Source organism: Rhinolophus ferrumequinum, chromosome 2 (assembly GCF_004115265.2).
Source record: "Rhinolophus ferrumequinum isolate MPI-CBG mRhiFer1 chromosome 2, mRhiFer1_v1.p, whole genome shotgun sequence".
NCBI lineage: Eukaryota > Metazoa > Chordata > Mammalia > Chiroptera > Rhinolophidae > Rhinolophus > Rhinolophus ferrumequinum.
This window is the reverse complement of record NC_046285.1, coordinates 4,369,342-4,657,699: the sequence shown is the minus strand read 5'-3', so window position 1 is coordinate 4,657,699 and position 288,358 is coordinate 4,369,342. Positions and strand designations below refer to the sequence as shown.

At 36.2% G+C, this 288,358-nt stretch overlaps 1 protein-coding gene and 1 pseudogene across 1 annotated transcript; one reads left to right on the top strand and one right to left on the bottom strand.

Moving 5' to 3' along the window:
- The first annotated feature begins 140,325 nt into the window (after positions 1 to 140,325).
- Positions 140,326 to 260,570, top strand: LOC117037755 (calreticulin-like; annotated as a pseudogene).
- On the bottom strand, positions 260,465 to 263,736 carry LOC117037749 (peptidyl-prolyl cis-trans isomerase A-like). Its single transcript, XM_033134140.1, has 2 exons — positions 263,664 to 263,736; positions 260,465 to 261,141 (listed from the first exon to the last, which is right to left on the bottom strand). The coding sequence occupies exons 1-2, from the start codon at positions 263,734 to 263,736 to the stop codon at positions 260,615 to 260,617; spliced, it is 600 nt and encodes a 199-aa protein (XP_032990031.1). The 3' UTR covers positions 260,465 to 260,614.
- Between the last annotated feature and the right edge of the window lie 24,622 nt (positions 263,737 to 288,358).

The window sequence follows — 288,358 nt, the reverse complement described above, 5'->3', positions numbered from 1 at the left end:
TTCAGTAAATCTTATCAGTAGAATACTTTAAAATATTTTCTTAAAACTTTTTTTTTTTTTTTTCAGAAAGATAGAACAAACTAATCTTAAATAGTCAGGTACAGGTCCATAAACAATATTACAAAAATGCTGTTAATTTTTAATAGGGAGAAGATGCCATACTGAGGAGATTTTATACTTGTTTTTGTTTAAATGTTTCTGGTGGTATTGAGACCTGTATATCCAAAGAGCTGGTTTATATCTTACTGAATTACTGAATTTCCACTGAAGAAAATTTCAAACTTTATAAAACAGTAGAAGAACACTTGTTTCATCCACCCATTCACTAAACAATAGTTATTGGCTCCTCTCATCTGCCAAATAACTTTTGTTGACTCCTTGTTACTCACTTTGAGTGCTTTCCACCCATTTTTTAGATATCTCTAGCTCCTTTTATACATTCCACTTTTCTCTGATTTGTTTTATCCATTAATTTGCATATGCCAGCATGAAGTCATTCTTAACATGTCCTATGTCATAGACACTACCAGTGCTGTTTCTGACTACTTTAAACTAGCCTCCATTTAGGTCATTGGCTTTTTGTCACCGAACCTGCCCAGGCAAACTCACTAAATTTACTTCCATCCCTTTAGAGATTTTTTTGTGACAAAATTCCTTTTGAGATATAGGAAGCCAAATCCTACAAAATAGGGTGGAGATCAGGACATTTATGTGGATTACTAATAATGTTCAGTATTAATGAATCTTTATGTATCAATTCGTGTTACCTTGGATTTGTCAGAATTCCTGATCTGTTCTGTTCTATATTTTTATCAGTGCCATTAATGCAAGTTCAAAATGCATGCTTAACAAATTTGAAGGATACATTATACTTGGAGTGGTGACATTTATTGCTAATAGAATCTCTGATAGTATCATGATACAAAACTTCTTTAAGAATATGAAATTGCAATTAAACCCAAATGCATATTTTATTTGGATATGTACTTCAGAACCGAATATAAAATTTCTAAGAAGAGTGGGTGGGTTAGGTAAGGCTCAAAAGGAGAATTTGAGAGAGAGAGAGAGAGAGAGAGAGAGAGAGAGAGAGAGAGAGAGAGAGAGAGAGAGAGAGAGAGAGAGAGAGAGAGAGAGTTTTGGATATTAGAAGACAATGAGCACAATTAAAGTTAGCAATTTAAGATGCCTTATTTTTTTAAATGGTTACCAAAACAATTTATGCAAATTAGGCTGCATTATTGAAATTATGATTCAGGAATTCACGAAGAAATAGGGCTTCTTTGCAGTATTCTAGTTAGCATACATTTGAAAATGGGTAGAGAAAAAAATGGAATGAATTCAGCAGAGTTGCAATAAAAGGCATTTAAAACTATTTGGTTCTCTTTTAAAGGGTTTTGTATAGCAAGTAGGGATGCACTTTTTCTGCATTACCAGAAGAAATGAAACCAGGAAAAGTAAGTAAAAGCTTCTAGAAAGGAGATGTTGATTTATTTAAAAAAAAATATTTTTATACCTGTCTGCATTGAAGAGGTGGCCTCAGTAAAACTAAGTTTCCTGATCTGTGAGTAAATTAATGTTAGTCTGGATAATAACTGGTCATGTTTAAAGATGAGGGGAAGCAGAGTCTGCCACCTCAATATATACTTCTTTGGGACACTGACTAATTTAAACTGTTATTTTTAAGAAGCAAAAGACTGAAAAACAGCAACAACAACAACAACAATAACAACACTTGACCTTCCCCCTAACTGCCTAAGAGGAATTTAAATAGAGCACTTGCTCCAGGAAGGGAGCTATCATCACAGATAACTGTAGTTTACTACGAACTATTGTGTGATGGACAAAGAGGAAGCTAGCAAGGCCTATTAGGTCAAAGTCCTCTCGGTGTCCCCTTGTGAAAGATGGCCCAGCAGACATTTATTTACCAATCACTTGCTTTTCCGTCTCCATGTGAATTGCCTTCTTGTTGTTTTAAGTCACAAACCTCAACTCTTGAACCCCCTTTCTCCTTAGCTCCAGAATCGCATATAAACCTCAACTGCTTAATGTATCCTTGGGCCTCAGATTCTGATGGCACCCCCTCATATACATCTGGAATAAATTTTGGACATTTTCTCCTGTTAATCTGTCTCATGTCAATTTGATTATTAGCCCAGCCAGAAGAACTTATAAAGATGAAGGAAAATTATTTTTTGACCCCTGCAAAGGCCATTAAGGCATTAAATGCATAAAATGGCTAAAATAAATTTTATAATTTCTACTGAGTTTGTAAAAGTCTGAGATCTCAGTCTTTCTGCTAGTTAAAAACTCATAAATTTAATAAGTTTTTCCCAGTGTGATTTTGAGCTACTTTAACTGGAAATTTCTTGCAATAATATCCAAAATATGACCCTAGTAATTTTTTATTAGTTTCCGTATCCTAGGTTGGCTGAAATTACAAATGACCTCAAAATTTTAGTAGTTCATACCCAAAAAATAATAAAAAAATAAAATAAGATGAATGATTTATATCTCATTTATTCTCTATATCCATCATTGATTGGACATGTTCTCTGCTACACTTGTCTTCACTGTAAGACCCAGGCCGAGACAGCAGATGTCATCTTTAATATTGCTGGTTGCAACAGAGGAAAAGAGGACCCTAAATACTCTTCATACCAGCAATTGATGCACTTGTCTCAAGGCCCAACTCAACCACAGTTAATTAAACATAGTGATGCAATGTGCCCTGAGAACAAAGAACAGATATTTGATGAAATTCAATAATGACTACCACAAATGGTTGTAAATATCACAATGGGTTTGTTGGAGAATTATGAACACTGACTTTTTTCCTGTAAGCCCTGCTCTTAATGATTTTAGACCTGGCAGAAATGGGCTTCACTGCAGATAGTCAATTTATGTGAATCTAAGGAGAGTTATATAAAATTGATCACATTTGAGGTTGGGAGATGTGAATTAAATGGATATAGTTTTAAGTAAAGAAAAATAAAGAACATTTTATATTTCTGTCAATTGCTTATTTCAGTTCATTAGATATTATGAATACAATTGAAGATGGTATACTTCACATTCTGAAATAGTCACTGTCTCTTTTCATATAATTAGTATTTTTGAAAATAAAGAGAAATGAGATAAGAATGTAAATTATACTGTATAGTCAAAATACTTAAAACAGAAGAATTATTATATTATTTTTTAAGGAGTAAAGATGCTAATCACTTATGATAAATAATATTGATATTTTATGTTATTACTATTTTGAATTCTTCTGAGATTTCAGTCATAAACATTCTTACTGTATTAAACGCCTCATCACATCATGCCATTTAAAAATTCCTGATAAACAGTTATTCATCAAATTAGACTATGCATTGAATTTAACACACTGTTCAGAATGATTTTCAACATGTTTTTCCTTCATAAACCCATTACAAACTTGTTTTTCACTACGATTATATAATCACCAATGCAGCTCTACTTAATTTTTCTATTATAAGAGTTATTTAATAATGCTGATTTTGAAAACTGTGCTGATATCCCCTAGCATTATGAAAACTTAAGAAATATATAGATGGGAACAAACTGCTATTTAAATTACACCAGTTCTTCAGGGCAGACTTTTTTCTTTCTGGTTGAGTTAATTCTGAACTAAGACTGAGTTAGCAAGAATGATGAACACAAATGTAAAATATGTATGGAAACAATAGTCTATGCTTGACACTTAAGCTCAGCGTGAATAAGGAAAGGATAAATTAAAATAATAATGAAAATACAGCTATTCTCTATTTTTTTCTCTTTGTTATTTCTTTCCCAATTGTTTTTAATGCAATTCCTCTCTGTTCTTTAATGGAGGTAACTCTTTTGAGTAACTGGCTCTTTTTCCTCTAGAAGGGAAGTATAATAGGTGTAATCAAGTCTATAAAGGGGGGAAATAGTAATAAAATGAAGGGGGGAAGACAATAAAAGGGGGATAAAGAGATGAGATTTTTAAAGTAAATAAAATTTTTCAAATGAAGTTATTTCCTTTTAAATGGTAAAGAGAAAAGAAATAAAACCAGTGGTTTAGAATTGACTGAAGACTTAAATATACCAGAACACTGCGACCACTGTATTAGCATAAGTCTAAATACACACACTTCACACAGCTGTGAGTCCCTGCTGAGAGAAGCTATGCTTAGAAGTGTAACGGAGGAAAGGAGAAAGAAGATGAACCATTTTGAAAATTACTAAAAATTACTGAAAATTACTAAAGACAAAGGAATTACTTTATAAGCAAACTAAAAGAAGTCATATTATTTCTATAAATTTTCTCCACAATATAAAACATTCATTAAGTTTTCAAAATCAGTACATTTTAATGGAAACAATTGACCAAAAATTTCACAGAATTTTGAGACCTATGAAAACAAAGTTTAATGAGAAAAAAAATAAATAAAATATTCCATCAATATATACCTTATTATGCAATTAAAGAGTGGGAACAAGAGCAACCAAAATTCATTCAGTTTTGTTCACTGTCTTCGTCTTTAACAGTGACTCAAGTTAAGTCTACAAAAACTTGGTCAATATAGATACATTTTGACATCTCAGATTAACTTAGTTTAGTTTGATTTAATTTATATTTTAAACTGACACTGAATACTTCAGGAGTCCAAAAATTTTGTCTGTAAGAGTTTTAATCTTATATGATAAACTGAATCTTTTTTGATGACAAAAATATTTGTGAAAATTCAATATATATATATATATATATATATATATATATATATATATATATATATATATATATATATATATTGAGAAACAGGTAAGAGAAGAGTGACTACCAAAAAGCTCATTTAAAAATTTTAATGCATAGTTTAGCTTTCTCCTTGGAAATATTTGCTGTGGATATCATATTTGCTTTCAGGCTTGATTTTATTTTTCAGGTTTATGACATTAAGTTGTTTCAACCACTTAAATTTACAGATTGGCATAAAGATGAATTTAATTACATTTTATATAAAATTTTTTTGCTGAATTTTACAGAAACTATCGTTCAATAATCTTTAGCTAAAATACTGATTTCTTAAACTAGCACTTTATTTAGTAATTTTAACATACAAATGGCTTGCAGTAGCTATTGAGTCATACACAATGAGACACAAATATCAAATTATTCTGTGATTTACTTCTGTATTATTGTTGGACAAATTTTCATTATAAAAATAAAGCCTGGGGATAGATTATTTTCACACAAAATAAAATTATTGAGCATTATTAGTAATTAGGGAGAAAAATGATTTCATAATTACATTAATATTAACTATATTTCTTAAGAAGTGTTTAGCAGATGAAATTTTAATTTTTATATTTCTGTTTAATATTACATTTTCTGAAATTTGAAAAAAGGGAAAATACACAAAGTTAGAAATTTTAAAAATATATAATTTTCCCTTTTATCTCCAAGCTCTATGTCTTGCAATTTATTTATTTTATAAAGTGTCATTGAGATATAATTTACACTTTATTTTTCATAAGATGCATCCATTCAAAGTATACAATTCAATGCTTTTTTAGTACATTCACTGGGCTGTTCAACCATCACCATAATCTGATGTTACAACATTTACACCCTCTCCCAAAATGTACACTGTACACATTAGCAATCATTCACCATTCCTCCCTCCCTGAAGCCCTAAGCACTCACTTTCTGTTACTATAAATGTGCCTATTCTGTACATTCCATATTTAACAGAATTATATAATATTTTTGTGTGTTCGACTACTTTCAATGAACATAAAGTTTTCAAAGTTAATCCATGTTGTAGCATGTATTTCATTTCTTTTTAATATTGAGTAATATTCCATTGAAGGTATACACCACATTGGACTTATCCTTTCAATGACTGATGGATATTTAGTTGTTTCCCCTGTTTGGCTATTGTGAAGAATGCTGTTATAAACATTCATGTACAAGTTTTTGTGTGGATGCACGTTTTCATTTCCCTTGGAGATATATATATATATATATATATATATATATATATATATATATATATATATATCCTACCGGAAAGAAACTGAGTAATATGGCAACAATTATTTTGTGGAACTGCCAAAGAGTTTTCCAAAGTGGCTGTCCCGTTATACATTACCACCAGCAATGGATGAGGACTCTGATTTTCTAACATTTTACCAAAACTTTCTTGTCTCTTTTATTATAGTTATTGTACTGGGTGTAAAGTCATGTCTTATTGTGGTTTTGATTTGTACTTCCCTGATAACTAATAAAGTTGAGCATCTTTTCTGTGTGAATATTAGCCATTTATATGATAATTATTTAATGTAAAGAGAGAGCTTGATGAAAGACCCTAGAGAGAGCAGTTAGGGCACAGATTCCGACTCCATAATATCCTATAAACTGACTTTTTGTAAAACAATTAACTGTCAATATCTGAGTATCATGACTTTAAAGTTGAGTTAAAATTAGCATCTGTATTATTGGATTGTTGCATGAATTAAGTGAAGTTACATAAGAGCATTTTTGATATTACCTGAAATCTGGTGTATTTTCCAATAAACATCAATTTTTATAACCATCATCACTCTTATTATCAATATCAATTTATCAACATCATTCTCCTAAAAATATTCAAATGAAATCATTAAAAATCTGATTTAGACAAGATTTTTTTCCTAAGGAAATTTCAGGGAATCAGAATATTCCTAAAACAGAAGATAAAATGATTTTATAATTTAAAAATATCACATATCATTTAAATTACAAGTACATATGCATTTTCATCAGTATGCATTACAAAATAATACTACACAACACACATGCATTGCAGCATAGTGATTAATTTTAAAAAATAATACAAATTATGGCAGTTTGAATTGAAATCAAACATATCTTGATATTTCTTTTTATTTTCTAAGCTTATGCTATTTGAGATTAAGAGTATAGAAAAAATTAAATTTTGACTATAATTTTCAGTTAATTGCTTCTTTTGTACTATAAGGCAAGATCTACAGGACCCAAAGAAGGCATTTTTGACATCACTTTATATGTGTGATATAAATCAATGATGTTATGTGTGATGTGTTAGTGACATGCCAAATGATTCTATTGTAATTTGACCTCACATTTAAAAAAGAAGCATTGTGTTTTCTCATTTTCAATACATTAAAAGTGGGTTTCTTTTTCTAACAAAGCAAATAAAAATTTGAGTAAAATGTTTCTCAGCTATGAATAAATGAACTGTATCCTTGAGAAATGAAGGAATCAGGTTGGATTAATGTTAGCATGACACATGCACATAATTAACTCCCCACACAGCACTTCAGCACTGGAGTGGGCTTTCTTATGGGTTAGAAGAAGATGGACATTTAACAATTGAGGCTCCAGAGACTGCATTTTATTGGTCTCAGGCTCTGTAGATAAAGTATGAGTCTTTCTGAATGGTTTTGCTTAAATATGTAGAAAGTTATGTGTTATATGAATCCTTGGTTTTGTAGTCTTCTCACTGTAACCCAGTTCAAAGACTACACAAATAATGTGAACCAAAATTTGAAGCAACTCTCAAATATATAAACAATCAGAAATATATGGTAAGATGATTTGCCAAAAACAAAACTGACTAGAGAATCCTTAAAATATATAAATGGCCTAGATTATATGGGGGAGATCATTTGCCAAAAATTAACTACTAATTAAAAAAAAAAAAAAGCAATGATCTATGGGAATGTAAACCACAGGCTTTGCACATATCATGTCAGAGAAATTATGGCTCTGGTAAAACTCCTCAAGCACTGTGGCTAAGTATAGTTATTAAATTTCATGTTATTGAATCATGTAATGAAGGTGATTTTGCAAATTTGCACTTGCAAAGGGAAAAATATTAATGTTTTTTCCCACAGGTAACAATGTACAATACTTTCATATCTTTATGTTTAGAGTCAAGTCTACAACATCTTAAAGAAAATTAATTACTGCTTGGCCAGAGGCATCACTGGCTGCAAAGGCGAACTTACTTTGCAATGTTTGCAACAAAGGAACAAACTTTACAGATAAAATTTACACTGTTGGGACTTTTGTATAAAGCCCAATGAATATTTTAAAACTAAACCCAAACATTTTTTTATTTTTGTGAAACTAATAACCATCTGTTCCTCATCTGTCAAAAAAATGACAAGGAAAATTAGATAACTGCTATCAATAAAGCTCATGATTCAAAGGGGAGTTATTTACTATCATGAACATAAATTCAAAACTGCATCCTCTTGCTGTACTGGCATTCTCCAACATTCCTTATAAAAGGGAATTGGAGAAAATTACATCAGACGTCTTTGTATAAGCAATAGAACAAACCACTGAATTCAGAAAATCAGTATACTACGAAATAGAAACACTGGATGCCCCAAATTAGTCCTCCATTAAAAATTTTGAGCAAGTTACTTTATTCTTCAGAAAAAGAGTGGGTTAACTAATTAGTTTATGGATGGAACATGTGATACCTGAAAACCTATAGCTATCACAGTAAAATGTAAATTAATCACTAGAAGTCATCATTAGGAAAACCTGTTCCAGATTTCCTGTTATGTAAAGCAGGTCAATTGGTGAGAGGAAAAAAAAAAAAAAGGAGCAGGCCACCCAAGTAAAGAACTCCCTGAAATGTTCATATACACGTGAAAAGGCAAGCCCAAATAAGAAGCTGATTGCCTTAAAATCACTCCTCCCCACTGAATATAGATCAGTGATTCCATTCAATAAGGTGGTAACACTTATTTAAGATTTAGGCTTCCTGGATGCGAAGGATACAAACCCAAGTTCAAAGTTTCTACAGTAACCACTTCCATAATGGAAACTTTATTTTCTAGATTAATTTATACAGAGTAATGTTTTTCATAATTAAAAAAAAGTGTGTGTGTGTGTGTGTGTGTGTGTGTGTAATAGTGACTGTATAGGCAGAAATGGGTCAACGGTCTTGTTACTTGACAGAAAAACCAATTTTTCTTGCCTGTCTTTTTAGAATGCAAGGTTCATGCTAAGGGCAGAGGTTAGAATTAGATTACTGTACGAACCAAGAGGTTAGAATGAGATTTGCAACTTTTTTGCTGGGGAGATTTAGACACATAAAAGTCATGGTGTAAAAAATATTAAATTGGAGAGGAGGAGATCCAAGATGGCAGAGTAGGTAAACACTACGGCTGCTTCCTTCTGTGAACACATTAAAATTACAACTAAATTATAGAAAAATCAACCAGGAGAACCATCTGAAGTCTGGTTGAACAGAAGTTTTATAACCAAAGATATAAAGAAGAAATCACACTGACTCTGGTAAAAGGGGCAGAGATGTGGAATGGGCCCCCACACTTGTGTGTGGTGGATGAGAATCAGGAGGGAAATCTTGGCCACAGAGGTTCCCCCTCAGAGTAGCTAGGGACCCCAGCCCCACACCGACCTCCCAGCTCAGAATACTGGTGTTGAGAAAAGGAGTCCCCACAACATTAAGCTGTGGAAACAGTGGAGATTCTGACAGTCCTGGTGGGATGGAAGGCTGCAGGAAACACAGGCATCCTCTTAAATGGCCCACACACAGACTCATTTGCTTGCAGGCACTCACCTTTCACTCCAGTGAAGGGATGGTGACTTGGGGTGGAGGGCATCAGAGGCATTCAAGGGACAGATGGAGCAGGGCTGGTGGACAGTCTCCATTTTCCCAGGGTGAAGTCCTGTTCCTGAGCAGCCAACAGGCAGGAGCCATCTTTCCTATATTAAGCCCACCCCCACCAAAAGCCAAATCTGAATCTGATTGGCTTGGTGAGGTCCACTGCTCCACTGGCTGACTCACTGAGATCCTGCCCCACCCAACTCTTTCAACACAGAAGGCACTTTCTCAGGAGCAGCCAGCTCCACCTGCATTGCACTATTCCTTGGAAAACTATCAGAGTCCCTGGGCCATGGGCAGGTGGCAATTGGCCTCAGTGTGCTCTGAGACTTTTGATGAGTAGCTCCAGGCTCAGCACTGGCACCAAATCAGAATTTATATTACCCTGGTGACAACTCGTCCCATTCTAGTGACTCCCTGAGACCCAGACTCACCCAGTTTTCATACTAACAAGACTTTATCAGTGGCTGAACCTTAAGGGAGATAGCAGGTGGCAGCAGGCCTCAGGGTGTTCTGTTTTTTTTTTTTTGCAGAGCTACCCGAGGCCCACTATTGCTGGCAGATGTCCTCGGTTTGCAGTGTGGCCTCTTCCACACACCTCCAGATTTCCCACAGGCAGCAAACAACTGCTAAGCATTTTGTAGTTCCTACCAGGTGCACCCTGGCCAGTCACAATCAGTGAGTGGCCTGGCCTGCAACAGAGTCCCACCGAAAAGACCCCAGAACCGACAAAGTTGGAAGTTGGCTTCAGACCACAGCAGAGCACCACACAGTTAGCCCCACAAGTGGCACACACAAACAGTTGTCTCAACAGGCAGCAGAGCCCACTGGAGCAAATCCCACTCAGTGGGGTAAGCCCCCAGCACAGCACCATGTTAGCTGTGGACGTGCTTAAACCCCACAGCCAATCAGCCTGATGGTCAATTCCACCCACTGATATGCCAATAGCAAGTGCAAAAGGAGGGTACACACAACCCGCACAAAGGACATTCCAGGAGCACCTGGAGCAGGTGGCCAGGGAGATTGCACCAGGGCCCCACAGGTCACCTACTACATGATACTTGGCCAAGACTAGAAGACATAGAAAATCTACCTAATACATAGAAACAAACATAGAGAGGCAGCCAAAATGAAGAAACAAATAAATACATCCCAATGAAAAAAGATAAGGAGAAACTCCAGAAAAAGAAATAAACGAAAAAGAGACAAGCAACGTACTAGATAGAGTTCCAAACACTGATTACAAGGATGCTCAAGGAACTCAGCAAGAACTTCAACAGAGAGATAGCAAGCATAAAAAAGGACTTAGCAACTATAAAATAGAACCAGTCAGTGAAAAATACAATAAGTGAAATGAAGAATGAACTACAAGGAATCACCAATAGACTAGATGAAGCAGAGGATTAAATCAGTGATTTGGAAGATAAAGTAACAGACAGCAGTCAATTGAAAGAGCAAAAAGGAAACAGAACTCCCCCAAAAATGGGGATAGTTTAACAGACTTCTGGGACAGCATCAAGCACAACATGCACATAATAGGAGTACCAGTGGGAGAAGAGAGAAAGCAAGGGATTGAGAACCTATTTGAAGAAAAAATGACTGAAAACTTTCCTAATTTGGAGAAGGAAATTCATACAAACCCAAGAAGCACAGAAAGTCTCAAACAAGATAAATCCAAATAGGCTCACACCAACACACATTATACTTAAAATGGCAAAGGTTAAAAACAAGGAAAGAATCCTAAAAGCAGCAAGAGAAAAGCAGTTAGTTACCTACAAGGGAGCCCCCATAAGACTGTCAGCTGATTTCCCAACAGAAACTTTGCAGGCCAGAAGGGATATGCATGAAATATTCAATGTGATGAAAAGAAAGGATCTACAACCAAGATTAATCTGTCCAGCAAGGCTATCATAAAATCAAAGGATAGATAAAAAGCTTCCTAGACAAGAAAAAGCTAAAAGAGTCCACCACAACCAAACCAGTATTACAAGGAATGTTAGAGAGACTTTTTTAAGACAGAAAAAAAAAGATCAGAATTATGAATAATAAAATGGCAATAGCTATTTATCTATCAACAATTACTTTCAAGGTAAATGGATTTTTCATATTCTTTCTTTGAAATAAGAGTCACCAAAAAGAATACAGTGAACACATTCATTTTTCATTTCAAATTTGGAAATGATAAATTTCACAGTTATGAATAAAACGAACTGAATAATTTGTCATGAAAGAATTCACAAGAATATACAGGCAGGACTCGATACAGGCTTCTTTTGAAAAGAATAATACATTTTCTAGTGTGTGGAAAGGGGCGTTGATGAGAAGAGGAAATCTAGCAAAGCAGTAGTTAGGGCAGGGGTGTCCAAACTTTTTTCAACGTTTTTCACCAAGGGCCATATGCGGTAAAATACACAAACAGCCGGGTCACTCACTCGAGGTGAAGTACGTATTGCCTCACCTGGTTTATTTAAGTAAACTAAATATATTTGTGGAATTTGCTGCGGGCCAATTCACAATGGATCATGGGCTGCAGTTGGCCCGCGGGCCGCAGTTTGGACACCCCTGAATTATAGTAACATAAATGTTAATGAAAAAAGATTCACGAATATATTAAGCAAGAAAAATAACGGAACGACATTGATTCTACAAATAAAGAAGCCCAGTTACTATTATATTCTCCATGTAAGTTAGATTCGATAGTTTTCATAATGAGAATTGGATTTTTTGTTCTTTTTAAAGGAAACCCCAGAACTTCGCCTATGTGTGACTACAGTTATAATAACAAATTAACATTCATTTAAAATATTTATCTTAAAATTACAGCCTGTTATTTTATGTAAATAAATTAGTGCTTTTACTAGTACATATATTAACGTTACGAGAGTATAGAAACTGGGCATTTTAATCATCAATTCTGAAGAGAACTATATAAGAATAAGTTATGATGTTGACATCTAATATTTTTAGCTGCTGAGGAGATTAGAATTACTTTATAGAATAGATTTCACATGTCTGGAAAGATATACAGAAAGAAGACATATCAATATTGCTAGGGTTTGGGAAGAGGGGAACACTGAAGAGTATTACAAAAATGAAATATTGTGGAATAGATAGCTCTTAAGTTAATACAATTAGTGAAAGCCTTTAGGTACCAAAATCAGTATTAAGAAAATGTGAAATATATATGATATAATGGTACAACTTACCTGAGTACACAGAATAAATATATCACTTTTAATATTTATCATCTATGTTGGTTTATAACCCTTTACTACTTCAAAGTAACATGGTGAGAAAATGTCTAATTAATGACACGTTGAAATCATAGTACAAGTTAGATTCATTATTGGGGAAAATTATGCTTATCAAGCTTGGAGATTTTTTAAGTTCTCAGAATATACTATAGGCTCGCCTATAGTATACGTATGAAAGCCTTTTATATATACGTATGAAAGACTTTTTGTGTCACAATTGTCTTCTAAAGAAATAAAATGAAATTTACACTGCAACACCTGGAAAGCTTTTGAAACTCTACAAGAATTCACCATAGGTTAATAAGAACTGAAAGACAAAAGCTCTGCCTGAAGGGCATTGAGGTAACCAATCAAAACTGTTTCCATCAGCAGCTTTATGGACGTCAGCCTAAAGACTTCCTCTAGAGGTGGAACAGCAGTTAATATAAAGCTGTATGGCCTTGGAAAGCTTAGAAGCTGCTAGAACTTCATCTAAGGAAGTGGTTAAGAAGACTGCAATAGCTACTGGCAATATTATAGTGTCTATTGACTTGCTTGGCAAGTGCTTTTCTGCACAGTACAGAGACCTAAGAAAACACTTCTGGGGAAGAGGGAGCAGAGTACAGGATAGGAAGCTTGGCAAATATTTACAATCCAGCTACAGGTCTTACAAAATGATACTCAACTTCCAAAAGTCTCCGTTTCCTCTTCTGTAGGTGGGGTTAGTCATACCCTTTTGGATTTTTGCGGGACTTGATGAGATGTAGAAAATCGAGCATTTCAGCATATAAGTATTATGCATATTAGAGATGTTCATTCGTTATTTTAGGTCTTTTTTCAAAAACTGCCATCTCAGTGAAGCTTTCAGTGGCCATATCATCTGAAATTTCACACACACCCCGGACACTTCACACCATCAATCCTGCTGTTATTCTCCTTAGAACTTACCATAATGTACATTTAATTACTATTCTTGTTTATTTCCTCTTTCCAGCTCTGTAAGATATAAAAACACAAACAGGGCCCCTTTTCATGTTTTGCGCACTGCTGAATCCTCAAACCTGAAACAGAGACTTCCATATAGAATATAGTCACATTTATTTGTTAAATAAATAAATGGACAAACAAATAAATGAATAGATTGATGAACTAAGTGACTGGTCTGTGACACTAAAGTAATACCTCATTGTGACTGAGCATTAGTATTTTCCAGTCTTCATGCTTTCCAAATTTGTCACTCTCTTCTCCAACAAGGAGAAACTAGTTCCTACCAAGTTCAGTATATTTATGCAAAACTCTTCTTTGAATGAGTGTTAGATAAAATTAAGCCTTCATTGCTGACAAAACCGCCTCGAAGGAAAACAATATGAGAGAAACAAGCCCAATTCTGATGAATGATAGGTGACCTGTGAAAGGGAGAGGCTGCAGACTCCATGGAAGGACTGACTTTTTGTTCTGGACAGAGCATTTCAACCGGTATACACTTCCTCCTTGAATGAAGCCTGACTCATGGTAAGCATCAGGTAGGTATTTTTTGAGTTGATGAATAATAATAACCTGTGACACACAACTCTATTCCTTCCACTGAAGAAGTCTTGCTGTTGTGGCCAAAGGAATGTCTTACGTTTGCATTCTCAACCCTTGTACCCAATCTGAGTAGGTTCATACCACCATCACAAAATATTGTTTTGTACCGGGTTTAAGGACAGGCGCACAGGAAGTTCAAGTAGTGGGCACCTTCCTTCCTTGTTTACTCAGCCAGTGCTCAGGTCTCACATTGGCTTAAATGTTTAGTATAAATTGTCCATTTCAGTCCATGCATGCGGATGAGTTAGTGAGATTAAAATAGGCTCTAATTGAATTAATCTAGCTGCTTCAGAAACCATTTTGCAACTATCTCTGTACTGCATTTGTGGAAAGAGCTGTTCATGTAAAATAATGAATTAATGAAGCTTCCAAAGCAATTTTAGTAATAGTTGTTGCCAAAGACCATGAATATTATTATATTATAGTATTATATTATATTATTATATTAGCATATTGAAGTTATATATTTCTTTTAAAAACTTTATGATATAATAAGGAAGAGAAAAATAGCCTAATTGAGTTTAAATTGGTTTACCAGTATTTAAGACTCAAAGACAAATTCTATTTTCCTGGATAAGAAGAGTCCATAGTGACAACTTTCATTTATCTATCAGTATGCATTTTAGGACTTTCTACTATGTTCCAGACATTTCTAAAATTGAGTTCTTTTAATTCATCTTTATAGTGTTTTACTGTCTGATCTCTATAGAAAGCTGTGTCATTCCTCACTCTGAACCTCATATATGGCAAGGAGGCCAACTCCATGGGGCAGATATTTCATTTCCCACAGGCTGTCTGGGAGCAAGTGCTTCCATCTGGATCAGAGTGAGGATACTTCTTTTGGAATCCCAAATGAAAGATCCTATAATACAATTTAAAGGGCTGAGAAAGGCTCCTCTCCTCATCCCACCCTACCTTTTCTGTTTGTTTGTTTGTTTGTTTGTTTTCTTTTTAAATTGTTTATGTCTCTGCTTTACTCTTCTGCTGAAACATGTAATTTCTGGTGTTTGAATTATCAGAGATGAATTGACTGGACCATTCCAGAGCTTTCTTGGAATTCATAAATATGCAAGCTTTGATTCAGTGTTTTCTAAAAAAAAAAAAAAAAAGTTGTTTTAAATAGCCACAAATAAATTGTCAGCAAATATATTAATTATAGACCTACCCACATACATATTCTGAGTTCAGCCTGTTGTTTTTACAGATTAATATTAAAGCAAATGGACTTGTTTCCATCAAGTGTAAGGTATTAAATGTTTTTATGAATATCCCAGACATTTCCACTCAATCTCTCCTGTCAGCATGAAAAGCAGCACTGTTTCTGAGCTCTACATACTGCTTCGACTCCAATGAGAAGCATGATGCTATCTAAATGTATTCTGTAGAAAAAGAGACAGCAAGTAATTTTTATAACATACAGGGTGCATTTATAAAGCCGTATGTTTTTACAAATCCCGTTATTAAGCAAGACCTAAATTAAATGTTTGACAACTATTTAAGTAACCTGACTTGCTAATGTGATGGGTATTAATTCTAATAATATGACAATGGAAATTATATCACTAGGAAGGAAATTTATATCTGATTCATTTCATTCAAGAACAGCAGTAATACTAGGAAAAGATATTCCCTAGGATTTATAACTAGCTAGAAATGGAAAATCTGTTCAATACTGTCCTATTTTTATTTAAATCACAGTCTCTAATATAGCATGTGTGTCTGAAAAATATCCTAATGAAAACAGGAATACAGGAAATATAATTTTATGGCCAACTAAACGTTATTGGAACATTTTAGACTTATATTCAGGCCTAATAAAGAAAAAAAACATATTTCAGTGTCACATAAAAATTCTTTAAAACCTTCATTTTCACACAAACTAATTAAATATATGCACTGGGGGGAAGTCCTTTAAAGTAAGAATTTTATGCTGAATTAGGAATTATATTCCTATCTCCCGTGTTAACTAGACTTCGTGCTGATTAATGAGTTTGGCATTATCTTCCTCTTTTTTCCTATACTTCTCTCTTTGCATTATTTTAGTATTCATTTAAATAAATATAAGGGATAAGAAAACCCCTCGATCATCTTTTTATTAATATTTATTTTTTGAATATAAAATTTAAATGATTAATTATGTAAAGTACATAAAAAGTTTGAAGATTAAAAAGTTATCTATAGTTCTAATACCAGGAGATAACCATTGTTAAACTTTCATTTTATTTCAGAACTGCATTGAATATTTTCATGTACAAATATTTAACATCACCTATGGGGATTTCAAAAACGACTCTTGAAGTGAGACTACTGTATTAAGAAAAATGTTCACTTATAAGACTCTATTATCTTCCCAAATGACTTTCCAGAGAGATTGTACCAATTTGCCTAACCTACTAAAAAGAATACGAAAATGCTCACTTCTGTCAATCTTGCAAACCTAAGTTTGAACACTATAGCTCTAAAGTTGACGTAGTAAATAAAATATGCTATAGCATTGTTTCAAATGTCTATTTCATTCACTGCTATTGAAGTTGACTCTTTTTTTTTCTGGCAATATGTTTTTCTTTTGTGTATGGCCTCTTCATTTTTGTTTTGGGTATGGTAGAATTTATATTTGTAATTATTCTTTATAAGTTAAGAATACTAATCTTTTATCATTTTTATTAGTCTTCATAATTAAATAAGTAGTTCCTTTTTTCTAATCAGCACTTATTTAATCACTCATCAAACATTTATTTAAGGTGAGCTATGTTTTTATAGCTAATGATTAGAATTCAAGGGTTAAAAGAGAGGTATCGATCTCAAAATGCTTTTTCCTTTTGACTATAGCAAAATTCTCAAAAAAATGTTATGATAGCAGCAAAATAAAGATTAACTTTAATTGTGTATGTGTGTTGGGGATGCACCTGCAGTTATGCCACTTGAAATAATTCAATGGGCAGTAAGTAGAGTTTTGAACAGTAGAGATTATGGTGGAAAGGAATTGTAAGCTGAATGAAGAGCATAAACAAAATCATAAGGGTTAAAAATAGATGATATATTTAGGAAACATATTGTTCAAATATGAATGAAACAGTATTCATATAGAACAATAAAACAAACTATGCATAGAAAGCTAGACTGGGAAAATACTTGGAACAATTTAAATGCAAGTTAAATGGTGTCTGTGCCTTTACTAAGTAGAGACTATTTTGTATCACCAGTGCTTTGAAGCAAATATAAAAGAATTAGGGATGACCAGGGCTTTAAAAATGATAAGGATGGATTGGAAGATGAAAGTGACTGAGGACATCAGTAGTTTAGGATTCTACTGTAATACTTCAAATGAAAAAAAATACAGTATTAAATATTACAGAGGTAGAAATAACAGGATGTATAGAAATAACAGTTTCTGACTCAGGAAAATCATTACCATAACATCCAAGTTTCTGAACCCAGTAGGCTATCAAAATGGAGATTTCATTATTTGGAAGAGAATGCAATAAAGTGGAGAGGTGGAGATGTTCTGCTTTGGGTAGTAACTTGTGGGAAATCCCCCGCTGCTAGTCAATTTCACTGGTATCTATTCAAAAGTCACTAGAGTAGAAATGGCAATTTCCAAAAGAACATTCTCTTTAGAATTTGGAAAAAAAAAAAAAAAAAGAAATAAAAGTCAATTACAAATTTGTTAAGTAACATTTTTTGTTATTTTTCATTCTTAAGGTCATATAAAGGATATTTTTACAAGCAATGTAATCAATTAAAAATCATAATGACCAAATACATGCTTTAAATAATATCTCTCATAGAACTCTTTAAACAGATTTGATCAGATGCTTCTACTCATCACTGAAGCAGAAAAATGTGATCACTTTTTTCCTGGATGTATGAATAAAGATTAAGTTGTTTTGTTTCCCATCTAAATGTCATTTCTGCTCTCCATCCTTCACCTAAACCACAGTTAATTTTGTAGGGTCTAGGAATATTGCCGGACAGTTACATAGGAAGTATTGTTTTTCAATGATGGAAAGTCATTAGTACTTTATTTTAAAAGAAAATCTCACATTTTTGTCAGGTCTGCTTCTCCAAATCCAATATAGAGTATTCACACATGAACTCTATTTACATAGAGAATGTACAAGCATGAATTTTGTGCATATATGATTTTAAAACCTTCTAAAACTTATCTATTGCTCCATTTATTCACTCTTGCAGAGTGAATGTGCTTTAGTAAACCAGAAATGTAGCATAATGCTAGAGACACCAGATGTTTACATCTACATAGGCAAAAATCTGTTTACAAACTGTTTTGTAGCATAGATAATCCATTTGTGCTGCAACTGATTCTTACAAGGCATGTCAAAAAAATTGGCGAGAAAGCTTTTGAGAGGATACTGCATAGCACAATCAGTCTTCTTCTATTGCATTTTATTTAATTCCTCTGAGAATAAAATAAAATATTGATAAAATCCATTAAGAATAGGTTAATTTATTTTCCCTTCCTCTATATTGTGCAAGGTGAGTTTTGATTATCTTCCCATAAGTTTCATTATCCTTTAGGTTTATTTAAATCATCCATTTTAATGTAAGCTTGGAAAACATTTTTTATGTGTAATATATTTTTACACTTGAACATTAGCTACACTTTCCTGTTCTTGTAGCATTAAGTATGAAGAATACACACAAATTTGGGCTTGTTTAACTGTTTTCTCCTTTGTTGGTTCCAAGTCCATTAAAAGTGCTCAAAGCTTCCAAGGGACCCATGTAGCAATAATCCAGTTCTTACTGAAACCCAATTTCAATGACTTTTCCTGCAGTTGACAGTAATATAGCCCTCATGATGACCAATTAGGTATTCCACATAAAATTGCAGCTGCTCAGCAAAGAAAATGATTACTGTAACATCTGGTAATATAGTGATAAGGTTATCAAACAGGAAACTAAATCTTGAAAATCACCTGTTCTTTATTCCCGCTCCTTTCAACTCCCATAGAACTATTAATTCTAGGGCATACTCGTATAAGGGATGAGTCAGCTTAAAGCAAAGAAAAAAAATCAAGCTGCACAATAGTAGTTTATTTTAAATGTGTCTACAAGTCAGGCAAAATATAATTCAAGCATGAATTAAACATTTCCCATTTCCCATAGAACATTGCATTAGTCAGAAATTTATAGGATAATGATATTGAACTCTTTCTCTGAATGCACTGTACAACATTATATATGAGTTAGTATTTAATGTATGTTTGAAGAACGATAATAAAGAAACCCAAGACAATAAGATAATTAGGGATACACATATATAAACATATATAAATATATGTAATATAGTTGTATTTAACTCTATGGGGGAAATTTTATATTCCATAAACAAGTTAAGAGCAATGAAAAAGAATGTAGTTAGATATTCTACATTATACTATACAAGATAAAAATAGATATATTAATGTGTTAAGTATGAAAATGTAAAAAATTCTACAAGATAATAGACTACCAAAAAATATACAATAATATGTTCATGTTCCTGGATAATGGAAAGTATTGCTAAACAATGACAAAAAAGCATGTAACAAAATAATTGGAAATCTTGATTGTGCTAAATTAAAATGTTTAAACCTCCGTGAGATGACACAAAGTGAATGAATACTTAAAAGATCAAGAGACTATACAATATATTAATATTACAGACTAAGGATTAGGATCTTGATTTAAAATCAAATTGCTAAAAATCATTCAAAATAACAATCCATACTGAAAAGATATGTATAGGCAAATCAGAAAAGATAAAATATGAATAATAATGATAATATGAAGAGAAGCTGATCTGAGAAATCATCAACAAGATTCTAGCTACATAGATAGATAGACAGATTTCTCATTAAACTGACAACATTTTTAAAATAAAATTAAACTCAAGAGTTCATGAGATTGTGGTAAAATGGGTAATCTCAATTTAATCCAAGTTGGTGATGTTTTAAATTTTATAGTCTTTTAGAATAAATTTGACAGTGTTCAACAATTTTAAAACATGAATATTCAATAACCCAACAATTTTATTGCTTAGTCTCTTGTACAGAGAATACCTACACCTGTGTTGAAGGAGGATTGTACAGTATTATTCATAACTGAAACTGAAATGTCTCCTTAAAAGATAATGGCTAAATAGGTCATACATAGTCATGTCATTCATATATATATATATATATATATATATATATATATATATATATCACACACACACACACACACACACACACACACACACACACACTGGAGGGTGCCAAAAAATGTATGTAAGTGGACACTTTGGTCAACGTTGCTCAAGCAGTAGTTCACCGTAATCAGAAGTGTCTGGATGCTGATGGTAACCACTTTGAGCACCTCTTGTAATTGCAGAAGTCAAACGTGAGTTTTATTCATCTTTTGTTATTGGTATATATTATTACAAATTTAATACAGTTTCCCTTTCTTAAAATAGTAAAATGTGTATACATTTTTGGCACTATATATGTGTGTGTGTGTGTGTGTGTGTGTGTGTGTACACACATACATCCATATATGTATATATATATGTATGTGTGTATAAATTTATATTTATATAGATTTTATGGCAAGATTATCCAGATATACTGCTGAATTTTTAAAAATTATATGTATAGTGTTTTATGTTTATGTTTGAAAATGCACACAAAAATACTATTTTCTTTTGGAGCATAAATAAATATGGAAAGGCAATAAAAATATGGAATAATGATGACTGGTCTGATGACTACTAGGCAATCAGAGAAGTGAGTAAGAAGGAGGGAAAGCTGAAGACTGGATATTGGTCAATAAGGTTGTCAGCTTCAGCTGTAATGATTTAGTTTACGTAAGGAGACTGCATCTGTATGTGACATATTTTTACGTAACATTTTAAAATATAATACTGAGAAATTTGAACAAAATATGAAACCACTAATACCTTTGAAATTATAGATTAAAGTGGAACAATACCAGCTAGAAAGAAAGAGAGAGAGAGAAAAGGAGGGAGGGAGGGAGAGAGAGAAAAAGGGAGAAAGGAAATATAAAAGCAAAGAAGGAAGGAAAGAAATGAGAGGGAAGGAATAGGAAGGAAGGAAAAAGAAAAGAAGTACATATTGCCTGGCAGGAGAGATTTTCTAATTCTAATATCTACAACATAAATTTGAACTTCCTTGTATCTATGGCAAATATGAAAAGAAAATAAATAAGTATATGAACTTATTTGACTGATACAGAAGGGAACACAAATTAGTTAAATTATTTTTCAAAATGTTTCCCACTCCCAAACAAAACTTATGTCATTGCTTATTATGTTATTTATTATCAAAGGAACTTAGCAAATATGGAGAGTGTCTTCAAATGCAGTTTTAGAAGAAAGAAAAATCAGTGTTTCTTATATCTATCCTCTATAAATTTATTATACTGTAAAAGTGTAGGCTTTTCTAAAATGCACTTGCCCTGTGACACTCTAGTTACCTAGGAAATCATATATGGAGAATCTAAACATGGTTAAATGACTTATCCAACATTTATGCAGATTGTTTTCGGAGATGTCACACTTTCTAGTTGAGTTTGGCCAAACACTGTCGTATGGATGCAACGTATGTTTGAGTTACTAATTAAAAGGCTTACATTATAGATTTTATTGGTTAAAATGAAAGTCTTTTGTTTCAGACACTATTGTGTTTCCCCAAAAATAAGACCTAACCAGAAATTAGGCCCTAGCATGATTTTTCAGGATGACATCCCTTGATCATAAACCCTAATGCATCTTTTGGAGCAAACTGTAATATAAGACACAGTCTTATTTTCGGGGAAACACGGTATATACAGGAGAAGAGATTTGCCTTGCTGTCAATAGAACTTGAGAATCTGATATTAGTTCTACTCACAATACAACATCACTACACTTCCACAAAGATTAGAGAAGAGAAGCAATTTTAGGTTAAATTCACAGTCATACACTTAATTTCCTCAAACATTTGCCGAATTAATTGAGACCATATTTTCTGTATTAAATAACATAAATGAAACAAGAATTATTTAAACTAGTTCTAACAGTTAAACACCTTATACTAAAAAACTCTCGCACAAAACTTATATCCATAAATATTGAGTGTAAGTATATCTGTCCAGGTTTAATTAGTATTGCATTCACATGGAGTTACGAGCTAGAGTCAAAGGAAAAATGTAATCCCATATAGCTAAGTAAGTTAATGTACTATTCCTTTACCCTGGATGATCATTAACACTGAGTGACAAGCTTAAAAATAAAAATAAAATCTATTGCCAGGGTTCCATCCACAAATAGTTAATCAGAATCTCTGCGGTTGAGTCATGGACGCAGTGCTTTTAATATGCCCCCTAGTGACTCTCACACACAGCCAAGTTGAGAACCACTGCAAGTTAATGTGTTGAATCTGATACTAATGTTTGAATGTCAGTTGGTGTCCACTTAAATGATAAAAGATCTCTTCCAAATAAAACACTCTAGTTTCAGAGAAAATAAGGCTAACTATCCAGTTCTTCAGCCAATAACTAAATAATAGACACAGGTTGCAACAATCCTGTATAATGAAATAACCCTGTGAGGGATGGATTATACCCATGAAATTAAGATTTAGAGATGTGAAATTATATGTCCAAGAACACATACTCAAAACAAAAAAACCTAAACAATCCTGCCTGTCACTGAAATCTATACCACTATTTCTACAATATGCCATATTTCTTATTAATAAGGCTTTATACTTAATAATGTACTACACTCAAACTTTCAAAACAAATCATTATTTTTTTAAATCAAAATTGATTTTCAGATTGCCAAGGCTTTCCACATTTTTTCTACCTTAGGGGAAAATGTTTCCTTCCTTTCCTATTTTAGAAAGTTCTGTTAATTTTTCAAAATCAGTGAATGATTCCTTCACCACCTCCATGTCAGGAAAAAATTCTGACTCCATGTCACGCAGGGTTGCATGTGGGGTCTCAGCTCCCGCTCCCCACATAAGAATGAAGGACATGGTGAGGCCAAAACGGAACACCCACGGAGCCATAGATAGGGGACTCATACTACTATAATCTCTCTGGCGGCTGGGTTGGATACACAGGAAGCAGGAGCAACAGGATCTGCAATCTGCCTTCTGCTTCTCTGCAATCTGCAATCAACACTCCGCCCTTGCCAGCCACCATCCTCTTGCTAGCCCCCATTTGCTGCCAGCGTAGCCACCGGCAGTTATATTAGTGGCCAATGGCTCACTGGTTACAGCTGATGGCCATCCAATCACAGTTGATGGCCATCCAATCACAGTTGATGGCCGTTTACTACCTGAGCCAGCACCTTTCCAGTGAGGCCGAGAGCCTGGAAACTGCACTCCTGGCTCTGTCCCCACACTCCTATCAACTGAAAGTCATCACTACCAATTCAATGCCAGAAGGATCCCCCAATTCAAGATGCATTGAATGGGGGATGTTTTTCAGTGCAAAGATCTCAACTAGGATACAGCTCAGCTGTAGAACAGCACAGCCGTGAGACAGCTCAATAGTGTTATAGCTCAATTCAGATCAGCAGGCACAGCTTTGAGGCAGCTCTGGGGAGAGGTGGCTTTGGGCCAAAGAGGCCACCAGTGCTGCAGCTCCACTCTGCTCCATTTCATACTGGCAAGACAGCTTGGCTCCCCTGTGCTCCCGTGTTGCATCTCAGCCCGTTTCTGGCAAGACAGCTCCACTCCTGTTGGAGAGATACTCCAACCAGGGAAACATAACATTTGGGTAGAAACTGAAGATAAACTATCCAACCCTGGGGAGAGCTGACTTACATAGAGAGAAGCCTTTGCCCCTGGTCCCTGATGGGTATGTCTTCATACAAATCAAGACTCCAAGTCCTCACAGTTTGTTTGGTCAAAAAAGCACTGTCCTGATTGGTCAGACTGCAGCCACTCTGATTGGTCAGTGAAGATGCTAATCAGGATATAGCTGCACAGCTCCAATTTGATAGGGAAAGTTTCCTTCCTATTGGCTGAAATGGGGAACTCCGTTTTAAAGGTTGGCTCAGAGAGCAGGAACGCAGTATAGGCAGCAGTTCAGTGCAGGCAGCAGGCAGTGTAAGCAGGCTTCTCCCTAATGTGGGGTTTGCATGACAGACCACGGTTTAGCAAAGACTTTCAGGCTCTGTTTGCAAATTGTGCCCAATTAGCCAGGAGGAGCCCTTCTCAGAAGGTGCATTGATTCTCAGCGTCAACACTCCCTTCACATGTACTCCCATAATAATTTTCATACATGTGTTTTACAACAATAACCACATTATCTGATTACCTAAACTCCTATGTAGAAAAGTATTTACAAAATCCCAAGCATGCATGTATAAATGTTTCTGCTGCATCGTCGCAAGCCTAACAGCATTTCATGACCTAATTTCAATTCCTGGAGTCTCTCTTATTAAATGAAGAGTCTCTCCTTTGCTTTAAGTAAGCAACTAACACATCTGTTTTTCAAATTAAGCTTTTCGAGATTACTGTAGGCTCATGTGCAGTTGTGAGAAGTAATATAGAGAGGTCTCATGTTCCTTTCGCTCAGTTTGCCCAATGGTAAATTAGGTTGCCAAACTATAGTACAATATCATAACTAGCATATTGAAATTGATACAAATAAATACTGATCAATTCCATCATCACAAGGATCCTTCCTGTAACCTCATTATAGACATGCCCACTGCCTTCCAGCACTCCTCATCCCCTTTGCCCTGACCACCACTGAACTGTTCTCCATTTTCATATTTTTGACATTTTAGAATGTTCCATGGGTGTTTGGAAAAAAAATGTATTCCTGTTGTTTGGTGGAGTGTGTATATGTGTCAATTAGAAATTGCTGGCTGCTTGTGTTCCTCAGAACTTCTACTGTTTCCCCAAAAATAAGACTAATATAATATATTATATTATATATTTTTATTAATTTACATATTAATTTTTGCTCCAAAAGATGCATTAGAGCTTATATTCAGGGGATGTCATCCTGAAAAATCATGCTAGGGTTCATTTTCTGGTTAGGCCTTATTTTCGGGGAAACAGGGTATATCCTTGATGATTTTCTGTCAAGTAGTTTTATCAGTTGCCAAAAATGAGCTGGTAAAGTCCCCAAATATAAAATTGAACAGGTATGTTTCCAGTTCAGCAGTGTTTGCTTCATGTATTTTGAGGCACTGTTTAGTGTGTACACATTTAAGATTATTATGTCTTCCAGGTGGATTGATCTTTTTTTATTATGTAGTATCACTCTTGTGTCAAATAATTTTCTCTCATCTGAAGACTACTTTATCTGACAATAATATAGCCACTCCTGTTTTGTATTTTATTGACATTTGCATGGTCGATCTTCTTCACGCTTTTATATTCAATTTACCTATGTGATTTGTAATTGGAGTGAGTTACTTGTGAACAACAAATAGTTGGGTCATCAGGTTTGTTTGTTTTTAGTTTGTTTTGTTTTTTAAATATGTCAATCTCTGCCTTTAAAATGGTCTGTTTAGACCATGTGCATTTAAGGTAAGTAAGTGATATGTTAGGGCTTGAATCTGCCATTTTGTTTGTTTGTTTTATATTTTCTCATTCTTCTGTGTCCCTTGTCTTTTCTTCCTGTGATTTTGTTCAGAAGTTGTCTTTAAGCTTCCTGTGCCAGTAAGGCTGCTGCTTTCTCTCGATTAGTCTGCACTGGGATAGCTCTCAAGCCAGTCCCATGCCCTGCTCTGATGCTCTTACATGGGGACCGCTTTGAGTGTGCATACAGCCCTTCACACCCTGCAGTTGACTGTGATCCAGGAGGGCTCTCTTAACTGCCTGTCACTGTCCCTGTTCCCCCCATTAAACTTCTGACTGTTCTCAGATTTTGCCTATATCCTAGAGCCACCAGTTTCCTCTTGATTACTCCCCACTGAGATCTCACAATGTCCTCAGACATAATGAACACTGGTGTCTGGAAGTGTCAGCCTCCATCTTCTTGGTTTCCTCTGCTGGAATAGAAACTTTCACTATATTTGTGAGCTGAAGTAGGGAAATTGGGACCCTAGTTTACTCCACTGTGTCTGGAGTACAGGTTTCAACCTGTGAATGGAGCTAGGTGCCAAAAGAGAAACCCAGTCTTCTGAGCCCTGCCTGAGAGCTTCTTCAACATGGGACTGGCAAATGAGAAACACCAGCAGCCTGTCCCTTCCAGGGTAAACTGTAGCCTAACTGGGCACTGGTGGGAGAGGAATTCTTTGTCTTCTTGACTACACCTGCCAGGAATAAAATATCTGGGGAAGGGGAGCAGGAAAAGGAGCAGGTAATGGCTCAAATAACAGCTGTTCATACCAAAATGTAATACTTTTGAAAGACTATTTCTCCATTAATTCTACACCTTTAGAACAATTTCCAGAGAATGTAAATATGTTTTAAAATAATTTTCAGCAGGTAAATCATTGTTATGGTAATCTTATTATTTGGCCATTCCAGAATAGCAACCTCTAGCTATTATATTTTTAACAGTAATTAATTCACTCAACTTTACCAGCATGCCAGTATAAATCAACACACACACACAATAATATATATGTATCTCTCTATCCATATGTAATAGATAGATATAGATATTCATATTTATAATTTTCAGATTCATCAACAAAAATACTTTCATCCTTTCGGGGAAACAATTGTAACAGCATAAGAACTTCATGTCTTTAGCAGGCATTCTGCTTTAATCCAAGCTGGCATTTTTAGCTGGATAGAATTATGATTCACTTGCATTCTTTCCCCCAGACCCTCCTACCTGTACGTGTACTGTATGTCCACTCCTTTTAATCATTAAGCCTTTAGAGCATGAGGTTCTTGTCAGCGTTAAACTTTTTAAGAATAAAGCTTCAGGTCTATCAACCATGACCAAGATACAATTACCAAGCCTTAAACAAGAATAATATTTTAATAAAGATAACACCTTGGCCTCAGTTATGTTTCAGCTCCGGACTCATGAAAGTGGACGGCCCCATGGCCACTTCCTCTGGGAACTAGACTGAACAAGGCCATGACTGACACCAGGACCTGAAGCCATGATCACATGCTCCCTACCTTAGCTCCAACCAATCAGCAGAGCCTCTAATCCATCACCCATAGTAGCCATGATTAATGATTTTTCCTTATATAACTGAGCCACTGGAGGCCATCAGGGAGCAAGGGTTCTGAGATCACTAACTCACCTGTGTCTCTGGGCTTGGCACCAACTCTGCAAATAAACCTTTACTTTCTTTGCTGCAAAATCCTACTTTTATCTTATTTGGTTTGAGTGTATGCAGGCAAGCAGATTCTTTGAGTCTACGGTAACACAATTTATATAATTCTCACTTTCAGTTTTTCAAGAATAATGTACTATTTTTTCAACAGTTTGGTATTATATAAAATTATACACTCTTCCATCATAGGCTAGATATTTAATATTTCAATTAATAATAATACCAAATAATTATTTAATTTAAGGATAAAATAAAAGCACTTAAACTCACTATAAAAATCCATGGCAAAAAATACAAAACAAAAAACTGAGTGTAAGTAGAGAAGAAATTTTTTTTAAAAAAAGTGATATAAAAACAAAACATAAAACATAAAAAAATTAAAATATATATGAAATAGAAATCATTTCACACTGAAAGACTTGGGAAATAACTGTAATGTGTATTTTACTTAATTTTAGAAGTGTACCCCTCAATATTTTAATACATCTTTCCCCCTAAGTACAAAAGTAGTAAATGTCCAATGAAGAAAGGTTGACAAGCTTAGAAAACCATATATGTATATACATATATATGAAAAATTAATTTTAATTAGTCTGTTTTCTCCTATTTCCCCCATTTCTTCCTTTTCAAACATTATTTTAATCTATGCTCTGTAGAAGCTAAAAAAAATTAATACATTTCCTCCCACCTTCTAAGTTCTAGCTGGACTAATAATAATTAAATTAACAGATTAACAACAGAAAATAAAAAAAAAATTAATGCATGTGCATGGCGAGTTTACATAAGCATGAAAATTCCAAAGACAATGAGGCAACATTTGGTATATAAGAAATTTTGGACAAAGATAAAAGGGGTGGGTGAGGTATTAGATTTCAGAAGTGAGGATGGACAATTTACAGGTAGTTGAGGAAGAGCAGAACATACATCGGCAGGATAATTCTTGCTGGGCAACTCAGAAACAGTGGGACAAAATGGGTACCGAGCTAACAGGCTTGGGGTCTTCCTAATTAATGCTAGGGTGAAGATTCTTACGGTGATTAAAATCAGCTAAGTATCCCTTCCTAAAACAGCTTTTTCTGTCCACATTTCTTGGGCAGGGAAGGGGAAGAAAGTTCTTTCTGAGTTCTTTTGTTTCTTAAAGAATAGTTTAAAGTCAACATCCCAAAAGGTAACTTCAGGGTGGCAAAATTTTTGTTCCTTTAAGCTCTTTCCTTGCATTTTGTTCTTTTTGTTGTTGTTGTTTAAGGGAGAATTAAGGGGCCACTTGGGGATACCAGACACATTTTCTGAGGTCCAATTTAAAGAAGTTTCACTGATTGCTGTTTGCATCTGTATGGCCTCCACACTGGGATTGTAGGGAACCAAAGATTTGCCACTCTGATGCTGCCTTTTTGGGATATTGATTTTAAGCTCTTTATTAAGAAATAAAAGACTCAGAAAGAACATTTGACCTCTCCGCCCTTTTCTGCCCAAGAGATTCGGACAAAAAAACCTGCTTCAGGAAGATCTTAGGATGTTTACCTCAGCCTAATTTGAATTAAGTATGGTAAATAAAAAGGGTTTAATGAGGAGTCTGTTAGCTAGACACTCCTTGTGTCTCATTGTTTCTTTTTTGCCTAGCAAGAATTTGCCTGACATGTGTGTACTATGCTTCTTCAACTACCTGTTAATTAAATTGCCCATTCTCACTTCTGAAATCTAATATCCCATCCCCCACCCTTTTCTCCTTTGTCAAAAAATGTCATATATTCCTAATGTTGTCTCACTGTTTTTAGAATTATCATGCTATGTGAATTCCCCACATGCATGTATTCAAATGGGATTTTCTTCTGTTAGTCTGTCTCTGTTAATTTGATTATTGGATCTTCTAGAAGAACCTAGAAGGAGAGAGGAATATTATTAATATTTTTTGTAGCCCTCACAGGAGTTATGCTTTTGAACTGAAAAAGAGAGAGAGAGAAACATAAGGGCTCTTGAGAAAAAAAAAAGACAAAAAGCCAATAACTTTCTCCATTCAGAGATCTATGATGATGGAGGAGTATCAGTGCACAACAATCATGACAGACAGAGGACAGTTGTTGAGTCTTTTTTCCCACAAATTAGATATTCTCTTTCCATGTTGCAACAATTCTTGGACTGTAAATGAAATGAGTAGCCACATAATTGCTTATGAATTGTACAATAGCTAAAATTTGGGGAAAAATTCAGATTTGGTGTACCATATACAACATTGACTTCTGTAAAAATGTTGGCCAAGGCATTTTCCAGTCATCTAACTTCCACAAAATAACATTAATGGTGACCAATGACTATCAAACGTCAACTGCAAGCCCAAACGATAACATGGTGTTCAACTGGTATCTCATTAAATGTACCTAATCTTCAATACCATCATATGGGAAAGCTATTATTTCATTTGTTACCCAGTAGAGGAGAAAGCTGAAACCCAGAACGGAAAATTAATTTTCCATAGTCCTATTCAGAGTCAGCATTTAAGCCTGTCCTAATTCCAGAGCAAGCATTATTACCAATGTCGGACACTGCTTTTTCAAAAATAAGTAGCAGTAATGAACATTTACTAAATTTTCACCTTGTATATAATACGTGGCTCTGTGAGTTTCAATTCTACATACCAATCTACTGAAAGTGGAACAAGGCACGTGTTCTCAGAGGGAGAATAAAAAATAATATTCCATTTATTTTCCCATGAGGCAATTGTCCTAATTCTATCCCTTCCAAAAAAGTACCCATTAAATCTTCCAACCTCTAGTTTGAGAATCAGATGACCAGACAGATATGTCCACACGTTTAATAACTATGTAGATTGATTACTTTTACTACACTGTGTTGAAAAGTTCACTTAAGTGAGGTAGTGTTTCCAATAAAAAATGACAAATTCTGAGAATGTAAACATATGGTACTATACTTAATTACAGCTATAAAGTCTCATGTTATATAAACTTTACTGACCATCATGTGGATTATTCAAGCAGTACATACATCTGAGATTGAGTCAAGCTCACTGGTGTTTAGTAGTCAATTTTTTAAAAAGTCTGTAATGGACATAGGTTTTGACTAATGTCTAAAATTATTAGTCAATTATTTCTGTGAAAGATTAAAATGTGGGGAATAAAACACTATAATTTTCAGTTGTGTAACACCTTTCACTTAACAAAGAAGTTTCACTAGCTCAGAGCAGAATAATGAAAAATAAATGGCTTTTGCAGTCAGGCAGATCGGAACTGGAGTTTTGGGCCTATTACTTATCAGCTCTATAACTTGTGATAAATTATTTACACTTGTGAATTTTAATTTTCCTCCTTTGGAAAAAAAGGAAATTATATCACCTACCTGCAGTATTACTGTGATGATTCTAGAGAAAATATACAATAAAGCACCAAGTACAGAATAGTTTAACTTAAAAGTTCCCAAACTCCATATTTTATTGGGTATAAATGAATGTAAACGAATCCACACTACCATTTAGATCCAATTCTGGTTGGATGCCTCTGACTTCTATGTAGACCCTCTGCTAACTTTCCATAGTGCCCCACGTTTTATTTGTGAGCCATTTGCAGACAATTTGCCCATGCTCAAGGTAGGTTGGCAATGCTGATACCATCTCCTGTATGTTGGGTACAAGCTCTTTCATACCTGGTAAGCTCTGCCATGGGCCACAGGACATCGTGGTACTTTGGGGTGCTGAGTTGCTTCCTGGCTAAGCAGGGAACACTGTGATGTCCAGGGTATAGACTCTGGGAACTCTTACATACTACAGTCTTAGGGTGACAGTATGGCAATGCATTCCTTCCAGTTCATTGGTATGTAGCTAAATTATAGAAAAAAAGTGAGGAAAATCAACTCCCTGTGTCTAGTATGGTGAACAAAATCACAGGCTGTTCTCTCCAGTATATTACCTTTTCAATCTCTGACCACAATCATATGGCACATTTAAACTTTTTTCTCCGTGATCTCTTTTCACACAAATCACTGGTATCCCCACCCATACACACCCAGGGACATAGCAATACAATCTCCTTTTAGGAAGAAAGAAAGTGAGATTTCACGATGACTCCTTTGAGGTCACACATTAAAAAAGAATTGTTCCATTTGGAATTCAGGTTATTATTACTACACCAGAGCTGTAAGACCCTCTAAATCTGGAATTCTGTCTTTTCTTAGAAAGGAAAGGGTTGTTTTCACCATTAATATTAGAACCTCTTATCACTGAGAATTTACTAGGAGACTGGCTAAGTGTGCCTCTGCTAAGTACTGTATGTGCTTGTTAATCTGACAAGAAACCCACAGACTAGGTGTGATGGTTCTACGTGTTCTATAGATAAGAAAGTGAAGGTTTTGAGTGGTCCAGTGAGGATCAGGAGCCATTCTTCAAGCAGGCAGTCCTTCTCCATGCCAGGACTCTGCTCTGCTAAGCTCAGTCTCTGTGCCGAACAGATTCTTAGTATGACAGGTGACTCTGGGTGACTCTCACTAGCACTGGTAGATTGTGATGAAGTGGTCCACTGGGAACTTTACAAAGAAGTTTCAAGTGTTTCCATTTTGCCTTTCTTTCCATTCAATCCCAAATGCCCTCTTAAAAGAATCTCACAATCAGAGCATATTCAGAAGTAATTTCCGTGTGCACAGTGCTTCCGTTTACTGAAAATAACATTGTGCTTATTAAACAATACTCCTCTAAATTATTATAAGCCATAAAAGACAACATAAGAAACAGATAATGAAGTAGAGGGTGAAACTCAAGTTTTCATAAAATACGAAATACCTTCCATGGAATTTTAAAAAAGAATGAATCACTTTTCCCATATAACTTATACTTCTTCTATGTTCCCTAAGTATAATCAAATATTTACCTTAATGAACTTGTACCTACAATGTTCCATACAAAAATGACAATGACCAACTATTTATAAATAATACCAGTTTTCCCAGATTAGCATGATTGCAAACACATGCTGAAAAAATCTTGTTTTTATGCTCAGAGAGAAAAATAATCATAGTAGTATATTTTAATTACTCAAAACAAGTCAGTCATCATGTTTTCATGCTTATTACAAAATGGGACTGTATCTTTGTTTCATGAATTTTGTACTCTGAAATGGAAGTGTGACATTTAAACAGTGCACAGATTCTATGCTTTCTTTTTAAAGCTTATTCCCCATAGGTGCATTGGCAGAAATTCTGCATTGCATGTAGTAAATAATGAATGAGATCGAGGGTCTGAGATTATAATATCAAAGGTAAAAGAACAAACATATTAAATAAAATATCAATAATGCAAAGAACCTTTAAAACTGATGATAGGAAATCTGATATAACATGTTAACTTAACATGTACACCACTGGGTTTTCTTTAAAAATCAAGTCCAACCTGTTATCAAGTTTCCTTTAGTTGGATGGAATTTGCAACTCTAGATTACTTGTCAGCATTTTAAAGTATACCTTCTGTATCATTTGGCCATAAAATTACTCATCCTTAAAATTATTTTCATTTTATTTTATTTTCATTACACTTTATTTTTCTGATTCTTCTCTTAATCTAGCCACTTTTTTTTTATTATTTTTCTTCTTCAGTGACAGCTTTCCTCCAGTAGGTGACAAGAATACCCTAAATGTAGGTGCTTCTAAAAGTTGAAAGCACAATACTTTTATCCTTTCACTGTTCTGTAATCCTTCCTATGATAATTTTGTCCATTCCCGTCACAGGAGCTAAATATTGTTTGAGTGACATCAAAGTCTGATCTCTTTAGAGTTCAATTTTATCCCTAACAATTTTTTCATCTTTTTCCTAAAACTTGCTTCTTCTTTTTTGATATTCTCTCCAGTTAGTGATATCAACATACTTTCAATAAAGCAGAGATGAAACTATGATAACAATTTTCAATTTCCCCATGTCTCCAAACTTCATGGCACATCTTTAACCAAAACACATAAATACTACCTCTGAAAGGCTGTTCTGATTATTTTGCTTCCCTTTTCACCACTACAGACCCTCATTTCTACTTACTTAGATTATTAAAAATGTTATTCTCTTCCCTCAGTTTATCTCAAAATCTTTCTTCATGTGGGCACTGAAAACTTGCTGAAGCACAGATATGATAATATTATTATCTGGGTAAAAAAAATGGTTTGATTACCTGTTGCAAAACCTCATAGCATAATATTCAGTACCCTCAAAATTTCAGTACCATCTTGTAGCCTAAGTCTTGATTTTCAAGAAGTTCCTACCCTATCATACTTGTTCCCATCACACTAGTGACATGGACCTTTAATTTTCCACTTTGTCCCCCTCTTCTCTTTCTTGATAATGACCCCATTCCTGAAGTGGCATTACGGTCCCACTACTGAAACTGTATGCATTCTTAAAGTTCCGGGATACATGTCTGCTCCACTGTGAAGGATTGTTTTACTCTAGTTTGAATTACTGTTCTCCTTATCCATGCTCCTAAAAATGCTTCTCTTTAAGCACTCAATACGGACTAGGTCTGGAGTCTGTACATTAAATTAAACCACCGTTTATATTACATTTTAATAAATCATCAATAGCTTTATCTTAGTTTTATTTTAAATATACATTGTGTAAACAGAACAGTTTTCCCTACAGTTCAGTAAAAGACATTTTTTCTTTTTTTTAACATAATGGATACTATTTTGGACACAAGTCATTTGTCCTGAATGTTTAACTTAGGAAATTTCTTAACTTTATTCTCTATAACCAGCAATAAAGTTTACATAAAATTAAAATATATTCTATAACTGTAGATTATTTTATAATATTAAGGAAGAAGATAAATTATATATGGTATATATTTTTCTCTTTTGACACTTTTTTTTGTGAGTAATAACTATATACCATATACTTCTAGGTATAACCAAAAATATGAGTCTGAAATGTCACTTTCTGTTCCTATGGTTTAAGAAGGTACATCTCTTCTATTTTCAGTTACAGAAAAACATACCAATAAACAAAATCAGAAGCATGTATTTTATAAATGTATGACAATAAATGTTTATTGTAACTCAAATGTATATAAATAATAAAGTGGCTTTATATAATTATAACACGATGCAATAGTTAAATGAATGGATTTTGCAGTAGGCACTCATACTTTCCCCTTATCTTGTCTACTGGCAAGCAACATGATTTTGTGCCCCTACTTTGAGAACAACCTCACGGGATTGCTGAATGTAAGGACTAAAGGGAATTATGTATACAAAGCCAGCCATATGTATGTTCATCGACAGATATTCTCCTTAACTTCACTGGCTGATGCTATATGCAAGTATAGAAATGACTATGTAACATAAGGTGAGAAAGACAAAATGGTGGAGGAATCCTAGTAATGAACAGAGACATAAGATAAAAATAACATAAAAATAATTATTATTAACATTAATTGTGTACTTACTCTATACTGAGTACCACAAAAGCTTTCTGCATGTTAAATTCTTTAATTCAAATTAAATTAAATTTAATTCAAATCCACTATGATGATGCCTAATTTTACAGAAACAGAGTGAAAGACAGATACTATATACAGATAGATAAATGGCAAGTCATCAATTTGAACTCAGGCGCACTATTTCCAGAGATCACAGTATTAATCACCGAAGCCTGTGGGATTATCCCAACATCAGAGTCATTTCATACTTTCTGAAAGTTCAAGTGTTTGTATATTTTGTGCTTTTTATAGAGTCTAGATATACTTAAGACTGTTTTAAAGCAGTTTTATGATTATAATAAAATTGAGAGGAAGGTACAGAGAACTTCCGTATACCCCTGCTCCCATACGTGCACATCCTCTCCCATTATCAACATAACTCACCAGAATGGTACATTCTTTTACCAAAAATGAACTTACGTTGATACGTCCTAGTCATCCAAAGTCCACAGATTAGCTAAATGTTCACTCTTGGTGTTGTACATTCAATGAGCTTGGACAAATTTATAATGACATGTATCTATCTCTATAATGTCATACAGTGTATTTTCACTGCCCTAAAACTCCTCTGTGTTCTCTGTCTATTCATTTCCCCTACCCTTACCGCCTCACCACATCCCTGATAACAATTTGTATTTTTTTATTGTCTGCATAGTCTTGCCTTTTACAAATTGTCATAAAATTGGAATCATGTAGTATGTAGACTTCTAGATTGGTTTCTTTCACTTAGTAATATACATTTATTGTGTCTTTTCACAGCTTGACAGCTCATTTATTTTTAGCATTGGATAATATTCTCAAATCTGGATGTGTCAGTTTACTTAGCAATTTACTGAAGGACATCTTAGTTTCTTCCAAGTTTGGGCAATTATGAATAAAGGTACTATAAACAACCGTGTGCAGGTTTTTATGTGGACATAAGTTTTCAACTACTTAGGGTAAATACCAAGGAGTGTGATTACTAAATTATACGTTATGAGTATGTTTAGTTTTGATTTTAAATCTTTCTTTCTTTCTAATACATACATTCAATGCTACAAATTTTCTTCTAAGAACTGTTTTCACTGCATCCCACAAATTGTAACAAATTGGGTTTTCATTTTCATTTTCATTTACTTCAAGATATTTAAAAATTTCTCTTGAGATTTCTTCTTTGACCTATTTTATTTAGAAATGTGTTGTTAAATCTCCATGTGTTTTGCGATTTCCCCAGATTTTTCTGATATTTATTTGTAGATTAATTCCACTGTGGTCTCAGAGCGGACATTGTATGATTTCTATTCTTTTACATTTGTTAAGTGTGTTTTATGGTCCAGAATGTTGTTTATCTTGGTCAATGTTCCACGTGAGCTTGTGAAAAATGTGAATTATGCTGCTGATGAATGAAGTAGTCTATAGATGTCAAATATATTCAGTTGATTGATGGTGTTATTGAGTTCAGCTATGTCCTTACTGATTTCCTGTCTGCTAGATCTGTCCATTTCTGAGAGGTGTTGAAGTCTCCAGCTATGAAAAGTGAAAATACCTATTTCTCCTTGTAGTTCTATCAGTTTCGTCGCACATAGTTTGGTGCTCTGTTGTTAGGTGCATACATGTAAAGAATTATTATGTCTTCCTGGAGAACTGACTCCTTTCTCATTTTGTAATACCCTCTTAATCCCTGAAAAGCCTCCTTTGTTTTAAGTTTGCTCTGTCTGACGTTAATGTAACTACTCCTGCTTTCTTTTGGTTAGTGTTAGCATGATATGTTTTTCTCTGACCATTCGCTTTCGACCATTTACATTCAAGATGATTATTGAGTATCTACCATATTTGTTACTGTTTTCTATTTACTGCTTGTGTTTTTTGCTCCTATTTTTGCCTTCCATTCTTTTCCAACATATACTTTGCATAGTGTTAAATGAATATTTTATGATTGTATTTTTTTCATTCTTAGAATACAGTTATACTTCTATCTTTTTAATTTTTTAGTGGTTTCCCTAGATTTTGCAATGTGTATTTATAACTAATCCAAGTCCACTTTCAAATAACACTATACCACTTATGGGTAGATTTGAGTGCCTTACAATAACAAAATAATCCTTATTCCTACCTCCTGTCATTTGTATTATTGCTGTCATTCATTTTACCTATACATAAACATACATAAACTCATATGTATACATACATAAAATATATATACAATATATTCATAAGCATACATAATTGAATACATTATTATTATTATTATTATTATTATTATTTTGAACAAAGCATTATCTGTTAAATCAATTAAGAATAAGAAAAACATAAGTTTTTATTCTTACCTTCACTTATTCCGTCTTTGATGCTCTTCCCTACTTAAGGTAGATCTGTGTTTCCGACCTATATTACATTTATTTCTCTCCAAAGAACTTCTTTTAACAGTTCTTGCAAGGAAAGTCTATTGGAAAGAAATTCCCCCAAATATCGTCCATCTGATAGAGTATTTCTCCTTTACTTCTGAAGGATAATTTCACAAGGTACAGAATTAAATGTACCTGTTTGTTTTCTTAAGTTTAAATATTGCACTCCCCTCTAATCCTGTTCTCATGATTTCTGAGAAGTCGGTTGTAAGTCTTATATTTGTTTTTTTATTGGTAAGTTGTTTTTTTCCTCTTGCCCTTTTCAGGACTTTTTTCTTTATCTTTGATTTTCTGTAATTATAAATGATATGCTCACGTGTAGTTTCTTTGGCAACTAAACTGCTTGGTGTTCTCTGATCTTCCTGCATCTGTGATTCGGTGACTGACATTCATTTGTGGAAATTCTCAGTTATTAGTCTTTTAAATATTCCTTTTTCTCCTTCTGGTATTCCCATTATGCTGTTACACCTTTTACAGTTGCCCATAGTCTTGGATATTCTGTTTATTTTTTTAAGTCTTTACTTTGCCTTTTTTGGATTTTATTAATATATCCTCTAGCTCAGCTACACATTCATCAGCTGTGTCCAGTCTACTAATAAGCCCATGAAAAGCATTCTTTATTTCTGCTACAGTCTTTAACTCTAATGTTTTCTCTTTGGTTCTTTCTTAAGATTTCCATCTCTTGGCTGACATTGTCCACCTGTTCTTGCATGCTGCCTACTTTATCCATTACAGCCCTTGGCATATTAATTAGTGTTTGTTTAAAGTCATGATCTGATAATTCCAACACCCACAGGCTATGGTGAGGCCAAAAAGGAACACCCACGGAGCCACAGGTAGGAGAGTCATACCACTATAGTCTCACTGGAGGCTGGATTCACACAACGTGCGACCTGCTGTCTGCTTTTCTGGCAACTGACCGACTCCCTGACTTTCCCCGACTCTCCTCGACTCCCCTCCCCAATGCAGCCGCAGCAGTTATATTAGTGGCCAATGGCTCAATGGTTACAGCTGATGGCCAACTAGCCACAGCTGACGGCCATCTACTACCTGACCCAGCACCCCTCCACATGAAGCCAAGAGCCTGGAAATTGCTCTCTGGGGCTCTGTCCCCATACTCCACCCCTACAGGGTCTCGCCTCACAATCTACGCAACAAGCGGTTTCCGCGAGGGTCCCTGTGCCATATTAGCCTATCGGCACCTACGGACAGAAAGAAACAGTAGTCTTGGGAACCAACAATGGCAAATCCCTTCCATCTGGGAGGATACACGCTAGCTTTTCGTCCTGGGAAAGGAGGGTCGCTGTCACTGGCACCTTTCCCGGTTTGTGGTACCAGACCTTTATGGCAGTGTTTGGGGTCCCTTGCATAGTTTCAGTATGTAACAGAACACGGGACCCCATAATAGGACATAGTGAGAGCACATAGGTTTCCCACAAAATCATCCCAGTGTCGGGACCTCTGTATACTACAGTCATTTGCGGTGGCCACTCAGCCACCACCCCTGGCGTCACTTGCAAATCATGAGTCAAACCAGCCCCCCATGGGGCTATCAGGCCCAACCATCGACAGTGGGGGCTTTTGACCTGCCAGGGCCAAGTCCATTGCTGCTGTTCCCCTGCTTTCAAGCATGTGGGGGCTGGCAGCAAAATGTTTCCATTCCTGCCGTAGCCTGGCTTTAACAGAGTCTCACTGGTGGTAACTTGTAATTGAATGGGAGCAGCCGTTCGATGTAGCAGAGCTTCCACTGGTGCGAGCCCTCCCTTCCGTGGTCTCTCATTCAGGACTCTCAGGACATCCCATAAACGCGAGGCCCAGTCACGCATCGTGGGAGGGTGTTTTGACGCCCGGAGACCAGACCTTGCTTCAAAAGGTCGTTATAGCGTTCAATCATGCCAGCTGCTTGTGGGTTATACGGAGCATGAAACAACCATTGCACGTCCATCCTGGCAGCCCAGCGCTGCACTTCTTGCCCCGTAAAATGGGTACCCCTGTCACTTTCAATGACTTGGGGACGCCCATAGAGGGCAAACAGCCGTGTAAGAGCGACCACTGTATGCTGCTGATCTGCAACCAGACACGGCCAAGCAAATATCAACCCCGCAGCAGTGTCCACTGCTGTAAATGCATTCATCGCATTGCGGGCCTTAGGCAGGGGTCCAATGTAATCCACTTGCTAGCGAGTGAGGGGCACCCTCCCTCACGGAATCTGCTGTGTCTCCCAGGGGAGCCTCTGCCTTTGGGGGCTGTCCTGAGCACAGATGGCACAGTCATAGCAGGCATCTGCTATCTCCTGCCATTTCAAAGGCAGACCCCAGCGTCTGCTCACCTGCCACATGGTTCAGCTTCCGGCGTGCTGCAGTTTCCTATGCAGCCAATGGGCCACATCAGTGGCAGGGGCCCCTTCTAACCATCGGACCCGTGCTAGGGCATCTGCTTCATCATTACCTGGGGACACTAAGGGGGAGTGACCTGTGACATGCATTAGGGTCACCTCCTTTCTCTGCCCTAGGTCCCAGAGGTCCTGCCACATGGCTTGACCCCACAATGGACGGTGTCCTACTAACCAGTTTTGGTGTTTCCATGTGGGGAGCCACAACGTTAGGTCCCGGAACACCGCCCAGCTGTCAGTACAAATAACTAGGGGCCCAGGCTTGTGGCTGATTACCGTCCACACAGCCCGTAGCTCAGCCCACTGGCTACTCTGGCCCGTCCCAGTATCAAACCAAATGGTGTCTGTTTTGGGCTGCACACCAATAGCCGTCCAAACAGCTGCAGCCCCTCAGCTAGAACCATCAGTAAACCAGGCATCCTCAGCTACTGGGGGCTGTCCTTCTCTGTAGGGCAAGGGTTCCAAGTCCTCCCCTCTAGTCAGAGCACTTGGCTCAGCCTGAGCTACAAGCTCCACAGGCCCCAGGATCTGTTGTAGCTCTGTGCTCAAAGGGCTTGAACTAAGGTTGCTACGTTGCTCCAAGTAGGCACCCCATTTGGCGAGGGTGGTGGTCTGTGCCACCCCTGTTTTGGATCCCTGGATAGTTGTTCGAACCAACAACCATGACGTTCCTGTAATGGCTTCTGTGGCCACTAGGGCTGCGTACATAGCAGCCCGCTGTTTCTCTATTAGAGAGTAGTGGACCTCCACTCCTTTCCATAATTGGGACCAAAATCCCACTGGCAACTGGAGACGCTCCTGCCGTTGCCAGAGGCCCCATCCGTACCCCTCTTGGGTTACATGAACATCAAGTTCAAATGGACGGCTGGGGTCCACTACTTGCAGAGCCTGTGCCTGTTGCACTGTCCGTTTCGTGGCAATGAAGACTTGCTCTATAGCCTCTCTCCAATCCCATGAGACCCCCTTTTTTATCATATTGTACAAGCGCCTTTCCATTTGTGCTAAATGGGGTACAAACATCCGCCAATATCCTAGCAGACCCAAATACGTCTGCAGTTGGGAGACCTTGGTCAGCCAGGGAAAGGCTTGTATCTTATCAATAATTGCCTCAGGTGTGACCTTTGTCTTACCCGACCACACAACACCCAAAAACTTGACGGATAAGCCAGGGCCTTGGACTTTTTCCTCATTCACCGCCCAGCGCGTGACTTCAGGTAGCGGAGAAGAGAGGGAGCTGCTTGCTCTAAATCAGAAAGAGAATCTGATGTTAACAGAATATCATCAACAGAATGAAACAAGGCCACAGAGGACGGGCGATCCCACTGTGCCAAATCCTGGGCCACGAGCCCATGGCAGACAGTGGGGCTGTGCAAGTATCCTTGCGGAAGGACTTGAAAAGTCCACTGCCGCCCGTCCCAAGTGAAAGCAAACTGCTCTTGACACTCAGGTGCAATGTCAGTGGAGAAAAAAGCATTGGCCACGTCCACTACATAGTGATATGTCCCCAGGCGGACAGTCAGACGATCCATTAAATCATGTATTGAAGGCACTGCAGCCTGCAAAGGTGGCGTCACCTTATTTAACTCCCTATAGTCCACAGTCATTCGCCAGGTCCCATCTGTCTTCTTGACAGGCCATACTGGGGAGTTAAAGCGACTGTGCGTTGGCCTCACAATATGTGCCTTCTCCAATTCCAATATTGTACGACCAATCTCCTCCTGCCCTCCTGGAAGGCGGTACTGTCGCACTGTAACCACGCGCCAGGGCTGTGGCAACACTTGAGGAGGGTGGTGAGCATGTCCGCGTGTCACCGCTTTCACCACCGGAATCCAGAGACAGAACTCTCCTACCGACGTCTGTAAGCTGAGGCCATGTAGCACATCCTCCCCTAGAATATACTCCGGAACGGGGGAGACATAAACCTTGTAGGTTCGGGGGGGAAGCCTTCCTATACCCAGTGGTAAGGAAACAGCTTTCACAGTCACAGTCTTTCCCCCGTAGCCATCAACGCATATTGCTGGTCCGGGGAACAGTTCTGGGTTCCCATAAACAAGACTGCAGTCTGTGCCAGTGTCCACTAGGGCCAAAACCCTCTGCACATTAGAAGGGGACCAATGTATGGACAGTTCCACTTGGGGCCTCCGGTCCCTGCTTGTCCCCTCTGACTGGGTACCTTGGCCCCACCCCTAATCAAACAGGAAGGAATCGGCCTCAAGGGGCCCCATGAAGTCCTGGAGGGACACGGGTCGCGATTTCTCAGACTTCTCTTTTAGGCTTCTCCGGAATTGCTGTTCTGGACACAACTATTTCGAAAGTTCCAGCAGGATTCCATTGGGTTGTCGGTCTGTTTTCTTCCAATCGACCCCTGCTGCCACGAGATCACGCCACATCTGTGCGCGTGTTATTCTCTGAGGCCTTTTACCTCACCCCTTTACCTTTGGTTTGGGCTTCCAGGTCTCAACTGTGGGGATCTCCTGTCTTAACTTCCTTTGCCTCTAGCTTTCAACATCTCCTAGGGTGGCCATGGCAGTTGTAACTTCAGAGATCCATCACCTTACATAGGGTGTAAGAATAGCAACCAAGGATCCAGAAGCACTCGCAGGTGCAGTATCCAAAACCAGATCTCTCATGCTAGCTGTAAAATGCTCGTCATCCGGCTCCTGCATGTTAAGGTTAAAAATAGCATGTCTCATACACATTTCACAGATGATTTGCGTAAGTTCCGTGTATGTCTGCCATTGACTCACAGTGTCTGGCAGCTCGCCAGCCTGTCCCCATACTGTGCGTACCTCAGCAGTGAGCCACTCCATTAGAGAATGGTTGCCCTGGTCGTGGGCCAACCTATGGCAGTTGGGCAGTAACCTTTGTCGCAGGGATGGATGCACTGTCATGAAGGCTAGCTTTTCCATCTCTCCTGGGGAGCAGAGAATGTTGTCTGCTCCCTCATCCCATAAACGTAGTAGCCAAGCCGAGACTGGCTCTCCAGGGCTCTGTCTGTACTCCCCAGCTCCTGCAACTCACTGGGAGTGTAAGGGGTGTAGGTTGTGAACTCAGTCACAGCTGGGTTGCCTGCAGCAACGCGCCCAGGGCCCAAAGGTTGCTCAGGTTTTACCCTTTGCTTCAAGATTGGCTGGGCTTGGGGGTTGGGAGCTACATTGTTTCCACTCGCTTCCTCCGCTTCTGCCTCAGAGTCTCCACTGTTGGGCTCCTCTTCTAACAGGTGGACCCGAGCTTCCAGTGCTTCCACCGGGACACCTGATCTGGCACCTGGGCTATTTCATTAAGCGCATTTTCCGTGTTGAGACTCAAGGCCGTGAGGAACATCCAGCCCACGCAGCCAGCTGTAGCCTTCTCCTCCGCCGCCAACTGCTCAGCCAGAGCCTACAGGGCCCTCTCCACGCTGGCCGGAGAGCCGTCCATGGCTTCCCACCCCTCCTTGGGGGTCCAACTCCTGAGACGAGTGGCCACCGGGCACCACACACAGTGTGGGGGCCACACGTCTTCCTGCCCAGAGTCAGACTCCATTCCTACCTAGTCGGAATCTTGCTCACCGTGACAGGTGTCTCAGTGGGTGGTGGCCTCAGTGTATAATGTCCACAATCCTCAGAGCCTACAGCAGAAGCAGATCAACAAAAGGAGGACAACGCCATCCATGGCCAAGAGGGAGGTGTGCCATCTGGAGACTCGAGTCTCCCAGGCAGACCATGCCTCCCACTCTGGCGTCACTCCTCCCAGGCCTCCCGAAGCTGAACTTTTGTGCGCATAAACTGCTCCACCATCCTTCGGTGAATTTCGGCCGGCACCATACCCTGCTCACTGTGCCATTTGTCACATGTGGCGGCCTGCGTGGTCTCTGCTCCCGCTCCCCACACAAGAACACAGGATATGGTGAGGCCAAAAAGGAACACCCACGGAGCCACAGGTAGGAGAGTCATACCACTATAGTCTCACTGGAGGCTGGATTCACACGACGTGCGACCTGCTGTCCGCTTTTCTGCCCACCGACCGACTCCCTGACTTCCCCCAACTCTCCTCAACTCCCCAACGTAGCCGCGGCAGTTATATTAGTGGCCAATGGCTCAGTGGTTACAGCTGATGGCCAACTAGCCACAGCTGACGGCCATCTACTACCTGACCCAGCACCCCTCCACATGAAGCCAAGAGCCTGGAAATTGCTCTCTGGGGCTCTGTCCCCACACTTGCTCTGTCTTCAAATTTTGCCTTTTGGTATGCCTTACATTTTTCTCTTGATAGCTGGACATATGCACTAGGTAAAAGGAACTGCTGTAAATAGGATGCAGGAATGTGGTGCCGAGGTGTGGAGAGAAGGAATGCATTCTCTAATCCTGTGATCAGGCCTCAACCTGCTAGTGAGCTTCTGCCTGTGGACCGTCAAATTTGCAAGTGTTTTTCAGCTCTTTCCTCCACTTTAGGTGGCACAGATGGCTAGAGGGAGCTAGAATGGGTATTTCTCTAAAATGGGTTCAGTTTGACTCAAATCATACCTAGCAGGTTAGGTTCTGGTTAGCTGGATTCTCCTGAGGGTGGATCTTGTTAAGAAGAACAGAATACTCTGGTGTACTTCAAAATGGCTCCTTTTCCTCTCCACCTGTTAAAAGTCTGAGGGCATTTTCCTCTGATATTTACTATTGGAACCTGGTCAAGCACTTGGAAGTAAATCTTGAAAGATTGTGGGCCTCCACATGGCTGGGTCCCTGGAGCTTTAACTCTCAGTGTTGTCCACACTGAGTCTCCAGCAATCCCTCCATTGAAGTTGAAGTTTTCCACTCCAGTGCTGGTTCCTGTGGTGGTTTCTGCTCTCCAGTCCTTTGCTTTATGTCCTCCCTCTCTTCTAGGTCCAAAAAAAGTTGTTGATTTTTAAGTCTATTCAGCATTTTACCTACTGTTAAGATAGAATGGTGACTTTCAAGATCCTTACATGCAGAAACAGACTACTATATCCTCATTTTAAATCAAGGATGTCAATGCCACAAGCTTTGCTTTTATTTTGGGTCAGAAGATGTGTCCTGATTTTAATGCAAAGAATATCGTCCTCAAAGGTCTAAATATTACTTGGAAATAAAGTTAGTCATAAGTAATGGTTTATTATTGTTGGATTTTACTCTACATCAAATACTTAATCTCATGTTGTACCTAACTGAACCATTATTATAGTTGCAATTTTTACTCAAATAGGACTTTTTTTTTTGAGAGAAGTGACAACATTTTAGTTACTTATTAAGTAGATATTTGTTAATCACCTACTAGAAAGATCTTCTATTTGGATCCCTTAACTCATCTAATTTCTTAAGTGGAATTTTTACTATGGAATAGGTATTCTAATCATTGTTGTCAGGATAAAAGGAATAAAAAAAATATATTGGTCCTGCTTACTGAATATTGTATTATAGTGCTGCTTATTTTACAGAAACCAAATAATAATAGTAATAATAATAATAATAATAATAATAATAATAATAATAGGCACCAAGGGGAACATGGGCTGCTCTGGGAAACTGAACAGCTTAGCGCTCTGAGATGTTTTTACAGAGGGGAGAAATTTGTTCCAGGAAGAGGGAACAACATGATATGAAGGCTAAGCAGTCAGAGATATGAGTGAGAATCTGGTGTTTTTGAGGAAAATAAAATTCCATTCAAGGCAAAAGGAGGCAGGGCTGGGAACAACAGCTAGAGAAAACGGTTAAATAAGTGAATGCCAGATTTTGGAGGAACTCTGTACACAAGATAAGTATCTTAGTCTTATATTAACTTCAGAGGAAAGATGGAAGAATTATAAGCAGCCTAGCCATACACTGAGATGTTTGTTAAAGTCACATAGCCTGTAGTGTGATGAAGAGATTAGGCAGTAGAGAAGGGCAGTTTTGGCATAAAGACTGAGTTGGAAGACTGTTAAGATTAAGCCAGGTGAGAGATGATGGTGGCTTTCAAGAGGGATGGTGACAATGGAGATGGAGAGATATGTCAAAATTTAAGAGACAGAGATAGTTTTGACAAGTTTATAATTATATATTATATATATATTACATATAATATATGTATATATTTACATGTTTACATATATACACATATATGTGTGTATATATCTATATCTATCTATCTATCTATCTATCTATCTATCTATCTATCTATCTATGAAAAGAATTAGGGGAAGAGTAAAGTGTACCCGGAGGTGGTTCAGGATTTTAGATTGAGTAACTGGATGACTAGAAATAATAGTTAATATTTATGGTAGACATACTATTTGCCAGGCAGTATTCTAAGGGATTCACATGTACTAATTGATTTAAAAATTCACAGCAATCATTTCAGAGAGGTGTTATTATTATCCTCATTTTTCACATGGAAGTAAATGAAATTGTCAAAGTAAAAGCAGGAAATGGAAGTTGTGTATCATTCTCTTAATGCGTTTTAAAGGGGATATGAAGATGTAAAACAGAATCCCCTCAGACACTTCTATCTCATGGGAGAAACACATGACTAAACACAGTTACAATATGGAGTGCTAAGTACTAAATCAGAAGGCAGAAACCCTGAGGATAATTCATCTCCTGTAAGAGAAGGCCATGGTCCAGGAAACTCCTTCTTGGAGACTGTAATACCTGAACTGAGTCTGAAATGAAGGCTTAGAATAAATCAGGTGAAGAAGAAAGCTAAACATCAGTTGACCTGGACAGAACATTTAGGTAGTGCAAGCAGCCCAAGAAAAGGCAGTGCCAATACCCAGGCATAGGTGGCACTTGGCGAAGTGTAATTTCTGTAGCATGGTTACATTGTGGGTGTGTGAAAGGGAAGTGTTAAGAGATAGGCTGGTGGCGCGGCCAACCAACAGAAAACCTTGCAGGTTGTGTCTTCTGCCTGCACTTCATTTAGCATATGCCTTGGCAACACAGAGGAATTTCCTCTGTAAATGTGGATATCAGAACGTTTCAGATAACCCCTACAGATTTTATTCATAAATTCAGCTGAACTTGGGAGTAAGCCACAATTTCATGCTCAAATAACCAAACGAGAAAGAAACTATTTTCTTTCACATTATAAAGAACATTTTACTTGCTATTCTTGAATTTTACCATGAAAAACTATTGCCATGGCAGACGGAGTTAAAAGATCAGTGTATCAGGAAACAAGATGTCAGTTTATTTTTAACTAAATGAATATTACCACACTGCTGGCCTTCCCAATTTTTAAATTCTGTTGTCATAACATGTTCTACTTACAGCAACCCCTGTTTGATAATTGGAATTCCCCACAAGCAGAAAGCTATTTGTTTACATATATAATTGTGTAAAGGAGTCTGACCACAGCATCGCTGGCTACATAACACCTTTCAAGTTAAATCCAGATATTGTCACAATAATAATCTACATATGTCATTCCTTTAAAAAATCCTCTTTAAAAAATGGATTTCTTAAAACTGTTTTCTAACATATTCTTATGCTTTCTTGCAACAAGCTTACCAAATGGTAAAACTTACATCTCAAATACCTGGAAAAATAAGTACAGTTTATTACTACATTTTATCACATGATCTAATAGTCTAAAATGATCAAGTAACGTGTTTCCAATCAAATTGGCAGTGGCATTTGAACAAGCTTTTAATAGAAATAAAATTCTGGATAGAGCAGAAGAAAAACAATAAAACATCTGTTTATTTTATGATTTTGCAAAATTATGAATGTCATTAGCAAGAATAATTTATGAGAATTTTATTTATGCTAATTATTTACTCAAAGTGTTTTCTAACTTCTCATTTGGAATGTAATAGATCACAATATGATTGACACAGACTGTATTCTCACTGTCACATCTAGTTATTTTTCTCCTGCATGTGTGTGTTTTGCAGTGTTCCCACAGAGTTGTTAATGAGCCATCAATTATTAGTGCAGATTGAAAGCAGAAACTAAAAATCTCCCTACCCAAGGGCTTAGTTCACTACTTTCAAATTGAATATGAAAACATTTGAAATTCAACATAAGTATATTAACCATTGTGCCCAGATTCACGTGACCCTAAAAATATTATTTTGTTCTTTAATGAAGTTATGAAATCTTTGGGTCAGAGATTCCATCATAGTGGGTGATTAGGCTATATTTAATGGGAGTGGAGAGCTGTATATTACATATACACCACTCAGGGCCAAAGATTGAAGCATTCTTTATTCCTTATTATCAACCCAATATAGTATTTTGGAAAGTGATGCAAATTTTAACAACAGCAAAAAAACGAGACATTTGACACACACAGTGATGAAGACTTTTGCAATAATATGCTTCTCCAAGTCCACAGTAATCCCAGAGCACAAATATCACTAAAGAGAGGGCTCTCTTTCTTTCAAGAACCCTTCCATTTTGAAATTCACCTTTTTTTTTTTCCTGCATGGGCTCCTATAAATATATTTTGTGAAGATATTAATAGTAATATTTTATACAGGTTTCCAATGTTACTCCCTGTCTTTAAATCTTGCTTCCCTCACCCATCTCGCCAGAATTTGTTAACCAGTCCAAAGGAAAGGAAAACAGTTACATAGCATTGGATGCTTCTTAAGTACTTTATGTCAAACTCTGTTTTAGCTCTTTTCATTAATCATTCATGACAGCAGATCCCTGTCATATGCTATTATTATCCTGGTTTAGAGATGAGGAAACCACAAGGTCATTCACCAAACTACTAAGAGACTAAATCAGGATTTCAACGTGGGCAGTCTCTCTCCAGGCTGTACTTTTCTGTTAGTCTGTACTCACGTCCCCTTCCTTTAGGCAGGAATTCTAGAGGGCAGTAATTCTTGGGGAAGGAATGACTTTAACGAGGAGGGTTTTTTTGGTGAGGTTTTGAGTAAAAAGGGTTAGAAACCATGTTCAGCATTTAAAGGTACTGAATAAAAAGGGGGGGAAAGTAGAGTTTTGAGAAATACCGTGGTATTTTTTGACTTCTCATGAGATTCTCGAGATGCAAATAAAAGGGACTAGTTATTCTGATGTGACTTTGGTTCTATAGTCTTTGTTCTCATCATGAAGATGCTCCCAGAATGAATCCTGGGAGTTATGGCTTCATCAGCATTACGTTCTCATGGATCATGCCATGTCTTCATCACCAGAAACCGCAACATTCTTCTTCAGCACACTCCCCCTTTCAAAAAGAGAGCCTTTTCAAGATAATAAAATCCTGCCTCCCTGTAAGGAAGCAAAAATAAAAGTATTTTTTTCCAGAACACTTTTTGTCTTTTCACAATAAAACATCTTAATTACTGTGAGCTCCAAGTAAAACTGCCGCTTCCGTCATACACCCAGGCCTGGAAGGGGAGCTGTAATAACTCTCCAGCTTGAGGATAGAGAAAGTCTCCGAGTGCAAGCTCCAACTACAGCACAAGGACTCAGACAGTTGAACAGAGGAGTGCCTGCAAAGCCATCAGAGAAGCAAATGAAAAGCTGGGTTCACAGAGCTCGAAGAGAATTCCACTTTCATAAAGAATCTGATGCTGAATGCCACCATTTCTCTCAACTCTTTTACTTCAGTGATGATCAGCCCTCCAAGCAATCTGAGTCACACCACCTTTTATTATCCACATGCTAGCAGTATGCTGGTAAATATTTCATAACCACTTCCGATATACCTATAAACAAATTACATACTATATATATGTTTATTATTAACTGTACTTAATAAATAGGATGAAGCACCGAATTCTTAAATAGTAACACACCGCAGTCTTTATTATAAATTACATATCGCCAATGATTCTTCAGAATGTGTTGATTTTTGCTGAACTTGTGTGTCTCCAGCCAACTCTGTTTGCAACTGATGAAAAAGTAAAGTCCCCAAATGTATGCTGGATGTTAACTGGTATTTTTATTTACACTAATAAGTAGTACAAAAACAAAATGACAGAGACAGAACTGTACTCATTTGAAATAGCATGGGTGACTTCTTTGCTAAATTAAATAATGGCTTTCAAAGAATGGAAAAATATTTACAAAACTTTGTAATATTCATAGTTTAATGGCCATGGATGCATCAAACATTTAAGTTTAATCTACATTATTAATAGTTATTCTATTACTTTTATAATTCAGAATGTCAATGAAACAATAAGGAAAGTCTTTATTTGTAGCATTTGGCAATTTCTGAGAGATAAATATTGTAACCAAGGTCAAATTTTAAGCTATTAATGTAATATTAGTAAATGTAGAGTTGGGAAGAGCTATGCAGAAGCAAACTGTTATATAATTTTTAAACTTTACAGATATAATAGAGGTAAATAACTTTAAGGGCTGTGGTTACAGTACAATGTAGGAAAATAATTAGACAATGGTAATGATAAGTTTGAGTATTTATTAGCTTTGTTTTAATATAATTACTTAAAGTATAAGTTCATATAATTTAATTTTTAATAATGCCTGTTCAATCACCGACTTGAAAAATCCCTGAAAATGTGACAGCCAGTTCTCATGAGCCATAATGAGGCTGCTCAATGGCTGTCACACTCAGCAAATGGATCAGTAAAGAAACCCTGCTGCTGAGCTTGTCTGTCCATCAAGTGCAAGTAACTAGTGTAAAATAATACCACGCTATTTCTTGTTGGCTTTTACAAGGTGAAGTGGAGCAAAAATCAGTTTTGTAGAAATATATTTCAGTTGTCTTAAGCTTTGAACCTATCTGAGTCTCAATCTGAAACTTCAGCAAAATAACTTCACTTGAATCCTGGGATAGTCTCTTTTCCTCATTGTTACATCTATCTACGTTCTGATCTTTTCTTATTTATTAAATATATTCAGTCCTGCATCCGTATCTTTCCCTTTACCCCACAATCACCATTATTTTTTGGTAATAATTACATTCAAGTGTATGATCTGTCATTCTAGCCTTCAAGTGTCATGACCTAACCTCCAGTGACCATTTCTTTTAATCTCTAAAACACACCTCAGACTTTGTCATCTAACTGGCCCATCTTCAAAATATTTTTAGCAAACTTTCATATTTTAACCATTTCCCCTTATATTTCTATGCCATTCACTCTCACCATCATTCCTACAATGCTTCCATCTCATTTATGTAATTAATTCTCAGGTACCACCATATTCTCTATATCTGTAAGACTTCTCTTACTTTCAAATCCTTCATTTTCTAGTTTACAAATAACCTCAACTTCCAAGTGAGGTTCAATTCAGCAGTGCAAGGTTGGTTAACATTCTAAAATTAATCAATACAAAATCAATCAATGTAATACAGTATAATAGTATAAAAGAACTCTTTTATATTGAAGGGAACCAAAGTTTTGCCATCCCCGAAACTATACCTTTTGGGATATTAATTTGAAGCTAGTTATTAAGAAATAAAAGACTCAGCAAGAACCTTTGACATTTCCCTTTTCCTGCCTAAGAGTTTCAGATGTTAAGGCCTTCTTCAGGAAGGAAATCATAGGAAGTTTGCCTTCGTCTATTTTGAATTGAGTACAGTGGATAAGATGGCTCCAGGCAGGGGCCTGGTGGTTATATGCTACATCACCCAACGTGTCTCATCGTTTTGGGATTGCTTGGCAGGAAATTGCCTGCATGTCTTTTCTACTCTTCCTCAATTACCTATAAATTGCCCATGGTCGATTTTGAAATCTAAGACCCCATTTTCCCCCTTTTTCCTTTGTTCAAATGTCATATACCGTGTTTCCCCGAAAATATTACCTAGCTGGGCCATCAGCTCTAATGCGTCTTTTTGAGCAAAAATTAATATAACACCCAGTCTTATTTTTATATAATATAACACTGCGTATAATATAATATAATATAATATAATATAATATAATATAATATAATATAATATAACATAATATAATATAAGACTGGGTCTTATATTAATTTTTGCTCCAGGAGACACATTAGAGCTGATGGTCCAGCTAGGTCTTATTTTCAGGGAACACAGTAGATGCAATTTTACTGCACTGTCTTTGGGAATTTTCATGCTTACAGGAGTTCTCAATGTGCATGTTAAATTATGATTTTCTTTTATTAATCTGTCTCTACTAGCTCAGCTAAAATAACTTAGATTAGGAAGAAAAGTATTTTTTTAGCCCCACAATATTAATAATATAAAACAAAAACCATGTCATTAACACAATATATTTGACAAAATGCAACACACATTTGTAATTTAAAAAGAAATGATAATAAAGGGAACATCCTCAACCCAATCAAGGATATTTACAATACACTTATAGTTAATATGATAATGGTGAAAGACTGGAAGATTTTTCTCTAAAATTGGCAACAATACAGAGTTGTATGCCCTCACTGCATTTATTTTACATTGTCTTTTATTTTCTAGAAATACAAAGTATAAAGCTGGTGAAGGGAAACAAATGTTTGCCATCCTTAAGCTGCCTTTTGGGATATTAATTTTAAGCTGGTTATTAAGAAACAAAAAACTCAGAAAGAAACTTTGACCTTCTCCCCTTTCCCGTCTAAGAGATTCAAATTAAAAACCTGTTTTAGGAAGGAAATCTTAGGATGTACCCCCTAGCCTGAATAGCTTAATTTGAATTAAATATGGTAAATAAGAGGGATCCAGGCAGGGGTCTGTCAACTAGATAGCCCCTGTGTCCCATTGTTTCTGGGTTGCTTAGCAGGAATTTGTCTACTATGTGTCTTCACTCTTCTCCAACCACCTGTAAATTGTCCATTCTCACTTTTGAAATCTAAGACCCTATTCCCCCTTTCCTCCTTTGACCAAAATGTCATAATATACCGAGCGTTGTCTCACAACCTTTGGAATTTTCATGCTTCTGTGAATTCCCCATGTGCATGTATTAAAATTTTGATTTTCTTTTTTAACCTGTCTCTGTTAATTTGATTATTAGCCCAGCTAGAAGAATTTATAAGCTGGGAGGAAAAGTATCAATCATTTTTAGTCCCCACACTAGGAAATTAAAGAAAAAGAAACTTCACACATTACCTGATGGAGAACATCATAAAAAAAAAAATTTTAAAAAATCTAGGAACAAGTTATTTAACTAATAAGTTTAGCAATATTCAAAGTTTCAAAATACAAGATATATATTACATATATATATATATATTATATAGATATATATATATCTATATAATATTATATAATAGCAAGGGACATTTGGAAATTAAATTTAAAAAATCCATTACAATATCATCAAAAATATCACTTAGGAGTTAATTTAAGAAAATGTGTGTGGACCTGTACACTTTAAACTACAACATGTTATTGAGAGTAATTAATGGTGATTTAAATAAATAATAATATCATAGATATTCACAAAAGATAAGATTCCATGGTGTTAATATGTCAATTTTCCTCAAATTTATCTATATATTCAACACAACAATATCAGTCAAAATTTCATTTGCCAAGCAATTCATAAATTTCTATGGAAATACAAAAGATCTACAAGGGCCAAAATAATCTGACAACCAGAAAAAAGTTGAAAGATATACTAATTGATTTCAAGACTTATTATAAAGCTACTTTATTAAAGTTGTGTAGTATTGCAATAAGGTGGCTCATATAAATAAGTGGGTTTGAATTACAATTTTTGAAATAGAAATATTTCAACATGGTCAACTGATTCTCATTAAAAGTGCTGATGACATTCAATAGGGAGATTTGGATACCTGCATGCACAAAACAAATAAGACTCTACCATTCCTTTTTCATACAAAATAGGTCACAGAGCTAACTTTGAAGGCTAAACTACAAATGTTCTGGAAGACAGCACAGGAGAAATCTTTGTGGCCAAGAATAAGAAGATATTGCTTAGATAAAACACAAAACATTGAACAATAAAAACTGATAATTCAATAATTGTGAAGTTGAACTTCATCAAAATGTAAAGCATTTCCTTTTGAAAATTTACTGTGAAGAAGAGTAAAGGGCATGCCACAGAGCGGGAGAAAATATTCTCCAAAAACATATATAGTGAAGAACTTTTACAACTCAATGACAAATAGAGAAAAAACTCATTTTTTTTCTAAATTAACAAATGACTGGAACAGATATCTCACAAAATAAGATATACGAATGGCTAATGAGTAGATATAAGCACATAAAAATAAGTCAAAGTCATTAATCTTTAGGAAAATACAAATTAAAAACCTGGTAAAATACCATTTCATACTTACCAAAATTGTAAAAAATAAAAAAGACTGAAAATGTCAATTGTTGATGAGGAGGTAGAGGAACTAGAACCCTTATACAATGCTGGAATAAATGCAAATTGTACTACACTTTGAAAAACAATTTGGTGGTTTTATATAAAGTAAATAAATACTTACCATATGACCTAAAAATTCTGCTTGTATGTATTTATCCAAGAGAAATGAAGCATGTTCAAAGAAAGGATTGTAGTAGGTTGTAGCATTTTTCCTTATAACAGACAAAAAGCTAGAAAGAACCCACAAGCCCATCTGTAGGTGAATGGGTAAACAAATTGTGGAGTATCCAAAAAATGGAATATTACTTAGTAATAAAAGGAAAAACTACTGACATACACAGCAACATGCATGATTCATAAAAATATTATGCTAAATGAAAGGAACAGATATAAAAGTCTACATACTCTCTGATTCTATAGAATCAGAATTGGGATGAAGTAAATTCTCTAGTTTGATCGTGGTGGCATTTATATGGCATTTATACATTTTTTAAAAACTCATCAAATCCTACACATATTTGGTAAATTTTATGTAGGTAAATTGAACTTCAATCAAATTGATTAAAGTATGTTTCTGAAGTCAATTCTGAGAGAATATACAAAAATAACAATAGTTACTATATCTTTTTGTATTTACAGATTTTTTATCTTTTAAAGTCTTGCAAATTTTTTATCATACTTCTGTTGCCTATATTTTAAAAAATGATTAATAATGATCAAATACTATTATTTAAATAAAAATGATCTATTGTATCTCAAAATACTTTATTCAGAAATTCTACATGCTTAAATTACTATATTCTTGGAAAACAAATAGCAACATTTGAGTCGTAAGACTTACTACAAGTATGTACTTGACAAATACCTATTGAAATTATTAAACACCCACACGCACATACTGCTTTCAAGGCATATCACCTTAGTAACAGATGTATGTTTGGGAGAATTGCATACATTTTAGCATTTATTGAGCAACCTTTATCTCGGCAGATTTATTTTAAAATATGCCAATCTTTTCACTATATCACTTAGTGAGTCACCAGAATCTGACTGTTGTTCCCATCGTCTTTGAAAATGTTAAACAACAAAATATTAAAAATAATAGATTCTTATTTTTTTAAAAAAGTCTTCTTTTTAAAAAAGTAAAATAAAGAAATATAATAAGAAAATAAAGTAAGAAGCTATTTTGTTTTTGTTTTATGAGACAGAAAAATTGTACTCAGACTGAATTCTCTTTGTCAGCAATTTATGTAGCACAGGTTTGCTGGAGGAATTTCCCAAGCCTGTTGCATCAGGATAATATCTCTTAATAAGCCAAGAAGAGAAATAACATACTCTAAACAAATGACAAATTATTCCAGAGAGTACACGACCAACCAAAGAGCTGCTTTCCAGCTGTCAGCACAAAAGTAGAAAGTCCTATTGCAGGAGCATATTATTAGGGAATGAATATGCTGGTGTTGTTAGGTGGGTGGGTCCTTTCACGGGTCACTGCATGGTTTATGACCGCTGTCTAGGAGGGGTGCCTTGTCAGAGAGGAGCGAATGTCCAAACGTCACTGGAGAGTTTTTAGATTAGTGAAGGGTCACCTGACCCAAACCCAAACTCTCAAATAGTCCTCACAAACTCTCAGTATTTGTAGTGTAAATGTCCCCTTGCCAAAGCTGTTTCTCCACATGTTCCTCTGCTCTCGTCAATACACCCCCAGCACCATCCTTTGACAGCTGGGCTTCTCAAGACTTATCCAAAACAAGATTTAGAATGATGACATCATGGCACCACTTTATTCTTATAGCAAAGCTACTTTTTTTGGGTCTTTGTCATAAACAAGTGGATTAAAACAACTTCATTTAAGTCATAAACAAGTGAATTTGAAATCGTGGTAAATCTATAAACAACAGAAGCCAATCAATAGCTTTGGATAACATTTTCAAAATTATTTTGCAATTATTTTTAACCTTTTAAACTGTAATTACTTTTGCACCAAATATATATATATATATATATATATATATATATATATATATATACAGAGAGAGAGAGAGAGAGACAGAGAGAGAGAGACAGAGAGAGAGAGAGAGAGACAAAAAAGTGTATACACATTTTAAGAAAGGAAAAAAAAAAACTGTATCAAAATTTTACACTCAATATATACTGATAACAAAAGATGAATACAAGTCATATGTATACATTTTTTGGCACCCCCCAGTATATAATACAAACATACATGTTCATGCACACACATACACATATTTTACATGTAGTATTATCCAGTGCCTTAAAAATTATTAATGCTTTAGGAAATACATTGACTATCATATGAAAAAAATAATTTTAATAACTACATTATATTGCATCATATGGTGGTAACTCGATGCTACCATTGTAAAATTTCAGCACATATTTTTCTATTATAATTAATTTTGCCATAAACTTATTTTTGCATAAAGTTTGGATGTAGCATTATTTTTTGTATTGGTCTAGCTTATCAATAACCAATATTGTGGCTAGACCAGCCCTTGTGGTTCTTATGATGCAAGATTCCCTTCAGCAATAATCATAGGAAGCTCTGAGAAGATACAGGTTTACTAAATACAAGACCTGGAAATTACTAGAGTTTTGTGGGCTCACTCAGATTTGGTAAATTTAAAATATACGAGTGGGAGTTTAGATGTAGGAAGAGAAAGAAAACAAGTAGCCCAAGAGGTCAGTTGTTGAAATCAACCAAGATCTCTAAACCAAAGGAGCTTCAGTGTGGGGCGGTGGCCTGGCTCTTTGTCTAGGCTTCATTGAAATAAATGCCTCTGAACTAGATGCTTCTTTGAAATGAATGCCTTAGCAATCCAAGCTTAAGTTAGGCAGTGGCATTACAAACAAAAAAAAAGGCAAGGATTGCATTATACGTTTATAAAACTATGTCTCTGCCCTTACCTCCAGTCTGTTCCTACTCCAGAAGAACAATCCGTAAAGGAAATTTATCTTTACCAATTCCTTTCTCAAATTTTAAGGTGGGTGGGGTGAGCCATTTTTTGTCTCTGATCATGTTGATTATACTCATATTAATCTCCATTTTCTAGCACCTTCAGTTACCAGTAGTCTCTCTTTTTCTCTATTTCATCAAATCTTGTTCAACTGCGCATTTCTCCTTGGGCAACGTTATATACAGCAGTGGTTCTCCATTGATGCTGCATGTTAGAATCCCTGGGAACCTTTTCAAATATTCAAATTCTTAGATCCTGACCACAAAGATTCTAACTTAACTGGTCTTGGGTGAGTCCCAGGCACTGGTCGTTTTTAAAGCCTTCCAGAGTCTTCTGATATTAATATGTAATCTGGGTTGAAAACCACTGCAGCAGATGGTTCCCCAGCCTGAGACTACAGCTCTGTTTATATCTTCCAGCTGGGTCCACAATTCTCGGGGTGTATTTAATCATATCTCTAACTTTTACAGTTTCCCCAAACCACGCCAGCATCTCAGTTTTGAGTTTCACAGTGAGTCTTTCCCACTGTAGACCAACAGATTTTCATCCTTTTGCACAAATTCAATAACTACAGAATTTTTATTGAGTCCTAGGAGGAGCAATTTTCTATTTTCAACTTATATTATCACTACATAAATTCAGTTTTGCAAACTTCAGAACTCCTATGGCAGGCATGTTTAAGCTGTGATACTTTCCAAGACAGTCTGGGTTCTGGTAGTCATAGGGAAATGAACGTGCAAATCTTCTGCTTCTTTATAAACTCTCTCCGAAGATTTGGTTCTTTTTTCCCACCTTTTCTTTAACAACAGCTTTCTTTCACTTTACAAACAAAAAGAATGGCCTTTTACTCCTAAATCTTACAATAGTTCATGTCTTTGTGGGCAAAACTCCAGTACTCTAAACTATTGGGATGGTGAAGACTTCTTTAGTGAGTGAGTAATCAGAGCACCATAAACCAACCTAGCATCTCCTGTCTTTCATGTTATTAAATACATGTAAGAAGCATGAAACATGCCATGCACACGCACACGCTTGCACACACACACACACACACACACACACACACACACACACACACTGATATTTTAGCCCATATCAGAAAATTAAATATATTTTAGAATATGGTCATTTTGAGTAACAGTCATTTTCTTTTATCCACCTCACTTCCTCTCTCTGTTCCTTGACTATTTTGAAATAAAGCCCAACTTTCGAGGGACAAGCTGGAAAGGGAGATTTCTGTAAAGGAGCCATAAGAGAAATGTTTGATACGGCTTTTTTCCACACAGATGCTTCTCTTGTTATGATGGAGTATTTCCATCTCTGATAAACTCATCATAAGTTGAAAATATCTTAAGTTGAAAATGCATTTAATACACCTAACCTACAGAACATCATAGCTTAGTCTAGCCATGTTATGGGGACATAAGAAGAGTGTCCTCATAACATGATATCCAGAAATGTTGGCAACATAGTAAGTGTATTTAGAGTATTGGCTATTTACCCTCATGATTGTGAGACTGAGTGGGAGCTGTGAGTCATTGTCACTGCTCAGCATCATGAGAGAGTATAGTACTGCATATCACTAAGCCAGGAAAAGATTAAAAAATCAAAATTCAAAGTGCCATTTCTACTGAATGCCTATTGCTTTCAAACCATCATAAAATTGAAGTCAAACCATTGTAAGTCAGGAACTATCTGTATTAAAACACAAGTAATTTGTATCAGCCCTTCCAATATTAATTTAGGACTCGCTATTAGCTGGAAAGCAAAACATCTTTAATCAGCTGAAGAAATACAATGTAGTGAGGTGAAACTGGAATGTTTATGAAACTACCAGTATTTGCAAGTTATAGTGGATGGAATTCAATCCCCCTCAACCCTTACTCCCCCAAAAAATGTTATGTGACTTTTTTAGATTACATGGTCATTTAAATGTATTTTCATATTAGCACATCTGATACACTTTTTAATAGTTATCCCAATACTTTTTAAAAAGTGAAATGATAGGCTAGCTGCTGTTTAAATTGGTTTTAGCAGAATATACCTTCTTTTATTAAAACATTGGAAGAGTTTTGTCATGGTATTTAAGAAAATCAATGATGTATAAATCTTTCCTTATAGAAAGATTGATTTTTGACAATCACACATAGATAAGGGTGCTTCTGTGGGAAAGGTATATCAACATACCAAGTCAACCTATAAAAATCAGTTGCAGTTTTAAACGCTAACAGTGAACTATCCAAAAAAGAAATTAAGAAAACAATCCCATTTACAATAGCATCAAAAAGAATAAAATAATTAGGCATAAATTAAACCAAAGAGATGAAAGAGCCATAAAATAAAAACTATTAATGAAGGAAATTGAAGAAGACAAAAATAAATAAAAATATATCTTGTGTTCATAGATTGGAAAAAATAATATTATTAAAATGTGTACACTACTCAGAAATATGTAGGCTCTATGAAATCCCTATGAAAATTCCAATGGCATTTTTCACCAAAATAGAAAAAGCACTCCTAAATTTCACAGGAAACCACAAAAGACCCAAAATTGTCAATGTGGTCTTGAGAAAGAACAAATCTAGTCTGTATCACACTTTGTGATCTCAAAATATATTACAAAGGTACAATAATTAAAGCATTGTGGTACTGGCATAAAGATAGACATGTGGAGCAGTGAAACAGAATAGGGAGCTCAGAAATAAACCTACAACTGGTTAAACTGATGTTTGACAAGGATGCCAAGAACACACTATGAGGAAAGAATAGTCTCTTTAATAAATGGGACTGGGAAAATTGGATATGCACATGCAGAAATTGGACCTTTATCATACCATATACAAAAATCAACTTTAAATTGATTAAAAACTTAAACATTAGACATAAAACTCTTAAATTACTAAAAAAAAATATTTTTTGAAATTGGTCTGAATAATGATTTTTTTTAGATGTGACCCCAAAAGCACACACAACGAAGGCAACTATAGATAAGTGAGACTGAATCAAACTGAACAGCTTCTGCACAGCAAAGGAAAAAAAAAATTGATAGAGAGAAGAGACAGGCTATGAAATAGGGGAAAAAGTTGCAAGTCATATATCTGATAGGAGTTAATAATAAAAAAATATGAGCAACTCCTACAACTCAATAGCGAAAAAATAAATAATCCAGTTGATAAATGGGCACAGGACTTTAATAGACAATTCTCCAAAGAAAACATTTAAATGGCCAACAGATACATTAAAAGATGCTCAACATCACTAATCATCATGAAATACAAACCAAAACTACAATGAGATATCACTTCATACCAGTTAGGATGACTATTTTCCAAAAAACAAAAGGTAAGTGTTGGATATGGAGAAAGGGGAACCCTTGTACACTGTTGGTGAGAATGTAAGTTGATACAGTCATTATGGAAAACAGAATGGAGGTTCCTCAAAATATTAAAAATAGATCTACTACATGATCCATGAAATTCTCCTCTGAGTTTATATCTCAAATAAATGAAATCAGTATATGAAAGATATATCTGCACTCCCATATTAATTGCAGCTTTATTCATAACGACGAAGATATAGAAACAACCTAAGTGTTCATCTATGGATGAATGGATTATGAAAATGTAGCATATATAATGCATACAATAGACTATTATTCAGTCTTAAAATGGAAGTAAATTCCATCATTTGCAAAAACATAGATGAACCTGGAAGACATGATTCAAATGAAATAAGGCAGACACAGAAAGACAAATACTGCATCGCATCACTTACATGAGGAATCTTAAAAAGTCAGAATCATAAAAGCAAAGCAAAGAATGGTAGTTGCCAGGAGATGGTGGAGGAAATGGAGAGATTTGATCAAAAGATACACAGTTACAGTCGTGCAAGATGAATAAGTTCTGTAGATCTAATGTACAACATGGAGACTATAGTTAATAATACTGTATTGTGTACTTGGAATTTGCTAAGAGAGTAGAACATAAGTGTTCTCAACACACACACACACACACACACACACACACACACACATACACACGGTTAAATATGTGAGATAAGAGACATCTTAATCAGCTTTATTGTGTTAATAATTTCACAATGTATACATACACATCAACATTACTTTGTACACCCTAAATATATACAGTTAATTTGTGAATTATTCTTAAATAAAGCAGGGGGAATTGTTTATTGATGAATGTATTTAAATTAAAATTTATTTTTTCCAAACTCTGAGCACATTTTTAAATACAGTGCCTCAAATTAAAAGAAAAAAAATTTAGAAATTATTTATTTATTTGATATACTTTTATTTTTATTTTTCATGTTCATGCTTCTGCAAAATTATCAAAGTGAATGACTGAGTAACGGATCACTTCAAGGCAGATGTTTTTTCCCTTCTTTATTTTTGCTTTTCCCTTAAAAATAATTTTTATATATCACTAGATAACTTTTGGCAAATAACTTCTATAGACTTGAAAAAGTTGAACAATATTGCTATAACTAAACTTTGTTTTTATCTGCATGTTTACTCACCATTTACATCTATAAATACAAAATTATAGGAATAGAATCGATGTACAATTCTGTCTCATTCTAGAAATAAATTAGTCATGTATCACAGATGAGTGAAATTGTTTTTTTAAAAAACTCCCAACCCTATTTACCTCATTAAAAAATAGATTTCCAGTAACTTTTGATTTTGTTTTGAATTTTTACTTTTATTTCACGATTAATACTAAAATTATGTAATGTTATATATGCTGATTTTATTAATTATGTACCAATAATATTTATAATAAATAAGAGAGTGTGCATTGTTTTTTACTATTATTTAGAGGGCAGGCATGCAAGAAAAAAAAATGTAAAGACAACTGATGCAAGCCATATTTTATAGTGCATTAGCAGCTGGTAGGTACATCGTCGTAATTCTCAATGAAAATCAGAAGACAAAGTCAAGGTGTTACCGGAGAGCCCCCTCACTATAGGAATTTTAAGTCTCCTTTTCCCTGGTTTCTTAGCTCCTTAGTCCCTGATCTTAACCACTCTTCTAATCAGCTTCTTAATCCTAAAGATTGCTACTAGCCAAAATCACAAAACGTTTCTCACCCCTGCTTAATAACTATTTACAAGCCTGTGAGCTAAAATCATTATAGCCCAACATTCCCCCAAACCATTCCAGACCTAGCTCTTAGATAAATAAATGCCATCCCAGAGACCAAATGTGTTTTAACACTCCTCCAGACCAGTCCATACCTAACCCCTGGGTAAAGTTAAGATAATTGGGCTTCGAGTCCTATTTTTGGAGCCCGCATTTTAATTTATTAACTAACTAACATCTGTCCCTCCTCATCTAGGAGCCGTCAGGTTATGAGTTATGTCCCAGCAAGGCTTCCAGGGCACCCGGACCAAGGCAGATATGAGAGCCCTCTTTTTACTTAAGATCAGATAGGATGAGAGTTTTGTGAATCCCCATTAGGTAGGGGCAGCTCTACTCCACTTCTCAGCTTGAAGCGGATACTGAAGAAAGAGACCTCCTGTCCTTCAACTTCCCACAGAGATTTATGGGACTCACCTCTCTCAGGGAAAACAAGGCAGGCAGTTAGACAGGTAATGGGGTCTCTGCATTCCTGCATAGCCAACACAATCTATGGGGAGCACCGCCTGGAGACCTCCCAAATTCTTCCCTTATCTGTCCTAAGCAGTAACCATTGGTAGAGGCCACCACGACCTCCATCTCACCTTAGCCTCATTGTACCATCATTGTAATGTCATACATATGCCCAGAAGTTCATTAATACCATAATAACAGACTGAACTCTTGGAAGGGACATGCGCAGTTTAAGAGGATGAGGTAATACCCCCTTAGCTATGGTATCACAGGTGTCAATCAAGTGGTCCCTCGCCCAGTGGGGAACGGCCCATCCCAGAGAAAAAAAGATAAAACTCCCAGGCTCCTGCAAGCCGCTACCTCTTGAGCGTTGAGCTTTGAGCCTTTTGAACCTTGCTTTTGCTCAGGGCCTTCTCCAAACCCTTTGGAGTATACCTTTTCTCCTAATAATAATGCCGCCTTGAGCCTTGAGTCTTGAGCATCTTGAACCTTGCCTTTTCTCGGGGCCACTCCAAACCCATTGGAATGTACTTTCTTTCCTAATAACAATGCCACCTTGAGCCCTAAGCCTTGAGCTGCTTTTCTTTGTGCTTGGCTCGCTCTTAATTCTTTGGAGTGTACTATCTTCTAATAAACTTTTTCACCACTTTACCAGTGTGTCTCGTTCAATTCTTTGCTCGAGATGCCAAGAACCTGGACACCATGCCAAGGAGGGCCCGACCCCCAGGAACATAGCAGCTAACTTTCCCAGTTCTCCTCCCCTAGGCCCGGGTTTTACACCCGGTTATCGGAAGCTAGCCCCGACTCCTCCGGGTTCAACTCCGGTGTGAGAGCCAAGCCCGGACATCTCCCTGAGAAGGGCCCCCCTCTCCAGTAACAAAGGCACATTTTCCCCAGCAGATTGTGGGTAGTTATAAACCCAGCACGAGAAACTCAGTTATATATGCAGCCTGAGCTCGCATAGAAAGCCTTGAGGCAGGCCATGCCTAACAGCGGGACTCTGCAGCGACATTTCTTTGGCTCCTGTAGCGGCCATCTTTGTCACACTAATGAAGCACGTTCTGAATGCTCTTTTGAGGAAGTGTCTTTTCCCTGAGGCTTTCACTAGAAGGCGTTGTGGACATTCAATACGATGAACTCACATACAGCTCTTCTCTGGTGTTGCAGATGGCACACGCAGTGCAAGTCAGCTCCCCAATGCTGTAATTCCATTCTCAGTGTAGCTCTGTTATGTTTCTTTTGTGTTTCCAGAGATGCCCACAGAGTCATTTTAGCTTGTGATGTGTCCAGATTTATCCTTTCACACTGAAGTAATTATTGTGGCTGGCCTGTAGAAATTCAGTCTTGGTTATAAGCTGATGAATGTCAACTGTTTCCTTAGATAGCTATTCAGAAAAAGAACTACAGGACTGAAAGAAAGGGACACTTTTAAGACTCTTGAGACTGATACAATGTAATCTGGAGAAGTAAGGCCGTGGAGAAAGCCACAGGCAGGTCTGGCCTCATGGTCTTTGTGGAACTCATGTTTGGCCTGAATCCAATATCACCCTCGATTGTAGTTTGTGCTTCTGGAAAATAATGTCTTCACTTCCATGTCCCTGGGGAAAGTAGTGGCTTTGTTATTTGGCAAACACTTCTGGTACTGAACTATTTACAGAATTGCTGAATTAACCTCTGGTCTCGCCTCATGCTTCAGGTGTCTAAAACTCAGAAATCAGCTCGTGCTGGGTGAAAGAAGGGAGTGAGAATTATCTCAGTTCCAAACAAACAGGAATGTGGCCAATTTCCTAGAGTGAAATGGCACAATCCTTAGTGGCGCATTGTCAGCCAGTGACCCCACTGAACTGCAATGACCCCCAAGGGAGACAAACACAGCAACCACTCGGCCTCTCTGACTTCCCACTGCAGACCACAGCTACAAATTTTGCTGTGGAAAAGTTTAGAAGAGGGAAACATCAAAGATGTAACATATTATCTGTGACTATAATAATACTGCTTTGTCTCCAGTTCCAATCAAGAATGGTATTACTAATGCATGTCTGACTGCTTAAAAAAACAATGAATAAATACAGAAACTTTAATTCCCATGCAACACTTCCACCCAATTTTCTGTGCTATCATTTATTAATATCATGTGATCAAACTGCATGAGATATCTTTTTTGTTATTGTTTACAAAGCTGAGCAGAAGAAAGTGGTTATTTGAGACTTTTGGTATGTATTTGATTGCTAATAAAATTTATCAGGACTTCATAGTCATTGATATTTATGAATATTACTTGTCTTTATGATTAATCTTTTAGGAATTTTTCTGATTGATTTATCTGACGTTTAAAATTATTCTTTTGGATAGTTGCATTGGATCTCACTCTTAAATTTATTTAGTAGTTCTACTTTTGAAATTTTTCTTATTTACTAATTTATTTTAAATTCCTAATTTAGAGTTATTTCTGCAGTTCTTAGCCTTATTTTGTTTTATTTCTTAAAACACTAATGGTTCAAAACTTAAAATTATTTTTAAGTTATCTGATTTAATGATATAAACAATTAAGTCTGAATTTTTTCTCTAGACACTGTTTCCACAATGCATTCGATATGTTTGAATGTATAGGATTTGATGAGAATATTTGAGCTACTTCATAATTTGGTTTTGATGTCCCTTTTTCGAAAACTGAGTTAAGTATGATTTCTTATTTGTTTATTTAATATCCAGATATTACATTTTTTTCTATTCTGTAATAAATTTCTAGTTTTATTGAACAATGATCTGAAAATACTATAGTAGCAAGAAATAAAATTTTGAATTAGATTTATTTAAGAAAACAACTTGAAACCTATATAATTTTATTAACCAATGTCACCACAATAAATTTAATAAAAATATAATTAGTAGAACTAATAATAAGGAAAAAAAAACAGGAAACAGAGCCTATATGTGGCTGGAAACCTATTTTACTCAAAAATGGAGAAAACACAAATATATAAAATACTAAATATTAAGGAAAGCATAATCACAATTACCAAAGAAACTGCATGAACTAAAATTTGAACAATTCAGTGCAGTTAAAATAAGAAAGAAAAACTGAATGTAGACAAGAAGAATATTATTAAACACACTTAAAGTCTACTCAAGTTCAAATTTTGAAGTGTTTTTCTCAGAAAAAAATATAGAATCATAATATGGCAACAGATGAAATGACTTTAGAGGCCCTTTTTCAACTTTTTAAATATTCTATTAGAGAAAATTGAGATATACAACTCATAAAAACCTACCCATACAAAAAAATGCCAGGATTATGGCTGGGCCATATTCCCAGCAGGCTGGGCAAGTACAGAGCAGACACATTGAAATCGGTTTTTTTTAAAGAATGTTAATCATTTTCATAATAAAATATTTATTTCAGAATGAAAAACTGTATCTCTTTATTTTTAATCTCGTAAAATCTCCTCCAAGTCTATTATATATATTTTAAAGAAACAAAGTAATGTACTCAAAAACTATGCTTCTAAACTTGGATTTTTTAGGCTATGAAAAAACTTTATACCTTTATGGTTTTCCTAAATAGTAGAATTTGTAGCACAGACAATTCACATTTACAATTATTATTATTATTTGCAATAGAAATAATAACGTGTTTTTACATGATATTTTGACTCAAATATTCCACTAGTTTGTGAAAGGATGCATTTCTTCTTAATGGTAAATATTTTTCTTTGAGAATTGGAAATGTAGAAGAAATAATTAAATAGGGGAAACTTAAGAAGCAGTTCATAAATCAAACATAAATAATTATATATTTGAATAATGAGAATATTGTTTGAGAAGTAATTGTCAGTTAAAATAATCATATATAAAGCCTTTTAATGTTTGTGGCCATCTTAGATCACATCAAATTTATCTCTACATTCATTTCACATTCTTAGCAAAAACATTATAATTGGAACAATTTGTCTTTTTGGCTGCCCTCCTTTCTTTTCAATCTTTTTATATCTTTCTATCTTCTTCATAATGAAAATGTTTTTAGAACATTTTTTTAATTCTAGATTTGAACTTCTCTTCTACTTTTGTTGGTGCTTCTCTAAGACCTTGCTTTAGATGATGACATTATTGCATTGATAATCTTATCAAGAGTGTTGGTAATGATTTCTTAATTACATATGAGTCAAATTCAATAGATAAATGTTCCGCTTTCCTGTCTAGCAAGTGAAAAAAACAAATGATCTTCCCAAGTTTTATATTTATATATAAGGTTGGTGTAAAAGTGATTGCGGTTTTTGCAATTATTTAACCTTTTAAACTGCAACTGCTGTTGCACCAATCTAATAAAAGTGTACATAAAATAGATAAACATGGCTATCCAGATTTTTGTTATTATTCACTAGATGTATTCATTCTTTTAGTGATCAGTGGTCTATATTAAGTAAAGGATGTTAATACTTTAAGTAAAGGATGTTAATGTCTAATGCTCTATTGAAAGGAAAGTTTCCATTTTGATGGTCAGAAATTAAGACAGTACTGTGGCTTTCAATTAAAAAAAAAAGATAATCTACGTTTTTATTTTAATTCTCCTTCTGAGAAATAGAACAGCTACCTTCATCATACTCACTGTATTTCCACTTTTTCAACCTCCAAGGGGAATAAAAATTGTTTTCAAACTTTTAGATTCATTTATTTATTTTCCAGTTAGCATAAAGAGGGAGGAGAAAACCTAGATTTTAGCATTATATTCTTCCCATGCTGGTAGTTTTTGTCTGTTGCTTACTTGTTTGTTTTTGACTATTTGTTTTGTGTGTGACTGCAACCATTTGTTCCCATGTCATTCAATTGGGTGAGTTTCATATTGATAATTGTTTAAGTCACCTTTATTATGTCTTCCCTTAATTAAGGACTTAGCTTCTGAATCAATTGGTCAGTGAGTCAGTCAGCAATATGCATTAATTTAATAATTTTTATTATGCGGTAGATACTCTACTGAGTCCTAATTATAAAGAGTAAGTAAAAAAGACACAGCCTCTGCTGCTGGGAAGCTTTGAAGGATCAAATTATAGACCAAGGTAGAAAATAGGTGTGCTCCTTCTTTAGGCAGGCAGGGTAGACAGTGAACACCTCTATAAAGAGGTAGTGATTAAGCTAAAATTTAAAGAGAAATGATTTACCACTTAAAGGTGAAGAGAACAATTAGGAAGAAGATAATTCCAGGAGAGAGGGTAGTATGCTCAAAGGACATGATGTGAAGAAGAGGGAAAAAAATGGACTAGTCAAGAAACTCAAAGCAGATGGTAATATCTGGAGTTTGGCATCCTTTTGTGAATACAGTACTAAGTGAAGTTGGAAAAATGGGCAAGGCTTTTACACATAAGGCTTTTACACTATAGCTGGGCATTTCATTTTAAGATGGGGAATGAGGATATCTACGTAAATTAAACCTAAGTCTTTAAGAAGATTAACTCTTTAAGAATATTACTTTTGCTTTAAATGGAGAATGGAAAATAGTTTGGAGGGGGCAAGAGTGGAAGAAAAGAATCCAGGAAAGAAGATGGTTATGGCTACCCAAAAAACAGGTTGGACTCCTTCACAAAATGCGATTTCGATGTTGACACTGATCACACACAGACACACACACACACACACACACACACACACACAAACACCCCAGAGGATATGACAAACTTTATTATTCATATAATGCGGCTTGCTGGGATAACAGTGTTGATCCCTAGCAGGTCTGAAAATGGCTTGAGAGAACAGTGAACGGAGACTGGCTAGTCATTTTCATGGTGGTTAAGTGGTAGAGCAAGGGCAAGGGCTGCTGTATGCTGTCTGAACTTCTCACCAGTGCCCAAGGAGGAGGAGGAGGTCATGAAGAAGGTACCTGGTGTGTCTCCTTTACCTAATGTACCGAAATTGATATTTATGGACCTACAGAGCACAGGCCATTGGAAAATGTTAGTCTCATCCATGTGATTGTATTAAAACAGGTATTTCATGCCTAAAATGTCTTTCTTCATGTGAGACCACACACATTATATAGAGACCTCATATGTGAAATTTTGGTCAAGGATCACAGCAGTATAATAATATGGCAAGAAAGGACCTGGAAAGCTGTCCTGACAATCCAAGATCCAAAACTTTTTTTTTTTTTTTTTTTTTTTTTTTTTGTCTCCCAGTCAACTACATCATTTGAATTATTAGTAAAGATTGATTTGGGGTAGAAGCTGGGTGATAACTGCCAGTCTGATTTGACCATTCAGTTATTTTTTCATCTCAAGTCTGATGTGGGTGGGTATAAGGAGTGTTGAGAGTATATCATGTCAGAAGAATTCAGAGAAGGCAGGCCTCGCCGAGGAATAAAAGATAAGTGCATGTTTGGGTATTTGCAGAGAATTGACATTACTTGTTTACAGAATAAATACTGGAATGACAGGAGAAATTAGGAGAAGTTAGAACTCCTTCCTGATGAGAAGCTCATCTTTATGATATAATTGAAAGGGTGACACTGTAAAATTTTAAGAAGAGGAATAAGAGTATCTACTTTTTATTGAAAGATAAATGCGTTTTTTTTTAATAATATTATGGGGTTAAATTCATGGAATCAATTTGGGCTTGTTAGATCATGCTGTATTTAATTCTGCCAGAGGCAGAACTTCTGTAAGAAAGCTCCTTGATGAGCTTGAATGGTGTAACAGTTCCATGTAAATTAGTTCTATTGAATATGCTATGTACACTTTTTTTACATATTTATTAAAATTATTATAAATAACTTCTCAAAATGTGTGATCATTTGTGTAGACAGAGAGGTTATGATAGATGGCAGCTCAGCATGATGTTACATTGTTGGTTTAGTTCCTGGGAGGAGAGGCTCCAGGCCAGGGAATGCGGATGATGGAAACACTGGGAAGGCTGTTCCCCTGGAGCTTCCCCAAAGGAACATGGGCAGGGCACAGCGACACCAGGAGTTTAGCCCAGTGGCCCCATGTCAGACAACTCAACAACAAACCGATTAGACAACAAATCTATGTTATTTTAAGCCGCTAAGTTTGTGGTATATATTTGTTGGAGCATCAGTAGAAAATTAATATACTAGGTAAAAAGAATACGAAAATGAATTATGCTTTACGATTATCTCTTTGCTCTAACTTTTGAAAGGAAACAATGCCGTACATACTTAAACAAATACATATATTTAACAGACATGGAGGAACATTTATAAACATTTGTAAATAAGCACAATTTTTAATAAACACAATTCACAAAAAAATGTGTTTAATGCTTTCTTCTTTAAAGTTCTCAAAAATATGGAATAGGCAAAATGAAATTGTAAGAAAGCCTATGCTTTGGGAAATCTTGTCCCACTACAGCTTTTAACAGTAAAGTGCATGTGAACATTTTCTTAGCAATGCCTGTAAAGAGAGTCTCTCGCTCATCCACAAACTAAATTTCAAGTCCAAGAATCATTAGCACAAAGTTAAAATCCCTTAAATTGCCATTGAAACCTACCTTACTTTAAAGCATCTATTTGTCCTTATGTCTGTTAACCTAAAACAAACAAACAAAAAAAGGCCTTCCAAAGTGAGAGCCACAAGCGTTAATTTGAGATAAAAAAGAATAAAAGAATAGATAATCTGAGAAAACTCCAATTCAGATTCAGGCAGAAGCCCCAGCAGTGATCCAATCAAGAGACACAAGTAAGGGGGTATTTACGAGAAAGGGAAGGGGAGCAATGACATTGGGAGAAGAAAGGCATTTCTATAGGGGCAGATAACATAACATGGTGATGCTAACTCTAAGCAATGATTTTAATTTTCAGTTTGGTAGTCATCCGTCTGGTAGTCATAATATCTGCTTTCCATTCTTAGGGACACAATGACCCAGTCCAAAAGTTATTATGCCCTGTTTTAACACTCCAAAGATTTGATGCAGAAGACCTGGAAAGGCAGTTCCTCTGGAATGGCAGCTCCGGCTCCATTTTAAAGGGGCTCCGTTTATTATTGTTTTACATTTCTAAACTCCAGGTACAGGCTCTTTGTATCATGAGGATTCTTTCATCTCTGTAAACTTTCTTTACAGAGAAAGTAAATCAAATGAAATGTTATGTGCTGACCCTGTGAAGAGCACAGAACACCAAGAAGAAGGTTGATTCAGTTTCCCTGGAAGGAAGAGACAGTCTTTTCTTTATTCTTTACTCAGAGGTAACAGATTCTAATTTTTTTAGCATCTTTATAGTCTTTCTTCTCTCTATTTTCCTCTGGGTCAAACAATATTTGTTAATTGTCTTTTAATTACAGTGTACTTTGTTAAACATAAAATTGAACTGTCTTTAGCATTTCCATTTACGGAACACATATTCATTGAGGTTCTATTATATGTAAGATTCTGTTTTAGGTACTGGGAACAGATAGATACTTTATGAAAATAGGCAAAATATCTTTCCATCATGGAACTCATGTCTTGAGGAGTGAAATAGACAAAAAGTCAATACTTAGCTGAAATATCTATTTAAGATGGGATGAAAGTGATAAAGAAAAATTAAGTAAGGAGAAGGGCCAGGGAATGCTGGTGAGAGGAGTGATTGGAATTCTGGTTACGGTGATCAGGGAAGTCCCCACTGAGAAGGTAACATCTGAGCAAAGAAGGGAAAGAGATGAGACAGGGAGCTAAGTAGATAGTGAACAGCATTCCAAGGAGGGGAAGTGGTAACTCTAGGAGGCTAAAGTGTGAATGTTTCTGGAGACCTCCAGGAACATCAAAGCACCAGAGAGGTTCAAGCAGAAGGGAGTTGAGAGGAGTGGTGGGAGGAAATACTGACTGACTGTACAAGTCACACAGCTGAAGTCTCAGGGACTCTCATTTTACGGCCTCTTTCATAAGGAGCCCTGGAAAGTCTCCTCATATTATATGTTCTATGAAGTTTGTGTAGTGTGTCAGCTTTTTTAAATTAGTAAAATGTTGTAATTTCTGATCTTATTCTAAAGAGATATTTTTTCTTTTGTGTTTAAATCTATATTTGCAATTGATTATACTGATCTTAAAGAAAATATTCAGTTCTCACAAAACCTGGGAAATCTTGTTTAGGAGGTGATAGCCAAAAGATGGGGAAGGTTAGGGGAGGTGGAGAGTGGAGATGAAGGAGAGGCAGGTACTTGCTTTTAAATGCTCTGTTGAAAACATCACATACTGGCTAACGAGTTCCGTGTTCATCCAATCACAAGGAAATGATAAGAGGACAATGCTGGGACATGTGCTGCCACACAAAAGTAAGAAAGCAAATGGGGTTTTCAATCACAATTTGGAATTATAAAGTCTAATCTTCTATTCACAGAATGTTATAAATCCTTTAAGGTATTGATAGGAGGACCAGTAGAACCAATTTAGCCAACCTGGCAGGCACTGAAAATACAATCAAAATAATAAATAGTGCTGATTGCAAGGCAGAGAATCAGCAAACCTAAATCTTAAGCTGATAGTAGAAGAATTGAAAAATGTGTGTGATATTTTTAAGTATGTGTTTCTTTTCTTAAATAGTCAGCAAGCAGCTGTTTTATTACACAGAAAAGAGCTAGATCCCAAATTTGACAAGAGAGTCAGCACAAATAAATATAAGAGTTGATGTTCTTGATTCAGTGCACACAAATCCAATGTCTGCATTCTAAAACTAACGGCGGTGGCATGCAGAAACAATGCATAACTTTGGGGACGTGGTCAGCTTATCTTCTCAGGTTTTCAAATATGCTTTCTTGTGCTTTAAATCCTACTTACTTCACTTGATTAAAACTGAGGTTGTGAAAAAATAGAACATGTACACTCTGCCAACTGATACTGAGTGAGACCATTCTGAGATTTTCAATGTTATCAAATACAGGGAAGAACGCTGTAAGCAACTCAATATAAACTCTGCCAAGATTAAAATCTCTTCTTTTCTCATTTCAGAGAGAAGTAGTATAACGTAAATCATGTTTTCGGGATTTCATATCAAGTTATAAAGTGAATGTCTCTCTCTCTCTCTCTCTCTCTCTCTCTCTCTCTCTCTCTCTCTCCCCCCCCACTCTCTCTTCAAACACACACATGCACATATATATATATGTATATACATGCATATATATATGTGTATATATATGTATATATGCAGATATATACATATATATGTAATATATATCTTTTTAGAACGATGATTTATTTTTACTAATTTTATCATATATAATGTAACAAAGAGGCTTTGAAATCTGTTAAACTTCATGAAAACGTGAGTACAAAAATAAAATTTGATTTTCTGTAAAATCTGCAATTATTTCAAAATATATAGTTAAAATATGTATTTAAATGAAAAACTATTGAGGAAGTCTCTTTTTTCTATATATTCTGGGACAATTTAAATATTAAAATGATTTACATTATATTTATTGGTCTATGGATATTCTATACTTTCTTGTATTAACTTTGGAAATTCATATTTGTATACAGAACTTATGCCCTTCCTTAAAGATTTAAATATAGTCCAATATACATTAATGGATTTGAATTATTATTGTTTTCCTTCGAGGAAAATGAAACACAAATTATCCTCAGAGAGTTGAATTCACCCTTCAGATCTTTAACCATACATGTTATAATGTAAAACATAGTAGGACTTAAATAAAGGTAAGCAACAAATAATACCAAGGAAGGGTATGACAAAATATTGCACCTATATACTTATCAATAACATCCGTATGAGTGTTAATTTTGACAAACACTGAAACATATTCATATTCACTTTAAAAGTGGCCACAAAAGAGCTTTCCTATTTAGCAAGTGGAGATTGTATTATAGTTTCAGTCTTATTTATTTATTTATTTATTTATTTATTTATTTATTTATTTATTTATTTATTTATTTATTTTTTGTTAAAGTTTATTGGGGTGACAATAGTTAGTAAAGTTACATAGGTTTCAGGTGTGCAATTCTGTATGACATCATCTATGTATCACATTGTGAGTTCACAACCCAGAGTCAGTTCTCCTTCCATCACTGTATATTTGATCCCTTTTACCTGCATCTACCATCCCCTCCCCCCTTACCCTCTGGTAAAAACTAAACTATTATCTGTATCTATGAGTTTTTGTTTCTTTGTCTTCTTCCTTTGTTGTTTTCTTGATACATACTCTACAGAAGCACTTGAAAGTATGCACAGAAGGCACATAGAAAGATGGTCACAGCAACATTGTCTCTAATAATGAAAAATAGGACACAGACATGCAACAATCTGAGCGCGCTGACTATCCATTTAAAGAAATACCACACAGCGGTTAAAAGGGATCAGAGGTGTCTATATGTGCTGCTATACGTAGGTGGACAGGATATCTGTGGAATATAAGAAACATGCTGCAGACAATGTGCACAACATGATACCATTTTATGTAAAATCAATAAATGAACTATACATATTCTAGGTCAATGCACAGCACAGAATGTATCCCAAACAGGTATCGTGATTATAGTGTTTACCTCCTAGGAAGGCGTGATCAGTGGGAGTCTTTATTTTTATATTTATTTTGTAATTGTTTTAATTTTTCAATTACAGTTGACATAGAGTATTATATTAGCTTCAGATGTATAGCACAGTGATTAGATATTTATATACCTTAGGAAGTGATCACCCTGATAAGTCTAGTACCCATCTGACACCATTCATAGTTATTACAATATTATTGACTATATTCGCTACGCTGTACCTTACATCCCCACGACTAGTTGCATAATGGACAATTTGTACTTCTTAATCCCTTTCACCTTTTTCCCCCACCCCACTCTCAAGCCCCTCCCATCTGGCAACCAATAATTTATTCTCTGTATCTGAGTTTGTTTCTGTTTTGTTTGTTCATTTATTTAGTTTAGATTTCATTTATATGTGAAATCATTTGGTATTTGTCTTTCTTTGTCTGACTTATTTCACTTAGGAGAATACCCTCGAGGTCCATCATGTTGTTGCAAACGGAAAGATTTCATTCTATTTTAGGGGTGAGTAATATTCCATTATATAGGTATACCACTTCTTCCTTATCCATTCATCTATCAATGGACACTTAGCTTGCTTTCATATCTTAGCTATTGTAAATAATGCTGCAATGAACATACTGTTGCATATTTATTTTTGAATTAGTGTTTGTAAATACCCAGAATTGGAATGGCTGGGTCATATGGTAGTTCTATTTTTAACTTTTAGCAGAATGTCCATACTGTTGTCCATAGTGAATGCCCCAATATACATTCCTACCAACATTTCACAAGGGTTCCCTTTTATCCACTTTGTTGCCAACACATATTTGTTGACTATTTGATAATAGCCATTCTAACGGGTGTGAGGTGATATCTCATTATGGCTTTGATTTGCATTTCCCTGATGATCAGTAATGTTGAACATCTTTTCATATGTTGGTTAGTCATCTATATGTCTGGGATATTGAATCCTAATGGGAATGTTTTAAATTTGACTCAGATAATGTGAACATATATTATTTAACATAATTAAAAGTTAATTTCAAAAACACATCTCCTGACCTAAGAGATCTTACAATTTATGTTGGCAGCATGTAGTGGACTATGAGAACTTTAAGATTGCTCTGTCCAGCATATTTGTCCATCTCATCATGGAGAAGATGACAGGCTATGCGGGAAATGAAGAGGGAGGAGTACAGAATGGCTCTTGTGTCCAGGTGCTACTAACTGATACTGGGAGGATAAGAGGAAGAGAGGGTTGAGGGCAGAGAAGATAATGGGCTACGTTTGGGAGACTGTACGTTGAGGTCGTTTAGCAAGCACTTGGTTTTGTTGGCTTGAAACTCAGGACAAGCCCTTAAATAGCTAAACACATGGGGTGGTAACTCGTCTAAGGAGGACTGGAGAAAAAGAAAAGCATTCAGCCCATGACAGAATCCTGAGGTAAACAGACATCTAGGAAAAACTTTATGCCGTTTAGCATAGAACAGTGTATAAGCAACTATAATTATGAGCAAACATGGTAAGCAAGATATTGAAATTTCAAAAAATTAGGAACTACCCAAATGTCAACAAAAGTAGAATGTAATATTCTACCACTTCTAGGATGTCATCATTAAAAATGCTCTTTATGAAAGTTTATAATTACATAAAAATGTTTTTGATAGTGTGCGCTTTTCTTTTAAAGCACATTTTATTTAAGCAATGTAAATACAGAATCTGGAAAGAGATGCATCAAACAGCTAACAGTAACTGTCTTAAAGGTTGTTATTTCTATTTCTCCATCTTTCGGGTTCACTGAATGATATTGTCTAATAGGAGAAAGAGTCACAAAAAGGATTCTCTTTGAGGTCTTTCTAAGATAAACATGGTGACAGTCCCTTATTCACACAGAACCACTGCACACAGTAGTTCCTCAGTAATTTCATGAACCTAGCAATACCTGCATCCAAGGCGGTTACCTGAGATTTTCTCACCTGTAAAAAGCCGGTCAGCTGGGGAGGCTCACGTGCTGCTGTCCTGGATCTTGCAGGGCATGACAAGGGCTCTGCCTCTACCCTCTCTGTCCGCTGACACTAATGCCTTCATGGCCTTTACCCGGGGTTCCCAGGAACCACTCCTACTAGATTCACTGATGAGTCCCAGGGGAGCTAAAGCTCAGGTAGGCTCCTCTGAAAACAACCACCAAAAGACTGTGAACATCCTTCTTTGGGTCACTGGTCCTGCAGAGAATCAGAGATGACAACTTCTTAGTTTAGTGTGTGGACCGGGGGCATCTTGACGTGTCACTGTCCCTCTGACCTGTGCAGGCACTTCCACCGCACCAGGCTCTCTGGGGGCTGGCGAGGCGCATGCGCTCACTGCATCAAGGCCCCCAGCCTCCTCACTGACATCGGCTCTTAACTCTGTTTCATGCTTTTCACTTGTTCCTTCCAGTGCTCAGGACATTATGCTATTGGTCCGCATTAGTATCACCTTACACAATAGATGAGATCTGAGACATAGTTTATTTGTGCAAGGCCAGGCAGCCAGTGCAAAGTGAAGCCTTCACACCTGTCAATATTGTTACTATATTTATTACTGTCATCGCCTTGGTGGAGTTCCCATGAGGTGCCCGCTGTGAAGGGGCCGGTGGCCATCAGCCGCAGCACCGCACTCACATCTGAGCATCTTCTGGGGTGGCATGTTCTTGCGCGGGGACTGGGGGCTGAGAGAGCACGAGGCCAGGCAGTTGGGTGTGGAAATGGCAGTTGGAGGGAAGGATCCATCCAGCAGGGCAGGGAGGACATTACTGGGAGTCCAGAAATCCTCCTCAGAACTTGTGTGAGTTAAATCTCAACTCTAATCTTCCAGAAGCCATGGAAGGATGCCCAGGAAGCCTGAGGTCAGACGCCTGGCCATCTGGTGCCGTCCTTAAGAAGCCAAACCTCTTAGGCTCTCAGGCCCCGCCTGTGGCTGTGGCCCTGCCTCTGAAGACTGGTTTGCTCCTTGGGCACCTTGGACTAAGCACGCTGGGCGGAGCCTCCCCGGAGAAATCCCGCCCATCGCTGACAGGTTCCTGCAGTGGTCTCAGAACTCCACTACGTGCACCTGGCTACTATGAGGTAACCACAGTCTTGGTCCTCTGGGAAGGTAAATAATGAAGCCAGATATCCGCACGGTGTGAAAAGTGCTGAGTTGGAAAGTAAGGGTAGATCCCAGCTTGGGAGGTGGAGAAACGCATCCCAGAGAATACTTTCAGTATAATGGGAACGAAAGGAAGGAAAGGATGAGGTTTCAAGGATTGGTTTTGTTCTTGTTTTGAAATTGTTATAATGAAAAGCTCCCATCTGATGACTTCTCATTCCCCTGTGGTGGTCCTGATAACATGATATCATATGATCAACGAGTGAGGAATGTGGAGAAGTTAGAAGTTACCGGAAGGTGAAATCGTTTTGAGTCCTTAGGTAAGAAAATTGGCTTAGAAAACAATCATAGAAATTCCACCAAGACAGGGATTTTGTTTCCTTCACTGGTGTGTCCCAAGGGCTTAGATGAGTGCCCAGTACGCACGAAACAGTGAACAAATTAATGTATTTTTTCAGGCAGGGGGCTGCCAGTTGTAAAACATAAATTTATAGTGGTAAAAAATACTTAATTGTGCGATTTTTGTCCAAGATGAATCAGCCCCTCATTAGAAGACAGGTCTACAAAAGACAAGGATGAATTTTTTTCAGGCAGGACTGATGAAGGAAAGGGGGGGGGCGGTTGATTAGAGTAGAGCTATTTGGGTTTACGATGGACCATGAAGATTTCCTGGGAAAGGAAATGAAGAGGAAAAGAAGTCAGATGAACAGGGAGAAAGGATGAAGTGGCTTGTAGTTCCTGAAGAGGCTGAGGGATCGGCATACTGATGGCATAAACTGAAAGAATAAAGCATACAGCATGGAATAACATCCTATTTTTTTCAGAAGGCAGATGTGCTTCTGGTGATAAGTTCTAGGATATGGCCATGACTGAACTGGAATGGGGGTAAAGGTCTCTCAGATAAGAAGGGGTAGACAGTGAGAGGCCAGATTGTTGGATGGTCGATCCACATAGATGTTGGGGCCTCTGATGCCTCCAAATTCAATTTTCTTTCCTGGGCTCCATCCCACCTCTTTCCTGTCCCAAGGTCTCCACAGATCAGCACTTCCTGCAACTCTAAGTCAGTCAATGACATGGCCCTCGCCAAGAAAGCATAAATGGGGCAGAGAGAGAGAGGGCTATAGACACCTACTTTGTTTTCGGTTTGGCACCAGAATTCACTCACCTTCTGTCAATAGTCCCTCTATTGCTTTCTGGGGAGCTAACCTCATAGCACGTCTACCTCCATGCCACCTATCCCTTCTTCACTGGATGCTGCAATCTTTTTGTTGTTTTTCTCTTCATTCCATTTAGTCATTAAACAGTTTGACCCTGATGACATGGGTATAAATGAGGGCAAAGCTCCACTTGGGACATTTTGCCAATTTTGCTTCAGTCAATTGAATTGTCTTTCCAGGAAATAGCCATTCAAAGAAAGTTCCAGTGATTTCTTTATCTCCTGATATTTACACCCATGTGTAATTAACTTTCCCTTGAGTGTAAGGTGGACTTAGTGATTAGCTTCTGACTGATAATATAAACAAAAGGTGATAGGATGTGATTTTCATGATTGGTTGACAAAAGACTTAACTTCTGTCTTGCTAGCTGATTCTCTCCTGACTTTGATGAAGTAAGTTGCCATACTGGAAAAGTCCACATAACAAGGAACTGAGAGTAGTTTCTAGGCAGCTCCATCCAATAGCCTACAAGGAATGGAGGATCTTACACCAATACGCCTCGATGAACTGCGTCCTGCCAACAGCTATATAGTTGAGTACAGAAGTGTGTTCTTCACCAGTTGAGCCTTCAGAGCAAACTACAGCCCCCACTGACACCATAATTGCAGCGTTATGAAAGACTCTGAAGCACAGATCTCAAATATGCTTTGCCTAGATTCCTGACCCACAAAAGCAGATAATAAATATGTCTTTTAAAGCACGCATTTTGGGGTACCACTTACATGCCAAGAAATAACTGAAGCACCTCAAAATAACTGTAACCTTGGTACAAGACAACATGGCTGGGAAGGCAGGCACCAAATAAGAGGACAAGCTCTCTGACATCACGTGAGATATCATCTTCTGCTCAGTGATGATCCCACATACGCTTATGCTGAGGTGGTGTCATTGTGCTCTACCAAGCCCTGACTGGTGTCCAGGAGGTGAGGCCAAGGTAAGGTCAGGTGGAATGCATGGCCGGGATGGGGTCACCAGTAGTAATGATGAGCTCATTCTCCTCGTCCTCATTTTGTTCTTCCTTCCCGACACTTTCCTCCGTTACACTTTCCTTACTCTCTTCCTCCTTTTCTCCCAAACTCTGAGTGGCTGCCTGGTGAGCATTCCTACAATTGATGGCCAGATGATCCTTTGGTCTTGCAATAATGCTATCAAGCTAGGCACCCTGAAGAGATTTTCCTGAAGACCAGTTTGCTGTTGTGTGAGACGCTCTCACAAGCAGGAAGAGCTTATTGCCGAGCTCAGAATGTGCCTTCTGGACATATATACACCACACTTATAACAGATTCTCCAGCTGGATACCCCCACTTCCTAGACCCTGCTCTGGCCAACTTAGTGTCCACAATCAAAAAACTCATCCATATGCACAGTAATCAATGACTGCCCACCTGTGAGATAGTATGGAATCTGCAGCATTTCCTGAATGAAAGTAAGCCACTGTTCCCAGGAAAATATTTGTGTCCCAGGTTCTTTTCAGAGCTGCACGTTCTGTCCTGACTGCTGCTCCAGGAAAGGTAGAGGAGGGCGAAAGGGTGAACTGCTCCCCATTTTCATTTGAGTACGGTAAGGAGAGGGGAACAGGCTCTATTCAAACTTCCTGAGGGGGAGGGGAGCCCTGAGAAGCAGGTGATACATATTTGTAACCAAGATGTGCAAGAGGGAGGGTTTTCCATGCCACTAAGCTCAGGGCCTACACACTCTCCTTCCCCACTTCTTGTCCAAAAAGTGTCTGGAGACAACAAGGGGGAATTCTGGCTGTAATATGCCAGAGTACCTCCTCCTCCCCTACACGGTTATATAGTTGTGATGAGTGGGGGAACAGATAAAAAGAGACTTTGTGCCATCTTCTGGGCTTGAAGGGTTTTTCTCAGTTTGAGATGGCCTGAAAATGTGTAGTGTAAATTTTTATAATTTTATGGAAAAATAAAGTGTTTTAACTACAAGACATCTTAGCAGGGTCAAATAAAAGACCCCAGGATAAAACTGAGAAGGCCCTCTGTCAGGCTGTCTACAAGGAACTGGCCATCTTTTAGAAACCAAAACGGAAATCTGTAAGAGTTGAATTAAACGGTTCTTTTCTGTAAGCACAAGTCCGGGAATAGTGAACACCCACACCCCAATGCAGCACACAGAAAACACGAGTCTCCATTTGAAGAAATGTTTATTGAAAAGGATTCAATATCTTTGGTTGTGCTAAAGTTGAAATTGAAAGATTGTTCCCATAGAGGATGGGTTTTCTTGAAAACAGCGACGTTTTCTCAACAAGGAGTGAATGATTTCTTTGGAGAAATGGTTTCTCCCTGGAAGAGCTGGGGAAGCATTTTCTGTTTGAATAGAAGAATCAGATCTCTGAACACGGTGCCTTCATCAGGGGTGATTGTGGCTGGAGAGATCTGGAATACTTGAGGTATGCAGGTTTGTCTTCACTGGGCACAGGGTCCCTGGATGGTGGGGAAGGGTGATGACTCAGGCAAAATTGTTGGTCATTGAAGGCCACAGCTTTCTGGGGATGTCTGATTCTGACTTTGTTCCTTACAACATCTGTAAGACAGCTCTGGTCCGCACAGACAGCTTCTTGGATGCTGCACTGGGCACTTGGCCCTTCCTCTAGCGGGGGTCACACATATCTTCATAGATGGAGGGATGTCCCTTGTCAGGCTCTACCTGGGCCGGCAAGTCCTCCTATTGACTTACCTCTCAGGCCTCAAGTCTGTACCCACGTGCCAGTTTCTCCTCTAGGATCTTTCCAATGGCTGGCATGTGCTCATGAGCTTCAGAAAGCGCACAACTCACAAAGAAAGCTTTCAGCTGGGTCTTGGTGGTGTGTAAAGGTTGGCAACAGCTGGGCTTTCTGCTGGGGATATTCCTGGCCTTTGATTTTTCTCCTGGAACTTATCCAGTGACAACATTCCCTTACCTTTTTTTCTGAAGTAACTATCAGGAGGAAACTACTCATTCTGTGACAGAGACTTGGAAATGCTCTCCAGTTCTCTGTCCTTAATATGATGGCTCTTCTTTCTGGCATTAGATGTCACTCTTCTGTATCCTCACTTCAACTTTCTCCTGCTTTGGAGCCCAGAGGTCTCACTTTCTTTGCACCTGGTGTGACATGGTTATCCTGGCGGTTCCATCAGACATGCTTAGAGACGCAGGGCTCCTGCCTCAGCTGTGTGATGACTCCGCTGTCCTCCAGGTGGACAGGCGGCACCTGGGCATCTCCCACATCCCCGCTGGAATCGCTGTGGCACTGAGTCAGTGAGGACTGAGAAGGAAAGCTGTGTGAAGTAAGGGAAATGTCAGGTGCACAGCCTGGAACTGGCTTTGCTCTCCACTCTGCATTTTAAACTTTACCTCACCAAGGATCTTGTCGTGCGGGGCGTCCGGCGGGGTCTCTGGTCCCACTCCCCACACAAAAACTCAGGACATGGCTAGGCCAAAAAGGAACACCCACGGAGCCATAAGTAGGGGAGTCATATCTCTATACTGTCGCTGGCGGCTGGGTTGGAGACACAGGAACCAGGAGCAACACAATTCTCAACCCTCACTGTGCCGCTTGCAGACTCAGCCACCATCTTCTTGCTAGCTCCCCCCTTTTTTTGCTAGCGTAGCCACAGCAGTTATATTCATGGCCAATGGCTCACTGGTTACAGCTGACGGCCAACTAGCCACAGCTGCTGGCCATTTGATCACAGTCGATGGCCATTTACTACCTGAGGCAGCACCTTTCTATGTGAGGCCGAGAGCCTGGAAACTGCTTTTTGGGGCTCTGTCCCCACAGATCTGTTTTTCAGGTCTGATAGTTACGAATCTTGTAGGCATGATATTTTTGGTGAGGGACATTCAGTGGTCAGAATAGATTCTACTTTACTGGTATTCACATTAGTCATTTGGGAGCTCCCAACTCCCTGGTGGTCAAGATGTCGCAAGATTGTGATTTAAGGGCACGCAGCTCCTCGGCCTTGAATATCTTCTAGGACATGGTGGACATGCAAAAATGCCCTAAATTCATCTCCATCTTACTTTGGCCCTGAACCTCTTCTGCTTTGTCATGGACACTCACATTATTATTCATTGGCTCAGGTCCAGTCGTGGTTTGCTTTCTGGGCACCTCTGGCTGTACCTCTTGTCCAGTACAGTCTCATTCCTACTCCCTTTGTCTGTGGTGCTGGATGTGAGGGCCTGAAATGTCTGTGCCATGCTCTGTTATCTGGACATCCTTTGCAAGCATATGGTCCACATCAGCATGTGGTTTTAGGACCCCCTATCATTCACTGCCCACAGATGAAGAAGCCCAGATAGGAAAATCCAGCCAATTCAGAGAACTGAATTTGTTGTTCACACCTTATTTCCTGAGAAGTTTTAGAGTTTTCCTCAAGGGGCTGGACACCTCAGCTTTGGAATCTACCCCAGAAATATGAGTGGCTGGGGAAGGAAAGTCAAATTGGGGAAGAGCCCATGTTTTAGCTTCTCTCAACGTGTAGAAATTTAAGGATTCAACAACCTTGAGGGCTAGGCATCACTTCTGATTCATGTGAAACCTTAATAAATCGAGCTCTAGCACTTGACTTGTTTTGGGACCAGGAAAAGAAAGCTCTAGAATAGTAATCTGGCAGTAGACTCCACCTATCATTGTGTTTTTTAAATTTGTGTTTTCTATATTGGTCTGGAAACTCCCAGAAGGAAGCAATGTATTGTCCTCAGCCAGCCATGAATGACACACACTTATAGGGATGTCACGTGTAGTGACCTGCCAAAACTGCTTACTCACATGTAATCTAAGAATAGTTTTCCTTGATTCTGGTCTACGTCATTCATTGAGATACTTAATAATTCATTCCCTATGTAATTCCTTCAGTGACACACACAGTTACTTTCTGTGTCTGAGGCCACCCTCAGACCCTTCACTAGGTAGCATTCTGAGACTGTTTTGCAGCCTTGCTTCTGGGCTCTTCCCTAGGATATTCCCAAGAGTCATCCTTATGTCCTTCCTGAGCTGAAATTTTGTTGAGGTGCTCCCATAGAACCTTCCTGGGAGACTCAATTCAGTCCTGATAGATCCTTCCTACTCTGGCCCTGAAGTTCAGAGAGTTATAAGTGAGCATGACGGCCTTTCTGCTGAGATGTTTCTGTTAATGTACGTTGAGGCACTATCAGTGCTGGAGAGTCTAGGTTCCTACAGGAGTGCAGGCAGCAGCATGGGATTATCCTCCTGGGGAAGTGGAGCTACAGTTTCTCCTACAGTTCACTGGTGATATGAAAATTGCCAGCGAGGATGGAACAGGAATGGAACACAGGCCTGGGACAAACAGCTGACCAATGGAAGGTTGGGAGCTTGAGGACAAATAGCCTCTTGAGAGCTTTGGGGAATAGGGACAAAACCCCAAAAACTTTCCTGTTGCTTCTGCAACACATGACATTCCCGGTGTTGATCTTCAGTCAAGATGTGAGAGTCCAACTCACTTTGGGTTCTTTGGGACGACACTCCTCAGTCCCTAATCTGGAATAGAGAAGTGGATGGAAGGATTGTGAGTCAGGAATGAAGGTGGGCCTGTGGCTACACCTGAGTGATAGGTTGGGATGGAGCATGATTTAGGGCAAAGTTTGAGGATATATATTGAGGATGGGAAGGACATGGAAAGGAGGAGGTGATGGAGATCCTTGATGCTGCATTTTCCCTGCAGAAACATTACAGATTCCATTGAATAAAGCACACTGTGACCCTCATTGGGAGCTACTTCCTAAAACCAGGAGAGTAGCCACTAGGGACTCACTGTGCAAAGAAGGAAGATCCCGAAGAACTGGCTATATTTCTGATGTAAGTGTTCCAACAGAGTCTTGAAATAAAGGAGTTGCTGGCCAATGTGCTCTGTTATGTCTTCGCTGTTCCAGCCAGTTTGGGGAGCAGTGGTATCCTGTACCTCGAGTGGCTGTAAAGAAATCCATGCAGATGTCCTTTGGTATCCTGTCACATATGTTCTGAAAATGGTCCCTCCGCTTTGTCTTCTCTAAAATCTACAAAGCCATTCTCTTCTTCTTTGTTTCTGCAAGTGGGCCTGGATGTTATGGCCAAGGAAAGATTGGCTATTGGCCTCCATGTGCTTTGGAACAGAGTCTCCCCAGAGAGAGGCCTCCAGGAAGTGCAGTGAAACATGCTCTCCCTGAAAATGTGAGTGTGATAATGTGGGGAGGAATATGTTGTTGGCATATGCCTATCAATAGGACAAGACTGAAATTGACAGGTTCCATGGTCAGTGCCTCTGACTATTGGGACATAAGTGGACAATGCACCAGGACTGTGTGGAAACGAGTCCTCTGGAACAGGCTTCAATAAGATGGAAATCAACTTAGATTGAGTCACTGATAAGTGCAGTGTGGTGGTGGTGGTGAAATAGGCAGCACGTTGGGTTGTGATGACAAGCGAATGAATCAGAGGGATTCGTTTTCTGTTATAAACCTGGTAAGGAGTTGATATCTTAGGAAAAGGAAGGATCAAGGGAAAATATGGTATTGAGAGACAAAGAGGCTTCTAGATGGAAAACAGGATCCACACTCTGAATGTGATCATGGGGGGAGCAAAGGCAAGGGATTGGTGTGAGGAATGGTCCACTAGGAATTTGGATTTCAATGTAGGAAATGGTTCTGGTGGCAGCGAGTGAGCTGGTTGTGCAGGTGAAAGAAAGCAACTGAGGGGTCATTGGATCAGGAAAGGGAATTGGGGATGGATGTGGGAAAGGCTCAGGCTGAAGGGCGGGCATTTTTTCTTTTGGTGGGACAACTGAGAAGGCAAGAGACAGAGTGAATGATGACTCAGTCATAAGAGCTGTGGAAGCCAAATAGGACAGAGAGAGAGTAGCATCTTCCAGGACCTCCTGGAATGGCAGCCGATTGACCTCAGCAGTTGAGCTATTACCCAACTCACATGAGGGCTCTGGACATAACAGTTGATGAAAGCACATGATATCATGACGCTGGCCCAGGGGGGCACAGGGGACAGGAGGTACAAAGCTACATTCAGGACCACAATAAGCATATAGGATCTTGGGTAGTCTGGCAAAGGAAGAGCCTCACACTGCATACTCTCTTTTCACATCCCCCTACTGCCTTAACCTCACAGTGTACATTTTTATCCCTCTCCCAAAGACTTTCATAATCTGACTCAGGATTTTCCCTCCCATTTCCATCCCAGGCTTTGCTGAGGCCTGAGAAATTCATGGACTCTGCTAAGTGAGGGTTATAGAAATAAAGGGTAATGTTTAGTCACCTCTGCAAAAGAGAAAGCACCTTCATTGCCTCCTTTGCCTCGCTCTGGTAAGCTTGCCAATCTGGGACACCAGGAGAGTGACGAAGGTAGAAAGCAAATGACCTTAGAGAAAGCTAATTACAAGGCCCTTTAGAGGCACCCTTGGTACGTTGGACTTGGGGAGCCTTAAGAGTTAGATTACAAGGTCACAGCAGCCATGATAACAATAGGCTCAGATGAATGTCGCTTTCTCATTCACATAGGGGTTTCATATGTATTATTTCATGTGACTCTCAAAAACCACCCTGTGAGGAACACTAGTCAATCTCAAAGACGTTATCTCAAAGAGGAGTCTGAGTCCTAGGAAGACAAAGTACTTTAACACAGTCAGTAGACAAACGTTCTGACTCCCGACATCTCACGTGACCACCCTTTGGGCAACATCCACAGCCCAGATCTATAACTGCTTCATTCCAATCAACAGCCAAAGCAGATAACCTGAGAGGTGTCTTCCCATGAACCCCTCTGTAAGGGAGGCTCCTCTGTAAGGGAGAACCTCTGTAAGGGTTCTTGTTTTCTGAGACAGACTGTATTTAGCAACAAATATTCTTAGTGACCATGACCCTGGGACACCATCTAAAGGAGATGAAGGTCATCCTTGGAGAGCACAGGCAGATCCTTGCCTTCCAAAATAGTTGTTAAAGAAGAATAATTGAATACTAAGAGAAGAGAGTAAATGAAATCATATTAAATGCTTTGTTTAAAACCAGAAAAGGCACAAAAAGGGGAAAAGAAAGGAAATCGACATAATGAAAAGTAAACAGTTACAGGCATGGTAGATATGAATCCAAATAGATGAAAAAAATCAGTAAATGTGAATGGGCTAAATTCACCAATTAAAAGTCAGAGACTGTTAGAGTAGATAAAAAAACAAGAACCAATTATATGTTGTCTATACAACACCAACTCTAATTATAACAACACAGATAGATTAAAATTAAAGGCGTAAAGAAATATATACCATTCTGACACTAACCAAAAGTAAACAGGAGTAAGTATAATAACTTCAGACAAAGCAGACTTCAGAATAATGGAAAGTATCAGTGACAAAGAGGCGCATTACAGAGGCAACAAAGGGCTCAATTCTCCAAGAAGACAGCAGTTCTTCCCATCTCACTGATGACTGTCAAAATATGTGAGGTAAATTCTGCTACAACTGTAAGGAGAAATAGATGAATCAACTGTGATTGGAGATTTCAATACCCCTCTATAAGAAAGGGATCAATTCAACAGGCAGATAATCAGTAAGGATATAGTTGACCTAAACAGTATCATCAGTCACCTTGATCTCATTAACATTGATAGAATATTTCATGCAACAACAGAATTCACATTCTTTTCTAGCTCACATGGAACATTCATGAAGACAGACCACTCTAAGCCACAAAACACACCATAACAAAATATAAAAGAAGTCACACAAAGCATGTTTTCAGAGTACAATGGAATTACAGTAGAAATCAATTTCAGATAGCGGAAAAATCCCAAAAAGTATAGCATGGTATCTGACATGTAGTGAGACCTTAATAAGTTATAAAGAAATAAAAATATATGTTACATACTATATATAATACATTATATTATATATTGTAGTCTCAATATACTTTATATACAAAGGTCAGACAGTTAAGTTCGTGAACTCATCCTGGAAAAAGAGCTACATACCTCATTACTGAATATCCCTACAGTCACCTTCGAAGTACTCCCTTTGGGAAGCTATGCACCGATGCCAGCACTTAGTCCACCCTTCAGAGCAATTTTGGAACTCTTTTTCTGGAATGGACATCAGAGCTACTGTTGTATTATGCTTGATATCCTGAATGTCTCCAAATGTATTCTTTTCAATATTTCCTTTATTTTTGGGTAAAGAAAGAAGTCACTGGGGGCCAGATCAGGTGAGTAGAGAGGGTGTTTCAATATAGTTATTATTTTACTCGCTAAAAACTCCCTCACAGATAGTGCTGTGTGAGCTGGTGCATTGTCGTGATGCAAGAGCTTCTTAGGGACCATTTTTGCACACACCTTTCTCATGCCAAGATTTTCAGTTAAGATTTTCCTGTTTCTCTATTGATGCTTACTTGGTCTGTTATAGCTTCTCACAGTCAGCTGAGGATATTGTTGCACAATTTGATAATTTTTTGCAGTGTTTTCATCAGTTCTGCTTGTTTCTGGCCACCCTCACCTCTCTTCATCAGTGACACCTCTCCCCTCAGAAAAACATTTAGTCCATTTGTACACTCCCATTTTCTTCATGGCATTATCCGCATGAACTTGGACTAACACGTCCCTGATTTCACTTCCAGTCCTGGCAAGTTTAACAATAAATTAAATGTTTGTTCCTTGCTCTAATTCAAGCTCAGACATTCTCATGATGGTACACAAAAACACACAACAATAATTAACGCCACTCAGCAAGACACTGCCACACGTTGACACAGACAGAGCTGCGAGACACTGACATATAAAGGGTATGAAACCTTACCAAGCTGTTTGTACAGTGCTGTCAATGTAAGCACACGGTGGCAAGCTTGCGAACTTAATTGTCAGACCGTGTGTGTATGTGTGTGTATTCAGTTCTCCCCATGTTAACAACTTAATCTCTTTACCAAATATTAAATTGTTTATTTTTTGTTGGTTAAGGATTAAGCATGTACACTTGACTAACATTCTAAAGAGAAAAGCGAACAAAAAGATACATGTGCTCAACAATAACTTTACGTTAAAGAAGGTAGTTTTGTGTAAATCTACAAATATAATCAAAGCCTTTTAAGACAGTGTATTATCATTTCAAAGGGTGTGTGCATTTTTTCTGTGATGTTAATATAGATAGATAGATAGATAGATAGATAGATAGATAGATAGATAGATAGATGATAGAAATTTGCTATATACTTACGAAAGTGTAAATTGTGCATTTAAATCATTAAGAAAAATTTAAAAATACATAAATACGTTTTCATGCAGTTATAATGCTGCAAATGACCTTAGAATTCAGTAATATGTGTGACAGAAAGATAAATAAAAGACTGTGCTTTCCAGGAATTCACATTCTGCTCAGTGAGTCAGAAAGTGAATAGAACGTTACAAACCAACACAAAACTTTAAAAAAATTGATAAAATAAGGAGTTTAGAAGAAAACATGGAAGGAATAATCATGACCTCGGAAACAACATATTATCATATTTACTTTTCAGTGAATCTAAGAATGAGAAAATCTAAATGAATTTTTCATAACTCAAAATAGTCAGTGCTAGAGCTGGTACTGGAATAAATTCTTTCCTCAGATGTACTGGATTATTTTCCCTTACTTTCCAATATATCATAAGAAGTTTAATAGTAGACATTTTTTAGGTATGAGATATATTGAAATATAGTTATATTTATGCTAGATAAAACACATCACAAACAAAATCATCAAATTTTCAGTAAATCATTTTATACTTAATAGTTTTATTTTTTTATTGTAGCTCAGATAAATTACAGAGATATAAAATATGTGGACATCTGTAAAATATTTATACAAAAATAATACAGATATATATTTCTGTGTGTATATATATATATATATATATATATATATATATATATATATATGATGTATATGCATACACACACACACACACACACACACACACACACCCTGAGGACAATATGCAGAGCTGCATTTAATAATAAAGAACTACAACTTGTGCACACTCTGCATATCTCCATCCGAGATGTTAATGAGGTGTAAAATGAAAACAAATAACAGCACACGGGTCTTACAATGTTTTCTAATCCCTCTAGTCTGTTAGTGCTTTCTTAATCCTATTCATGCTGGACAATGTGCATTATACTGTCGATATAAACATTTATCATGTGAAAATGAAAAAAATATAAATTCCTATTGATTACTTGAATCAAATGATGCCAGCCTGAGATTTATGGGGACTCATATTTTCCCCTTTTATAGGCATTTTTCATTTAAGTCTTGAAATCTGATTAAAAAAAAAAAAACCTCTAATAACCTCATATAAGTTTTAAATATTTATTTATTTATTTACCTTCAGTGAGTACTCTATAAGCTTTTAACTCAATGTCAACTAGATATAGAGAAATGAGGTCAAAAATGATGCCAAACAGAGAATAAGGAAATGTTGGTTTATGAGGTTAGGAGATGTGTTTTTTACTAAATTTAATCTTTCTAAAATGACTATGCTGCTATAAATTCTCAGGCCAAGTTCATAAGCGAAGTATTATAATGTTAGATTTAGCAAACCCAAACACAAATATCTGCTGCAAAGCTGCGCTGATAGTCCAGTATGTTCTGAGCAGATGATGGTAATGTGTGTAGATTAGCACCATTTAGAATCATATTTTAGATTTATTAAAGCAAACTCTACATTTTTATTGCTTAGTTGGCTACCTTTCCAACATCACCATTGCCTAAGTAGTTCAGGTAACCTAAAAAATGTAAGTATAATCATCAAGGTCAAATAGAACAGCAACATTCAAGGTATAAATCAGGTTTATTTCAGAAAAAAGAAAAATAGAAAAAATTTATTTAAAATCTTAACAGATAGTTTCTTAATTTCCATTGTAGAGCTGAATCAGAAAATAGGAAACACATATATGCAATTTAATTTATGACCTCTGATCCTAAGCATCTTCAAAAATGAAGTTGACCGCCCAGAGTCAGTTCTCCTTCCATCACCATTGAACACACAACATGATGTATAGAAGATGTATTAAAGAATTTTACACTTGAAACCCATGTAACTTTACTAACAGTTGTCACTGTAATGAACTTTTTTTTAAAAAATGAAGTTGATGAAGTATTATGAAGAATGCTTGATGCTTTTTATCAAGAGTGTGCACACAATTCCCCGTATGTCAGTGTATTGATAACATATAAATGTATGGAAAATATGTAAGTGTATGTATAATATGTAACTTTATGGATAATATATAAAAGTGGGCTGTAAATCCAGGAAAACTGAGGTCATCCTCTTTTGTTCATTTATTTGCTGACTTTGAAACTGTCATAAGCTAATAAGGTACTTATCTCTCCCTTTATTCCCCATTTGAACTCGGGGAAGTTAATACTTTCTTTATTCATCATATACTCTCATTCATGCATGATCACCATCCCACTTCCCTACCTTCCCTTCCCAAGATGATCATTATCCCAAGTCCCATTTTCATTGTTTCCTGCATTCCTTTTTTATATTCCAATATTTTTGTAATATTAGTTGTATTTTATTTTATAAAAAAAGTAATATGCTATATGTTATCTTGTAGAACTTAACTTCGGTCACTTAAATACATATTGTCTCTGAGAAGCACCCTATAATAACAAATTAAGAAAATAAGGACCTCTGAAAACCTACTCCTCCACAAAAGCAAGGAGAATGCACTGGAAAATTTTTTCAAAATTAGTATTTTCAGAATTCTGGAAGTTAACCAAAATGGTTTGCAACAATCCACAAAGTGTTTATTTAAGAAAAGGGGTTAGATCTTGGTAAAAATGGTCAGCTCCATGGCAATTTACCCTCTCCTGTTCCCACCTCCAGCTCTTCAGTAGCCTTGAAAACAGCCTTAAAACTGTGGTAGCTATGCAGAAAAGAAGTCTAAAAGACACTGGAGGGGGAAAAATGGGTTTGGAACTCCCCCAAATCTTTTACCCACAGAATTGTCATTATGATATCTCTCTGGCAGTATATTTACCAAATGTGTCTTTATTTCTTTTGATTCAGAACACATTCAGTGTAATATATTCCATTCCCAGGGCATTTGCCCCAAAATTAACAGAAATTGTTTGAAATCACAAATGCCTAAGGTAACAATACAAGTTGAGGACGGTCTAAAATCTTAAAATAACTCTAGGGAACTAAAGGTCTTTAAAGGACTTCCACTCCCTGGTCTGACATGTAAGAAACTTGGAAGTCACCACTCCATCCTAATAACAAGTAAAAGCTAAGCAAAATGAAAAATTAAGAACTCTTCTTCCATCAGTCAGAGAAGTGAGGTAACAAGACCAACTACTGCCCACAAAACTGGGGAGACCAACAGGCAAATACAGAGAATCATAACTTTCCAGTGTAGAAACCCTCTAGCTGAAACCTCTTGGGGAACCTGTGCCAGGGTAGGGAAACCTGAATTGTAATTGACAAATTCTGGGAGGCTCAGTCTAAGACAAGTTGAAGAGATAAAAACTTGAGAGGAAGTCAGTTATTAGAAGGCCATCACACATTTGTGAATTTTACCTCCTAGAGCTCTAGCATATCTTCACAGTAAATACTAAGAAAAAAAAAATCCCCTCACGCTTCCAATAGGTGAAGAAAAAAGGAACCATTTAAAAACACACTGGGACATCCTGTTTTTCTTAACAAGGCCTGACCTCAGGCTTATCCTATTTGGGTTTTATCAGAGCCTACCTGACCTAAAGGAAGGAAAACACCCGCCACAAACCCACTAACCATCCCGTCTTACCTGAGGGGAGAAGAGAGAAACAAGAAATGTATGTGATAGTCATATCCCACATAGGGACCTATAGACTCACTAAAAGTCTGTGATCTAATCATGGAAATACGGCAACCTTGCCCTCCTCCCACACCTCACCACATTACTAAAGTCCTATTTATAGCAGTAACTTTACCTAATACATGATGTCAAGCTATCAAGAAAAATTACAAGGCGTACTAAAAGGCAGAACAATGCAGTTTGAAAAGACAAAGCAAAAATCAGAACCAGATGAAGATATGGCAGGCATGTTGGAATCAACAGACTAGGAATTATTTTAAATTATGATTAATATACTAAGGGCTCTAATGGATAAAGTAAATGACATACAAGAACAGATTGACAACGGAAGCAGAAAGATGGAAATTCTAAGAACCAAAAAGAAATGCAAGAGATCAAAAACACTTTAACAGGAAGGATGAATGCCTTTGATAGACTAATTAATAGACTAAACATGGCTGAGGAACAAATCTCTAAGCTGGAGGATATCTCAATAAAATACTGCAAAACTGAAAAAAAAGAGAAATCCAAGAACTGTGAGACAACTACACAAATTGTAACACAGGTATAATGTGAATATCAGAAGCAGAAGAAAGTAATGGAAGAAATATTTAAAGGAATTATAGCTGAAAATTTCCCCAAATGTCATAAACTAAATGACAAATACAAGCTCAGAGAACACCAAGTAGAAAAAAGTAAGTGTCATGCAGGGTGGTATGCGGGGTCTCTGGTCCCGCTCCCCACATAGGAACACAGGATATGGCGAGGCCAAAAAGGAACACCCACAGAGCCATAGATAGGGGAGTCATACCACTATATTCTCGCTGGCAGCTGGGTGGGAGACACAGGAGGCAGGAGCCACACAACCCTCAACCCGCCGTCCACTTGTCTCTGCCAACAAATCTCACTTGCTAGCTGCAATCCGCCTCTCTGCAATCTATAACCCACACTTCACCATGCCACTCCATGCCAGGACGACACGCCACCACGCCACACCTTGCTTAGCCATGCCAGTTATATCAGTGGCTAATGGCTAACCAGTAACAGCCAATGGCCAATTAGTCACAGCTGATGACATCTACTACCTGAGCCAGAAACTTTCTATGTGAGAGCCTGAAAACTGCTTTCTGGGGCTCTGTTCTCACAGTAAGAAAAACAAAACAAAACAAACAAACAAACAAAAAACATACTGTAGTTTGGCATATCATTTCCAAACTATAGAAAGTCAAACAAAGAAAAATCCTGAAAGAAGCCAGAAAACAAAACAAAACAACTTCTCTATAGAGGAGCAAAGATCAGAATTACATCTGACATCTCATAAAATATGTAAGCAGGAAGATTAAAATAAAACATTTAAATTGTGAAAGAAAAAAAACAAAACAAAACAAAAACACACCAGCCTTGCGTCCTAGACCCTGAAAATTATCCTTCAAAAGTGAAGAAATAAAGACTTCCTCAGACAGAGGAGTTAAGATGGCAGAATAGACAGGCTCTGTGCCAACTTCCTCCCAGGATCACACCAAATTACAAATAATTTATACAACATTCAACCTCGGAATCCATCTGAACACTAGCTGAACAGAACCTTTAAACTAAGGAGTTAAAGTAGAGGCCTGTCATGCAGGGTGTCACACGAGGGCTCAGCTTCCGCTCCCCACATAAGAATGCAAAATATGGGTGAGGCCAAAAGGAACACCCACGGAGCCATAGATAAGGGAGTCATACCACTATAGTCTCACTGGTGGCTGGTTTGGAGACACAGGCAACAGGAGTCACACGATCTGCAGCCCGCCGTCGGCTTCTCTGCCAACCAATGTCACTTGCTAGCTGCAATCTGCCATGCTAACTGCAATCCGCGCTCTGCAAGCTCAGCCACCATCTTCTTGCTAGTCCCCATTTGCTGCTAGCATAGCCACAGCAGTTATATTAGTGGACAATGGCTCACAGGTTACAGCTGGCGGCCAACTAGCCACAGCTGATGGCCATCCAATCACAGTTGATCGCCATTTACTACCCGAGTGAGCACCTTTCCTCGTGAGGCCGAGAGCCTGGAAACTGCACTCCTGGCTCTGTCCCCACAAGACCACAACGTGGAGACTGGTAGGAGGGGTAGAAATGTGAGGCAGACTGACTCTAGGACCAAGGAAGACTGCCAACCCCACAGAGGGGCACCTCAGTGCTGGAGGGTTCCTCTGTTGGGGAGGGATTCTCCAGCCCCATGCCAGGCTTCCCAGCCCAGAGTCCCATTGCCGGGAAGGAGGGTTCCATGATAGCTGGCAGTAGAAATCAGTGAGGACTCTGTTCAACTCAGTGGGGCAGAGGGCAACTAGAGATGCAGTCGCCCTCCTGTGGTTCCAGCACACAGACTTGCTCACTGGCGAGTACTCACCTGGTCCCTGGCAGAGGGAGTGGCTCCACATGTGGGAGCCTTGGAGACTTCAGGGAAGGCCTTTGGTGCGGGAGCTGGAGGTTTTGTACCATTGTTCCCTTTCAGTGAAGCTTACACATGGGTGGTGTACAGGAGGACGCCATTTTTTCAGGGTTAAGACCTCCCACAGAAGGTGAGGTTCAGGACCGCATTGGTCTGGTGGACTTGGCACAGGTGTGCGCATGTGTGTGTGCATGTGCGTGTGCATGCTGCCTTGAGTCCTGGCTCTGTACACGGCTTGTGCCGCAGCGCTAGGGTGGTGACTGGGTGTCAGACTGCTCTGCCTGACCTGCAGGCTGCTGACTGGGACAGGCAGAGACTGAGACACTTTTCCTGAGAGTGTTGGGCTGGGAGCTGCTCAGCAGTGTGTTCTGGCCAAGGTATTTGTGGCGCATCTCTGCAGGCTGGTTGCAGGTGCAGGAGCTCGCGCTGCTCTGACTTGGTGGAGGCCACTGACCACACCCTGTGGTGCTCTGGAGGCCTGCCCCGCCCACTCAGCTGCATTGGGGGTGGGGGTAGAGGTGTGGAAGGAGCATTCTTGGCCCCTAGTGCCTCACCCACCTCCATAGGCCATAGAGGGTTCTTGCAGCAGCGAACAGCCGCAGAAACCTGTGGGGATTTTTGGTGGTGAGCTGGGGCCCCAGAGCCCACGGCAACCAATTATGGGCAGCTTACTGGGAGCCTGAGAGGGAGGCAAGCACATGAGGTGCTGGATCCTTTCCCTCAACACAGCTGGTGCAGAGTCACCCAGAGACTCTCTATTGCTGAGAAAGCAGCCTGCATATTAAAGTGGACAGAGAGCCTTTTTTTTTCTTTCTTTCTTTTTTCCTTTTCTCTGTCTGTTTTTTTCTTTTTTCTTTATTTTGTTGTTGTTATTGTTGTTGTTGTTCCTGGGTTTTTTCTTTTATTTAGTTTTCTTTTTTCTTCCTCCACCTCCCCTTTTTTATTATTACCATTTTTCCCTTATTTTTATCTTTTTTCTTTTCTTTCTCTTTCATCTTTTCTGTTCCTATTTCTTCCTTTCCTTTCATCTGTTTTCTTTTTGTTGTTGTCTTTCAGGTTTGTTTGTCTTGTTATTGTTTTGGTTACTGTTTTTCCATCTTGCTCTGCTGTTTTTGTCTGTCTTATGTATTTTTGTTTCTCCTGTTTGATCGTTGTTTATCAAGTTTTTATGGGGGTGTATTTGTTTTTTGGTGTTGCTTGTGTGCCCTGTTTTGTTTTTGTTTTGCGAAGTGGATAAGGGCCTAGCACTGGTCCAGGAGCTGAGACTACACTGATTTTGTAGAAACCACTGACCATGGCCTATATGCACATGTAACACCACCTCACCCACCTACAGTTGCATTTCCAGGAGCACTCTGGGTGCCTGAGTGTCTGAACCCACCCCCACAAACTGTGGAAAAGTTTTTTTTTTTTTTTTTTACAACAGCAGACAGTCTGCAGAGCTTTGGGATCATCTTTTTGGTGTTCAGTGACCCCAAACTTGCACCACAGCCATTGAGGAGCAGCTCTTGGGAATTTGTGAGATTGAGGTGGAGGCTGGCTATAGTACCCTTGGGACACTTTACAAAGGGATCACAGGCCAGATATTGGTGTAAGACCTGGATCTGCATTAATGTCTCAAAAACCACCAATCACATTTTGTAAGTCACTTGAACTCCATCCTGCCCAGCTAGTGCCACATCATTGAGGGCACACTCAACACCAGGTCAAATAAACAGAAACATGCTCCTAAAGAGTCTTTCAATAGTTGGGCCTACAGGCAACTGTCAGGTGGCAACAGGCCTAGGGAGCTCTGGGCCTTTAGCTAAACTGCCCCAGGACCAATATTGGTGGCAGCCAGCTTCAATTCACAGAGACCGCCCCACATGACTCCAGGTCCAGCATGGGCAGCGTTCAATGGCATGCAGCTTTGAGACACCTACAGGTAGCCACAGCCTGGTAACAGACAGGGCTGAAACAGCCCTGAGTGGGAGCCCCGCCCAAGAGACACCAAAACCTATGCACCCAGAGGCCAGTGACAGACCAAACCAGAGTACTACCTGATTGAACCTACAAGTGGCACTCTCAAAGGAAATTTTCCACAGGTACAAGAGCCCACAGGGAACAAGCCTCCTCTGAGGTGGTCAACCTCCGCACAGCAGCTCATACACTATGAGCAGAGCTAATTCTCCCAACTAATCAACCTAAGGCTCAATCCAACCCCCAGACAAGCAATTAAAGATCAACTACAACAGTGACACCTCTGGAACACATGGGACAGGAGAATAGGGGGACTGTGCAATCCGAATATAAAGGACACATACTAGATAAGACCACCCAGCAACGACTGAGAGACATAGGTGATATAGGTAATTTATCTAACACATCAAAGCAATCACAGAGCGACAGCCCGAATGAGGAAACAAAGAAACATGTCCCAAATTAAAGATCAGAAGAAACCTCTAGAAATAGAATTAAATGAAACTGAGTTATCCAACCTATCAGAGACAGAGTTTAGAACACTGATGATAAGAATGTTTAAGGAACTTAGTGAGGACATAAAGAAAGATAGAGAAATCATTAAAAACAAACAAACAAACAAAAAAAACAACCAGTTGGAACTAAAGAATACAATAACCGAAATGAAGAAATGAAGAACTCACTTGAAGGAATCACCAGTAGATTAGATGAAACAGAGGACTGCATCAGCGATTTAGAAGACAAAATAGAAGAAATCACCCAATCTGAACAACAAAAAGAAAAAAGAATAAAAAATGATGACAGTAATTTAAGAGATCTGTGGGACAACATCAAGCACAACAACATTTGCATCATAGGAATACCAGAAGGAGAGGAGAAGGAACAAGGGATTGAGAACATAGTTGAGGAAACAATGACCAAAAACTTCCCCACCCTGGTGAAGGAAATTGACATACAAGCCCAGGTAGTACAGAGAGTTCCAAACAAGATGAACCCAAACAGACCCACACGGAGACACGTTATAGTTAAAATGGCAAAGGTTAAAGACAAAGAGAGAATCATAAAAGCAGCAAGAGAAAGACAGCGGATTACATCCAAGGGAACTCCTATAAGACTCTCAGCTGACTTTCCTACAGAAACTTTGCACCACCAAAACAGCATTGCAGGAAATGTTAAAAGGGCTTTGCTAAACAGAAGAAAGGGGATAACAAAGTAACAAAGGAAGACCAGAAATACAAGTAACAAAATGGCAATAAATATGTACCTATCAATAGTCACTTTAAATGTGAATGAGCTAAACACTCCAATCAAAAGGCATAGAGTGAATGAGTGGATAAAAAAACAGGACCCAAACATATACTGTTTACAAGAAACTCATCTCAGATCAAAAGACACACACAGACTGAAAATAAAGGGATGCAATAAGATATTTCACACAAATGGAAATGAGAAAAAAGCTGGGGTAGCAATACTTATTTCAGACTAAATAAACTTTAAAATGAAGACTACAATAAAAGACAAGGAAGGGCACTACATAGTTATAAAGGAATTGATCCAGCAAGAGGACATAACCCTAGTAAACATCTATGCACCCAACATAGGAGCTCCTAAATATATAAAACAGCTTATGACTGACATAAAATCAGAGATCAACAGTAGCACTATCCTAGTATGGGACTTCAACACCCCATTGTCACAATGGACAGATTCTCTAGACAGAAAATCAACACGGAATCAGAGGTCTCAATTGACACTTTAGACCAGTTGTATTTAAAGTGATATTTTTAGAGCATTTAGAGCAGCAGACTATACATTGTTCTCAAGTGCACATGGAACATTTTCCAAGATAGACCACATGCTAGGCCACAAAACAAGTCTCAATAAATTTAAGAAGATTGAAATCATATCAAGTGTCTTCTCTGACCACATGAAACTAGAAATCAATAATAAGAAGAAATCTGGAAAAACATACAAATACATGGAGGCTGAATAACATGTCACTAAATAACGAGTGGGTCAATAATGACATCAAGAAAGAAATAAAAAAATACTTGGAGACTCATGAAAATGAAAACACAACTACCCGAAATCTATGGGATGCAGTGAAAACAGTCCTAAGAAGGAAATTCATAGCAATGCAAGCCCATCACAAGAAACAAGAAACATCTCAAATCAACAGGCTATCTTTACACCTAAGGGAACTGGATAAAGAACAGCAAAAAAGCCCAGAGGGAGTACAAGGAAGGAAATAATAAATATCAGAGCAGAAATAAATGAAACAGAGACCAAAAACAAAACAAAACAAAACAAAAACAATACAAAAGATCAATGAAACCAACAGATGGTTTTTTTGAAAAGATAAACAAAATTGACAAACCCTTAGCCAGACTCACCAAGAAAAAGAAAGAGAGAACCCAAGTTAATAAAATCAAAAATGAAAGAGGAGAAGTGACAACAGATACTACAAATACAGACAATTTTAAGAAAATACTATGAGCAACTGCATGCCAACAAATCTGAAACAAATTGATAAATTTCTAGACGCAAACAAACTTCCAAGACTAAATCAAGAAGAAACAGAAACTCCGAACAGACAAATTACTACCAAAGAAATTGAATCAGTAATCAACACACTCCCAGAAGCAAAAGTCCTGGACCAGATGGCTTCACAGGTGAATTTTATAAGACATTAAAAAAAGAATTAACACCTATTCTCCTCAAACTATTCCAAAAATTCCAGAAAGAGGGAAAGCTCTCAAGCACATTTTATGAGGCCACTATTACTCTAATCCCCCAAACAAACAAAGACATTACAAAAAAGAAAACTTCAGGCTGATATCCCCAATGAACATAGACTCAAAAATCTTCAACATAATACTAGCAAACCAGATTCAGCAACACATTAAAAAGACCATGCACCACAATCAAGTGGGATTCACTCCTGGTATGCAAAGTTGCTTCAATATCCGCAAATTAATTAACTTAATAAACCACATTAACAAAATGAAAAATAAAAATCATATGATCATATCAATAGATGAACAAAAAGCATTTGACAAAATCCAGCAGCCATTTGTGATAAAAACTCTTAGCAAAGTGGGAATAGAAAGATCATATCTCAACATAATAAAGGCCATATATAATAAACCCACAGTTAACATCTTAATGAAGAAAGGCTAAAACATTTCCTTCTAAGATCAGGAAGAAGACAAGGTTGCCCACTTTCACCACTTTTATTCAATATAGTTCTGGAAGTTCTAGCCACAGCAATCGACAAGAAAAATAAATAAAACTCATCCAAATTGGAAAGGAGGAAGTAAAACTGTCATTATATGCAGGTAACATGATACTATATAGAGAGAACCCTAAAGACTTCACCAAAAAACTATTAGAACTGATACACAAAATTAGTAAAGTAACAGGATATAAAATTAATATTCAGAGATCAGTTGCATTTGTATACACCAATAATAAACCATCAGGAAGAGAAATCAAGAAATCAATCCAATTTACAATTGCTTCAAAAACAATAAAATACCTAGGAATAAATTTAATCAAAGAAATACAAGACCTGTATTTAGAAAATTATAAAACACTGAAGAGAGAAATCAAAGAAGATACATATAAATAGAAACACATACCATGTTCATGGATAGGAATATAGTTAAAATGCCAATACTACCTAAGGCAATATATAGATTCAATGCAATTCCTATGAAACTACCGATGACATTTTTCTCAGAAATAGAACATATAAGCCTAAAATTTATATAGAACCATAAGAGACCCTGAATAGCCATGGCAAACTTGAAAAATAAGAACAAAGTGGGAGGTATCACACTGCCTGACATCAAATCATGCTACAAGGCTATAGTAATCAAAACAGTATGCACTGGCATAAAAACAGACAGCAAACCAGATTCATAGATCAAACATAGATCAATGGAACAGAATAGAGAGCCCAGAAATGAACCCATTCTTATATGGTCATTTAATCTATGACAAGGGAAGCAAGAATTTATATTGGGGTAAAGACAGTCTATTTAATAAATGGTGCTGGGAAAACTGGACTGACAGATGAAAAAAAAATGAAACTGGACCACCTCCTTATGCCATATACGAGAACAAATTTTTAAAATAGATTAATGATTTAAATGTAAGACACAAAACCATAAAACTAGAAGAAAATATAGGGAGTAAATTTGCAGACATTACTCTGAGTAATATTTTTACTGATATATTCCCTCAGGCAAAGGATGTAAAAGAAAAAAATAAACATATGGGATTACATCAAACTTAAAAGTTTTTTCACAGCAAAGGAAACCATCAGTAAAACAAAATGGCAGCTTACTGAATGGGAGAAGATAATTGTTAATGATACATCTGATAAGGGGTTAATATCTAAAATTTATAAAACACTCATTCAGCTCAACAAAAAAAAAAACAAGAAACCCAATTAAAAAATGTGCAGAGGACATTAAGAGACATTTCGCTAAAGAGGGCATTCAGATGTCCAACAGACAAATGAAAAAATGCTCAACCTCACTAATAATTAGAGAAATGCATATAAAAACCACAATGAGATACCACCTCACTCCAGTCAGAATGGCTATCATCAATAAATCAACAAACAACAAGTGCTGGTGAGAATGTGGAGAAAAGGGAACCCTGGTGCACTGTTGGTGGGATTGCAGATTGGTGCAGCTACTATGGAAATCAGTACAGAAATATCACAAAAAACTGGAAATGGAATTACCTTATTACCTAGGAATTCCACTCTTAGGTATCCAGAGAAATCCAAGATGCTAATTTGAAAAAAAATAATATATGTAACCCTATGTTTATTGCAGCACTATTTACAATAGCCAAAACTTGGAAACAACCAAAATGACCATTGGTAGACGACTAGATTAAGAAACTGTGGTATATTTATACAATGGAGTATTACTCGACTATAAAGAAGAATGAAATCTTACCATTCACAATCATATGGATGGACCTAGAGAACATTATGCTAAGTGAAATAAGTCAGACTGAGAAAGACAAATACTATATGATCTCACTTATATGTGGAATTCAAAGATCTGAATAAATGAACAAAGTGAACAGAAGTAGTCTCAGAGATATAGAGGAAAAACTGATGGTTGCTAGAAGGGAGGGGGGAAGGGGATAAGGAAGAAGGGAAAGGGATTAGACAACATAAATTGGTAACTACAATATTGCTGCGGGGATATGAAAGAGAGTTTGGGGAATATAATGAATTATTTTGTAAAGATTTTGTAGGGTTTCAGATGGGAACAGGTCTTATTAGGAAGATCACTTCATGGACGTTGTAGAGGCTTGACCATTGTGCTGTACACGTGAAGCTGAAGTTGAATAATGTATGTCAATTATAATTTAATATATATAGTCATGGGATATGGAGTATAGCATAGGGAATAGAGTCAATGGAATTGTAATAGATATATATGATGTCAGAGAGGCAATAGACTGGGGGAGGGGGTTGTCATTTTGTGAGGGGTGAAGTGTCTAACTGTTGCATTGTTTTGTACGCCTGAAACTAATAAAAAAGACTTCCTCAAATAAATAAATAAAATGAAATAAAATATAATAATAATAATAATAATAATAATAATGATAATTGAGGAATTTTCTTGCTAGTAGAGCACCTTTGAAAGAAATGTTAAAAGACCTTTAGAGTAAAGAAAAATGATATAGTCCAGAAATCTGAATGACATAAAAAAAAGGAAGAGCCTTAAAAAAAGGAATGTGAAGATAAAATAAAAAATAAAAAGTTTTCTCATGCTTTATTGATCTAACAGATAATAGTTTGTCCAAATAAAAGCAAAATTTATTTTATTACATAATCATATGTAAGTGAAATGATGGTCAGCAATGTTGCAATGGACAGAGAGTGGAATTAGAATTATTTTCTTATTGTACGGTACTCGTAATACCTGTGAAGCATTATAATGTTGTTAAAGGTGAACTTTGATCAATTGTAAACTGGACACTTTAGAGCAACCACTAAAGAAAAAAAGTATAACTGATATGCTAAGAAACATGACAAAATACAATAAATAAAATACAAAAGGTAAAAAGAAGTGGAAGGCAAAAATACGATAAAAAGTAAGAACAACTAAGTGAAAAGAGTAAGAAATATGGTACATGTTAATCCAATATTATCCAACTTTGAATGTCAATGGTCTAAATGCACCAATTAAAACTCAGAGATTGTCAGAGTGGATTAATACAAAAGATCTAACTATATGTTGTCTACAAAAAAAAATCCACATTTATGTATCAATACACACATAGAATAAAAGTAAATGGGTGGAAAAATATACACCATGATATTACAAATAAAAAGAAAGTGTGAATACACGTTAGGCAACAAATTCCAATAAATTTAAGAAGATTGCAATCATATCAAGCATCTTCTTTGACACAATCATATGAAACTACAAATCAATTGCAAGAAGAAAACTGAAAAACACACAGATACATGGAAGCTAAATAACATGCTGCTAAACAATGAATAGATTAACAATAAGATCAAGAAAGACATCAAAGGACACCTGAGTCAAATGAAAATGAAAACACAACAACCTAAAATCTATGGGACACAGACAAAGCAGTTCTAAGAGAAAAATTCAAACAACACCAGTATACCACAAAAAAACAAGAAAAAATTTCAAATAAACAATCTAACTTTACTCCTAACAAACAAAGCTCAAAGTGAGTAGACAAAAGGAAATAATAAAAATCACAGCACAAAGAAACAAAATAGACTGCAAAAACAAAACAAAACAATACAATAGATCAATGAAACCAAGAGCTTACTCTTTGAAAAAATAAGCAAAATTGATAAATCTTTAACTAGATTCATCAAGAAAAAAAAGAGAACCCAAATAAATTCAGAAATGAAAGAGAAGTGACAACTGACACCCCAAGAATACAAAGGATCATAAGAAAATATTATGAATAAATATGACAACAAATGGTACAATCTAGAATAAATGGATAAGTTCCCAGAAATATACAATTTTCCAAGATTCAATCAAGAAGAAGAAGAAAATCTGAACATACTGAACTCCTAACAAAATCAAATCAGTAATCAAACAACTCCCAAAAAACAAAACTCCTGGACCAGGTGGTTTCACAGGTAAATCCTACCAAACATTCAAAAAAGAATTAAAACCAATCCTTTCCAAATTTTTCCAAAACATTCAAGAGGAGGGGAGGCTCCCAAGCTCATTTTATGAGGCTACAATTATCCTGATTCCAAAACCAGACAAAGACATTACAAGAAAATTATAGGTCAATACCCTGATTAATATAGATGCAAAAACCCTCCATAAAAATATTAGCAAGCTAAGTTCAGTAATACATTAAAAAGATCATGCATGATGATCAAGTGAGATTTATTCCTGAGATGAAAAATTGATTCAATATACACAAATCTATTAATGTGCTACACCTCATAAACAAAATTATAAAAATCATGTAATCATATCAATAGATGCAGGAAAAGCATTTGACAAAATCCAGCATTGATTTATGATAAAAACTCTCAGCAAAGTGGGAATACGGAACATACCTCAACATACTAAATGCCACAGATCATAAACCCACTGCTAACATCATGCTCAACGGTGACAAGCTAAAAGCATTTTTCTTAAGATTAGGAACAAGATACGATGTCCACTTTCACCATTTTTATTGAACATGGTACTGGAAGTCCTAATCACAGCAATCAGACAAGAAAAAATAAGTAAAATGCATCCAAATTGCAAACAAAGACATAAAACTATCATAATTTGTAGATGACATGATACTATATGGAGAGAATTCTAAAAGTTCTACAAAACAAAACAAAACAAAACAAAGAAACAAACAAACAAAAAAAACCCAAACAAACCATGAACAACAACAACAAAAACTATTACGATGGATAAATGATTTCAGTAAAGTAGTAGGGTACAAAATTAATATTCAGAAATCCATGGCATTGGTGTATACCAATAATGAATTATCAGAAGGCAAATTAAGAAAGTAATCCCATTTACTTGCATCAAAAATATACCTAGGAATAAATTTAACCAAGAAGGTAAAAGATATGTACTCAGAAAATTATAAGACATTGAAAAAAAACTGAAGATACAAATTAATAGAAACACGTATCAGGCTCATGGATAGGAAAAATTAGCACCCTTAAAATGTCCATACTACACAAAGCAATCTATAGATTTAATGCAATCTCTATGAAAATATCAATGGCATTTTTCACAGAACTAGAATAAATTATACTAAAATTTATATGGATCAACACAAGAATTAGAATAGTCACAGCAGTCTTGAGAAGAAGAAAAAAGTTGGAGGTATGATGTTACCTTATATCAAACTATATTACAAGACTATATAGTAATCAACATGATATGGTCCTGGCATAAAAGCAGAGACATAGATCAATGGAACAGAATAGAGAGCCCAGAAATGAACCCACCCCTATATGGTCAATTAATCTATGACAAAGGAGGCAATAATATACCGTGAGGTAAAGACAGTATATCAATAAATTATATTGGGGAAACTGGACAGACACATGAAAAAAAAAAAGCCCAAAAAACTACCACATTCTTATACTATATGCAAAATTAAACTCAAAATGAATTATAGACTTAAATCTAAGAACCGATACTATAAAACTCCTAGAAAAAAACATAAGCAGTAAATTCTCTGACATTGCCCTGAACTATTATAGTTTTTCTGATATATCTCCTTGGACAAGGGAAACAAGAGAAAAAGTAAACAAATGGGACTACATCAAACAAAAAGATGTTTGCACAGCAAAGAAAACCATAAACAAATATAAACATAAACAACCGAATAATATACTTGCAAACAATACCTCTGCAAAGGGGTTAATATCCAACATTTATAAAGAACTCATACAGCTTAACACCAAAAAAAAAACCCAATTAAAAAATGGGCAGAGAATCTGAATAGACTTTTCTCCAAAATGGACATACAGATGGCCAATAGACAAAAGTTGCTCAATATCACTAATCACCAGAAAAATGCAAATTGAAACCACAATGAGATATCACTTCACACCTGTCAAAAAGTAAATCAACAAACAACATGTGTTGGCAAAAATGTGGGGAAAAGGCATCCCTTGTGCACTGTTGGTGGGGTTGCAAAGTGGTGCAACTACTATGGAAAACAGTAAGAAGCTTCCCCCAAAAATTAGAAATAGAGCTACTTTATGACCCAATAATTCTACTTCTGAGTATTTATCTGAAGGAATCTAAAACACAAATTGGAAAAGGTACATATACGCACCTCTATGTTCATTGCAGCATTATTTACAATAACCAAAATATTGAAGCAACCTACATGACCAACAATAGACAATTGGATAAAGAAGAGGTGGTACATAGATACAGTGAAATATTACTCGGCCATAAAAAAGAATGAAATCTTAACATTTGTGACAACATAACTGGACATAGAGGGTATTATGCTAAGCAAAATAAATCAGACAGAAAGAAAAATGGGGCATGAGTTCACTTATATGTGGAATCTAAAAAACAAAATAAACAAACAAAACAGAAGCTGACTCATATAGAGAGAACAAACTAATTGTGACAGATGGAAGGGGGGTGGGCGGTTCGGTGAAAAAGGTGAAGGGATTAAGGAGTACAAATTGGTAGTTACAAAATAGTCATGGGGGTATAAAGTAAAGCATAGAGAACATAGTCAATAATATTGTAATAACAACATATAATTCCAGGTGCGAAACCACTATGCTATACACCTGAAATAAATATAAAATAATATTGAATGTCAACTGTAATTGAAAATAACTTTTAAATATTGGAAGAAGGGATATTATCCAATATCTGCTGTCAGTCCACAATGGGATTAAACTAAAAATCAATTAACAGAAATATAGCTGGAATATCCCCAAATAATTAGAGGTTAAACACTTATAAACAAACAATGTATAGATCAAATGAGAAAAGTACAGAAAAATTTAAAAAAGATTTTGAAATAAGTGAAGACACAATTTATTGAAACTTTTGGGATGCTGCAAAAGCAACGTTTAGAAGGAAATTTAGAGCATTGAATGCATATAGTGCAAAAGAAGAAAGAGCTAAAATCAATCATCGAAGCATCCATCTTTGGACCCTAGAAGAAGAAGATCAAAGTAAATCCAAATTAAGTGGAAGAAAGACTAATAAAAATTAAAACAAATCAATAAAATTGAATACAAAAAGCAATAGAGATAATTAATATAACCAAAAGCTGGTTCATAGAAAATTTCAATAAAATTGATAAACTCCATTCAGGCTAACTAAAAAAAATATGAGAGGACACAAATGACTAATACCATAATTGAAAGACAGATATCTCTACAGATCCTTTGGGCATTAAATAAGAATGAAGAAGTACTATGAACAACTAACTCTATACCCACAGATTTGATAGCCCAGACACCATGGACCAATTCCATGCAAAACACAATCTGATAAACTCATACCAGAAGAAATGCATAATTGGAATAGGCCTATACCTATTAAGTAAATTTAATCAATAATCAATAACTTTCCAAAACAGAAATCACTAGGCCTATGAGGAGTGATCAAACAATACTGTGAATGTTTAAATGAAAAAAAAAAAATACAGTAAAAGACCCATTGCCATGAATCCCTCTCAAAATACTTCCTCTTGCTTTGAACACACTTATCTCACCATTCTTGCCACTTTTTGAGGCAGTTCTGGAAGTTTTTCATGAGTGTCTTTAGTTGCACTGTCTGGCTACCTGGATATACTGAATCATTTTGATTTTGGGAAAGAGCCAGAAGTCACACCGTCCCAAGTCTGGTGAATAAAGTGGATGAGGACACACTGTAATGTTTTTATTTGACAGAAATTGTCATATACCAGAAACGATGTGTGACATGGAGCATTGTCATGATGGAGAATGATTTACAGCAAACTTTAAAACACACCTTCTGTCAACTGTAGCTCACCCGACTGTCTGCACTGAACATGTTGAAACTTGTCACACACTGTTACTAAGGTTCGACACACCTCTTCCTGTATTGAAGATATTTTGTGATCACAAGGGGAAAGCTCCATGTCACACATTGCTTCTGGTATGGCAATTTCTGTCAAATAAAAACAGTATGATGTGTCCTTATCTACCTTGTTCACCAGATATTGCGCTGTGTGACTTCTGGCTCTTCCCCAAAGTAAACATGACCATGAAAGGAAAACGTTTTGAATTGATTCAAGACATTGAGGCAGCTACGACAGTGCAACTAAAGACATACATGAAAGACTTCCAGAACTACTTCAGAAAGTGGCAAGAACGACAGGATATGTGTGTTCAAAGCCGGGGGGGGGGGGGAGGGTTGGGGGTCAAGTGAGTGTTTTGAGGGGAATTAATGGCAATGTGTCTTTTACTGTAATAAATTATTTTATTTAAACATTCGCTGTATTTTATGATCACACTTCATAGATAGCCTCACTGGTGAATTATATTACATATTTAAGGAAGAAATTATACCTACAGTCTCTTTTAAAAGATAGAAACAGAGGGAAAACTTCCCAATTGATTTTATGAGACCAGCTTTACCTTAATATCAAAACCAGATAAATATATTATAAGAAAAACAAAACTATGGACCAATATCTCTCATGAACATAGATGCAAAAATCCTTACCAAAATACTAGCAAACCAAATTCAACAGTATATTAAAAGGAGTATATGTCATGATGAAGTGAAATTTATCCCTGGGATGCCAGGATGGTTCAATATACAGAAATCAATAATTGTAATGTACCATCTTAACAGAATGATGGATAAAGGCATATCATTATCTTAGTAGATGCAGAGAAAACACTTGACAAAATCCAATATCTATTCATAATAAAAACTCTCAACAAATTAGGTCTAGAAAGAATGGATCTCAACATAATAAAGTCCATATACTCGTATGACCAGCCCATAGCTAACATCATACTCAATGATGAAAAGCTGAAAACTTTTCCTCTAAGATCAGGAAGAAGAGAAGAGTGCCCTCCCTTGTCACTTCTATTCAACATAATAATGAAGGTCTAACTAGATCAATTAAGCATGAAAAGGAAATAAAGACATCCAAATCAGAAAGGAAAATGTAAAATTGTTTGCACATAACATGATCTTATATAAAGAAAACCCTAAGGACTTTACCAAATAACTTTTGAAATGAATAATCCAATTCAGTAAAGTTTCAAGATACAAAACCAGCATACAAATATCAATTCTGTTTTCATTAACCAGCAACGAACTATCTAAAAAGTTAAGCGAACAATCTTATTTATAATAGCATCAAAAACAACAAAATACTTAGGAATAAATTTAACTAAGGGGTTAAATTTACACAGAAAGCTATAGAACACTGATGAAATAACAAGGAGGATACACAAATAAAAGGAAAGATATCGCACATGAATGGTTTTGAAAAATTAATATTGTTAAATGTTCATACTACTGAAAGCAACATAGAGGCTCAATCCCTATCAAAACTTCAAAGACATTTTTCACAGAAATGGGAAAAGCAATGATAAAATTCAGGTGGAACTGCAAAAGACCCAGATCACTAAGCAATCTTGAGCAAGAAAAACAAAGCTGGAGGTAGCGTACTTCCTGGTTTCAAATTATGCAACAAATTTAAAATAATCAAAACAGTATGATGCTGGCAGAAAAACAGACACAGCTGAATAGAAAAGAGTAGATTTCCTAGAAACTCATGCATATATGGTCCACTAATCTTTGACAAAGACACCAAGGACACACAATGGGGAAAGGACAGTCTTTTAAATAAATAGTGCTGGGAAAACTGAATATCCGTATGTAAAAGAATAAAATTGGAACCTACCTTACGCCATACACAAAAATGAACTAAAAAATCATTAATAACTTAAACATGAAATCTAAAACCATAAAACTCCTAGGAGAAATTTCCTAAACAGTCTTTACAATGATTTTTTTTCTTTAATTTAACACCCAAAGCACTATCAACAAGAGTAAAATAAATAAGTGTGACTACATCAAATTAAAAAGTTTCTGTACAGCAAAATAAACAATTGACAAATAAAAATCTAACATGTGATGGGATAGTTCAAATCATATATCTGATAAGGGATTAATATCCAAAATGTATAAAGAACTCATAAAACTCAATAGTAAAAAACAACAACAACAAAAATGATTGAAAAATGGGCAAAGGACCTAAGTAGAGATTTTTCCAAAGAAAACAAACAAATGGCCAACTGGTATATGAAAAGATGCTCAACATCACTAATTATTAGAAACATGCAAATCAAAACTATAATGAGGTATCACCTCACACCAGTTAGGATGGCTATATCAAAAAGTCAAAAGATAACAAAAGTTAACAAGGATGTGGACAAAAGGGAACCTTTGTTCAGTGTTGGTGGGGATATAAATTGGTACAGCCATTCTGCAAACCAATATGGAGGTTTCTGAAAAAATAAAAAATGAAACTACCATATGATCCAGCAATCCCACTTCTGCGTTCAAAGGAAGGAAAATCAGTATCTTGCATAGATAGCTACACACCCATGCTCATTGCAGCATTATTCGTGGTAGCCATATATCAATCACACAAACACACATACACATATATATGCACACAAAATGGAATATTAGCCTAAAACAAACAAACAAACAAAACACAAGGAAAGAGCTGCCATTTCCAACAATATGAATGAACCTGGAGGACATTATGATAAGTGAAATAAGTCAGACACAGAAAGACATATAATGCATGATGTTGCTTACATGTGGAATCTAAAACAGTTGAATTCTATATAGAAATACAGAGTAAAATGGTGGTTACTAAGGGGGAAAGAAAAGAATGGGGACATATTGACCAAAGGGTACACATTCTCAGATGTCAGATGAGTAATTTCTGGAAAACTAATGTACAGCATACTGACTATAATTAATAACATATTGCGTACTTGTCTTACAAATTGTAGCTGTTCAATTCCATGGGGAAGGAATAGCTTTTCAACAAATGGTGCTGGGAGAACTGAATATGCACATGCAAAAGAATGAAGTTGGAACTCTACCTCACATTAGGCACAAAAATTAACTCAGTATGAATCACAAACCTAAATGTAAGAGGCATCAATATAAAACTTTTAGAAGAAAACAGACTTAATCTAATTCAGATTAAGCGATCTTTTAAAGATAATGTGCAAAGTGACACAATAAAAAATACATGATTTGGACTTCATCAAAATTAAGCACTTTTGAAGACACCAACCCCACTTCCTCCACACAGGAAGACGTCAGGCCAGAACTGAGCCTTGCTCAGCATCCTTCCTCCAGCCACCATGGACCACCAGGCCCTCCCTTTGGCCTCTACTCTGTCCTGTATCCATGTCTCTAAGGGTCTTCGTGTCTGTGTGAGAAGCTCTCGCTGTCTCTGTCCCTTGACCCCTGGGTCTCTCATAGCTTCCTTCTTCTGTCTCACTTTCTGTCTCTCTTTGCCAGAACCCGACCCCCAGTCCCCAGAATGTTCCTCCTGCTAACAGCACTTCAGATCCTGGCTGTAGGTAAGCTAATAGTGGGGTCTGGGGTAGGAAGTCCCCTGGAGATGCTGAGGACAGATGGGGAAGGACCCTGGGGACTCAGGGTGCTCATGGGTGGCCTGGTGAGAAGGAGTGGGGGGTAGTTTGGGATCATGGCTGAGGAACACGATTGATGGAGATATTAGGAGATTGGGAGGGTCATATGAAACGGGGCCGGGGGGGGGTCTCAGAGTGCTCCTCAATTGTGTTAGGAAAGAACAAATACAGGGAAAGACGGTGGGGTGGTGGGGTAGTGATATGGTGGTTGGCTCCTGGCAGGAGCGTGGTCGAGAAGATGGAGTGAGTGTGGGGTGATATCGTGGATCCTGAGGGGGCACAGTGAGTGGAAAGTTTAGGAACGGGACAGGGAGCTCCTTGTAGGAGAAGAATGAATTGGGGAAAATAAGGCATATTATGAAAAGTGATGATGGAAAGTATTTGTAGGAGAGTGGAGTCAAAGGCAGAAGACATAACAAGACCCTGGGTCAAAATGGGGGGGGGCAGTAAACTCCTTGTTGTGTTGGGGCAGTAATGGGGGAAATGTTGGGCATATTATATTGGGTGGGGCAGAAAAATGTGGTGGTTCAAGGGTTAAGTAAAGAAAATGGGAGTTGTGGGACCTGGACATCCTAGATTGCTGGGTTGTGGAGAGCATTTGTTCATCTGCTTTCCCCATACCACCCCACCCCACCCCACCCCTGCGTGTTCCTAGCCATGGCACAGAGACAAAGGGAAGAGAACAAGATAATTTGTGGCTATACATGCATCCATCATTCCCAGCCATGGCAGATAGCCCTGATGGCAGGTCCCATGCGTTGTTTCCTCTGTGGAGAGGCCCTGGTGTCAGACCAGTGGGTCATCACCGCTGCTCCCTGCGCCCACCTGTGAGTGACCCCCCTCCCCTTTTCTTATGCCAAGTGAATTCTAATGTGGAGCCCCATAACTCAGCTGAGAACCTGGACCCCTGTGCAGAATTCAAAGCAATATCTGGGTCCTGGTTTGGTGTCTAGATAAGAGCCTAGAACCACAGATACAGCTCAGAATATGGAATGCAGCTGTAAATCATGAACTCAGTTTAGATCCTGAAAGCAGATTGACAGCTTAGAACCCATAGCCAGCTTAGAGTCCCACGCAGAACCTAGAACCTAAAGGAATAATCTGGAGATCCACCCAGAAGCCAATCTCTACTAAGACTAAGATTAGGAGCCCACCGCCCCCCAAAATTAAGCACTTTTATACTTCAAAGGACACCTCCAAGAAAGTGAAAAAATAATCCACACAATGAGAAAAATATATGCAAACTATATATCTTAGATGGGCTTTGTATCTGAAATATATAAGGAACACATACCATGTTTCCCAGAAAATAAGACCTAGCCGGACCATCGGCTCTAATGCATCTTTTGGAGGAAAAATTAATATAAGATCCGGTCTTATTTTAATATAATAAAGGCCTGGTCTATATAATATAATGTAATGTGATATAATGTAATATCAGGTATAATATAATATAATACCAGGTATAATATAATATAAAAGATAATATAAGACTGTGTCTTATATTATTTTTTGCTCCAAAAGATTCATTAGAGCTGATGGTCCAGCTAGGTCTTATTTTTGGGGAAACAAGGTATAATTCAACAATAAAAGACCAAATGGCCCCAATGAACAAAGTTGACAAATGATTTGAACAGATCTTTATCCGAATATGATATATGATGAATGCAAGAAGAGATGCTATAAGTCATTATGGTAATGCAAACCGAAACCATAATGAGATACCAATTCACAACTACTAGGATCATAACATAAACAAGACAGCAAGGCTTGGTAAGGATATAGGGAAATTAGAACTTATACATTGCTGGAGGGGTTGTAAAGTAGTGCAAACTCTGCGAAACAGATTGTCAGTTCCTCAAATTATTAAACATAGATTTACCTATGACTCAAGAATTTCACTATATATTTCAAGAAATATTAAAACTATTTCCATGCCAAAACTTATGGATGAGTGTTCATAACAGTATTATTTATTATAGTTAAAAAGTGAAAACAATCCAAGTATCTATCAAGCAATGGATGGATAAACAAATGTGGCATATTCACACAATAGAATATTACTTGGCAATAAAAGCAATGATGCTGATACATGCTGCAATATGCATGAATCTTGACAATGTTGTGCCAAGTGAAAGAAGCCAGTCAAACACAGACACAAAAATGTACTGTGTGATTCAATTCATACAAAATCTCCAGAGTAAAAACAGAAAGATTATTAGTAGTCCCCCAGGGATGGGGATTGGGGTGTGGAATCAAGAGTAACTACTAAAGAGTATGGGATTTCCTTGCGGAGGCTGAAGGTGGGGTTATGAAAATGTTCTAAAATTAGATAGTGATGATGATTATACAACTTTGAGAATATACTAAAAACACTGATGTGTACACAGTAAAACTGCATTTTATGTGAATGATGTTTAATGAATGTTAGAAAAACACATTGCTGAGATTCATTGCTATTACTGCATGTAAATGCACCAATGTGTTTTTATGTATCTATAAAGTCCGTTGTGTGTTTCATGAGACGTCTGTGGATGGGCATTTGGCCTGTGTGAGGTGTTGGCTGGTGCTCTAATAACAGAGAACATGCCCGTGCCCATCCTCAGCTACGCACACACAAGGCTTTCTTGCCTATGTGTTTAAAATTAAAGTCCAATTATAAAAACAAAGCAGCTCTAGTTATTTCAAAGAGGAAATGAAAAATGAGAGTTGAGTTGAGAAGTTATATTTTGTCTTTTGTTTTACAAAGAATTTGAAATGGTTGGAGGAACAAAAAGGAATTAGGTGGTGTTACGCAAAAATTAGTTACCACAGATGCTTCCAATCCCTGGGCGGAAATCCCTGGTGCTTCCTAGAGCCCATCTCACCGTGCCACTAACCTGCTGTGGGGATGTAGGATTCACTAGATGCTGCTGCTTCCTCAACTGTCACCAGGCTGCTGTCACCATTACTACTACCACGACTTGTTCTATTATTACTGTTGTCAGTAATGTGTTGCGAGCGCCTGGAAGGGCAGTCGCCACATTTCAGTCTTTTCCTGAAAGTCAAGGGGACATTAACTCCTTGACAGGGCCGTACGATCCTGCGAGGTATTCGTGACGTGAACGGAGAACAAAGTTCTGACACACAGATTCAAGTAGAGTGAGTAACACAGCTTTATTTGGGAACCAATGTCCCTACAGAGGTGAATGTTCTGGTAAGCACAGAAGGTTATACAGAATAAAACAGAATTTAATAACAAAACAAGTCCCAGAGTCAATTGGGATAGAGAAGGCTCCTGGTCTGGGAGAGACAACTGGGCCGGCGACAGGTCTGAGGCAAGCTGGTCTTGCAAGGAAGAACTTCAGAGAGTCCCGGAGTAGCAGAGTATCGCGGCTTACACCTCACAGAGGGTCTTAACTGGACCGTCCAGTCAGACTGCTCATGGGATTGCTCTGGAGTTCTGCTTTTATCCTCTTTTCCTTGGACATAGGTAATAATCAGAAGTTGATTGCCAGGAGTTGTATATCTTTTAGGTAATAACCAACAGTTGTTTTGGTGAACATGTTTATCACCCAATTTTGTTATGCTCAGTTTCACACTGAGCATAACAAACATGTGTTTCACTTCACTCTTAGTCTCACACATGTGTGGCCATATTCCTAGCTCGCGTCCCTACTAGTAAACAACTTGTTTTGAAAACCTCAATCCAACATATGTAATACATTTTATATGCTCTACACATACTGTCACTGCCATGTCCTTAATAGCACTCTGCCAAAGGGCAAAGCAACTATCAAAAAAGTGGCATCTTTCTTCTCCTCCTGCTTGCCGTTGACAGAACCGAGCAGGAATCCAGCTGGTAAGGGTATCCTTGGGAAATGTAGTTTGCAGAACTCCTACATGGTAGAAGGGAGGAGGATGAGGAAGGGCAAGTGTGGAAACGAGAAGCAAACGGTGCTTTCCAGCACAGTCCAAACCCTTCAACACTTAGCATCATTATACATTTTTCTATGCATCTCTAATCTTGTATGGAACAAGAAAATTACATCATGCTTTTGCATAACAGAAAGTAACTAGTCTTCATACAAAGATGCACATGGCCGAAATTGTTCCAAGATTCCATGATTCATTTCTAGAAATGTTGATTTCTCTACTAATGTAGTGACAATGACATCTGGATAGTCTGGAACATAAAGGCAAAACTGTAAGGTGAACCACAAATAACTTTCCATATTTAAAATTATAGGGAATAATGCGAGAAATAAAATGGCTAATATACATATATACATGTATAAACATAATCAGGGATGCCAAAAATATGCATACAAGTGGACACTTTGGTAAACATTGCTCAAGCAGTAGTTCGCCATAATCAGAAGTGTCTGGACAATGATGGGTACCACTTTGAGCACCTTTTGTAGTTGCAGGAGTTAAACATGACTTGTATTCATCTTTTGTTATCGGGATATATTGAGTATTACAATTTTAATACAAGTTTCCTTTCTTAAAATGTGTATACATTTTTTGTCTCTCTCTCTCTCTCTCTCTCTCTCTCACACACTCTCGCTCTCTCTCTGTCTATCTCTCCACAGACACACACACACACACACACACACACACACACACACACACACACACACTCAGGGTCAGACAATTAAGTTTGGAAATTCATCCTAGAAAAAGTGCTACATACCTCATTGCTGAATATCACTATGATCACCTTTCAACTACTCCCCTTGGGAAGCTATGCACTGATGACAGCACCTTCAAAGCAATTTGGGAACTCATTTTCTGGAATGGCCATCAGAGCTGTCGTTGTATTACTGTTGGCATCCTGAATGCCATCCAAATGTCTTCTTTTCAATGTTTTCTTTATCTTCAGGTAAAGAAATAAGTCACTGGGGGCCAGATCCAAATGAGTAGGGAGGGTGTTCCCATACAGTTATTTGTTTACTGGCTAAAAACTCCCTCACAGACAATGCCGTGTGAGCTGGTGCATTGTCGTGATGCAAGAGCCATGAATTGTTGGCGAAAAGCTCAGGTCGTCTAACTTTTTCATGCAGCCTTTTCAGCACTTCCAAATAGTAAACTTGGTTAACTTTTTGTCCAGTGGGTACAAATTCATGATTAATAATCTTTCTGATATCAAAAAAGTTTAGCAACATCATTGCAACAAGTTCATGAACTTAATTGTCAGTCCTCGTATGTGTTTTAGAAGCAGAAGAGTAAAACCAAAATAAAGTGCAAAAGAGACGAACAGAAATCTTCAGTATTTTGTATAATTCTGCCATCTTTTTATTAATGGTCTTATTCCCCGAAATGAGTATGAGATGGGGACTAATGAATCGTCTACTTCCTCCATCTCAGTTTCCATGTGTTTCTCATAGAGTAAGGATCTTGTTGGACTCTTGAATGTTCATTCAGAGTATTTTTTGTTATGTTAAAACATATTTTTTCTTACAGTAATGGTTTTTATCCCTAAGCCATACAATCTATTTTGTATGCAAATAAAGAAATAGTGATCTCATCCAATGCTATTGTGGAGGCAAACTGTCTGTGTTGGGCCTTTGTGAGATGGTAGAGGGGTTGATGTCTGACATGGCAACTTTGTAAGGAAATGTGATCATGTTGTTGACTGTATACTTTGGATGCTAATCTACACAAACTCACACATGAGACTGCAGCTAGACCCAAACCTGTGAACAATTTACTTATTCTTAACAAAAGGCACATTATAAGGAACACTATGTAGTAAACAAGAAGACAATTGCCCTTTGAAGACTTAAATTTTGATTTAAAAAATTGAAAAAAAATGTACACAAAATTCAATAAATAAATGATGTAAGTACAAATTTTGGTTGGTATTCTGAAATAAACAAGCAAAGTAATAAATTAGAGAGTAGCTGGAAGGATGGAACAGACAGGGTTATTTTAAATAATACAGTCATAGAAGGGGTTTTGGAGGGCTAGTCTTCAAACCATCTCAAGATGAAGAAGGATACATTGAGGCTTATGAAGAGCCAGGGAGAGTGAAGGTCTGAGTAAAGCATAGGTCACAAAAGGGAATAACCTATCCAGTGTTTCTGAGTCAAGAGCAGCTTGACAAATGGATAGAATAAAAAGGAGTGAGGTCGGCATGGAGCAATGTGGAGGTGGATGGGGGAATGGAGATGGAGACACTTGTACAAAACACGTTGTTCGAGGCTTTGTAGCTCGAAACAAGACTTTTGGAATTGATTGTGAGGGCAGCTTTATTTAACAAATGCATTGCATCTGACTATATGAAGCAGTGTGAGAAGTACCAGGTACACTGGGCCAAATCCCAGTGATGACAGATGAAAATTCTTTTTCACATTTTGATAAATTATTCTCAAAATAAAATATAAGGAATTTTGTATTTTTATAGCTGAGCTCCATAAAGGAAGTCTTACTATTAGACAAAATGATTCCACAATAATCCCATCAGGGGCTGCTTTAAATGGAATCACAATACTGTCTGTTGCTACATTTGTTCCTCTTTCTTTGGCTTTTCAATCCCATTTTCAAACATCATTTACTCTCCTTAAATCCCCACAGTCCACTCGTGCCAGTAAATAACCTTGTTTCTTTGTTCACAGAGTAAATTTAAAAGGGCATAAGAAAAAAAATAAACCATCAAATGAGAACTTCTACATGTTTCACCTACAAAATAACCAAAATTACTACATCTGTACACTTTCTTGCCCTTCCTCATAGACACAGCAGAGGACCTGGCCCTCCTAATATCTGACATCAGTCCTCCTACTTGCATCTGTATTCCAGTTCATCCTGGCTCCTCCAGAACATTATTTCAATTGTCCCCTTTCTCTCTTGTATGAGGTGTGATCAAACAATACGGTGAATGTTTAAATTTAAACAATGTATTACAGTAAAAGACACATTGCCATTAATCCCCCTCAAAATACTCGCCCTCACTTCAAACACATTTATCCCATCATTCTTGCCACCTTCTGAAGCATTTCTGGAAGTCCTCTTTCATGAGTGCCTTTACTTCATCCTCCATCATGACAACGCTATGTGTCACACATCGCTCCTGGTATGGCAATTTCTGTCAAATAAAAACATTACTGAGTGTTCTCATCCACTTTATTCACGAATCTGGCACAGTGCAACTTCTTGCTCTTCCCCAAAGTCAAAATGATTCAAGACTTTGAGGCAGCCACAACAGTTCAACTAAAGACACTCACAAAAGAGGACTTCCAGAACTGCTTCAGAAAGTGGCAAGAACCATGGGATAAGTGTGTTCAAACTGACAGGGAGAATTTTGAGGGGGGTTAATGGCAATGTGTTTTTTACTGTAATGCTTTTTTTAAAAAAATTTAAGCATTCACCATATTATTTGATCACACCTCGTATATACAACCTCTTCTTAATGAAATACTTTTAGAAGTGCTAAACATTCTCATTAAGACCAAAAAGAAAAAAGAACTCCTTAATCTCATATCCTTGTCCACATATCACCTGATTTCTCTTCTCTATTTGTTAGAATTGTCAGCATCCTGTCTGTATTTTCTTATCTCCTACTCCCTCCCAAATACATTCCAATTCTGTTCTGGCCCCATAAATCCACCAAAATAACTCAATGTTATCACCAATGACCTTCACATGTCAGTATAGAACTAGGAATTTGCAGTCTTGACATTACTTGACCTCTCCACAGCAATAATACAGCACAGCTCTTCTCTTTCAGCTCCTGTCTCCTTCAGCTACTATGCCACAACACCGTCTTCCGTTTCCTCCCTCTTCTCTAGCTCTTCTTTCTCAATCCATTGTCAGTCTTATTCTTTTTTACCCAGCTATTTAATATTGGATATTGTAAGGTCTCTCAAATATACTTTTCAAAACTCACAGATGACCTATACATTTCAATTTCTAGCCTTGACCTTTATTTCTGAGTTTTAGTTGTATAGGAAGGAAGCTTCCTTCTTCGCACCTGACATGTACCTAACATTTAATCTATCAGATAGGAACTCACTGTGGGAAGCAGACCTTCAGGGGGCCCTGATTATTCTTGCCCCCTGGTGTTCACATCCTATGCAATTCTCTCTTTTGAGTTGGGCAGGCTGGTCATTTGTTTCTAGGCAATAGAATACGGCAAAGCTGGAGGGATTTTAAAAATGTAATTAAGAACCCAAATCAGGTTATTTTGAGTTAATCAAAAAGCAAATTATCCAGGATGTGCTTGATATAATTAGATGAAAGCCCTCTTAAAAGAGGGACTGGCCATTTCCTAGGCAAGGGATGGACCCTCTGACTTGATGAAGTAAGCTGCCAAATGGCAGAAGTGCACATGGCAAGACTGTGGGTGGCCGGAGGGAGCCGAAGGCAGCCTGCAAGGGTGGAGTTCCGGAAACCAGGGCCCTCAGCCATGCAGTCAGAAGGAAACACATTCTGCCAACAATCAAGTTTGCTTGGACATAAACAGATTCTCCCTAAGGGAGCCACTGGATGAAAATACAGCTGAGCCAGCACCTGGCTGTTAGTCCAGTGGGATGCTGAGTGGAGAATCCAGTTAGGCTGTGTTCAGGCTGTGAGACAATAATGGGTGTGTTTCCAAGTTGTTACGTCTGTGGTAGTTTGTTACACAGCATTAAACAACAAATATTCTCTCAAACGTGCCTTCAAACCTTATCCTCTCCTCGGATCTTTTGTACTTACAGTAGCAAAGTCCAGAAAACTTGCTTCCTATGGTCATTTGGAAAAGAAAGCTCCTCCTCATGGGCTACAAGGCCCTGCACAGTGGATTCCAGCCCCTGCCTCCGCTCCTTCCCTCCCTCATGCTCCCTGGCTTTACCCACAGTGGCCTTTCTGAGTTCCTCAAGCCCATTCTTGTCTTCTCCTGCCTCAGTGCCTTTACAAAGATTGTTCCATCTTCCTGTAAGTTTCTATCATTGTTTAGAAATTTTCTTCTTGAATCAGTTCAGTCAACATTTCTTTGGAACATGCCTTACTTCCCTGACTAAAATAAATTATTTTGTGCAAGCAAATGTTTTTACAAATGAAAAATTATTTTCGTTCCCCACGCTCGTTCTACTTGGTACCCTCAGGAGAACTGCACTGTCCACTGTTCTACACCTGGGTCCTAAACCCAAGTCATGAACATGTGTACCCAAGGGGTCCTAAGCTTGACGGAATGCTTCTGCCATCTGGAAATTCTGAAATGTTTTTGAAGAAGAGACCACATGTTTCATTTTAAACCAGGCCCCAGAGATTATCTTGCCTATCTTGGTCTTACACTTTATTCCTTCCTCATCCTCCTAGAAAAATCAGAATAAAACATTTTGTTTCCTTCTGCCTTAATAATGTCTAATTTGGAAAGAGGGAAAATGCTACCCAAAATATTGCTTATGGATTTTATTTGCAATTCCAATTATTAAACAATTCACATTTTTTAGAATCTAAAAATTCCACTAAATTTTATCTTTCCCATGTATTTAGTAAAATGTCTCCACAATAAAGATGTATAAATTTACTTTTTTATATATACTGAGGTGGCAAGCTAGCTGGAGAATTGGGTCTATTTGCTGAATAAGTAAGAAATTATTTAGATGTTACATATCTGTTATTTATACATTCAGTTAATTGCCTATATGTATGAGTTTTCAAATTTCAATCTAAATTTGAAATTTGTTTCTCAGTAACCAACAGCTTCATACTCACATTATCTCACTTTATCTTGTACTTATATCCTTATGCACAATTTATTGTACTTATATCCTTATGCACCATTTATATTTGCTAAAGTAGACTTTTATATTCAAAATGCCACCCTCTGTCTTTCTCTCTCTTTTTGTGAAATCCAGCAGTATTTATTTATTTATCAATTATAATTGACATTCAATATTATTTTTAGTTTCACCTGAAACAGCATAGTTGTTAGGCATTTTATGTCACTCTCTCTTAAGCAGCTAGTAGAGAGCATACTATTAATTTTATGAACATTATAGTCTCTTCTAATTTTTATATATACCCTTTCTGAACGATCACCACAAATTTTCGTTTTGTCTATATTGAAACATACCATATTTAAAAAGAAAAAAAAGTAGTATTTCCTGAAGATAATATGATTATATTATTTGCTTTCAAATTTTTAATTATTAATCCCATTAACAGAATTTTTCAAAGAACTAAATAAAAAGCATGGGGGACTAGCATGTCTTTCATTCTTCTACATTATATGAAATTGCTTCAACTAAACACCTGTATCAAATGCACTTTCCTTCCTAATTAATTTGGTGGTTACTTATTACTTATTATGTTGGAATTTAAATGTACTAATCAAATATTTATTTTGTAATTATATTACATTAACCCTGATTAAAGATGTATTTATCACTTGAAGGATTACATTAAAATGCAAATGCTACAACTGTTTTTGATGTTAATATTTATCTATCAAATAAAGCAATTACTAGTGAACAGTGGCAATTGATCCAAAGTCTTTTCCATGTTATGAATTTATGACTTCATATGTAAGTGAATATGTTGACTTTCTTCATACATGGAAAATTAAGTAACATCTGTAACTTTTAAACGTATTTCTAATCTACACAAAGCATTATATTTAACAGAAACTCAGTAAGTTAAAAAATACATATTTTTTGGAAATGCTCACAGAACTGTGAAACAAAAATCTAATTCCCAACAGAAGTATTCAGATCCTTTTTGTTTCCTAGGTAACAAGACCAGAGAGCAAAAATTATCAAGTGTTTGAAAAGGCATCATCTTAGTTAAGAATGTATTATCATGTTTGTTGAAAAAGAGAACTTCAAAAATATCTTCGAAAAGCCAACCAAATGAATCTTAAAATATCACTTTGGGAAAATCTGTACTGTCTCTGTAGATTAACTGTCTTAATGATATTGTGAGACTGTGTTTCTGTCCAAACTATAGTTTGAGCAATCAAGTTACCTGTGACATATAAAGTATGCCATGCTAACTCCCATTTGTTCAATAATAGTAAAAATAATAATAATAGAGATCAAAGTGTTCCTCTTTTAAGCCAGAACTAAATGTTCAAATTCTAGTAATTTTGGTAGCCAAAGTATTGTTTTTAAAATTATAAAAATGATATTGATAACGCATGATATTGATAACTATTGAAGCCAACTATAATAGTTATATGAACAGGTATTACTCCTTCCAGACACATGGGGTTTATTCTAGACTCTTCTTTCCTTATTTGTAACTTCTTTACTGACAATGAGAAATATGATTCGCATTATCTATAATATGAAGTCTGACAATTAAGTTCACGAACTTCTTTCAATGATATTGCTAACGCTTTTTGATATCAGATGGATTATTCATTATGAATTGGTACCAACTGGACAAACAGTTAACCAAGTTTATTATTTGGAAGTCCTGAAAAGGCGGCATGAAAAAGTTAGATGACCTGACCTTTTCGCCAACAATTCATGGCTCTTGCATCATGACAATGCACCAGCTCACAGGACACTCACTGTCTGTGGAGAGTTTTTAGCCAGTAAACAAATAACTGTATTGGAACACCGTCCCTACTCACCTGATCTGGCCTCCAATGATTTCTTTCTTTACCTGAAGATAAAGGAAATATTGAAAGACATTTTGATGACATTCAGGACATCAAGGGTAATACAACGACAGCTCTGATGGTCATTCCAGAAAAAGAGTTCCAAAATTGCTTTGAAATGTGGACTAGGTAGGCACTGGTGTCAGTGCATAGTTTCCCAAGTGGAATACTTCAAAGGTGACCTTAGTGATATTCAGCAATGAGGTATGTAGCACGTTTTTTAGGATGAGTTCGCGAACTTAATTTTCAGTCCTCGTATATTAGCTTATTTTAAAATTCATACTATACACATAAAATAGTTTTGGAATTGATAACCCTATGAAAATATATTTACTAACTGAAGTACAATTTTTTGTGTGTGTTTAGTCAAAATTCAATTTCCGAAATAACTTAGTTATTTTATTCCAACCATCTTCAATGTAAGTTATCTATCTGTAATACAGTTAGCATAATTTATTCCAATTTTTTGCACCTTTATTTTCATTTTGCACATTTTTTTGAAGTTTATTTTACATAAACTGAAATTCACTCATTGTGATTTATCGAGTTCTGTTAATTTGGGGAAATATCTTGTCAGGTATTTACCTAAAAAGTCATAACATAAAATAATTTCGTCAACCCCCACCACCCAATTTTTTGTCTTACTTCTTTGTTGTTAACCTTTCACTCTACCTCCTACCCCTAGTAATGACTGTTTCATTGTATCCTCATAGTTTTGCTGTCTCCAGAATATACATATAATATATTGCCTTAACTGCCATGTTTCCCCGAAAATAAGACCGGGTCTTATGTTAAGGTTTGCTCCAAAAGACTCATTAGGGCTTATGTTTAGGGGATGTCATCTTAAAAATCATGCTAGGGCTTATTTTCTGGTTAGGTCTTATTTTCGGGGAAACACGGTAAGATAGCAATGTCAGAGACTCCAAATATAATTGTGGATTTGTTTATTTTTCCTTCAAGTTTTATCAGTTATTGTTTTGTGGATTTTTGAGCTCTGCTGTTAGGTACATGATTGTTTAGTGTTTTTTTTTTTTCTTGGGAAATTGAGCTCATTTGTTATTTTGTAATATTCTTCTCATATAATGTTCCACTAATAATATTTGTTCTGAATTCTATTTTATCAATATATAATAGTTACTACAACTTTTATTTGGTTAATGTATGCATGATATACTTTTTCATCCTTTTGCTTTAAACCAATCCATTTCTGACCATCTCTGTTTTTAAATTGGCTCCTTAAGTTTTTCATATTTAATGTGATTATTGATATATTTGGATTAAAATCTACCACATTGCTGGTGTTTTCTATTTGTTTCATATGTATTTTTTTTGTTTTTGTATTTTCCCTTCTACCTTCCCTTTCTCTATTTTTATTTATGAATATAAAAATTTTGAAGTTAGTGTTCACCATATACATTTTTATCAATGCATAAATATTAAATAGGATTATACCTCCCTTTGATAGTACAAAGATCTTACAATGGTATATTCCCATTTCCTGCCTCTCTTCATTTCACCATGTAGTCATACATTTTATCTTTATAGTCTATGAATATACATTATATTGTTACAATTTGAAGAGCTTATTGAAAAAAATTCCTCGAGTTTACATGTTTTCATTTCCAGCATTTCAATTTAACTCTTTTTTACATTTTCTATTTCTTTGATGAAATTATCCATCTGCTTTTGCTTGTTGCCCACCTTTTCCATTAGAGCCTCTAACATATTTATTTATTAATGAGTTATTTCACATCTCTGTCAGATAGATCCAACATCTGTCTCATGTGTGAGTGTGATTCTGTCAATCGAATTGTCTCTTGGGAATGTGTTACTTTTTCTTACCTTTGTATATGCCTCGTAATCTTTTGTTGAAAGCTGGACAATTTGCTTAAGGTGATAGAAGCTGTGGTGACTAGTTTTATGTTTGGAAATGGTCACATCTTTTCTTCTGCTGTACCTTCATTGTGGAGGTTACATTATTCTCCTAAGGAGTTGGATTGGCTTTGAGGTTTTTTTCCTTATCCTGACTTCAAATTCCTGTGCAGTAGAACGTTGGGTTTTTTAGAGTGGTGAATGGTTTGGCAGAAGGTTCCTCTCAATATTTGTGCTACCCTCACATTCGGTCTTTTCTTTGTGCTGTGCCTCAGAGCCTTCTCCTTTAGCTATCACAGCAGGACGGTACCATCACCGCTTCTTGATGCTAGCTTGCCTGTGGTGGGGGCTGCAGAGAGGTGTTCTCTGATTTTCTGATTCAGTTTTAGGCAGGCACTGTGACCTTTTTTCCTAAGAATGTGACTTTCTCAAGTTCCCTGTTTCTCTTCCAGTTTGATTTCTACATTTGGCAGATATTCCTACCAACTTTTTAGAGATTAATGCCTTTTTTGGGGGGGGGGGGATCCATATTTCAGCTTCCCTCAAGTCACCACTTTTTGTTGCCATTTTCACAGCAGATTGGTGCTTTTTTGCTTCCAAGAGGTAAGAGAGAAGGGACCAGGGAAAATTATGTGTTTTTCCCTCAGTTGCTGCTATTCCCCTCTCCCTGGCCTTCACTTGGTTGGAAACATTTTTAGGAGTCTAGTCTTCCCTGAGTGGGGCTGGTCATGGGAAAAAAAAAAAAAAAAAAACTTGCAAGAAGATACACCTCTCTTCACATTCTCTGTACAGACTGCCTTCAGACCATCAATTCTTCCATTATTCTAACTCAGTTTGTAGAGTCCAGCTGCATTATCTCAAGGTTAGCAAATGTCTGCATCTCTCTGTCACTGCTGCCACCTGTCTCTTCCAGATTTCAGGTTAGCTCATCTCTCTGATGGGTTCAAAAAAAGCTATGACAACTTGTAGCTTATCTGATTTGTTTCTTTTTGTATGGTTGACCACTCATTTTTCCAGCTCTTTGTGTCTCCCATCACAAACTGGAGATAAGGTTGATTTTGAAAACCACATAATTCATAATTTAAAAAAACATAAAGGAGAGAAAGAAAGCTAACATTTAGTGGCATCTGTAATATGTCAGACATAACACAGGCTAAGTCATTTGCACATGGCATCATGTTTAATATTTATACTATTTCACTTTACAGATAGGACACTGACATTTGTGAAGGTGAGAACACTGCTAAGACAGTCCATAAGTAATTGTGTTTGGAGCCCTTATCTGTCTAACAGGAAAATGCTGTATTTGCCAGTAGCTGGTATCTTTCATGCATTAAAAAATGGAAGAGTCAACAAAAAAATGTATTCAAAAGTAATGTACTATTAAAGCATTTAAATATAGCAAAGAATATACATCTGCTAATTTTATTAGGAAATTGTCCACTAAAATAATATTCATTAAAGCCAGAAATCATGTGGGATTCAGAATAGGGTCCAAATTGCAGTCTCAAGTCTTAGGCTTTTACAAAAGAAAAAAAAAATGAACAGCCAAAACAGTGCACATATTAATGTTCTCTGTTTACCTTTTTCTTCTAACACATGCAGAGTTATTGATTATTGACCTACAAGATTTGAGCATAAAGTGTATGAATTAAATTTTGTATACTAGCGACATTTAGATATTTCCATAGTATGACAATAAAACATTCTGTGAACCAGTGAAGCATATGCGGACTTTCTAATTACAGTAACCTCGGTTTTCGAATGTCTCCATTGACGAACATTTTCGTTTATGAATGCCGTAAACCCAAAAGTAAATGCTTCGGTTTTTGAACAGGACTCAGAGGTCAAACATGTCACACGGCTTCCGCTGAGTGCAAGATCCTGAGGCCCAGCTGTCGGCTTTGAATGTTTCAGAACTCGTGGATTACATTAGAAAACCGAGGTACCACTGTACCTCCATTGAAAAACATCAATGGTGTTTACAACAACAACAAAAAATGAACTTATGCTAAGTACTTTATCATTTGATTTTCAGCTCTAGTATAATTGTTTATGTAACATGTATTTGAAAAATACATTGCTATATTTTCAACATTTGTGAAGTCAGATAGTTCTCAGAGATTTTTCTCTACATCTGATACAATTTGTATAACCTAACAGTTACATTGTTTCTGTTCTGTAGATGGACAAATTTAGAAATGTTCCAGCTGTCTATGAAGCTCAAATTGCTTATTGGAAGAAACTATGTGACTGGATTTTTCTTCAAATTTATATTTAGGGAATCAGACACTGAGATATCTTAACACATAAAAATTTTCAGCATGCAGAAATATCTTAACATTATGTTGAGTGGCGACATTAAGAATTAAAAAAAAAAAAAAAAAGCTTCAATATTTTCCAGAATCATAAAGTTAACACATTGGTTTAGTAGTAATCTGAATTGAAAGAGTAAAACCTTCTAAGAACTTTCTTCATCACTGTTTGTGGTTGCCTAATAGATGGATCTCCAAAAGATATGTATGTCCTAATCTCTGGGACTAGTATATGCTACCTTATACGTCAAAGTCTTTGCAGATGTGATCAAGTTAAGGATCTAGAAATAGTGATGTTATGGTATGAATGTCTATGTTCCCCAAAATTTATAAGTTGCAATCATAATGCCCCATATGATGGAAATTAGGAGGAGCTTAGGTCATGAGGGTGGAGCCCTTGTGAAGGAGATTAGTGTTCTTGTAAAGGAGACCCGGCAGAGCTCTGTTTCACCGTGTGAACATATGAGAAGGTGCCATGTATGAACCAGGAAATGGGTCCTCACCAACCAGCACATCGATCTGCTAGTGTCACAATGGATTTCCCAGCCTCCAGAACTGTCAGAAATAAATTTCTTTTGTTTATAAGTTAGCCAGTGGTATTGTGTTACAGCAACTCAAACACACTAAGACAGGGGAAATTATCCTGGGTTAATTGGGTTGGTTGTAAATGCAATCATATGTGTGTATCCTTATGACAGGGAGGCAGAAGGAGATGTCTCACACATACAAACACACACACAAATGTGTAAATCATGTGAAAACAGGGCAAAGAGATTTGAAGATGCTGGCTTGAAAGATTAAAGTGAGATGGCCAGAAACCAAGGAATTCTGGCAGCCACCAGAAGATGAAAGAGGCAAAGAATGGATTTTCCTCCAGAATCTCTGGAGGAAGTTCAGCCCCGAGAATACCTTGATTTTGGCCTAGAGGTATTAATTTCAGACTTCTGGCCTCTAACACTGTGAAATAATAAATTTCTGTTGTTTTAAGCTGTAAAGTTTGTGGTAGTTTCTTCGTTACATGAGCCACAGAGAACTATTTTTAAAATATTTAAAAATATTATTTAAACACTATTTAAAAAATGCTATTTTTAAAACAACACTATTTAAAAAGTAACTTATGTATTCAATAAATATTTTGGAAAGCACCACTGGCTTGAATTAGCCTGCGATATTGGCCTACTTGCATTGTGCTAAGGAGGATATATAAACTTAGAATACTGCTATCAGGATCCATATGGTTGGTACTTGATGATTAGCAAGACATAGTAATTGCACTTCACTTGGCTCAAGAATTGACTTCAATTACATGTTAGAGAGAAAAAAGAAATCCTACTGCCTTTAATTATACTTAAATGATTATATAGTCTCATATTGTTTCTCAAACATTTTATTCTATAAAAATAATGCTTTCACAACAATCATGTCAACATTTTTCATGTCCTTTTACAATTGGAAATGTAAGGTTTAAGTGTGAAACTGTAATCAATATGTTGCTTGCTCTGTCCTTATAATCCTAAATATGAGACAGAATAGTAATATTTACTAAATGGAAAGTGCTATAGAATTGAAGGCTCTGACAGTGTGATAAAATAGGCACAAATTTTAATGGCATCTATCTATAAACTAATTGTTAACAAGATATTAATTGTGATCTTGAAATGTGAGCAGAGAGTTGAACAAACCTGCTTTATGTTTTTAAATTCCTTCCAAATGAATGAAAGTAATTTTAAATAAAGTATTTCCCTCTTTTGTCCTCAAGAATTGCTTGAGCACAAAAGAAGAAATGCATCTAAAACCAATTATTATTTATTTATTAAAATTTTATTTATTAAAATGAACTATCATAGGCCATAATGAATAGCTCAACCAAATGACTAAGCTATTCTTGTTTGCTTGTACTTAAAGAAGGAACAAAAGAACAAAAAGTATAGTTATGATACATTTTTTTTTTAAGGTGGGAGAAATGCAGGATGTTCAGAATTAGATTTATTGCTTTAATAATTGCTTTGTATTTATACCAAATGCAAGTTTGTTTTAACATAAAATGGATTTATTATACATTTGCCTTAGTTTAGTAAGTTTTTCCTTATTACAGAAATTACATTTAAGTACTTTCATTGAGAAGAACAAGTTGCTATTCCAACTTTCATTTTACTTCCACTGGAAAGTTTTCAACACTAAATGCATTTATCCAACAAATCACTTACTAAGCTCATACCATATGCTAGGCAAGCTCTGATTTTTTTCCCCCTCCCAGTATCTTGGTAGGTCATTTGAAAATGCTGACCACTAATTTATTGCATTATTCTTTCATAAGAAATGGGTTTCTTTCTACTTAATGTTGACTCTCCTTCTCTATAAGGACATTATATTGAACACTTTTGGGGAAAATTTTTTTTTATTGAGGCAAGCAGGCAAAGGAAATAGGTTATTTACGAGTAAAATTGATTTTTCGGTCTCGACATGGCTTCTTCTGTATATCCTTGATTATAACACTTCTGTTCAGCCAGAACTTCAAGTGATTCTCAATGATGGTTGTTCTGTAGTATAGTTGTAATTTTGATGTGGTCATGAGAGGAGGTGAGCACAGCATTTATCTATCTATTCCATCATCCTAACTGGAGTCCAGTGATGAAATTTAAGGAAACATATTTAACTTAAGAGATTTGGGGAATAATATCAGATTCTCATTTTAAACTATATTGGAACTCAAATTAAACAAAGTCTTAACAAAATCCACACATTAAGGTTCACAGATATAAAATTCTTTGGTAACAACACCTTTTAAAATTATGAAACCATCATGATAGATCTCAATTCCACAGAATAATGCTGAAAGTAGGAAACTAAAATGATAGAAGATAATTATGAAAATTAAATAGAATAGAATGATAGTATGATGGTGTTAAAAAATTGTACTGCATTGCAATTCTCTCCTCTCAACAGCTTTTAGAGTAAAGCTCTTTGGATCTGAATGTGCACTCAAATCATCTATGGATCCTATTAAGATGCATTTTCTAATTCAGTGGGATCACAGCTTCTGCATTTTTAACTAACTCTCAGATAATGCTGATACTGTTGGCTCATGGCCAAAGTTTTGAGTAGAGAAGTGTTCAGGATATGAGAAAGAAAGAGCCCTATTTATCCCTTGTTATCTCACAATCTAAACTAAGTATGCAAATGTCCTTGTGTTTCAGAATAAATGGAGCCTCAAATGGAACATCATATAATCAACACCTACGAAACTATATAATGAGTGTTAATTGACTCCCAGTTCTCCTTATGTTAATTAAGGTGCAAAGGGATTATTTGATTCCAAGAGAACAGTTCTCCCTAAAACCTCATGAGTCCCCACCGCCTGAAGTGAACTTTCAGGCACTTCCTCACTGACATGCAGCTGAACTGGCCTCATTAATCTCCATAGGACTATAGCAGGGTATGAAGTAAAGCAGAACTCCTACAGGCATCTGTACATTGCAAATTACTTAAATTCAAAGTGATTATCCCAAACTGTCATTTGTGGTAACACCGACTCTCATTTGAGATTCCTAAACAGAAAGGGAAAAAAATAGACTTTACACAGTATAACACAGCAAAGCAACTTGAGTTACATATATACATATTTTAAATCTTCTTTCCGAATTAGGCACAAATTACTGTAGTCTGAGTTTAAGAAGCAAAACACATTATTTCACTTGGATGAAAATAAAATGGTGAGACTTATGGCACCAAGAATACGTCATGTTTTCAACATACCTTGTTGAAGTTAAACTAGTGTCATAGGCACATTGAATATTAATGTGAAAGAAACCTAAAGACAGTACAGTCTAGAAGATATTGGCCAGAAAGGCCAATTAATTGGTCCTCCCAGAAAAGACCATACAGAGTATTGTAGAACCAGAAACAGAGCCCAGTTCTTTTACTGACTGTTTCTGAGAACCTCATTTCTGAATTATACAAAAACTTCAAATTTGATTCTTTCTTAGTTTGCCAGATCTCTAAACTGAAATATGTCATGGACATATGCGAATGTACAGTAGATACGAATTCTTAAGTCAATTGATTGTGCTGTCTGACAGAGCACAAACTCAAGCCTTCCCTTTCTATATAAAACCTGAAGAAATAATAGAAGGTGAATATTAAAAATAAGATATTGATAATATTAGAATACAAAAAGCGGCACTTTGCCCAGTGTATTAGTGTATGAATGTGTCAGAAAATTTGAAATATGTCCACCAAATATTGAAGATAGATGGGATCACTTTGAAGCAGGAAGTCAAAATCACATCACAAAACAGAGAAGAAATCACTGCCAGAAAATCTGGGCTCATTCATATAACAGCTGATAAACACTTGTCCATTTTATGTTTTTTCTAGCATTTACATTCGCATAAAGGCCCTAGTACATTATGAAGATTTTCAGACATAATAGTAAAATTGGATGAGATATGTTAGAGCAACAAATTAATACTGATATGTGAGCAGCTTAATGCAACGTGTATATTTCTTACTTTTGCAAATTCTTATATATGTCAGATAAAAGAGAAAAAGCAATGCTGGTCTCTCAGATTTAATTATGTACCGTATTTATATGTGTGTTTGCTGTGGTTTTGTCTAATACTTTATAAGTTGAAACCATGCCAGACAATTTGAGGTCGAAAAGGCAAATCTATAAATCCCATCCTGGTTTATTTTATTACCACTGGTAATATTACTTCATTAGAAAAACAAAAAAAAAAATCCATGGTACACTTTAAGCTGATGGTATGCCAGAAAACGTGCAAACTAGGCCTGTTCTAGAAAAACTAAGAGGTTTAGTCTTTGATTTTAAGCATTAAAGATCTTTCTACTTTAGTAACCATAACAATGATTAAATGCCTATTTCTGGAATGACATTGTAGAAATGGCGGCATGAGGTGAGCCTCTTGAAATCTCCCCTGGAATTTACAACAAATTGAATAGCTATAATTCCACAAAGGACTACCTGCACAGCAGACAGGCAAGACTAAGGGACGTGCAACTGAAATCATCTAAAGGTGGGCAAAATGGGTGAGAGGGGAGGAAGGAAGTGGGAAGTAGGGAAACATGGACCACATGGGCACAGGAGCAGATATTGTGTTTCCCCAAAAATAAGACCTAGCCAGACAATCAGCTCTAATGTATCTTTTGGAGCAAAAATTAATATAAGACCTGGTATTATACTTTTATATTATATTATATTATATTATATTATATTATATTATTATAAAGACCAGGTCTTATAATAAAATAAGACTGGGTCTTGTATTAATTTTTTGCTCCAAAAGATGCATTAGAGCTGATTGTCCAGCTAGGTCTTATTTTCAGGGAAACAGGGTCGGAGCTTGGAGCTCCCTGCATTCTGGCGCTACCACAGTTGGGGGACAGGGAAGAATTCGGACCCCCCTTATGTCCCACAGTCCCACCTGAGGGATCAGCATATAACACGGCTGACCCCAATGTTCACAGCAGAGACTTCGGAGCAAAGACTGAGGGAAGACGGGTGAAAATGGTGGTTTAAGCCTTCACTGCCAAACAGAGGAGGGAAGGCTTAGGCATGGAGTGTAGCTGACCGTTTCCCACCCTCCCAGAGCTTGCATCATCCCCACCTGCCCAGTGCTAGAAGCTGAAAGGTAGCAGCGTCAGATCAAAAGAAAAGAATATTTGCAGTTCTGAGAACTGTGGCCTGCAGCCACAGACTCACAGCCAGTCTAGTTCTGGTGAAGGGGAGGGAATCTTGGGTTCAGGACTGGCTATGCTGGTGGTCGCCGCCATTGCTCTGGGCCACCTCTCACAACCCACCTGGGCCCTGTCCCCACCGATCTGGGAGGATCCCTGCAGGAGTAAACAGAACTGCTGAAACTCACGGGCTCTGAAAGTGGTGCAGGGAGAGCTTCGGGACTTCAGAAGCTCTCCATATCCCCCCACAGAGGCAGTGTCCTGACACCCAGGCAACCTGTTCACAGAAGAGAAGCCCTCCTTCCAGGGAATCCCCCCATTGTGTGAGAAGCTGGAATAGTGCAGAGAAAATATAACATTACAGAGTGAGAGAGAATAAAAGGTTTCAATCGGAAAGAAAATAAAGCATTCTACAAACACCTACTGGAAAGCAAAACAAAGACTTCTTCATACCAAACTGTTGCAGAACCCATCCTATAGATGTCTAGGAAGAGAAATAATCATTCATTAATTGCAGTGAATAACCAAGGTAAAAAAGCAGCTCAGAAAGAAAATAAAAAGTCTCCAGTAAATGAACTTAAAGACATGGAAATATGTGACTTAAATGACAGAGAAATCAAGATTGCAGTTCTGAAAAAACTCAACGGCATGCAAGAAAACACAGATAGACAGTTTAATGAACTCAGAAACACAATCAAAGAACAAAGTGAACATTTTACCAAAGAGATTGAAATTTTAAAAAAGAATCAAATAGAATTTCTGGAGATTAAGAATTCAATAAAAGAAATGAAGAATGAAATAGCCAGCATAGGTAATTAGAGTGACCAGATGGAGGAAAGAATCAGTGACATTGAAGATAGAAACCTGGAAATGGCACAGATGGAAGAAGAGAGAGACTTCAGAGTTCAAAAAAATGGAAAAACTCTACAAGAACTTTCTGACTCCATCAGAAAGAGCTATATAAGAATAATGGGCATACCAGAAGGGGAAGAAAGGGAAAAGGGAACAGAGAGTATATTCAAACAAATAGTCAATGAGAACTTCCAAAACTTGTGGAAAGAACTAGATCCTCAAATCCAAGAAGTAAATAGAACACCTAATTACCTCAATCCCAACAGGCCTTCTCGAAGTCACATTGTATTGAAGCTGTCAAAAATTAACGACAAAGAAAGAATTCTCAAGGCAGCCAGGGAAAAGAAGTCAGTAACCTACAAAGGAAAGCCAATTAGATTATAATCAGATTTTTCAGCAGAAACTCTACAAGCCAGGAGGGAGTGGAATGAAATATTTAAACTATTGAAAGAGGGAAATTATAAGCCAAGGATAATATATCCAGCAAAGATATCCTTTAGATATGAAGGAGGAAAAAAGACCTTTCCAGACATACAGAAGCTGAGGGAATTTTCTAACAAGAATCACTGAAGGAGGCTATTTGACTTGAACAAAAAAAGTAAAAGGTCTACATTCAGGAACGCGATAGGGCTGTCCCCTATCGTCTCTTCCTTTCAACATAGTATTAGAAGTCCTAGCCAGAGCAATCAGGCAAGAGAAAGAAATAAAAGGCATCCAAATAGGGAATGAAGAAGTTAAATTGTCACTTTTTCCAGATGACATAATGCTATATATAGAAAACGCTAAAGAGTCCACCAAAAAGCTGTTAGAAACCATAAGCAAATACAGTAAAGTTGCCAGTTACAAAATCAGCGTGCAAAAGTCTGTTCCGTTCCTATATACCAACATTGAAACCTCAGAAAAAGAAATTAAACAAATCCAATTCTGCCCTACAACTTGACTGAGAAACAATGGCTTAAAAACGGGGGGGGGGGGGGAGGGTGGTGGGCAGGGGCAAAAAAAAACCAAAAACAAACCAAAAAAAATTCCTTTTGCAATTGCAGCAAAAAAGGTAAAATACCTAGGAATAAATTTAATCAAGGATGTGAAAGACCTATACATTGAAAGCTATTATATAAGACATTTTTAAAAGAAATTCAAGAAGACAAAAAGAATGGAAAGACATTCCATGTTCATGGATTGGGAAAATCAACATAGTTAAAATGGCCATATTACCCAAAACAATATACTGATTTAATGCAATCCCCATCAAAATCCCAAAGGCATTTTTTAAAAACTAGAACAAAAAAATCATCAGATTTGTATGAAACCACAAAAGACCCCCGAATAGCCCAATCTTAAGAAAAAACAGCAATGCTGGAGGTATCACACTCCCTGACTTCAGCTTATACTTCAGGGCAAGAATAATTAAAACAGTATGGTATTGGCAGAAAAACAGACATACAGACCAATGGAATAGAATTGAGAACCCAGAAATTAACCCACATAAATGTGGATAGATAATTTTCAACAAAGGAGCCAGAAACATACAATGGAGGAAAGACAGCCTCTTCAATAAATGGTGCTGAGAGAATTGGAAAGCCACAAGAGAAAGAATGAAACTGGACTGCTATCTGTCACTGTGTACTAAAATTAACTCAAAATGGATCAAAGACCTAAACATAAGACCTCAAACATTAAACTGCATAGAAGAAAACATAGCTACTACTGAACTTATGGACCTTGGGTTCAAAGAGCATTTTATGAATTTGACTCCAGAGGCACGGGAAGTAAAAGCTAAAACAAATGAAAGGGACTATATTGAACTAAAAAGCTTCTGCACAGCAAAATAAACTATCGACAAATAAAAGAGGCAACCAACTGAAAGGGAGAAGATTTTTGCAAACAACACCTCCAATAAGGAGCTAGTATCCAAAATATATAAGGAACTCATACAAATTAATAACTAAAGAAAAAGAAAGACTCCAATTAAAAAAACTGGCAGACAATCTAAATAGACATTTCTCCAAAGAGGACAAATGGTCAATATACACACGAAAAAAAAATGTTCAACATCACTAATCATAAGAGAAATGCAGATAAAAACCATGATGAGGTATCACCTCACACCGATTAAAATGGCTATCATCAACAAGATAATAAGTGTTGGAAAGGCTGTGAAGAAAAAAGAACTGTCATACACTGTTGGTGGAAATGGAGATTGGTACAGCCGCTATGGAAGGCAGTATGGAGATTCCTCAAAAAATTAAAAATAGAATTACCTACCATATGACCCAGCAATCCCTCTCTTGAGTATCTACCCAAAAAATCTGAAAATATTTATCCGTAAAGATATACATACTCTGATGTTCATTGTAGCTTTATTTACAATAGCCAAGGCATGAAAACAACCAAAGTATCCTTCAATATATGAATGGATAAAGAAGATGTGGTATATATACACAATGGAATACTATTCTACCATAAAAAAAAGATGAAATAGTTCCATTTGGGACAACATGGATGAATCTTGAGATTATAATGCTAAGCGAAATAAGTCAAACAGAAAAAGTGGAAAAGCATTTGATTTCACTGATATGTGGCAGTGAAAACTGAAAGCAACAAAGGAACAAGATAAACAAACAAAAAACAAAAACTCACAGACAGACAATTTACCACAGGAGAGGGAGTGAGGGCGGTAGAAGATGAAGGTAAGGGGTATCAAATATATGGTGATGGAAGGAGAACTGACTCTGGGTAGGGAACACACAATGGGATTTACAGATGATGTGATACAGAATTGTACACCTGAAAACTGTGTAACTTTGCTAACAATTGTCACCCCAATAAACTTTAATGTAAAAAAAAAAAGTCTATTTCTTACTCATTGTAACCAGTACTGCTTATCTCCAATCATTATTATTATAACTCTGTCCCTCCATGTAATAAACATATTCCTTGTAATTATTTATTTCTATATATCAGTTTCCTTTCTTTCCCATTCTCTCCTTTCCCTGAGGGGCAATGCACCACTTTGGTGTTCTTCAATGGGGAACAAAATTTAGGCAGAGAATAGGATGTGAGAAGTCAGAAAACATTGTTGCTTCCCCCCAAAGGATGAATTCTGCTCTTTTCTTTTTCCCATAACCTTGATTAAGCACTTAAAAATAATAATAATAATAAAGAAACTATAAATGCTTTGTGTTTCTAGTCATTAAACCACACCTGTTAAAAACAACAAAATGTAGAGAGAAAAGCTTTCAAACTAGTTATAGATTGTTCTTAAATTATTTTCTGTAGCATGGCAGAACATATGTGTGCGTGTGTGTGTGTGTGTGTGTGTGTGTGTGTGTGTGTGTGTATGTATATTCACCCATTCCCCAAATTGATAAAAGCATATTTTAAACTTTGTCCATTTTTTTCAGTCTAAAAATAGTCTTTTCAGTGTAATAGCTTCCACTCTCTATTAACAGGATCATTAGTTAGATAAAGGAAAAGGAAGATATAAAGCTGAATATAGAACATCTACTTCCATTTTTGCCATTCATATTTAAAAATCCCACCCAGGAAGGCATTCTATTAATGATATTCAAGCTATGCAGGAAGTTACAGTCTAGAGCACTCCACTGAGAAATGATCCATGCATAATCATAACTGCTTTGAAGAGACAGCATGCTTCAGGTGTCTTATACCCTGATTGTCATAGAAGTGCTGTCCCATAAAGACTTCACTCACAGAAACCCTGGTCCAGTCCTCTGCCAGACTTAAGCTTTTGTGAAAAAACATTGGAATTGGGAAAAATAAAAAGAGCTCACAGTGACTAGGTTTCAGAGCCCAGTAAAGGCATGATCGGTACCAGTCCATAAAATTATTAGTTAAGCAGCTTTAATAATACAATTTTATACAATTGTTGCTAAGGAAACATTTGTTCCAAGTTACCAATAGTATGCATTTTAGAATATAAACATTGGGGGAATTCATTTGTACTTAACAATTCCAGAATATAGCCTGCTTTGGCAAATGTTATCGTTTATAAAAATACGTTCCTATAGGCTCTTGATATTGCTTTAAACCCTCACCCATCACTGAAGTGTGTTTTCCTTTTTTGTAATCTATTCTGACATGGTGTGTATATGTGTGTGGCGTCTGTGTATGCAGTGTGAAATTCTTTCTGGAGATCATTGGTTTTTGTACCTGTGGCAAGAATAAAATCACCACATCAAACTCAGGTTGCAAAAAGTCATTTATCACTTCTACTCTTCTAAAGAGACCTACCGTATTTCCCCAAAACAAAGACCAGGGCTTATATTAATTTTTGCTCCAAAAGATTCATTAGGGCTTATTTTCAGGGGATGTCTTATTTTTCATGTACAACAACCTATATTTATTCATGTATAACAATCTACATTTATTCATTTATTCATGTACAAAAATCTATATTTATTCAAATACAGTCATGTCATCTTTTTCTGGAACATTGTCATAACTCTCCAAACCCTGAATTCCGGCTTGAATTTCTTGCGATTCCATTTCCTGTGGAACCATTGGCCCCAATCTCTCATGTCCAGCAATAGAGCTCCCCTTAAATGAGCACTTCTTGTCCATGTAGCCTGCTCGTAGTGCATTGGCAACACAGCTGGCAGGATTTTATCCCATGAATTCTTCACCCAAGTCACGACCTCTTGCAGGCTAGGCTTCACAAAGTTTCTGAGCTGCTTTCTCTCCATTCTATTTTCAATGTAGTCATTCATTTCCATGTGCAAATGGTCCTTGAATGACTTGTTTATTGCAATATCAAGAGTCTGGAGATGGGCAGTCATTTCTGCAGGAATCATTATTTGATCTACTCTTTTCTATGCAAGGAAGTTCTTCATGTCTTTAGCACAGTGAGTGCTGGCTGAATACCAGACTAGCAGACCTCTTTGGCCACTTTGCAAAACAAGTGGCAGCATTAAATCAACCCACTTCCTTGTAACTGCTTGTGTGCACCAGGCTTTTTCGGTTTCAAGAACATAAATGCCTGAAACACATTCAACCTTATCTTTCTTGCCTTTAGTGATGATTAGAGGTGGGGCTTTCTTTCCATCCAGACAAATTGCCAAAATACAGGTAACACATGCACTTTCATAACCAGTTGAGGGAATGTAGAGTGACGAGGCACCCCTCTGATCAATTGTCATTTGAGATCCTTGGCCCATAAACACTCTAGTTTCATCTATAACAATCATGTTGGAGAGTTAGTATTTAGAAAAGTCGATGCCATCAACAAAGGACTTGAATGCAAGTGCACATTTAATAACTTCAGTATCTTCCAGCTTGAACTTGGTCTTGGAACAAGGCCTTGGCCTTGGAACTTGGTGTTGTCGATCTTCTTAGAGACAGTTCATATCACTGAAGGAAGCCATCCAGCCAGTGTTGTGATGCTTTGAATTCTTCAGGGGATATTTCTAACCATGGTGCCATTGCAAGGGGAAATGCTTGCATATCAGCCCTGCGCACAACCAAAGCCTTTGCTCTCCTGTGAGCAATCCATTCACAGATGATGTCTTCCAGCTCAGGAAATAATGGTTGCTGACCTGATCCACACTTGCGCTTCTCAGCATTTCCTCGATCACCTGTTGACTGAGGTTATCGTACTCTGCTCACCTTTTTCAGACCATTCAAAGATCCAACTTCTTCTCTTTGCAGAAAGCCATAAGTTTCTTGCCCCAGGAGTCCTCCACAATTCCTTTCTTGTACTCAACGGAATAGCTCTTTCTTTCTGCACTCATCTTGTCTGGGAGTCAAAATATTATTCCTTTAAATCTACCATTAAATCAGTGCTAATTGAAGACTTACGAGACAGGAGTGGCAAAAAAAAATGATGACACTTAAGAATTATGGTCCACACAAAAGCGACGAAAAATTGCAGGCACCAAAATTCAGAAAATGTTTCTTTATTTCACGTGAGTGCATTAAGTACTTCCATTAGTTACAACACACAACATACTGAATTATGAAGATTCATATTAGACACAACCACGTCTGTTCACTATCAAGTGCACACGTTATTTGTGCGTTGTGTCTGTACTCTGATTGGTCATTCGGCAATAAGTTTCAACTTCATCTGTTTACATAGGCGTTTACCTCTCGTCCAAAGGTGCCTGCTTGGGTATTTACAAATACCTAACTATAATTTATATTATCACTTATTTTAAGTATCAATGTCAATAATATTATTTATTTATATTTAATTATATATTAATATTATTATTTTATAATTCAATACATCTGTAGTGTGTTGCAATGGAGGTACTAAATGTGTCCGTCTGACTGACAATCTTAACAGGGGCTTATTTTTGGGGTAGGGTTTATATTATGAGCATCCTGAAAAGTCATACTAGGGCTTATTTTCTGGTTAGGTCTTATTTTCAGGGAAATACAGTGTAAGCCAGTGGAAAGGCAAACAATTGACTAGAAGACAATGTTTTTAGCTCATTTATCTAATATAGGACTTGTATGCAGAATATATAAAAAGCTCTCAAAACTCAATAATAAAGAAACAAGCCAATTAAAACTGGACAACACTTCAACAAATGGACAGACACTTCAACAAAGAAGATGGGATGGTGGTCCCTGGGGCAGAGCTGCTGTGGGAGGCCCCACTTACCCACATGCCCCCCTCAGATCGGCGGCTGCTCTGCCTTCTCTATCTGGCTGCTGCCCATCCCGGCCTCGCCTCCCAGGAGCACTTTGTGGACGCAGACAGGTGGACCGACGGATGGATCGAATCCAAACCCAAGTCAGATTTTGTCAAATTCTTCCTCCGTGCCAGAAATTTCTTCGGTTACCTGGACAAAGATAAAGGGCTGCAGACGAACCGGGATGCCCGTTTTAATGCCCTGCCCTGCTGGCCAGATGCCAGCCCTTATCCACGAGGACCGCACTGGGTGGTGCACTTCCCCGGGAAACACGAGCAGAACATCGTCTGTGGGGGCGGCAACCTGAAGCTATTTCCGAATTGTTTGGACCAGACAGACGTGCACGGAGATTCTGAATACAACATCACGTTTGGCCCTGACATCTGCTAGCCGGCACCTAGAAGGTTCAGGTCCTCTTCAATTGCGAGGGCAAGAACATGCTAGACGATAAGGACGTGCGTTGCAAGGATGATGAATTCACACGCCGTACACACTGACGGTGAGGCCCCATAACACCTACGAGGTGAGGATTGACAACAGCCAGGTGGGGTCGGGCTCCCTGGAGGACGATTGGGACTTCCTGCCGCCCAAGAACATAAAGGACCCTGGTGCTTCGAAGCCCGCGGCCTGGGGTGAGCGGGCCAAGACTGAGGACCACACAGACTCCAAACCCGAGGACGTGGACAGGCCTGAGCACTCCTGACCCCAATGTTAAGAAGCCCGAGGACTGGGACCAGGAGATAGACAGAGAATGTGGACACCTGGTGATTCAGAACCCAGAACACAAGGGCGAGTGGAGCCCCGCAGACTGACAACCCCGATTGCAGGGGCAGCTGGATCCACGCGGAGACCCACAGCCCCGAGTGTTCTTCTGGCAGCTACGCCTGCGCCTGTGAAAACTTCGCAGGGCTGGGTCTAGACCTCCGGCAGGTCAAGGCTGCACCACCTGCGGCAACTTCTCGTCACCGCACATGAGGCGTCCGCCGAGGGGTTCGGCAAGGATGCGTGGGGTCGCGAAGGCTGCAGAAAAGCAATGAAAGGCAAGTGGGACGAGGAGCCGAGGGGAAGGGGGAAGGAAGAGGCCAAGAGGAGCGAGGAGAAGGCAGGCAAGGACGATGAGGAGGAAGCGGAAGATGCTGTCCTGGGCAGGCCTCGGATGAGCTGGACCGGCCACACCGCCGCTTCCAGGACTGGGCCCAGCCCGAGCGCCGGCAGCAGAGCCGCCTGCGCTAAGCGATGTCTTGCTGAGACTGGAGAACTTTTCTTTTTTTCCAGGCGGGTTCGAATTTGGAGTGGATTTTGGTTTTGTTTCCCCTTTCCCCTTTCTCTTTTTTTTTTTTTTTTGACTGGTGTTTTATCCCTGATTCTACTTCAGCCCTCACTTCTGGCCTCATCTTTCTTGACATTTTGCCTTCTTCTGTCCCTTCTCTCCTCAGATCCCTTAGTCTCCTTCCAACCAGGGGTATGGGGTGTGGGCCAGGGGTATGGGCCAGGAGAAGCCCCAGGCCGGGCCAGAGATTCCAGCTGCTCTCCTTCCTGGATCTCAGAAGGGGGCAGGATAGACGTTGGTGCCCCAGTCCCCCAGCACTGAGGAAGAATGGAGCTCCTAGGATCCCAGCTCCCACCCCTACCCCTACCCCAACCCCCTTTCATTCCTGCTCTCAGAACTGGGCCAGCGCTGGGTGGGGCAGTGGGTTCTAGGTCAGCTCACACTGAGAATATAAGAACTACAAACAAAATTTCTACTAAATTAAGTTTTGTGTCTAAAATAAAAAAGATAGATTGGCAAACAATACATGAAAAAAGATGCACAACATGTTTTAGAATTAAGGAATTGCAAATTAAACCCACATTGAGGTATCAATACAATCCTATTAGAAAGATTAAATTTATAAAGCCTAATCCTATTAAGTGTTGATAAGATGTAAAAGGATTGAAATTCTCTTACATGGCTAGTAAGAATGTAAAATGGGTTAACCACTTTGGAAAATAATTTGACAGTTTTCTTTAAGTTAAATATACATACACCTACCATATGACCCGGCCATCCCACTCCTAGTTTACTGAAGAAGAATGAAGCATACAAAGACTTGTACATGAATATTTAAAATTGCTTTATTTTTAATAGCCCTTAACTGGAAACAACTCGTATGTTCATAAACCCATAAATGGATGAAGAAAAATGGAATACTGCTCAGCAATAAAAATAAATTATTGACATATGCAACATGCATGGATCTCAAAAGCATTATGCTGAGTGAAAAGAGTCAGAAACCCCTTCCTCAAAAAATGTACATACTAAGTTTAATTGCATTTATGTAAAATTCTAGGCAAATACAAACTAATCTATAGTAAGAGAAAGCATATCAATGGTTGGCTGTGGCTGCTAGAAGCAGGGAGAGGGAAACAGAAAGGAGGGATTAGAAAGGGGTATGAGGAAACTTTTGAATATATACTTATCATTTTGCTTATGGTGTTGGATTTACAGGTGTATACATATGTCAAATCTTACGAAATTATACACTTTAAATATATGCAGTTTATTTCATATCAACTACATCGCAATAAAACAATTAATATCTTATTTATTATTTTCCCACTCCAGAGTCCATGGAAAAATCTAATACCAATTTTTATAGCCAACTGGTACATTGCAGGATCATGTGTCATTTTTAAGAATATCATCCAAGGGCATGACACTTTTATGCTTTAGTCCATATTAATTAGATCTGAGCTGGCCATTGTCTGAGCCACTTTTATTCAGAAATACTTTATGTTAACTCTTACAATATTTGTCATGAACATTTACATTTTTCATGACAGTGACACATATATATCCAGTAGCAAATTACACAATTTGTATGTAATTGATTTTTTTCAACATTCATGACCTTAGTTAATTTTATAACTACTTATAGAGATTATGTGAACAAATACTTACTGGACATTACAAACTAATATGTCGAAACTAAATGTAAACAACTGTAATAATGTACACCCAATGAAAAATATAAAAGTAAATATACATGTTGGTGTTTTCATGTATTCAGAAATATGTTTGCAATAAAAATAAATGAATAATTATGTGATTAAACAATTTCTTAAGATTCTTGTTCTCTCCTTGTGCCTTCACTTTTAAGCATGGCATTGACACACACTAAATGTTCAATAAATGCCATATTTCTTCATCTGATGTATCAGAAAGTTCGCTTTTCTAGGAAAGTGACTTCATTGGGTAACTTGAAATTCTATTTTGTACAACTACCATAACTTCTTCATTCATTGTTTATTTTGGATGCATATCATCTATAATGCATTGCTTACATTTTTACCTCCAATCCAGAGCATATGTGCTCATATGCAACTTAATCCAGCATTTATTGAGGATACAAAAATCTTCGCAATTTTAGTAATAAATAATCTGAGATATTCAGAAAGGTTAAGTCGCTGTCTGCAAAATTTATAATACTGAAATGTGAAAGAGAAGAATCTGAACTTAGGTCTGTCAGACCCAAAACTTTCAAATCTGCCCTGCTCCTTCCCTTCTGCAAACTAAAACGAGTTAGATATAATGATATCTAAACTTCATTCTAATGAAATCACTATATGGAAAAGGATAGCATTAATTAAATAAAGTTTGAATGAATTATTCTCTGAAATTGACAAGATAATTTCATAGTTATCTATGAATGCAGGTAGAATCACTATACATGCACACTCTAGTCAACAACTAGAAATATATATATATATATATATTTATATATATATATATATAAATATATATATATATAACAAATATATATATTTGTTAAAAAGAACTTTCATCCTGTAAAATGTCAATGATTTGATAATATACATATTTTATATATAGGGACTCAAGTACTTGTTATATAAAACATGACTTCTAAATTATTTTATAAAATTTCAGTTTGTTGATTTATTTCACTTTGATGGTCTCTTTTTCATTTCTATTTTTAGAAATAAAGAAAACCTGTGTTTTACTGTTCTTTAACTTTCTTTTTGTGCATTTTTTCAATAAATACTTAGGGCTTATGAATCAGGTGATGGGCTTTTAATTTGCCATGAAATACACACTATTAATACCTTCTTTCATCCCACGTTGAAATCCCTTAGGTCTGAAGCTTAAAATCATGACCATGTTTATAAAATAACCTTTGATTCGCATCAGTTTGCCAGGTTAAAAATAAAATACCTTGTGAGAAAGTTTTCTGCTCTTGGCAAAGGATTTGAAACTTTATTTGGAATTATTGTAAATGTCTTTGAATCTGTGTTTATTGATTCCACATGAATACAGCCCTATGTGGTCAAAATGCAGCAGGATTGCTGCTCCGGGGAAAAAGCCCACATGGCTTTATACTTGAACATCTTTCCAGGTGAACTTTAGTTTGGCTTGCAAGCATGTTTTTGAGATTTTTTTGCTTCATAATTTGTTTTGACCTTTCATTTTTCTTATTCTTATCTATGTGTTTGTGTGAGTGAGCTTTCCCCAGTGGAGGTTTTGAGTAATTCTTTATATGTCTATATAGAATATTTTGTATTTACCTATTAGGTTAAATATATTTTGCTTCAAATGCTAATGTTTACTGTTTTTTTTCCTCTTCCTTGCATCTTGCTGCTTGCTGTGCAGGCCGCGCGCTCTCCACTCGTCTCATAGCCATGTCTTGCAAAATTGAGGAAATCAAGGACTTTCTGCTCACAGCCAGGTGAAAGGACACTAAATCTGTCAAGATCAAGAAGTTTACAGTTTGATACATTTACTCTTTGGCTATCACAGAAGGCAGAGGAACTGAAGCAGTCCTGCCGCCAGGTTTGGCAGTGAAGGATCTGAAATAACCAGAAGTGCTGATTTGAACTGTATTAAAATTTTTTAAATAAGAAAAATAAAAAAATTAATGTTTATATTTCAGACCACATATACAAATGTGTTTTCTAATAGTATCCTACCCCATTGTTGTTTAACTTTGAATTATTTTAACTTTTGCAATTCATCCATAAATCATAGCAGAGGAACCAAAAAATAGAGATCTGTAACTTTCACCTTTAGCCGTGTAAAATTAGGAAGTTTTACAAGGGAAGATATGCGTGAAAAATCATACAAGCAGGACTAGCTCCATTGTGATAACAACAAAATCCAGCAACCCCCAGAAAATTACAAAAAGAAATACATAGTAAAAGTGAAATATTCATCATGCCACTGCAAAAATGTAATGGGAACTGGCAGAGTTCTGGGGTTGCGGAAGACAGCTGAAGTCTGCACAGCATTGGTCTCACCTCTGAAAGCCTCAGGAAATACTAGAGACAGAGATCAGGGTTCTGTCTACACTGCCATGTTGCACCATCATGTTGAGTTGAAGATTTGGTTATTGAGATCTGAGTACATAGATTGACACTTGGTTTGTTTTTGGTTTTGTTTTTGATTTTGTCCATGCAATAGCTGGAGAGGTAGTGGATAAAAATGAAACAGAAAAGTGATGAAATAGTTAAATTTAGAGAGAAGTGTTTCAGGAGAAGTAATAAGGGGAACGTTTCTAATTTCTGAATTCTGTGCATCACATATGAATAATCGTGTCTAAAGAATATGCCTTTAATGAAATAACATAACCAATTGTATAAGGTAAACTTGGTATTATGAACACAGTCAAGAAAAGTAAAAATATAGTCCAAAACATATCAGAGAAAGTCTCGTATAATATTGTGACATCAAATCTTGGTATTCTTAAAAGCATATGTCATTGCTAACTTTATATATCTGCTTATTTTCTTAAAAGATTGTAAAACCTTTGGTAGCATCAGAGATTTAAAGCATATCGACTCGCCTAAAATAATAGTTTTTCTTGAGCCAGTTGGTTTGCTTTCTAATTCTTATCACTGAATACTTCTATGAGAAACAAGTCAACAATATATTTTTTGAACTGGCATCTTGGTTCAAGTACTCACTCCATGAAAGGTTAGCTGTGACTTTACTAATCATGTCTTTCTTACAATTTGTTTTTGTCTAGCACAAAATGTATATAATAACACAGTCTACTTCACTCATGTATTTATTTAAAAGTTATGCATTACACGATTGCCATGTTCTATAAAAGACTTAAGTTGTCTTACAAAGATGTAAATCATGTATCAAGATAAAATAGAACTTGATCCATAGCTGATGGTCAAAAAAATACTTGATTCATTAATGCAAGAATAAGAGAAATGAAGCAAGCAGGAAGAGGTGTTGAAAAGTATTATGGACTGTTGAGTAAATGATATGCACAAAAGGCAGCAAAATACAGAGATTTCTATACATTTGTTAGAGATGGATTCCAAATTTGGTTTCAACTATGAAAAGATGAGAACAACAACAACAAAAATCAACTTAGGATGCACTTAGGTCTGGACTAAAACCTTCTTACCTATATCTTTAAAATACAGAAACTGTGAATAATACCTATAACACATTTCTTACAGAAGTCTCATTGTATTCACTTTTGGACTCGAGTTTAGATACTGGCTTCCTTATCAAAATGCACTGTGAACTAGGAAATCCAATGAGAAGGAGCCAGGTACCTGACTCTCTCACAGCCTAGATCAATCCATGAATAGATTTCAGATTATATAAAGAAAAACATGGGCTCTATATCCCTTAAAAACAAACAAACAAAAAAACCAAAAAAAACCAGCTGTGTTAAGGTGTATACTTTATACAATTTGACGTTGGACAGATGCATACACCTGTGATAGTGTTACCAGAAAAGAAATACTCAAATTCAGCTGCTTGCTGCTGGAAAGCCAATATTGAGAGACAGTGTTAGGTGGAAGGAAAGGTTACTTTATTCCAGAAGCCAGCAGTCTGGGAAGATGGTGAACTAGTAATGACCATAGATAATCTCTGAAGTTCCAGACCAAGCAGAAGACTTTTAAAGGGGAGTTCCAAGGAACTGAGAGAAAAGTCTGTGTTTCTTCAGTCATATGAGGTCAGATAATTAAGTTCACGAACTCACCCTAGAAAAAGTGCTACATACCTCATTGCTGAATATCACTATGGCCACCTTCGAAGCACTCCCTTTCGGAAGCTATGCACCTATGCCAGTGCCTAGTCCACCCTTCAAAGCAATTTTGGAACTCTTTTTCTGGAATGACCATCAGAGCTGTCATCATATTATCCTTTTTTTTTTTTTTTCTTTTGATGGGTATAATGCCTTCTCTTTTTTTTTTCTTTTTTTTTAATTAAATTTATTGGGGTGACAATTCTTAGTAAAATTACATAGATTTCAGGTATGCAATTCTGTATCACATCATCTATAAATTACATTATGTGTTCACCATCCAGAGTCAGTTCTCCTTCCATCACCACATATTTGATCCCCCTTACCCTCATCTCCCACCCCCCAACACCCTTACCCTCTGGTAACCACTAAATTACGTTCCCCAGATTAATTTTCAAACCCCGTGGCCATCTTGTATCATATTATCCTTGATGTCCTGAATGCCATCCAAATGTCTTCCTTTCAATATTTCCTTTATCTTCAGGTAAAGAATGAAGTCATTGGGGGCCAGATTAGGTGAGTAGGAGGGTGTTCCAATACGGTTATTTGTTTACTGGCTAAAAACTCCCTCAGAGACAGTGCTGTGTGAGCTGGTGTGTTGTCATGATTCAAGAGCCATGAATTGTTGGTGAAAAGTTCAGGTCATCTAACTTTTTCACGCAGTCTTTTCAGCACTTCCAAACAGTAAAGTTGGTTAACTCTTTGTCCAGTTGGTACCAATTCATAATGAATAATCCCTCTGATATCAAAAAAGTTTAGCTACATTGTTGCAACAAGTTCATGAACTTAACTATCAGACCTCATATATTATCTCTTACTTGTTCACTGTCTCCAATTACATGTATAACTTCTGACATTATTCCACAAATTCCTGAAGCTTTGTTGATTGTTTTGAATCTTCTTTATTTTTATTTTTTAATCTTTTGTCCTTCACAGTTGACAGTTTCTATCGATCTATCATCAGATTCACTGACTTTATGATGGAATCTCCGATCATCTGTTAAGCTCTTTCAGTGAAATTTTTCTTTTTTTTTTTTTTTTTTTTTTTTTTTTTACATTTTAGATACTGTGCTTCTCAATTCTACAATTTACATTTCGTACTTTTTGCAGTTTTGTTTTCTGTGGTACAGTTTCCTGTCTTTTTATTTATTATTTAGCATAACTTCCTTTATATTATTGAGTGTATTTATAGTAGCTGCTTTAAAAACATTGTATGATAATTCTAACATGGATGATCTCAGGGTTGATCTCAATTTTATCTTGACTATCAACCACATTTTCCTGTTTATTTGTATTTTGTTATTTTTGGATTAGATCTTTAACATTATAAGTGATACACTGTAGAGATCCTAGATTAAGATTCAGTTATATTCTTTCCAAGAGAACTGGTCTTTTGTTTTAGTAGTCGGTTAACATGGCTAAACTTAAGTTCCAAACTCTAAATCCCAGTTTAGTTCTTTCAGCCTTCACTGAGATCCTTCAACTCTACCACATTCATTTTGTGTGGAGAGTTTGGCAGGATTTGAGCAGTTTATAGGTCGAATATATGTGTTTTTTTTCCCTAGAAGGTATTTCCCATCTACTTTTTCAATTATGTTGTCTATCCTAACAGGTTTTTTAAGCCAGTAAAAATGCAGGTGTTCTCTCCATGTTTTGTAACTTTTTCCTACCCTTAACCCAAACAATTGGATATTTGCCCATTGCTGTTTCCTCCTTCCAAGTGTCAACCTCTTCCAATATCTACTAGCTATGTTTTGCTCTCTAGTGACTTCAGATACATTTTTTTTTTTTTTTTTTTTAGAATTTTCAGTTGTTGTCCATAGGCTGGTTGATAAGAACTACTCAATCATTGCTGAAGTTGGAACTTCCTGATTTACCTACCTGTGTTTTGGGGAATCTGTCCATATTGCTATATGTGCATCTCATGTTTCTTTTAAGCACCATATGGTATTCCACAACTTGCATTTACATTATTTATTTCTTTATTCCTCTATGATTGAAAACCTACAGTGTTTGCAGTTCTCTGGTCTACAAACTTTATCTAATAAAATATATTTATTGATATAAATATATCTCTCTATATTTCATTAAAATAGGATATATATATATATATATATATATATATATATACATATATACACATATACGTGTGTGTGTGTATATATATGGTATAATTTTAAGTAACTGGATTATGGTTACTATATCATACATATTTTTGTAAATATTTCCAGATTGCTTTCAATAATGTATAGTTATTTTATACTACCACCAGAAGATTCTCAATTATCAAAATCATTCCTATATTTCTAATTTTTGCTCATCTTTTTTTTTTAAATTAAAGTTTATTGGGGTGACAATTGTTAGTAAAGTTACATGGATTTCAGGTGTACAATTCTGTATTACATCATCTATAAATCACATTGTGTGTTCACCACCCAGAGTCAGTTCTCCTTCCATCACCATATATTTGATCCCCTTTACCCTCATTTACCATGCTCCTCCTCCCTTACCCTCTGGTAACCACTAAACTATTGTCTGTGTCTATGAGTTTTGGTTTCTCAATTGTTTGTCTTGTTCTTTTGTTGTTTTAGGTTCATATACCACATATCAGTGAAATCATACGGTTCTCTACTTTTTCTGTCTGACATTTCTCTTAGCATTATAATCTCAAAGTCCATCCATGTTGTCACAAATGGTCCGATTTCATCTTTTCTTACTGCCGGATAGTATTCCATTGTGTATATACATCACAACTTCTTTATCCATTCATCTATCAAAGGACATTTTGGTTGTTTCCATGTCTTGGCCACCGTAAATAAAGCTGCAATGAACATTGGAGCACACCTGTCTTTATGTATAAATGTTTTCAGATTTTTTGGATAGATACCCAGGAGAGGGATTTCTGGGTCATATGGTAATTCTATTCGTGATTTTTTGAGGAACCTGCACACTGCCTTCCATAGCGGCTGCACCAGTCTGCATTCCAACCAACAGTGTATGAGGGTTCCTTTTTCTCCACAGCCTCTCCAACACTTGTTACTATTTGTCTTGTTGATGATAGCCATTCTAACTGGGGTGAGGTAATATCTCATTGTGGTTTTTATTTGCATTTCTCTGATAATTAGTGATGTTGAACATTTTTTCATATGTCTATTTGCCATTTGTATGTCCTCTTTGGAGAAATGTCTCTTCAGGTCCTCTGCCCATTTTTCAATTAGGTTGTTTGCTTTTTCTGTTGTTGTTGAGTTTCATGAGTTCCTTGTATATTTTGGATATTTGCCCCTTATTGGAGGCATTGTTTGCAGAAATCTTCTCCCATTCAGTTGGTTGCCTCTTTATTTTGTCGGTGGTTTCTTTTGCTGTGCATAAGCTTTTAAGTTTGATATAGTCCCATTCATTTATTTTAGCTTTTACTTCCCTTGCCTTTGGAGTCAAATTCATGAAATGCTCTTTGAACCCAAGGTCCATAAGTTTAGTACCTATGTTTTCTTCTATGCAGTTTGTTGTTTCAGGTCTTGTGCTTAAGTCTTAGATCCATTTTGAATTAATTTTGGTACATGGTGACAGATAGCAGTCCAGTTTCATTCTTTTGCACGTGGCTTTCCATTTCTCCCAGCACCGTTTATTGAAGAGGCTGTCTTTTCTCCATTGTATGTTTTTGGCTTCTTTGTCAAAAATTATCTGCCCATATTTATGTGGTTTTATTTCTGGGTTCTCAATTCTATTCCATTGGTCTATGTGTCTGTTTTTCTGCTAATACCATGCTGTTTTGATTATTGTTGCCTTGTAGTACAAGCTAAAGTCAAGGAGTGTGATACCTCCAGTATTGTTCTTTTTTCTTAAGATTGCTTTGGCTATTCGGGGTCTTTTGTGGTTCCAAACAAATCTGATGATTTTTACCAGGTTTTAGTATCAGGTTAATGTTGGCCTCAGAAAATGAGTTAGGGAGTACTGTCTCTTCTTCAATTTTTTGTAAGAGTTTGAGCAGGATTGGTATTAGATCCTCTTTGAAGGTTTGGTAGAATTCACTAGTGAAGCCATCTGGTCCCGGGCTTTTGCTTTTGGGAAGGATTTGGATGACTGATTCAATTTCGTTACTGGTGATGGGTCTGTTTAGATTTTCCAGTTCTTCATGGTTCAGCCTAGGAAGGCCATATGTTTCTAAGAACTTGTCCATTTCTTCTAGGTTATTGAATTTGGTGGCATATAGTCCTTCATAGTATTCTTGGTGACCCTTTGTATTTCTGTGGCGTTCGTGATAACTTCCACTTTTTCATTTCTGATTTTGTTTATTAGTGTCTTCTCTCTTTTTATCTTGAGTCTAGCCAAGTGTTTGTCAATTTTGTTAATCTTTTCAAAGAACCAACTCTTTGTCACATTAATTTTTCTACTGTGATTTTGTGCTCTATTTCATTTAGTTCTGCTTTGATTTTTTAAATTTCCTTTCTTCTGCTGACCTTGGGTTTCATTTGTTCTTTTTCTAGCTCTTTAAGGTGTAACGTGAGGTTATTTATTTGGGATTTTTCTTGTATCTTGAGATAGGCCTGCAATGATATAAATTTCCCTCTTAAAATGGCTTTAGCTGCATCCCCAAAATTTTGGTAGGATGTATTTTCATTCTTATTTGTTTCTATGTTTCTTTTGATATCTCCTCTTATTTCTTCTTTGACCCTGTCATTCTTTAAGAGTATGTTGTTTAATCTCTAAGTACTTGTGGGTTTTCCTGCTTTCTTTTTGTGGTTGATATTCAGTTTCAAAGCCTTGTGATCAGAGAATATGTTTGGTATGATTTCCATCTTCTTAAATTTGCCGAAGCTAGTTTTATGTCCCAATATATGGTCTATTCTTGAGAATGTTCCATGTACACTAGAAAAAAATGTATAGTCTAATGTTTTAGGATGAAGTGCTCTGTAAATGTCAATTATGTCTATTTCATCTAATTTGTCATTTAGGGCTGCTATTGCATTATTTATTTTCTGTTTGGATGATCTATCCATAGCTGTCAATGATGTATTTAGGTCCCCTAGTATAATTGTGTTTTGGTCAATTTCTCCCTTTAGTTCTATTAGTAGTTGCTTGGTGTATTTCGGTGCTCCCTGATTGGGGGCATAAATATTGATGACTGTCATATCTTCTTGGTGTATAGTCTCCTTTACCATTATGAAATATCCATCTTTGTCTCTTGTTACCTTTTTAACCCTGAAATCTGTTTCATCTGATATCGTTATGGCTACACCTGATTTTCTCTGGATACCATTTGCTTGGAGTGTCAATTCCCACCCTTTCACTTTGAGTCTTTGCTTGACTTTGTAGGTGAGATGTGTCTTTTGGAGACAGCATATGGTTGGGTTTAGTTTTTTGATCCAATCTGCTACTCTGTGACTTTTTATTGGTGAGTTCAGTCCATTTACATTTAAGGTGATTATTGATATGTGAGGATTTCCTATTATTCTGTCTTTAGTTTTCTTGTAAGACTGTGTCTCCATTGTTTCTTTAACTTTTTGTTGTTGTCTATTAGTTCTGTGTGGTGGTATCCTATGATTTTTCTCTCTGTTTCTTCTTTAATTACAGTACATATTTCAGTTCTAGATTTTTTTTTTTTTTGAGCGGTTACCCTTAAGTTTATGTAAAAGAAGGTTTGATATTTAGAGTATTCCATTTTCTTCAGCATGCTTACTTTCTACATTCCCATGTTCCTGTTCAGGCCTTACTCTCCCCCTTTTTATGTTTTGGTTGTCACAAATTGTCCCTGTTGATGGTGGTTGAATGGCCTCCTTTAGTATTTCTTGTAGTGCAGGTCTTGTAATAGAAAATTCCCTCAGCTTCTATATGTCTGGAAAGGTCTTTATTCCTCCTTCATATCTAAGGGATATCTTTGCTGGATATATTATTTTTGGCTCATAGTTTCTCTCTTTCAATGGTTTGAATATTTGGTTCCACTCCCTCCTGGCTTGTAGAGTTTCTGCTGAAAAATCTGATGATAATTTAATGGGCTTTCATTTGTAGGTTACCGTCTTCTTTTCCCTGGCTGTCTTGATGATTCTTTCTTTGTCGTTGATTTTTGACAGCTTCAATACAATGTGCCTTGGAGAAAGCCTGTTGTGGTGAGGTAATTAGGTGTTCTATTTAATTCTTGGATTTGAGGATCCAGTTCTTTCTACAAGTTTAGGAAGTTCTCATTGACTATTTGTTTGAATATATTCTCTGATCCCTTTTCCCTTTCTTCCCCTTCTGGTATACCCATTATTCTTATATTGCTCTTTCTGATGGAGTCAGAAAGTTCTTGGAGAGTTCTTTCATTTCTTTTAAGTCTCAAGTCTCTTTCTTCTTCCATCCATGTCACTTCCAGGTTTCTATCTTCGATGTCACTGACTGTTTCCTCCATCAGGTCAATTCTACTACCTAAGCTGGCTATTTCATTCTTAATTTCTTCTATTGAGTTCTTAATCTCCAGAAATTCTATTTGGCTCTTTTTTTAAAATTTCAATCTCTTTGGTAAAATGCTCATGTTGTTCTTTGATTGTGTTTCTGAGTTCATTAAACTGCCTTTCTGTGTTTTCTTGCATCTCGTTGAGTTTTTTCAGACCTGCAATCTTGAATTCTCTGTCATTTAAGTCACATATTTCCATATCTTTAAGTTCATTTTCTGGAGACTTTTCATTTTCTTCTGAGTTGTCTTGTTGACTTGGTTATTCATGGCAATTAATGATTTATTATTTCTCTTTCTAGGCATCTACAGGAGTGGGTTCTGCAACTGGTTGATAGGAAGAGGTCTTTTGTTTTCCAGTACGTGTTGGTAGAGTGTTTTATTTTTCTCCGTCTGCAGCCGTTTTTTCTCTCTCACACTGTAATGTTATGTTTTTTCTGCACTATTCCAGCTTCTCACACAGGGGGGTATTCCCTGGAAGGCCAGCTTCTCCTCTGTTAACAGTTCACCTAGGTCATAGGGTGCTGCATCCATGTGGGGATGCAGAGAGCTTTTGAAGTTCCAAAGCTCTTTCTGCACCAGATTCAGAGCCCGTGTGTTTCAGCAATTCTGTTTACTCCTGCAGGGATCCGCCCAGATAGGTGGGGACAGTGGCGAGGTGGGTTGTGAATGGTGGCCCAGAACAATGGCAGTAACCTCCACCACAACCGTTCTTGCTTCCACAGCTCCCTCCCCTTTGCCAGAATTAGTTGGGCTGGGAATCTGTGTCTGCGGACAACTGTTCTCAGAACTACAAATATTCTGTTCTTTTGATCTGACACTGCTATTCATCCGCTTCTAGCACTGGGCAGGTGGGGGCGGGGCGAGCTCTGGTAGGGTAGGGCGGGGGTGGCTAGTCTCAGTGCCTAAGGCTTCCATTCTCTGAGGCAGTGAGGGCTTAAACTGCCGTTTTCAGCCTTCTTCCCTCAGTCTTTGCTCCGAGGTCTCTGCCGTGAGCGTTGGGTTCAGCTGTGTTATACGCTGTCCCCTCAGCCCTGTGGGCCATAAAGGGAGCCCTAGCAGTCCGAGTCCTAGAAGTCCGAGCCCTTCCCTCTCCTGCAGCTGTGGTAGTTCCGGGATGCAGCGAGCTCGGAGCACTGCGCTAGGTCTGCATCTTTTGCCCGCGGGGTTCCGTCTCCACACTTCTCCCTTTCCTCCTCCCCTGCTCGCACAATTTGCTCACCTTTAGGTGAATTCAGTAGTGGGCCTCTTCGTCTTGTCTGTCTGCTGTGCAAGGAGTCCTTTGTGGAGTTATAGTTGTTGCATTTGTTGTAAGTTCCAAGGGAGATTTCCAGAGGCTCACCTCACACAGTCATTTTGATAATTTTTGCTCATCTTAAATCTTTGTTTTACCTTGCATTTTTCCATTTGGTTAGTGATTTTGAACATTTCTTCATATACATGTTACCCATTCAATTTGGCTTTCTATAAATTGTTTATTTCTGTTTGCACACTTAATTAGGTTTCTCATTTTTTGTTTTTGTTTTTGTTGATTTTCAAGTTCCTTTTATGTAATTATGTGTTCACATATTACAAAATATTTTATCTTGGTCTGTCATCTGTCTGGTAACTTTTACTACGTGATCTACGTGATCCTTTACTGAAAAGATATTTTCAATATTGAAGTCTTATAATCTTTTTAAAAAAATACATTTTAGAAGTCTTATTTAAGAAAGCCATCTCCAGTTCCTTCACAAAAATATTATTTAATGTGTAATATTTAGGCCTTTAATATGTCTGGAATTCAATTTTATATGTTACATACTATTATTGATATTGATTTTTTTTTCAATTTTATCAAACTCTACATACACCTAGATCTATTGCTTAACTCTCTATTCTTTACTGATAGTCTGCTAGTTCTCATACAGAGACTGTTCTGCATTTCTGTAGCATGTCTCAAAGTCTTGAGCAAAGCCTCTCTTTAATTTTTCTTTAAAGGTTACTTCTTTATTGGCCTATATTGTTCCACACATTTTAGAGTAAGCATGTTATGACTGTGTTTAATTTGTAAATTAATTTAGGGAGAATTGTTGTTTTTACATTCTCAGTTCTTCCATTCATAAAAGCTGTATAACTTCTTAAATATTCAAAAACTTCTTCTTTGGCATTTTGTCATTAAAAATTTTTCTCCATGGCGGTCTTATAATTTAAAATTAATTACTAGAAAATGTGAAATTGCAGTTTCCATAGTGAATATTTTCTCTAAAGAAATATTCCTTATCATAGTTTACTGCTGAATTATTTTATTAATTCTTACAATTCACTATTATGGGTTTTTTAATTATAACAGTTTTATCTCAACCTCTTTGTTCTATGTCACTTGTTGCTTTTACGGTCTATCCATAGAGTTGTTTTGGTTACTATCATTCATAAGGTTAAATGTATTTCAATTTTACTTATAACTCTTTTGCAAATTTTTATTTATAATTTATAATTCTTTTCAGACCAATTTTCTGACAAAAATATGGGCTCTCTTAAAATAATTTGTCTTATGTAACAATGAATTAAAAGCTGAAAATTAATTTTCCCATTTAAGAAGTGTGAAGAGGAAAACTCCAAAATTATAACAATATTCATGATAAATTGTCATCAGTAAGAATATAAAGAGTATGGAGAAAATTAAGCATTGCAAGTGCACATACCTATTTTGTTCTCACTAGTCAAACTTCAAAACCACAGAATTTATAAGAATGATTTTAAGATGATTATTTGTAATTTTGACTCTATGTCGGCTAAACTTTTAAACAAAAATCTCATTAAAGTGATTACCAATTATTGCCAAGCATCAATATTTAAAAGTGATACATTTTGAATTTTTCCCAAATTATAAATCCTAGGTACAAAGTTCTTTCTGTACACTATGTTATGAAACACTTCTCCCCAAATTCTATTTTCTTTTTCTCTAGGAATTTAGTGAAGTTATTAAAATTTTTTCTCTCTATTTTTTAAAATCATAAATTTGGAAATGAAGACATAACCAAGAGCCTCTTTCTACTTTGACAATACAGTGGATTGATGATGATTTCAAATATTCTCTCTTAACAAGAAATTTCTGCATCTCCATCACCTAATGATATTTAGAAATATTTATAGAATAAAAAAAAATTAGTGTAGAAAAGTGAAATTCAGTTGGACTGATAGTGAAGACAAATATATGAATTAAATGAATCACATAGCATATTTTGGTTTTATTCTTCAGTTTCGAATTTACTATCCACAGCATGGTGTAACAGAATTACTATCCATAAACAGAAAGATAATTGGCAACTTTCATCATTTCTCTTCAGCCAAAGACAAAGTTAATGACACATAGAGGATTTTGTAACTACTACTAAATATACTCAGAGAAAACATTAAAACAATTTGGAATTTAAGATAATAAAAATGTTGCTTGAGCAAAAGAAAGCCTTAACATCATACTCTGTCCATACTAGTATGTACTTACTTAACAGATATGACTAACAATTAAGATTTTAGTCAAGAAAGTAGTTTGAATCCAAGGTTAAAGAAATAATTTTTAAGCACTTCTTTGAAGTTCCAAGGACATGCAGAAATATTAGAAAATATATATATATATATGTATGTAATATAAATATGTAGCAAATGTATATGCATTTACTTTCTAATATTTGTTGGTATAAACATATATGCATATAAATATATGCATATTGTAATAAGATATATTTAATATGTTAGTGTATATATGCATTATATATATATATATATATATATATATATATATATACACGTACATAAGTGGGTAAAAACATACACATATATCAGTGAGTGCAATATTATTAAGAATGCTTTAGAAAATATTTATAAATTATCTTTTTAAGCACATGTTTGTTATTTTAGTAATATAGATACACTTCATTATGTACACCTTTTTTATCTTAATATCTGATATTTTCATATCTTCCTTTGAAACTCTTTAATTCTATATCCTTTCCTTCGTGAATTTATTTCAAAATTAAGTATATTTGTTATTTTTTATCTACCAAATCAATATGACTTCTTTCAATAGCTTTCAGTATAATGAGCATGCCTGTGAAAGTATGCATGTTGAATTTAATTTTGGTATTTAGAGATATATAATATATATTCATGTTTGTATATATGTATGTAACTATCAGTTACTGTTTTCAAAGTAAAGTTTATGTTATTATCAAGTAGGTACATGCCTATTTCTTACATATTTTTGATAAATTACTTGAGTAACTTCAAGAAACATCTCTTTATCCATTAACTTTTTTCTTTTCCTTTAGGCAACAGAAAAATAAAATATATTTTAGAGTCAGTATCATGATTTTCTTAGATTAGCAACTTTAAATCAAAATATATGAGATGTATTCTACTACTGCATGTATTTTCTGAGTTAAAACTATTATATTTTATCTCACTTTAACCCAGTCTTTGATATCACCTTAGTCAAATATTAAAATGACATATTGATTGAGCCTCAGTGGCTTTCCTTTCTTTATCCTCATATTTCAGTTTTCAAAACACCATCATTATCACTAGAGTCTTCAGACGTATATCCGCTCTTAGTACCTATAGCAGCATTTGTTCCCTTACCCAAAGCAGAGCAATCATAAACTTCCCTGGGAAATTTGCCTTACAAACAAATCTACTTTTATTTTAGCATCATAAAAAATAGCTGACTTTATAACTAATCACAATGATCTATTTAGTTGTGCCAAACATATTCACCTAAGGCAAGTCTATTTGGCCACTGTGAGTACCCAGGCATTTCCCTTGGCTCTAAATAAATGGAAGACCAAAGGCTTCAAATACTGGAAATAGAACATTCTTCTGTTTAAAGTAAAATTCCAAAAAAAATCTTTCTTACCTTCTCCAAAAACAAAAAATTAGTGTTTTTGTGTTTTTCGTTTGTTTGTTTGTTTTTGCTTATTTTGCAAAAGCCTATTGATTAGGAAGGAAATTAGAAAATTGTTTTTTGATTCCTGTTTTAAATCAATGAAATAATTAATATAATAATTGTAAGGTCCTCAAAACTGAATATGTTTTCAGGTACTATATAAAGTAATGTACAAACAGTCATATTATACAATTGAATCTTTATTTCCATTCCTACTATCACATTTTTCTATAGAAAACTCTATAACTTATATATAAAAAAGGAAAGTTATTTAATGTGTTTTGAAGCCATGACACTGAAGCCATGACTTTGGTTTTCCTTCTTTCAATCTATTAACTACAAGTAATATACAGTATCTAGAGAATTCTAAAAAGAGTATTCTAAAGTTTTTAACAAATTTCTACTGAGTAAAAAATAATAGCATATGCTCCAGGACAGAAAATAATCTAACAAAATACTTACATGCTTACATAATAATGAATAATAATTTCTTATATTGATATCTGAGTCTACATCATGAATTCCCACAAAATATCTCCTTTGATCTCCGCCACAATCCTGTGTGGTAAGGTGATATATAAATGTGTTATTTACTAGGTAACACACTCAGATTCTGAGCCCAGAAATACTGGGCTTGCTGAGATCCTGTTCTTCTGAATATGGCAAACATGTTCAAGAGGCTTACCTGATGCTTGAGAAAAAGATTTGATTTAAAAATATATTCCATGAAGTTCCTTTATGCTACCTTCCACAGATTTTCACCCTGAAGGTTTGGACTTCTTCAGAAAGTAGCAACAGCTTTGCTACAATATATAAAGATGAAAGCTTTATTTTTCAATCCATTCTAAAAATCATATTTCTGTAAAGTTGTGTAGGATGAGTCGTCTAACCCATGTCCCTCACTCCAGGTAAGATGATGTTTTGACTAGTCAAGTTTCCGGTCATCAGAAGAACATGTGCACAAGATACCATATGTGTAGGCGTTTGGGTTAGATGAGGTTTACTTTAATGGGTTCCAGGCCACAAGTGTGCAGAAAGCTTTTAGAAAGAAACTGGTATATCTAAAACAGAATGGAGGTGTTTTTTGTATGTTTTTTTGTTTTTTCTGTCACCATTCTAAGGCATTAAAAGTAAACACAAATATAAATGGTGATCCCGGAGCCAAGGTTAACCCTTTTATCCTTTACATTCTTTCCTAGAAACTTAGATGGTTTTGCACTCATTAACCTATTATTACAGCCTTGGTCTCTTTGTTTTCAATTCAGCTGTCTGTGTTAGGCATCTGTGGCATCCTTCATATAATTTGATTTTATTTATTTGAGTAATGTATAAAACTATATAACAAAATTCTAACAAGATATATGTGAAATACACAATAGATGAATCTTTCCATTCAGATCTCTGCTCTAGTGTCATATTTTCAGAAAATATTATCATATTTTCATATTCATTCTAAATTGATATACGCTTTCACTCTTCAACTCGTATAATTTTATTTAGTTCACAGCACTTACCTGACATTATATTTTATACTTAATTAAAATAAATTTTGTATAACATCTGTCTTCTCAACTAGAATGTAAACCCCTATTCACAATAACTTTGCTATTTTGTTTTGCTGCTGTATTGTCAGCCCTTAGAAAGATATTTGTGGGAGAGTAGGAATTCAATAAATAGAGAACGAATGAATAAATAGAATCTAGTTCTCGTCACATCATTCTTTAACAAACCAATGTTAACTATTTGGTACTCTGCTGGAGTTTCCTCTTTTGAAAATATTCATTGTTGTTTTTGGTTCTTTGTTTGTCTTAAATGGTATCATTCTTTTACCTGCTTATTTAAATTTAGATATCCGTTTAGTTAAATATATCCACCTTTACATTGTTATTTCTGTGGGATAGATTGCCAAGGTGAAATTTCTGGATGAAAATAAAATGTTAATTTTAATACATATTGAGAGATTACTTTTAAAATGTGGCAATTCATGTTCCGAAGAGTAATTTATGAGAATTAATATTTCACTACACTCTCTAGGCCATTGTTCTTTAAAATATTTGCCTAACTGCTATATGATGAATTAAGTATGACAACAGGTTTTAAATTTCTATTCCCTGTCCACTCGTGAAGCTAACAAACATATTTTCATGTGATCATTGCGTAATAGCCCAAGTTACTTTTCCCACCAAGGGGTTTGAGCTACCTTGGCCCAATCATCACCTATTTAGACTCAAAGTAGATTACATAAGGCTTATTAATAAACTCTAGAAAGTTCAAATTATGGCTGTCTGAGATGGAAGAATTAATGTACGGTAAAATTAATATAAATTAAAATTAAGAATACTTCTGTCAAATAAAATTGGAAGGTAAATATGTATGACTACATTAATTTAATTATGTTATGTTCTACGTTAAAGAGTTTGCATATGTATTTTCTTACAGTTAAAATTAAATGTTAAAAATTAATGTTTAATTCCCAGACAGAAATATACTTTCAACTAATAAAATAATGGAGGAAAAGTATTAAATTCAAAACTTTTCAGTAGCCGATATTTATTTAACATATTAGATATAATCACAAGTTCATTTCCTGATTGGCTGTTTTTGAAAGTAGGCTTGGAAAAGCCCTTTTCTGGTTTTTTTCTTTCTTGAGAATTTTTAAAATGCTTCAGACCAATGAAAACCCTACCCCCCACTTTAGTCAAGGGAAACTGCACTTTCACAAGATTATTGATTATATCTTACCTCTTAAATTGTGAATATTTTTCTTTTTATCATTAATCTAATATATTGCAGTTTTTCTTCATAATTGTCTCATTTACATACACTTCAACTGTTCTTGACTTTTTAACTATAGTGTGTTTCATGTTTCAGATTATTTCTATAATACTTTTTGAGATAATTTTAAATTTTTAATCTTGTTGCTTTTAGGAGTTTATAATTCATTTCCTCTTTTCTGCTGTAGTTTCATTAAACAATTTTTATTAAAGGTTTTCTAGGATGTAAAAGACCACCAAATCTCTGAGTTTCCATTTTCAGCACTTAAAATGTGCACAGTAAGCTGATTCTAGATAAGCTGCTGTGAGATAACATACAGGTGGCTGGCACATTGCAAATGCTTCTCTGTGTAAATTAGCTACTATGGTTTTCCTTTTCTGAGTGGACTTAACTAATTGATTATTGCAGCAATTTTTTTTACTACTAAACATTGTTTTAAGAATGTTTAAATGCTGTCACATTGTCCAGATATTTCTATTTCCTTTACTAGGATTTTCTCTTTTAGTATGTTCAGACACTAGTAATAAAAGTGTAAAACTGGTTTGTTATAATTCACTACTAAAAGAACTAAATATAAGCTATTTTCCTTTCTAAGAGGATACTCTACTGGAGAACTATAAACAACAATCCATATTCATATTTAAAAAGCTTCAGGTAATTCACTTGAAAGTATTAGATCAGGTTAAATAAACAGTACATTGAAATGTATTTACGAAATTGTTTAATATTTATTTTAATCTTAATCCTTTAGAAATAATTGTGTTAATAAGATTATGGGAAGTGGTTTATATTTACATGTTAAATCTCTAATTCTGGATAAAATCCATCCCACCCTACTTTACAGTGTTTGTCAGTCCTTTTAAATCAAGTCTACATTTCACTTGATTTTCAAGACACTATGATATCTGGTTACCACCTCTAGTCCTTTGCTTCTCTCCATTATCCTCAAAACCCAAGTGTTCATATAATTGAATCTCTCTCTCTCTTCCTCTCATGTTGTTTCTCCTGAAATATAAGTTACTTCACCTGACCTCCAAATCCTGACAAATTCTCAAGGCTCAGTCTCTAGTATTCAGGTACCGATTTCTCATGCCTCTGCCTGACCTTCTCTACCAGTGAAAGATTGTCTAATGTTAAAATTACACATTTTTTCCTTTTCACTCATATCTTGTTACGAATTAGAATTACTTAGTTTTCTGTGGTTTTCCCCTTTCTTGAGATTGTAAATCGTGAGGAGGGGAGATTGGGTGGAACCAGATCAGCATTGTCCATGATATCTGGCTGAACTGAAACAACGTGTATCTATTGAATTATTTATGCTACTGCTCAATTCCTAGACTCTGCACCTTAAAACTATTTTAAGAAGAATTCTGGGGGAAATAATTATAAAAACATTATTCGGTACGATTAAATTTAGACAAACCGAGAAGCTGGGACCATAATGTGGCCATTAACGAAGTTTGAACTATGCAGAAAACCAACATAAGCAGTGTAAGAACCATTTTACTTAATTGTTTCTGCTAATAATAATAAATATTAGAAAACTTAAAAAAAGCAGAATGCTTACCATCACACACTCTTATTTCAATGCAAAATAAAAATTAGGTAATTCCGTAAGTAAAACATGTGAAACTGCTTAAGAGAAATTGAGTAAACATATCCCCATCAGACATTTATTAAATGTGTAATTATTAAATGTGTAATTATTTAATTATCTCCAATTATGGTATACCTGTGTACCTGTACTCTAAAAAGTTACAGTCATATTGTCAAAGTTAGCATACACAAGGATGGTATGAAAATACACTGCATAAGTACAAATACTAAACTAAAAATTAAATTAATAATAACATTTTAATATTACATAATGTTTTTAATTAGAACTAATGTGCATAAGAGAGTATAAAGTAGTAATACAGAGAGCATAGAGGTAAAATATACTACTTTTCAAATTATGTGTGCTTTGTTTTTAAGAGACAGAAAAAAATTATACTCTTGGGTCAGTGTTTATTTGGAATTTTGTGTCCTCTGTCTTTCATTATTAACTTTGTCATGGAGCATGTCCTTTCCTCTCTCCTTCCCTCCCTCCCTCCTTCCATTCGTCCCTTCCTTCCTTCCCTTCCTTCCTTTCTTTCTTTCTTCCTGTCTGAAGTTGTTTTGTATAGTTTGAATCTCATGTTTTCCATGGTATTTCTTCTTCTTGTTATTTGCTTGCTTCATGTCACCCTTATGTGGAGAATGACTTCTGTTTGTGCTACTAGAGAACGCGTGATTTCTCCTAGGGTTCCTTCCATTCCCTTCTAAGACCTGTTGGCCTTCTCTCTGATTTGCAGTTCAGGGGCTGGATGAAGTACATCACCTACTTTTCTAAGACTGAGCACTGGTGGTGGTATTAGAGAAGGCAGTAGGGGTAAGTAGGGGTAGTCTGGAGCTAATGTTTTGTTGGCAAACTGAGCTTGGACACTTTAGGAAAATGTTATTAAACACCTTATAAAAAGAATCCTGAGGGAATAACATTCATGTGGGTATGATATGCTTTCTGTATTTTGTAGTTTGAGTCATGAGGCATTGTCTCATCTACCATATATATATATATATATATATATATATATATATATATATAATTTTCCCCACGCTTCCATACTTCCCAGTATATTGTACAAGTCCCCACATTGCCGTATGCTTACATAATTCTTACAGCATAATAATGATTAAGTGTGTGTGCATATGCCTTTATGTATGTCTAAAACTATTTTTATTCATGTCTTATTGGAATAGGAAAAGGAGAATTTGTGACTTACCTTCAGTCAACCATTTTTATCAAGAAAACAATCGAAGCTTTTCCCACTGCCAGATTCTAGTTATTGGCAACACATCATTAAATCCTATCAGAAACAAATAAGTATATTTAATTTCTTTTACTATGATTCTGCTTGTTGATGATTTAGAGTCATCTGCTAGAGCTCATGAATGTAAAATAGCACAATTCATTTTTAAATAAATTATTACATAAACAAATATACTATTTTAACTAGAATATATGATATTTAAGCAGTATATCAACTTTAATATATTAGGTACTGTACCTGAAAATAATAATAAAACATCTATGCCTGCATACACATTGTTTTAGTGGCAATCTTAATGTTATATATATATATATATATATATATTGTTAAAACTGCTGTTTCAATTATTGTATTTGGAAATATGGCTGAATCTACATAAGTTGAGATGAATCAGATGATTCCTCCAAAATATGTGCATACTCAAGCTGAATCAAAGCTGTAATTAGCTAAGATAAAGATTAATGAGATTTTAGAAAAACAAAGATTGCTTGCGGTACAAACTGTCTCCAACATAATTATAGTTTAGTGTTTTGGTCACTAGTGAATTTTGAAACAACAATTTCATAGCAAATTGTAACTCACCCATTTTATCTATAGCTGAGCCATAAAACTAGAATTTCAGCTTCAAAATGACAGTAACTTTCAAGAGAATAAAGCATATTGATTTATCACTGAAAATCTTCATTATTTTAATCACTGCCATGTGACCAGTTTTGAAATGTGGCCATAGCTTCCATCTGATACAAATCTTGATTAGATGCAAAGTAATGAAACTTGGAGTGGCAGGTTGTCAGCACTTATCCTCTCTGCTTCCCAGTATGTGTTGTACAAGGCATAGCCCCACAGCCCCAATGTGGCTTATCCAAGGTTTACAGTGTATTAGTGATTAAGTGAGGACACTCACTCTTACATTTAGGCTTGATTTACTGTTTGAGCCAGAATAACTCCTTTAGAATGTCTGGATCAGCAGGCTGTCCCGTAATATGCATAGCAATGAGTTCTATTTTTAACGCACTGCTTCTCAGCAAGTGATATGTTTCTCTAAGGATTCACAACTGGAAGCGTTGTCCTGCAGAAAAATTCTTCACATGTTGCTTTTGTATTAACTCACAAGTAAACTAAAATGTTAGATTCTAAAATGATAGAATTTTGTTTCAAAATTTTAACTATACATTGAAAAGTTCCTCTTAAAAAATAAAAATGCAAACTATGGTAATGAAATGAATGATTGGCTTGTTTTTCCTGCTAGGGACTGCTTAAATATTTACTGATCCAATTAAAAGAGTGGAAATTACATAAAGTTGTTTTATATTTTTAGTGGATAGTAATAGACACTTCCTTCTATAAATAGTAGTCATGACTTGTCCTTTTGAGAAAGTTTTCCATCATTAAACTTTCCATGCCTGAAAAAAAAAATCTCTGGCTTGAAAATGTTGTATGCCAAATCGCTAATGGAAGAAACAGTCTGCATACAGTAGACACACACACACACACACACACACACACACACACACACACATGCAAGCTACACACACACCAATGCAGAAACATAAAAATTGAAATAAAAAGATGTTAGTCCATCATACTCTGACTTTAATGACAAGCTTGATTGTTCTGTACTAGGGAAAAATCTTAGTTCTACTTTGATTTTTCTTGATCATCCCTAATTCGTTTTTTTTTTTTCATTTCTTTCATCCCATTTTAATGTGATTAATACATGTCAATGATTATGGATGTGATATTGTAAACTGTGTAAGGTCAGTTTTGGTATATGTATTTAATGTACACAAATTGTGGGGTTTTTTTCCTCAAGATTATATTCTGTTCTTAGATTTTACAACACAATACTATATTCTAAAGGTCTATCCATTTTTTTGTGTGTCAGGGATAACATCTCATATGCTTAACACTTTATAGCACTTTATGGAATGGGCACCAAACAATCAGTTATTAGGGGAAGCAGACAATAAGTGGAGCCATCTCTCTAGGTGGTGACTGGCGGGATACCAGGTCCATGGAATGAGCATTGTGCAATTTCAATAAGGACAGCCATATTAAATTATGGAAATTTGGTTTTGCATTTTGCAACTACCTCATCTCTATTGTTAAATTATCTTTTTACTGCCATAATGAAGCTGTTAATGAATAGAATTTCTTAATGGTTCTTAGTGGTTCCTTTATATTTGCATTTTTGTGTCTCATTTAGAAAATATTTTCCAACCCTGAGGTCATCAACACAAGACCCTTATTTTCTTTCAAAAATTTATAATTTTGCCTTTCACATTTAAAATGTAATCAATTATAAATTGATGTGTATGTATGGTGTGGGAAAGGGTCTGATTCCACTATTTGTTTTTCATCATTTATTATCAAGTAAAAACTCTCCTCAGTGATCTGTCCAAAGTTTCCTTTTATGCGTAGTATTGTCTTGCTCTTTAAGAGGGAATCCTGTTGTTGTCTCTGCAAAGGATGATACTCGTTGCTGTTTCTAAAGCTGTTGTTTAACAGTAAGAACTCTGTGTTGATATAAAAGTTCTCTCTCGTCATAATTTGTTAAGAATTGTGTTTTTATGTTCACTGTTTAATTCAATCACATAAGTTTCTATCTATTGATATTATTACATAAGTGTTAACTTTACTATATCAATAAAGTGACACTTATTGAATGCTTTTCTAATGTTAAACCAACTTCCATCTCTGGGAACACACCCATTTCCAATTTTGCCAAAATCCACTAGGTTCTCTCAACTTTTATTTAGTATTTTTGCATCAATGTAAATTAAAGAGATTTGTTTTCCACGTGCAATCCTTATCAAATTTGGGTATCAAGTTTATGTAACTCCATAAAATGAGTTTTGGAAAATATTTTTCCTGGAAAATATTCCTGGAATATTATTTGGAGATAATTGGGATTATTTTTTCCTTCAGCATTTTATTGGATACACTGGTAAAACCACCCAACTGAAAGTTTCCATTGTAAATGATAGGGTAGGTAGATAGAAATGAGCAGGAGAAGGAGAAATTTAGCCCCTGTTGGAAAGTCCCTTGCTGCAGCTCCTACTTGGGTCAAGATCCCTGACAGTTGCCCAGCAGGACTCCAGGCTCACACACACCTCTAAGGGGTGTTGTTTACTCAGGCCCCTAAATCAAAAGGGTGTGTTTACTCATGCCCTTAAATCAAAGAATTGCATTAGAAGAGAGGAAGATATCTTGCTCATGGGGAACCAGTCCTATTGGTCACCAATATCTCACTAGCCCAGCAAGATTCCAGGTTTTCACACACCCCTAAGGGATATGTTTACTCATCCCCTAAATCAAAGGGGATGTGTTTATACATGCCCCTAAATCAAAGAAATGCACTGCTAATGCCAGAGGACTAGACACCTCAAGGGGAGAAAGAGATAAGAGAAGAGAGAGGGGGAGGCAATTCTACCCATAGAAATAGAAACCTTCATGCAGTGTAAGGCGAGGCTGCTTCTCTCTCTTGGTTCAGCCCAGTCCATGTCTCAGATTGTACTTTCTTTTATTAATAAATTTCTGGCTGTTTTATTCTGCACAAAATTCTGTCTCTTGATTGAATTCTTTCTTCAAGAAGATGAAAGGCCGAGGTTCAATGTCATTTCTCAGTAACATAAAGAGTTTAGAATATTTAGACATCCTCACTTTATTGTTTAATTCTCTTAAACTTGCTTCATGCATCCATTTTCTTGACATGATTCTTTCTGGACAATTTTTCAAATATCACTTCTATTTGATTATACTTGTGTTATATTTTCCTAGTCAGCTACTTAACCTCATTCCTTTAATATTTGATTTCAAACATTTTACTTTCTTAACTCCTAAATTTTCTCCTAATCACACTGTCTTTTTCATGTTTTATGCCCTTATTGTATTTGTGAAATATCTTAGAAAGAATGTATTTTATTATATTCTGATTTTGGTGATTGCAATATCTAAATATTTTACAATCCACATTTGTTATCTCTTGTTTTGCTGTTACTTGTTAAGAATTAATAAGACTATTTTAATGTTTCTGCACAGTAATAGGCTTTCTGAGCACAGAAAACTGGAACTTAGGTTGAAGAACAAGCATTGGAAGTCTAAAGATGATGGAACAGATAGAGCTATCCAGAAAGATTTGCCTGCCCAAAGGCTTGTGTTTACATTTAAAAAGGAGATGAAGCCCAGAACCAATCATTAACATACCAAAGGATTTATTTATATTAGGAAGATTTAGTTTCTCTCCCTTTCTTAGTTGATAAGAAGGACAACTGTCCCTTATCCAAGGTCAGACAATTAAGTTCCCGAACTCATCCTAGGAAAAAGTGCTACATACCACATTGCTGAATATCACTATGGCCTTCAAAGTACGCCCCTTGGGAAGCTATACACTGATGCCAGTGCCTCGTCCACCCTTCAAAGCAATTTTGCAACTCTTTTTCCGGAATGGCCATCAGAGGTGTCATCCTATTACCCTTCATGTCCTGAATGTCATCAAAATGTCTTCCTTTCAATATTTCCTTTATCTTCAGGTAAAGAAAGAAGTCATTGGGGGCTAGATCAGGTGAGTAGGGAGAGTGTTCCAATACAGTTATTTGTTTAGTGGCTAAAAACTCCCTCACAGACAGTGCCCTGTGAGCTGCTGCATTGTTACGATGCAAGAGCCATGAATTGTTGGTGAAAATTCAGGTCGTCTAACCTTTTCACGCAGCCTTTTCAGCACTTCCAAATAATAAAATTGGTTAACTCTTTGTCCAGTTGGTACAAATTCATAACGAATAATCCCTCTGATATCAAAAAAGTTTAGCAACATCATTGCAACAAATTCGTGAACTTAATTGTCAGACCTTGTGTACTCCCAGATTCATAATTTGGGAAACTCTCTCCTCTACCTCCTTCCCTGCTGTACCTTCAAGGTATTGTTACCAGTGCAGGGGTCCTTGTCCCTCTCAGGGTAGAAATCAAGAGAGTGGGCAAAACAGTTTGCAGAGAGAAAGGTTTACGAAAGCAAAAGCTTCATGCAGCAAGGGGTCACACTCAGAAAAAGAATGGACGTGGCTCCCTAAGGTCTACGGGCACAGCATTTTTGTATGTTCTCAGGTTAGGTGCTGGGTTAACTTTGAGGGGAGGAATATTCGTGATTTTTCTTGCAGTGGGGTGGAGAGTTATAAGAATTAGGTTGCCACCCTCCTTTTGGCCACTGTGGCTCTGTCACGGCACGAGTGGGTGGCTTATTTAATATGATAATGAGCACAGGTCACCGAGATGACAGCTCCTCTAACTGGGGCACAGGCTCAGTGGTGGAGACCTTTCTTACATCTCTTTTGCAGTAACTGCTCCAACTATTCTTGTTTCTTGTTGGTGGGAAAGTATGACCGAAGGTTGGTTCTCCAGGGGCAGGTTTGGCTAAATTACTACTGACCATATTCCGGCTATATGACTACCAAATATAGTATTACCAACCATCTGCTTCTCGTCCCATCACCCTAAAAGGGGACATGGAGAATTGGCAATCTGTATTGTGTTGCTTGCTGGAAGGAATAATAATTTGGATTGATTCAGATTTCTTGTTTTTGCTTTCAAAATCAATAAAACTTATTAATGGTTTTTATGATGTTTTTACTGTGAGATGTTAATTTTGTTTTCTTGAAATTTTTCTGTACAAATTCTTTGAGGCTTGGGTAAAAGTAAACTTCTACACAGAAATTTTTTTTTTGCTTTTTACACATTCTCAAGGAATTGGATTTTGTGGTGTAACAGTAAGCAAATGTTTAAATTTTCTCTGTTTCATTTTTTTTTTCAGCTGTAAAGTTTAAATAAAAATATTTTGTGTGTTTTTGCAAAATTATGAAAATATAATATTAAATATATAAACAGTGCCTCACAAATAATCAGTGATCTATTAATGTAAGTTATAAATATTGTGCTATATTAAATTTTTATCAACTAATTTTAAAACATCTTCTAATTATGAGAACTATTTGGAAATGTTTACCAAATGTTTCAAATTATCTACATATCATTAAGAGTAAGAACAGCAAGATAATTTATTGTAATCGACCATTCACAAAACATTTTTCAAATTATTATGGATAACAAAAATATAAAACCAATCCCCACCCTGCATGATTGTACAATATAGATGGGAGATTGGATATATGTATATAAACAGAATAGGCAATAAATAGATATATTTAATTCTAACACAGGTTAAGTGTAAATTTCATGTGGAAATGAGTTTAATGTCTGAAGGAATAAAATAAAAATAGCTATAAAAACAGCTATACAATAGCTATAAAATATCTAGCTGTTAAGAACTATGAAGTTTGAAACTTTATCCTACTTGCAAACTGACAAGTTAATTTAACAGAGCTTCAATATGCTGGCAGGAAACACAAGAATCCTGAATTAGAAAAAAGGGAAATTATCACACACAGAGATAGCACTTGCTAGATGTTTCTTTGTACCAGTTATATGAACTCTGTTTCCCAGGTGGTAATACAAAGAGGGCCAGATGATGAATGCAATAAACAGTCGGTATCATTACAGAAGAGAAACTCTGGCTTAAGGAAACAGGAACATTTTATAGTGGGCATTAACGCCCCCTACCCTTTGCTCTGGAGGGAAAAAGTTTCTTTATTCAGTTGAGCATCAAACATGCCTGCCCTTTCCTTTATTGGAGGACCTTATATCCATCTTCCAAACCTTATCTATTTAAGAACATATGGGCCATCTTTCACTCATATTTTAAACTCTTTTATTTTGAAGTAATTTTAAACACACAGAAAAGATTTACCAGTTTCAATTGTCAATTTTTTGTATTTACCTCTCTCTCTCTCTCTGTCTCTCTCTCTGTTTACCCACACCCTCCATCCTAACCCTCACCCCCCCCTTTTTCTAAGCATTTGAAGGTAACTTATAGACAGACTGCTACATCATCTCTTAATATTTAAGTACGTATTTCTTAATAACTATTGTTATAACCACCTAATTCTAGGAATTGAATTAATGTTTATGTAATATCACCTTCTAATTCACACTCTATTTAATTTAAACAAATGTTACAAAATCGTATTTTATGAATCTAAAATCCACATCAGTATTGTACAAAATATTTAGTGATTCTGGTTCTGTAATCTACTTCAAAATACATCCTGGATGTAACTGTATTTTACAACATGACTCCCATTTTAGCACTCTGATCCTCATCACCATCATTTTCCTATAATCTTTCTTCTTAATTTTAAATAATTTGATTTCTGATAGAGAAAATTTCTACGCTCCTCTTCTTCTTGAGTTACTTTAATGTAATATAAATATTTTATACAATAATATAACTAAATATACATGCCACAAAATATTTGATCATATTCTGGATTCATGCAAACACAAATCATTTTCTTTTAACTCTCCTAAAAAGATGAGGCAAATATATTAGTACTGTTTAATAAAATCTGTACCTGAATAATGACTCTTACTTATGACATTTCAAAAGATTTGAGTTGCATTAAATATTAAATTAAAGTATAATACAAATGAGAATCATACTGTAGTGTTTAGATAGCATCTGAAAAAGGCCACTTCTTAAATATACAATATTATTTTCTATTTTATAACAAAAGCACTGTCCTATAATTTATCCATCATACTTTAACAGGTTGGAAAAGGAAACCTTATTACTAAGATAGACAGCAAAGTAAACATGATTTAAATTGTTTGTACTATTTATAAGCTAACTGAGTATAAAATTCCCTTCACAAGTCGTTAAGAGCAAGTGCTTTAAAAATCATAGCGAAAAATTTAAATTACTGTTCTTTGAAGGTTTTCCATGATCAAAGGAAAAAAGTACATACAAAAATACAAGATTTATTTTTATTTTAAACATGTGAATATAATAATTGGAAGATTGAAGTAAATCCAATTTTTCAGTAAGGCTTGGGAAAATGTAGTTAGATATTTCAAGACACCACTGGGAACATATACTATTATCTCCATGTATGTTGTGCGGACTGAAAGAAATAATACTATGGTATGTTCTCAGGATGAACAGGGCAAAATGGAAATATATTTCTTCTCCAAAGACACTCATCAGTTTTCCAATTATGGAGTTGTGGGTATTCATGACTACATATATACCCAAGGTGATTAGGAGGCTTTAGAGAACAGGGAAGACGAGTATTTTTACCTTATGTCCCCCAATTGGCAGAAATGAAGGTTTGTTCTATAGGCTAGACTATATTTAGTGGCCTGATATCTTGAGACATTGAACAGATGTCTGAAATGAAAACCTAGAGCTCTAAATTCATATTTGGGAGACCAGGAAAACACCTTGTTTCCATAAGGCCAAATTGTATAACCTGTGTAAGCTTCAGGTTCTTTATTTAACTCTGAGGAACAATTTTGTGAGATACAGTGAATGATTAAATTAAATGATCCATGTAGAAACACTCTTTAGAGTATTTATGATAATGTGTGACATTACAATTGCTTGAAATTACTTAGTTGTACTAAATTATTTCACTAAATTCACACAGAGAAAACCTTCAAATACGATGGAAATCTACAACTATGAACGATGAGAATGCTGAAACAATGTAGAGGAAAAATGAAAGTTGACCCAACAAGGCAGACATGACAAATGGTTAGATAGATAATAGATAAATGATATGATTGATAGATAGATAGATAGATAGATAGATAGATAGATAGATAGATAGATAGATAGATAGATAGATAAAGGGAGTAAGGAAGAGAGAAAAAGAGAGAGAGAATGAGAGAGATGTTGAGAAAGAAAAAGCAAAGCAAATGGGTGGGTAGGAGGGATGGAGGGAGAGGGAGAGACTGAATAATCTAGGAGCACAGGATGTTAAATAAATACTACATATTTAGAGTTTTATTTGGTTAAAGAAATTGGCAAAAAATACATTTCCACTATGCCCTCTAAAATCTGTCTATGTAGTTTCCTACATCACAGTAACAACAATCATTTTAAAATAAAGAAATGTATGTGTCCATGTATGTATATGAAGCTTAGCATGGTGCCATGTACAAAGTAAGGACTCAAAAAATGTTAGGAAAATTCCCAAACATATTTCATCTTTTTTACTAAAATTTCCAGCTTCCTTTCCTTTATGGTCTTAGTGGGGATATGTCCTTTCACTGAGGAAAGTACTTTCTCCCATTTACTAATACCCACATTTATCTTGATACTTTCAACCCTACAAAAAAAAATCAAGTCTTCTTTGTAGCACATAATATGGAGAAAATAGAAGTCCTGCCCCATAATTTACCTCATCACCCTGTGTCCTTTTTATACACTGACAAACTCTACACTAAACATTTCCCTCTACACCAAGCCCGCTCACATCCATTCAGAATAAACATGCCACCTAATACCCGCCCCTTGCAGTTCTGTCCTTTCTCCAATTCCACGCCTGCTTACCCGTGGGGCCTCAGCATGGCCAACATCATCCCCGTAACTCATCCACCTCTCTAATTTTAGTCATCAGTATTGAAATCTGAATATGACCTCATGTATTTTATTTTACACTTCTTCAATTCGTTCTTCAATTCCATTTAGATATTTATGCTATGGTATTCTTGTCTCTCCTAATATATGAGCCCCTCCTGATCTCTGTTTAATCCCACACCAGCTCAGGTCCCATGACTGGTCATCAAATCGCTCTATCACAATAATATTTTACTCTCTTATACTTCTATCCTTCAACACATCTATTTGCCAAAATTTCAACCTCAAAATAATTTACCATCTCTTCAGTCAAATATCTGAGACACACACACACACACACACACACACACACACACACACACACGTTTTTATCTTTCTTAAGCTAAGAATCGCTCTGGTTCTCTTGAAACATCACCAAGATATATTAACCGTTATGCTTTTTTTCTTGGGCTCTACATTTCTTAGAATGCAATTCCTACTCCTTTATCACAAGTCTTATTCATTTCTTTAGACTAAGTTAGCATTCATCTTGTTCAGCAAGTCTCCTATGATAATCTCTAGAGGGAAGGCATCCCTCATCTCTATTCCCATGAATATTTTTATTATTACATTGTTTTATTTGGGTCCCCTCAGAAGCATATACTTAGACGGGATTTGAGAACATGTTGTTTATTTGGGAGGTAATCCCAGCAAACATTGGTAGCAGATTGAAGAAGTGAGGCAAAGAGGCAAAGAAGAAAGGAAGTCAATGAAGGCATCATATAGTGACTGAAGCTTAACTCCACTTGGGAACCTTGAGAGTCAATGTAGAACATACCCATAGAGTTATCCAACTTCCACCAGTTACTGACAGAGTGTTGCGGGGTGAAATTGTTAATTCCCTGACACTTCTGACTTGTCTCTCACTCAGGTGAAACAGGCTTCAGCATCCAGAGAGACACATTAGGTAACAAATTAGGAGTTGCTTGTGGAAATCAGGCTGTCATGAAAGGAAATTATAAATTCTTAAGGAAATATGGGTAAGACACTGAGGTATTTGCCATGTGCATTTACATGTGTATTATAATTATTGTTTGTGTATGTCTCCTCGTAGATTATGAAGTTACCTGAATGTGTGTGTGTGTGTGTGTATGTGTTACATTATTTTCACCTAGTTAGATAGTCATGAAATAAATTCTTGTCACACAATTAAAACATGTTAACTCTTCAAGGCCTGCTAATGGGTTTAATATGAACAACATATTAATAATATTGGTTTATTATTTCTAGAACTATTATTAATTAGAAATACCATTGCATAGTAAATATAAATATACCTAAGTAATAGTACAAAAATGACTTTTAGAATCATTTGGAAATTTATTCTTATATTTCAACAGGGAAAAACATGTAAGGTTTGGATACTTTTTTATATTTAAAAAATTATAAGATCTGATTATTCCTAACATTGTTTCCTTTTATTTGCCATTTCAAGTGATTAATAAAAAAATATGTGCTTGTCATCCACATGATGCTGTACTGAAAAATAGTTCATAGTTAGAGCAGATCCATCATGCCTTATTTGTCTAAAGGCTATGAAGGAAAATGTTTGGACATTTTTTTTCTATTCAAATAATAGGAAGAAAGAGCGCATTCTAACATAATGTTGGTACATGCTATATTACAATTAAATGAAAGGATAAGAGTAACAATGAGTAAGATTTAAGACAGCAACTCCACAAGGGTTGAAGTTTTCAAACCCCAAATCAGGCACCTAAACTTTTAAGTCTTGTACCAGAGACAAGCCCTCAAAACACGTAACTTTGAAAACCAATGGAACTTGCGTCCCACCACCTGCAAGAATGTAGTGATCTGACAAATGACTCTTAAAAGGCTCTGCACTTGGACTCACCCCTCTCAGGCCCTAGCTCAGAAGCAGTCAATCATGCCCAGACATAAAGTGAAAGCAGACTATGTGCTTATATTGAAGTGGCAGCCTGAAGGGCAGGCATCTAACTGAAAAGCACAGCTACTAAGACGCTGATGGAACACTTTCTTTGGACAGTGACTGGCAGACACAACTTTGTACTTTTGCTTTGCTAAGTTCCAGCATACCAGTGTGTCCTGGAGAGAAGCTTTTACACAGGTCTAATGCCCTAAATTTTGCAGTCACTAGCCAGGGGATGCTCTTGATTGCTTGGCTCTGGAGGCCAGGGGAACTTGTGTTCCTGGTCCCAGGGGACTTTAACAAACGGGTGTCACCCAGAAAGGAGCTTACACCTTGTCTGGTGCCTTTATTTTGTGGTTGTTCTCAGGGGACACCTGTACATTGCCTGGGTCTAGGGGACAGGGGGGCTTATGTTCATGGGTCCCACAAGACTGTTAGCAACAGAGAAAGAATTCTTAAAAAGCTACCACCCCCAGTGTATGGCAAGAGGCAACAGACCCATGAGCTCACTATTTCTGTGAAACAGGGTTATTAGCTGAATTGTGATCGCAGCTTGTGGGGAAGGCTTCTAATTAAACACACATCCATGGGCTGAATGTAATTATTTTCAAAGACCTTGGAAGGCAGGTACTATCTTCCCACTTTTCGTCTGCCATGCTCCAGAATGCCACTTTCCCCCAGAGAGGGACTTTGCGTGCATCTTGCACCATGGGGTTTATGTCTGGTGCCCCACTTTTTGCAGGTGTTGCCAAGGGGAACCCCTTAATCACTTGTGATCATGAGGGTTGTATTCCTGTTTCCCACATTACTATGGCAACTGGATGATGGTTCTAGGTAGGCTACCACCTTCACAGCTCTGTACAGAGAGGAGACTAGAACACACATCACAGTATTTCTGTTAAGGATGCCAATTTAGCTTGCCCTGGAGCTTTGGCCTGAGAAGCAGGCTTTAGGTTTGTCATAAATCTAGTGGTCAATGGAGATTCTCTCAGGGAATGTAGGCTGGACCTCATATTGGTGCTCTGCCTCTGCCTTACTCCAGCTCACAAATATTTCACTGAACAAAAGCTTATACATTAGTCTGGAGCCCTGACTGTTGCCCAGAGGATGTCTCAAGATTGCCTGGCTCTGGTGGTCAGTTGGGCTTATGCTTGCAGTTCCACAAGACCGTATATATTTGCATACATTTAAAAGCTGGTGCCCGAGGGGCTGGCTTCTAATCAGCCTGAATCTAGGTCGCTCTGGGATACTGACAGGTCTTGGCACATGCTTAACTCAGGGAACTATTAAAAATATCAGAGGATGCTTGGACAAGCACAAAAGTTTTAGTGTCAGCCAAGAATTAGGGCAGTGTTGAATGACAAGTTTTATATCCTGCATGAAGCCAATCCTTCAAGACTGGGAGAAGTGCTTGCTTTATATACTGTATAAAAACCAACATAGAGAGTCAAGCAAAATGAAGAAACAAAGGAATGTCTTCCAAATGAAAAAAGAGATAAAACCTCAGGAAGAAAACTTTAATGAAATGGAAAGAAGTAAAAGGTTCAAAGTCATGGCCATAAAAATGTTCACCGAACTGGGGAGAAGAATGAATGAAAACAGTGAGCATGTCAATAAAGAGACAAAAAATATGAGAAAGTACCAAGTAGAAGTCACAGAAATGAAAAATACAATAACTGAACTGAAAAATACACGAGAGGAGTTCAACAGCAGACAAATGAAACAGAAGAAAGGATCAGCAAACTCTTAAATAAGACAGTAAAACTAACCCAATGAGAGCAGCAAATAGGAAGAAAAAAAAAGAATGAGAAAAGTGATAACAGCTTAAAAGACTTATAAGACAACATCAAACAGACTAACATTTGCATTATAGGGCTCCCAGAAAAATAAGATAGATAGAAAGGGGCAGATTTATTATTTAAAGAAATAATGGCTGAAAACTTCCCTAACCTGGGGAAAGAAACAGAGATCTAGATCCAAGAAGTCCAGAGAGTTCCAAACAGGAAAAATTCAAAGAGACCCACATCAAGACACACTATAATTAAATGTCAAAAGTTAAAAACAAGGAGAAACTCTTAAAAGCAGCAAAAGAAAAACAGTTTGTTATACCCAAGGGAACCTCAACAGATCTGTTAGCAGGCTACAAGAGAGTGACATGATATACTCAGAGTTGAAAGAAAAACAACCCATCTAATACTGTACACAGCAAAGTTGTCATTTAAAATCGAATGAGTGATAAATTTGCCTTCCAAAAAATGTTCAACGTACTTCTTTAACCTGAAAAGAAGGTGTGCTAACTACTAACAAGTAAACATATGTAAGAATAAATCTTACTGGTAAAATAAATAAAGGTAGTTAATTAATCACTTATAAAAGTAGTATGAAGGTTAAAAAACAAAAGTAGTAAAAATAACCATGATTACAATAATTAGTTAAGGGATACACAAGATTAAAAATGTAAAATGTGAGCTCAAAACACAAAATGCTGTGGGGAAAGACAAAAATGTTGAGTTTTAAAATACAATCAAACTTAAGTTTTTATAAACTTAAAATAGACTGTTATAAGTTGTTACATGTAAGCCTTATGGTAACCACAAAGCCAAAACCTGAAGTAGATACACGAAAGATGAAGAGAAAGAGTATAAGTATACCACTAAAGAAAGTCATCAAACTGCAAAGGAAGAGCTCAACAGAAGAAAAGGAGAGAGAGGAACTATTAAAACAGCCAGAAAACAATGAACAAAATGGCAATAAGTATATACCTATAATTAGTTATTTAAATGTAAATGGACTAAATTCTCCAATCAAAAGATATAGAGTAGCTGAATGGATAAGAAAACAAGACCGATCTGTATGCTGCCTATTAGAGACTCACTTTAGATGTACTGACATATACAGACTGAAAGTGAAAGGGTGCAGATGCAAACCAAAAAAAAGCTGGGGTTGCTACACTTGAATCAGACAAAATCAACTTTCAAACACAGACTGTAATAAGAGACAAAAATGGCATTACATAATGATAAAGTGGTCAACCCAACAAGAGAATATAAGATCTATAAGCACTTATGCACCCAATGTAAGAGCAACTAAAAATAAAACAAACATTAACAGACCTCAAGGGAGAAAAAGACAGCAATAATATAATAGTAGGATACTTTAATACTACATTTACATCAGTGGATAGATCATCCAAATAGGAAATCAATAAGGAAATATTGGCATTAAACAGTACCTTATATTGGATAACCTTAACACATGTATACAGAACATTGCAATTAAAAGAAACAGAATAAACATTCTTCTCAAGTGCACATGGAACACTCTCCAGGATAGATCATATGTTAGGCCACAAAACAAGTCTTAAAAAACTTAGGAGGATTCAAATCATGTCCATAACCTTTTCCAACAATAATGGTATGAAACTAGTCCTGTATACTGAAAACTATAAGACATTAAGTAAAGAAATTGAGAAGACACAAATAAATGAAAGATATTCTGTGGTCATGGATTGGAAGAAATGACATTATTAAAATCTTCATACTACCCAAAGCAACCTACAGATTCATTGCAATACTTACCAAAATTTCAATGACAGTTTTCACAGAAACAGAATAAATAGTCCTAAAATTTGTATGGAACTGTAAAAGATCCTGAACAGACAAAGCAATCTTGAGAAAGAAGCACAAAGTTAGAGGTATCACACTCCCTGATTTCAAACTTCACTACAAATCTGCAGTAGTCAAAATAGGATGGTTTTGGCATAAAGACAGACCCACAGATTAGTGGAACAAAGTAGAGAACCCAGAAATAAACTGCACATATATGGACAATTAATATATGACAAGAGAGCCAAGAACATACAATGGAGGAAGAACAGTCTGTTTAATAAATCATGTTGGAAAAACTAGACAGCTACATGCAAAAGAATAAAACTGGACCTCTACCTCACACCATATCCCAAAATCAACTCAAAATTGATTGAAGACTTGAATATAAGTCTTGAAACCATAAAACTCCTAGAAGAAAATATAGATGGTAAGCTCCTTGATATAGGTCTTGGTGATGATTTTTTAAATCTGACATCAACAGTAAAAGCAACAAAAGTGAAAATAAACAAGTGGTACTATATTGAATTAAAAAGCTTCTACACACCAAAGGAAACAATCACCAAAATAAAAAGGCAACTCACTGAATAGGAGAAAGTATTTGCAAATCATAAATCTGATAAAGGTTAATATCCAAACAATATAAAGAACTCATACAAATCAACAACAAACAAATAAACAACCTGATTGTAAAAATGGGCAGAAGATCTGAAGAGACATTTTTCCAAAGAAGACATACAGGTGGCAAACATGTACCTTAAAATATGCTCACCATCATTAATTATCAGGGAAATGCAAATGAAAACAACAATGAAATATTCCCTCATACCTGTTATAATGGCTATGACCAAAATGACAAGAAATAAGTGTTGGAGAGAATGTAGAGAAAAAGAAACCCATGTACATTGCTAATGGGAATATAAATCAGTATAGCAAGTATGGGCTGTAGTATGGAGGTTTCTAAAAAAATTTTAAAAAGGACTACCATATGATTAATCAATTTCACTTCTGTGTATTTACCCTAAAAAAACCAAAAGTACTAACTTGAAAAGATATATGAACACCATTATGTTCTTTGCAGGTCTGTTTATATTAGCCAAGATATCAAAACAATGTAAGTGTCTATTGATGGATAAATGGATAAAAATTTGTGGTATATGTATGCAATAGAATATTATTTAGTCATTAATACTGAAATATCACTGTTTGTGAAAACATCATTGAACCTTGAGGGCATTATGGTAAGTGAAATAAGTCAGATAGAGAAAAACAAATACCATATGATCTCTCTTGTATGTGTAATCTAAGGAGGTGGGAGGGTGGGAGGGGAAGGTAAAACCCAAATCCAAACTCATACATAAAGAGAACAGAAGAACAGAATGGTGGTTGCTAGAAGTAGGATGTGGGGGTGAAGGTGGTCAAAAAAGTTAAAAAACAATCTGTTAAGTAAATGTACATGTTGGATGCACTGCAATCAGGTTAATCTCTGAAAAAAAATGAGTACAGAATTGACTTTGCTCATTCAACTTTCGTTCAATAAATATTGTTTAGTAATTTTTAATCTAGGATTTTTATCATAATGTGTACATATAGAAGATGAATGAATAAACAAAGTTAGGCATATTGAGAAAAAATGATAACTTCCATTCTACATTTTTTACATTGAGGACAAGATCAGCTTTAATGTTCGGTAACTGAAATATCATAATTTTTTCAATTATCCTCCTCTATTTTTAATAGATTAACATCAATCATTTATTGTATAATTCTCTAAGAAGGCCTGAAAAATAAATGTACTACTGAAAAAATGAAACGAAAAGATGTCATATTTTCAAGATTTACCTTAGAATCTCCTTATCAGCTAGAGTAAGAAGACAAAGGGAATGTATCCATGTGGGATCTCAACAATTAGAAGAAATGATATTGCCGCTATTGTGTTTGTCATGATCCATGTAAAGAGTCAGGAATATTATCTCCCTATCATATCATTCAATAAAGTTTAAAACTTTGTACATATATGCCAATTATTAAAATAGGAGAATAATACTTCTATTGTAGTTTCTGGAGATTTCTGACATCCTGTCAGTTGGTTTGACGTTTATGCAGACAACTCAGTACTCTACTTCAGCCTAATAATATGCAAATGATAGGAAAATCATTTTTAGAGTAAGTGAATGGATTGTGGATGGGTGAGCCAGCTGACATGCCAAAGTGGTTTAGTTTTGTTCCATGCATTAATTCATTTGCATTCATAAAAATTTAAATGTATGCTGATTCAATCTGGGAATAAAACTACCTTGCATTTTGGAATGCTAGTTTATATTGGGACAGTACATTATTTAAACAAATGTGTGAGGTGTCAAAATAAGCTACTAAAGAATGCCAGATGGTCCTGACTCATCTTCTAGTTAATACCTTTCTGTAACATGAATGATGAGTTAAATGAAATAAATTATTCCCCTTTAAAAGAAAACCTATCCAACGTGAAAAATAAGCATGGGTTCAGTGTTTACTATGCAAAACACAGTTCCTGGAAAAGAAAAAAATAATTTCATTCATGTACATAACCACAGTGGTCAGAGACATATGTTTTTATTTAGATGTGTTGGTGAAAATTTTGCATTAAATATCTCTTTCACTAACATTGAATGTTAAAATATAAAGGAGGCTTGTTTCTTTCTTTTTTTTTTAATAAGAAATTTTGTAAGATATCAACTGGAAATCATAATAGTTTCCTAAAATCTTGATTAGGTACATTACTTCAGCTTGCATAAATTCTAGGAGTGCATTAATAAAAGGTAAAGCAATAAAAATAATTTCTTACATAGCAAAGTGTACTTTAAACAAGAATGCCTTCATGGATTCCCAGGCAAGTGAAAAAAGATGCTACTCTAGAGTGTTTAGAAACAATCTTTTCATTAAACTTCTAGCTCAAAAAAATTGTTTTTCAGTTGGTGTGAAGGTCCCTTTCTATCTCCATTGAAGGCAATTCTGCAGGGTAAAATATAAAGACCCCTTGACTACGATGAGACGTGGCTTCTAGGCCTCACCACGCAGGAAATGCAGTATGTACGTAGGCAAGACTTTAAATGTTCTGAAGTCTTCCTTTTAAGAAAATATAGACTAATAATTTTGTCACGTCTATGTCATTAGTTTGTTCTTATAATGAAAGTGATTGATATAAAAGCACTTTGTATTATAAACTAAGAATATACAATTTTTAATGAAGACTTTTTATAACCTCCACTGCAGTATGTAAAAAGAGAGCTGAACTATATATGCCATATTCATTTATGAAATGACTAAATAGTATGAAGATGTCAGTTCTCTAAACGGAACTATACATTCAAGAAAATCCCAATTAAATGTAAATTATTTTTCTTTTTCCAGGAATCTGACAATCTTTCTAAAAATTGTTTCAAAGGCTAAAGATCCACTAACTGCTAAGTCATTTTAAAGAAGAGGGAGCACCCTATGAGCTATTGCTAGATCCTTAGAACAGAAGAGAGTTCAGAAATAGACCTGGCTATGCATAGAAACCTTGATATGCTGAAGGTGGCCGTGTAAGTCAACGGGTACATCGTGCTGTGAAAAATGGCTATTTAGGTGAGAAAAATAAAGCTTAATACCTAATATATATATATCCTTGATAAGCTAATATATATCCTTGATAAATTAAAGACCTGAATGTAAGCAGTAAAACCATAAAGTCAGAGAAGAAAATTCAGGGTAAAATCACTGATTTTTAGGGTGAGAAGAGAATGCTTGATAGGATACAAGGAAGTACTCCCCATAAGGCCAAACACTGATTGACTCAACTACTTCCCGCAGGAGTTTAGCTAGGCTACTTTAGGACATTGTTGCCTTGGCATCCATTCGTTTGGCCAAGCAGGTTGCCATAACTGTAAACTGACCCTAGCCCTCTCATACACATGCATGTCCTACACAGCAGTCCACAGAGTTACAAGCACATGTAAGTTCTTGATGTGATTTGTTTCAACAACCTGTGATCAAAAGTCTCACCTGACTCCGAGTACCTTCCCTAATGTGCCCCTAGATCAGTACCCCGTGGGGCTTACCAAAACTCTGCTCTTTGGTTTGAATTGATCAATCCGGTCTTACCCCGGAACTCTAAAGCAGTATGCCCAAGGCCTGTGAGAAAGACATGTGTCCCAGGTCCTGCCTCTCTCTGTTTGAACTCTCCCTTGACCTCCCTATTTGGCCTCTCTAGGCATGCTGGGTACTTTCTCTTGGATCTGTGAAGAACAAACTTCTCTATTTCTATTCCTCCTGTGGTCTGTTCTTGAATGTAGCTCATTTTCTGGCATGCTCAGTTCCAGTTAAGAAATATTAATTTGACAATTTCAAAAAAAAAAAGCATCATTTTTTTTCATTTAATGAAAGATACCACAGACACAGGTAACAGACCCAGGAAAAGCAGTCTGGGAAAAGGTATTTAAGATACTAAAACTAATAAGGCACTCTACATAAGAAATACTGCAAATTAGCAAAAACATGATGAGAAGCAGGTTTAAAATGGCACTGGAATATGACTAGAATTTTCACAGAGTAGATAGCCCAAATCATTGTGCAACCTCATTAGAAATTAAAAACAATAATACAAACTAAATTATTAAATTAAAACAAGCATAAGATACATGCATATAGTTACAAGCATGGTGCAAAAACTAATGGTAGCTAACAATAAGGTTGTTTAGGATGAGAAGAAACAACCACTCGTGTCATCCATGGGTGGTGGAAGTGGAAATCTGTAGCCATTTTGGGAAAATATGTAAATATAATTAATAAAAATAATCCTGATTATACTGTATAACACTGTAATCCAAGCTATATAATAGCATAAAACCAAGTATTACATAGTGGCTTAAAGTTATCCCTGAAGTCAAGTGATTCACGTTTACTCTACACATCCACTTACTACTGAGGAGTGTACCTAACTTTTCTGTGCCTCAGTTCCATCTTTTGAAAAAGAAAAAAATAAGATAGAAATAGTGTTTGCCTCATTAAATTATTTTAAGGGTAAGCTGTGTTTATTGATGCAATATATTTAGAAAGACATATAGCACATTACAACTACAAAATGAAATATAAACTAGGAAACCTGTAGGAGTACGTCCATGAGGTGACTGTTGGAGCAGGGAGTTAGAAATATTCTAGGTAGCTATTATTAAGGGAATGAAAAAGCAATATGTGGCTGGCACATAGTATAAAATATTAGATAGTTGATAAGATTAATGATCTTGCACAGCAAGAGTAGATCTTAAGTATTTAGAGTAAACTTATTTGTATTAAAAGAAATACCAGACTTCCTGGTTCAGTTCAGGCATGTAAAAACCTTGGAAATCATCACTCTCGTCCTCAAAACATGAGAAAAACAGCTGAACAAACTGAAAACCAACAATTCTTCTTATATCTAATAGAGAATTGAGGTCATAAGTCCAATCTGTGCCCCCCAACTGGAGAGTGAAGCAGTTTTCAAGAATCACAGCTTCCTGGGAGCAGAAGCCCTCACTGTAACCAATACTGGTAAGACTTTTAGCCAAAATATGCAAATAACTCTTAAAACTCCACAATAAGATGATAAGCAACTCACTTAAAAAGTAGACAAAAGATTTGAACAGAAATTTCACCAAAGAAGATATACAGAACATAAATAAGCATATAAAAAGATGCTTAACGTCATATGCCATTAGAAAATTGCAAGTGAAAATAACATTGAGATACCACTACAATCCTACTGGAATGGCTAACATTCAGAATACGGACAACACCAAAATGCTGAAGAAGATGTGGAGCAATAGGAACTTTCATACATTGCTGATGGGAAAGCAACATGGCACAGCCATTATGGAAGATAGTTTGACAGTTTCTCGCAAAACAAAACATGCTTTTACCATTCAGTCTAGTGATAGTGTTCCTTGGTATTTACCCAAAGAGTTGGAAATTCATGTCCACGTGAAAACCTACACATGGTCATTTATAGAAGCTTTTCTTCATAACTGTCCAAATTTGGAAGCAACCAAACTGTTCTTCAACAAACGCTGTATATATCCACACAATGGAATATTATTCAGCAATTAAAAGAAGAATGAGCTCTCCCTACAAATACTCGCTTATATGGTCAACTAATTTGTGGAAAAGGAGGTGAAAATATACACTGGAGTAACAATAGTCTCTGCAACAAGCGGTGTTGGAAAAACTTGATAGATACATGCAAAAAAAATGAAACAGGACCACTCTCTTACACCATACACAAAAATAAAGTAAAAATAGGTTAAAGACTTAAACATAAGGCCTGAAACCATAAAACTCCTAGGAGAAAACACAGGATGTAAACTATTTGACTCAGTCTGAGTAATATCTTTTTGGATGTGTCCCTCGATCAAGGGAAACAAAAGCAAAAATAAGCAAATGGGACTTCATGAAACTAAAAAGCTTCTGCACAATGAAGGAAACCTTCAACAAAACAAAAAGACAACCTACTAAATGGAGAACGCATGCAAATGACATATTTGATAAGGGGTTAGTATCCAAATATATAAGAAAGTCATACAACTCATTAACCAAAAAAAAAATAAACAATTCTGTCAAAAAATGGGCAGAAGACAGGAAAACACATATAGGGGAGTGTCATACTCCCCAGGTGGCTGATAAAAGACTTTTTGAAATCCCTATTTTTATCTATAATTAACATTATGAAAATCAGCATACAATGATAAAAGTGACTTCGTAATTAGTATGATGTTTGTAGGAAATGGGCTCTCATTAGGAAAATTAAAGGTATTCAATATTTAGAGTCTCTCCTCCCCTTTTAATTAACTAAATATAAATCGCCAATAATTCTCCTTGGGTTGACCTCATTTCAGCATGTAGAGGTGTAAAGGTGTTGTGTTGCCTTGTGTCCTGGCACTGGTTTTCATTTCTTATTACATGCCACTGAGGAAAAGCACAGGATCAGGACTCTGGAATATGGGCCTTATAACGGTGTGATCAGAGAACCTAAAAGGACAAAGAGCTGGGACTTGTCTGTCACCAGGACAGGTATGTGAATTGCTCTGTGCTCACTTTGCTTATAGGTATTTGTGTAATAAGTGTCTGTATGTATGGCAAGATTTGACCTGACACTTTGTGTATCAAAACCTCACAGAAAGGTTATGGGGGAATATTAGACTGAGAGGGTTTAAATGGACAAGTGTGATAAAATACCCCACAACAGCAAGTTTAATGTGAACTCAGCATTCTTTGGATTTAATCACAGGAGAGTATGGGTGATGTGGTGAATTGAATTTCAGAGTTCTAAGAAACTGAAAGTAAATGTAAGGAAGTAGTAACAGTAAACGGGTTACCCTTACAGGAAGTGCAATGCAAGAGGTAGTTATGCCCATCGCAGTGTCCACTCTGTGTTGCTCCAATCAAGAGCTGCCTGGCACATGGGCCTCCCCACTCCCTTTCTCCCAGTGGGAGAGACTGCATTCAAATGGAGCTTCCCATAGAAGCAGTGATTTCTTCCCTCAAGCAGGGCAAGTCCCTTATGTCCTCAAGGCCTACAGGTGCTAAGCAGCTGGCATTCCCACACAACTCCTGTTATAGACAAGCGTCCAGATCTACATTGCCTGATGCCAAGCAGTTTATTTCCAAACTGATAAAGTACTTACACCTGTGTGATAAAGATCAAGACAGGCTCAAACACACCTCTATCGGGTATTATGGGAGGTTGATATTTGTGCTTTCTCTTGCCTTGTGAATCCTAGCCATGTAAAATGTTGCTGCAAAATCAAAGCTACACCTCACCCCAGACCATGCTGTGAAATGGTGCCAGCATTCTGATATACTATAGGTGACAATGGGGAACGTTGTAGAGAGTGGGTACAAGACAATTATGTGAGCAGCATAAGATGAAAAGTGACTCAAAGGAGATTTTATAGTGGAAAGTAATTTGTTAGTTGCTTTATAAAGTAAAACAGACTGAAAATTTTTGAACATTAATGGGAGGTGATGAAGAGAGTATGAACACAGAAGATCCTAAGAGGTAGAGGAAAACCAACAGAGGAAAATCCCTACAAAAGACAGAAGACACTGTCCAGGACACAAGTGGGAAAACAGTCAGTAGTCATTAAACAGCTCTTCTACTACATCAAGAGGCGAGGGTGGCTACTGATGCTGGAGGTTTGTAAGATTTATTTATATTCAATTCTCATACATTCACAGACAATAGTTAGTGTTCTCTATTTGGGCAAGGTTAAGCCATATGATTCCCAAAAACCTAATTATTCTGGTCAAGGAACACGACCCTCTCTGTTTAACCTAGGCCTGACTTCCATATGTATCCTTGAACCCATCCCTCTGGCAAGGGGTATGAAAGCACATGTGCATTAGTCAGAGCATCACTAGCTGCTATAGCAAACACCGTTCACAACAAAATAAACATGTATTTCCAGATACCAAAGTGTCCAAGATGAGTCTTCTGTATTGTTGGGGCTCTCTCCTCTGAGGAATGAATTACGGACCCTAGTTCTTTTTATCTTATGGTTCCACTATCCTCAATAGATGGCTTGCAAGATTGCCTGGCACATGTGAGTCAAACTGATGCAGAGAAAGAAAAGTAAAAAACATAGCAAGAGACAAAGAAGGCCACTATGTAAGGATACAGGGGTTGATTTATCAAGAGGATATAACAGTTATAATTATATCTGTACCCAACATAAGAACACTTAAATATACTAAACAAATATAACAGATCTGAAGGGGGAAATCCATACAATTATAGAAGGGGACTTTAATATCTCATGTTCAACAATAAATATCATTCAGATCAAAAAAATAAATAAAGGAAGGAAGAAAGGAAGGAAGGAAGGAAGGAAGGAAGGAAGGAAGGAAGGAAGGAAGGAAGGAAGGAGGGAGAGAGAGAGAGAGAGAGAGAGAGAGAGAGAGAGAGAGAGAGAGAGAGAGAGAGAGAGAAGAAGAAGAAGAAAGAAAGAAAGAAAGAAAGAAAGAAAGAAAGAAAGAAAGAAAGAAAGAAAGAAAGAAAGAAAGAAAGAAAGAAAGAAAGAAAAAGAAAGAGAAATATTGGGCTTAAACTATGCCTTACATCCAATAGACCTAACAGACATGAACAGAGCATTTCATCCAACAACAGAGTATACATTCTTGTCAAGAGCATACAGAGTATTCTCCAGGATAAGTCATATGTTAGATCACAAAACAAGCCTCAGAAAAGGTAAGAAGAATGAAATTGCACCAAGAATCTTGAAAACCACAGTGGTATGAAATTAGAAATCAATAACAGGAGAAAAATTGGAAAACTAACAAGCATGTGGAAACTAAACATTCCCAAACAAGCAAAGGAGAAATCAAAAGAAAAGTTTAAAAATATATATCGTGCAAAAGAAAATGAAAACACAACAGGCTAAAACGTATGGTATGTTGCAAAAACAGTTCTAAAAGGGAGGTTAATAGTGATAAATACCTATATTAAGAAAAAGGAAAGATGTCAAATAAATCTAACCTTACACCTAGGAAAAGAGCTATGAAAAGAAGAATAAAGTAAGTCCAAGTTAGCAGAAAAAAGAAAACAACAAAAATTAGAGTAAAAATAAATGAAATAGAGATAAGAAAAACAACAGAAAAAATCAACCAAGCTAAAAACTGTTTTAGTTTTTGTTTTTAAAGATAAATAAAATTAAGAAAACTTTAGCTAGGCTAACAAAGAAAAAGAGAAAAAATACTCAAATAAATAAAATCAGAAATGAAAGAGGAGACATTACAACTGATACCATAGAAATGCAAAGGATTATAAGAGACTTCTAAAAACAATTATATGTTAACAAATTGGATAACCTAGAATAAATGGATGAATTCTGAGGAACATATGACATACCAAGATTGAATCATAAAGAAACAGAAAATTTGAACAGACCAATAGAAATAGAAAATTTGAACAGACCAATTATGTGTGTGAAGATTGAATAATTAATCAAAAACTCCCAACACAGAAAAGACCAGGGTCAAATGGTTTTACCAGTGAATTCTACCAAATATTAAAAAAAAGGAAAAAATAATGTCAATCATTCTCAAACTTTTTCAAAAAATAAAAGAGGAGGGAAAAATTCCAAACTCACTTTATGAGGCTAGTAATATCCTCAAACAAAAGCCAGATAAGGACTCTGTAAGAAAGGAAAACTACAGGTTTTTATCCCTGATGAATACAGATGCAAAAATTCCTAACAGGATAATAGCAAACTGAATTGAAAAATACATTAAATGGATCATGCATTCATAATCAAGTAGGATTTATCCCTGGGATGGAAGGATGTTTTCACATATGAAAATCAATAAATATGGTATATCATCTTAACAGAAAGAAGCTTAAAAATTATCTGATCATCTCAATAGAGGCAAAAAAATCATTTGACAAGAGTCACCATTTTTAATCATAAACACTTTAAACAAATTGGGTGTACAAGGAACATATCTCAACATAATAAAAATCATACACAACAAGCCCACACTCTTATCATACTCAATGGGGAAAGGGTGACAGCTTTCCTGCTAAGATCAGGAGCATGACAAGCGTACCCACGCTCGTAACTCCTATTCAACATAATATTGGAAGTCCTACCCAGAAAAATTAGGAAAAAAAAATCAAATCAGAAAAAGAAGTAATGTTATCTCTATTAACAGATTATATGATATTATATATAGCAAATCCTTAAAAATCCACCAAAAACTTTTAAAATTAAATAAACAAATTCAATAAAGTCGCAGCCTACAAAATGAACATGCAAAACTCCCTTACATTTCTATACACTAATAAAAACATTTTGAAAAATAAATAAATAAAATAATACCATTAAATAGCATCAAAAAATAAAATACTTAGGAAGAAATTTAAACAAAGAGGTGAAAATGTATAAACTGAAAACTAGGATATTAATGAAAACATTGAAGAAAACACGTAAATAGAAAGACATCCTGTGTTCAGGATAAACACAGACATGTCTGTGTCTTTCCATATAACTCAAAGGCATTTGTAGATTCAATACAATCTCTATTGAGATTTCAATGGCATATTTTTATGGAAGTAGAAAAATCAATCCTTAAAATTTATGTGGAAGTACAGAAGATCTTGAATAGCTAAAGCAATCCTGAGACAAAAGAACAGATGCGAGGCATCGCACTTCCCAATTTCAAGTTACGGTATATACCTGTAGTAATAAAGATAGTATGGTACTGGCATAAAAAGAGACACACAGACCAATGCAACAAAAATGAAGAACTCAGAAATAAATCCATGCGATAGAGTCAACAAATATTTGACAGGGGAGCCAGGAATATTCAATGGAGAAAAGACAGTCTCTTCAATAAATGGTGCTGGTAAATTGAATATTCACATGTAAGAGAATTAAAGTAGACCTCTGTTTTACACCACTTGCAAAAATCAACTAAAAATAAACAAAAGACTTAAACGTAAGGCTGAAAACAATAAAACTCCTAAAAGAAAACTTAGGAATAAAAGTTTTTGGCCATGGGTCTTGGCAGTAACTTTTTGAATATTTTCATACTTTAGAACAAGATACAGTTGCTAATCATGATTAACTGCAGTAAATTGCATTTATGGGATTTCTCTATCTTTTTTCCGTGGGGAAGACATGAACAATTTAAACGTCTAGCCTCCCTGAGAGGACACTTTGACTTTAAACTGAGTGTTACAGCCTAGGACATATTTGAAAATTAGAAACAAGAAACAGCTATCATCACCATCATCACATCATCATCATCATCCTAGAAGAAAATATTCATTTTATCCTTAAGCCTAAAAATCTTATGGAACCCCTACTACATGAAAATACAAGGCATTGACAAAGCACGTTTCAAAACATTTTAAAGAATGCTACCTAATTCATATAATTTTTTTCTACAATAACCCTGTGTTACACAGATTTTTACAAATTAAATCCTGGAGTAAAAGAGTCAGAGTAATATAAATGGCAGCAAAGTGGAACCTTTGAGCAATTGCAGACATAAGTTTTGATGATTGCAATGCGCATTTAAGCCTTGATGTCAAGAAGCAACCAACCCACTAAGGGAAGACTGACAAAACGTGGACAGTGATTTCTGGTGATTCAGAACTGGGAAGACACTAGAGAAACAGAGTACTACAGATAGTACTACAGATAAAGAAAATACTCGGGCAGCCTCTGGCTTACGGTTTAACATATAACATGAATAGGAATTTATAGTTCCCATGAGGCTGAACTTTTATTTATGCTAAACATTTATCCTAGCATGCATTTGTATTTTCTTCTGTCTTTATCAAAACTAGCTAAAAAATATAGCTTTACTAACTTGACTCCTAGAATTGTTGAAAAAAATTCATAATACATACTGTATCTTTGAACATCCAATTATATTTTTAACATAACTTTCACATAAATTCTAATATTTATAATATTTAATATGGTCTTGAAAAACACTGTTGTTGTTTTTTCTTTGTTTTTGTTTGCTTGTTCAGGTGGGAGGAAAATCTCGTCCTTGTTACTCCGTGTTACCCAGAAGCATAAGTCTTATCTGATCTTTTTAATGACTTCAAAAATACCATGTTGTTTTTCTGCATAAACCCTCTAATGACTTGCCATTGGTCTCAGAAGAAAGTTCCAACCACTAACTATGGCCCTCAAAGCCCTGCATGGATGACATATACCTCCCGTTTCAACCTCTTTCCACCTACCTTCTAGATCATTATATCTGCTCACTTTTGTCTCCTTTCTGTCTCTCGGAGACATCAAAGACTTTACAGTACTACAGTGTTTGAATTTGTTCCTTATGTCTGGAGAGTCCACCTCTAAATTCTTCATATGACCCACTAACTCTAATTTTTGAGACTTAACTCAAAGGCCATCACATTTTAAGTGGCACTTCAGAGTCATTATATCATATTACTCTATGTTTTTTTTTTAATGGTGGGTGTCAATATTTGAAGATAAATTTTATATTAGATTATTTTATTTTAGATTTATTAGCTTTTGGTAATTTTCTATTTCCTAAGGAACTTAAAGTTTAAGAGGGTAAGGATCTCTTCCTGTGCACAGCTGTAAGCACAGCACTTACAACTGTACGAAGCACCTGCACGAAGGTGAATGCATATTTATTAAATAAATAACATGGAACCAGCATTTTAAATTAGAACCCTGAAACTGATTGCTTCCATATTGCATTCTCACTCTAGTGAGAACATTTTAATTATTCTATAACTTTTACATTTGATTTGCAAATTGTCTGCCACTCTGAAAGACTGCAGATTATAGGCTCTTCTGATAAGATAGGTAATTTTTTCTTTTATCAGTTTCTTAATATGTATTTCTTACTATCTTATACTTATTGTCTTATATACTACGAATTCAGAGGGAAAAAAACACAGGTGTTGGGGCCTATGTGTGTATTCTTTACATAAGTTACTGAACATTTTGTCACTTCAGTTCATAATTTTGCTTTCCACGGTTTCACACCTTCCTACCTGCGTTCAGCCACAATCCAAAAATATTAAATGGAAAATTCCAGAGCTAAACAATCCAAATATCAAGGATCCCCAACTGTCAATATTATCTGCTCCTGACATCTAACTCTGGACATCCTCATGCTCCGTGACTCAGGATCACCTGAAGCAGATAATCCTCTTTCTGACGTATCTTTAGGAAGGTCGGTAATAGCTTAATGCTGGGTCACAATTCCATACATCATTCACCTCTCATCTCATCACGTAGGCATTTTATCATCTCACATCGCCACCACAAAGGTGAGTCTAGTACAATAAGGTATTTTGAGAGAGAGAAACCACACTTACATACTTATTACAATATACTGTTGTGTGTTCTATTTTATTATTAGTTATAGTTGTTAATCTCTTACTGTGCCTAATTTATAAACTGAGCTTTAGCATAGGTATGTAAATATAGGCAATCAAAAAATAGTGTATATAGCACTCAGTACTACCTGAGGTTTTGGGCATCTACAGGGGGTCTTAAAACATATCCCCTATGGATAAGGGGGGACTACACTAGTGTTTTTTAGACACACAAAAATAAATTGCGTCTTAAAGGGAAGCTATAGATATTAGATTGGAGCAAAAGTTAATTGCGGTTTTTGTAATTATTTTTAACCTTTTAAACCACAATTACTTTTGCACTAACCTAATAATATACTTTAAAATAAAAAGTAAGCATTTAATAATTGAAATGACCACAATCTCATTTATTATACTTTTACATTTTTTATTTATAGCTTTTCTTTTTATCAATATATCAATATTTATTATGATTTAGAATGTAAGACTGTCCTGCCTATAGATAAGATAAATGTTCCCTGTATCACTCAACCACTCACTAGGAATTAATCTTAAAAATCATACATGTATACACACACACACACACACACACACACACATATGTATTCTGTTTTGGAAGTAAATATCACTTTTACAACTTTTTATTACTTGTCGCTTTCTAGATGAATAAAAGCTTTACCAATTGAAACAGATGCAGCATTTGGAGTGCTCAGGAGAGAGGGTGTTTAGCATATTGCTAGGAGACCACACTTACATCCTCCATAATAACAGCAGTAATTGCGTGCTTCCTGGTGCAGGGCGTTAGAAATACTGTCAGTTATGTCTCAGCATGCCACAGAATTAACTCATACAATCTTCATCATCTATTTCAAGCAGCTCATCTGCCAGGCTGACCTATACTGTAATCAAACTAAATTGTATACTTTTGCTACATTTGCATTTTATTTCCAATTTTCATACACACACTTCTCATTTATTCTCTGAAATAGCCTTGCTATAAGTGAGGCTCTGTAAATATATTTTTCTCCTCTCAATTTTCACTTCAATATACTAAAAAAACCCATAAAATTTCTGAAAGTTAAAAGTCTCAATGTATTTAATATGTTTCTTTTTATAGATTTCAGAGAAATATATCTTCATAACCTACCCTTCCTAGAGTAAAGACAGAGTCATGTAAACTATTCCCTTAACATTTACACTGTTTGAAGGCACGAGTACTTTTCACCAATCAAGGTCAAGCCGTCAAATTATTTTTAACAACACATTTCAGCATTAGAGATTGTGCACTTTAGGAGTTCGAGTTGCTAAATGTTCTTTTAATTCATGAATAAGGCTGCTGTCTTGGAGGAATAGCATTTCCATTTTATTTTATAAAATTATTCTAACCCTCTTTACCTTATTGCCATTATTTGTAAAATGAATGTAGTACCATCTACCTCTAAGGGCTGTTAAAAGTGATAATTTGATAAATGTTTGTGAAGCACTTAGCAGAGCGTCTAGCAACATGTAAGTGGTGAATAAATGGCCATTATAACAATTACTTATTTTTCTGCTGGGGATCACCCTATATATTTTCTCTTTCCAACTCTTAGCAGCCAATGGATTTAAAATAAAATCCTGTCTTTTGAAAGTTGGTGTGTGAGAGTGTGTATGTGTGAAAATTATATGTATATGTGGAATTTTGTAATAAAAGTTTACGGCTTATTCATAGCCATATATTTCCTTTTAACTGACATGGTGTTGAGTTTTTTAAGGATATCCTTTGAAATTTATAAGGAGGTTTTAGAACAGTTCTGGCTTTCATGCTTGAAATAAGCCTCCTTACTGTGGCTGACTTTCATCACTCTAAACTACATAATAGGCTCTCTTACTAGGGAAGTTAATATAATTGCAGAAATGTTTCTTTTGAATAATCCTTGAGATCAGGTCCTCTGAGGTGAAATACTCTAAGTAAATAATATAGCTGTATTTTAGCTGGTGCTTTTCGGACCCTATACATGTTACTACAGAGGCTGTTTGTTGCTTCAACGTCTGGACTCCTTTCTTACATCAGAGTATCTGGATTATAGCCGATCCTGAAAAAATAACTGTAAATCCCAGCCTTCTTTCAGAAAGTGTGGACTGCTTACTGAGTTCTGGCCATTGAGATGTAAATGAATCAGCTTTTGCTATGCATCAGCTTTTAGAAAGTTTCATAAAAGATCTTTTCCCCCCTCCCATCTTCTTCCTACCTACTGCCTAGAAAGAAGGACTGACGAATGGAGCTTCTCCTACCACCTTGGACTTTGAGCCATTATGTTTTGAAGATCAAAACATGGAGAAAATAAACAAAAAAACAAAGAATACTAAAATTATGGATATTGTAGAACCACCATATAACCTTGGTCTACTTGCATCTTGACTTCTTTGTTATCACTCAAAAATGAGTTTTGTTCTTGTTTAAGCACCTCTAAACTGAATTTTCCATAGCATGGAAACAAACCTGACACCTTCTATTACAACATATTTTTATTTTTCTGTAACTTGTTTTCCCTACAGAATTCCATGAACTTTTGCATTTCGATTGAATAGCATTCATTTTATTATTGCATGAGCAAGTTCTAAAACTTGTTTCTATTATAAATTTTAAATTTCAACTTAAAATTTTAAATTATTTTAAAATTTTAAATTATTTTAAAATTTTATAAGTTTTAAAATAAATAATATTTAACTCGGTGTTGAAAAGTTGAAGGCATCTTTTTACTACAATATATTTTATTAATAGCAGTAGTATGACTAAAATTCAAAATACTGACTATACCAAGTACAAGTACTGGTGGAGATGTAAAGTAATAAAACTCTCATACACTGTTGGTGGGAATAAAAAATGGTATATCCATTCCACAAAACAACTTGCTAGTTGCTTCAAAAGTTAACATACCCATATCATAATTTAGCTCTTCATTTCTTTAGTCTTTATCCCAAAGAAATCAAAGCATGGATTCAGTAGAATGGCTGTGCACCAATGTTCATAGTGACTTTATTTGTAAAATGAATTTTACAATTTTGTAGTAATAGAAAACTACAAACAATCCAAATATCCATCATCAAATGAGCAGATAAACAAATTGTGGCATACCCATGAAATGGAATACTATTCAGCAACATAAAAAAAATGAACTGTTGATAGGACTAACATTGATGGATCTCAAAGTAATCATGATAAATGAAAGAAGAAAAAGATAACACACATACAAAATGATTTAATTTATATGTAATTCTAGAAAATGCAAAGTCATTTATAGTGACAATACACGTCAGTCGTTCTCTGGGGACAGGCAGGTAGTAGTGGAGGACGGGATTTTAAAGGGTTATCAGTCAATTTTGGGGATTGATGAATATGTTCATTATCTTGATTTTAGTGATTTTTTTTTACAATTTCATAGGTATATTCATGTCGAGTTGTACACTTTAAATACGCACTGCATGCCAGTCACATCTTGAGTATACAGCTAAAGTAACTTATTAGTGCGTGCCTTCCACTCCAGTGCCATTAGTGACCATATGATGACATATATTCAATAAAAGTAAATACAATATTTTTGAAATATGCCCAATGTTTTACCTCTATCTAAAATTGTTCCTCTTTTGCATTTTTTTAAGGTTCTGAAAGAGTTTGCATTATTCTTTTAACTTAGGACGATTATCCTCTTGTGACAGTGAAGAATTAATTACCTGATATTTCCCCAATCCTTTTATATTTTATAAGTAGAAGGAAAGGCAACAATATAAACTCTGTGAATCTGTCAGTATGTTTAATACTCTAATCAGTGTTTTCACTAGTATTAAGAAAAATAAAAATTTGAGAATCCAGCAGCACACAAAACATGTGTGAGACCCAAGCTCTAATGTTTATGTAAAGCTGTCACATGGACAGATCTTGGTCACTTTAAGACTTATATTGTGGAAGGATCTGCAGGTGCTCTGCTAGGTAACAATTTTCATATTCTGCATGATAGTTATGAGCTAAGAGAAAGCCAACTGCTAGCAAGATAGTTTATATTGATTATTTCATGAAATCCTTATGGTAATACTAGAGAGATAGGAATTCTTTTTTCTAATTTACCAATAAGAAAAGCTAATTAACTTTCCAGGTTTGAAATGACTGTCTCACATCATACAGCCTTTAAGAAAAAAAAAAAAAATATATCTCTGGCAGAAACAAGACATGGAAGTTGGGAAGGGAGCTCTTAGTAGAATCTTATTTCCTGCAGTTACTCACAACATGGGTCAAATTTATAGAAAATAACAAAACTATAGACTAACAGTGTAACCTACAAAAGCTAACTGTACCTCTTTGGAAATTTATTTCATCATTGAAAATTGAAAGAATAAGCTAAATGATCCCAAATTTTCTTTTAGATCTAGAATTTCATGATTCTGTGAGAGATGAGCAAAGTAAACATTGGGCATGGTTGTGAAATAAATAAAATGCAGAGATGGTTCATCTAGGGAAAATGTGTTACTTTGTCAAAGCAAAAACTTAAGCCTCCTGAGTGAATGACATGATAAACGTTTGATCACTGCTCTACAATTAGGACGCCATTAGAAGGCATTAGCATCTTTTGGAGCTTGACTTCCATGAGTTCAATGACTGTGAGTAGCAATTTCCACCCAATCATATTGCATGTTATTAAGTTTTTCATTAAAGGATATAATTTTTCACACAAAAATGGGTTTATTTCACAGTGACTTTTAAATGTGCATTATAATGTATGATTTATTTGTAACTAGAGGTCATCTGTTATACTCAGTTTATTAATGTATTAGCCTTTCCTGGATGGAAACTGGCTCCAAATTAGCAGTCTACGACACTAAAATCCTCTTCACCATAATATGATCTACTATTAATATATTTAACAAAAATTGAAAATAGTTGTTGGGCAAAATGACATTAATATTCCTACTATCAACTTCACAGACCATTACTTTTGGAGAATTCATATTTACTTTATCAAACAGAAAATAAATAATTTTGCTTTTATAATCTAAATACACAGTCAGAATTAATACTACTAGCAAATATTATGGCTAAAATTATAATCAGTTAATTAAAACAGCTGATATTGAATTTGATTATGTACATTTATTGAATTTCAAGTTTATCATTAAAGTTTCACTAAAACATTTAAATTTATGATAAAATTTGAAGGGTTTTTTTTTTTTAAATAACAATTGTTAAAGACTCCTTTAATGCTTTCCAAGGCAGCAGGGTTTAGTTATGCAGAGGGAGATTGAAATTTGAAATTCTAATCTCAGTTTTTAATTCACTTACTGAGTGATCTTGGGCAAGGAACTTAACCTCACTGATCATTCATCTGTAAAATTGGATTGGTAGAAATATAGCTATAAAGAACTGTAAATAAGTATAAATAGCTATTTGAGAATGAATTCCAACCTTTATTCCTTAAAAATCAAAGTAATGGAATTTCTATTGTTTAGCATGAAAAATCAACATTAAAGCAAAAACTTAACAGAAATATTATGAGTCATGGACCCATTATATGCCTTTGAAACTCATTATTCTGACACAAAGCTGATTAGTTAAATAAAAACTTCATTGATTAAAATCATATTATAGGAGAACAATCTAAGATGGTGGATTAGATAAACATTGTGCTTGTCTTATCCAATAAACACATCAAAATTACAACTAAATTGTAGAAAAATCAACCTGGAGAAACATCTGAAGGTTAGATGAACAGAAGTTTTATAACTAAGGATAATAGGAAGAAGTCACGTTGAGACTAGTATAGGAGCAGAGATGTAAAAAGGGTTGGCCCCAAACCTCTGTGTAGTGGATGAAAATTGGGAGGAATATCTCGGGCACAGAGGTTCCTCCCTCCCTGGAGGAGTGAGGAACTCCATTCCCAGATGAGGCTCCCCAGCCTGGAGTACTGGTACCTGGAAGACGAGACTCCAAAACATGTGGCTATGAAAAATAATGGGGATTCTGACCACCCAGGTAGGACAGAAGGCTTTGAGAAACTCAGATGTCCTCTTAAAGGACCCACACAGACTCACTTGGAGGTACTCCCCCTGGGCTCCAACAGAAGGAGAGTGATTCAGGGGGCCATGAAGACATGTGGGGGGCTGACTGAAGTATGTGGCTTCAGGTAAGAGTGGGAAGATAGTCACAATTTTCCCTGTGTGGGTTTGTCATCCTCTGCAGTAGGCAGATGGTTGGCATCTTTCCAGCGTGGAGCCCTCCCCCATGCGCATGGCCAAATCTGAATCTGAATTGGTCTGGTAAGCTCCACTTGCTCCACCTTAGTGACTCACTGAGACCCCACCACACACAACTCCATATCCAATGAGGTTTTATCCATGGCTGAACCTTATGGGAGCCAGCAAATGACAGCAGGCCTCAGGGTATCCTGGCTTCTTTCAGAGCTACCTCAGACTCAGTACGGATGGTAGCATCTTCAGTTCACAGCGTGGCGTCTCCTATGTGCCTCCAGGTCTAGTATGGGCAGCAATAAACTGTGGATAACTTTGTAGTTCCTACCAGGTAGTTCCTGGCAGGTCACAGGCAGTGGCTGACCTGGGTCTACACCAGAGCCCCTCCCAAGAGACCCCAACCAACATACTAGAAGGTTGGCTTCAACTACAGAAGAGCACCACCAAATTAGCCCAGCAAGTGGCACACCCAAAGTGTGGTCTCAACAGGCACCAAAGCGTATTGGGATGAATCCTGCTCCATGTGGTAAGCACCCCATCCACCTGCCACCCATAAGCTGTGCATGTGGCTAAACCCATAGCCAGTAAGCCTGAGGGTCAACACTACCCAATGATGTGCCAATAGCAATCAAAGCTCAAACATAATAGGATGGCAAACACAGCCCACACAAGGGACACTCTTGGAACACCTGGCACAGGTGACCAGGGAGACTGTGCCACTGGGCTTCACAGGTTACCTACTACATAAGGCCACCTGGCAACACTGGGAGACCTAGCAGACATACCTAATACATAGAAACAAACACAGAGAGGCAGTCAAAATGAGAAAACAAAGAAATAAATCCCAAATGAAAGAACAAGAGAAAACTCCAGAAAAAGAACTAAACAAAATGGAGGCAAGCAACCTACCAAAAGCTGAGTTCAAACCAATGGTTATAAGGATGCTCAAGGAACTTAGTGAGAACTTCAGCAAAGAGACGGTAAGTATAAAAAAAGACACAGAGACCATAAAAAAGAACCAGTCAGAAATGAAGAATACAATAACGTAAATGAAAGATGCACTAAGAGGAATCACCAGCAGACTAGATGAAACAGAGGATAGAATCAATGATTTGGAAGACAAGGTAGCAGAAAACACCAAATTGGAAGAGCAAAATGAAAAATCAATTTAAAAAAAAAAAAGAGGATAATTTAAGAGACCTTTGGGACAATGTCGAGCTTAACAACATTTGTGTCGTAGGAGTACCAGAGGAGAAGAGAGAAAGCAAGAAATTGAGAACCTATTTGAAGAAATCATTTTTTCCTAACCTGGCAAAGGAAATAGACATAGAAGTCCAGGAAGCACAGAATCGCAAACAAGATCAACCCAAACAGGCCCACACCAAGGCACATTATAATTAAAATGGCAAAAGTTAAATGCAACTAATAACTTATAAGGGAGCTCCCATGAGATTGTCAGCTGATTTATCAACAGAAACTTTGCAGGCCAGAGGGGATTGACAGGAGATATTCAAAGTGATGAAAAGCAAGGACCTACAACCAAGTCTAATCTACCCAGCAAGGATGTCATTTAAAATCAAAGGACAAACAAAGAACTTCCAGACAAGAAAAAGCTAAAGGAGTTCATCACCATCAAACCAGTATTACAAGGAATATTAGAGGGACTTCTTTAAGATGAAAAAAAAAAAAAGGAGGAAGATAAAAATATATGTAATAAAATGGCAATAACTACATATCTATCAACAGTTACTTTCAATGTAAACGGATTAAATGCTCCAATCTAAAACATAGGGTGGCTGAATGGATAAGAAAACAAGACCCTTACATATGCTGCCTATAATACACTCACTTTAGATTGAAAGACAAGCATACAAAAAAAAATTTAAAATAAAAATAAATAAATAAATAAAATAATAATAATTAAAAAAAGGTGAGGTAGCAATACTTACACCAGACAAAAGAGACTTTAAAACAAAACCTATAACAAGAGACAAAGAAGCACCCAGTAATCCCACTTCAGGGTATTTATATGAAGAAATTCAAAATGTTACTTCAAGGGGACATGTGCACCCATATGTTCATTGCAGTATTGTTTACAATGGCCATGATGTGGAGGCAGCCTGGGTATCTATTGATAGAATAATGGATAAAGATGAGACGGTACGTATATACAATGAAATATTGCTTGGAATATTGCTTGGCCATGGAAAAGAATGGATTCTTGCTATTTGTGGCGGCATGGATGGACCTTGAGGGAATTGTGCTGAGTGGAATACATCAGACAGAGAAAGACAGATGAAATGTGATTTCACTTATATGTGGAATCTAAAGAACAAAGTAAACAAACAAACAATAAAAAAGAAAAACACACTCATAGATACAGAGAAAATTTTGATGGTTGCCAGAAGGGAGGGGGTTAGGGGTCTGGGTGAAAAAAAGAGAAAGGGAATAAGAGGTACAAATTGGTTGTTACAAAGTACGAGTTCTGATAATTAGGTTCCCAAACTTGTCGCAGCATACTTTCATTGGCAGCATTGTACACACAGCTCGGTAAGGTTTCATAACGGTGGTATATCAGTGTCTCACAGCTGTGTTCCTGTCAACATGTGTTGGTGTCTTGCTGAGTGGCGTTCATTACTGTTGTTGACTGTTTTTGTGTACCATCGCCAGAATGTCTGAACTTGAATTAGAGCAATGAACAAACATTCAATTTCTTGTTAAACTTGGCAAGAGTGGAAATGAAATCAGGAACATGTCAGTCCAAGTTTATGGAGAGAATGCCATGAAAAAAATGGCAGTGTACAAATGGATTAAATGTTTTTCTGAGGGGAGAGAATGGATCACTGATGAAGAGAGGTCAGGGTGGCCAGTAACGAACAGAACTGATGAAAACATTGCTAAAATTCATGGAATTGTGTGTCAAAATCATCGACTGACTGTAAAAAGCATAGCAGACTAAGTAAGCATTGATAAAGAAACAGTTAGGAAAATCTGAGCTGAACATCTTGGCATGAGAAACGTGTGTGAATGCATGGTCCCGAAGGAGCTCTTGCATCATGACAATGCACCAGCTCACACGGCACTGTTGGTGAGGGAGTTTTTAGTCAGTAAACAAATGACTGTATTGGAACACTCTCCCTGCTCACCTGATCTGGCCCCCAGTGACTTCTTCCTTTACCCAAAGATAAAGGAAATATTGAAAGGAAGACATTTTGATGATATTCAGGACATCAAGATAATATAATGACAGCTCTATTGCCATTCCAGAAAAATTGCTCAAAAATTGCTTTGAAGGGTGGACTAAGAGCTGGCATGGAGGCATACCATGTTTCCTCAAAAATAAGACCTAGTCTGACAATCAGATCTGATACGTCTTTTGGAGCAAAAATTAATATAAGACCCAGTCTTATTTTACTATAATATAAAACCAGGTCTTTAATATAATAATATAATACAATATGACATAATATAATATAATATAATGTGATACCGAGTCTTATATTAATTTTAGCTCCAAAAGATGCATTAGAGCTGACTATCCAATTAGGTCTTATTTTCAGAGAAACAGGGTAGCTACCCAAGGGAAGTACTACAAAGGTGACTGTAGTGATATTCAGTAATGAGGTATGTGGCACTTTTTCTAGGATGTTCATGAACTTAATTGTCAAACCTTATAATTATTGCAATATAGTATAGCATAAGGAACATAGTCAGTAATATTGTAATAACTGTATGGTGTCACAGGGGTACTAGATTTGTTGGTGTGATAAATGGCAGGGGGTAGGGTGAAACAGGTGAAGGGATTAAGAAGTACAAATTGGTAGTTACAACGTAGTCATGGGGATGTAAAGTAAAGCATAAAGAATGTAGTCAATAATATGCTAATAACTCTGTATAGAGCCAGGTGTGTACTAAACTAGTCTGGGGGTTCACTTCTTAAATTATATAAATGTCTAACCACTATGCTGTACACCTGAAATTAGCACAAAATAATATTGAATGTCAACTGTAATTGAAAAATTAAAATAGGGGATGAAGGTGAAAGGAAATAGGAATTCCAAATTTCCACATATAAAACAAATAAGTCATGGGGATGTAATGTAAAGTATAGGGAATATAGTCAATAATACTGTGATAGCCTGGTACTGTCAGATGGTTGCTGGACTTATCATGGTGATCACTTCGTTAGGTATATAAAAGCTGAACAACTATGGTGTACATCAGAAATGGATACAATGTTGTATGCTAGCTATATTTTTAAAATAAAACTCTTAAAAAACAAACAAACAAAAAAACAGATTGTAAACATCAAGTTGAGTTCAACACTGAGACATAATGTGAATCCCCAAACCAAAAGAACACTGCTGTCCCTCATTTGTATCTGAGCTTATGCTGATTTTTCTCAGCCTCTTACCCTTAGCTGGGCAGAGTAATTAAGTGTATATAATACATGGTATCATTAGCAATGTATGAATTTTAATCCCTTTGCCCCCATAAAATAAGAAAATAAGGAAAAAATATGTTACCTTAAGGCCATCCTTTAGTGAGAGCTCCAGTGCAGGCACATCGGGAGTGGGGAGAAAAGAGAAGTGTGATTCAAAGGTTTTTAAATAAAATAGTATCAGCAGTGTCTGCTCATCTAAACCTTCCTCTCATCATCTCGGGGGTTTGTGTTGGTTGTGAGGAATCCTGAATCAGCGAGTTTCAAAAATATGAAAGTATTTCCCCCGAAGAGAAAATGACTATGTTTTCTTAGTTTTTAATTTATGATTTCAAGTTTTAAGTTATTTATGACTATCAGAATGTGGCATTCAAATGTACTCATAAAACATAAGAAAACCACAGGATTTCACCAGGAGAGGGCTACAACAATAACAGGAGTCCATCAGTGCCTCTTCCTATGCTCTTTTCCGAAAATTTTCAGTCAGATAATTGACATGTATCAGAAAACAATACGTATTTCTTTTCCCATAACTAAGCATGCCAGGATTCATACTGGTGACAAATCCAGGATTTTTCTCAGTTTGCAAGTAGCAAAATGCCTAATTCTCCATATTTTTTACCATTTTTTTTTTTTTTTTTTTTTTTACCATACTTACCTTGATCTACCTCTCTTGGGAGGGATAGAATTTAGCCACCATACTGTTGGTTACAAGTTATGAAGTGAAAGAAATGTCCCGTCAGGACTGGAGTCTATGACTGAGACACATAGACAGAATGTCTCTGTTTTCATCCTCAGAGAGGGACACTGAGGTCAGGCCAGTGGTTACGCATTCATTTATCACACTGATGCAGGCTATCACACTATGCAAACAGGAGAAGTGTGCTATCACAAAGAGTGTTCACATCCTATTTAGTAGGCTTGCCTTGAGTTCTAGACACGTAAGATACTATAAAATCATTAGCCAAATTAAGTATGTCATTTGAGATTAGATATAGTAGATATTATTTCCTATTTTTATTGTGTTTGAGGTTATAAAATTATGTTCATACCACTCATATATTTGTATTCTTCATATTTTGCTTTAAATTTATTGAATATCTATGAATTTTTCTCCCATAGATTTTTCTTACTTCGTATTTAGAAAAGCATGCTCCTTTATTAATCAAAACGGTAGCTAAAAATACCATGCACATATAGCTTACTAACATGGGAATCTTATTAAATTTAAAAAATTATCCTCCCCTGAAATTACAATAACTGTATTTACATACTTTAGTTTTAAAATCACCGTAAAATCTGAAATATCCTAAGTTCTCTGACATACTTATGTATTTATTAAGGAAAAAAATCAGCATAAACTTGATTTCAACAAAACAATTATTTTATTGATATTAATTACACACCTGTGTATTTTCTTTCAAAAATAACTTAAAATTTAATGTCTTTGTGGGTAGGAGGTTAATGATAAAATTAGCCTATAAATTATTTAAAACAAACCGTGGATCCAATAAATGTTAATCTCTGTTTATTAGATAAAATAGAGAGACATGGGCTTCAGGGTTCCATACAAGTGACTTCCATTCTGAACCTCTCCCTGACTTATCAGTAAAGTCGGATATAATGCTTAAACTTTATATATTTAGGGTTTCTGTGAAAATTAGGGTTAAAAATATAAATCATCTAGCTCTGATCTGGTCACATAGAAGGCACTGAATAGATGTTAACCAACATTCTTACAATTAATAAATAATTAGGTGCTTATTTAATGAGTTTTGCTTAAGTTCTCCAGTGGGCTGCTAAGGTAGAAGCAGCCGTGTGTCATGCAGGTGTGCACTCTTTAGGACCCCCCAAGGGAGGAGGATGTGTAGGCACAGGTATGTGTAAATTAACCAGGAGCTTTTGAAGGAACCTGGGACAAAGGCCAATTCCCAAGAGCACCCTGGGTTTTATTACTTTCCCACCTTATGGAGAAAGATTTTAGTGAAAGAGAATGAAGCCACCCTGCAAAGAAAGATGGGTGTGTGTGTGTGTGTGTGTGCGTGTGTGTGTGTGTGTGTGTGAAAGAGAGAGAGAGAGAGATTGAAAGAGCACATAGATTATCCTGAGTATTTGAGTCACTTTCAGATTTATACCTGCACTTCTTGAAGTTTAATAATTTTTAATCGCTTACAATTTGTGAGACAACAAAAATCTTCAATTTTTTAAATTAGTTTCAGGCATACAAAACAATGTAATAGTTAGACATTTATCGTTTACACCCCTTACAAAGTGATAACCCCTCCCGCCATCTACTACTCCTCTGACATCGCACACAGCCCTTACATTTTCACTGTCTCTATTCCTAATGCTGTACACTCCACTTCAAATTATAGTTGACATTCATTATTATTCAGCTTCAGCTTCAGGGGTACACAGTGCAGTGATCAGGCATCTATGTCATCCCTGAAGTGGTCTCCCTAATGAGACAAGTGTTTTTCGGATATCCTACAAAATCTTTACAACATTATTGATTATATTCCCCAGACTGACTTTGTATCCCCGTGGCAATCTTGTGGTTACTGATTGTGCTTTCCAATCCCCTCACCTTCTCCCTCATCCCCACCCCCCTCCCATCTAGCAACCCTCAGTTATTCCTCTATATCTCTGAGACTAAAAAAACTTCAATTTTTAACCTAAGCAAGGAAGGTGGATTTCTGCCACTTACAAAGAAAAAAAACAAAAACAACAAAAAAAAATTTATTATGTCTCTGACATATGAACTTGGAGAAAAACCTACATTGAAATACTAACTCAGTTTTTAGCAGGTGTCTGAGGCAGGGAAAGTCACAACCTCTTAAATCTCATTCTCTGCATCTATAAACTAGGAATAATTATATCTGTCTCACAACATTGTGCTTTGTCAAAATTATTCACTTTTATTGTCACGATTTCTACTGATAGTAACTTTTAATCACTCTTTTTCTGAGTTACTTACGTGAGTATAGCCAGGGAACTTATTGTTCTATGTGGGGGAAAAGACTGCAAATACTGAATTAACAAAGTAAGGATTAATTAATTCAAGGTTATGACTCAGGACTTCCTGGGTTTTAATTTTGGGTTCATTATGTTATTGTGAAATCAGAAGTAATTCAATCTTTCTCTTTTTTCCATAGATAACTAATGCTCAATTTGATGTCTTCATTGATATTATATGAAGTCTCATAAATGCTTAAAAGTGTTTGTTCATATTTATTATTTCTCTTGATTAAAAGTAAAGTACTAAGTTTGAGGGTATTAAATTTACTTGCAATTATTTCCCCTAACAACAATATAAAATATTTCCTTCTGATTTATCAGAGATTTTTTTCTCCTTTCATATGCTTAACTTTTCTTACGGGTATGAATAAATGTCAAAATGTGTCAGTAATTCAAAATGAAATTAGATTATTTTAAAAGACAGTATGGCCTTTTCATGCAAATACACAAAGTAAACTCTGGATTCATTTAGGTATTCCTATGGTCTTTCAAAATAAATATGGACTATTTTTAGTCCAGCTTTATTAATGTAATCCATGTAGTTGGTTGCTACCAGCTAATGAATGAAGCTATTTTATTTAGGGTATCATAAAAGAAACATAGATTGGAGAACTTGCATTTTCCAGTTCAACTACTAATTTTACAAAAAAGGAAAAAGGAAAGTTCAGCATTTCTTTGAGAACAAATATCACTTTGCAATATCTGCACAAGATATATATAGTCATCCATAGTGCCAGAAATAAAATGCAAGGTGACATATGCACTATAAAACCTCACTGTCATCTGCTTACTTAGGGAGTAAGATTTTATGATGATGGGGCTATTTTGGACACAGAGCTTGGTACAGGGAAAAGATAACGGATCATGATACCAAGCCCTGATATTAATATTGCATTTAGCAACTTCTAAAATTATAGGAGCTATCATTTCACTTATCTGGACATGAGTTTCCCAATCTTTAAGTCAAGGAATGTTCAATAAGTTATTTTTAGTATCACTTTGAGTAATACATGTTTAGAATCTTAATTTTAAATATCTTGATTACATTATACAAGGTTTACATGTTTCCAAATATTAAATAAAACAAAATATAGTTAGTTCTTAACTTTGCAGAGCATTGTACTGTCTTTTAATTAATGTTATTAATGGATAAAAATATAAACAATTAGTTGAAAAATTACAAATAACTCACATATGTGAAAAATAGCTCAACATCCCTAATTTTCACAAACAAACATGCACATGCGCACTTGAGTTTTTAAATTATGAGGTCTGACAATTAGGTTCACGAAGTTAGATTGCAACAATATTGCTAACCTTTTTTTGATATCAGAAAGATTATTCATTATGAACTTGCACCAACTGGACAAACAATTAACCAAGTTTACTATTTGGACGGGCTGAAAAGACTGTGTGAAAAAGTTAGATGACCTGAACTTTTTGCCAACAATTCATGACTTTTGCATCACGACACAGCAGCTCGCACATCACTGAGGGAGTTTTTAGCCAGTAAACAAATGACTGTATTGGAACACTCTCCCTGCTCACCTGATCTGGCTCCCAAAGACTTCTTTCTTTATCCAAAGATAAAGGAAACATTGAAAGGAAGACATTTTGATAACCTTCAGGACATCAAGGATAATACTACGATAGCTCTGATGACCATTCCAGAAAAAGAGTTCCAAAATTGCTTTGAGGGGTGAGCTAGGCTCTGGCATTGGTGCATAGCTTCCCAGGGGGAGTACTTCGAAGGTGGCCATAGTGGTATTCAGCAATGAGGTATGTAGCACTTTTTCTAGGATGAGTTCACATATGTAATTATCTGACCTTGTACATCAAATAGAATGAATGTTAACTTTGTTATGGATATAGAGAAAATTTCTATCAAGTATTGACTGGTGGCATCTCAATTAATGTAGCATTGCTTAAGGAATGTTTTACTCTTTACTGTTTATTTCCTAGCATTGCAATCTTAATAATTTATCTTAAGGAAAATTCTAATTTGTTACAAGGACTTATGGACAAGATATTCATCATTGAATCATTGTGATATAAAACAAAAATTTACAAAGTTGTAAAGTGAAAGAATTAATTTTCTCCCCTAGACATCCAATTTCTCTCTTTAAGAGGCTTCCACTTATTTACTTTTTGCTTATCCCTTTGGACATTATTATCTTCCTACTTATAGTATATTTTCTGTTTTTACAACAAGGATCATATCGTATATACTGTACTGAAATTTTACATATAACATTATAGTCAAGTTTACTTGAGTAGTTCTAATAACTTTTTAAAAGCTCACCATTGATTGAATAACTCTCACTTGTTCCCAGTGGTAACCAGTTCCAGTTTTATGAGGCTATAAGGAATGCTGCAATTACTTATTTGAGGTTATAAGTATATGAAACTTTTTTCAAATACTTGTTATATGTTATACTTCATAGTGCACATGAAAAATCAATTGAAAAATTTGAATTTTTAGCCATTTGAAATGTTTTTCTCATTTATATTTCTGAACTCACCTTGAAAATAACATCATTATTACTTACTAAATAGAATGATATTGTGGCTAAAGGAATATAACTTACTTTTAATGAAGTTACCTTAAAGACTGAGGTATGAGAAAAGTACCTAGCATTTTGTTGTAAATAATGTAACACGAATAAATAGAATAAAGCTAGGAATAAACGTACACATTGTAAAAAATATTGTACCAAAATTCCACTGATTTATTTAAAAAAGATTAATTTTAAGTCAAAGGAAATAATAATATAAAAATATAAAATTTAAAAATACACTCTCTTTAAAGGTCTTCTCCATTTTGGAGCCATAGAAATAAAGATAAAATTGGAATTAAGACGTGTTTGAAATAAGCATTTGATGCAAGTTAGTAGCATTTAAGAACATCATATATTTCTTTAATTTTCTTGAAGAGTGAGAGTTTTTACAAACAAAAATTGAAAAACTAGATTTTCTTATTTTCTCTTTGTATTAAATGGTTTTCACTCAAAAATCATTAAAAAGTTAACAAGATTTTGACAAACAAGAAGGTATTTCTCTACTTTATCAAAATGCTATTGTCAGGTTCAGGGAAATTTTGGGTTCAGAAAAAGCTTTGATTTCATGTCAAAATAGCTCCTTAATGTCCCCACAAACAACTTTGCTCGTATTTCTACCCGTTAAGAAAACAATAATTTGTCTGATTATATAGATCTTGGTAAGCTTGCCTTTATCCACTCAGTAGCTGAGAAAGTGGGCTCTGAAGCATGAATCAGATTCAGCTGTTGCTCATGGGCACAGGACTAGCTCTTCAAGCTTTCCTTGTTTCAGAGGCAAACTGGAGTATTAAACCTGTGTTTACAAAAAACATGTTGTATGGATTGAATATGATCATGAATGTATAGGACTTAGCACAGCTCCTGACAAAATTCTATGCTTAGTAAAATATTAACGTACACTTGGCCTTCCATACCCATGGGTTTCACATTTGTGGAGTCAAACAATCACAGATAGAAAATATTCGGAACAAGAAAGCTGAAACATTACATTGTTGCTGAAGTGTGCTATGTAGTTAGGCCTATGATGGTTATATCTGTACTGAACATGTACAGACCTTTTTCTTGTCATTATGCATTATGCAATACAACTATTGCATAACAACTATTTACATAACATTTACATTGCGGTAGTTATTATAAGAAATGTAGAGATGATTTAAAGTATAGGGGAGGATGTGCATAGGTTATACATTATAACCTACTCCTACTATGCCATTTCATATAAGGGACTTGAGCATCTGTGGATTTGGGTGTATCTGCGGGGATTCTGGAACGAATCCCCCATGGATACCAAGGGATGACTCTAATTATAGTTTTCCTTTAAATTATTATAATATCATTAAATTCACATTCTATGTATACTTTAACTATAAACAAATCATTCACAAGGTTTGTAATTCCATTACTATTAGCTATGTATTATATGTAACATACGTCCCAATGAAACAAAACAGTCTAATACACTATGACATCTCCCAATTCAAATGTATAAATTCCAGAACAAATACTTAGACCAGATTACTGGTGCCTAATTCGTAGGCCAGAGTTTACACTGCGTAATCTCTTTAATGTTTCTTCTTGTGCTCAAAAAGTTCCATGGCATTGGTGACCAGCTTCCAGTTACCCTTGCAGGTAAAATCTATAAGCAGATGTCTAGCACAGGGCTGCTCAGATGCTCAGAGTGGAGTTCCTGGACCATCAGTATCAGTATCAACTGGGAACTTGTTAGCAATGGAAATATTTTGGTCCCAGTCCAGACCAACTGAATATGAACTCTAAGGGGGATCCAACAATCTAGTTTTGAACAAGCCCTCCAGGTCATTTGGATGCATGTTTGAGAGCCACTGGTCTAGGCTGGATATTAGGCCATTATATCCAGAAAACCCTCAAATCTGGAGAAAAGTGCTTGTGAATGTTCAGGTCCTAAGCCAACCCGTAGGTCTCTACCCTCAGCAACAGGACATCTACCACACCAGCTGGGAGAAGCCACCACCCCCAGGAAGGAATGATCACAGAGAAAAATACAGAAGGAAGATAGTTCTCTCAGCATTAACACCGAACAAAATGAGACAAAAACAAGAAAACAAACAAAATGACAAGAAAAAAAACACAAAGAATAAAATTCAACAAATGAGTGAGCCAAATTGACTGACAAGGAATACACTCCATTGCTATAAAGGTGAGTCAATGAACACTTCCCATTTTTATAGGCACCCTAACCTCAAATGCAATAATTTTGTGGGGCAGTATTTTGAAGAAATATAAAAAACTAACTTTTTTAAAAAAAATTTGTTCTTGAATTACAAAAAATGAGCTTCCTTGATTGGTAAAGTCCTATAAAATAAACAGTGTTGTGATTTCCTGTGTTGTCTGATATCATAGTCACTGGCCACATGTGGCTATTTAAATAAAATTTTTAAATGACTTAAAATGAAAGGAAATGGAAAATTTAGTTTCTCATTTGCAGTAGTCACATTTCAAGTACTTAATAGCTGTCTGTGCCAAGTGGATACCATCCTGGGCCATTCAAGTATAGAACATTCCATCATCACTGAAAATGTTGCTGAATTGTCTCACTGATTTGACAAACAAATGTCAAGATTCATACTTTTGTACATGCTTCAGATGACAGGCATTTATTTATTTCCTGGCCTAATTACTCAATTATTTATTTCTACTCTCCTTTGTTCCATAAAAAAAATTAATACGACACAGATAAAATATGACTAAGCACTGGAAGTAAGTGATGAAAAGATTATGTAATTGTAAAAAACATAAGAAATATAAGATGAAGTTATTAAACAAAAAATCATGCATTCTGTATAATTTCTACAGGTAAAATTAGAATTTATTATTTCTAGCGCCGATTCCAAGAAGACTAGGAAGAAAAAACTGTTAAAAGATTTGAGAAACTCATAGAAGAGAAACTAACAAGTACCCAATACCCCCAAGCGAAGCAGAGTGATTCAAGTTCTAAGTTATTTATTTTGTGGTTTCCCATAAAAAGAGCATGTATTAAGTAGAAAAACCTGGTCTTATCACAAATTTCATCAAGCTATTTCATATAATGTCCCTCTGTGATCAGCTGGATTCACACCAATGCTCACTTCGGATAACAAATCCTAAAGGATAACGAATTAAGGGCAACATTTAGCAATATGGTGTGTGGGGGGGTCTTAATTCCGAAAACTATTAGAATAACTAGTCTTATTGAGCTTCTTTATGTTATTTGTAGCACATAGGATTTTGAAAATCTTATTATGGGTATGGTTACTCTAGTTAAATATGAATATTCACATAAATTTGTATATAAAATAGAAACTTTATATAACTTGAATTTATGTGTTTACACTCCAACTGTTTATTACCTAAGTAATGGGGGCTGTTAAGAATTGTATATTGTTTAGAATATATTCCACAGAGAGTAATTCTTACTTAAAATTTCGGTAGATATAATATATCAATGATCTCAAGATTATATTCTTTGAAAAGTCCCAGAACATTGTGTTTCTGTTCTTGGTTAAAGATGAGGTTATACACTTTACATGTCCACCAGGAGAGAAGTTGTGTTGACCTTTTATTTTGAAACCTAATGAGATTGAAAATTATGTGTACCTGCATAGAAAATCAGCCTTCTTCTCAATATAAGTAAGCTGAGGGGATGATCATGGATTGAAACTTTTGCAAACAATAAATACTTTTTCATTATCATCAGTGACATCACTAGCAATCAGTGGTCTGGGTGACAATTCATGTTTAAAGATAATTAATTGATGGAACAGTGTCAGGCTCCATGGAGGTAGCTTGGGGAATGCCAAAAAACTCTGATTTGGCCCCCTCCATTTCACTGAAAAATAATTTCAACACATTTGCAGAGGACACAAATATAGAAAAGACAGTGGTTAGGTGGCTGATAGAATCTAAGTCTTAAAAAAATGTATAAGATAAAATCATTTGAAAATGTTTATTAACATTTAATATATGTGTGTGTGTATGTATATATATAAAGTGTTATTATAAAGATGTTAAACTTAGCTAAATGCATAAGGAAGGACTCCTGTCTTTACAGCAACTCTTCTTTGGATTTTGTGTGAAAATACATTATGAGCCAGAAATGATATGAGCTGCTACAAAGTGTAATGCCATATTTTGCTCTAAAAGCCTAATGTAAAGTTCAGGGAAGTTATGAAAAATGATCACTGGGCTCTGTACTGATATTTTATTTGGTTCTGATCAGCACATTTAAAACCAGAGACTGACAAGTTTGAAAACATAAGTAAAGATTGATGCAAGTTCTATAAACTAAGTCATCTGAGTAACACTTTAAATAACAATGAGATTTTTAATTGATCAGAACAGATATAACTGACTCTGAGTGATGAGCACATAATATGATATATAGATGATATATTACAGAATTGTACACTTGAAACTTATGTAATTTTACTAACCATTGTCACACCAATAAATTTTAATTAAAAACAAATAAATAAATAACAGTGAGATTAAGGCCAAAATCAGAACTGTAGAGGAAACTCAATCTGGCGAGCCAGGCGAGATGTTATGTGGGAATGGTGAATACAGAGTAAAGAATCCAGAGATTATTCAGGTAAATAGTGCTCATGATAGAAAGCAATCATCATAGAGAAGAATTGTCTTCAAGCTAAGGATAATGGAATTCTGCAGAGAAGGCAAGGTCCCACTCCTAATAGGGACTGTTTCTCAGAGTGGCTGGTAGTTTTCTGAGGCAGATGCTCAGGCAGCCTGTGACACGGGCTGTGGATCGACTGGATATTTAAGACTAGGTAGAAGTCTACAGCTTAGCACTGAGGCGCCGAGGAAGAGGTAGACTAATATTATCAAGGATAAACATAGGAACAATTTTAATCATTTATTTAATTTCAGATAATGGTATGTGTCTGGTATAGTAATTAAGTGACAAGTGAACCACGATTATACCCTCCTGCATCTTTGGCAGAAACTGTGATGTACTCTTGACACTCTTATTCACTGAAGAAGCATGTGGCCTCAAAATTATTTTACTTTAAAAACATGACTCCAGGTCAATACGACATTCAAAAGAATTAGCAGGCAAGATGAAACATAGGAACTGGGTAGATTGGGTTCAAAGAGGCTGCAAAGATTAGAAACAATATAAATTGTGACTAGGGAGTAAAAAGCCATGTAGCATATTCCCATTATTGGAGGTAGCTCTCACTTTGACAGTCATGAAAATGTAAAAGAGTAAACATAATTGTTAAGAGACTGGACTGTTCAGTTTGAATTCTGTCTCCATCAATTACCACCTGCGTTAACTTAACAAATTGCACAGCGTCTCTATACCATTCATTATCTGTAAAATAACAGCGGGATACTGAGAGAAGTAATGAGTTAATACTCTTGAATCAGTGATAGCATTGCCTGGCACAAAGTAAAATCTCTAGAAATATCAGCTATTATTAGGTTGGTGCAAAAGTAATTGAGGTTTTTGCAATTATTTTTAACTTTTTTAACCGTAATTACTTCTGCACCAACCTAATACCATTATAAATCTTTGAATATAATTTAAAAGTTTTATGCAAGGCAAAATAGTAAAATATCATAAGTCTGGAGTGACACTGAGCTTTATTTGAATTTTGGCTCTGCCATTTATTAGTGGGGTGATTTCAACCAATGTAAGCATTAGTCTCCTCACTTATTATTATATGCCTTTGAGTCAGCTCTAACTCCTGGTGACCCTATGAATGAGTGACGTCCACAGTGTCCTGTCTTCAACAGCCCTGCTTAGCTCCTGTGGACTCAGCCTATGTCTTTTTTAATGGACTCAGTCCATCTCATATTTGGTCTTCCTCTTCTCCTGCTGCCTTCTGTTTTCCAGAATTATTCTTTTCCAAAGAATCTTCCCTTCTAATGATGCACGTGAAGTAGGAAGCTTCAGTTTAATTATTTTTCCCTCCAGTGGTGTTTCAGGCTTAAATTGCTCTAAGACCCATTTGTTTATCTTCCTGGTGGTCCACGGTGTCTGTAGAACTATCCTGCATTATCATATTTCAAATGAATCATTTTTTTTCCCTACCGTCCTTCTTCATTGTTCCACATTCACATTTATACATAGTAATAGGGAATACAAGGGTGTGGATGACCTTATCCTTGGTCTCTAATGACTCATCTTTGCTCTTGGTGATCTTGTCTAATTCTTCCATCGCTGCCCTGGTGAGTCTCAGCCTTCTCTTGATCTCTTGGCTGCAGTCTCCATTTGAATTGATGACTGAACCAAGGTTGGCAAAATCTTTTAAATAGTCAAAGTCTTCAATGTCTATGTTAAAGTTGTGTATTTCTTCTGTGGTCATGATTTTGTCTTCCATTTTTTTAATTAAAGTTTATTGAGGTGACAATATTTAGTAAAGTTACATAGGTTTCCAGTGTATAATTCTATAATAGATCATCTATATATCACATTGTGTGTTCATCATCCAGGTCAGTTCCCCTTTCCTAAATATAGGGTGATGGATGGATTTTTGCCTTCTTGGTTTTTGATTCTTGTCTTCTTGGTGTTACAGAGGAGAAAAAATCCTACCTACCTCTTAATTTGATGTGAGATTTAAGTATACTAAACACACACACACACACACACACACACACACACAAATAATTTATAATAGATAATTTGAAATACAGCAGAATCTTTTTTATTAAATTTATTGGGATAACATTGGTTAAGAACATTATATACATTTCAGGTGTACAACTTTATAATATGACATCTGCATACCCCATTGTGTGCTCACAATATTGATAAATGAGAGGTATTAGCAGCAATGCTGTTCAAGCTGTGAACTGCAGTCAGCTGTTCTATCGTTACACAATGAGGCACCTATAATCTTTGTAAAATAAAATAAAAACCCAGTTAAATGTGAAATTAACTTTATATGAACTTGAATTTCTTGCCATATTTGTAAGAATATAAAACTTTTAACTTTATCAATAGTAATTTTTATTTTCTTTACCCTGCTTTCAAGAAAAATGAAGCAATTCTAAACAACGGCAGCCCACTATATATACCTCTGTGTGTGTGTGTGTGTGTGTGTGTGTGTGTGTGTGTAAAATGAAACCTTACTTTCAAAATGTCCAAAGAGCAGTTTTAAATAAATAATCTTAGGAAATTTATTATTATTATTTAGGAATGTCTTCTCAAAGTTATCAAAAACCTTTGGCTTTTAAAATTTTCTAGTGTAATATCCAAAGCTAAAACTAAGTGAATAATGCATGATCAAAGGAGTGCTTTTAATTGCATTGCTTTGACTTTAATAACTTGAAACACAGAACTTAATAACCTCAAGCACTGGAAGAGTCTATCAAAATGTCAATGAAATGCGTGTTAAAACAGAGATAAATAAAGTAGAGATACCATATCATATGTAGTCCGATTCGGCTAAGTGGTAATAAAATTTAACTGGGTGTATTTGTATTGGATTTTATCTAAAAGTCTCAGTGACTTTTTGTGAAGTTAATTTAGTCCTAGGTTATTATTTTGAGAATGTTTTGAAAGAATCAGCATATGTTTTCTTCTAAAACAAAACCACAGAGAAAAATAAAATATGCTTATACATCAAACATGTTGGCTAGAAAAAAGATACATAAATAAAGATTAGACAAACAAATCCAGAAATAATGAAAAGGAAAAATAGAATTTTGCCTGAAGATTTGCAGAACAGATTCTGAAATATATACCAACATGTTTAGAAGTTTGATATATAATTTTACTTAAAATAAGTATTGAAATGATTAAAATAAGGTAGTGACTCATGTGAGATACAAACATAAAGATTCTATAGCCACTTTGAGTCCCTTTGGAAAAATAACTGTGTGACATTCATATTAAAAAAATACACAATTTGCTCCAAAAGAGTTGTGACATAGAGTTTATTTTCCATTTACCTTTTCTTTTTTCTTTTAAAGTTTATTGCTGTGACAATGGTTAGTAAAGTCACAAAGGTTTCAAGTGTACAATTCTGTAATACATCATCTATATATCACATTGTGTGTTTACCACCCAGAGTCAGTTCTCCTTCCATCACCATATATTTGATCCCTTTTACCCTCATCTACCACCCCCTGCCCCCCTTACCCTCTAGTAACCACTAAATATGGATGAATCTTGAGATTATTATGCTAAGTGAAATAAGTCAGACTGAAAAAGTCAAGAACAATATGATTTTACTGATATGTGGAATATAAAACTGAAATCAGCATAGGAACAAGAGAAAGAAAGAAACATAGAGGGAGGGAAGAAGGGAGGGAGGGAGGGAAAGGAAGGAAGGAAGGAAGGAAGGAAGGAAGGAAGGAAGGAAGGAAGGAAGGAAGGAAGGAAGAAGGAAGAAAAACTTAGAGCCATTTCCTTTTTCTGTAAGTCTTTCTCCTCTATCTCCAAATACATTCTTTAGGAGTTTTTATGTCCAACAACCCTTTCCTGTGCAAGTCTCCCAGGCTGCTCCCTGCATGCACAGCTGGATGGTAATATGAAGGAAATGTGGTGGAAGCAGTGACACCGTGACCTAGTTTTCAGAAAATTTGGGTTTTGTCATGCATTTTTATTGTGGATAACCTTGGGCAAATCTCTTAATTTCAGTTATCTTTATGAAATAAAGAGCTTGGGTTAAATTTTTCTGAATTTATTCAACTATTATTATTTCAAGTAGGTAATATTGATGCAAATAAATATGCAGATACCTACCATATTTATTTAAATAGGCAAATGCCTATCATTCAAGTAAAAGTCGTGTGATTTTCAGATAGTGTAAAATATCGGTGTGACAAAATTTAACCAGTAAAGAGAGAGTTTCTTTTTTTATAAAGAAAGAAATATTTTCTTATATTCCTGAGATAATACTTACCAAATAATTATGTAGGTATCCATCTCCATCTTTCTATTTATATTAACCAGGATAGGCTAAATTTTGCAACTATAAGATTTGTGCTTAGGAGCTTGTAACAAAAAATTTACTTTTTATTTTTTCTACATGGCTAGTTTCAGTTGACCATGGAAGCCTCTGCTCATTGGTATAACTCACCAAACCAGGCTGTTTGAGGACTTCATTCTAACACGTGCTTCACTATTACTGTAATATGGGAAGAGAGGACCATAAAATTGACCATCAAAAATGAAACATCTACTCCAGAAGTGATACATATTTTCTCTACTCACACATAACGGGCCAGAAAAAACCACATGGCTATGTACAACCTCAAGGGATTGAAAAGTGTATTTTTAACCCAGTATGGGCTATGATTAGCAAGTTGATTATTTATGTAAAATGCACCCAATCGTGCAACAATCTATTCATCTTTCTTTGCATAGTGCATTGCACTAGATATCCTTTTTCTTTGAATATCTACAGCAGCTTTGGTAGCATTCTGCAAACCTGTACTCAACCAACACTTGAGAGACTGAAACATCAAAATGCATTACAGGGATCATTGAACAAAGGAGAATTTTGAATATGAAGCTGGCGTTTCATTTTGGAAACTTCAGAACTTGCCAATGGAGTAAGGACCCTGGGGTACTATAACTCACAATACATACCCAAGAATTTCAAGCCTACTGAACCAGAACTTAACAATAAAAAGATACCTAATTGCTCACACTACAGTGTTTTCTAATTCTTTAAAATCAATCATTCATGAGCTGAGATATATTCAAACACACCGTTGGCATGAAAGAATCCCTGGAACGTCTTAAATATAAGATGCTATACCTCAAAAACAAAGATTGAAATGGAAACTCTTTCCCTCTTCAAAATTAACTTACAAATAAAATAGAAAGTTTATACTTCTACTTCATAATTATATTTCAAATTCATAAGATAAATCTGAACAGGCTACTATACGTTATGTTTCCTTTCTTATTTAAATATTATTTTAAGGCAGATTATACTGAATAGACTAAGCTAGACTAAGTCAGAGCTACAAAGCAGCCCATGGCTTTCTATTGCAGTTTTAAATGCCAGTACGTGTAAGATGCTATTTATTTTGCCACAACAGCAACCCACACTAAATGTATTACATTGAGAGAAAAACTGTCTCATAATACTTCAGGGGATCTATAATGCTTTCCAACACAGATTGAACCATTCCAGAAATAAAAAGCAAATGTTTAAAAGAGTCATCTCTTGCTTTCAAGAAAAGCAGTATTTATTTTAGTTAGGTGAAAAACTCCTGGTTTTTAGACAGGCTTTGTTATAAAATTTTATTTATAGGTCTGTTAGTTGGGATTCTAAGCATATTTTCTCAAAGGTGCAATACAATGTTATGTCTTGTAGTTCATTCCCACAAAATTCCATTTAACCCATATTGTATCTGAGCTAAATTACTGATATAGCTCCTCTGAATCGTGGCTCTGATATAAAACGTACCAAAAGACGCATGAGGGAGAAGTGAGCAAAATGGAGTCTCTTAATGATTGAAATAACAAATATTTCTCTTCAGCTTCTTCCTACATAATTTCTCTGTGCCACTCCAACCTCCATGCACTTCTTCCTCTACCCCAGGTTCCCATGTCACACCCCTGTGTCACCTTAGGCTTCTAGAATAGGTCATGATGTTTCAGAATTAGTATATTAAGTAGAAATATGAAAGTTAATACAAATAACACTCCATATTTCCTCTGATCATAGATTTTGTGGAGACAAAAATATATTGAAAATACTTTGCATTAACATATTTATGACCAATAAATGTAACATATCTCAGCAAGAGGCTTTATAGACAGTTCTAAAAAGAGAAATAGGGAATTCCAGAGATAAATTTGTGTTAATAGCCTTAACACTTATGGAGCAATTGGTGGGGGAAGGTCTGTACTTTCCCTCAGTTCTACTAATTCATTTGAGTTTTTAATAGCTTTATTGCTTTATCGATATATTAACATACAGATTATTTAAAACTATATGCATTTAATGATTATAAATTTATTTTGGAAGTTACATTTATAACCTCTATTATCATAAGTTAATAACTTAGAATTAAAGTATTGTTTTGATGAAAACTCCAAAAATTATAATTAGAGGTTTACAGATTCATAAACATTTCAACATTTAATTTATTTTTATAATTTATTTTGTATTCTGATAGACATAGATAATTAAATCAAATGGTAAATGCTGTGGTTTTTTTAAGATTTCACTTTGTAAACTCAAGAAACTCTCTTAAGTATAATCATTCATAATTCTGATAGGAAAATAATGGGAAATTTGAATTTACAAGTTAAACCATGCAAAGATCTTACTGAGTCTACAAATCTATCTCATATTTAAAATTTTCAAAAAGAAGTATCTCAAATTTATAAGAAGTACTAAAATCCTGTGTAGTGTGACATAATGGTAATGACATGTATTGCACTTTTTTGCTCAACAATGCCATGTCATGAGTATGTACCAAGCACAGGCCCCAAAAGAAAGTGAAAATAAAAGTGAAAATCAGAGAAAAGGTATTAGCAACTCATGTAAGTGACAAGGGATTGATATTCAGTATTAAGAAAGAACTATAAATAAGTAAAGGACAATAAGAAAAAATATATAAAAAAGCACTGTGAATTAATATGGATAAATCAAACACCATAAAAAAAAAAACAACTAGATAATTCCCTTAGTTTTAATAATAGCTTGGGGATATTCTTAGATTTTGAACCTTAAAAATGAAATCACTTTGTCTATTACTTTAGTCTATTTCCATTTGGCAAACACTGCTTTTTTTTCCCAAAGGAGATTTCCCAGACAGCTTCTTAATCTATCAGGACTGAGCACTGTTCGCTGACTAATATACTGTGTGAGCAGCCAATGGCATGGACGTAAGATCAAAGAAGCAGAAGTAAGCGAGTGAGAGCTTTCATACCCTCAGGCAGCGCTAACATCTGTAAAAGAAGAGCAGATGACAAGGATGGAGCAGCTAGTACCTCAGACTGCAGCACAGTGCTATACATGCTTTGGCTGGACCAATGGAAATCCTCTACTCAAAGCATCCTATTACAGGAATCCCATATCCCACAGAAACAGACCTGAATAGACATCAGCTTGGACGTATCCGGGAAAGCATGGCCTTGGCATGGTCATGATGGTGCATCTAGAAGAGTTGGCAGTGGGACTGTGCTCCCTGCAGTAGAAAATCTGAAGCGTACATTTTTAAGGCCTCCACAACCTGTATGATGAATTAATAAATCCTAATAAGCTCAATATGTACTTATAAGAACTACCTGAACTGTTTTTTTCAACTATTAACATAATTATCTTGTGATGTTTTTCATGAAGAGAAAGATATATTCATGATATTACTAGATTAATTTTTAAATGAGGAAAGTAGAATAAACAAAATAAATGACAAGTAATACAATGATTCCCAAAAATGTAAAGTTTCAAAATTCATTTCTATAAATTAGAAAATTACACAAATTAGAAAATGAAATATAATCCAGTTGAAATTCAAAGAAGTAGTATTCCTGCGGGGAGGACAGGAACTTGCTATGGGATAGGCAATGATTTGTCAGAATTTGAAAATATATTTGTGATTTGTCAGAATTACAGCATAATCAGGACTATAGAAAAAATTTAAATGTTATTTAAAGAAGTTTATTATATGTGAACATATTTCAATGGGTAACAATAAGATTATGACTTAATTAGAAATCACAAATTATTAAAATATGAAGTGGTAAATTAGGCCTGTTTTCTCTAAGTAAACTCATAGGATGCTATTTAAGATTCTTGTTCATTGAGCCTTAACATGAAAATTACTTTTGAATTCCTAAAGTTTTAGAGATGCACTAGGCACTTGATGTTTGTGTTAAAGTGCCCAAGCCTCTTCTCTAATCTATTTTTCCCAAATAGGTTATTTTTCAGCACCAGGAGTCTTTTGAAAACCACAAAAATCTTTTGGAAAGAGATATGACAATGATTGAATAAATGAACAAGATAGGAAATATCAAGGAAATGTTAGCATAAAAATATAGGCCAAGACATATTTTTACTTCATACAATCCCTTTAATTGACTGAAGACACAGTAAACATACCCTCACCTACAAAAGTCTGTGTCCCTTTTCATAATATTTCTTTTCCATAAACAGTGGTATCCCAATGAGGACTCCAGCCATAATTCAAACCTATCATAGGTTTGGTTCCAGGGTAGCAAATGCTGAAACAAAGTTTACCACACAGTGTGGAGACAGAGCCCCAGAGAGCAGTTTCCAGGCTCTCGGCCTCATGTAGAAAGGTGCTGGCTCGGGTAGTAGATAGTCGTCAGCTGTGGCTGGTTGGCCGTCAGCTGTAACCAGTGAGCCATTGGCCACTAATATAACTGCCGCGGCTACGGAAGGAAGTGGAAGAGAGTGGAGGAGAGTGGAGGAGAGTCGGTTGGTTGGCAGAGAAGCAGAAGGCAGGCTGTGGATCGTGTGGCACCTGCTTCCTGTGTCTCCAACCCAGCCGCCAGTGAGACCATAGTGGTATGACTCCCCTATCTATGGCTCCGTGGGTTTTCCTTTTTGGCCTCACCATGTCCTGCGTTCTTATGTGGAGAGCGGGACCAGAGACCCTGCAGGCCACCCCGCGTGACACACAGGAAGTTTATTAGGGTGTGCTCTTCTTATCAACATAGATGAAAGTGTGGGCCATAAGTGTAACTGGACACAGAGAATGTGGAGCTTCCATACATTCTCAACAAAGGCCTTAGCTACAGCCTTAGTGAAGTCTGAGGGCACTTCGGAGTTATCCTGAATGGGCAATGGTGTCTCTCTGCCTTATTGTTCCCACTGTGCTAATTATTCAAGGTCTTGTGCAAAGCCATTCCCTTCAGCCACGGCCAATCCCAAAGAATTCTGACAGCTGAAAGCCGTCCAGAGAACAATTAAGTTTGCAAACTTTCCACTGTGTAACAGCATGGTGGAATGTTTGCAAATTTAATTGTCCAATCTCATACCTACAATGGAAATATTTAATTGGAGACTAAAAGGAAATACACATCCACGTGAGTATAATCAACTAATCTTTGACAAAGGAGCAAAGGCAATACAATGAAGAAAAGAGAGTGTTTTCAACAACTGGACATACATGTGTACAAAAATGAATCTAGCCACAGAGCCTACACACTTTGTAGAAATTAATTCAAAATTGATCATAGACCTAAATGTTAAATGCAAAACTCTAAAACTCCTAGAAGATAACATAGAAAAAAAATCTAGATGACCTTGTGTGATAACTTTTTAGATACAACCAAAGCACAATCCATGAAAGCAATAAATAATAAGCTTGACTTCATTAAAATTTAAAACTTCTGCTCTGTGAAAAAACACTATTAAGAGAATGAGAAGACTTGCCAGAGACTGGGAGAAAATATTTGCAAAATACATATCTAACAAAGCATGTTATCCAAAATACACAAAGAGTTCTTAAAACTCAACAGTAAGAAAATGAAAATGTCAATTATAAAATGGGAAAGAATCTGAAGAGGAACTACATTAAAAATGTATATGGATGACAAAGACAAATTGAAACAATGAGATACCACTAACACACCTATTAGAACAGCCAGAAACCAAAACAGTGACAACACCAAATGCTGGGTAGAATGTGGAGCAACAGTGACTCTCATCTGTTTCTAGTGTAAACTTGTACAGCAATATTGGGAGATAGTTGGGCAGTTTCTTATAAAAGTAAACATGCTGTTACTATATAACCCAGAAGTCACATTCCTGGTATTTACCGAATGAGTTAAAAACTTATGTTCACACAAAGACCTACACAAGAATGTTAATAGTAGCTTTATACATCATTGCCAAAACTTGGAAGCCACCAAGATATGCTTTAGTACGTGAATGGATAATTAAACTATGATACATCCAGAAAATGGAATAGTATTCATTTCTAAAACTAAATCAGTTATCAAGCTATGAATAAATATGGAGGGAACTTAAATTCATATTACTAAGTGACAAGGCATCTGACAAGGCTACATGCTATATCATTCCAACTATATGACATTTTGTATAAGGCCAAAAATGAAAGGATCACTGGTCACCAGGGGTCGGGGTAGAGTGGGGGATGAATAGGCAGAGCACCAAGGATTTTTAGTACAGTGAATCCATCAATTATAGTAGGAACCTATAACCATAGATGCATGTCATTATACATTTGTCAAAACTCTTAGAATGACAACACCAAGAGTAAACCCTAATGTAAACTATGGACTTGGGGTGATAATGATGTCAGTGTAGCTTCATCTACTGTAACAATTGTACCACTGTGGTGTGGAATTCTTGTATCGGGGTATGCAGTGGTGTGGTGGTAAGGTATATATGGGAAATCTCTGTAGCTGCTGCCCAATTTTGCTGTGAACATGAAATTACTCTAAAAAATAGTTTATTAAAAATACATAGAAGCAGATGGAGTGTCCTTGGGATGGAGTTCAGAGGTAAGGGATGGGGAGACATTGAGAAAGCCTGGATTATTGTCTAGTCAGACCCACAGCAGAGGATATTTATTTTGGTGAAATGATCTTTTTCCAGAATCTCTTTCTCAGACTTATATTCTGATGTTTAATCTTATCTCTGTCAAGAATAAATGAAACGCTGTAAATTATTTATGAGCCTGATATACAGTTATCCATAAGTGGACATTTCATGAAGAGCAAAAGTTGCATTGATCTGAAGAGGACATTTGTCTACTTATAGTCAAACTGTCCAAGAAGTCAAATTATCCAAATAATTCATGATGATCATGGAATTCAAACAAACAAAAAGTTGGATGATTTCTATGCTCTTCTTCCCAATGTGAAACATTGCTGTAAAAGATACGTGTGGTTGCTGGAATGGACAGCTGTGTGTTTTCTGGATAGACGCTGGTAAAACTTTCTTTGGTGGTATCATGTCTTCTATTATTCTAATTCTGACCTGTCACACGTCCGAATGACACTATGATGTGGTTCACACATTAACATCTCCAACCTATTTACTGTAAAGTGTTTTATAGGACTAAATCATTCTGTCTACTCCAGTTCCGATCAATAAATAACATGTTGACATTTTACACTTTACTTCTCTTATAAGAATAATTCACTTATGAGAGAACTTTGCTACTTCCCGCATGCATCACATATGTTTATTAACTTACCGAATGCTTACACTGATTATACATGTGCATGTACATATATGTATAAACGTATGCATATATGTGGACAGACATGCACACACATGCATACCTGCGGCTGTCAGTAACTCAGGATTATTGATGAGTGTGTTGTTAGATTCATAAATATAGATGAAGCAAGGTAGTTTTATTTGGTCATTTCCTCTTATCTACCAGGCATGTTCACTAATTCAGTGTATTTTTATTGAGCACTTACACACTGGCTAACACTTCGCTGGGCCCTAAGGAAATAATAGCAAACCCAATTTGATGTGATTCTTCATAGAGAACAATTCCTGGTGAGTGGTTTATCACTCATTCTGTCAGAGAAGGAAATCAAGTATATGACAGCTTCTTCTTTATTAGAACAAGCTAGTTTTATGCAGACTTTACTACTTTAATTGTTTTTATAACTATTTAAGTAATTTGCCCTGGAGTGTCAAGAGCAACATCCATCTCCTTCAGTCTCATTTATTTAAAAGATAAATAGTGGTATGTGTTAGCTTAATTACTGCTTTAATTTGTTATAATTATAATTTGGTTCTTATTGGTGGAACAAATGAATTAGTATCTACGTCAAGAAATATAGCCTGTTCTTTTTCTAGTTTATTTGTGAAAACAAAATGAACTGTAGTAGCACTCACAACTGGTCTGATAGAAGATGTTCCTGTACCTGCGTATCTTAACAATTTGGCTGCAACACGACTTATTGTTTGGTACTTTGTAAAATAAAATAAAAATATATGATATAATTTAAAAATTTAAAATATGCTATTAAGATTCTTGATTTGTGGACATTGCTTAGCCTTCTGTAAGTGATATGAGCTTTAATTGAATCATGACCATTATTACATCGTTCAAATTGTGACCTGAAATATTAGCAGGAAAGTAAGAATTATTGCAAAATGTACATGGACTTAAGTCAGTGAAGTATCTCAGTTGGGAAATCACTAGGTAGTTTTATGCAATAACAAATAATTTGTTAAGTAAATTTACACAACCTTACGTTTGACCAAAGTGAACAGATATCTTTGTTAAATAATTTCTCTGAAATTTTATTATGCTAATGTGCAATTTAAAATTTTTAGACAAGAGTTTAATCCACAGTATTATTAATAGTATCACTACTACTGCTACTATTACTAGTAGTAGTATTTCCTTCCTGTAAGATGTAAAAAAGAAAAAAGCCATGAGATGCATTTTAGAAGCAAAAATTCTTAAAGCCTATTAGCAATGTAATACATTTAATTTGTTCTGGCTTATATTTATAACACTTTCAGAATTAAAAATCTGACAATGTAATTATATTTAAATAATGGAAGGTGTAGGTATGAAGTTTATTTTTAAATTATTGTTCTCATTGTTTTAAAAACAATTAAGGTAAAATTGTGCATAGCACAAGGAGAGAACCTGTGGTGTTTCAGGTATAATTCAGGACCCTAAAAAATATCTCGGATGTCTAGAGTTTTAGAAAAAACAATCAAACACAAAAACCAGGGTGTGAATAAATCAGAAAGAGGGCTGAAGTATAGAAATGGGTAAAGTTAAGGAGGAAATAGAGTCAGTATGTGTGGCAAAAAACAATGAGAAAAGGCAAAAGCATAATTTAAAATTCATGGAGACAATTAAAAAAAAACAACTAGAAATAACTGGGGTATGAAGAGACAGAAACCTGAATTTTGTCAAATATCAAGAGATGAATTTGTACAGGTAAGGTCTGTAATCGAATGCAAATATTAATTGAATAACTAAATCTTTCTATCTACCTCTCCAGGTTTTATAGTGATAATTGTTACAGGATGTATGAAGGGCTCCAGTAAAACTTGCATATCTTTACCATCTCAAAATATACATAAAATACATATTTTAAATTATAAAAAATTTCAATAAGATGCAGTAAACAATCATTTCTTGAAAAACTTTACCCTTGTTATATAATTACTGAAATATTTATCACATTGAAAGTTATGGTTATTTGCATATATGAGTAGTACTCTTAATTGCATTAGCATATATATTATAATTATTCAACTTGCATATAAATTGAATGATTGAATTATATTATTTGAATACTTTAGAGGAATTGCAAAATTATGGCAGCATTTTGCAGAAAAGCACATTTTAACCTTCAAATACATGGCTAAATGTTATTTTAAATTGTATTTTATTATGAAACGTATCATAAACACCAATCTGTGTATTTAAGGATTATTTTGAGTATAAAAGAGGAAGCATAACATAAACACCTCTGGTTCAGTGCACAGATTGGTAAATAAAATGTTACCAGTATCTTTGATCTCCTCAAAGTAGCGCCATCTAAATGCACCCATATTCCTCCAGAAAATGCTTAAATTTCTTATTTATTTTCATTATTAAATGATTATGCATAAAGAATACACACATAGAGCAAAGTGAACAAAGCAAAAATGTAAATCTGAATAATTTATCACAAAGCAAAACCCATGTAACCTCCCCTCCAACTAGGGAAAGAAATGAACTAAGTACCATCAAAGTCCCTCTCATGCACATTGTCAATCACAAAATTAACAGTAAGCTGACTCTTACGGAATTGATGTTCATACATTTTTTTAAAGTTTTACTGTATCAGCAGGCATCCTTTAAGACTTTGGTTTAGTTCTGGTAATTTTTGAGCTTCTTATAAATGTAATCAATGTAATATTCTTTTGGACCTGGCTTTTTGGCTTCTTAAACTTATCCATGTTATTAGGTGTAGCTATATTTTATTATTACAGTATAGAATGCCACTGTACAATTATATACCAATTTATCCATTCTACGTGTACATGTGAAATGCTACAATTTTTTTTAATTACTACTATGTAACTCAGCTATGGCTGTTCTTATACAAATTACTTAGTGCACAGTAATACCTCTTCAATTTTTTGGAAGAGTTTGAGTAGGGCAGGTATTAAATCATATTTGAATGTTTTATAGAATTCAGTAGTGAAGCCATCCGGTCGTGGACTTTTGCTTTTGGGAAGGTTTTGGATGACTGATTCAATTTCCTTACTGGTGATCAGTCTATTTAGATTTTCCAGTTCTTTGTGATTCAGCCTAGGAAGGTTGTATATTTCTAAGAACTTGTCCATTTCTTCTAGGTTATTGAATTTGGTGGCTTATAGTCCTTCATAGTATTCTTGGATGATCCTTTGTATTTCTGTGGCATACATCATCATTTCTGCTCTTTCATTTCTGATTTTGTTTATTTGTATGCTTTCTCTTTAGTGAGTCTAGCCAAGGGTTGGTCAATTTTATTAATCTTTTCAAAGAACTAGCACTTTGTTGCATTAATTTTTCCTATTGTCTTTTTGTTCTCCATTTGATTCTGCTCTAATTTTTATAATTTCTTTCCTTGCTGACTTTGGGTTTCATTTGTTCTTTTTCTACTTCTTTAATATGCAATGTTAAGCTGTTTATTTGAGATTTTCTTGTTTCTTAAGGTAGGCCTATAATGATATAAATTTCCCTATTTATACTGCTCTAGCAGCATCCCAATAATTTCGATACAATGTATTTTCATTGTCATTTGTTTCTATGTATCTTTTGATCTCTTCTTTTATTTCTTCTTTGACCCAGTTGTTCTTTAGTGGAATGTTGTTTAATCTTCATGTATTTATGGTTTATCCCACTTTCTTTTCGTAGTGATCTCCAATTTCAAAGCATTGTGGTTGGAGAATATGCTTGAACGATTTCTATCTTCTTAAATTTTCTGAGGCAGGTTTTGTGTCCCACTGTATGGTCTATCCTTGAGAATGTTCCCTGTGCATTAGAAAATAATACATAGTCTGGTGTTCTAGAATGCAATGCTATGTAATATCAATTATGTCCATTTGGTCTAATATATCATTTAAGGCTGATACTTCCTTACTGACTTTCTGTTTGGATCTATCCATAGCTGTGGTGTATTTAGGGCTCCTACTATAACTGTGTTTTTGTTAGTTTCTCCCTTTAGTTCTGATAATAGTTGTTTTGTATATTTTAGTGCTCTCTGATTGAGGGCATATATATTGATAAGTATTATGTCTTCTTATTGTATTGTCCCCTTTATCATTATGAAATATCCATCTTTTTCTTGTTACTTTTTTTTTTATCCTGAAGTCTGTTTTGTCAGATATAAGAATATCTAAACACACTTTTCTCTGGATGCCATTTGATTGGAGGATCATTTTCCACCCTTTCACTTTTACTCTATATTTGTCCTTGTAACTGAGATGTGACTCCAGGAGGCAGCATATGGTTGGGTTTTGTTTTGCAATCCAATCTGCTACTCTTTCACTTTTAATTAGGGAGTTCAGTTCATTTACATTTAGATTATTGATATATGAGATTATTGATATATGAGAATTTCCTATAGACATTCTATCTTTTGTTTTCTGGTAGCTTAGTGTCTCCAATCTTTCTCTGCCTTTTTGTTGCTGTCTGTTATTTTAGTGTGGTGGTATTCTATCGTTTTTCCCTCTATTTCTTCCTTTTTTTATGTTATTTGTCTCAGTTCTGGATATATTTTTTTTTTTTGAGTGGTTACCATCAAGTTTATGTAAAAGAAAGCTTCATATATACAGAAGTCCTAATTCTTCAGCATGCTTCCTTTCTCCATTCCCCTTTGCAGATTCAGATCTTTACTCTTTCCTTTTTATGTTTTTGTTGTAGCAAGTTATCCCCACTTATGCTGTGAGTTGATTTCTGAGTTGTAGTAGCAAGTTGTGTTTTTCTTCTCGTTATCCCTACTTATGCTGTGAGTTGATTTCTGAGTTGTAGTAGCAAGTTGTGTTTTTCTTCTCTTTTTCCTTTTTTTGTTTTTAAAATGTCTTTATCTTCTTTACCCTCTATGTTATATTTAAGTGTAGAATGCCCTATTTTGTGTAGGGGGTTTCCATTTCCTGCTTCTGTCTGTCTGTTAGCAATCTTGCTCATAGTTTTGTATTCATTTGATTTTTTGTTTCAGGTTGAATAGCTTCCCTCGGCATTTCCTGTAATGCAGGTCATGTGTTAGAAAATTCCCTCAGTTTCTGTATGTCTGAAAAGGTCTTTATTCCTCCTTCAAATCTCAAGGATGACTTTGCTGGATATATTATTCTTGGCTAGTAATTTCTCTCTTTCAGTGTTTGAATATTTGATCTGCTTCCTCCTGGCTTGCAGAGTTCTGCTGAAAAATCTGATTATTTTTTATCTCTTTTATTAAGTTCTGTGATCCAGAATTTCTATTGGTTGGTTCTCTTTTAAAATTTCAGTCTCTTTGGTAAAATATTCATTTTATTCATTGATTTTATTTCTCAGTTCATTAAATTGCCTATCTGAGTTTTCTTGCATTTTACTGAGTTTCTTTCATTTCGTTGAGAACTGCAATCTTGAATTCTGTCATTTAAGTCATATATTTCCATGTTTTGTGTTTGTTTGTTTGTTTGTTTGTTTGTTTGTTTCTGGATATATTTTCATTTTCTTTTTGAGCTGTCTTGTTACCTTGGTTATCCATGGCAATTATTGGATTATTTTTCTTCCCAGGCATCTCCAGGACTGAATTCTGTAGCAGGTTGATACGAAGAGTTCTTTCTTTTGCTTTCCTGTAGGTAACACTGGGAATTTTATTTTCTTTTTCCCTGTTCTGACTTCTCAAGGAGTGGGAGTTTTCTTGGGGAGGTGAGTGTCTCCTCTGTGACCAGGTCACCTGGGTCACCATGCTTCCACCCCCATGGAAGCATGTAGTGGGCAATGAGGTTCTGTGCCTCTGAAACCCCAATGCTGTCCCTGCAGCCCGATGCAGACCTGTGCACTTTAGCAACCCTGGGTGCCTCCACTGGGATAAACCATGAAAGATGGGGATGGGGTGGTCTGGGAGAGGTGGCTGGTGTGTTTGTGGCTTTGTTCTCCTCTGAGTAATGGTGACTGCAAGATCACAGTTGCTTCACTCCTATAGCTCCTCCCTTGTCACTGGAATTAGCCACAGGGTGTGTCTGCTGCTCAGGAACTGTTTCTCCAGTTCTCAGGGCTGTAGATATTCTGTTCTTTAGTCTGACACTGCTACCATTTTTTCTGGGGCCCACTGCTAACACTAGGAGGGTTTGGGGAGGCAAGTTCTGGGAGGATCGGGGAGGCGGCCAAGCTTCCTGGCATTGTTTTCTGCCTGGCAGTGAGGGCTGTTAGACTGCATTTGTCATACTTCTGTATTTGGTCTTTGCCCCGAGGTCTCTGTCCTGATTGCTGGGTTCAGCTATATTATACGCTAATTACACAGTCAGATTTGCTGGGGCCACAGAGAGTGCACCTGCAGTTTCAATCCTCCCCTTTCCTGGGACTGCAGTGAGCTCCAGTCTATGTTCTCTGGCTCCCAGTCTCTGCACTACTCCCTTCTTTCCTCTCCTGTTCACCCTGCTTTGCTGATCTTCAGATGTCTTATAGTGTGGATCTCTGACATGTTTCTGTGTTGCATAGGGAATCTTTTGTTGAATTATAGTTGTTCAACTTGTAACTTCAAGCAGAGAGATCAAGGTAAACCCCTCATGCCATCATGTTTGTGATGTCATTCCTGTATTGTGGTTTGTTTATAAAGTTTTTTTTTAAGTCTACTATGTATACAAATAAACATACACTTCAATGAATCTTTATGAACCAACACATCTATGAAATCAAAACTCAGATCATGAAACAGAATATTCTCAACAGTCTGTGGCCCTCCCAGTCACGTCCACTAGTAGCTATTATATTTACATCTAACTCCATACGTTAATTTTTACCTGAGGGCACCAGGGTTTCACTTTTCCCTGTCTTAGCTGTCCCTATTCTTATCTGGTCATTTTTCTGTACCCTTCCACTCAAAATTTGTCTTGGCTATGAGACTTACTATGGAATGGTAACAAAAATGATTTAAACAGAGATTTGAAAAGCACTTGCCTTTGTTTTTGCTCTCAGCCATTGATGTGAAAATCTTCCACAAGTTACCTGAGAGGGGATGAGATATACATGAAGAAGAGCAGAGTCGCTTATTAATCCCAGCTGAGGCCACCTATTTTACGGAGATTTGGTCCTTCTTTTCTACTATTTTTGAGTTTGATTTGTCTTGTTTTCCAAGGTTCTTGAAGTGGACGCTTAGATTAATGTTTTTCAGAAATTCTTCTAATGTGTACCCTTTAGGGAACAAATCTTCCTCTAAATACTGCTGAGGTGCATCCCTTAAGTGTTGATATATTACAACTTAATGTTAACTCAAAATGGTTTTAACTTTCCCTTCTGACATTTTTCTTTACCCATAAGCCATTTAGAAGTGTATCACTTTTCCCCCCATTAGTTTGGGTTTTCTATCCGTCACTTTGTTATTGATTTCTATTTAATTCTATTTGAGTCAAAGAAAATACTTTTAATAATTTAACTTTAATAAAATTAACATTAAGTTTATTTTATAACTCACTATATGGGATATATTTTTTTTAAGTTTTGAGTTTATCTTTGAAAAGGGATAGGGGGTATTAGAGGAGGGTAAAGGGGATCAAATATATGGTGATGGAAGGAGAACTGACTCTGGGTGGGGAACACACAGTGGGATCTATAGATGATGTGATACAGAATTGTACACTGAAATCTATGTAACTTTACCAACAATGGTCACCCAAATAAAAATAAAAAAAGAAAAAGGAAGAAAAATAATTAAATTATTTTCTTTAATTAAAAAGAAAAATAAAGAAAAATAAAAAAAAAACATATATTCTATCATTGTTCAATACAGTGTCCTATCATTTCTAGTAGATTGCTTTACTAAGTTGTGTTTTCCATAAAAGTCTGTGGATTTAATTCATTTTTTTTTCTGTTTGTCATTTATTGAGTGTAGTATGTTAATGTTTCTTGCCATGATTGTGGATCTTTTTATTTCACTTTTAAGTTCAGTAATTGTTTTTACTTTGAGTGTATGCTATTGTATGCATACATATTTAAAATTGTGATAGTATCTCAGTAAATTGACCTTAATTGACTGACATTAGTACAAATGTCCTTTATGTGTCTTTATTAACTTTTTTTTTGCCTTGAACTTTATTGTTAGCATAGAGACATTAAATAAGGTTTTTGTTTTGTTTTGTTTTGTTTATACCTACAGTTTCTACATTTTTTAATTCACCTTTTATCCACCATATTCTTAATTTTTTTTAATTGGAGGATTTATATTTAATGAAATCATAAACATATGGTAAAATTGCACATTTCTGAACCAAGAATTAATATATAACTTTTTCTCTTGCTGGCCAATGGAATAAGTGAACATTATAGATGTTGTACTTAGAAACACTCAATTTTCAGTTAAAATATTATAGAACTCTCTTTCTGCTCATACACCAATCACAGAAGCATAAGTCAGAGCTTCCATAGGGCTTGATCCTTAGGAAAGGATGATGTAGAGCAGAACTTCAACCCCAACAATTCATAATATATAGGCATCACAAACAGAAAATGAATATTTGTTCATTTAGATCGCTGAGATTTTGAGTAATTTGAGTTTAGCCTACCTTTACTAATACAGGAAGTTTTTAAATTATGGATTCAATTATAGAATTATTTTAATTATCTACTTTATTTTATGTCATTTTTTTTAACTTTTACTTTTCTAGAATCTTCCATTTGAATTTTAAAAACATTGTTATAAAATTATTTAGAACATGCTATCACAATCTTTATAATATTATCTGTAGTATTGGCCCTTTTGTTTTCATGACAATGTTTTCATGGTGTCTCTTTTTTTTTCTAACTGATCAGATTGCAAGGTATTTATATTGCAAAGTATTTATCTTGCAAGGTATTGTTTAATTCTCTACGTTGTTTGTCATATACATCATTAATTTTTGCTGTTAATTTCTTTCTTTCTACATTCTCTGTGTTTAGATTTCTCTTTAATAACTTCTTTAAATAACTCATTTTACATTTTTTCTCCTTTTCTAGTATTTGACTTTATATTAGTATATTTTCTTTGAACATGATCTTATCTGCATCTTGGATACACATATATTAATTATGCTTCAATCAAATGTATTTCTAATATTAATATAGATTTTTCCTTATAGTGTATATTTATCTTAATACATTTTAAAAGATTTTTATTGAAATATAGCTAACATACAATATTATATTACTTTCAGGTGTACACCTAGGTATTCCACAAATATATACCTAAAGAAGTGATTATTATAAGTTCAGCAACCATCATATATCATATTGTGGTATCACATATTATTGACTATATTCCCCATGCTGTACGTTACATTCCCATGATTTACTCGTTTTATACCTGGAAGTTTGGACCTCTTATTCCCCTTCACCACTTCCCCCACTTTTAAAAAAAAAATTCAATTACAATTGACATTCAATATTATTTTATATTAATTTCAGGTGTACAGCATAGTGGTTAGACATTTATACAAATTAAAAAATGATTTCCCCTGACTAGTTTAAGACCCACCTGGCACTATACATAGTTGTTACCATATTCCCTATGCTTTACATCCCCACAAGTGCTTTGTAACTACCAATTTGGACTACTTAATCCCTTCATATTTTTCACCAAGGCCCCCAAACCGCCTCGCATCTATCACTCCAGTAAATCTAGTGTCCATCCGATATCATATATAGTTATTACAATATTATTGACTATATTCCTTATGCTATATCCTACATCCCCATGACTACTTTGTAACAACCAATTTGTAATTCTTAATCCCTTCCTTTTTCACTCACCTCTAACCCCTCTCCCATCTGCATCCACCAAAATGTTTTCTGTATCTATGACTTTGTTTCTGCCTTTTTTGTTTGTTTGTTTGTTTTGTTCTTCACTCCACATATAAGAAAAATCACATTGGTTGTGTTTTTCTCTGTCTGATATATTCCACTCAGCAAATACCCTGCAGGTCCATCCTTGCCACCACCAATGGCAAAAACCCAATCCCTTTCATGGCCAAGTAATATCCCATTGTATATATGTGCCACCTCCTCTTTATACATTCATCCATCAACTGACATCCAGGCTTCCTCCACATCTTGGCCATTGTAAACAATGCTACAATGAACATTTGGTTGCACATGTTGCTTGAATTAGTATTTTGGGTTTCTTCACATAAACACCCTGAAGTGGGATTACTGGGTCCTTCTTTGTCTTCTGTTATAGGCTTTGTTTTAAAGTCTATTTCATCTGGTATAAGTATTTCTAAACCAGCTGTTTGTTTGCTTGTTTGTTTCCATTTTCATGAAATATCTTTTCCATCCTTTAACTTTCAGTCTGTGTGTGTCTTTCGATCTGAAATGAGTGAGTCTCTTGTAGGCAGCATGTGTAAAGGTCTTGTTTTCTTATCCATTCAACCCTCCTATCTTTTGATTGGAGCATTTAATCCATTTACATTGAAAATAATTATTGATAAGAATGTAGTTATTGTTATTTTATTATTCATAGTTTTTATTTTTTTATTTTTATTTTATAATTTGATCCCATTTACCCTCATCTTCCACCCTCCCCCCCCTTACCCTCTGGTAACCACTAAATTGTTGTCTGTGTGTATGAGTTTTTGTTTCTTCATTTGTTTGTCTTCTTTTGCTGTTTTCAGTTTTATATACCACATATCAGTGAAATCATATGGTTCTTCACTTTTCCTGTCCAATTTATTTGGCTTAGCATAATAATCTCAAGACCCATCCATGTTGTCAGGAATGGCACTATTTCATCTTTTTTTTTTTTTTATGGCAGAATTGTATCCCATTGTTTATATATACCATATCTTCTTTATCCAATCATCTATTGGAGGACACTTTGGTTGTTTCTATGTCTTGACCACTGTAAATAAAGCTGCAATGAACGCTGGAGTATATATATCTTTACGGAGTTGTTTTTTTTTTTTTTTTTTTTTTTTTTTTTTTCCATCTCAAAGAAGTCCCTCTAAGATTCCTTGTAATACTGGCTTGGTGGTGATGAACTCCTTTAGCTTTTTCTTGTTTGGGAAGCTCCTCATCTGTCTTTCAATTTTAAATCATAGCTTATGCTACTGGGTAGCATAATCTTGCTTTTCATCACTTTGAATATTTCCTGCCAATCCCTTCCAATCTGAAAATTTTCTGTTCAGAAATCAGCAGACAATTTTATGGGAGCTTCCTTGTAGGTAACTAACTGCTTTTCTTTTGCTGCTTTTAAGATTCTCTTTGTCTTTACCTTTGGCATTTTAATTATGATGTACGTTGGTGTGGACCTGTTTAAGTGCATCTTGTTTGGGATTCTCTGTGTTTTCTGGGCTTGTAGGTCTATTTCATTTGCCAGATTAGGGGAGTTTACAGTCATTATTTCTTCAAATAGGTTTTCAATTCCTTGCTCTCTCTTCTCCTTCTGGTACCCCTATGATGTACTGCTGGTATGTACATTAAGGGGAGGGAATGATCCTCAGACTTATTTGTTATGAGGACTAGCTGTGACTACAGTGGGGGAGCTATAGTTTGGGGACTGACCTTATGGAGCAGGACTCAGTTTAGCAGGGCTCTGATTCCTCTCTGGTGTGTACTTTAGGTGTGTTGTCCTTGGAGGCAGCTGGGTGATGCTCTGGTTTGGTCCAAAACCAGCCACCTGGTTTGCCAACCCCAGGACCTCATGGGAGCAGCCCTTCCACAGGCCAAGTTCAACTGCAGCCTGTGCCCTGCCTGGGGCCACCTGCTTGAGCCACTAATCAGCCACTAATCACTAATAAGTAGATGGCCACTACCTGTTCTGGGCTTGAACAGACATTCCTTGAAGGTGTCTTGAGAGACCAAGCAGGCAAACTGAGGTCAACTGCCATGACTCCCAATGTTGGTGTTGCTCAGTAAGAGTTATGGGACATGCTAAAGCCAGATGCTGCTTGTTTGGCATTTGTGAACCTTTCAGAAATTTTAGGAAAGTCCACAGCATGAGCCAAGAGAGACCGTTTGTATGGAAAAGCCACTGGAAACAGCTTGGGTGTGCTCAAAATTTGGGCGGGATGGAGTATCAGGGAATCACCAGGGTGTGGTGGATAAATAGTGATAGCTAGGTTGATGGAGACTCAGATATGATGGCCATCTTAGTAGGCACACCAGGAAGGGGGAGGGCTCCACAAAGAAATAATGGATTTTATAAGCAGCTCTCTCTAGGAGATAGCTCCCCCTCCAGCTCTTACCCTGAAGCCAGACAATTCAATACCTCCCTGTATGTCCCTGGCACATTTTAAGCTGCTTCCCCAGTGTTGGACCACAGAGCGAGTGAGTCCAACAGTGATTAAATCCATGCAAGGGCCCTTTAAGAGGACTGCTTGGAACTGTAGCAGCACTCTGTCTCACCCAGCCACAATCTTCCGTGGTTTTCACAGCCAGAAATTATGGGTACTTCTTTCCCTGGCACTGCAACCATAGACTGGGGAGACTGTTTTGGGGCTGGGACCACTCACACCTCTGGGGAAACCTCCACATCTGAGATATTCCTCCCAATTTTTAACAGTCACTCATAAATGTGGGACAGCCCATTCTGCCCAGTCTCTGCCCTTTCTACCAGTCTTGAGGTGACTTCTTTTGTATGCTCTTAGTTGTAGGACTTTGGTTCAGCTAGACCTCAGATGATTCCTAATGATGATTGTTCTGTAGTAGTTCAGTTGTAATTTTGACATTGTCATGAGAGGAAGCAAGCACAGTATTTACCTACTCTGTCATCTTTACCAGACTCCTTCATTTCTAAATCTAAATGTAAAGGTGATTTAAAAAAAAAAATTCTTATTATTGCTTTCTGACTAGATTTCACTGTGGTCTGAGAACATAGTATAAATAATTTCAATCCTTTGAGATTTGTAATATCCCATGAGAAATCACAGCTCAAGAATATGTTCTCATGGGATTCTATGCCTAAATTTGTGCTACTTTTGAGAGCTGAAACACCCTGAATGGAGTTTTTTATTTAAACTTGTTGTGTTTCACTAGTGTCTCTTCATGTCTGGCAGAAACAAATGTAGTCCTCTCTGGCCATAAAGTATTCCCAGTGAAATATTTTGAGGAAAATAAGCCAATGACAGTGAACTTAACAAATTATTTGAGGAAACTAGGTATTTGGAGTTAGAAACAGCAGCACAAATAATGAAAAGCAGGACCAGACTCCTTAAGATGTTACCTGTTAATAGTTTTAGACATAGAATATTAAATAACTGTGTTGATGTATTTAAAGCAATGAACAAAATCTTTAAAAATAGGATAAAAGACAGTATAAAAAAATGCCATATTTATAAATATGCCATATTTATAAATAAATAAATTATAAATGCCATATTTATAAATAAATAAATAAATAAAGGTCTTTAAAACATTTTTTAGAATAAGTATAGCTGAACAAAATTTAATAAACTGTATCAATGGTCTTTAGTAAGTTCATTCATAATTCAGTTCAGGGAGACAAGTAAGTAGAGATATAAAAGGAGAGGATAGAAAACATGGATATAGGGTGGGGAGTTCTAAAGTATATCTACTCACATTTAGAGAGATAAAATAGAATATAAATGGGGCAACAGGTGAAGAGTTAATAAAAACAAACATCAAATCAAATTTCTGGGGAAAACGGGCTCAAAATAAAATACTGGACAATCAAAAAAGGGTTGATTAAAATTCCTTATGTTGATCAGGAAAAGAATAAAGAATGTATGTTAAAATAGCTAGGGTTCTAGTGAAAGTTTAGACAGAGAGTATATGACATTCAAACAAGTAAAAGACAGAGGAAAATCAATTAATTTAATGTAGAGAAGACGTGAATAGTTCTCAACAAGTGACTAGACATCAAGAAATTTAATCACTATATAAAATGTCTTATACTAAAAGTCTCAGGACTAGATGTGTTTACTAGTGTACTCCAACAAATAGTTTATAGTATCTTCCCAATAATATTTTTAAAGGAGGGAGAAATCCCCTTAGATGAAGTTTGCATTACCAGAGTATCAAAACTCAATGACAAGATTGAGTATAGATCCAAAAGTAATAAATCAATTACTAGCAAATCAAACTTGAAATTAGTTATTAATCGATATGTCATGATTAACTTAGGTCCCAAAAGTGGAATTATGGGTAACATCAGAAAAGCTAACAATAAATTAATTTATTAATTATCTGAAGGAGAAAAATAATATGGGTGTTTTTGATAAAGATTAAAACACTTAATTTTCCTAATTAAAAATAAAACAAAACACTTTTCAGAAGTATAATAGGAGAAACTTCCTTAAGTTATTAATGATTACATGCCAAAATTCTAAACCAAATACCATAATTATAAGTGAAACATACTGACAAATCTTGACAAAGTGTTTAGACATTTACTAAGACAACATAAGTCCACTCTAGAATAAAAAAAGAGAAAAATTTTAAAGACTAACTAAAAGACAATGTAATTTATCTAAATTAAAAAAATAATATTCTCTACTTTTTGATAGGGTATTTTAGAATTATAATGATGTAAATTATCCTCAAATTAGCCAATAAAATGTTTATTTTATGAGTCCATTCACATTGCAGAATGGTTTAAAAGAAAAAAAAATAAAGACTGACACTACCAAGTATTGCTGAGGATATAGGACAATTAGAATTCTCATAAACAATTATAAAGTTATAAGATATTTACCCTATTACCCCAAAATTTTATTACTATGTTTTTAACCAAGAAAATACTTGAATAAGAATTTTTTTCAATATTAGTTTCTCATAATAGCCCCAAACTGCAACAATCTAAACATCCCTCAATAGGAAACTGGATAAACAAATGTTTGTGTATTTATATAATAAAATACTACTCTGCTTTAGAAAGGAACACACTATTGATAAGTATAATGACGTGAATGACTCTTAAGAGTTCTATGTGGACACAAATAAAGTTAATAGTTCTTATATGAAATATTAAGACATGCAAAACTACCCATTGCTGGTAGAAATCAGAACAGCAGTTGTCTCTTCCTCTGGAAGGGAGGGGTCAGCTAATAAGGATTTACTGAGAAAGGACATAACTGAATGTTTTTGTATTCATGAAAATATTCTATATTTTGATAGGGTGATATTTACAAGGGTATATACATTGGTCAAAACCCACCAAAGTGCACACTTAAGATTTTTTTCATTTCATTATATTTAAATTATACCTTAATTCAAAAAATTTAAAAATACATGCATTTAAAATATTACAGCAATATACACAAGCACAGATATACATTAAACTTTTTAGAATGGTATGCTATGGACATTCAGTGGAAATTAAATGGAAAATAAAGAGAAAATAAATGGAAGGAAAGAGAAAAAAAGAGAAGGTACAGTTTTGTAACAATGTTGGAGAATGTTATTTAATGAATATGATTCTGAAATGTAAAATAATTGATATCCCAAAAAATAAATGAGAATTTTGTTTTATTTTACTTTAGAATAAATGTTTCATGGATATTTTCACATATCTACAAGCCCAGGGCTTTCTGATCAAAATGACTGGCAACCAGTGTTAAAGGATGATTGAATGACAACCATGCCTTGGATCTTATGACAGGGTGCCCTCTGAAAGCTAGAGCTAAAGAGTTGATAATTAGACCAATAAGGAATCCTCCTCTTGATGAATAGAACTTCATGGTACCATGTTTCCTGGAAAATAAGACCAAGTCTTATATTAATTTTTGCTCCAAAAGATGCATTAAGGCTTATGTTCAGGGTATGTCATCCTGAAAAATCATGCTAGGGCTTATTTTCTGGTTAGGTCTTATTTTCGGGGAAACACGGTACCTGCAGGTATCAGAGACTTGAACTACAAAGATCTGATAAATTACATCAGGAAATCATACTTTTTAAGTAGACTCAGTGATTGTAGGAGGGAAAGTGGTGTTCGTAATTTTTTTGACAGAGTGAGTGTATAAAGGTGTATGTTATTTGTAATTAAGAAAAAGCACTTCATAAATCAGATACACTGTGGTGTACAAGGCAGGATTATAATTAATTGACTCCAGATTTGCTTAGTTACTGGACTGATGTCAAGAAGATACTCCGAATGGAGGTAAAAATGGGTGATATTTGTTCAAAAATAGATGTCTTCAAGAGCCATAATTAACTTAGTTTTTATCTCTTATCAAAGTGTATTCTACAAAACAAAATATGGAGTAATATATTAAGAAACTACATGATAATGAAGAATAAAAAAAAGGAAAAATTGAGGTTTTATGACTAAGATATTCAACAATAAAATATCCTGTAATAAAAATAAAAACATAGAAGATATCATCATCATCACCATCAACATTACAATTAACCCCAGGATGCACATTTAGCAGGTTCTCCCAGGTGTACACTTGTCTACCTTCCATGAAATAATTCATCACATCAGAGCTCCATTAATATGCACTCTTTCTCCCATCTCCTTATCTCCACCTCTATCAGCTTCCTTTTACTGCTGTAACAAACTACCACAAATGTGGTGGTTTAAAAAAAAACACCACAAAAACACAAGTGTATACTTCCATAGTTCTGGTGTCCAGAATTCCAAAATAAAGGTGTCAACAGAGCTGCATTCCTTCTACAGACTCTGGGAAAGGACCCTTCCTTCTGTCGCCTGGCTTCTGGGGGGCATTCCTTGGCTTCCTGGACTTGCAGTCACACTACTCTTCTCTCAGTCTCCAATCGCACTGCTTTCTCTGTGCATCTTCTCCTTTTCTGTCTTGTGTAAGGACACTTGTCATTGGATTTAAGGCACACCTGGATAATCCAGGAAGATCTCATCATAGGAGCCGTAATTTAATTACATGTTCAAAGATTTTTTTCCCCCCAAAAAAAAGTTAACATTCACAGGTTTTGGAGATTAGGACATGGACACATCTTTTTGAGGTCCTCCATTCAAGTCATGACACACACCCCTTTCTTTCATGCACCACATTTTACATAAGGATGGAGAAGTGCAGGGATTTATAATAAGAGTTAGAAAATTTGTAAGTTAAAATAGAAAAGGGACTTCCTTTTCTCTACTAACTTGCATCAGTAGATACGCAATGAAGGACACACCAATATACCATCCTAAAAAATTGTTACATAATGTGCCACTGTCATTGGTACATTAGTGGGTAATTAGGAGAAGACATACCAGGAACTGTCAACCTGAAGCTACTTTACATGAAATAGCTGAATCAAACTTCCATAACTAGGTCAATGGGTGATTTTTTAATTAATGATCAATGCTTTCTTCTATATCATTAGTAATTTTAGATAATGAATTTATTATTTATGAACTCAGAAAAAGCAATAATGTACACCCAAAAAGTTTAAGCAACTCTTCAAATTTCACTCTTCTGCCTTTTTACAAGTTTAAATATAAAATTTAAATTATTCTACATTCTTCCTATAGTAGATTACAAATATGCAATAGTGTTTTTATTTCATTAAGCAATTTTCCTGGAAACCATGAATTATATCTAAATATATATGCATCAACAAAGCAACAGTTCAATTCAATTATCATTAAGTGTTTGTCTATTTTCCAGTACAGCTTGTGTAATTTCTTTGCCATGAAATACAATGCTTAGCAAAGTAAAACAGCACACATTTTTCTTTTCTTTTCCAGTTTGGAAATATACATGGCTAATGTCCATGGGTTTTGAACACATTCATCTTTTTCTAATGCTTTCTCTAGGTCATAAAATTGATTAAGATATATCATACTATCAAAAGAAAGCAGGCATGTAGTCATGCAGAATTGAATACTGGCCATCTTCAATGCTGCGATGCCATCTGATATCTACATCTTTATTAATATTTTAGGCATTACATTGAAAATGCAACTGCATATCCTAATATATCAAGTTTATGATCGGGCTAATTCTATCAAAATCTGTCTATGGTTGGTGGTATTACACATTCATTCTGTATTTTCAAACTGCCTAAGAATGGACTATTAAGTAAATAATATAGTTTCCAAAATTATTTTGGGGCACATTTAGAACATAATCTGAAATCAATCTTTTAGACTTTGCTTATTATAGTGCTTACGGCTGCCATGGGAGTGTTTCTGATAGCTATTGTGCCACCATAAAAATACAAAGAGAATTCCATTCAAACTGTATATAAATGAATTAAACAATGTGATTTATTTTCATAGAAGGAAAGAGAAAAAGGAGTTTAGGTTATTACATTGGGTGATACCAACAAACTCTTAATACAGTGAGTAAATAATTAAAGAAAATGACATTTCCACAATATGCATGAGTTCAGAGAGGCTAAGAGCAGCTCCAAGCACAAAAGGAGAGTCCTGAAGAAATGCAGAGGGTGCCATAAATTTGATCTTTATTGTTCCCTTTAGCACACCTCACCAGTTTGACATTCTCCATTTTGCTATGCCATCACTACTGTGTGGGAAACCGGGTCTCTTTGGTCATAAATGGGTCCCTGAGAAAAAGTTAGGTACTTTGAGTTTCTGATATTATGCAATTCAAGAAATGGACCTCTAGGGTCGTGAAAGAACCAATGCATATACAAACAGTCTCCAAATTACTCCTCAAAGAGTCTTCAGTGTGCTGGAAAAGTCCAGCCTGATATTCATCAAATATCATGCACCATCTTATCTCTTACTGTGTGTCATAAAGACTTCATTAAAGGGTGTCAATACTGCCTTTGCTATTACAACCTTTAAGTAATGAAGTGTCTTTCTGAATACAGACTTTTCTGTTCCAAATTCTATTCTGCTTCTTTCTAGTTATATCACCTTTCTGTACGTCCAAGTTGTCCACATCACTGCTGATCAGGCTGTGCTTTACATCATATCGCACCATACCGGGGCCTCTGATATCTAAAAATCAAGCGTGTAAGCTTAGTGTGGGATTTTCCCAGCCTAGAAAAACTGCATATATTATATATGCCGAAAAACATATCTAAAAGAAGTTTTGCCAATATAAGTATTATTTTAAAAATTTATGTTTCCATTATGAAAATATGCTTCTAGTGTTAATCTTTCCTTGGAAAATAATCCCATGTCACTCAATAATATTAACTGAACTTTGATAAATAAATAAAATATTATATAACAAATACGTGTTTTGAATTATGGTAAGATCTGATGGAAATCTAAAGGAAGCAATGAAAAAATTTCCTCCCCGTCAGGTAGCTGGAGAATGCATTTTAGAGTGGTATTATGTTTTTATTTCAGTGGAATTGGCTTAAATAGTCATCTGAGCTCTCTGTTTGACAGTTAATTTAATTATTACATTTAAAAGAGAAGTCACAGACAAGCTAAGTCACTGTTTTAGTTTGAGTAGGAAAACTGTTGGGAGGGGAACACCTTTAAATCTCAGTGTCTTAAAAACCACAGTTTAATGTGGGAGAGGGTAGCCTCTGCTCCACAGTTGTCTGGGGCCCTCCATCCTTCTGCCTTGCGCTCTTAGCCTCCTTTAGCTCTTCGGAGTCCTTTGCCTTTTTTTCTCATGGTGATACAGGTTAGAAGTTTTATTAATGTCCTTGATACCTCTCTTGTTTTTATTTCCCTTATTAATCTGGTGTTGTCTTTTAAGGAAGGTATCATGCAGAGAAAAGTTTTGATCTTCCCAAGTCTTCTTACCTCATATATCAGTTCATTTCATATTAATGATCATTTCTTTTAAATTGTAGAGATGTATCATTGTTTATTCTCTCTCTCCCTCTCTTTCTCTTTCTTTCTCTCTCTCTCTCTCTCCATATATATATATATATATATATATATATATATATATATATATATATATACTCTCTCCTGCATTCACTGAACATACATATCATATGTCTTTCCATGTCAGTGTATAGAGAACTGCCTCATTGTTTTGAGAGCTGTGCAATATTCCATTGAAGGTTATACTTTCATTTGTTTAAGGAGTTCCCTACTGATGGGAATTTAGGATGCTCCCAATCTTTTGCTATTATATACAATTATGTTACATCTTTCCTCAGGCATATAATTTTATTTGCAGGATAAATATCTAGGTCTATGGGTATATGCATCTTTATTTTGTTAGACAACATCAAATTTCTCTGGAATAGTTGTATCATTTTGCACTTCCTTCAGTAATATAAAAGTTCCTGTTTCCTATCGACCTCATGAACATAGAGTGTTATTAAACTTTTGGATTTGGCCAATCATCACTGTGGAAAAGAGTGTCTCAGTATGCTTCCCTCATTACAATACAGTGGCTTATCTTCTGATATGTGTTAGAGCCATTTGTATTTTTGAGAATTATGCATGCGCACCCTTCATCCATTTTTTTTCTATTGTGTTATTGGTATTTTCCTTACCACTTATTATGAAGTGAAAATTCATATATTGGCGCTCTAAACACTAATGGGATGCTATTTGGAGATGAGTCCTTTGGGAGATAATTAGAGTCAGATGACATAGTAAGAAAGGGGTCCTGCTGATGGGATTAGTGCCCTTATTAAAGAGACATGAAAGAACTTGCTCTCTCCACTCAAATGCACCAAGAAATGGCCATGAACACACAGGGAAAGTGGTCATCTGCAAGTCAGTCAGAGAATTCTCACCAGAAATGGAACCCTGCCAGATCCTGACCTTGAACTTCTCAGCTTCCAGAACCGAGAGAAATAAACTTATGCTGTATAATCCACCCAGTCTGTGATATTTTGTTGTGGGAGTCCAAGCTGACTAATATAGATTTTGGTACCAAGAGGTCGGGTGCTGCTGTAATAAATAACTAAAATTTTGGACATAGCTTTCGAGCTGGGTGATGAAAGAAGCTGGAAGAGTTTTGAAGTGCATGCTAGAAATATGAATATTAAAGGTGATTCTGGTGAAAACTCAGGAAACAACGAGAATTGGAGAGATAGCTCCCATTTTCTTAGAAAATACATAAATACACTTGAGTAGAAAGTTGGTAGAAATATGGATATTAAAGGCCACTCTAGTTTGGTCTCAGACAGAAATGAGGAAATGACATTGGAAGCTAGGGAAGAGGCAATTCTTGTTATGAAGTGGCAAAGAACTTGGCTGAACTGTATCCATCTTCTAGTGTTTTGTGGAAGGTAGAACTTGCAAAGGAAATTGGAAATTTAGCTGAGAGGATTTTTAAGCAAAGCCTTAGGAGAGCAACTTGGTTGCTCCTGAATGCTTATGGTAAGATGTGAGAAGAGAGAAATGAGTTGAAGAAGGAATTGTTAAGCAAAAAGGAACAAGAACTTAAAGACTTAGAAAATTATCAATTTGTTCATAGTACAAAAAATAATAAAGCATGTTCAGAAGAGAACACAAGCGTGCGTCTGGGTTATAGATTGATAAATTATGGGCTTACATGAGCAGAAACACTGACAGTTGAAGTGAAGGAGATGAAGATGGGACAAAATGAGGAAGGCTGTTAGACTTCTTACGTCCTACAGTCCCTTATCATAGAGCTATTTAACTGCACATATGCACTATTCCTAAAGACAAGGGAAAAAACAACCTCACAGGTGACTCAGGGATCATCAGAGTTGCCTCCTCACTTTCAAAGGGCGGGTGGGCATCACCTGGATTTCAACAGGCCAGATGATGGCTACCTCGACACTTGCTTGTACAGACTTTAACTTAGATATTCTATACAAAGATAGTTACTGTATTTTTAAATTCTTCAGGACAGAGCCATCTAAAACTGGCTCTAACACTATAGATCATAATTGATGAGAGTCTTTAAGTGCTTTTATTGAAGAGAAAATATCAATGTGCTCAAATTATAAATCCAATATTATCAGCTCAAGAAACTCTTCACTTTCTTTTACCAATATTTGCAGCTTTCACTTTATCAGTCCACTACTTTAGCAATGTTTGAGGAGTTTCCTACTGTGTATTGTCATTACTTTTCCATAGAAAAAGAGACATGAAAACCTAGAGTTTGTTCCACTTTGGAACATTGTTCTAAGAAACTAAATTGGTGATTATACAATGACCAAAATTTGGCTACAAAATTAATTTGATGTTTACACTAAAATGTTACGCGAATGCAAAATGGCATATAATGATTGACAGTTGGCTCCAGTTCTCTGTATAAATCAACATTTTCAAGAGAAGATAAATAGGTTGAAGTCTGTCCCTGATGGGTGAGGAGGGATCCTTTAGGAGATGAATCCCCCTTGATCATTTAGGACTATCTCAGTTCAGAGTTCATTTACCTTTGTGCTGTATAACATTTCTTGTTTTGAATTTTCCACATTTGGTGACAATAAGAAATGACTAAAATTTATTGTTTGTCATTAAGCTCTCAATGATGTAACTCTAATTTTATGTGATTCACTTTTTTTTAAAATTAGAGTTTATTGGGGTGACAATTGTTAGTAAAGTTACATAGGTTTCAGGTGTACAATACTGGATTGAATTTTTGGATACAACTTACTGTGTTTCAATGGGAATTTACCAGATTAATTAAATCTTGTCTCTAACTGCCCCGGACAACTAAGCAAAATACCACTTGGAAGTTAATACAGAACTACTATAAGCTACTGTTACTCATGGAATAATTGTGAGGGGAAAACCTTCATGTCCAGAGAAGCATAATGTGGAAGGAAGGGAGATGCTCTAAGACAATTGAGGGCTGATTATTGGATGAAGATGGTGCCCAAGAGCTTTTGTGGACACACAGTACAGCCAAATCAAGGTCTAATAGCAGTAATTATCACATCATTCATCACCAACCACTTCCATTCTGAGTGAGACCTTGAGGACATCCTCACCTAGGATTACAAGTGAGGAAAAAGTGGAAGGTAGGATATCAAAACTCATCTTTACCTTCCCACTTTCATGCCATACTTTTTCACCATATGAATCATTTTCATACTTTTAGCATATTGCTTCTGTCCCTAACCCACCTTCCCTTTCACCCTCCCTTTCCTTTTTCTAAAGTCTGGTATGGAGTGTTTTTAATTGAACTATACAAATGGATTAGGAAGTTTAATGTTTCTTTGTAAATCTCATTCTTCTTATAATGATTTCCCACAGTCATATTTTGCCTCTTCTACTTGATTGAAAACCAAGGCAGGAAGTTTTACTTGTTTTCTGTAATATATGTACTCTTTATCTTAGTTACCAAACCCTTAAAATAATACCCCTTTCAAACCATTTCATCACATCTGCCTTGTCTCATGCTTTCCCCCCAACTTTTTCCACAATAAAACTTAAAGCAATAGAGAGCTGACATCATGGGACAATCACTAATTTGAAACCAAAGGAAAGACAAAGAGATGGGAACTTGAGAGCTTTTGTCTCTATGGAAATTTTAGGAAAATGTCTTGGGATTATTACAGATCCCCTAGCATGGCAGGGAGGAGGGGGATGGTTGGTACAAGATGTATGAGAAGGCCTCTTCCATGAGATCCAGCCACACAACACCTTCCTAAGATGGAGCAAAACAAGAACAGGAGATAATACTCTTTCCCAGCTATCTGACCCATGCCAACAGGTCAGCAAGTCTTGAGAAATAAGTAGCATCAGTTTACACCCGGTGCCAGGCAAAAGTGTGGAGCAAGAACCTCTCTGAGGTGCAGGCATAAACACAAGACCTAAAACTGAGGGTGAAACAGTCATTGAGTGACAACTCTCCAGCAAACTAGCTCACACACTAATCGTAGAGCAATTTGAAGTATGAGGTGCAAGAAAATTAAACATAGCAATAGCAAAACCCAAAGTCAGATTGGCTCCTAACATGATTGACTCAACACCTCACATTAAAGCTAAGCAAAAAAGAAATGTGTTTAATTCTGGGTACAAACAATATATACCTCAGTCTCTATTATACTACACAATATGTTTAGGTTTTAACCAAAAATTCTGAGTTGCAAAAAGAAATTACTCTCAAGAGATAAAGTAATCAATAGAATGAGATTCAAATATATTCCAGAGATTGTAATCATCAAGTAAGGTATTTAAAATAATTATAATTAATGTATTAAAGGCACAACTGGAAAAGGGAAGCACCATGTAGAAACAGATGGGGAATTTCAGCTGAGAGATGGGAATTCTAAGGAAGAATCAGACCAAAGCCCTAGAAATGAAGAACATGGTAACAGATATAAAGAATGCTCTAATGGTCCCATAATTAGATTTTATAAAACCAAAAAAAAAAAAAAAATGTCAGTGGTCTTAAAGATAAATCAATACAAATTACCCAAACTAAAAGAAAAAAATAAAACCTTTAAAACAAAAACAAAAAGTGCATCCGAGACCTGTGGGAAAATATTAATTAATCATATATATGTGTATATATATATATATGTGTATATATATATATTTTTTCAAATACATAAAAAAGATTGGTAGAGAAAATTTTTCAAAAAAATAATGCTTAGAATTTTCAAAAATTCATTTAAAAGAACAACTTAAAGATCCAAGAAGTTTAGAAAATGCCAAACAAAATAATGCAAACACAGAAAGATGCACATACACACATCTAAACACATAGTGCCCAAGTTGCTAAAATCCAAATATTAAAATAAAAATTTTGAAGCTAACTAGAATAAAAAAATTCAACACACAAGGAGGAAAAAAGTTAAGAATTATAGATAGAAGGCTTCTCAGCAGAAACTATGAAAGTCAGAAGACAATAGTGCAACAAAAGACGATAGAGTGTCCACTACCAAGGGTGGTTTTCACTGTATGTAAATTATATCATTTGAAAAATAAATGACACCCCCAAAATTTCTCTTATCACATATAATAATTTTGAATGTTAGAACCAAATTAGTAAGTAATAACTGCATAAGGCAAAATAAGAGCATAAAATTTTTTGAAAAGAAAAGCAGGAAGATTTATAAAATTCAAAGCATCATTCTCTATGCTAATATAATACATATTTTATTTTTCTTCTTTTTATTCTCCTGGAAATTAAAATATTCAATAAAATGAGCACATTGCAGTTATAAAAAGATGTTATTCTAACACTCTACCAGTAATATAGTTTATATGGGCTTGTGAAAAAATAAATTGTATTTAGTTAGTGCTTCTAGCCTTGAAATGCAATTGTCAAATCTGTTTATTTTACACTATTATTTTCAACAAAGTATTCTTATCATACCCTGATATTGCATTCATGTTTCGACTTCAAAGTAAGAATATTTTGAAATCACCATTTATGTGTTTAAAGAGAGTCTCTTAGATTCTGTAATGCGACTTGTAGCTCTTCTTTAGGTTTGTATAATGCCAATTGGAATTCTACAGGAAATAATTCTGGCTAAGTTAAAGAAAAAAAAAAATTGGAAAGTCAATCACTTAATTCATAAAATACAAGGACATATTGGAAGCAAGAATACAACAGATTAGGATTAGTACAGGAATTGCAGCCATGTGCTATTGCAAGAAACATATTAGGATGTCATTACTTTCCTCACTAGACGTCTGACACTAAACATTAGGCAGCCTTGAGATTGCTGCCAATAGGCATTGGATGCCTCCACTGCTGGGTCTCTTTGCAAAGTGTTCTGGGTTTCTCTGTACCTCTTCCTCAAAATTCAATATTCTGACAAGGGTGTTTGATTAGGTGCGGTATCTTCAACCTATATCCCAAAGTGTTTCTGTCTTCGGTTGATCTTTGTTCTAATTCACCAAAACCTAAGGGATCTCACTTAAGTAAAACCGATGGTGAGAGTCTTCTACTTACAATACTTTATTGATTCTGAGCCGCCCACTGAACGTAGTACAAAACCTTTTGCACTGCATTTAGGCAAGTCCAGGATCTGGGCACTGCCTATGTCTCTTCTGTTGAATGATTGCTCACATCTCATCTTAAATTATACTGAACTCCTTGCAATTCCATTGGATACGCCTTGAGCTTTCACATTTCTCTATTTTCACTCATGCCATGTTTTCTACATGAAATGTCACCCTTTGACTCTCCAACCCCACGGACTGCTTTCGTACTCATTCAAATGTCACTCAAGTGGCAGCTGCAATTTTTTTCAATTCACACCCAGCAAAGCGAATCCCCATTTGCTTTTGTTATCTCTGTATCTTGTATATGTCTCTATTATTTCACTCATCTCATACTGTTTTAATTATTTTCATATCACTCTTGCCTAATCTTGAATTTCATAAGAACAAGTTCCTTCTTTTAGTCAAATTTGCATTCTTTATACCTAATAAACTATTTGACATATAATAGAGCTTACAAGAAGACCCTGTTCCAATTTGAAAGTTGAGAAGGAGAGAAAAGCATATATACGAAGTGAGATCAAAAGGTGCGGTGAACATTTAATTAAAAAACATTTGTTACAGTAAAAGACACATTGTCATGAATCCCCCTCAAAATGCTCCCTCTTGCTTTGAGCACACTTATCCCATTGTTCTTGCCACTTTCTGAAGCAGATCTGGAAGTCCTCTTTCGTGAATGTCTTTACTTCATCCTCCATCATGACAATGCTCTGTGTCACACATTGCTTCTGGTACGGCAATTTCTGTCAAATAAAAACATTACAATGTGTCCTCATCCACCTTATTCACTGGATCTGGCACCGTGCAACTTCTGGCTCTTCCCCAAAGTCAAAACGATTCAGGACATTGAGGCAGCCACAACAGTTCAACTGATGACACTCAGGAAAGAGGACTTCCAGAACTACTTCAGAAAGTGGCAAGAATAATGGGATAAGTGTGTTGGAAACAAGGGGGAGTATTTTGAGGGGGATTAATGGCAATTTAATCTTGTCTTTTACTGTAGTAATTTTTTATTTAAACATTCACTATATTTTTTTATTCACACCTTATACATAGGTAACTTCAGGTCTGACTTGAAAATTTTCATAGTATATAGAGGTAAATATAAAATTTTATGGGATTTCAGAGGCAGAAGAGATTATTTCTTGCTTGGGGGAGAAATCTTTAAACAGATGTTCAAGCTGGTAAACATGATACTAAACTTATGCTGAGATATTTTGAAAGAAGATGTATAAGAAACACAAAATTATAGTTTTCTCTGATGGATTTAGCTAAATAAAATGTATTTAGGGGGCAGGAAAAATCACTCATTGCAACTTCACAAAGGGGAAAAAAATTCTAGGAGTGAAAGCTAAATGTTATGATTTAGGATCAAGGAAGATAGGGCAATGAGACAATTGGAAAGTGATGATGACAGGTAAATGTTATTTTGCCAAATGACAGATATTAAAATCTTAAAACTTAAAGTTCTGTAATTTTGCTAAAAATAAATTCTTGAGATAATCCAATAAATTATTAAATATACAGGGCATAAACATCTCTAGAGAGTAAGTTAATGGTTTGACAGAACTTCAGAAGCATGCCGTGATCAATAATAAATTTCACTAGATTTGCTACATACATTTTCAACTTGTTTTGAAGACTGGAAAGTCTTCTGATTATGTGGAATTGCACAGTATTTAATTTTACTATTTATCTATTCCCACCTATAAACCCCCAAATGATATTACTTAGATAATGAACTGGTTACTAACTAAGTAAACTATATTTCTCCTTCCTGAGCTGGCATCCTGACAGCTTCTGACAATATGGGGCATGAGAAAGAATGTGCTCTTTCTTGTGTAGTCGTTGTTCCTGTTGCATCTTGTCTGCAGAGACAATTGCTTCATTTCCGGTTTGTTTCCAGTCTCAGAACCAGTCTCCATGCACCTCTGTCAAGTTAGTAGCACAGCAATCCTTCCTCAGTTCTCTGCAGCTCCTCTGTAGACTTCCAGAATTAAATAATCCCAACTACTTTCTTTTTGTCGCACAGCTCAAGCAATGGTACATGCTTTCTGCAGTTATCCTGGGTTACTTATTTTTCTATTTGTGTTCTTTTAACCCTCCAATATTTTGTTAACTAACTCCTGTTATTATAGGAAACGTTGGAGCTTCTGGCATACTCCAGTCAACCACAGTTGTCCTCATTAGGACGGCAGTGTAAGGAATAAGAATCATTGGTGTTGAATTTGTTCATTGTCTCTCATGTCTTGAATGCAAGTGGGACAGAGACAGCTCAGAGTAAAGTTCATGCTCCCTCACCTTAATTACAAAGTCGTGGTGGGCAAGAGGCTGGGGACACCTTCCAGCCTCCTTGACATCTAGGTGTGGCCACATGACAAGATCTTGCCAAGAGAATGAGGTGAAGGACAAATATATATATATATATATATATATATATATATATATATATATATATATATATATATATATATATAACTTCCTGGTCTAGGTGATTAAAAAGAGGAAGTATATTTTCCATCCTTTTCTTTCTGCTAGATTGTTGCAAAGGAGCACAGCCACCTTGAAAGCATTGTGTGGAAACTGGCAGAGCTGCAAGCTGGGAGGAACCTGAGTCAGACACACCCACTGCCCACTGTTTATACAGGGGGAGCCTGCCAAACAGGGACATCTGCTGTGGGCTCCACAAAATTATAAATTAATTTTACCTGTTCATGAGACATTATATTCTTTAGACTTGGGTTTGTTTGTTAAAATAGTTGGAGATATACCAACAGTATTGAACTTATATACCCTTATTTGGAATAGTGTTTTGGGCAGATTTTATATAACTTCATTTAAAAAATACGTTGTCATTATTTCATGTATATTCAGGCACTTTGGAATAAGAAGTTTAGAGAGGTTTCTCTAAACTACGTGGCTCCTCTTACATTAATTTGGACATAGTCTAAGTACAAGTCCCCAGTCCCATAGTCACGTTTCTGAAATGCAAAAATCTCTGAAAATTATATTTTTGTTTTGTTTTTTAAATTTTTTTGTAACTCCTTTGGTGGAGAAATGTAAGTTGACCTGATCTCAATTAATATCTGACCTGAACTGATGTGAAGGTTTACACAATATAAAAAGTCCATAAAGTTTGCTGCAGTAAGTAGATGTGTCTGATTGTGGGGTGCATCCCCAGACCATGCTGGGAGTGTTATGTAATAAAGGGTTTGCACCTTTTTCTTTCAATAATTCTGAAACATTGCAAATTCCAAAACAATTTTAAACCCAAGTACTTCAGATAAGAGTTTGTGGACCTTTATTTTCTAGTTACATCATGGCAATCTCAGAATGGCATGGGCCCCAACACAAAGATAATGAATGAATGAATGAATGAATGTATGAATGAATGAATAATGATGTATAGATAATAGACAGATGGATAATTAGATAGATAGATAGATAGATAGATCCATAGATAGATAAGATAGATAATTAATGGGATTAAACATTATTTCTTAGGCTAGTATAATCAAAGCTCTATAACTTTGTCTTTTGTTCCCCATACCTGCTTTATAGCAGGTAGCATAAGCAAAATCTTCTTTGAAATAATTTCTGAAGGTTAGAAGCTTTGTTTCCTTTTTGAGTATTTATGACAAATTAATTTAGAAGGCAGCTTTTTTAGCTTTTCTTATAAATTTCTGCTATTATTCAAGGCTCTACCTTCACTAGTAAAGTGATGGTTGCTTGGAAGTTCTTTGTCACCTCACAAAGGTGGGGTAATACTTTCAGTAGACCATCTCTAGCTCTGTGGCTCAGTCATTAGGAAACAATTTAAATGTGAACTGAAACATCAGGATGTATGTTTCTTTTTTTTTTTTTTTTTTTTTTTTTTTTTAAAAAACAACACAAATTTATTGTCCTACAAATCTATAGCTTAGAAGGTCAACCTGAGTCTTAACTCAGTGTTGACAGAGATCTATTCCTTTCTGGAGGTTCTAGGTTTCCTTCCCTTTTCCAGCTTCTAGAGGACATCTGCATTCCTTGGCTTGTGGTCCTCTTACATCATCTTCAAAGCCAGTGACAGTGGGTCCTGACTTTCTCAGATCATGTCACTCAGACTCCTGCTTCTGTGTTCATACAGGATGTATGTTTTAGTGTCATCATCTGTAGGACAGAGGACCTGAGGCTTTCTTTGGATATGTCCTAGCTGCATGAATTCTTCACAATTCCATATAAAATATTTTCTTCTGTTTATTTAAAATTTGAATTGGAGTCCAAGTTTACATGTTTGTCTGTAATTTGGTATTATACATTAAATATTACTTTTTATATAAAGATAAGCTTTTTGCATTAAAGTGAGTCTCTACTTTGGTTAGTTCCCAGAGATGTTAGTGAAAATAATGTATTATAGCTGTCATTTTTATGTTACAGATGGTATAAGGTAAATCATTAGTATGTAATAGAACAGTACCATTTCAGAAGAGAATGGGATATATATACATATCAAATAAATTTAGTATATAGTGTCTAATGGTAATATAATCTATTCTTGAGAATTTTGTTCAAGTTCCCTTTTTATCTGAACTTTTAATTTCGTAGACAGTCTTAATGAGGTGAAACTTCAACTTGAGCTTGAATAGTTCATTGACTTTCTTTGAATAAGCAATCAATTCCTCCAAGTCCAGTTCCCTAATACAAGACTACCCTGATGAGACCAGACTGTCTTGAAATCTCAATTGAAAAAAGTTGTGAAGTGTGCTCAATCTTAAAAACAAACAAACAAAAACTATGACCTTAATTACCCAGCTCCTGAGTTATTTAGAGCTGGCACTGGACCCAAAGAGCAGTATTCAATTAAATGTGGTATTTATCCAGAAGAGTATTCTAGTACATTGTAGCTAAATGTTATTCAACCAAAGACTCCTAAGAAATATTCAACGATAATAGCACTAGTACATTCGCAGTTTACAAGTCTATTGGTCTTTCTTGAATTATATATCTGTAGCAGTCAAATAGAATCAAGGCTGGCAAAAAAAGTGTCTAATGGAAACATTATATTTTGTGGACTTAGTCATTGTATAATGGTCAAGGAAGTTAAACAAACGAAAAATGGGCTGTAGCTCAAGTTATTTTATCTTTCAGGATGTGCAAAGCACAGTTGGGACTGTCTGGTTTACTTTGTGCTCCTCGGCCCTGTCTTGCCTTCACTGAAGTAGAGAGAGATATCTCTATGACATGAAATACAGTTAAATGGATGTTCCTGGCACTTGTCTTGAGCATCTTGAAAGCAGTAGAGTGCTTCTGAATTACAGGAAAAACAAATTCTAATGCAATATGGTTGTATAGCTTCCTATCCTACATTGTATTAGGCGGTTGCAAAGTAGTTCAGACAGATGGGCAGACTGGGTAGAGCAACACGATTTTTTGTGCAAATTTGACTAACATAAAATAACTATTCTTGCAGATAAAGCTACACCCCGTCTTAAGATTGTAACTATTTTGAAACATGAGTATATAGAGATATGACTATATTCATCTGAAGATACCGGAAGCATTCACCTACTCTCTATATAGCCTCTCTCTCTCTCTCTCTCTCTCTCTCTCTCTCTCTCTCTCTCTCTCTCTCTTTCTCTCACTGATATAATACATATTGATCAAAATATGTCTGAAGTGCTTTTGATAGACTGTTTTCTATTTATTCTGCCTTTGTGATGTTGATTTTAAAATCTTTATCTTCAGAAACTCTCTTTTGCATCATAACTAATATATAATTGTAGTAGCCACTATTTTTCATGATAAAAATCTGATATCGTCAGAACCATTTGTTTAAAGAACATTTCCAATGGCATTTACATGTACCATAAACATAATAGGAACTTTTTTAGTATGTAAGAGTTTGAATCAGATAATCTGATCCTGAATCTCAATTCTGTTAGTTACAACCTCTGTAACCATGGTGAAGTTTCTGGACATCGCCGTGACTCATATAATTCATTTATAAAGTAAGAATAATCTTTTAGGCTTGTTTGTGAATTAAAACAAATCATATGAAGTCCCCATGCTACTTGGAACATAGTAAGAACTCAATAAATGCTGAATACTGTTATTAGAGTAACATGGAGATATTTTTATTTATCAGAGATCTAGGATAAAATGAAAAAAGCAATATCAATCTGACAGAGCCACGTGCCAATAAGCCAAGGAGTTAGAACAGAGTAGTGGTTCTCAAAGGAGACAAGAACGTCGGCCTCACCAGGTAACTTGTTAGAAATGAAAACTCTCAAGCGTGGATCAGACCTACTGAATCGGAAATGCTGGGGGCAGGGCCGCAGTCTGTGTTTTCACAGGAACTCCAGGTGATTCTGATGTGTGCTAAAGTGTGAAAAGCCCTGGCGTAGTGAGACTGAACTCAATCTCCCAGGAGATCCTGTGCACTGGGAAGTCAGAGGTCAGCAGCACAAGAGTTCAAGTGCGGAACCCTGGGTTATATGGTTCTGAAAGGAAAGTAGGACATGTGCTGAGGACTGGCAACCAGCTCTCCCAGGACCTCATAAGATTTCACAGAAACTTGTGAAATGTGAGGAACAGAGTTCAACTCAAGCCATTAGGTATCCAGGAAGCTGGAACACTGGTGAGAACATAGGGACTAGTGAGACTTTAAAACCTGGTTGCAGACTCTGGAAAATAATGCAGAAGTCAGTTATCAGACCTAACAGTCAAGGAGGCAGGAGACAAATTCTTATACCCAGGGCACAAGGTCAGATCAGTCTGCACTGCTCCATTCACTGCTTAGTCGTTCGCACATTGCATTAGAGGGCTGCGAGTTCACCTGTAGTCTGCAGCCTAGAACAGGTTGCAAGATGGAGCCTTGGCTTGCACTGGAGATGATGATGCAATGCCAAGGATGTAGAAGATATTATATACCAGAACCTTGTTTTTCCTTTCCGGATCTTGGAGAGTATTTCTATAATGGCTTCTGAAATTAGTATTCTAAAATTGCATTTCTGTTACTAGTTTACATCCATAGCTAGTGAGTTAAAGAGTGAACAAATGAGAGAGAGAGAGAGAGAGAGAGAGAGAGAGAGAGAGAGAGAGAGAGAGAGAATCAACAATGACAAGAATTCATTCATGCATCCCTAAATTTTCTGTTAATTTATTTTGAACAGAACAAGATTCAGAATATGTGCATACAACATCAAAATGATAGTCAAAGACATACCAAAATAATGTAATTCAATGTACTCAACAATAAGATAATACCAGCCATTTACTCGCACTCAGCCTTTTGCCAGGATGGTGTTGGTCGTCAAAACTCAAATGCAATAGCCACCCAAAACAATTAATCTACAACCATAATAAATGTATTACTCCCTGCTTCATTTTAGACATCAGATTTACAATATTATTTTCAAAATTCTGTGTCATTACTCCTTACATTAGCAGGTAATATTTTAGAAAATTTGCACAATAAATAAATAGGCCATTGTCCCTATCCACAGAAATCATTACGTTTTATTAACTGATTAACATTCAAAATTTTCTTTTTGTTTGTTCTAATGCAAAATGGAATCTTCAGTTTCAAGAACTTCTGATTGCTCAAAGAATCTCTGGCAAATACCCTGGACCCTGTGGTACGCACAAGTCTATTTAGTCATTGTAGTAATCAATTTTTTAGAGTTCCTATGAATAAAGCTGGAATTTTACCCATTTCTTTGGAAACATATTTAGAAATGACCTCAGGCAACACAAATATATGACTGGAACACCAAAGGAAAATATCTGAATATGTACTCAGTCATTTATATTTGTATATTATGTCAATGACTAGAAGTGCACAAAACACAAGCCTTTGATCACTAACCATGTCCATCTATCAATTGTTTGTTTGCACTTTTGTGTCACTGTGGATGTTATTCATACATAGAAATGATTGACTTGTGAGTTTTCTACTCTGTAGATTTAATAATTTAGCATCATTTCTGTTTGTTCCCGACAAAATTTCACTTTTTTATGAGGCTTTTCTCCTTCTTCTTAGCTTGTTTACAAATGTTTCCAGCATATTCTTAAAAAATTCTTTATTCATTTAAAATTGATTAAAGCATTCTAAAAACTGTCCTGTAAAATGTTCCTTTTGGCAAATAAAACATATGCACAAACACACACTGGCTACCTAAAAAGAAGGAAAATTGCAAACTATTACAAGAATATGCACTGAGATGAATTGTTCAATATTTTTCATTCAAAAGTGGTATTAAGAACATAAATGTCTGACATACTTTGCTGAGCATAATAATCTCTAGATCCATCCATGTTGTAGCAAATGGCACGATTTCATCTTTTCTTATGGCAGAGTAGTATTCCATTGTGTATATACACCACAACTTCTTTGTCTGATCATCTACTGAGGAATACTTTAGTATTTTCCATGTCTTGGCCACCATAAACAAAGCTGCAATGAACATCAGAGCACATATGTCTTTACGGATAAATGTTTTCAGATTTTTTTGGGTAGATACCCAGGAGAGGGATTGCTGGGTCATGTGGTAATTCTATTCTTAATTTTCTAAGGAGCCTCCACACTGCCTTCCATAATGGCTGCAGCAATCTGCATTCCCACCAACAGTGTATGAGGGTTCCTTTTTCTCCACAGCCTCTCCAACTCTTATTATTATTTGTCTTATTGATGACAGCCATTCTAACTGGTGTGAGGTGATATCTCGTTGTGGTTTTTATTTGCATTTCTCTGATGATTAGTGATGTTGAGCATTTTTTAATTGTCTATTGGCCATCAGTATGTCATCTTTGGCGAAATGTCTATTCAGGTCCTCTGCCAATTTTTTAATCGGATTGTTTGTTTTCAGTTGTTGAGTTTTAGGAGTTCCTTATATTTTTTGGTTATTAGCCCCTTATCAGAGACATTGTTTGCAAAATCTCCCATTCTATTGGTTGCCTCTTTCTTTTGTCCATAGTTTCTTTTGCAGTACAGAAGCTTTGTAGTTCTATATAGTCCCATTCATTCATTTTAGCTTTTTTTTGTTGTTGTTGTTGTTTAGCTTTTATTTCATAATCATAAACTTAACTCTGCAACCCAGCTAGACTTGGAGGGGGGTAAGGAAAATACGAAACCCAACGAACTGCAGCGAGAGCACAAAGATTATGGGGTGTTCCGAGCAGATGGGGCAGGGGTGCTCTCCTGACTACAGAAGGAATGGTCTGGTTAAGAGAAAACCAGTCAAATGCATCAGAGTTGTCCACAGTCAGCAATGGTGATCTTCTTGCTCGTCTTGCCATTCCTGGACCCAAAACGCTCCATGGCTTCCACAATCTTCATGCCATCTTTCACCTTGCCAAAGACCACATGCTTGCCATCCAACCACTCAGTCTTGGCAGTGCAGATGAAAAACTGGGAACCGTTTGTGTTGGGTCCAGCATTTGCCATGGACAGGATGCCAGGACCTGTGTGCTTCAGGATGAAATTCTCATCATCAAACTTCTCCCCATAAATGGACTTGCCACCTGTGCCGTTATGGCGTGTGAAGTCACCACCCTGACACATAAATCCTGGAATAATTCTGTGAAAGCAGGAACCTTTATAACCAAATCCTCTCTCCCCAGTGCTCAGGGCACGAAAGTTTTCTGCTATCTTTGGGACTTTGTCTGCAAACAGCTCAAAGGAGACGCGGCCCAAGGGCTCGCCGTCGACAGCGATGTCGAAGAACACGGTGGGGTTGACCATGGTTGAGCACAGGTAAGTCCGGGCGGCGGCGTCTGGAAGGCACTCATTTTAGCTTTTACTTCCCCTGCCTTTGAAGTCAAATTCACAAAATCCTCTTTAAACCCAAGGTCTGTAAGTTTAGTACCTATGTTTTCTTCTATGCAGTTTATTGTTTCAGGTCTTATGCTTAGGTCTGTGATCCATTTGGGGTTATTTTGGTACACGGTAACAGATTACACTCTTGTGCACACGGCTTTCCAATTCTGCCAGCACCAGAATTGGCTGTCTTTTCTCCATTGTATGTTTTTGGCTTCTTTGTCAAAAATTATCTGTCCATATTTATGGGATTTTATTTCTGGGTTCTCAATTCTATTTCATTGGTCTATGTGTCTGTTTTTCTGCCAATACCATACTGTTATAATTACTATTACCTTGTACTACAAGCTGAAGTCAAGGAGTGTGATACTTCCAGCATTGTTCTTTTTTTCTTAGGATTGCTTTTGCTATTCAGGGTCTTTTGTGGAGGAACATATACTTTTAAAATAGTGTTTCTCAAACTCAGATTCTGACCCACTAATGAATTATGAAATAATTGTGGTGATTGCAACAAACACTTATAAGACATGAAACAAAACGGAATAGATACCTTTAGAGTGTACTGTACTTAATAAGGGTCTATAATGTTCCAAAAAACTTTTATATTAGCTTTGTGCATGTGTGTGTATACTGGTCTATGATAAAAATTATTTTATATCTGTTTTTGTGAGTATCTGTCAAAGGAGTTTGAAAACCACTGCCTTGGATTTAAAGCTACTTCAAGCAATTTTACAATATTGCAGTATGAAATGAACCCCAACAATACATTTAAAATATAAAACTGTAGATTGCTTTTCGTTACACATTTTAAAGGGACTGGCAGGTGACTTTTGCCTGAGAAGCCTACCCGTGGAATGTCTAGGCATTTTCCAAAGGGCCGGGACCCAGTTATTCCAGTAAATTGTAGGAACCCAAATGCTGTCTCCCTGGGAGGGTCTGAGGTAGCGGGTTCCTCATCTAGTCTGAGATATTGCTATTGTCTCGCTGGAGTGGAAGGTTGGAAGTACTGTGTTTTTCTTAAAGAGACTGTGAGGACACAGTTTTCCAAGGTTTCCTCTGCCTGTAAGATGGCATCACAGTTCTCCCCTATTAGCGGGAAAGGTACCTGGCTTGGGGGGCTGGACAACTCTAACCCTTAACTCCCCTCTTTGCTAGAGACCCTCCCCTTTCTTTTCCCCTGGGTATTGGGAAGATGGAAAGCAGCCTTAAAAGCTATTTGTGTTTTAACCATGCCATGTGTGTCTGTGTTTCTGTGTGAAGGCCTAATCATTCTGAGGAGAGTTCTGTCCCTGGAATTAGAAATTCATCCTTAATCAGAGTATTGCAGTATCACACTTTCAATCTGCTAATGAGCTTTGGACAGAGACAGCACATCTTTCTCCAGTTGATGGATACCCCTTTTAGAGGACATATGATATCCTCACCAGGTCTTTACTCAGCTGGACGAACACACTTCAGAATCAAAAGAATCCCCAAAAGAGCCCTTATGTTTTTGGCTCTTGCCTCTTTGAGTGGCCCCGTTTCTCACTTACAGTCTACCTTCTCTCCCATTAAGATGGCTGCCTATTGAACTCATTGTTGGAAACTTACTTATTTGTCTCTTAACTGTTTTCCTCTGCTTGTGTCTCTTTTTCTTTGTTTTTCTTTCATATAAAGTCCTCACCTAAATCCTTTACTCTTCTTTTCTAAGCTTTTATTTTCATCTTTCTACTGCAGAAAATCATCCAGATTATTTCATCACTGCCCCGCTCCCTCTATCTCCATCAACCTTTTACTGCTATCGAGGTTTTTGTATACAGATACTCAAGTGATAGTCAACAAAGGTGGACTAATTCTTTACATGGGACCCTTTCTTCTATTTGGGCCATTTTTAAGAATAGGAATTTTCAGACAACTGACACAGGTAGAAACCGTTGTTACCAACATTAGAATATCATTATAAAATATTTCCTACAACTCAAATGTGGCATCAGGTCACATTTTGAAGAGAAAAGGCCTGATTATAAGTTGTCTTGAAGACCTGAAGATTGTCCTTAAGAGCAGTGCTATGGGAGGACATGAAGCACAACCTCGGTCACCCCAGTGTGCGACTCAATGGGGACAGTGAGACGATCGCCCAAAGCAATAGGATTGGTTCTGTTCTGAGCCCCTGCTTGGGTTTAAATTCTTACAATCACAGAATATAGGGAAGAAGAAACTTGGTGTTCATTCCAACTGTCTCATGTGACAAACCAGGAAATTGAGGCTCAGAGACGTGAGGTCTTTAAGATCATCCAGTTATTTAGTTGGTTACTTGGACTCGGGCAGTTTTAGAAAGGATGCAGAAAAGTAGAAATATGGGGGTGACAAAAAAATGTATACACATGATAAGACAGGAAAAAACTATTAAAATTGTAATACTCAAGATATACCGATAACAAATGATGAATACAAGTCACATTTGACTCCTGCAATTACAAGAGGCGCTCAAAGTGGTTACCATCAGCGTCCAGACACGTCTGATTATGGCAAACGATAGCTTGAGCACCGTTGACTAAAGTGTCCACTTCCATACATTTTTTGTCACCCCTGGTATTTGAATGCTACTCAGGCAGTGTACTAACCAGCATCGAATGGTTGGTTGGAGGTGGGCTGACAGGTTGGGTCCTGGGGGAGAGGGAAATTCAAAGATGGTGCTAGATTCTTGAGCTTTGACACCCATGTATGTGGGAGGCATTCATTTTGAAGGAGGACGTTGGATGAAAAGTGCAGAGAAAGATTGTGAGTGCAGTCAGGGAGTGTAGTGTTCTCTGTGCCTTTATAAAATCCAAGACTATGTATTCCAATTGAATATACACAGGAGGAAACCACGAGACTATTGAGTTATGGAAGTTTAGTCAAGACGGCATTTCCAAGAGAAATATACCAACCATATCTGCTCTAAGGCCAAGTAAGAAAAGGATGCAAACGTGTCTGTTGGGTTTAGCCATGAGGAAGCTGTCGGTGACTTTGACAAGTGACACTTCAGTGGAGTGGCAGGCCTAGAAGGCAGACTGCGGGGGGCTGAGAAATGACTGGGAGGAGAGGGTTGGGGAGAAGCAGGGCTGTCCCTGCAGGGGAAGATGTGGAGGGAGGGTTTTATCTGGTATGGGAGAGAGTTGGTCGTGCGCAGTGCTGATGGTAAGAGGCCAGTGTTTCTATTGAAGTAATTTTTCTCGTCTCTGGCTCCAGCTTTCTGTCTAAAGATCTGTGCAGATCCTGGAAATCTCAGAGCAGATGTTTTAGGAGCATCAGAATCATCTCTTGCTAATCCATCATCAAGTAACTTTGAACAACCAGCTTTTGTGATCTACTCATCAGCCCACATTCCCCTCTGACTGTTTTCCAGTCACTCTACTCACATTAGTTAAAAATATCCCTCAAATTTGGTAATGAGGGTAAAGAGAGCAACACTTACCCTCCCATATTTCAAATTGGCCTGCATATGAGTTCAAAGGGAGAAATCAACATTTTAGACCAATTTTAAATATTTGAAGAAATGATCCTGATTATACTAATCACACATTGAGTTATTGACTCTGTATTTATTCCACTATTTTTTCTTGACTGCCTACCATCTAGCAGGTATTTGGCATGAAACACCAAAAGATGACCTGAAAGTCTTGAGTTTTATGTATGTTAAATCTGGAAGATTAATTTCTGGGATTTATGATGATTTTCTACATACAATGTTCTGTGAGATGTCAAAACAGTATTCTTTAAGGTACCACTGAAACTTTGTTTTGATACCCTACATCCAAATTCCCTTTCTACTTCTAAAATCAGCCCTACTGTGTGATCCTTAGTAGGAAAAAGAGATCTGCTTCCTTGTGGAAGCTGAAGACGCCAGATTCCTTCTGCCGATGACCGCTAGCAGCAGAGATGTGAACCACTGACCTAGCATCAGACCCTGCGTCCTCTCACCGAGGGTGTTCCCTCCTGAGGAAGTGGTATAACCTCCCAGGGACACCGAGACTTACTCCCTGTGATGGCAGCAGTGCTAGTGTCCAGGGCCGCTGCTCCTAGGAGCTGACCCTGGCTGTGTCCTCAGCTGCCCGGCCTCTCTGGTTCCCACCCCTGCTCTGAGCCTGCTTCCTGTGGATTCAGTGAGCTCTCTGAGACCCGTCCAAGACATTTCTCTTCTGCTTAGGTTAGCCTGAGGCAGTTTCTGTTGTTTGCCATCAAGAGTCCTGACTGATTCAGAGGGTCACAACTGAATAATCAACAACTAACAAAAACATTTATGTTCAGGGCACGTGTGTGGACTGCAGGCATTGTGCTAAATGCTTTAAACAAACGGTGTCACCAAATCCTCAGAACAACAGAGTGAGGCAGACACATGGGTCTGTTCTTTCAAGTCTCACGTTAAGGGCCTACTTCACTGGGTTCTTGTGAAGATAAATTGAATTAATGCACATAAAACTCTTCAAATAGTAACTTGGCACAAGGTAAGTTACTTATTAGTACTATTACTCATGAGCGCACATGTTGTATCCATAGACAAGGAAAGGCAGTTGGTGGTCAGCAGGGGTTGTGGGAGGAAGGAATGGGGTGTGACCTCTGACTGAGCACATGGGTTTTTTTTGGGAGGGGCGGTTAAGGAAAACGTTTGACGCTAGATGGTGGTGGTGGTTGGATAACTGTGACTGTGCTAAATGACACTGAATTGTACACTTCAAAACAGTTAATTTTATGTTATACGAATTTTCCCTCAATTTAGAAAAAAATGACAGAGATTGTAATGGATGGAGTAGGAACAGCGGGAACCTGAGAGGGACTGCTGCCTTCACTTTTGTTCCCTGGGGCCCTCGCTCACCTCACCCCAGTCCCACACCTGGTAACATGGACAGAATTTGGACCTAAGCCTTTAGTCCTCTAAATAAAGTATTCTTTCCACATTAATATGTTGCTTTAGAAATCAGAGAAAGTCCATCCTCACTGGTAGGTAGTTGTGATTTGTGTCACGGGAATTACAGATGCAGGAGGAGTGTCCTACCCTCAGGCAGAAAAACTAGTGAATTTCATAGTTACCCAGCAGTGTTAGAGAACAAAGGGCAATAAATACTAGGAACTTACTCTACGCTGGGTAACATCTAATGTGCACAGTAAACATGACTCAGGTAGGGGCAGGCTCGAAGGGAGCTCTGATAGTCGGCAACTTCTCTTGCTGCACTTGGGGTCTGTCTTTACTGACTGAGAAGAAAATTCAGAGTTTGGAACTGCGTCTATTAAAAGCAAAGTGACATCATCCTCCTCCCTGGTGTGTAAGCACCTTCCCTGAGCTTGCTGTGGCATCAATGGGGCTGCTGCTGGCCGCTTAGTCTCGGCTAAATAGACCTCAGGGTACAGTCATGACTTTGCCATGACGTGACGTCACTGGGAGGGTCGTCGTGGAAACAAAGTCTCAGATCTTCCACTGCTAATCTCTTTGCAGTTTGCTTTATTCATAACTGTGTAAATGTGTTACAGCCACAACCTATTTCGTAAACACAGCTCAGTGTTTACTAATAAACAGGAAGATATTCATAAATAGCCACCTCTCATTTTAAAGCAACTTCACAGACAGAACTTGGCTAAGAATTAAGTGGCAAAAGGAGGCTTTAATTTATTACATGCAGTTCATGCGTTTGTCTTAAAGGGATTGCTGTGATGGTCTTGGCCTGATTCTGGATCAAGTGGGAAGGCCAGGTGTGCGCCCTCTATCCCCTTGTCACCTGGCCCAGGTGGACCTACCAGTGGAGGGTGGGGGGGCATATATGTTCCCTGTCTTCTTACAAATCCTTAAAGTTACCTTGAAAACCTGCTCAGACTGTTTCCTGTCTTTCAGCATAAATTATGAGCCCTCTCCCTGTGCTACTGGGGACACAAAGGTCAACTGCATGATTTCTGCTTCCAAGAGCTGGCAGTCTGACGGGGAAATGATCACCGAAAGAGGAAACTGTAACACAGGTGACAGGAGCCTTCTAAAGTTTGGGGACTAAGTGCCAGGTGAGCAGAGGAGAGGGGGTGTTTAGTTATGTTGGGGGAGGGAGGGTGGGTTCTTCCTGGGGGGCACGGGAAGGGGCAAGATTACTGAGGAGTTGACACAGAGATGACATTGAAACTGAACGTTGAAGGATTACCTGGGACAGTGAAGGGAACCTGAGAGGGTGTGTGTGTATCTGTGTGTGTGTGGTGTGTCTGTGGTGTGTGTGTGTGTGTGGTGTGTTTGTGTCTGTGTGTGTGGTATGTATGTGTCTGTGTGTGGTGTGTGTGTATGGGAACACAGAACTCTGCCCTTATCTGAATGTAGAAAGAGAAACTCTTGCATTGTTAGAATGTGGGAACCAACTGGAAGGGTAGGTTGGGGAAGAAGAGTTGAATAAACCCCACTTCCTGCTTTCATCAGTGAGAAACCACTAGGATATGGACAGTCTAGGTGGCCCTCTTGAAGTTCACAAAGATAAGAAGGCAGAGTAACGGGAAGTGATGCAAAGGGGAACAACGGTCCTGTGAGACGCTAAGCATTCTGGACAAAGCGTACGGTTTCCCTAAGACTGTAGATGATGTCACCATGGTTCTAGAGTGTAAATGTCAGATAATATAGCACGAGGACCTGTCTTCACAAAGATGTCAGAGGAGATGGTACTTTAATGGTCTATGCAGACAGGTCAGCGTGGGGGACGTGAGCCTGAGGCTCGGGGCTCCAGCTGTGATCTGACATAGGATCACTGCTTCTTCAGCGTGTATTTTCAGCATTTTTATTTCCAGATTTGTTTGGGTGAATCATTTTTATCATATGATATCCTATGTTTTGTATACTTAAGTCTGATTTCATTGGCCTGAGATTAATTTTTTCTCCTTGAGGAATATAATTCCATTTTCATCAAGAGACTCTGGGGAAATTTTACTTTATTGCCAGTTTTAAGTCATTTCAGGATTGTATATTTCAATTATAATTACATCTGCCAGAATTTAGAAACTGAAATATACAGTACGCATGGGCTGAATACTTGCCATTGTCCAATCCCAGTGAGTGTGTCAGCTGTCTCTGTCCTGCTCAGTGCCCAGCACCAGCTGGGCTTCCCTGCCTGCTGATGTCCGAGGCGCCAGCAGGTCCGCGAGAAGCCCAGCTCTGTCTCTCTGGACTTGGGTGATCCCTCCCTCCCCTTCCCCGTTCAGGCCTAGGGATGCTGAGGTCTCCCTATTGTTGCTGGTTCTGCTACTTTGCATCTTTGATCAGTTTGGTATCACCCACCACAGTCCACATCTGGGTAAATTCTTCCTTTGCTCTCTGAACAGTGAGATTTCCCTGCAGGAACCAACTGATGCTTATTTAGGTATGTTCACCGAAAGCATATTACAGATACGTATATGATGCTTTGCATTCACACAGTATGTTTGTTACATGAACTGATCAGTGGGGGTACAACTAGCAAACAGCCACATATTGTATGATTCCATTGTATGAAATGTTCAGAATTCACCAAACTACAGAGAAAGTAGGTGAGTGGTCACCTAGGGTGGGGGAAATAAGCAGTTTGAAGGGCGAAGGCTAAAGGGAACAGAGTGTCTTTCTGAGTGTGGAATGTGTTCTAAAATTGATTGTGATGAGGGATGCACACCATTGGGATTATACGAAAAGCCATTGAATTGTACACTTTTAATATGTAAATTGTATGGTATGTGAATTATATCTCACTAAGTTGTTTTTTGTTCTTTGCTTTTTCTTTAAATAAATAAAGTTTATAAGAGATTCATTCGAAGTTGCTCAAACTGGGAAGCAACCAAAATGTCCATGGTGAATGAATAAAGCAACTGTGATACAACCAGGTAATGGAATATTATTCAGCAATAAAAAGAAATGAGCTATGAAGCCATGGAAAGATATGGAGGAAACTTAAATACATATCACTAAGTAAAAAAGCCAATTTGAAAAGGCTATGCACTGTGTGATTCCAACTACATGGCATTCTAGAAAACCGAAACTCTGCAGACAGTAAAGACATCAGTGTTTTCCCTAGAATAGGGAGGGAGAGGGTATGAATAGGCGTAAAACAGAAACTTTTCTGGGCAGTGAACCTTCTCTGTTTGAGATTATAAGGGGGGATACATGTCATTATACGTTTGTCTAAACCCATAAATGTACAACAGCAAGAGTGAACCCTCATGTAACCTATGGCCTGTGAGTGATAACGATGTGTCCATGTAGGTCCACTCATTCTGAAACTGTCCCTGTCTGGTCCTGTATGGTGATAGTGGGGAAGTGTGTGTGTGTGTGTGTGTGTGTGTGTAGCATGTCCAGAAAGTGTTTGGGCAGTTTAACATTCATTAATGTCACATTTACCCCCAAGATCATTGGAAGGCTTAATTCTTTACATTTATTTTGTACTGAGTTCGGTTTTGTGAATGTTGAACAATGAATTACACATTTTAATTATTTGAGTCAGCCCCTCTGATTGAAAAGGCTAATTGAAATAAACTTAAATTTGCTATTCAACATTCAGAGAACTAAGTATAAAAAACTTGAAATTATATACCTGGTTTCGCGTAAGGCAAAACATTCCATAGGAAAGATGGATTGGAGGATATACATATGACCCTGAGTGTAAATGTCTGGGTACAAGCAAACATTCCAGGCAGTATTTCAGACTTCCAGGGTAGTGGACGTGGTTAGCCCCAAGTCAAGGTCTCCACACGGAAAAGGGGGACCCAGGTCATATCTGGGTTACAGTTGAAACAAGGAGAACCTTTCCGGAGGGTAAATATATGATGAAAGATGGATTGGAAAATAGGATGGCAGCCGAGGACAGAGGGACCTAGAGGCCCAAGAGGGTGGAGGGATCTGCTGGTGGGTGGGGGAGGGGCTGTGTCACAACCCTTTGTGACTCTTCAATGGCTGGGAGGCAGGCCTGGCAATAAAGTCAAGAATCTGCACTGTCACAGCTCAGTTGCCTCAGGCAGCTTGGCGATTCAGATAATGGATTTCCTACAATGGAATGTGTTTGCATTTCTGAATAGCCTTATTGAAACTTGTGTGAGCTTCTGCTCTGTCTCATTACAGGTTCTCCTCACTTGCCTGTGGGGTTTGTGTTTGCTCCTTCTGTTCCTGTGCTACCTGGTGGAGATTCCACCTTTACCACCCGTCCAAGAAACCAAAAACATCCCAAAGGTAAGGAACCCCAAGGAGGCCCAACAGATTTTGTTTAGTGTTGTGCCCATTTCTACTCCCACCTTTGAAAATGAGCAGAGCTGGCTGAGAGTAACACCTGAGGTGGGGAGTCCAAGAGCATAGAAGCTCCTTCTAGGAGAATAGGCAGAACTGGGCTTAGGTTCAGCTGGGACTGTTTCCTTGGTAGCTCACAGACCATGTGCACATGGTAGAGGACTGATTCCAGGATCAAACCCCAAACAGTGACTTCCTGGCCCTGGCTTGGGTTATTCAGAGGGTTTGGGATCTCTGCAGGAGAAGCGAGGTCCCCAGCACTTCATCAGGAGTCACATCCCATGTCAGACATCACTCCACAGAGCCTTCCTCTGTGTTGGGCTGATCAGGAGGGCAGCGCTGAGCCTCTGAGAGCCTCTGAGCGGAGGCTGGAGCCTGAGCTCTGCCCAGGTTACAGGGTCCTGTCTGAGGGAGCAGCGATGCGACTGTTGGCCTCAGGTTCTCTGCCCTCCTTGAGCAGAGGACTTCTGACTGAGAACACCAAGTGTGGACCTCATAGACAAAACCTTCCTTGAGTTTTTCAAAGAAGGGAAAATTGAAAACATTTTGAACCCATAAAAATGGATAAAAGGAAGGAACACAAAGTTCTAGTAATTAAAATGGAGTCATGTTATTCTGGGATCATGAAAGTCTAAGTTTCCTATGGAGAAAGGTGACAGAAGTGATTCTCTTCTTCTCAGCACCGGGGCAGAGCCAAGAGAAGAAGGAAAGGTGGGACACGGAAAGGTACGGTTCTGCCTCTTTCACCTGCACTCTCCAAGGGTGGCCCTTTCTGTCCTTTCCGTGAGGTCCCTGGTCCATGAGCTCTGAGGCTATTAGTTGCTAGATACAGTCCCTGTCTGCAAACAGAGTTGTCAGAGGAGAGGCTCCTGGGAAGGCAGTGAGACCCTGAGTCACTTCTCTGGTCCCTGCTCTGCCCTCACTGGGCATGAGCAGTGATGGACCTGAGCAGGAGACATTGTGCAATAGATGTGGAGACTCAGAACTTCTGTCTCTGGACTTTAAGTACTTTGACCTCTGGGGTGATGAGATTCCTCTGTGATGTAAATACTGACCTCTCTGCTTCACAGAGTGGTTTTGAGCATCAAATGAGATAATGTATGTGAAAGTAATTTACAAATGAAGCAACAGACACATGGGAACCGTGTTCGTATTGGCGACATGGACCATTTCACTTCATCAACTGATTCTTGGGGCATCACAGTCTAGTATCACAATGGTTTCCCACAGAGTGACTCCTGTATACTACCTGTGCTTCTACCTTCATCCCACATAACTCACTCTCCTGGCTTCCCAGGTTGGAGACATTACCAGAGGACAGAAGAGGAGAAAACACGGCTGATTTCTATCCCCAAAAGGTGAGTAGTCTTCCCTCCCCTTCGGTGATCCCTCTTTAGCATGTTCTGTGCAATTCCAGGGGCTCGGTGCAACCTTCCATAGTCTTGGGATGGAGTAACCATAGGAATGGGGGTGGGCATGAAGGCCCCGGGTGAGAGCTATTGGGTGTATTGTGAAGTCAGGGATGTGGAGCAATGTGAAGGGCAGCGGGCTTCTTTCAGGTGGCCCCACCCCCACAGCGCCATTAGGGCCTCCTCTCTGTTCTGGTCCTGGCTGTAGCTCTCTACCTCCTGTCTCTTGCAGCCCCCTGTACCGGCATCATGATACCACCTGCTTTCATCAGCCGTTACGTCCAGACCCCTTCTGTCAGGTGAGCAATAACGCAACCGCTGTGGTCAATTGTCCACCGTTCCCTGAGGCCCGGGAAGATGCTGCTGCCTCAGCGTCCACTTTGGCTTCCACAGATTCTATGATTGAGTCATCCTTCCCTTTGTCCGCCGCCTTCTCAGGAGTCCCTCCAGGAGAACCAATACCAGCCCCTCTGCCTGAACCTTTTCCCATTGTCACCCCCAATTCTGTCTCCTAATCCAACAAGCCCCTTGTCTGACTTTCCTTCACTCACAACAGCGGGTCACTCTTTGCCACCAGAGCCTTTTCCTCCCTTGGAAGCTGCATTCCCAGTGGGCCATTCCCCACCCCAACCCCTTGTTGCCCCAACACAGGGCACTCCAAGAGCGGATCCTCTTTTTCAACCAGATGCCCCTCTAACTCTGAACACCATCTTTCTTAACCCCTCCCTTTCCCAAGATATCAACCCCTTACCAAATTTGTGCCAGGCAAGGAGTCCAACTAGTTCATTGGCTTGGCATCAGGTACCACCAGTGCTGTGTACCTCACCACCACCAGGCTACATTTTCACTGTGACTCACTCTAAATCAATTTCCATCCCATGGAAGCCTGATGCAGAGACAGCATCTCCAGATAGCCCCGATGCATTGTCCACTTCTGTCCCAGTGGTCACAGGCATTGACCATTACAACCTGTCACGTGCAAACCTTTCCTGCTGAAGACTAGCTTATGCCAAAGACTCGTTCACTTCCCCCTTGGCACAATGTGATTTCAAGCAAGAATTTTTTTTCTCTATTCTTTTCAGGCCTCTTTTGCGGGAGATCCTGCAGCCAACCTTCTAGGGTGTGGTCAACTTATGTTTCTCAGCCCAAAAACCTTGGCATTTCCTGAGAGACAAGTCCAAACGAGGAGTTCTTTCCTGAGGTGGAAGGGAAAGGGGAAGAAAAATGGATCGTTTCTCAAACAACATAGGTCAGACTATCACCTAAATTCTTCACGAAAAGTGTTACACTTAGCTTCTGCTAGGCATGACTCATTAGTCGCCCTTCCTTTCTGGAGAAACAAAGGCACACCTATGGAACGGCATGTCCATCAGCAGCCCTCACATCCTAGGACCTGGCAGGATTATTGGGTGGAAAACCATATCCGTCTTTTCTGGGTTTTCCCATCATTACCCAGCGAGATCTTGCATTTTTCTGTCCACATCTTCAGTGACTATTCGTCAGTCTTTACTTTTCACAGAATCACAAATGTCCCCACAGGCCAGCTATGCCCAATACTTCCCAATGCCTTACTTCCGTCCTTAACTGGGATGCAGCCTCATGCCTTCCTGCAATCCCTGCCCCAATCCCAGCTCCCACGTCTCAGTCAGATCCGACATCTAGTCCATCTTCAATGCACAAACCCAAATGTACCATCTGGTCCTATACCCCAGATTGGCATCTGTGGAGGGTACTTCCATCACCTCCACAACCAATCAGATGATCCCACGTCATCTATAATCCAACACCAGGGATGGAGCCTGTTGTGCCACCAACTTGAATGTTTGTGTGGTTTACCCTCTGTGGCCCAAAGTCTCAGGAGGACTTTTGTTCTTCCCATCCCAACTCTGCTTACCACGGGCACTCCCAAGCCCAGGTTTCAACCTCCATCCTTCCTGGAGCATTTCCTCTCAGCATTGAGGTTACTATAAATGTAGAACATCACCGTAGAAAGGGGCTCATCCAATACCAGTGGGGCCTGTTGCACAGAATCCGTGAGTCTCGGTCACTGATGAGGCCTCCGAGCGATTCTTCAGAGATATCTGAGCCAGAGAGCAACTATGGATTCTCATGCATCTCTGTAGATAAAGAACAGATCAGAAAAACCCTAAATGTAGGATCGAGCCCACCCAGAAGCTTTTGTGAGAGGGGCTCAGAAATGCAACATCTAGAGGAAGATATGGGGAAGGATAAGGGAAACAGCCTAGAGAACGGCCCCGAAGATCCTCTTCTGTGTGACTCAGACAGCTCTTCAGATGAAGATCTTGTGTATGGCTCTGAGGAAGAACTAGATGGTCCCGGGGTGAGTCTGTCAGACCGCTTGACAGACGAAGCCCTCCTGACTCATACTGAGGGTGTCTCAAGTGTGGACGTGGGAGCTTCCCAGGGGCTGCCTGTCCATGTGGAGGACCGAGGAGTCAGGATGGAGCAGCGGCAGGAGCCTCGGGGCCCTAGGCGGGTCTTCAGGTGGTGTAGGAAAAGATTCTCCCATAATCTAGTAGGAGAGTGAGTCCTCAAGGCCCCACATCAGAAGGGCTTGCTGGAGGCGATCCAGGGTTGGGAACATCCCAAACTCAATGGAAGAATGTTCCTACTCAGGACATGGCATTAGAGGAGGTACTTGGGAGCAAGTCTTCGCAGACCACATCACAGAAGGGGCAGTCTGCTCCTGAAAGACCATTCAGGAAACAAATGAGACACTCATTTTCTTGTCTTCATCCTGACAGAGCAGGCAAAAAGCAAGAAAATCCCCAGGAAGCGGGCAGCCCCATATCACGTGCACAGAGCAGAGGCCCAGATCCAGGCAGAGATGCCTTGCCTGGGACGACCAGAGATAAGAGAGTCAGGAGAGGCCTTGGGAGGTACCTCCGGGAGAAGCTGGGGCGTCGGCAGGCAGCAGACATCCCCTGGCCCCAAGAGCCCCTCAGCTCCCCAGTGAAGTTTGGGAAAGCTTAGCAGAAGGCAGAAGTAGGGGCCCAGCTAGGGTCCCCCCAGGGGGGTCCTCTCAACTCCAGGGCTGTAAAGTGGCAAACAAGAATTCAAGCCAGAACCAAGCTGTCTATTCGGGCCAGACTTCTCCAAGTATTCAACAGGAAAGACACAAGTACAGACAACCCCAGAAATTTTCAGCATTTATGCAGCAGCTATTGCATCAGAAGCACCCCCAATCTAGACCTCACAAGGAGACTGCGGCCCATCCAAACCCCACCTGCAGTCGTCAAGCTGGCCGGGGGCCTCAGGCTTCTCTCTCTCACCAGTGCTGAAGGCACAGTTCTCTGAGGTGTGTTTCTATTATTTTCACACCAAATCGGTTTCCAAATTTCCAGGGAAAACATTTTCCCACCCCCAAGTAATTCCTCCCTTGGGATGAGTGTTGATTCTCCCTAATAAATGTCTCTCTAATTACAGTGATATTTTTGTTGTGTGCTCTGGGGGGACATGGGTTTCGGGCCACTCAGGGCTTGGCTTAGGGAAGGGAAGGACTTAGTTCAGCTCTTATCATTTCCTTCCTTTGGCTTCTAAAAGGTAACCAGTCCCCTGCAGCTCTAGCTGAGAAATAGATGTCCCCAAAAGCCCTTATGTCCCTGATGAAGTGTGAGGAGATGGGCTGTGTCTCCTGCCTCTTAGCTTAGTCTTAGTAACAATGGACAGCAGCCCACACCTTCCCCCTCATGGAATGCTTTTTATACTTTAGCGCGGTGGGGAAGACAGGCCTTCTATATCTGAAGAAGGTCAAGGACAGGTACATTTTCAGAATGTATCAGTGAAGATGAAACTGTGGCTTCATCATTGTGGAGAAGTCATCTAGTGTAGGACAGACACTTTGGTTGTTTCCATGTCTTGTCCACCGTAAATAATGCTACAACGAATGTTGGAGCTATATGTCTTTGTGGATAAATATTTTCATATTTTTTTGGGTAGACACCCAGGAGAGGGATTGCTGGGTCATATGGTAATTGTATTCATAATTTTTTGAGGAACCTCCACACTGCCTTTCTTGGTGGCTGCACCAATCTGCATTCCCACCAACAGTGTATGAGGGTTTCTTTTTCTCCACAGCCTCTCCAACACTTGTTATTATTTGTCTTGTTCATGATAGCCATTCTAACGGGTGTGAGGTGATATCTCATTATTTCATTTGCATTTCTCTGAAAATAAGTCAGGCAGAAAAAGTCGAGAACCATATGATTTCACTGATGTGTGGTATATAAAATTGAAAACAACAAAGGAACAAGATAAACAAATGGAGAGACAAAACTGATAGACATAGACAATAGTTTAGTGGTTACCAGAGGGTAAAGGGGGAGGAGGGTGGTAGATGAGGGTAAAGGGGATCAAATATATGGTGACGGAAGGAGAACTGACTCTGGGTGGTGAACACACAGTGGGATTTATAGATGATGTATTACAGAATTGTACACCTGAAATCTATGTCATTTTACTAGCAATTGTCACCCCAATAAACTTTAATTAAAAAAAAGTACATAAATGTCTTACCTACATTACATGGCTTTTGCTTCTTTCTGCATTTTGTCTCACAAGGATATGGCCATAGGAAAGCACTAAATATTGGAAAAAATACTAGCTGAAACCATGAAGATCAAATACACCTTATTTAAAATGAGTCGCATTTCCAACGTTCTGTGAATGTTTAAGAAATACATAGCACAAGGAGAGAACGTTAAATAAAAATCAACGATCCCTATTCATTTCACCATATAAAGAAATCCATCTGGTAAATGTTCATCCTTATTGAGGTTTCATACATTGTGTCGCCTTCTTGTAGGCCAATGAACAGAAGTTCATGAGCTCATGGTTTGTGCATTTACCCCTGCTTCAAAACAATCGCATGTTCACATAAACACATTGGGTCTTGTAAGTCCCTGTAACAAACACAACTTAGCTGTATTGTTTTTACCTCTGCAGTGATAGCCTGAAATTGATTTCAGTGTGAAAATATTTCTACCATTGCATAAAATTGCTATGTTACAATTGATTATTTCATAAAACTATTTGATACTGTTCTGAGAAGATTTATTCAAAACATTTAGCTTTATGTGAACAGTTAAACTTTCAATGAAAAGCAGTAAGAAACTGAAATGAACATAACAGGAGTTTCAGTATTGCTTCACTGACTAATTACCACCATTTTTTTGGCCAACACTGTAGTCCTCAGACTGCAAAAGAGATTACTAACATTTTTATGAATGGGCTAAATTTAGTTTAAAAGAAATATGCCGAAATACTCATTATAACTTAAAGGATTTTAGGAGCTCACTTAATTTACTCTTAAAATTATCAAAAACCTTTACTTTTAAACAAATATTTGCTTACTATCAGTTTGGTTTCTGTATCATCCTGACAAGTTTTGTATAGAACGTATAGAATATATAGAATGTCTGTGTGTGTGTATGTGTATCTCTTGGTTGATTCTTTTAATGATAAATAACTTGTCAGTCAGAACTAGACCACATGTAGATTAATAAAGCAAAGTATAGAAGAGCCACAACATTAATGAAGTCCATTTCACAAAAAAAACACATCATTATTGAACTGGAAAGACACCGTAATTTTAAGTCCAGAACGTCTCCACATCTGCTTTAATAAGACCCACATGAATAGTGCCAATAGCTACTAAGCACTCTCATGATCATACTCTAATTTAAAAACCTAAATGTCTTTAAAGTGGAGAAAACCACATCATTAACGTATAATACTGGCAGCAATTAAAGGGATACCAGAATGTGCTCATAATAGGGTACGACTGGAGTAAGATAGATGTAGCTTTAACTCCATGTCTTTCTCTATCATGCAAAAGAGCATAGTGGATTTCAAGAAAGTGAGAACAAATTTATCGCATAGGAATAGAGTTTTAAAGGTATCATAAAGAAGTGATAATGATTTCATTTTCAAACATTGGTATCCACGTTAGGATATACTGTGATCCATCACTATGTCAAAAAAATATTGCCAACCACTCCAAGTGGGTACAAATAACTAACAGTTTTGGACACCTGATTTGATTCAGGCATCTTACATATGTTGAGACACTTCATTCACAAGAAACCCTTGAAGAGAATGTCTGATGTTGACTCTCCTACATCCATTCCCTTTTTTTCAGAATACCACAAAATCTTTCCATTGAGAAGAGATCCCTCTACTATATTATTAGCCATGTGGTTTGTGACAGATTGACCTTAGCTCCAACTCCAAGGACGGTTCAATCGAATCAGCTTGTCCCACTTCCTGGACATTGTGATTAGTTCAGAGAGAGGATTAAAATGATTTAGAGCTAGGGAAATATGAGAATGTTAATACTGGGAGTTAAGGGAGAGTGAAGCTTCTTCTCTTCTTTAGGACTTGTGGCAAATGTATGTGAGATTTGGTACTATTTCATTTTTGCAACCATAAGGAGAGCCAGTTTGAAGACAACATTGAAGAAAGGCAAGAAGTGTAGGCAAGCAGAGCCTAATTTTAATACTATTTCAATCTGTTGGATGAAAACATGCTTAGAAGTCAAATATACACATTGGACTATCAGCTCCATGAACCAGTAAATTGCCCTTTCTTCCTTCCTACTTTCCTTCCTTCTTTCCTTCCTTCCTTCTTTCCTTCCTTTTTTCCTTCCTTCCTTCTTTCCCTACCTCCTCCATTTCTTTCTTTCCTTTCTACCCTCCTTCCTTTCTTTTTTTAAAACATTAAATGTTGTTAAATTGAATATTTTGTTACTTGAAAATGAAAGATTGGTAACAACTACAAAATCTTTAATGTATATATCTTTATCTCCACACTGAAGTTGATAAAGTTTATGTAACTTGGCCAAGATTAAGCAGACAATGGTAGAACGGATCCTGCTCCAAATGGCTCTAAAATCTATTTTTTTAAACCATGTAAACATTTGCTGTTAAAAGAGCCTCACAATGGCAGGCCAGGGGCAGAAATGTTAAGTATTCTGATAACTAATCCAAGTATCTTCACAATACGAAACTTGATAAAAAATATTTATCATAATAAAATTAAGAAATATGATCTCCTTATGTAACTAGTGTAACAGATGCTTATCTTTTATCTCTTTTTCTCTAAAGACGTTGCATCTTTATCCTTTTCTCTACATGCCCTGAAGATATCCCAGGTTTCTTTGATAGAATATCATTTTTTGTTAAATAAAAATATGCCCAGATTTATTAGATTAAAATAGCAGATAGTAGGGGCAATTCAGTCCTTGTTGCCTTTAAATAAAACATGCTGTGTTGTTAAAAATATTCGATCTCATTTCTCTCCTTTGATATCAACAGATACAAATGACGTTGAATAACAAGTGTTTGAACTGCTTGGATTTTTTTTTTTCCAATAAATATACGGTTGGCCCTCCATATCCCTGTTTCGCATCTGTGGATTCAACTAATTTTGAACCAAAAACATTATTTTTGATCCGTGGTTTGGAATCTGCAGATGCCGAGGGCGGGCTGCATACGTTGTTCTACAGCATTTTATATAAGAGATTTGAACATCCGTGGACTTTGGGACCCCTGCAAAGTCCTGGAACCAATGTCCATGGATACCAATGAACTGTAGTTAAGTTTTGGGGGAGTCAAAAGTTGTATGTGGGTTTTCAACTGTGTGGTGGATGACTCCCACGTTGTTCAGGTGTCAAATATATACATGTATACTTGAAATAAGATGTAGAGCTCATGTCTGGCAGAATAAATATAATACCTCAAATCACAAACATCTGTAAAAATAATCCAACAAATTGATTGTTAAATGAGTTACTAAAGAAGCAATTTTCCAGAGCCTATAATAATAATTTAGATACTTTGATTTAAAATGCATTAGGTTAGTGCAAAAATAATTGCGGTTTTTGCAATTATTTTTAATCTTTTAAACTGCAATTACTTTCGCATCAACCTAATAGCTTAGTTTCGCAATCAGACTCTCAAGACTAAACTTCTGCTAGCACTAAAGGAAGCCATCACTCAACAAAGGTAGGGCATTGTTTCAAATTTATTTTTAATATGGCAAGTATAGAATATACATAATTTTTCAGAAGAATTTGACCTATTTCTTGAGTTAGAGATAAAGATTTTGTGCAAGCATTGATATACTAGTTCACCAGCTACTCAATGACCTTTCATTTTATTTTGTTTATCAGTATATGTAGTTGGTAAATTGTGCATCATGAGTTCCAAAGATACACTGTAATTAAACGTATTGCAATTAACACTACCTTCCTAAAAAATAAGTAACTAAAGGAAGTGAGAACAAATAGAAAGAATGGCAACAAAAAATTCCAGAGCAGAACTATATCTGCAAAGTTTAACCAATATTGCAAAGCTATTAATAATATATGTAAACAGTAAATTCTGGGAGAGTTGGACCAAGAAAGAAAAAAATGTTTTACATTTATGGACAGAATTTTGAACATATTCTTAAAAAACAAGCAAACAAAAACCCTTATTTCTTCAGTTACTTTGTGATTGACAAAAAGACAGTTCTTTTTCCCAGAAAACCAGAAGGCTCTTAAAATATTTTGACGTACGGTACATTTATAGCTTAAAGATTTCTCTGTCCCATATCCTCTAAAATACCTAAAATAGAATTACTAAAAGAATACAGAGAATAGTTAAATATATTTTTCACATAAAAAGTTTATTTTTTATTATGAGAACATTCGACTTGTGCTTCTAGAATCTAGATCATGAGCCATATAAAGAAAATGATCACAAATAATTATATATGTATGGATTTATTTTTAATATTAAAGTATCTATAAAGTGAATATTATTAGTTGTATTTCATTTGATACAGAAACATACAAATATGTCTTCTCATAGAAAAATCAAAAGCATATATAACATGATTAAACATATAATTATTCTCTTATTCCACCTAGTTTAATTTTACAATAGTGAGAAAAAAAATTATCCAAGGTTGGATTAGTATATCTTAGTAGGTAAAAAAATGAAATAAATGAGGATTTTAGGATTTGAATTTAGAAATAATACCAATAATTATAATAACTGATATTGTTTATTTTTTACAGTTTTAAAGATTATTTTTATATGTTTTTTAGTGGTAAAGTGTATCCACAATTGAATATCTTAATATTGTAAACAATTGCAGTGAATCTTATGACAAATAAATATGCAAAGTTATGGATAGACAATAGTAATTCCATGCCATTGTGTGTGAAACCATGGGAAAAGAAATTATTTAAGTTTATTTAATCCCTCATCAATTAATTAAATTGAACTGCAGGTAGATAGAGTCAAATATTCAATCCGCCTGGGTGAGTTTTGCTTAGGAGAGGCCAGATTTCAAACCAAAATTCTCACTTACAACTGCACTAGGATACTCATAATTGACGACTTATCAATGTCACATACTCACATTAATTCTACAGAAATGTTGAACACCTTTTCAAATTCTTGGTTTGCCTTTTCTTCACAACTGTTTTTACTATTTGATTACAGTAATTAGAATACTCTTTGTTTATAAGGAATTAGTTTATCTCCATTTAAAAAAAAAATACCTAAAGTAAATTTGAAGATTTTACATCAATGGAGATTTCACAATAAGGAAAAACATGTACAGGTAACCCCCGTATAACACCATTGCTAAGTTCCTAAGAATGCCGTGTTCTGTGAATTTGTGCTGTAGGAAACTAAGAACTAGTACAAAAAAGGGGGTTAGATTCCAAAAATTAAAAAACATACTATTATATTTTTATAATTAAGAGAAATATCTTAAAGCAATTTTCACCAAAAGTATGCATATTAATATGTATTAAATAGTGTTTTCTTCGTCATCACTACTAAGCTTTTATTACGTTCTGTGTTGTTCGGGGATTTCCTCAATTCCTGAACCATGTTAGAGAGAAACCGTGTTATAGAAGTGCTGTGGTATATGGGCATTACCTGTATTTCTTCTTTGCAGAAGTCCTTCCCTTCATTCATTCTAAGTTCAATTTTTGGCTAAGAAGTTGAGACAAGAGGTAACACAAACTTAGGTCTACATCTAAACTCCTGATCTTGCCCTCTAAACCTGCTCCAGAGAAAATCTTCTCAGCTAATGACAACTTCACATTTTCTAGTTGGTTCAAGTTCAAACGTTTTCCTCTCACACCTTAAATGTAATTCTTTAGGAAGGAAACCTTGCTTCTCTCCTATCAGATCACATCTAGATTCTGCTGACTTCTCACCACTTCCATGGACACCACAGTCATCCAAACATGGATTATCACAATAGCCACCCAACTGGTATTTCTGCTCCCAGCTCAAGCCCTGTGTGCATTCTCAGTACAACAGGCAGAGCAATCCCCTGAAGTTAAACGTCATACGATCTCATTGCAGTAATGAGATTCTTTCATAGCTCCCCATTTTATTCAGCCCGATGGTCAAATTTCTATTCGGCCCACAAGGCCCTACAAAGCCTTTGGCTTCACACACTTATAGATTAAAAAAGCGAACTGGTAAGTGGGGAGGGGGTGGTAGATGAGGGCAAACAATGGAAAGAGAACTGACTCTGGGTGGTGAACACACAATGTGATATATAGATGACGTATTCCAGAGTTGTACATCTGACGCCTATGTAACTTTACTAACCATTGTCACCCCAATAAACTTTAATTAAAAAACAACAGCAACAAGAACAAAAAACTTACTGTCTCGGAAAACTTTTGCTTGAGGGCTTTTTTTCTGGTGGATTCCTCAACTCAAAAACTCTTTCCGAAAATATCCTGACATACACTCTTCTAAAATTTATGTTACATTTAGAAATAAGGCAAAAAAAAAAAAAAATTGAAAGGTGGGTTTTATGTCCTTTCTATGTCATTTGGGGGCACTGTTTATCAGGCCCAACCACAGATTACTTAAAGGAATGCACTTGTTTGATTCGATGTTTATTATTGATTATTGACTATGAACTAATAAAGCTTTAGTGAAGTTGCATATTGACTTGCAGTTCTTTGACCAGAAAAGATGCACATAAAATCTCTCCAGTAGAAACAAAAAAGCCCCACAGGTCTAGAAAACATGAACCAGTTTTGTATCTAACCTGGGAAGTTTATTCTAATATTGTCTACTAAGTCACCCATGCAGCCCCAGCTCTGCGCAATGCTCTTCGACGGGCCCATCTCCTTGATCCTCTCATTAATAAATGATTGGAATGACATCTTTGGGGTATGCACGTTTCATTATTTCTACGAGAGCCATATTTTAATTTTTAAAAAACTATGCTCACATAAAATGTTATCTTCTTCAAATATTTGGGTAAAAATCACCTTCTCAAAATCCTATACTTATCGTCTTTATTTTAAAAATTGCTACATATCCCATCTCTAGCACCTCCTATGTCCTTCCTTGTTATTGTCTTTCAAAACACTTCTCAACTTCTGATATAGTATTTAGTTCACTATTATGATGGTGTGTTTAATTTCATTCTTCTTCCTGTTAGAATATAAACTCAGAAAAGCATACTTAATCTCTTGTTTTTCCTCACTAATATACAATTAATTCTGCTATAACACAACACATGAGATCTTAAATATCACCACATTATGCAAAATTGCCCAATGAAAACAGGGTTTGTGGAAAAAATAGGGGTAAGGGTACAAAACTCAAACACTTTGTCAATGACACATGTAAAACATGATAACATGGACTAACATATGTTAAATGGTAAATATATTTACCATTTATCGTGTGTGTGTGTGCGTGTATATATATATGTAGTATATATATATGTGTGTGTAGTATACATATATAAACACTACAAGAAATATGGCATTTTACCTCAAAGAAAACTGAAATGTCTTGTGGAAGTGACTGTTAGAAGTGTTGCAACTGGTGCATTATTGTGAAGTAGTAGGTTTATCTGCATCACATGGCCAGTTATCACACCAGATGTGATTGGATGTAGCTTATAACACACATGGAAAACTGAGGGAGCTGGCAGAATGTGTGAGGTGTGTGTGTGCAAGTGAGTGTACATGCATGCGTGTGCATGTGTGTGTGTGTATGTGTTGTGTGTTCCTATGAAATATGGTTCAGCCCGGTGTGGTTTTCTATATTTACCAGTGGATCTCCCTACGGAAACCATGCATAACAAATGCATAAGCTGACCTTAGGGTCAACTTTTTCCATAATATAACAGCTACATTCAAACATGTACATGTTTTTGGAATAAACATAATAGATAATTGTATTCCTATATCCTAGAACCGTCCTAGTACATAGTTTGCACTCAATAAGTTAATAAATTTCTTTTATAGAAACTTAGATTCACCAGAAAAGAATGAACTTACAGAAAATTTTGTTTCTATGCGGGTAATATGGTATTGAGAGCATGCAAAATAAAATGAAAATAAATTGGAAGTATTTGACTGCAATTAATTGTTAAGTCAAATGGGCTAGAGATACTCTAAGCTGGTGCGTAGTACCTGGCAGAGAGATGTAGGGCTCTGGGTTGTCCAGGATAAGGCATACTAGTATGAGAAAGCATAGTCAATATTTTATTAAAATTTTACATTTCGAAAACAACCAAAAACAACCGTGGTTATTTAAAAATAAAAAAAGGAAAAGGAAAACATTTTTTTGTGGTGATATTTACACAATAAACTCTTCTCAGTTTCCCCAAGGGCCGCTTATTATTCCAGATGAAAATGAAATATTTAAATTTATCAAAAATTATAGAATAATTCTTCTTAAGATAGTACATGAAGAACCACATTAACTAGTACTGGTTGCCTATACCTGAGTGACTACAGCCCAAATAATTAACAAGTACAAAAATACATTTTTGTGAAATAAATGTGACTAAAACATACATGTATCTAAAAGTGGTTGAGGCCAGAAGCTTATTCACTTCCCTGATTAGAGACCAAGGAACCTTTTACTTAAGTGATTTTTGTTCTCAAGAAACATAAAGACATTAACCAGGTTAATTCCTAAAGCATTTGGCATATGGTGCATGTCAATAAATCACCATAAAAATTCTCATTAGCATCCTCCCCCAGCATAAAACAGACAATGTAAATATTCAGATATTCAGCTTTCTTCTCTTTCATTTTTCTGGGGATTAGAAATAAATGCTTGAACAGTAATTCAATACACAATTTAGAAAAACATGAAATGTTCACAGAATTACTACATTTTTTGCTTAATTCTAAATGATTAAAATTTAACCACTGGTATTCATAGGATGGCTTTCAGAGATTACAGCAACATCTACCATCCAGCCCCATTCTAGCAGAAAACACACAATTGCCCTTCCCATAGTTTCTAAATAAACATACTAGTAAATGAGAACACAGTACTTATTAATAAATGCAATCTAGCCCCTCCTATATCAGCATGCCAATTATAAGACCTCCCTAATTGGGAGTCCTGGAGCAGCCTCGGAACACAAACTATTGTAGTCTCAATTGGATGGATTTACCTTTTATAGCTAGTCAGTAGAGATGTTTGAATTTATGTAGTCAGAAGTAAAATATACACTGTCTTCTGGTAATGGAATTTATATTCCATAATCAATTCTAATATGTGCAGCCTATCTGTCCTCCCTTTAAAATATCTTACTTTCTCAGTTTCAAATTTTCTAGACCTAACCAGTCTAATTTTTTCTATAGTAAATACACAGTTCTGCTGATGATAATGATAGAAAGACTTGTGGAGAGGTGTAAAGACTTGTGGAAAACCATGTATGTACAAAGGAATATTTTCCACATAAGCAGCACTTGTGTAGTAAATATCAGAACTGACTGTTGGGTTTCATCACAATTGACTTGAAAAAGTTGAAGCCGAAAAAGGGTGGTGAACTTTTTGTGATTCTGGAATACCAGATACAAACTGACCTAATGAAATGAAGAACCTAACCTGATCAATGAATAGTAAAATATATTTCATCTAACTTGATAGAAACATCAACATTTATATCCTATTATTAAGAGTAATAATTTTTCATTTAATCAGCATTTCCACCATGATCACCACCTTCTTTTTAGCAATTAAAATTTCTCCAGTTTTCCCCTTAGCAAACTACACAATGAATTTATTCACTGATCAGTATTCCCCTGACAAATTAATAGAGTTATTGAAAAGTTGTTTTCAGTTCTGCTTGTATTTATTTATTTATGATGTATGCAAGCTTCAAATGCCACGATGAATAAACCACTTTAAAAATAATTTTATTTTCCTCTATATCTCTGAGACTGTTTCTGATTAGTTTGTTCCTTTATTCTATTCTTTAGATTACACATATAAGTGAGATCATATGGTATTTGTCTTTCTCCGTCTGACTTATTTCACTTAACATAATGTTCTCTAGTTCCATCGTGGGGATGAGGGAGAAAATGAGGGGATTAGAAAGCACAATTGGTAACCACAAGATTGCCAGGGGAATATGAAAGACAGTTTGGGGAATATAATCAATGATGCTGTAAAGATTTTGCAGGGTGTCAGATTGGCACTTGTCTTACGAGGGAGACGACCTCAGGGATGATGTAGATGCCTGACCACTGCAGTGTACACTTGAAGCTAAAGCTGAATAATAAAGAATGTCAATTATAATTTAATATATATATATATATGGTCACAGGTTGTGGGGTACAGCATACGGAATAGAATCAGTGGAACTGTAACAGCTGTATACGATGGCAGAGGGGTAGTAGATTGTGGGAGGCGGGTTATCACTTTGTGACGGATATCAATGTCTATTACATTGTTTTGTACACCTGAAACTAATAATAATAAAAATAATAATTTTTGTTTACATTGAGAATGATTTTATTGCATTTTTCAAGCATTATATTCCCACCAAATTAAGCTTTTGCTAAAAACACACAATATCGTCTATCATACTGCTAGCTTCTGATATTTTGCTGATTTACATTATTTTGTAGAGTCCTACATAATTTCTACTATACCTTATAAATGAAGATAGGTTTATCCTTATTAATTGAAAATCTGTAAAATTAATCATTGGTTTTAAATATTTGACAGATATATTAACTGTTAATTTCAAGCCACTAAAGCCAGATTTAAAAACAAAAATGAAAGAGCAAATAATAAAGCCAAATTAAATTATGTTTGGTAAAATAACTGTTTTTTTCTTTCTAAAGTGATAGTATAATTAAATTCTCCATTTTTCTTTAATATGTCAAAGAAATTTGAAGAATAGATAAGATTTTATTTTTATTGTATTTCTCCATAGGAGCTATCAAAGAAAGATACGAGGTTATCTTTAAACATGAAGTTGCATTCTAAATTTATTATACCATGTCATTTAACATTATCTAAGTTTTATTTTATTTGCTTATTTTTCTTATTGTTAAGGTTATGTATGCTCATTCAAAAATATATAGAAAAGCAAAATATACACATAAACAGATTTTAGTTTCTGCCTAAAATATTGTAATCTTGAAATAATGTCACTGTCACATGGCGCGGCCTGCGGGATCTCTGCTCCCGCTCCCCACACAAGAACGCAGGACATGGTGAGGCCAAAAAGGAACACCCACAGAGCCATAGGTAGGGGAGTCACACCACTTATACTCTCGCTGGCGGCTGGGTTAGAGAAACAGGAAACAGGAGCCACACAATTCTCAACCCTCACTGCGCCGCTTCCAGGCTCAGCCACCATCTTCTTGCTAGCTCCCCCTTTTGCTGCTAGCCTAGCCACGGCAGTTATATTAGTGCCCAATGGCTCACTGGTTACAGCTGACGGCCAACTAGCCACAGCTGATGGCCATCCAATCACAGTTGATGGCCATCTACTACCCGAGTCAGCACCTTTCCACGTGAGGCCGAGAGCCTGGAAACTGCTCTCCTGGCTCTGTCCCCACAGTCACTCCCAAACTAACAACAAGAAAATAAATAAATAAAATACAAAATTGTAAATTTCCTTGAAGCCGCTACGAATTGAGGTTCACAAGAAAGCAAATATCCTGAAATCAAGGACAAGAGTCTTCTTAAAGACAGATTGGCTGCAGGAACTGGCGCACCTGTGACAGCACTGAAGGAAGAGGGGCCAGGGCCATTAAGAAAGTGAGAAGGAATCAGAGCAACTTGATAACAAATTGCAGGTGGTCATGTCTGGGCTCTGTTAGAGAACAGACAGATTCCCTATGAGCTGCAGACAAAAGAGAGGTTGGCTGTGTACCGTCATATTCCCGGTCCTCCACTGAGTGCTAAAGAGAGGGATGTTAAAGAATCAGCGGTTAGTAAGATAGAGATTCCTCTACTGGTGCAGACTTAGACTTTCCAGATATTTGAAGATTAAGAACCTTTCCAGAAAGATAAATGGGTGGGGAAAAAAGCCCATGAAAAGATTCTCAACATCAGTATTCACTGGGGAAAAGCAAAATAAACCACACTGGAATGTTGCCATATAGATTTTAGTTTGGAAAAACTGAAAAAAAAAAAAAAAAAAAACAAAAATAGCAATGGCTAACAAATATCAGAGCAACTGGAAGTCACATACTTTTTTTGTGAGGATGCTAAATCG

Coding starts and splice junctions, on each gene's coding strand:
- LOC117037749 (XM_033134140.1), bottom strand. CDS start 263,736: ATGGAAGTGGACACTTTAGTCAACGGTGCTCAAGCTATCGTTTGCCAT. Junction 261,142..263,663: donor GACGTGTCTGGACGCTGATG/GTAACCACTTTG, acceptor AGTGCCTTCCAG/ACGCCGCCGCCCGGACTTAC.